This window comes from Manduca sexta, chromosome 4 (genome assembly GCF_014839805.1).
Source record: "Manduca sexta isolate Smith_Timp_Sample1 chromosome 4, JHU_Msex_v1.0, whole genome shotgun sequence".
Taxonomy (NCBI): Eukaryota; Metazoa; Arthropoda; class Insecta; order Lepidoptera; family Sphingidae; genus Manduca; species Manduca sexta.
This window is the reverse complement of record NC_051118.1, coordinates 3444599-3732956: the sequence shown is the minus strand read 5'-3', so window position 1 is coordinate 3732956 and position 288358 is coordinate 3444599. Positions and strand designations below refer to the sequence as shown.

At 36.4% G+C, this 288358-nt stretch overlaps 24 protein-coding genes, 3 long non-coding RNA genes and 1 other non-coding gene across 37 annotated transcripts; 15 read left to right on the top strand and 13 right to left on the bottom strand.

The window, feature by feature from the left end:
- Nucleotides 1-14113: 14113 nt before the first annotated feature.
- Nucleotides 14114-16660, top strand: LOC119190533. The gene is made up of 2 exons (XR_005112973.1): nucleotides 14114-14889; nucleotides 14998-16660. It is a non-coding gene; the product is annotated as an uncharacterized LOC119190533 (long non-coding RNA).
- LOC119190532 lies at nucleotides 16340-18099 on the bottom strand. Of its 4 annotated transcripts, XM_037442617.1 has the most exons (6): nucleotides 17480-18099; nucleotides 17281-17390; nucleotides 16963-17215; nucleotides 16758-16872; nucleotides 16518-16601; nucleotides 16340-16431 (listed from the first exon to the last, which is right to left on the bottom strand). In XM_037442617.1, coding segments are annotated over exons 1-6 (615 nt in total). In that variant the 5' UTR covers nucleotides 17531-18099; the 3' UTR covers nucleotides 16340-16429. The 4 variants fall into 4 exon arrangements, 3 of the variants coding, with proteins under 3 accessions (XP_037298514.1, XP_037298510.1, XP_037298513.1); XM_037442613.1 differs by having other exon boundaries at nucleotides 16340-16601; XM_037442616.1 differs by having other exon boundaries at nucleotides 16340-16601; nucleotides 16963-17197.
- A 9837-nt stretch (nucleotides 18100-27936) lies between these two features.
- LOC115454574 (zinc finger MYM-type protein 1) lies at nucleotides 27937-31655 on the top strand. Its single transcript, XM_037442412.1, has 2 exons — nucleotides 27937-28328; nucleotides 28629-31655. Exon 2 carries the CDS (start codon nucleotides 29795-29797, stop codon nucleotides 30920-30922), a length of 1128 nt encoding a protein of 375 aa, XP_037298309.1. The 5' UTR covers nucleotides 27937-28328; nucleotides 28629-29794; the 3' UTR covers nucleotides 30923-31655.
- Nucleotides 31656-31672: 17 nt separating this feature from the next.
- On the top strand, nucleotides 31673-34569 carry LOC119190440. The gene has a single exon (XM_037442404.1). It carries the CDS (start codon nucleotides 32732-32734, stop codon nucleotides 33938-33940), a length of 1209 nt encoding a protein of 402 aa, XP_037298301.1. The 5' UTR covers nucleotides 31673-32731; the 3' UTR covers nucleotides 33941-34569.
- Nucleotides 34570-41414: 6845 nt separating this feature from the next.
- Nucleotides 41415-43303, bottom strand: LOC119190585. Its single transcript, XR_005113011.1, has 2 exons — nucleotides 43058-43303; nucleotides 41415-42850 (listed from the first exon to the last, which is right to left on the bottom strand). It is a non-coding gene; the product is annotated as an uncharacterized LOC119190585 (long non-coding RNA).
- Nucleotides 43304-43545: 242 nt separating this feature from the next.
- On the top strand, nucleotides 43546-68210 carry LOC115452355 (glutathione synthetase). 3 transcript variants are annotated; one of them, XM_030180861.2, is made up of 13 exons: nucleotides 43546-43884; nucleotides 44972-45067; nucleotides 45788-45904; nucleotides 46832-46981; nucleotides 54220-54353; nucleotides 58520-58562; nucleotides 58979-59149; nucleotides 59559-59626; nucleotides 60005-60109; nucleotides 61217-61420; nucleotides 63027-63162; nucleotides 64843-64934; nucleotides 65383-68210. In XM_030180861.2, exons 1-13 carry the CDS (start codon nucleotides 43738-43740, stop codon nucleotides 65510-65512), a joined length of 1593 nt encoding a protein of 530 aa, XP_030036721.2. In that variant the 5' UTR covers nucleotides 43546-43737; the 3' UTR covers nucleotides 65513-68210. The 3 variants fall into 3 exon arrangements, with proteins under 3 accessions (XP_030036721.2, XP_030036719.2, XP_030036720.2); XM_030180859.2 differs by lacking the exon at nucleotides 54220-54353 and having other exon boundaries at nucleotides 46832-47001; XM_030180860.2 differs by lacking the exon at nucleotides 46832-46981 and having other exon boundaries at nucleotides 43547-43884.
- Nucleotides 68211-70656: 2446 nt separating this feature from the next.
- Nucleotides 70657-76512, bottom strand: LOC115450327 (NADH dehydrogenase [ubiquinone] 1 alpha subcomplex subunit 10, mitochondrial). Its single transcript, XM_030178320.2, has 5 exons — nucleotides 76355-76512; nucleotides 75545-76280; nucleotides 74799-74972; nucleotides 73634-73849; nucleotides 70657-70812 (listed from the first exon to the last, which is right to left on the bottom strand). The coding sequence occupies exons 2-5, from the start codon at nucleotides 76247-76249 to the stop codon at nucleotides 70708-70710; spliced, it is 1200 nt and encodes a 399-aa protein (XP_030034180.2). The 5' UTR covers nucleotides 76250-76280; nucleotides 76355-76512; the 3' UTR covers nucleotides 70657-70707.
- A 143-nt stretch (nucleotides 76513-76655) lies between these two features.
- On the top strand, nucleotides 76656-79224 carry LOC115450325 (RNA-binding protein pno1). The gene is made up of 3 exons (XM_030178318.2): nucleotides 76656-77012; nucleotides 78161-78323; nucleotides 78860-79224. The coding sequence occupies exons 1-3, from the start codon at nucleotides 76777-76779 to the stop codon at nucleotides 79202-79204; spliced, it is 744 nt and encodes a 247-aa protein (XP_030034178.2). The 5' UTR covers nucleotides 76656-76776; the 3' UTR covers nucleotides 79205-79224.
- A 1878-nt stretch (nucleotides 79225-81102) lies between these two features.
- Nucleotides 81103-88437, bottom strand: LOC115450326 (EARP and GARP complex-interacting protein 1). 2 transcript variants are annotated; one of them, XM_037441277.1, is made up of 9 exons: nucleotides 88110-88437; nucleotides 86813-86947; nucleotides 85982-86128; nucleotides 85265-85351; nucleotides 83933-84118; nucleotides 83445-83569; nucleotides 82791-82892; nucleotides 82033-82167; nucleotides 81103-81393 (listed from the first exon to the last, which is right to left on the bottom strand). In XM_037441277.1, the coding sequence occupies exons 1-9, from the start codon at nucleotides 88149-88151 to the stop codon at nucleotides 81228-81230; spliced, it is 1125 nt and encodes a 374-aa protein (XP_037297174.1). In that variant the 5' UTR covers nucleotides 88152-88437; the 3' UTR covers nucleotides 81103-81227. The 2 variants fall into 2 exon arrangements, with proteins under 2 accessions (XP_037297174.1, XP_030034179.2); XM_030178319.2 differs by having other exon boundaries at nucleotides 81110-81415; nucleotides 88110-88436.
- A 10042-nt stretch (nucleotides 88438-98479) lies between these two features.
- Nucleotides 98480-128579, top strand: LOC115450323. The gene is made up of 14 exons (XM_030178315.2): nucleotides 98480-98818; nucleotides 110926-110976; nucleotides 111547-111699; nucleotides 112661-112771; nucleotides 113203-113328; nucleotides 113817-113930; nucleotides 114820-114872; nucleotides 115838-116026; nucleotides 119807-119965; nucleotides 122444-122605; nucleotides 123041-123082; nucleotides 125042-125198; nucleotides 125507-125653; nucleotides 126482-128579. The coding sequence occupies exons 1-14, from the start codon at nucleotides 98761-98763 to the stop codon at nucleotides 126616-126618; spliced, it is 1659 nt and encodes a 552-aa protein (XP_030034175.2). The 5' UTR covers nucleotides 98480-98760; the 3' UTR covers nucleotides 126619-128579.
- A 251-nt stretch (nucleotides 128580-128830) lies between these two features.
- LOC115450322 lies at nucleotides 128831-137177 on the top strand. 2 transcript variants are annotated; one of them, XM_030178314.2, is made up of 5 exons: nucleotides 128831-128913; nucleotides 134451-134843; nucleotides 135257-135481; nucleotides 135922-136123; nucleotides 136948-137177. In XM_030178314.2, the coding sequence occupies exons 1-5, from the start codon at nucleotides 128853-128855 to the stop codon at nucleotides 137075-137077; spliced, it is 1011 nt and encodes a 336-aa protein (XP_030034174.2). In that variant the 5' UTR covers nucleotides 128831-128852; the 3' UTR covers nucleotides 137078-137177. The 2 variants fall into 2 exon arrangements, with proteins under 2 accessions (XP_030034174.2, XP_037297166.1); XM_037441269.1 differs by lacking the exons at nucleotides 134451-134843; nucleotides 135257-135481; nucleotides 135922-136123; nucleotides 136948-137177 and adding exons at nucleotides 129363-129482; nucleotides 130093-130965 and having other exon boundaries at nucleotides 128834-128913.
- An 8155-nt stretch (nucleotides 137178-145332) lies between these two features.
- Nucleotides 145333-148856, top strand: LOC115450334 (cytochrome P450 6B2). The gene is made up of 2 exons (XM_030178328.2): nucleotides 145333-146759; nucleotides 148673-148856. Exons 1-2 carry the CDS (start codon nucleotides 145382-145384, stop codon nucleotides 148843-148845), a joined length of 1551 nt encoding a protein of 516 aa, XP_030034188.2. The 5' UTR covers nucleotides 145333-145381; the 3' UTR covers nucleotides 148846-148856.
- Nucleotides 148857-154003: 5147 nt separating this feature from the next.
- LOC115450335 (cytochrome P450 6B4) lies at nucleotides 154004-159147 on the top strand. Its single transcript, XM_030178329.2, has 2 exons — nucleotides 154004-155420; nucleotides 158916-159147. The coding sequence occupies exons 1-2, from the start codon at nucleotides 154043-154045 to the stop codon at nucleotides 159086-159088; spliced, it is 1551 nt and encodes a 516-aa protein (XP_030034189.1). The 5' UTR covers nucleotides 154004-154042; the 3' UTR covers nucleotides 159089-159147.
- Nucleotides 159148-164386: 5239 nt separating this feature from the next.
- On the top strand, nucleotides 164387-169945 carry LOC115450347. The gene is made up of 5 exons (XM_030178345.2): nucleotides 164387-164891; nucleotides 165423-167341; nucleotides 167417-167568; nucleotides 167912-168042; nucleotides 169690-169945. The coding sequence occupies exons 1-5, from the start codon at nucleotides 164828-164830 to the stop codon at nucleotides 169926-169928; spliced, it is 2505 nt and encodes an 834-aa protein (XP_030034205.2). The 5' UTR covers nucleotides 164387-164827; the 3' UTR covers nucleotides 169929-169945.
- A 538-nt stretch (nucleotides 169946-170483) lies between these two features.
- Nucleotides 170484-173437, top strand: LOC115450336. Its single transcript, XM_030178330.2, has 3 exons — nucleotides 170484-170597; nucleotides 172031-172156; nucleotides 172347-173437. The coding sequence occupies exons 1-3, from the start codon at nucleotides 170534-170536 to the stop codon at nucleotides 173414-173416; spliced, it is 1260 nt and encodes a 419-aa protein (XP_030034190.2). The 5' UTR covers nucleotides 170484-170533; the 3' UTR covers nucleotides 173417-173437.
- A 2143-nt stretch (nucleotides 173438-175580) lies between these two features.
- LOC115450333 lies at nucleotides 175581-178578 on the top strand. The gene is made up of 3 exons (XM_030178326.2): nucleotides 175581-175724; nucleotides 176529-176675; nucleotides 177362-178578. The coding sequence occupies exons 1-3, from the start codon at nucleotides 175661-175663 to the stop codon at nucleotides 178561-178563; spliced, it is 1413 nt and encodes a 470-aa protein (XP_030034186.2). The 5' UTR covers nucleotides 175581-175660; the 3' UTR covers nucleotides 178564-178578.
- A 1301-nt stretch (nucleotides 178579-179879) lies between these two features.
- Nucleotides 179880-201729, bottom strand: LOC115450338 (GMP reductase 1). Its single transcript, XM_030178333.2, has 8 exons — nucleotides 201555-201729; nucleotides 189664-189783; nucleotides 189274-189364; nucleotides 188270-188436; nucleotides 187302-187367; nucleotides 186227-186349; nucleotides 185565-185781; nucleotides 179880-184804 (listed from the first exon to the last, which is right to left on the bottom strand). The coding sequence occupies exons 1-8, from the start codon at nucleotides 201639-201641 to the stop codon at nucleotides 184635-184637; spliced, it is 1041 nt and encodes a 346-aa protein (XP_030034193.2). The 5' UTR covers nucleotides 201642-201729; the 3' UTR covers nucleotides 179880-184634.
- A 3478-nt stretch (nucleotides 201730-205207) lies between these two features.
- Nucleotides 205208-216379, bottom strand: LOC115450332. Its single transcript, XM_037442419.1, has 14 exons — nucleotides 216176-216379; nucleotides 215706-215901; nucleotides 215095-215167; nucleotides 214555-214682; nucleotides 213917-213988; nucleotides 213485-213568; nucleotides 213007-213052; nucleotides 212117-212286; nucleotides 211218-211285; nucleotides 210048-210183; nucleotides 208913-209022; nucleotides 208055-208148; nucleotides 206576-206701; nucleotides 205208-205348 (listed from the first exon to the last, which is right to left on the bottom strand). The coding sequence occupies exons 1-14, from the start codon at nucleotides 216308-216310 to the stop codon at nucleotides 205242-205244; spliced, it is 1545 nt and encodes a 514-aa protein (XP_037298316.1). The 5' UTR covers nucleotides 216311-216379; the 3' UTR covers nucleotides 205208-205241.
- On the bottom strand, nucleotides 207095-207166 carry Trnap-agg. The gene has a single exon. It is a non-coding gene; the product is annotated as a tRNA-Pro (tRNA).
- A 597-nt stretch (nucleotides 216380-216976) lies between the features above and the next one.
- On the bottom strand, nucleotides 216977-225171 carry LOC115450340 (extracellular signal-regulated kinase 2). Of its 2 annotated transcripts, none has more exons than XM_037442850.1 (8): nucleotides 225064-225171; nucleotides 224577-224912; nucleotides 223772-223978; nucleotides 222943-223083; nucleotides 221314-221453; nucleotides 220594-220792; nucleotides 219883-220047; nucleotides 216977-219374 (listed from the first exon to the last, which is right to left on the bottom strand). In XM_037442850.1, exons 2-8 carry the CDS (start codon nucleotides 224885-224887, stop codon nucleotides 218924-218926), a joined length of 1614 nt encoding a protein of 537 aa, XP_037298747.1. In that variant the 5' UTR covers nucleotides 224888-224912; nucleotides 225064-225171; the 3' UTR covers nucleotides 216977-218923. The 2 variants fall into 2 exon arrangements, with proteins under 2 accessions (XP_037298747.1, XP_037298745.1); XM_037442848.1 differs by having other exon boundaries at nucleotides 225052-225165.
- A 2745-nt stretch (nucleotides 225172-227916) lies between these two features.
- On the bottom strand, nucleotides 227917-230859 carry LOC115450339 (plasminogen receptor (KT)). The gene is made up of 4 exons (XM_030178334.2): nucleotides 230649-230859; nucleotides 230454-230584; nucleotides 230238-230347; nucleotides 227917-229963 (listed from the first exon to the last, which is right to left on the bottom strand). The coding sequence occupies exons 1-4, from the start codon at nucleotides 230727-230729 to the stop codon at nucleotides 229827-229829; spliced, it is 459 nt and encodes a 152-aa protein (XP_030034194.1). The 5' UTR covers nucleotides 230730-230859; the 3' UTR covers nucleotides 227917-229826.
- A 1171-nt stretch (nucleotides 230860-232030) lies between these two features.
- LOC115450331 (flap endonuclease 1) lies at nucleotides 232031-239315 on the top strand. Its single transcript, XM_030178323.2, has 8 exons — nucleotides 232031-232263; nucleotides 232343-232408; nucleotides 232916-233119; nucleotides 233381-233526; nucleotides 235323-235490; nucleotides 235993-236211; nucleotides 236562-236711; nucleotides 237302-239315. Exons 1-8 carry the CDS (start codon nucleotides 232182-232184, stop codon nucleotides 237407-237409), a joined length of 1143 nt encoding a protein of 380 aa, XP_030034183.2. The 5' UTR covers nucleotides 232031-232181; the 3' UTR covers nucleotides 237410-239315.
- Nucleotides 239316-239656: 341 nt separating this feature from the next.
- LOC115450329 (glucose-6-phosphate isomerase) lies at nucleotides 239657-247384 on the bottom strand. Its single transcript, XM_030178322.2, has 12 exons — nucleotides 247157-247384; nucleotides 246478-246617; nucleotides 245584-245752; nucleotides 245239-245347; nucleotides 244562-244726; nucleotides 244155-244267; nucleotides 243268-243394; nucleotides 242939-243033; nucleotides 242476-242634; nucleotides 241940-242072; nucleotides 241234-241375; nucleotides 239657-240757 (listed from the first exon to the last, which is right to left on the bottom strand). Exons 1-12 carry the CDS (start codon nucleotides 247369-247371, stop codon nucleotides 240570-240572), a joined length of 1755 nt encoding a protein of 584 aa, XP_030034182.2. The 5' UTR covers nucleotides 247372-247384; the 3' UTR covers nucleotides 239657-240569.
- A 395-nt stretch (nucleotides 247385-247779) lies between these two features.
- LOC115450328 (heparan-alpha-glucosaminide N-acetyltransferase) lies at nucleotides 247780-262075 on the bottom strand. Its single transcript, XM_030178321.2, has 10 exons — nucleotides 261703-262075; nucleotides 256880-257099; nucleotides 255939-256062; nucleotides 255282-255458; nucleotides 253492-253663; nucleotides 252123-252196; nucleotides 251591-251724; nucleotides 251103-251270; nucleotides 250617-250840; nucleotides 247780-250405 (listed from the first exon to the last, which is right to left on the bottom strand). The coding sequence occupies exons 1-10, from the start codon at nucleotides 261950-261952 to the stop codon at nucleotides 250227-250229; spliced, it is 1722 nt and encodes a 573-aa protein (XP_030034181.2). The 5' UTR covers nucleotides 261953-262075; the 3' UTR covers nucleotides 247780-250226.
- Nucleotides 262076-267125: 5050 nt separating this feature from the next.
- Nucleotides 267126-269932, top strand: LOC115450337. The gene is made up of 6 exons (XM_030178332.2): nucleotides 267126-267778; nucleotides 267868-267977; nucleotides 268079-268313; nucleotides 268576-268635; nucleotides 269063-269152; nucleotides 269760-269932. Exons 1-6 carry the CDS (start codon nucleotides 267722-267724, stop codon nucleotides 269928-269930), a joined length of 723 nt encoding a protein of 240 aa, XP_030034192.2. The 5' UTR covers nucleotides 267126-267721; the 3' UTR covers nucleotides 269931-269932.
- Nucleotides 268858-272083, bottom strand: LOC119190127. The gene is made up of 2 exons (XR_005112773.1): nucleotides 271610-272083; nucleotides 268858-271218 (listed from the first exon to the last, which is right to left on the bottom strand). It is a non-coding gene; the product is annotated as an uncharacterized LOC119190127 (long non-coding RNA).
- An 827-nt stretch (nucleotides 272084-272910) lies between these two features.
- On the bottom strand, nucleotides 272911-275611 carry LOC115450346 (dolichol-phosphate mannosyltransferase subunit 1). Its single transcript, XM_030178344.2, has 5 exons — nucleotides 275451-275611; nucleotides 275157-275367; nucleotides 274667-274857; nucleotides 273735-273818; nucleotides 272911-273104 (listed from the first exon to the last, which is right to left on the bottom strand). The coding sequence occupies exons 1-5, from the start codon at nucleotides 275591-275593 to the stop codon at nucleotides 272969-272971; spliced, it is 765 nt and encodes a 254-aa protein (XP_030034204.2). The 5' UTR covers nucleotides 275594-275611; the 3' UTR covers nucleotides 272911-272968.
- Nucleotides 275612-275856: 245 nt separating this feature from the next.
- Nucleotides 275857-282543, top strand: LOC115450345 (NF-kappa-B inhibitor-interacting Ras-like protein). Of its 2 annotated transcripts, none has more exons than XM_030178342.2 (3): nucleotides 275857-276321; nucleotides 278029-278198; nucleotides 279128-282543. In XM_030178342.2, the coding sequence occupies exons 1-3, from the start codon at nucleotides 276099-276101 to the stop codon at nucleotides 279386-279388; spliced, it is 654 nt and encodes a 217-aa protein (XP_030034202.2). In that variant the 5' UTR covers nucleotides 275857-276098; the 3' UTR covers nucleotides 279389-282543. The 2 variants fall into 2 exon arrangements, with proteins under 2 accessions (XP_030034202.2, XP_030034203.2); XM_030178343.2 differs by having other exon boundaries at nucleotides 275859-276309.
- Nucleotides 282544-288358: the final 5815 nt, after the last annotated feature.

Below are 288358 nucleotides of genomic sequence, written 5' to 3'. Positions count from 1 at the left end.
TCAAGACTGGACTAAAAAAGGAAATAAAAGCAGTAACAGAAATCTTTGTAGAATACCCATTCAAATGTGAAACTCATAAAGAAAATTTAAAAGTATATTTTACAGATGTGACAATAAATATAATAATTTATAGTTGGTGTAAGTCAATAAACCGGATTTTATCAGGGAAGCTTACCTTTTATGGTGACGATGAAATGAAAATATGAGCTCAAAAATATTATAATAAGCATCGACATAATAAAGTTAATAAATGACTTCAATATTTACATTATAATTTTTATTTAGTGTTTGTATTATAATTTTTTCAATTTTGCAAACGTGGGGTGTATTTGTTTTATTTGAAATTTTATAAAAGATATTTATTTCAAATAAAGAAGCAAGCGCGAAGTGCTACGCAATAAATACAAAATGTTTGTAAAACTGTTCATTTTTACCAGCCCCGGATCTAGGGGGATCAAGCCGGGGCCTATGCCCCGGGCGGCAAGTTCAGAGGGCGGCCATAATCACACTTTACAGACGAATGGACAACTCATCATTTAAATTAAACTAATATTCGGATTCTATCGCGGTATTGGTGTTTTATTTTCATCCGACGTTTCGAAGACTTTGCAGCCTTCATGGTCACGGGGGGGACTGAGGTGTTGTTCATCCGTAAAGTCAAAGTTACAATATCTACCTACATTTTACAATTATACAACTTTTTTAAAATTTTAACTGTTGGTGGTCCGATCTACGCAGAATGAGCTCACAGTGTCTTGAAGTCTGGCAGCCGGTTTTTTGGGTTCCGATTTAATTAAATGTAGAACTGGATCCCAGGTTTGTGCAAGCTTCCAACCATCTTCCCTATTGAAATTAGGATGTTTTTTAATTTCAATAGCCTCGCGAATCATCCTAGGCAGGAATCGGTGTTCTTTGGCGAGGATTTGTTCTTTTTGTTTGCCCGATATAAATAGAAATATAGGGACCCGCGTAAAAGAACATATAGCTGACGTGAAACACCGACGCTCGACGAAGTCTGCAGTCGCTGAACACTCTGAGGGAGGCGCCAATCATTATCTGCGACTAGACAAGCCACAAACCGTCGTGCAAAGTAAAACACGTCGTTTTACTTTGCACCATGGCAAGCCTCTGTGCTCCATGTCGCCATACTGACCGCCAAAAAAACCTTTTAATAAAGAATCGTCCGCCCGCGTTCGATTTTCCTCGCGTGGCTTTTGTTTTTTGTTTCAATTGTTTTTGATATAATAGAGCTGTGCGAGAGTCCATGGTTAAGTCCTGTTCTAGTTACGCCTAAAAAAAACAAATAAAGGCCGCGCGAAGAACATTGAACGCAGGCGGACTTAGACGCGTCATACACTAACAAAATTGCACATAAAAACGGCGCACTATTTACTATAGTCGGCCCTAGCAGCTCGCATTAATACAGCCGAGTGCGCACGAGAGCAACCGAGGGGGCCCGAGCGTCGACCGCCCCGACGCCATGACAGTCGAATAAAATGCATTTATTAGTTAAAAAATAAGATAAACAATGTATACTTATTACTAACGTATCAAATGAAACGTTATTTTCATTCATAGTAGGAGTATATTTTGTCATACATACATACATCGTCTAAAAACACAAGAAGGCATGTTATTTATAAAAATACAAATAGTTAGTAAGCCGACTAACCGCGACAGTGGTTGGAGGTTGACTAAGTGAACTTCGAGCAATTACCTTACTTTCGTCTTGCCAGTATTAAGTTCGGACAACGTATCTACAGTGCGGGCGGACGATTTTTCTTTACAAGGTTTGTATTGGCGGCCGGTACTGCAACATGGAGCACAGAGGTTGCCAAGCTACAGTTTTTTACTTCATATTATTTTTTTTCGTATTATTAACTACGAAGACTTAACTATACATAGGTATACGTTGTTAAAATAAATAATCAGATCGTAGTACCTACTTTGCATTGAGTTGAAAATTAAATTGTTCCATGCAATACATGTGTTTCCCGGTCGATTTATTTATAAAAAAAAAATATTAGATAGAAATGTTTTTAACAAGGAAACTAATTATTTTTGAATGCAGGTTGTAATTATGAGCATACTAAGAAAAAAGTTATCGGGAGCGGAATATAGGAAAAAAGCTAAATATAAGGAGTGGCAGGGAAAAAAATGTGCAGATAATATGAAAAATTGGCTTCGCAGAGGGGGTGAGTCGTCAGTATCTGCTGCAACTTCCGAAGTTAAAATTAGGTTAGAGGATGTTTTTGGCACTTTGCCCCATCAAACGGATCAAGATTTTTCACAGTCTGATTTCACAGTGCAAACTTCACCAACTTTATCGATGTGCGAAGAGCAACCTGAGCAACTTGAAAAGATAAAACCAGAATACGAAGGATCTAAATCCCCGCACTCAGATTCGGATAAACTGCAAAAAAACGAATTTGATTTGACGGACCCAGGCAATTGGCCAGAGGTGAAAAAAATGACTGACCAACAACGGTCTTTCTTTAGCAATCAGGCTGTATTATTAGCAGAAATTCACCCCGAAAACATTGAAATTAGATCTACTGAACGCAATGGCAGACATTTAACATCTTCTATGTGGTACAGGACGTTCGCTAATTGCGAAAGGGTTAAAAGATCTTGGCTTATATTTTCTAAGACAAAAAATGCAATTTTTTGTGTGTGCTGCAAGATTTACCAGAAACCGTCTCCTACCGCCACATCTGCATTGTGTTCTACAGGGTTTACTAATTGAAAAAAAGTTTCAGAGAGATTAACCGAACACGGGGCAACTCAAATGCACAAAGAGTGTATGATCAAGTGGAAAACACTGGTACAACAAATGAAATCATGCCAGGATATTGATCAAGGCATTGAGAAAGTAATTCACTCAGAGAAAGAAAAATGGAGACAGATCCTGCGTATTGTTATGGATGCTATATTGTATCTATCTACAAACTGCCTTTCTTTTCGCGGGTCCCACGAAACTCCTAGCGATCTCATTACGCATTATTCTCAGCCTAGTCAAGGTAACTTCTTGAACTTAATTTCCCTGCTCGCCAAACATAATTCAACTCTTAAGTTCCAATTAGAACACTTAAAAAAGGGACAAGTATCATATTTATCAAAGACAATACAGAATGAAATAATTGACATAATGGCAAAAACAGTTAGAAACAGCATTTTAAATGACATCAAAGAAGCCAAATACTACACGATAATGTTCGACTGCACTCCAGATGTATCCCATACAGAACAAATGAGCCAGGTAATTCGATAAAAAGAACTGGCGATGTGTGTGAAATAAAAGAAAGTTTCATTGATCTTATAGAAGTTGCTGGAAAGACAGGAGAGGACATTTGTCAACAGATTTTAGAAAAATTGGCAGTTGATGATTTATATATTGGACAATGTCGTGGCCAATCTTATGATAATTGGTCAAATATGGCCAGATCCATAAAGGAGTACAAGCCAGGATTGCAGAAAGGAATGAGCTAGCCGAGTTCGTACCGTGCTTGGCTCACTCCTTAAATCTGGTAGGTGTTCATTCTGCCTCATCTTGCCAGGAAGCTATTAACCTATTTGGACTAATTCAAAAAGTATATTGCTTTTTTGTTGGCTCCACTATTAGGTGGGACATTATGAAAAAATACGTTAAAACAAATTTAAAAGGAAGTAGTCAGACGAGATGGTCGGCGAAACATGTTGCTGTGAATGCCCTATTAAATAATTTGCCAGAAATAGCGGAAACCTTAGTAGAAGATAAGCAAACTTCTCGTACTCCAGAAGCTAAGTTTGAGGCAGGTCATCTCTTAACTGCTATAAGGGAGTTTAAATTTATTCTTAACTAGCTTCCGCCCGCAGCTTCGCCCGCGTGGATTTCGGACTTCAAAAATGGAGGAGCTGCTCAATTTGTCGGGATGTTTTTTTAAAGTATGGTGGTATGCAGGTGGTCCGATTGTCCGGTCAGGGTCTAATGATGGGATCGCACAATATTATTGTTAATAGCTGTGCCCCCCGATTCCGTCAGCGTGTAACTTCTTGTGTGTTATTAAGTTAATGTATTGGTAATATTGTTTAGATTACGTTCACATGAGGCTTATGTACCTATAGAACGAAAATACTTCAGCGCAAAGCTTCCGGATAAACTATGTTGAAAGTTGATCCGTCCAGCACGTGAACATAAAGATTTCTAGAACTGCTAACCCGGGAAAGAGCGACGTACAACTGAAAATGCGAGAAACAACTGACACCGAGATCTACTCCAGCAACACGAAAGTCTGCCCTTGAGCCTTATTAATTGTCATTGCATAACACACCGATACTGGGAATTGCGTTCTTTTAAATTGGAATGGAAAATTATTTGGTATTATGGGAATTCTGGGAATAAAGACGGTTTTTCCTGCACCGCAACCTGTTAAAATTTGAGCCTCGATTATATTTTGTTGCAACTGGGTTACTTTTAGCCGAGAGTTCCATTGCAAAGTTCTGGTGGTCTTAAATTTCGGAGCAGAATAATCGGAATGCCAATTTTTAAACAAATTTCATGATGAGGAAGCCCGGGCATATTTAAAGAATTTAAAAATTCTATCGGGTAATTAGTGGCTTCTTGTTCATCGACCATTCTATTTATTGAACTATAAACTTTGCTATCCCCCTGTATATTCGACAGTATTTTGTTATTAATCTCAAATGCCTGGTCATTGCGAGGAGTTAAAATGGATCTTTCGCATAGCCAAGAATTGTCCCTATTTAATATATTTGTTACGTCACCGTAAACGGACGATATAAGATGTGGTTGGGACTGCACTATACAACATAACTCAGGCGTCAGAATAAGTTTTCCTTGGTGTAGTTGTGGATAGGTACCTTCACCAATCTTTAATAATGTATCAGAAAATGACGATCATCCGGGTTATCTCCAGTTCTCACTCGCATGTTTATAGTCAAATGCACCCATTGTATATCATGCCACAAATAAGAGCTTTTCAGGCAAGCCCTAACCTCGTCAGCTCGGGTTCCCCTTGGTATTACCGGTAAGGTTTGTCGGAAATCACCACAAAATAAAACCGTGATACCGCCCATTGGTCGATCATTTTGTCTTATATCCCTTAAAGTTCTGTCTACTGCTTCTACTCCTTTTCGATGGGCCATCGTACATTCATCCCATATGATTAAATTACACTCACGTAATATCTTAGCTTTGTCGCTATTTCTTGAAATACTACAGGTTGGACTTTCCGTGCGATTTAAATCAATTGGTATTTTAAACATAGTGTGAGCAGTTTTACCTCCTGGTAGCAATGTTGCAGCTATACCTGATGAAGCTACGGTAAGAGCAATTTTACGCTGATTTCGAACATAAGCTAATATTAATTTAGTCAAAAAGGTTTTCCCAGTTCCTCCAGGTACATCTAAAAACCATATTGTTCCCAAATTATTATGAACACTCTCGCACACGCGATCATTGACTGAACGTTGTTCTGCAGTCATCATTGGGACACCGTTTTCTAATGTTGCCAGCAGTTCCATTGAGTTGTAACCAATCTCTGCGCAATATTCCCTATTGGTAACCTCTCCGACTGAGGTTGGTGTTGGCAAACCATATTCACCGAGTGATTTACCGCCTACTGCTGTTAAGTCTTCCTGAAGAGCTAATAAGCACTGATTTATGGCAAGATCACGAAAATTATCATTAGTTGCGCTTTCATCATTGTGAGATATATTTCGAAGAAAATCTGCTGCAAATTTTTCTTTATTATTTTCCCATAATTGTACAGCATCTGACAAATTACAAAATGTGAGTAATATTACAAATAAATGGCGTAACCGTCGTGGATTATCACTAACACAGGATTCTGCTAAAGCATCATCCCAATGCTGATCGTTTTCAAGCAAATGACGCGCTTGGCAAGCTGCATGATAAGTTGGATAAACAACATCGTCTACTTTTCTCAAATCTATAAATGATATTGGTCCTCGTACTGTATGTAATAATAATCGCAAATAGAAACACTCAGCGTTGTTTGGATGAACGGTATACACTCTACCAAGAACATGTTCTTTGAAAATACCTGACTCACCATCTACAGGCCTGCCACGGCGTCTACGATTAAAGACACCTCGTTGCTTATCGTAGGTATAATACGATGGAACTTCTTCATACAAAAGAGATTTTGCAAAATCATCTGTTTGGCAAAGTCGAAAGAATGCTAATAAAGTTGTTTGTCTAGGGTTATTTAAACGTTCTGTAATATTTCCGGAGTTGAAATATATACGTTGACCGCCTTCAAGATGAACATCCAGATGAGTCACAGGTGGATATCTTTCGTGAATGTTGAAACTTAAGATCCGCCACACAGCTTCTGAAGAGCTTATATATCTGCCTGACTGAAATCTAGTAACTTCATCATGTTCATTTCTCAACGCAAATGTAGCTTGGTCACTGCCCTTGTTAATATACTTACAAATATATTTTATTGACTCTACACTATTACACATTTCAACATTAATGTGAGCTTGAAATGCTCTAGACAACACAGGCGAATACGGAACGACCCATTTATTATTTAAAGTAACCTGTTGTCCAGACACTCGCTTTTCAACAGTAAAACCACCAATGTCTCTTGAACGGCGACGATATAATGGGTATCCATCATGTCCTGTTACAGTTTCATTCACTAAGGCTTTTGGATATCTTTTAGTACAACGACCGTCTTGCATGCAAGGAGCATTCCCATTAAATGCGCCACATGGACCATGTATCATATTAGTTTTAACAATGTCGTATAACACGGGATCTGCAATCGGATCTGGAATTTCAGCACGGATTGAACTGTCTACATCATTAGGTCGAACCTTATCTTTTAACCAAAGCAGGATATGTGCGTGAGGTAAGCCGCGTTTTTGCTACTCAACACTATACATATAACACAATACTTCTCCAAAAATGTTATCTTTGGTAAGTAGATCTATCATTGATTTTAATTTTAAATGAAAAACTCTTGCGATAATATCATGGTGGTCATGCGGTGCTTGACCCTCAAGTAGCTCCCGAGTGATTTCATCCCACTTGGGATTGGTAGTTAAAGTAATAAATAAGTCGGGACGTCCATATTTTCTTACGTAACAAAAAGCATCTTGTGTACGTTCGTGCATGTAGCGTGGACCACCAGTAAAAAATGAAGGTAAAATTACTAAACGGCCCATATTCACGGTATCATTATCTTGCTGCATGACGTCGCGAAGGTGCACGTATTCTTCAGCGCGCAGCTGCCTTTGATTAGATCGTATATAAACTAATCTTTCGGTTTCAATTTTTGCGTACATGTCAACAATAAACTGATTGAATAAGCCACGAAAACGTTGAAAGTATACAAATCTATTCCTTCTCACTTGCAAGTGGTAACAATAAAATTGAAGGCATGACATCTTTTTATTATAATTAGGTACGCCTGTACGCGGATCAGTTTGGTGTAAAGCGAAATAATAACCATCTTCCCCTCGACAGTATATTAAAGGATATTGCAAACTGTCGTAAGCCCTGTGGGTTTCGTAAATATGTTGCAAACGATTGTCTCTGGAACGGATAACGATATCACGCCTATCACATTCTTGGTCGACCAATACTACAGCAACTTCATTCGTGGATGGAGCGTTATAACGCCCAGGGTGTTCCTGAGTTGGACGCCTATCGGCATTTATAACAATTTTATAATTATTATCACCATCTTGAGGAAAAGCTTCTAATGCCGATTTAAAACTGCATACATACGAATTAACCTGATGAAACATGTTCTGAAGTTGTGAAATGAGTTCAGTATTTAAATTGGGGAAATATTGATTTCTTATATTCGACTGTTCGTTATAGTCGGATACAAAATATATTTGAAGAAACTTAGGTTGGTCTTCAGGCAAAAGGGATCCTATCAAATGGTAAACCTGGCCTTGTATCTTAAAAGTAGGCATGAAAGGACCTTCTGAGATTTGTTGAGCACCAAAGGATGTCATTTGAAACGCACTATTATAAGTGCGAATATTGTCTAAGAACTGTTTAGATTGCACATGTTCCCCTAAAAGTAGTGATTTCAAAGGTTCCGGTGGGTCTTCGAACGAAAGCGAATTTATTTTACCTCCAGAACAACAGAAACCAGCCGACTCCTTACTCCACTTTAAAGCATTACAAAAAGAACATACTACGTTCATATCACCTATTACAGAACATGATATGTAATCAATTGTGAGGTTATAAGCAAACCCACTTTTATATTTGTCGGATCACATCACGGAATTCGTAGATTGATCTTCTATGTTTACATCTAAGTCATTAAGACTATGTCGAAATCTGTCTGCAGTAAGACGGGCCTCTCGCTGTTCGTCCGTTTCAAGGGACCGAATATTTTCAATTCTTAATCTTTCACTAGAAAAACTTATTAATCGTTCTTGTCTCGAAGAATTGTAATATTCGCGTCCCGACTCTAGTCGTTGTTCATGCTCATGTTCATCTTCAAGAGATCGAATAATATTATGGTGCACCCTATCATTTGTCAAACGGTCTTCATATTGAGTAAAAGTTTCAGATTCTCGAGATACAATATGACGTTCGCGATCAGCTGTAAGCCGTAATTCCCTCTCAGTGAAGGTTTCGGACTCACGGGATTGTACATGCCGTTCGCGATCAGCTGTAAGCCGTAATTCCCTTTCAGTGAAGGTTTCGGACTCACGGGATAGTACATGCCGTTCGCGATCAGCTGTAAGCCGTAATTCCCTCTCAATGAAGGTTTCGGACTCACGGGATAGTACATGCCGTTCGCGATCAGCTGTAAGCCGTAATTCCCTCTCAGTGAAGGTTTCGGACTCACGGGATAGTACATGCCGTTCGCGATCAGCTATGAGACGTAATTCCCTCTCAGTGAAGGTTTCGGACTCACGGGATAGTACATGCCGTTCGCGATCAGCTGTGAGACGTAATTCCCTCTCAGTGAAGGTTTCGGACTCACGGGATAGTACATGCTGTTCGCGATCAGCTGTGAGACGTAATTCCCTCTCAGTGAAGGTTTCGGACTCACGGGATAGTACATGCCGTTCGCGATCAGCTGTGAGACGTAATTCCCTCTCAGTGAAGATTTCGGACTCACGGGATAGTACATGCTGTTCGCGATCAGCTGTGAGACGTAATTCCCTCTCAGTGAAGGTTTCGGACTCACGGGATAGTACATGCCGTTCGCGATCAGCTGTGAGACGTAATTCCCTCTCAGTGAAGGTTTCGGACTCACGGGATAGTACATGCTGTTCGCGCTCAGCTGTCAGACGTAATTCCCTCTCAGTGAAGGTTTCGGACTCACGGGATAGTACATGCCGTTCGCGATCAGCTGTGAGACGTAATTCCCTCTCAGTGAAGGTTTCGGACTCACGGAATAGTACATGCTGTTCGCGATCAGCTGTGAGACATAATTCCCTCTCAGTGAAGTTTTCGGACTCACGGGATAGTACATGCCGTTCCCGATCAGCTGTGAGACGTAATTCCCTCTCAGTGAAGGTTTCGGACTCACGGGATAGTACATGCTGTTCGCGATCAGCTGTGAGACGTAATTCCCTCTCAGTGAAGGTTTCGGACTCACGGGATAGTACATGCCGTTCGCGATCAGCTGTGAGACGTAATTCCCTCTCAGTGAAAGTTTCGGACTCACGGGATAGTACATGTCGTTCGCGATCAGCTGTGAGACGTAATTCCCTCTCAGTGTGGGTTTCGGACTCGCGAGATAATGTATGCCGTTCGCGGTCAGCTGTGAGCCGCAATTCTCGTTGTGAAGCAGTTTCAGCTTCTCGGGATAACACATGTTGTTCTCGGTCAATGGTAAACCTTAGCTCTCGTTGAGAAGATCTTTGAGACGCCCGTGATGTAGCTCGTCTCGCTCTGTCAGCTGCTAATCGCATCTCTCTCTCGGGAGAGCTTTCATTGGCTCGAGAAGTTGAGGCACTAACTCTCATAGAGTTTAACCGATGTGCTCTGTCCTCAGCCGATTCTGGAGAACGCCTATTTCTCATTCTCTTAGCTTCTCTCGAATTTCGAGATAAAGATAATCGTTTTTTAGGTGGCATTGATGCAGGCAAATGAAAATAAAGCTAAAACGTAAATGAAAATAAAACTAATATAAAAAAGTGAACTCAACTTAGCCAAAACTTACCTATCAATATCTAAAAATCTATGCGTAACTACTACTACTTCACCTAAAATTAAATAAAATGTAAACTATTAATAATTTGTAATTTGAACGAATATTTAACCAAAATAACTAATACCTATTTTATAAAATAACACCAAAAGGAATCTAACAATAAATTGTCAAAGACTAAAAGTCGCGCCGATAAGAACGGTTTATTAAATATCAATTAAGTATTCGCATCAACAGGCAAAAATTGTATGAAGCTTGCGCTCGGACGCCCCGCCTTTTTATACCTTCGGCCGCGAGACGCGTCGAGCGTGGCGACCGATCCTCGAACGTTCGCGACCGGCCGCACTGCGCGCTTGGCGCCTAGCTGCTAGGCCGATCGGGAACGTTCGAGAATGTTCGTTTTACGAAGCTACTCGCTAGGTGACTCGCTAGTCAAAAATAATCCTTATAGCATGATTCAGTATTCACGCGTGATGGCTTATTATTAGCGTATTTCATGTATAATTTTGGTGTTTCTATACCGATTTCTATGATTCTTTTTTATGGAATATTTAATTAATAATGTTAACTTTTTTAATTAGGGATGACTGAGAGTGTTATAAACGTAAAAGTAGACAAATATAATGAGAAAGCTTCGGACTGCTAAGCTATCGGGAGTTACACGTGTTATTGTGAGTCAACCATAAAAGATAGACATATGCTGTCGTGGGATATTTTTTACATAATTTTAAGGAGAACATTTCCGTCATGCATGATTTCTGTGTAGCTGTAACCATTAAGGTTGCACACGCGACGGAAGCTTAAAAAATGGAGTAACTTCTCCCGTTTTCCCAACATTTCCCTTCACTACTCTGCTCCTATTAATTGTAGCGTGATGAAAAGTATACTATAACCACCACAGGAGTATGACAAATAATTGTACCAAGTTTCGTTAAGATCCGTCGAGTAGTTTTTGTTTCTATAACGGTTATACAGACAGACAGACAGACAGACAGACAAAATTTTTACTAATTACATTTTTGGCATCAGTATCGATCCCTAATCACCCCCTGATAGTTATTTTGGAAATATATTTCATGTACAGAATTGACCTCTCTACAGATTTATTATAAGTATAGATTTAACTATTTGGGCGAATATTCTCCGCGAAATGAATCGAGTGAATATAGAAATTCAGAAAGAAGATATTATCCTTGCCCATTCCGTCGCACTAATGGATGGTCTGCTCAAAACTTTGCAAAAAATGAGACAAAATACAATGGAATATTGGATAAAAGAGGCTGGAGAAATTGCTGAAAAAACTGGTGTTGACCCTATTTTGCGAAACAAACGAATTCCGAAACGTAAAAAACATTTCGATGAGATGTGTGAAGATGAATTACAAACACTCCAACCTGTGCAACTATTTTCTCAAGTAATAATGATGGTATTTGATCGAATTATAACAGAAATTAAAAAGAGGTTTGATGATGATGTTTGAGAATTAAGCGCCGTTGAATTCTGCCAGGAACTTTACGTTTTTAAAGAGCAAGCTCCGCTTTTATTTGGTGATATAGAAAAGGCTAACGGATTCTATCTCTTGCAACAAATCTATGCGCATGATTTGCAGGATGCTTTACCGAATATCTGTATTGCCCTGCGAATTTACTCGACGCTTCCTACTACATCCGCAAGCTGCGAGCGAAGTTTTAGCAAAATAAAACTGATTAAAAATTATTTGCGATCTTCTATGAGCCAGGAACGCTTATCGAGTCTTGCAATCTTAGCGATTGAAAATCGAATTGCAAACGAATTAAATTATGACAAGGCTATAGATTTGTTTGCTCAACAAAAAGCTCGAAGAGTAAAATTTTAATTTACTAATTCAATAATATATTTGATTTTTATTTTTATTACACATATTTTTATTTTAAATCCTATCCTGTGCTGTGTATAAAATATAGTAGTATAAGTATCCTACACGTTTATGTCTATATATCTGTAAATAAATAGGCTTAACACAAAAAGAACAGCGATGGACGCATTATTTCCGGAAGGCCTATGTAGGCTATGTCAAAATTTCAATCAATTAGTGTAAATCTGATAGCTGAAATTATATTATGGATGATAAAGGTAAAAGTAAACATAAGTGAGCGGCATTTTTCAGTTTTTGCCCCGCCTAAAAAAATTAAAGATCCGGGGCTGGTAAACTACGCAAATGTTAGATAACCAATAAAAAAAAAATCAGCTGGAGTTATGTCCTAGTAACTAGGTCATTACATAAAGACCACCATTGTTACTTAGGAATAATTAAGTGATACGATTACATCACATATCACTTCCTGGTACTTGTCACAAGAAACCATTATTAGTTATATTCCTTTATTATTATGTAGATAAGCATTCATGTACTCTTTGAATTAAATAAAGGGTAGTCTTGCTCTGCTCTTCAAGCGGAACACACCTAAATATTGTTTTTAAAAACCCTTTTGTCTTCGCCCACAACCTAACTGGCGCAGTCGTGTTACAAACGGTAGAAAGCTTTAAAAAACGCCTTCTTAAAGCAAGTATCCGCAACGCGAAAAAGAACCTACAGTGAGCAATACGACAAAAATAGCAGCAGCACTAAGTAGCAGCAACAGCAGCAACAGCAACAGCAGTGGCGGCAGCAGCTTGGAGAACAGCAGACTCAAGCCTACAAATTGGCAATGCTCGTGGGGTAAGCATATAATTTGTTTATTCCCGAGATCCTTAATCACTTTCCCACCCCAAAAACACTTCAAGGTGTGTCTAGTGTGAAAGTTAAATAGTGTTATATAATAACACATCTTATCGCCGATTTATCTTCAATCCATTATTCAATCTAAGGAATTACCATGGCTCAAGGAAGGAGTATGGTTGATGATAAATCCTTAAAATTTGAGGAAAGAAACTTGAAACTGAGAACTCTGCTTTCGCAAAACTCCTACCCACATATGACGGGAACAGAACTCTAGCGTTCTACTTAGAAAACGTAGAGAATGCATTAGAATTAATCCACAATAGCGAGGAAATAGCCATCTCGTGTCTGATTAGAAATAAGTTAAAAGGGAAAGCTGCTGAAGCACTTTCCGAAAATCCAGGTGCAAGAACCTGAGAGCCTACTTCGAAAAACGAAATCCGTAGTTTCGGATGACGGATCGTACATTTTGTTACTACGAAGTGTTACGGATTCGATGACGGATTCGACAACGGATCCGTAATCGGATTTTGACACTTATGACATTTATACTTTCGTCGACCGCACTATGAAAACCCATTTGACACAAAATACATCGTTTCTTCGTTCGGATCTTAGCGTCAATTTTACGAAAGCTCTAAACCTTTCGTTTGATTTTCGTTTGGTACTCCAGAGGTTTTAAAATTGCTCAATAACTCCTGTGTGAAGAATTGTTGCAATAGGAAAGTGCTGGACGAAGTTGGAAGCGTCTCTAACTGCGTAAAACCTTCGTAACATGGAATTTGTAAGAACTTATAGGACTTTGCCACCCCTTTTTGAAACCATCTGCGAGGATATAGTTCCACTAATTCCTCCAAAGAACATATACGGGGAATTGATACTACCACTAAGGTAAGCTACAGAAGAAATATTACTTTCTACCTTTCTCAAGAACCTAGCTGGTATTAGTATTGTAGTATTCTTAACGTCTAAATGATCTTGTTTTTGTTTTTTGATGCATTGTACTAAAATGTATATAATATTTGTTTATTTTCATATTTTGACTGCGCTACATTTTTATTCTAGGAGTTGTGAGGGAGCTGTGGAACTAAGTATAGATGGGTCCATGGCCCAGCAAACAGTCTCTGAGTGCCTCAGGCAAGTGTCTGAGTCAGCCTCATATATTGACTAAATTTATAAAATTTCCACAAAACCGACAAGAAGGACTCTAATTAAAGAACAGTGACTTAATAGATATTAATCATTCTTAGAAAGTACCTAAGTATCATCCACATAGCATTAGCCTTTAATTTAAAATAAATTTAAACACTTTATTTACTTAGGTTAAACAAGCCATTAATAATTTCAATTTTTTTCATAAATATGTAATTCCAGGCAAATATATGTGGGTGCATTGACTGCACCCATATAACCATTTGAAAACTTATGAATTTTATGCCATCCTTTGTACAAAGTACCTATGACTTTGAATAAATTAGACTATAAACATAAGCCGTCTTATTACAGAACGAGGTTTAACTAAAAACTTTGGTTTAAACCTATACAAAGTACGGTTTATATAAAAATGGTATTACAAAAAGTGGTTTAACGATAAACCATGGACTATTTGATGGTCTAATGCTAAACCTCGGCGCCCCTGGTTTGATGATGGTCTAAATCGTAAATGTCAATGCAAATTTCAAATCATTTGTCAGATTATCTCTTAAATTAGCGTCTGTTTCGTTGTTTTGTGTTATTTTTTACACGAAAATGGATATTAACATGGTAGATTCAGTCGATATTGAGGATATTGAAGCCGTTGAGCAACTGGAAACGCCACGCCGACCTAATAGAAATCGTGTTCGAGTCAATCCCTTCATTGATTTATCTGATGAAGATTTCAGGCAAAAGTATAGATTTACTAAATCTTTTGCAATGAAAATAGTAGATTTATTAGAGGACCCATTAACTCGAGACACCCGTGGATGCCCGGTGTCTCCCGAAATCCAAGTGGTTTGCGCATTGCGAAGCTGGGCTCGACATGAGGTAAGTCATGAACAAAGCTTATATTTGCATTTAACAATACACTCATAATCATTTATAAAAAATTATACCCAAGTTCCAAATCAATATTTTGTAATTTTTTTAATATAGATCCAAGATGATACAGCCGATTTGCATGGAGTCTCACAGCCCTTTATAAGTAAAATATGCAAAAAATTAGCAGGAGCCATAGCCGGAATATCGCATAGATTTATAAAAATGCCTGCTTCATTGGCAGAACAAGAGGAAGCAATGCGAAAATTCCATAGAATTGCAAATTTTCCTTCAGTAATTGGTGCAATTGACTGTACTCACATAAGGGTAAAAAAATTATGTGAAGATGGTGGTCAAATATATATCAATCGCAAAGGATTTCCATCTATTAATGTCCAGCTATTCTGATTTTATATTCATATTTTTATTCTAAAATAAACAATAACTTGTATGCAGAACCATCCCTAAAGTACATTTGACTTTACAACCTTATACTAGGGATAGAATGTCTTTGTTTAGTGTGACTATTATACAATAAATAATAAAAATTCTAGGTCAGATTGTTATTATTTAGGCTTTGCAGGGATACAGTGGAAAACTATAATTTAAATGTGACTATGCTCTATAATATGAAATGATAATGTGTATAGTCAATTCATATGTATGTGTTAGATACTAAAATAATCAACTATTGTTCCAGGTAGTCTGCGATGCAAATTTAAAAATAATAGATATTGTTGCTAGGTGGCACGGCAGTGTCCATGACTCTCGAATTTTTAGAGAAAGTCGACTAAAGCAGAGATTTGAGGCTGGTGCCTTCTCAGGCATTTTGCTTGGAGACAGTGGGTATGCATGTACACCGTATTTGTTTACTCCCTTACTGAATACCTCAACACCCCAAGAAGAACGGTACAATAGTGCTCACATTAACACCAGAAATGCAGTGGAGAGATGTTTTGGGTTGTGGAAGCAGAGGTTCCGTTGTTTATTAAGAGGCCTTTACTGTGACATTGAAACTGCAAGAAAAACTATTGTAGCATGTGCTGTATTGCACAATATCGCAATTGATATGAAGGAAGATTTGTTTTCTAGTGGTCTCGAAGACGAAGTTAACAGGCAATCTCACGCAGTTGTTTTGGCCGCAGAAAACAATGTTCGCGGAAATATTAGAAGAAGGCAATTTATTGAAAGACACTTTTAATTAAAATAATATATTTTTGTAATAAGCTTGAAATTATATTTTTTATACCTGAAAAAGAAAATGATATTAGACATAACTAATATGAGTATTACTGTGACACTTATATAATCATAGCATTGAAAACTTATATAATAGTGGTATATTATTATTCATATGTTACATTTACCATTTAATATTACTCTGTACTAGATTTCTTCGTATTTTCTAATAATTCTATTTCTAGCTCTAGTTTTTTTATTTTTAATTTTGCAATTTTAATTTTGTATTCATGTTCTTCTGCTAGCATTTCCAGTTGTTTTTTTTTAAATTGAGTGTTACTCTCTAATATTTTTTCTTGTGTTGCTACTTTTCTGAAAAATCAAATATTTATCCTTTATTCCTAATTTAATCTTAGTAAATAATAAGATTAATATAAACTTAAGGTAATCTTGCTTACATATTTTGAGGGCCCTTTTTATTATGAATGTTGTTTTTTTTTCGTCAGTAGTAACGGCAGTCGTCACATTTTCATTTGGGGCATCTGAAAGTATTTTAGTTGTATTAATATAGACTAAAATAAAGTCTCATTTTCATGTTTTATTTGCGTACTTTTATTTTCCTTTAAATATTCGTAATATGATTACAGGTTACAATATATAATATATTAAAGAAGATTTTAATTAAATATAATTTTTACTTTGGTCCATTATCACTTCTACCACATCATTGTATTCAAGGGGCATGTTTGAAGGAGTAAAAGCACTACTAGATCCAGCTATTACTTCCTTAACTTCTAGGGGTTGTAATTGAACCTAAAAATATTCATTATATTGTTAAATTATTATTTTTATATTAATTTAAGCAGTATTTTACAATAATAAATAAAAATCAATTGTGCTAACAGCTGTTTTGTTAGCATCACTGTCATAGTTATTGAATTCCACAATAAAATCATGTGGAGCAATAGCCATAATCGCTAGATCTTCTTGCGAAGGTGACTTAGGCTTTTCACCACCCCCTGTCTGCATTTGGTGATTTCTATGGGTGGACAAATTAGCTTTAGCAGCAAGCTTCATTCTTTTCCACGCTAATTTAACATCACCATCAGACCTATTCTTTCCCATGAGTACATTGATCCTGAAAATATTTAACAAACTTTGTTAATTTGCTTGGTAATAACTGATTATAATAATATTATAATTATAAAAAAAACGAAATACCTCTGTGCTATGTTTTTCCATTCTTCAGTCTTTTTCTTGTTGGATGAAGCTTTTGTATTTTTGTTCTTTATAATATGGCGTGATTGTGCAATTAATTCACGTAGTACATCCTATAACATTTTAAATGTCGTTTAGCTTGAAATCCATCTATTATATTTAACAAATTAAAAACTATATGACGGATTTTTTGTTTACTTACTTTTTCCTCAGTACTCCAATTTTCAGATCTTTTTTTCTTTCGGTTATCCATCACAATAGTACAAATAGTCAATTATTCTATATAATAATACACTGATAATAAATTCTAAAGCTATTTGCAAAAGTTACCGCAATAGTTTTGTTTATTGTTATGGTTTCATATAACGCGCGGGAAGCTTACGTTTCGTAACACGCATTTAGATGTATTACCAGCTAATACAACATTAGTCAAAACTTGAAACCTAAAAAAAAGTGCAATCGAAGTTACAACTATTATTTATCTTGGAGCAAAATAACCACGTCTTAATATTTTTAATACTCCTAAACATTATTTAATCATTAACATTGTTTGAAAACGTTTTCATTTTTGTGTATATGGAACGTTGCGATTGAATGATATCGTATTGAACGAATGTTGTTTGTATTTGTCTGTGGTTTATATATAGGCCATAGTTCAGATGGCAGTACTAAGAAGTCTACGGTTTTTATGAGTTTTGTAATACGGACAAATTTAAACCATGGTTTCTCAGATAAGCCTGGTTTTGTTAGTACAGGTTTAAGCTAAGGTTTATATCGCTTTTTGTAATAAGACGGAAGATGTTTTCTTGTTTCAGAATCAAATAATTAAACAACTACTAACTCGCTAGAGCTGCCATAACCAACACTGCATCACGCATGGAAGATTAACTACCAAATATATGTTATCGGAAAATAAAACATTATTACAATCATTTTTATATTTGTTTTTTAATTTTTTTTATTCATTTCTTTTAACTCTCTCAGAACCCCCTCTAAGGACCCGATTAGAGGTCCGCCTGTGTCGCTGGTTGCACTCGTCGTCGTACTCTCCTTGAAACTGTTAGGTGGAATCATAAGAAAAATGTTAATTGTTTATTGTAAACATCCTAACACAGGGTACATAAATATATGGGTTCTTATTCCTACTAATAATAAAATTCATAGAAAGATTCAATAAATTTTACCGTAAAAACCATTGTGTATATCGATGGGCAAAACTAATGATTTCTTTAATAGATCAAACCAAGGAATTTACTTGTTATTACACAATAACTGCCTTTACAATGAAAAAGATCATTTGTTTAAAGCGAGTAAATAACATTTTAATAATAAACTTACCAATACAATAAATAATTTTACTTGTAAATTACAATTCCAATTTGTTGTGATTTTCGCCAGTCAACTTGTCAATGTCCATCAATTGTCAAAAATTCTAATATTGCACAGATTAAAACATAATGCAATAAGACCGTAGATTGCAAAATCAACAAAAATATTTGTTATTTTGTAACTAATAAATATTTAGAGTTATGAAATAATAGTTATATTACAGAAAACCTAATTAGACATCGAATTTATATATTTTTTTCACAAGAATATCATAGTAGGTAAAAATTTACGGTTTTTGAAGATATACATCTCTAATCCGAAACAATATTTTTATTCGAACGATTGTTTATGGTTCCGAAAGGAACGATGACGGATACGAAGTAATTTGGTAGTAGGGTTAAATCCGAAGTTCGTCGTTTTTTCGTTTCGGAACGACGTTTCGGTGTTCGTTTTTCGAAGTAGGTCTACTGGACAGAAATTAAACAGGTGCTGTTAAGGAAGTTTGGTAAGTTCAGGACAGCAACACAACTCGTACACGCGCTAACACACGTTACAAGAGACAACTCGTCTCTAGAGGCATTTGGTGATAGGATAAGGGTATTAATGACCGCACTAATCACAGCTGAACCGAAAAATCAAACTCACTACGAACAAATAGCACTAGAGACTTTCTTTAAAAAATCTAAACCCAATAACAGCCATTTCAATCAAAATTAAAAACGTAGAAAATCTGGATCAGACAGTTATACTAGCCAAACAAGAGGAAGTAGACATCAGAGCTAGACGACTACAACAAAACAGATCCACCCCCACTAAAGTAACACCCAAAAATAAATTTAACAATAAATCAGGAAATTCTTTTATTAAAAACAACAAAAATAAAACTACACAGGCTAACTCCGAAAATAAAAAGAAAATTCACTTCCAAAGCGAAATGGAAGAGGAAGACGAGGAGGATGAGGAACAAGAGCAGGATAACGAGGATAGTGAATCCGAAAATAGTGACGAAAATTTTCAGATAGACCTTCTAAAACAACTAACAATATAGTATTTATGAATAACATAAAAAGTTACAGTAAACTCCCATACATATACATAAAGGAGCTAGGTGGCAGATTACTATTAGACACTGGCGCTTCACAGTCTCTAATCAACCCAAAAGCATTACAGAACAATACGGACTTAGATTTCGAAATTAAAAAAGAAACACATTTTATAAAAACAGCACACGCAACATTTAAGCATAACCAAGTAGTGTACATCACACTACCAGAAAGACTTTTCAAGGAAAAGATAACCCATAAATTTCTTATTTTCAACTTCGACTCAGATTTTATAGGATTATTAGGATTAGACTTATTAGTTCCATTAAATTGCAAAATAGATATAAAAAACATGAAACTGCACACCGACAAAACTGAAATACCTATTAGAGACGACATAAAATCTTACAGCAAAATAGAACCTAAAAGTGAACAAGTAGTTAACCTATTATGCAATTACAAAGAAGGTGAATACTACTCGCAAGGCAAAACTACAAAAAGCGGCCTAATTTTCCCACCAGCCTTAGTAACGGTAAAAAATGGAAACGTCTTAACAACAGTAATAAACACATCAGAAAACGACCTTATTCTCAAAAACAGCCATCACTTAAACTTACAACGCATTAAAACTAAACAAAAAAATATAAGCGTTGAAAACAAACAAAACAACATAAACTTAGACGAATTTCTGAAACAAAACCTAGAAAGACTTAGAACGACCCACATGAATCAGGAAGAATACCGCGAAATTAAAAAACTATGCTATAAGTATAGAGACATATTTCACTGTGAGGAAATCCCGCTAACATTTACCCATGAGATAAAACACAAACTAAGATTATCAGATAACAAACCAATATATGTACGAAACTATAGACAGGCACCAAAACAAAAAGAGGAGATTAAAAAACAAATAAACAAACTCCCTAGAACAAAATATAATTCAAGAAAGTAACTCGCCATGGTCCTGCCCCGTGCATATAGTTCCAAAAAAGCTAGATGCAACAGGAGAACAAAAATACAGACTCGTAATAGATTACAGAAAACTTAATGATAAGACTATAGAAGATAAATACCCACTACCAAACATAGACGACATATTAGATAAACTAGGACGAGCCCAATATTTGACCACCCTAGATTTAGCATCTGGCTACCACCAGGTAGAAATGCATCCGGATGATGTAGAATAAACAGCATTCACAATAGATCGAGGACATTACGAATTCCTCAGAATGCCGTTTGGTCTAAAAAACGCTCCTAGCACCTTCCAAAGATTGATGGACTCAGGGTTACGAGGCATAGACAACGTACTAACATACCTCGATGACGTAATAATATACTCTACGTCTCTACAAGAGCATCTAGATAAATGCAAACAAGTTTTCGAAAGATTCAGAACACACAATTTAAAAATCCAACTAAATAAATCAGAATTCTTACAAAAACAAGTGAAATTCTTAGGACACACGTTAACTGACAAAGGCCTTCAGCCAAATGAAGATAAAATAGCCGCAGTAAAAAAATTTCCAATACCCAAAACACAGAAAGAAATAAAATCATTCCTAGGACTAGTAGGCTATTACAGAAAATTTATACAGGATTTCGCGAAACTTACTAAACCATTAACCAAATGCTTAAAAAAGGGCAGCTAAATCAATTTAACTCCTGAATACATCCAAGCATTTGAAAAATGTAAAGAAGTACTAATTAATGCACCTATATTACAGTATCCAGACTTTGACAAACCTTTTATACTAACTTCAGACGCATCAGACGTAGCAATAGGCGCAGTACTATCACAAGGAACAATAGGAACAGACAAACCAGTAGCATACGCTTCACGTACGCTATCAGACACAGAACAAAGGTACTCCACGATAGAAAAAGAACTCCTAAGTATAGTCTGGGCAATAAAATACTTTCGCCCTTACCTCTATGGTAAAAAGTTCACTATCTACACAGATCGTCGACCTCTCACATGGATTATGTCCATAAAAGACCCTAACTCAAAACTCACACGCTGGCGTCTGAGATTAGCAGAATACAACTATGACGTACAATACAAAAAAGGTAAAGCCAATACAAACGCAGACGCCCTATCAAGAGTGCAAATAGTACATCATAACGAGCTAGAAACACAAACAACTAATCCTCAACCTAGTACATCAACAGAAGACATAGTCCTGGCAAACATAGACATTAGAACATTACTAAATATACCGATCACCCCTGACAATTTAAATCAAATCCATGACACCGAAACACAACCCAACACTATTCCCCCCCCCCCTCCCCTCACCCCTTTCTGCCCACACCTCGTCCCAGGGTACCCGAGTGGGGGCTCATTTGAGACAGCTCAGAGTCCCGCAACCCGGACCCATCCCCCCCCCCTCCCCGCACCCCTCTTTGCCAAACCTAGTCCTAAGGTAACCGAGTGGGGGCTCATTTGAGACAACTCAGCGAGTCCCGCAACCCGGACCTATCCCCCCCCTCAGTTCACCCCTCTGCAAAAACCTTACCCCGGGGTACCCGAGTGGGGGCTCATTTAAAACGGCTCCGTGAGTCCCGCAACCCAGACCCATCCCCCCTCCCCCTCACCCCTTTCTTCCAAAACCCCTTTTTCTCACTTTATCTTATTTTAATTCCCATTGACCCCCTACCCCATTTTTGACCCCCAACCTCCACTGACCCCTGACCCCCCATTGACCCCCCACCCCAATTTCGACGCCCAACCTCCCCTGACCACCTTGACCCCCCATTAACCCCCCACCCCATTTTTGACCCCCAATCTCCCCAGACCCCATATGCTCGAAAACATCCAGAAACAGCAGCGATTACTACCACAACAACTCGCCCGACCTGCCTTATACAGCACGGTTGCAGCCAACGCCAAATCAAGAGAGGCGCCACGCGGACACCCGCACATCAATACAAATCTACAGCTCCACCACTCGCCAGACCAGCCATCATCTTTACACCAAAAAGTCAAGTAGAAAACAAGCAGGACATTATCAGCGAATTCAAAAAGAACATCTCCCTTAGACAGTGCAAATGCACCAACCAAAGTACAGGCCCTATCCAATAACAAACTACGCATTGAATTCAATAACACAGACCACAGGGATGACGCCCTAAGGAGATTACGCGAGGAAAAGAACGCGCAGGTGAAACCCGCACACAGACTGCTTCCCATGTTTATCTTGAAAGGAATCTCCAAAGACATCCCTAGCGAGGACCTAACCAAAATCATAATCAATCAGAACCCCGACATAACGGACGCCGTCTCAAGCGGAGCAACAGTTAAACTAAGACTCAAACGGAAAAACAGAAATGATTCACTCTACAATGCGGCCTTTATTGCAGACCCGGTTGTACGGCGGCGGGTCATTGAAGCGGGGAGAATCAGCGTGGACCAGAGGGTTCACGTGGAAGAGTTCTCTCCGTTCATCCAATGCTTCCGCTGCCTGCAATTTGGGCACACCAGAGCCAAGTGCAACAACAACAAAACCCCCTGCGCTCACTGCGCCGATTTAAGCCACGATATAATTAGTTGCCCGCAACGGGACAAACAGGCCGCACCGCGATGCTACAACTGTACTAGTCACAACACCTTATACAATACAAAGATCGACACATCACATCGAGCCACATCTCCTAATTGCCCGCGGCTTGCAGCCGTAAGGGATAAAATTTACGCCAAAATAGACTATGGTTCACAGTAACAGCAACATAAAAGTTTTACAGTGTAATATAGATCGCGCAAAGAGTAGTCTACAAGAATTTCTGGTATCTTTCATGAACGGCCCCTATCATATAGCACTTATCTCTGAAACCTATGTCGGTACAAGCAAACAATTAAACAACATATCGGGAATCAAAATATATCAATACCAGATATCAAACACACAAATCAAAGCATGCGTATTAGCTAAAGAAAACCTCAAATTTAATCTTCTAGGACTATCCCAATTCTCCACATCCAACCTAAGCGTCATCCAACTCGAAGCGAGAAAGAAACGCACATACTTCGCTTCAGCATACATCGAACCCGTACACGACCCAAATCAAACATTGGAGAAACTAAATCACTTCATCACGTCCGTTCGTGGCTGCCCAGTCATACTGGGTGGAGACTTCAATGGATGGCACACGGAATGAGGCAGCGCATCTGTAAACCCCCGCGGAAACTACATCTTAGAAATAACACAAGAGCAGACTTACACGTATGCAATACAGGCACAACTCCCACATTCCAAGCATTCACACACTCGCGACTCCGCCAATCCTACATTGACGTCAAATTTGCATCCACAAACATGTGGGACCAAGTTCGAGAATGGCGAGTCGACCTCGACATCTGCCCCTCCTCCCAGCATAACGCAATCGCTTTCGATATAAATCTCGGCTCACACTACACTAGCAAAACATCAAACAACACACAGTCCACCTTCCGGTATAAAAGCGCTAATGCACATTGGACTCTCTTCTCCGGCTCGTTACTGACGACCATGACGAAGTCCAGCATACTCGAGAAAGACATACACTCACTGGACAAAGCGGGCCTGTACGACCTCATCACAGAACTCACTGAATACATACACACCGCTTGTTGCGAGTCCATGCCGGTCAGGGGGGGAGGGTCCAAGTACCGCCCCCCTTGGTGGACTGAGGTACTGGATTCGCGCAAGACCTCAGTAATCAAACTACACCATCTGTTACACAACACAGCCAAACGCGGGGGACAGACGGACTCCCTGGTAGAAGAGCTGAGAAACACCAAAAAACTATATGCGCAGGAAATCAGGGCGGCTTCCTCGGAAAACTTTCGCAATTTTTGTCAGCTCCAAACCGGGGAGAACGTCTGGTCCCTCACAAATAGGCTCCTAAAGGACACATCTCCTCGGAGACCACCGATAACACTCAAGCTCGGAGACCGGTACACAGAAGGGGGAGAGGAAACAGCTAACACGCTGCTAAGACACTTTTACCCGGATGACCGACGGAATACCGACTTGCGACACAACCATCTCCGATCAATGATACACACACCCTCGGATGCACCAGACGACCCACCTTTTGTCGAAGATGAAATCATGGAACATCTCAGCGCTATAAACCCGAAAAAGGCACTCGGCCTTGACGGATTAACCTCAGACATATGCCTACATTTCGCACAAAACTACTCCAAACTCATTACCGACGTACTAAATAGATGTTTAGAATTACAATATTTCCCCGACCAATGGAAAAGAGCATACGTTAGAATCATTCCCAAGCCCGGTAAACCAGATTACACCGATATTCGATCTTTCCGACCGATCGGTCTGCTGCCTGTCTTTGGCAAGTTGTTGGAACGCCTATTCATCTTCGTCAAGCGACAGATCCGCCAGGAATCGATTGACGAATGGAGCCGGAGATACGCGGACGGAGAGACGGCTTCGGTGACGAAGCTGTTCTTTCCGGACGCGGTCGAGGCGCACAGGGTCGTAAGGCGGATCGTCCTGGACTCGGAACTGACGCAGGTGTTCACGGGGCACGGCGGCTTCTCCGAGTACTTGAATCGTTTCAAATGCAAGGAGAGCCCGGCGTGCCTTTGTGACCCTGACGTTCAGGAGACGTTCCCACACCTCCTACTCGAATGTCCCATCCACGCAGACGATACACATAATTTGGAAAATAGGATAGATATAAAGATAACATTAGGTAATTTACATAAGATACTTAAAAATAAGGCAGATATACATATATTTACAAATTATTGTACAAAAATAGCAAATAAGGTAATAAAAAGAAATAGAGATAGAAACATTGCTAAATATATAATATTATGTATTATTAGTAATAAATTAGAAGTAAATAAATTAAGATATATGTATAATTAAGATAAATAGAAATAAGTAAAGGTAAATATAATATAGATAAATAAGATAACTAATATAAGACATATAGATAGAAATAAGGAATAAATGTAAGAGAAAAGAATAAAAAAAAGAAATAAGATAAAACAAAAGATGAGAAAACATAGAAAATAAAAGAAAAAAAAAGAGAAATAATATAAATATATAAAGAAAATCCCTTGTCCTGGACCAGAAAAAAAAAAGCCTATTCATCAAAAGGATCACCTACAAGGCGTCCGGTAGCGGAAAAACAAACAAACACCAATTCGGGTTCAGAGAACAGGCTAATACGACACTTGCCCTACACACTGCTCTGGAGCTCGTTCGGAGGGCGAAGGAGGAAAAACATCTCGTCGCCGCGGTATCACTCGATATCAAGGCGGCGTTTGACAATGCGTGGTGGCCGGCACTGCTGCAGCGACTCAGAGTCATAGGATGCCCCAAAAACACATTCGGGCTTATAACCAGCTACATATCCAACCGTAGTCTGACTCTGGATCATGCAGGGGTGCGAGTCGAAAAAGGCATGTCCAAAGGATGTATACAAGGGTCCACGTGTGGACCCATCCTCTGGAACATCATCCTGGACGAGCTCCTGGAGATAGAACTCCCTTCCGGATGCCACCTACAGGCCTACGCGGACGATGTGTTGCTCGTAGCCTCGGCTGAGGATGCGAGCACACTCAAACGCATTACCAACTCGGCCCTAGGCGACATCGCCAAATGGGGAAGAAGCGTCAAACTTGAGTTTGGCGCGGCTAAAACCCAGGCGATCGCTTTCACACCTCGGGCCAGGTCTGTAGGTTTTGCCATGGACGGGCAGCAGATCAAGTTAGCGAGGGAGATCAAAATATTAGGGGTTATAATCGACAAAAAGCTCAACTTCGTTAAACACGTAAATTATATCACGGACAAAGCGATTAAAATTTTTAACAAGCTATGCTTATACGTCAGACCCACATGGGGCGCCCACCCTGACAATGTTAAAACTATATATAAACAGGTCATAGAACCCACAATAACATACGCAGCCGGGATCTGGGGACATATCGCCTCCAAACAATATATTAAAAACATCCTAACACGCATACAGCGCGGATTCGCTATCAAAGCAATCCGCGCCTTTCGCACCGTATCAGCCACCGCAGCAATCGCTCTCGCACAATTTACACCCTTGGACCTCAGGATCCGAGAGGTCCACACCCTAGAGCAGGTCCGGATCACGGGAACCACACACTACTTACCTGAGGACATCCCACTCGAATCACCTACACCACCTCACCTCCTATTACACCCGGCTGAGCGCATCGCCATACCACGCACACCACCTACTGATAAAGAGTCGGACAAGGATAACGCCATACCACACATCACACATCATATATACACTGATGGCAGCAAACAAGAGGATGGCAGAGTAGGGGCGGCGTACATGTGCCTCGACCCTAGCGGCCGCACTACTACACACAAAATCAAACTACACAATAGTTGCACTGTCTTTCAAGCCGAACTCGTAGCCATTCTATACGCCTGCCGGCGGGCACTTAATCAAAGATACCAAAACGCACACATACATTCCGATTCACTATCATCTCTAATGGCACTCCATAACAGAAGTAACACCCACCCGCTGGTGTCCCGCATACACGCCGTGGTGCGGGAACACCAGCAGGTGGGGAACAAAGTTCTCTTGGGTTAAGAGCCACGCCGGCATTGTCGGCAATGAATTGGCCGATCAGGCGGCAAACGAGGCATGTGACCTACACCAGGCCCCTGACTACAACCAATTTCCTTTATCGTATGTAAAAGGCCTGACGCGTGATGCATCACTAATAGAAGCTCAACATAGATATCAATATTCCACTCGGGGCAGACACACGTGGGCCCTCCTTCCCGAACTCGATCGCATTCGGGCAACGTTTAAGAACATAAAACCTAACTTTAATCTTACACAGGTCCTCACTGGGCACGGTTTTCACCGAGCATACCTGCACAGATTTAAATTATCCTACACCGATAAATGCCCATGCGACGACGGGTCCAGCCAGACTGTGACTCACTTACTTGAAAAATGTGACATATTCCGAAAAGCGAGGCACAAACACGAAACCACCTGCCGTATAAAATCGCTCCCTATGCTCTGGAAGAAATCATTACTGATAAAGACACTATAAAATCGTATTTAGAATTCATCGACACAGTCTATGGACAAATTAAGAAAATAAACGAAGAAAATTAACATATGTAATCACACTCAAACAGTGGCGTAACTACAGGGTGGCAAGTCGGCAAAATGCCACGGGCCCCCAGCTGGAAGGGGCCCCCGGTCAGAGGAGAACCCCAACTCCCAGCATTTATTATTTATCATACATGTTTAGTAAAAAAAGTTTCGTCTTTGATTTTTTTTTTACCTACTGAGTTGCATAAGCAAGTTCAAAAATGTATTAAAAATTCAAAGGATTTGTAAAAAAAAAGTTGTAACCCAGTTTTAGAACGTATCCGATGCCACGCGTGTTGGTATTACTGCGGATGTTCGGGGAATTCCCGCTGTAAATTTCGGTCAACAGCGCTTTGAGTATACTTACCTACGCGTCCCGACAATTTGACGCTCTCGGGGAATCCCCGATTCAAGTTTGTATATAAGAAAGAGTCCACTATTCTATTATTACGCAAGCTCTCAAGCAGTTAGCTGTTTATTATTGTAAGAATTGGGTGTTTGTTGCAAGTGAGAATATATTTAATAAGTCAATTGGGAAAATAGGTTGACTATGTCTACGCGGTAAGAATTTTATTCTAATATTTAAAATAATTTATAAGATAACAATCATTTTAATTTTTAATCTACCTATAAAAGCACAAATCACTATTTTGATATTTCGTAACTACCGAAACTATTTACCTATGTTCATCGTTCTTTCAATAATTATAAAATTGCACGCTTGAATTAAGCATTGAACAAACTGGTGGACTTTCGTTACATACATTTGTACGGTCGCTTTTTTGGCATTTCTTAGCAATCAGATTTTTCATTTTATAAAAACTATAGTATTATTACAAACTTTTTACGGTGTTGTTTTAGAAAGTATCAGAGTGGAAGCGAAAAACGAAAGCGAAAGAAGGAGTCTGAAGAACAAAACAAAAAGTTACCTAAAATAAGTCAGTACTTTAAGAATGAAGATAGTATAGAAGAACAATCAAATGAACAGTGCGTCAGAAGGGCAGAAAATGATGTCGTCATAAGTGGTAATATCGCAGAGCCCGATAACAGTGAATATTTAGATTCAGAGCAACCACAACCCGGTACGAGCAAATCTTCAAACGAATCATTTTTAAATATAGAAAAATTAAAATCTTTACCGTACGTTACTGATAAAGGTAACTTCAAAGAACTCAATGATCAAGTAAAACGGTTTGTGATCGAAAACGGACCCTGTAAACCAAAAGGCTCCTTTTTAAGGGATAGTAACAAAAGATCTTTCTTGGATAGATATTATTACAGTATTTCTAAATCTGGCGTAAAGTTAGAACGTACGTGGCTGTGCTATTCCCTATTGCTGCAAAAAGCATATTGTGAACCATGTTGGTTATTCACAAGTAGGGCATCTAAAAATATACAAAATATTTGGATGGAAGGCTATGATGATTGGAAACATATTGTGGAAGCCATAGAAAGACATGAGACATCGAAAGAACATTTGCATTCATGCTTTGTACATCGACAGTGGCAATTACATGGAACACTAAATGAAGAGCAAGAGTCCATTATCAAGAGAGAAAAAAATTTTTTGGCGCCAGGTACTCACTAGACTCCTTGATGTTACTCTAACACTTTCAACTTGTAATTTAGCTTTTCGTGGCCATAGAGAACTGGTATATGCCCACGATTCAGGTCCAAAAGGAATTTTTTTGAGTATTGTTGAGTTATTAGCCAAATACGATCCTATTTTACAAGAGTTGCTAAGCAAACCTAAGGGCCAGATTAAATACTTAAGTCCAAAAATACAAAATGAGCTCATTGCTGTTCTGGTTCAAAAAGTGGAAAATGCTCTGGTAAATGAAATAGTAACCGCACCATTTTATTCCATTTTATTTGATACTACTCAAGATATTTCCAAAACAGATCAATTGTGTGAACTTTACCGTTACTGTATAATCGAGAAAGATGAAAATGGAACTCCAAAGACTCTTGTAATTAAAGAGTAATTTTTAGGATTTCATGAGGTTAAGGATCAAACTGCCTTAGCAATGTCCAAGCAGATAATAAAATCCATAAATGACAAAAGTATTTCTCTCAATAAGTGCCGTGGACAAGGGTACGACGGAGCTAATACCATGAAAGGCACTTATGGCGGAGTTCAAAAACTCATAAGAGATGTAGAGCCAAATGCAGTTTATGTCCATTGTGCTGCTCATAATTTAAATTTGGTGGTAAATGATGCAGTAAAAGAGGTCATAGAAATACAAACATTATTCGAAACTGTGCAACAAATTTATATTTTTTTTGGCCATAGTATTAAACGATGGAATATATTATCTAGTTTTATATCTGACAATAAAGGAGAGACCCGGGTATCATCAAATTCAGTAACATTAAAAACAATGAATCCAACTAGATGGGCAGGACGCTTCGATGCCATGTTTGCTTTAAAAGTTCGGTTTGTTGATGTTCAAAAAGCGCTTACAAAAACTATTTTATTAAATTCCAAAACAGATGAGAGAAATGAAGCTATCTTGCTGAAGAAGAAGATAGAAAACTACAATTTTATTATGTTGTTAGTTTTCCATTGCAAAGTCTTGCAAACTATAGACGCGGCTTCTAAAGCACTTCAGTCTAAAGCCATCGATCTTTCAAATGCTTCAAAGCGTTTACAAGTATGTCTAGAACAACTTGAAAAGTATCGAAATGAATTTGAAGATTTAAAAATGGAGGCAAATAGTATTGCAACGAAATGGTCTATAAACCCTGAATTTCCTAAAACTCGTCAGAGAAAAGTGAAACGTCATTTTGATGAAATTTGTGAGGATGAACGTCTCCAAGATCCTGAAAGCTTGTTTAAAGTGAACGTATTCTATCGTGTATTAGACATAATCATTAATCAACTGAGATCGCGTTTCCTTGGAATGAATGAAATTGTTTCCAATTTCAGTGTCTTGCAACCTGCCACTTTACAAAATTTGAACGATACTGATTTGTTGGAGAAGGCTTTAGCGTTTGTCCATCTATATAAAGAAGATATATCCATCTCGTTTTGCAAGGAAATTCTCAGTTTTCGATCCTCTTTTAGACACGAAATAGAAACATCATCTTCTATAAGAGAACTTGCTGACTTATTAATAATAAAAAAATCATTTTATATCTTCAAGCGTTCCTGAAGTGTGCACTGCATTTCTATTATTTCTCACCATTCCTGTGACTACGGCTAGTGCCGAGCGATCGTTTTCAAAACTGAAATTGATAAAAACTTATTTAAGAAATTCTATGGGACAAGACAGGTTAAGCAACTTAGCTATTCTATCCATCGAAAATTCTATGGCCCGAAATTTGAACTTTGATGATATCATTACCACTTTTGCTGAACAGAAAGTCCGAAGGAAGGAATTTTAATAATTAACATTTTATATTTTGAACAACTTGTGTGCTTTTAACAATATGATTATTCGGACTGCGTATATCAAATTGCTTTTTTTGTTGTTCAAATCATTTTGACTACTCTATGTGCCCATATCAATAAGATGCTGACTGTACTTTTTTTTTTTTATTTGAAATGGGCTTGCTCTTGACCACAATCATGTCTAAGCTATGATGTGGTCTACGATGGAGCGAGCTTACCCAGAAGATGCCTATTCACGTTACTTTTGAAACACCCAGGGTTATAATTAGGTATTTTTATTTTAAAGTGAATTATTAGAAAATCAAGTACCTAAGTATAATTATAAAGTTTGTATGTACCTACTTAACGTAGTGATTTATTATTGTACTCTTACAAGTAAAAGTGTATAAATAAGTATTATAAAATAAAAAAATATTATTATTGTTGGTTCATTTTTTTTAAATTGGGGGGAGGGGCCCATCCGATGAATTTGCCACGGGCCTCGAACGGTATAGTTACGCCACTGCACTCAAAACTCAACCCCAGTTCGGGAGCGAAGGAATTAAAATAGTATAATAATTATAAATAGAATTGTATAATAATAGTATACTTCGCAACACAAACACATATCGAGCAAATGACAATCTGAAATTACTAACAAACATAAAATCATTGTAAATCTGTATAACTTACCACCTATAAAATAATACATGCAAACAATCATTTTACTACAAATTATCGCCAATTGTATAACATTTTACCTACTTCGATAAGTTATTGTAAGGGGGAGCGGCGAGTGTAGCAATCAGCTCACACACTTGCCCCAACCTCAATTAAACCAACAATACCATTGTATAATGTACCACCTTTGTAAATTATATGTTAAAGAAAAACGAAAATAGAATAAACGTAACAACACTCTCTCGACCACATACCCACGAACACACACTAATACACACATTGTACAATAAGCCCGAACACCGCCCAGGGGGTCCGACAAGGAACGAGCCGAATACAAAAATGCGAGGCTCGTCACCTCTGGAAGACTCCCCAACATTCACTCACCCTGCCGACGGAGACTTGGCAACCATATTCAACCCCATGGACTCCGTCGGTGGTTAACACCCCACGAATCACGCATCACACCTCACAGCGACACTACTCACAACAAACAGAACGACACAGGTTATCCTGTCCCTCCTACCTCGCCCTAAGTTGTGTGGGCGAATGGGCAACGTATCAAATAGCGGACCCTGCTCGCCCACACCCACCCTATCCTAACCAGTACTCAATTTTTCTAGAACAAATTCCCCCCCATACTCGAACCATAAAAAAAAAACACAACACTATAATATACCAACAAAAACAAACACAAGTTTCACAAACAAAAAATACAAACGCCGCTACGAATACCACTGATATTATACCGAAAATAGATGATGCAATTGATAGACAGTTAAAACAATTTCACATCAGAAAAACACCAGAAAATACATATAGAATAGACGATAGGTCAAAAGGAAAAACAAAAACATCACTTAACAGCAGTAAAATGAATCAGCATAAAAGCATAAACATTATGTAAAATTTCATGAAAGACTACGAAAAAAACTTACATATAATTAAAAATAATCAGATAAAAATTTACAGGGCCATAGACAGATACGCGGCACGTAGTACTGAATTCGAAACAAACTTCCTAACAACAACCATTCTCAACGAAGTTGAAAACTCACTTCAGCAACTTTACAATAAACTAGAAACCCTAGAAAATGCAATAACATTCTCTCATCTGGAAAAGATGCACCCTAGTATATTAGATGCGTCTTACCTAATAGAGGAACTCAATCAAATACAAAATGAAATCAATGGCAATCTAGCATTCGCCCCAAACATCAATAACATCCACCTATGGGAAAAAACGATTAAGATAAAAGCCTATAGTACTAACGAAACACTAAAGTTCATTCTAGACTTACCTATAGTCGCCGAACAACCCTACAACCTCCTACACCTATACTCCATCCCTAACAACAACAACAATACTATCCTTATACCTGAAAACCCCTACCTTATCTTGGGAAATAACGAGTTTGCGTACACCCACGAGCCCTGTGACATCATAACAGACAATGAAGTCATTTGTAAACATCTTGAATGGAAAACCCTCCAACATTGCAATGACTGCATAGCCCAATTGATTCAACACCAAGAACCACATAATTGCACTTATGCTAAAGCAAATTACGAAAATAACAATATCCAACAAATCAAAGACAATAGTTGGATAGTTATTATGAAACAATATGAAGTTATAAAAACAATCTGCAATCAAGACGTACAATACCAACGCAATAAGGGTGTTTTCCTAATAACTACAGACAGCAGTTGTAAAATCCAAATACAACATAGAATCCTATCAACCCATCAGAAATACATTAACATTAGGGAAACCATACCACTACCCCGTGCATATCAAACACCAAATGTAACCCATATTAAACTAAAACTAGACAGCATAAATCTAGACAACCTGAAGGATGCCCTACGCCACTCAGAAGACATCACCTTTCCTGATGAAGATGCAGTAACCATCCTATCAACACCCAGCTGGCCATCCATCACAATGTACATCCTAGTATTCCTCACTGGAGTAGGAGTCGCAGTCTACAAGCGCTGGTGGAAACCTAGATCGGCGCAAATCACAGCTGATCATTCCGAACCTGAACCTGAGGAAGTCCAGCTTCGGTCACAGCCGTCATTACGCCTCCATCTTAGGGGGGGAAGAGTTATGTTCTAGTAACTGGGTCATTACATAAAGACCACCATTGTTACTTAGGAATAATTAAGTGATACGTTCACATCACGTATCACTTCCTGGTACTTGTCACAAGAAACCATTATTAGTTATATTCCTTTATTATTATGTAGATAAGCATTCATGTACTCTTTGAATGAAATAAAGGGCAGTCTTGCTCTGCTCTTCAAGCGGAACACACCTAAATATTGTTTTTAAAAACCCTTTTGCTTTCGCCCACAACCTAACTCTGGTTAGTAATTATTTTTCATGACCTTGTTTATGATACATGTTGGAGAGAGGGGACTCCCTAACCAAACCTTATGTTTTGTAGGACAAATATTTTTTCACGTTATTTAGATAATTATCTCGATAATTAACAAAGAAAAATTCGGTTAGTAATATTTTTTTTAAATTTTTCAAATCAACATATTTTATCCTTGCTACCCCTATTAAGCTACAATTTACCAACATTACTGTAAGGAAAAACTTGGGCGTCTAGTCAAAAGGAAGCTACTCACGAAAAATCAGCTTGATAGTAATAAACAATTAAAAGTGTACCAGGGATCCTGTACTAAAAGCTGAGTGTTCAAGAGAAGATAGTTTGTTTTACATTTAATATGATGACAAGCAGCTCATAATAGTGGGAGAGCTAGTGATCCCTCCGAGTAACGGTCTTCCTGTAAGGCTAGGAATTTGTAATCTGTTCATTACTATATCAAGGTCATGAGTGTAAATGTTGCAAAGTAGAGAGCTCAGCACTTAACCTTGGGGTAGGCCTTTTCATGCAGTTCTAGGAGGTAAAAATGTTTTATTGATTTTGATTACAACTTAGCTGCTTGTGAAAAATCATGTGTATTCTTTTATTTTGTTTTCTTTGTGAATTTATCGTTCGCTTTAATGGTGAAGGATAACTTCGTGAGGAAAACCTGCACATCTGAGAATTCTCTATAGGAATTTCGAAGGTTTGTGAAGTCTACCAATCCGCACTAGGCCAGCGTGGTGGTCTAAGGCCTAATCTCAGTAGTAGAGGAGGCCCGTGCTCAGCAGTGGGCAAGTTTATAATACAGGGCTGATATTATTATTATAGTCTAAGAGCTAGTGAACCCTCCGAGTAACGGTCTTCCTGTAAGGCTAGAAATTTGTATAGCGATGACTCATAGCACGCCAAGGCCAACGATCATGACCTGTCAGGGATGAGCCGTGCACGTCATCATCCCTTTGATTTTTTAAAATGTAAAGGAAATAAGTTAAAAAAACTTATTTCTGGAAGCTTCAAAATTTAATATCATTTAGTTCATTTATTAATAATTAAGAAAAAAAATTGACAGGCGATTAGAATAAGCAAAAGTACCTACCAGGTGAATCGAAAGGTGCAGTTTAGGGGGTAAAATAAACTTTCTTCTGTAAAGTTGAAATTTAAATATATGTTTAAGTATTTCATTTAGAAGAAATACGTACAATGACAGGCGGTTCTGAACAGCATAAGACCTTGACAGGCGAGGGGAAAGATGCTAAGGGCGTGCGAGTAAGAGGCGTAACATTAATGCATGTAGTGCGAGTGAGACCGTTTATCTAACGGGAAGGGTCGTATACCTGCTTTTGTTGAGGCTTCGAAAGAGAAAAATTAGTCAGTTGTGGCAAAGATTTTTATGTGTAGAGACGTATATTATTGTAGTGCTACAAATTTCTGTGCTTGATATTTTTACTGATTTTGATATTTTACTGAAATTTTGTAATTCCTATTTTATTATATAATAATATAATAATTAATTGTGTAGTTATTTTAGTGCATTGTTGTTTTTTGTTTTATTAACAGTTCAGTTGATAGTGTGCAGAATGGAATCTGAACACGTGGTTTGTGTAATTTGTAATGAAGATAATGGTGAAAAAACTGTTCAATTCACATTAGCTACATTAAATAAAAGCAAATCAATATTAAAAATAAGAAAAGACAATATTTTAAAATTTAGTGATATTTCTTTGCTAGAGGAAGTTAATGCTAATACTGGCTATCATGTGAAATGTTATAAAAACTTTCTTGCCGTGATGAAAAAATATCGTACGAGTGAAGTACCATCTTCAGATTTACCAGCATCATCAATCTCTGCTGAAATATCCGTTACTAAAAGTAACGATGAAGATAAATCATGTGTTTTTTGTAAAAACAAATATAAACGAGTAAAAGGACGATTTCAACCTCTTCACTCTTCAGAAAGAGAAGGTTTAATGCAAATTCTTAAAGAATTTGGCGAAGATAATGAATTTTATGAAAAACTCAGCTCAACCTCAAGCCCATTGATTTTTTATCACAATAATTGCCGAACGATTGCCATTTATTCATTGCAAGAAAAAATGAAGATAAAATCACCAAAAAAAGAAGACTTGGAAAGATTTTCACAAGTTAGCATTTGATGAAATGAAAATTTTCATCACCGAAGAAATAATAAATAAAAGAAAGACATTTTAATTTACTTATTTATGCAAATATTACGCTGACCTACTGGAAGCAATACTGAAAGAAAATGATGAAGAAGTAGATTCTAATTTCAGTGTCCAGTATTTCGAAAGTAAATTAATGCAGACTTTTGATGACATTGAAATAATTAAAAGGGATAGAAAAAAATACGTGGCATTTAAAAATTCTGTGATTGATGCTAAAGTATTTGAATTAGTAGAAGATCTTGAAATACTGCAAAAAGCAGCATCAATTTTACGGAGGACAATTTTGGACATAAAAAAAAAGCCATTACCAAAAGTTGTAACAACAATTGATTTATTAAATGGTGAGTGTGATATACCTCAAGATTTAGTAGATTTTTATGGCTTACTTTTGGGTGGACATAAACGTCGCCGTAGACTTAGTGATAGTTTTAAAAGAAAAACAAACTCTATGGCAGAAGACCTCATTTATAATGTCACGAATGGGTTTATCAAAACCAAAAAACACATCATTCTAGGCATGACATTAAAAAGCTTAACAAGTAGCAGAAAAATCGTTGAAATCATGAATAAAATTGGCCACTGCTGCAGTTATCACGTTATTGAAGAACTAGAAACCGCAGCAACAACAACGATGGCAAATAGATTAGAAGTTTATCCGAACGAAATTCGTAAAAGACAAGATTTATTTACAGGATTAGCGTTCGACAACTTTGATCGATATGTTGATACTGCTACTGGGAAAGATACCTTACATGACACCGTAGGAATCATTTTCCAAACAGTGCTAGAAAATGAGGAATCAACAGAAGGAACTTCTGAACAACTGGAATCCACAGGCGAGGTGTCTGCTTCAAATTCTCATTTTCATTCAAGATATAAAAGGAATAGAAGTTTTGATGCCATCATTCCAGAGTTAGCACCATATTCGAAAAAACCAAGAATGAATGATGAATTATTGTCTTTATCCGACGATTTAAGAGAAGTAACAACACCAGCTTCGCTCCAAATAATTCATCAGCAAAATTTTTTGTGGATGCTGTGTCATGCTCTGAAAATTCGAAAAACATCGATGTGGGTTGGATTTCATCATAACTTAAACCCAGATCTCTATAATAACAAAGAAAAAATTTGTTATCTGACACCAATTAACGAATCACCGACAAATATATCAGTAGTCATAGAAACTATGAAACAAAGTCAAAATATTGCTGCAGAAATTGGACAACCCTGTATTCATGTCACATATGATTTGGCAATTTCGAAAATTGCTATGCATGTACAGTCTACAGAAAAACCAGTGTACGATAATTTATTCATCCATTTAGGTCCTTTCCACATCATGTTAGCATTGTTTAAAGCAATTGGAAAATTTATAGACGACTGTGGAATAATGAATATAGCTGTTGAAAGTGAGATTATCGCAAATGGTTCAGTAGATGGATTTTTAAAAGGGAAACATTTCAATTGATGTAAACGACTGCATCCATTAATGGCACTAGGACTAGAAATACTATGTTTTCAATCATTTCTTGAAAAAGAAAATATAGTATTGGATGAAGATGTTCACAATAACCTCTCTGCATTTCTCGATGATGATGAATCGTTTGTTAATATAATAGGAAATGAAACAATATCATCATTGATGACTCTATACCAATCTTACAAAGAAGAATGTAGAGAAGGAACTTTTGGCAAAACGTCTCAATTTTATATTACTTATATGGATCTTGTTCATTACTGTCAGGTACTGAGTCATAGCATAAGGATTGGAAACTTTTCTGTGTATAAATACATTTTGTCAAAAATAGCCAGTATATTTTTTGTTACAAATCAACCTAATTATTCGCGTTGGCTGGTAAAATATCATGATAATTTGTTGAAAGTTGGACTTACACATCCATCCATTGAAAAATTCATGCGAAAGGATACCTCGGAATTAAATGAACTGATAAATCTTATTCTAGACAGCCAATAGATTTAGTTCTTGAACAAACTATTAATGCTGACGCAGGCAGAAGATTAACAGGTGTGATTCAGTTTACAAATTCTATTTCTGCTCGTCAGCGATGGGCTAGAAGTCACGATATAAGAACAACAATTATATCTCACACAATGGACATTACAGGTTTACGAAGAAAAAATTATGTATCAGCGGACCTAGAAGAACATGCAATAAAAAGAGATTCTGCACAGTTGTGGAAGTTCATAAATACTTTCGAAAGATTTCACAAATCCATTTCAATTGAATCTAGAAAAAGAATGTCTGTATAATATTGGCAATGGCTCGGTAGCTTCGATCGCAGTACAAGATTACTTATAAAATTTTATAAAATCAGGCGAAAATTTAAAAGAAAAATTTATTACTGAATATTTACTGAATGGAAAAAGATTTCAAGAAAAAATTGAACAAGTGAAAATTATGAATTTTTCCTCTGAAAAAAAAAAGAAAAAAAAATTAAAGTCAGTGGTAAGGTTCATTTAATCCGTGTCCAACGTGATTTATTTGGCCGTCTGCTAGCGTTGTCAATGAAATTTAACATCGATTTAGAAAGAACATTATCATATCCCATTACAGTTGTTCTAATGTCACTGTGTCATGAAGATGGAACAATACATAAAACTAAAAAATCAGCGATGGTTGAGGTTTTGAAGGCAAATGTTAGCAGTGATGAAGTACCAGGACGTTCTGATTTTGTTATTTTCGATGGATTCTTCTTACTGCATACATTTAAAAATATCCTGAAGACATTCGGTGGTATTTGGAAAAAAATTATGTCGATATTAACAGCTACACATGCATAATGATTTCTTATGTTTACGCGAATGTTAGACATTGAAATTAAACTAATTTTCCGGATTCTATCGCGGTTTTTTGTTTTTTATTTTTCTCCCGACGTTTCGAAGACTTTGCAGCCTTCATGGTCACGGGGGGGACACATGCTTCACGAGTAGATATTATTTTCGACCAATATTTTTCGCCGTCCATTAAAGATTATGAACCAGCCCAACGCCATGAAGTACGAAACATAAATTATTTAATTACTGGTCCAGAACAAGTCAGACCCGTTGATTTTATTAAAGAACTTCACAACATACAATTCAAGGAAGCTTTTGTGGATTTTTTAATTACATACTGGAGCTCAAATGAAATGACAGAATTTATCGGTAATACTATAGTAAATTTCAATTACAAAGAATGCCATACTTATTGGGTCCGCAACAACTCTGTTATCTCCGATATTAATGATAATCTATCATGCCAACATCACGAGGAAGCTGATACAAAAATAATATACCATATGTGTCAAATGGATGAAGATGTATCCGACGTGTTAATAAAGACGTGTGATACAGACATTTTAATACTCATGCTCGGCAACATGGATTATTTCCGGAATAATAATTTAAAAATCTATATGGAATATGACAGCAACAATTAAAAAAAATGGATAAATATTTCTGAATTATATGAAAAATGGGGACCCTCGATATGTCAAAGTTTACCAGGATTTCATGCATTGACTGGTTGTGATTTTAACCCGTCCTTTTTAAGAAGAGGAAAAAAAAGACCTTTCAAAATATTACAAAAAAGTCATCAATATCAAAAGCCATTTGCAGCTTTAGGAAGCGCAGAAATAGTAGAGAAGGAAGAAGAGATTTGTGTGCCAAATGTACGGTTCAAAATGTCAAAGATTGAATGACGCACGTCATGAGAAGTTCCTTGCCACATATGACACAAATAATATGAATATATTTATGAAAAAAATAATAAGTTATGATTCATAAAATCTACCTCCGTGTCAACGCGAACTGCAACAACAATTATTAAGAGCTGCATATATTACAAATATCTGGAGGAATATTCATTTAAAGGAACCAACGTTTCTTACCCCTGAAAATAACGGTTGGAACTTAATCGATGACCACTACGATTTCAATTGGTTTGAGGGGGATACGGTTCCTCCTTCCATATACGATATACTTTTACAAGAGCCTACTAATGCTGATACTGCCCATGCACAGTCAACTGAAACCGAGGAATACATTTCAGGTAAAACACAGTTATTTGATTTAATAAAATTCAATATACAGTCCTATGTAATTGAGCGTGATATTGAATTCTTAATGACATTATTAATTTATTAAAATATTTTTTTTTCAGAGGAAGAAGACAAAATTGAATAGTCAGATGATGATGAAATAAATAGCAGTGAAGAAGTATCAGATGATGATGATAATTGATGTAAAAAATAATGTAGATTGTACAACAATTAATAAAATATATTACATCTATAATTTTTAATTTTATGTAATATCAATCGCACTATATGCATTAATGTTACGCCTCTTACTCGCACGCCCTTAGCATCTTTCCCCTCGCCTGTCAAGATCTTATGCTGTTCAGAACCGCCTGTCATTGTACATATTTCTTCTAAATGAAATACTTAAACATATATTTAAATTTCAACTTTACAGAAGAAAGTTTATTTTACCCCCTAAACTGTGCACCTTTCGATTCACCTGGTAGGTACTTTTGCTTATTCTAATCGCCTGTCAATTTTTTTTCTTAATTATTAATAAATGAACTAAATGATATTAAATTTTGAAGCTTCCAGAAATAAGTTTTTTTAACTTATTTCCTTTACATTTTAAAAAATCAAAGGGATGATGACGTGCACGGCTCATCCCTGCCAGGTCATGATCGTTGGCCTTGGCGTGCTATGACTCATCGCTATACAAATTTCTAGCCTTACAGGAAGACCGTTACTCGGAGGGTTCACTAGCTCTTAGACTATAATAATAATATCAGCCGTGTATTATAAACTTGCCCACTGCTGAGCACGGGCCTCCTCTACTACTGAGATTAGGCCTTAGACCACCACGCTGGCCTAGTGCGGATTGGTAGACTTCACAAACCTTCGAAATTCCTATAGAGAATTCTCAGATGTGCAGGTTTCCTCACGAAGTTATCCTTCACCGTTAAAGCGAACGATAAATTCACAAAGAAAACAAAATAAAAGAATACACATGATTTTTCACAAGCAGCTAAGTTGTAATCAAAATCAATAAAACATTTTTACCTCCTAGAACTGCATGAAAAAGCCTACCCCAAGGTTAAGTGCTGAGCTCTCTACTTTGCAACATTTACACTCATGATCTTGATATAGTAATGAACAGATTCTGTCAAGTTCTACAATATGCCAATGACCTAGTACTTTATTCATCTCCAAAATTTGTTCACCGTAGAATCTACCTTAAACTCGGTCCGAGTATACTTAAGTGATTGGTTATATGTTCACGGTCTCAGCCTATCAACACCTAAATGTAATTTAGTGTTGTTTACTAAAATAAAATATTCCTCCAGCCAAATTCCTTATTGGTGATACTCAGATTTATCAAACCAAAATTTTTATTTACTAGTTTCTACGATGACTGGCATGACCCACTGTTATATTTCTCAAAAATGTAAGAAGTTGATTAATGTTATGTATTAGCATAGGTATGTTTCCCCATTTCCTTGATATTTGTTAATAAAAAGTCTGACTGAAGTGGGTAGAAGAAATGTCACCGTCACTTTCAGCTATGAAGCTGAATAAATGTTTCATTTACCTAAATATTGCGTGTCCTTAAACAAAACAATTAACATCATACATTCTCTGTCTGGAGTTTGGTGAGGTTCAAAAATTGCTTGATAATACAATTATTAGAAGTCATCATAATTATGGTTCTTTCATGCTAGACCATTGTAATAAGTAAGGTATGGATAGTAAGCATAAAACACAGGCTAAGTGTTAATGCATAGATAGGGGGCCTATAAAATCTGCTCTCAATCCCTTGCAAGTAGAGTCTGTTAAACCTCCCTTTCATATCCGTTGTCAGTACCTGTGGGACATATTTTTCTTCAAACTTGTTCATTGTCTCCCCCTCTTTTAGATAAACTTAAAACCTTTTCGGAGTCGTCTCCAAGTAATCTACTCCTTGTCTTTTACTCAGTTTTTGTAGTTTCTCCAATTACCTTGCCCAACATCCCAATCTTCACGCAGTCCTTTGTTCTTCCTTGCTTACAAGACCCTAATTTTTAAACCCTCTGTCCTTAATTTTGGTCATAAATAAAGTTACAATTGAGGCAAACAATGTTCTTAATGAAATGAGCTCAAAATAGGATTGGTTACCAATGTTCTGTGATGCCTCTAAATTATCAAATGACAAGTGTGGATTTGCCTGTTTGGATTTCTAACTCCCTTGTCATACTTTGTTTTAAATCTTGCATTTCTGTATTTACTGAGGAATCTATTGCAATCCTTGAAACTGCTCACTTTACCAAATTGCATAAATTAGAAAAATCCATAATTTTCTCACTCTTTGAGTAGACTTCAGGCCATAATGTCCAATCCCTAAAGTTCCAAATCTAAATTTACTATTACCTTAATAATAAGGCAGACATTGTTTGATTGTGCTCATCAGGACCTGAAAATAGTAATGGCCTGAATTCCGGGTCGTGGGGGATTCATGGCAATAAAACTGGACTGCTGTGCAAAATTTGCGACTTAGAATAGTTCCTTGGAGTATTAAAATTATTACAGCCAAGATTTAGGTCTATTGCTCCAACGTGGGCTAACTCGGGCGTTGAATGAGCAGTGGCAAGGGTGTAAAACAGTAAAGAGAAAATATTACGATGCCATTGTTCCAGATATTCCAAATAGATCATGGTTTTTCTTGTTCCGTCACTTAGATAAAACTATTTCTCTGTATAATATTCTTCCTGATGCTGTCTCTCGCCGCACTAATTTCAAATGTATCCTCTCCTTAAACTCTCTCTTTGTTAGACAACTATGTAAATTTATTGACTAAAATAAAGTTACTCAAATATGTACTATGTAATCTAATTATTTATTATTATAATTTTTTTAATTAGTCCAGAGGACTAGCTGTAGTCTTTCGACCATACTGCCCAGTCTTACATATGTCTTTTCATGAAATTTAAATTTTTAGACATATTGTCTTTTGTAAATATTACGATTAGTTATAATCTAATTAACTTTAAAACAATAAAGTGTCATAAATTTCACATATGTCTGAACGTTTTGTTATATTTAAAAAAAATGTAATTGGAAGATGGGCTCAATGGACTAGTCTCCAGAGCCATGATAAATAAAAAAAAAATACACAAATGACAATTGACATATTTCGGATTTTCATTATTTCGAAGTTTTTCTGTGATATTTATAAATATCCGTATTCCATATGTCATAATCATTTGTATCTGAAATTTGTCGTGAATAGCACGTAAACATTAGTTCCTGTAAATTCGCAGAGATTTAATAAGATTTTCTTATTTTCTAAATTCTAGTATAATGTCTCAAGCTCGTCTCGCTTCGTGTTTACCTTTGCCTCTAGATCAGAAAGTTTTAGTGAATGTGATAGAAAAAGCCAAGGACTGGGCGTTGATGCATGGAGTCGGAATGAGAGACAGGAAAAATTTCACCAAAGACTCTATTCAAGTAAGTATTCTTTTTTTAAATTGTTGCTGCCAGTTATTTGATTTTTATGTTGATGGTAAATTTGGGTATACCATCGCCTCATAGATGGTAAGAAAGCCCTAAAATATTCAGTCATGTTGTATTTATTTATTGCTGGATATTTAATAAAAAAAACACATTGGTTACAAATTATTGTGAAATGTTTGTTTCATTTATTAAATGGTTATGTTGTGTTTGTAATATAAAAACAGTTTTGTAATATATTGCTTTAAGAATAACACATGTTGACCATCAATATATTTAGTCTGGAGGTCCTTCATATTACTCTCTATCTCTTGTAGAGTGTAATTGTGAATATCCACTAATGTAAATATGTTAATGGTGAGAATTCAAATGTCATAAGGGACAGACAGACATTACAGGAGAACCAAATAACAAAACTTTTCAGTAAAATTTTTTTTTTGTGCATAAATACTTTCTAGAATGATTCTTTCAAAATTATTGTATGTAAAATAATGAAATGGTTGAGTACAAATCTTGATTTGACTTTGTTACATATAAAAAAATAATGTAACCTCATAGCTACTTTATTTAAAGAGATCAAAAATTGTCAAAATCATTTAACCCAGTCAAAAGGTCTGAGACAGTAAACATAAAAAGAAATACAGTCAAATTGAGAACCTTCTCCTTTTTTAAAGTCGGTTAATAATGTCCCTTATGGTTTACAAAGTGTCTGTTGTCAATATTATTGTATGTAGTATTTCTATTTGTTTCTTTTATAAGTAAGTTCGTACTCTGTTGTTTTCCAAATAAACCAAAAAAAAAATTGCAACTCTGTCATTATGTAATGTATCTATTGCTAGTAGAAGGATCTATTTTATATCCACGCACCATAATGGCCCACATAAGTATTTCACATTCCAGGATCAGACTGTGTATTTCCAGTTCCAATGGTCCGAATTGAATATATCAACTGTCGAGCGCTAATCATCTCTTGTCATTTCAACATGCTATAAGACCCACTTCTTTTACCATCATGTGTACTAAGGTCACTTTACCATGCATTTATAAGAAATATAGGATTGTTATTGTACACCTTTTGTTGCAGATTGCTCCATTTGTGTTACTGCCATCGCCATTCCCTCGAACAGAGTTCACCAAAGCAGTAGAGCTTCAACCAGTTTTGAATGAACTGATGCACAAGGTATGTTTTTCTTGTGTTAATAGACAGCCAAGGCCTAGCCTAGTTGAGTGTGGAACGGACTGCAAGACGAATGTCCACAGATTCAAATCCTAAGGGCATACGCCTCTGACCTTCCTAAAACTATGTGTGTATGCTTTGTGAATTATCGATTGCTTTAACGCTGAAGGAAAACATTGTGAGAAAACGTGCATACCTGTGTGAAGCCTACCAATCCGCACTAGGCCAGCGTGGTGGACTAGGGCCTAATCCCTCTCAGTAGTAGAGGAGTATAACAGTCTGAACTGCCTTAGTTGTCTGTCATTCTGTGGGCATCATTACTAAGTTGAGTAAAGTGAAATTAGGTTTTTGCTCAAAATCATTCCATAATAGGATAATCACCGTCAATCAGGCAAGGATTAATCACCTCCTGTTAGTCAACACTATATCTGGAACTCATATACCATCAGGTGCAATGAGTTCACGGTACACATATAAAAGAATTGTCTGGAATTCTTTCTAATAATGTGTTTTGGTTGTGACATATTAAAATATAAGAGAACATGAGTAATGGGAATAAGGGAAAGGTTTTACTATGCGTACAGTCAAGTACAAAACTTTGCATGTTGCCACATGCTATATTATTTTTTATTTTTATTTTAATGAAGTATTAATATTATTTGATTCATGAAAAATATTTTTCGCTTGCATCAATAGTTAATAACTTCTATTGTTGACATATAGGTCGCTCATGACGACGACTTCTTAGAGCATACTCTTCAAAATGCGCTGCAAGTTGACGAATTCACAGCCAACCTGTACGATATTTGGGTCAAAGTCAGAAATGAAGGGATAGCACAAGTAAGTACTAACTTGTTTTGTTTCATACAAGCAACGAAATGTGGCTATATTTTGTTAACAATTAATGACCTAGCGCAATAATGACTCTTATCACATTAGCATAATATAAAATAATTATTATTTGTTTTTATCATGTCATTATGGTTCAAAATTGAATGGATTCCTATTCACTGACTCTGTATGACTGTTGTTTTTGGTGTATGATATAAAAAAAAGTTAAGCTGTATTTCATCATGACTGGCAATATGTAAGATGAACGAAAATTAAAACGGAAAATAAGGAAAATCTTTATATACATGTAAACACTAATGAAGTACAGTCAGCATCATTAATAATTATTATTCGCCGTAAATCATTGTATAGCCACATCATTCATTGCCACAATAGGGTATTTTGTCGAGTCATTTACCATCATTTCGTTATGATTTCACTGTAAACAGCGAATGCTTCCATTGTCTCATTCGCACTTTTAATCGATGTTTCATAGTTCGAACAATACTATAATGGATTAAGTATTTATTGCTAATGATTTACCAGGAGGCCATTGGTTCTGTAGGATTATAATTTATTTTGTGTCGACAAAGTAGGTACCTAACGATTGCTTTTGTGTATCAAAATTCGGAACAATTGTGTTATTTCCCAAATGGAAAATAACACAATTGTTTCGATCAATCCACTTTTCTAAATTATGCATTTAAATCTATAATGTGGAACGCTATTGTAATTATACTGTCACGTAAATAAATAAAAAATGTGACGAGTTAACTCGTGTTCGGATAATTATTATTGCCACGTGACGAGTTATCTCGTACGTCATCACTAATAATTCGTTGAATGCTGCATTAAAATATTTCAATCTATTGGCATGTTCCAACAACCCAAACGCGAGATTTCTCTTTAAAAGAGTGCAAATAATGTCTCGTGTAGCCGATATCGTTAGGTATGCTCCGCTCGGACATCATGTTGGAGTCGCGGTGCCCGCACACGGAGAACCAGTGCGCGAAGCACACGCCCTACTGCTCCTGGAAACAGGTGGAAATCAACTGCATCGCGTCGGGCTTCGGCCACCTGGGGCCCGTGTCCAGGGAGATCCAGAGGTAGATGGACGTTTTGCTTGATGCGATCGTGCTCCGAAATCACTGTATATTTCAATTTGTACTAAAATTATTTAGGGGCCGCTTCTATTAGAACCACAAAGTACACAAACCTTTATAGGAAAAACATCGTAAGTCGTAACCAACACTACACTTATAAAATAGAAAGTTCAAAAAAATATAAAAATAAGTTTTTTCTTGATTTATTCTAAATATTTATAGTATTTTTTCAGTATTTAGTTCAATAAATAATCATCCTATACTAAATCTGTAAATATACTATAAAATTTTTAGATTTCATAATTTTTCTCTAGTAAAAAGTGCGGAATGTCGGTTACGATGTTTTCCTGAAAAGACGACTAGTAATCATCGTATATCGACTTAGAATTCCGAGTTCAGTCAAATTGTAGTGTACTATATTGTGATATCGTAAAGCCTATAATAGTTCGTAAAAAAGCGTAGCTTGTACATAGCGAAGCATCAATCCATCTAAGCTTTTTTACTAACACACTTGAATACATAATTTTTATAATCACGATAGCATAGAATACCCTGACCGAACTCTGATAGTCCAGTTATAGTATGAATTTCAAAGAGAGAAAAGTATGTATTGCTCTCGCTGCTTCGTAGCTCGCAGTCACAGAAACAGAAAGTGCGACTAGTATGCGACTTTATTTATTAGACTTCATATTTGCTGCTATCGGTATGTAAAAAATATATATTTATTTGTACAATATTTTCCATATCACAAATAAAAAAAAAACCTAGTTAGCTCAAATAACACATGGGATATTCAAGTGTAATACTTTTGATAGTCTGTGATTTCGGTGCACTTTCGCAACGATCGAGATGAGGTTTCGTCTTACAAAACACTACAGTTCTCGATTTGTTCAAGATAAAACATTTCAATAAAATCTAACTTGTCTGTTACTAGATATATTTTTATATTGATTGTGTTATATGTTCAGATGATTTGGGTAATTGTGTCCTTAAACGATTTACCACGGTTTTTTAACAGTTCCAGTCTTTTTTTTCATTCCATTTCGCAAATGAACCAACCTGAATAAAGTGTTTTGACATGCTTACAAATGACTTATTTTGATTGGTTCATTCACTGGATCGGACCGAAGATTAAGATTGGGATTGAATATTCAAAACGGCTGTTAGTTGTGTAAAATCATCACTAACGAATGTGTCTGAAAACGATTCTAGCCTCTATCTTTAGATCGACCATGAAAATTTACCTATAAGAGTAGTTTGATCTGCTCATAATGACTTATTTTAATTGATTTATTTTAACTGTTGATTCGGGGTACTTGGATCGTCCCTAGAAATCAAACAGTCTCTGCCATATGATTTTTAATGAATTAAGCTGTAAATTTGTTATTTGACTGAGTTCATAGGAACGTTTTATTATTTGACATTTATCAAACACTATATCTAACTTTAGGTGGTTAATGCCTATATTGCAAATCATCTCCAATACACAATCAATATAAAAATATCTGGTAATAAACAATGATTAACAGATTAACAAAAGAAATAATCACAAATTGAGTATCTTTTATGACTGATGCTCGTAGTGTACACTCAAATACTTAGAGTGGCTTTTATTGGGTTCCATGTAAACTGGTGTATGTGGTAGTTAGCGGCACATAACTGCTTTTATCATGTTCCCGTAATTAATAAAAAATAATTAGTAAATGCTTAATATTCATATTAGCTTTATAAAATACAACTACTGCTAACTAAATGAATTAGTCAATCGCCTAAGGTATTCAAAATTCTATATAATTGAATAGCAAGGAAAATGTGCCAAGTGCCAGTTAGTTACACCATTATACAAAGAACCCATCAGATTATGTTTAACTCTATTAATTATGTTACTCTATTTGTGTATAATTATAATTTTTTTGGTCAATATTGATATTTATGCTTACTTTACCTCAGCAACTTGAGTTATAACGTTATTTTAAATGAAAATTAAATTCATATTCTCTGCTTAGCAATATCAATGTTGACTTATGTATGTACCTTGTTTGAAACATTTGGATCCACCGTGAAAATGTACTACTATTTTTTACGGCGTCCTTTTTCGGTATTCAAAACTCGAGAGCATTGATGACTTGCAATAATATAGTAACCCATTGTCAGTCCAGTGACTATACAAACAAGCAAATGCATGACCATCATTCATGAACACTCACTAGGTCCAAAGATTGCGCTGATGACGTTATAGGGATAGGAATTAGTAAAAGAAGGGTATTTTGTTCCCCTATAAGTCTATTATTAATATAAGCTATGACTATGGTCTGGATTTAGCTATTATAAAGATGTCAAAGAAACCAGCCGCTTAGTAATGCTTTTTAAGAAAACTCTAAGGGCTCAAAACATGAAACATAAATTCAGTTCTATCATATACAGTAAAAGTAAAATACATCACGCATGGTTGAGGACAATAGTAATTAAAATTTAGTTATCAACGCTCTCGGGGAACTCTTTATTTCCAGCATGTAGTGTATTTGAAATTCCCCTCTGATTCAGTATTTTCCAGTAGTTTGAGGAAAAACTCATATATGCATGTAAATATCCCAAAGAAATACTTTTCGCATCTTGTAGGAATTAAATTATAATAACGTTTATGATCTCAAGAAAACATTTAGAACGACGAATAAAGGAGGAGGATAATATAGGGTGGTGGAGGTTCGTGTCTATATTCGGCGCATATAATGAACAGGTGACGTTCGTTATGGGCCGAGGTTACTATATTTAACATGTATGTTAAGGTGGTAGCTCAAGGTCCATTTTCATACATTTTGTTTCGGCTTTAATCTGGGTAACTAAACAAGTATTGGCAAGTAAAGAATTTAAATTCACGTCTAGTTAGTGATTAGTTCTCGCAGTTGAAAGAAAAACGTAAAAATAATTAATAATAATGGATATTTCGGCCTTTAAAATTTCGTCATATTAAATTTTAAAGGCCGAAATATCCATGATTAATATTATTTTACGTTTTCTTTCAACTGCGAAACTATCACTAACTACTAATTACAGATAAATGTATGAAAATGGACCTTGAGCTACCACCTTAAATGTTTCGCTGGTGGTAGGATATATTTTATATCCACCCTAATAGCGACCACAGTACACAAGGTGTTAAAACCCGCCATAGTGGCCCACGTAAATGTGTCGCTTTCCGGGATCAGCCTGTGTATATCCGGTTCCAACAGGCCGGCATAATTGTGTCGACTGTCGAGAGTTAATCATCTCTCGTCAGTCGACATTCTATTCCCCCCCCCCCTCCACCAAGTGCAGAGGGTCACTTTGCCTTGACCGTATAAGAACATCAGGGACCTTATTCTCTATCCCGCACGTTATTTTAACAGTGTGTAACAAGCACGTAACACAACGCATCACGTTTAGGACTATAGAAATTTGACTTACAGAATACCATTCCACGCACATTTCTCGAAGATAACATGACACGGCCGCGTAACGCGTTTACACTATCATACAGAATAAGGGCCCTGGATTATACGAGTAAGGAAAAACTATTTTATTGTTATCTCTAAGTACTTATACCGTGCGATTTTATTGCCAATAACAAAATCAGTTTTGCTTCGTTTGTTCGCGTTAGCATTTTTTATAAGGTGTGCTGGTTGTATTTGAGCTTGTTTAAGGCGTCATTTATTTTATAAAGATTTAATTAATTCAGTTAAAGATTTTTATATATCATTAAGTGATTACTCTTTAGTCTTTGACTTGGGGAAAAAGGCGCCGATGAAATTGCTATATTTTTGTTTTTAATTCGATGTCCAGTCAGTCTTGTTACAATAAAACAAATTATGACACAATTACCTATTCTGGAACATTCATGAGTGTTGCGGCGGTATTCTGGTTTTAGCATTTTCACAAAAACTTAAGACATCCATAAAAGGACATACATTAGTTGCCGCTATAGCTTTTTATACTCACTTCAATACATTAGTTGTGTCAAAGGAATTGAAGGATATCCCGTAAAAAATATCGTATCGACGGTTGAAAAGCTAATTGACTTAAGTAAGCGACATATTCGAAAAAATTTAACTACGTAAAGAACATAGAAAAAAAAGTGCTGTTTTTAGAAATGTTTTTTGTGAATAATCGCTTGCTTTAACGGTGAAGGAAAACATCGTCAGGAAACCTGCACACCTAAGAAATTCTCTATTAGGAATTTTCGAGGGTGTGTGAAGTCTACCAACCCGCACTAGGCCAGCGTGGTGGACTAAGGCCTATTCCCTCTCAGTAGTAGAGGAGGCCCGTGCCCAACAGTGGGACAGTATATAATACAGGGCTAATATTATTATTATTTAAAAATCTATGAGACTTAGTGTAGTAAAAAAATGTCGTTTAAGTCAATTAGCCTTTCACCCGTTGATATATGCATGACGTATAAGTTGTAAAAATTTTGTATGCGTCGAGCATGAATATGATGCGAACAGTATTGCTGTGGTTTTGTGTCCTCTGTAATGTAGATTACAAACCTTTGCAACTGTTATAGTCCTACTTATCCCTTGAGCATGCGTTGTGTCTTATTTAGATGCGTTGTGCATTAATATTAGTTTTTAGATTAGATTCTTGCATTTAGTAGAAATGGAACGTAGTAAACCTTGTTAATAAATTTCAAATGTTTTGCATTTTATCATAATTTTTGCTGTATTTTACATATTGAAGCGAAAATAATGCAATTAAAACAACATGAAAGAAATAAAAGCATTAAAAAGTATTCTTTGTCAAGGGTTCACTCTATAGTTTAGAACTGAATCGTATATGAATTGTCATCAAAATGTTATGCGCAATGCAGAAGCATTTTGATGCGCGTTGCATGTATATTTTTCTTTATTTAAAATCAATAACGGTACATACCAAGCTCCTTAAATAAAGATTTAAAAAAAAATAACGGTACATTTTTACTGTACTGTGAATAATTTCAATTTCAATAGATGTTGTCTAGAGATCGCGGCACGACAAAAAAGATATTTCGACAAGACAGTTTATTGAAATAAATATCATTTTCTAATTTGCGCCACGACACTTGTTACTTGGGTTTTACATTAAAATTACATTCCCTCCCAGGGTTGGCCTTGGGTTAGGTTTTTATCGACTTACAGTTAAATAGCTGCTGAAGTTTGAACACGTGTTCTATAATCACATTTTGAATTATTTTTGAGTAAAAATGATCGTAAATATTTGAGAGACAACCTATTTTATAAATTAATTATTTCGGTTTCCATATACAAGTTTTTAAAATTATATTCCATAAACTCAGGACCGTATTGAGGCTTTATAAATGGGGGTTCTTATTCAATAAGTAATTGAGGGTTTTTCGCAATTAAGTAAGGCTATTAATTAGCATATAGAATGTAGGTATGTATGTATAATGTATATTCTCGGAAGCGAAAGTTGTTATACTATTTTAAATAAGATCTATTTTCCTGTTTCAACAAATAAGTAGGTAAATTTTATTTTATTAATATGCTTTACTTAAGCTTATTTTATAATTGCCAATGTTGCATGATTCAATGTATTATATTTTATTATTTTTGTAACTCTATCAAGCTGGTGATGGTAAAATGTGTTAAACTATATGTAAAAATATAATGAAATATTACACATTAAAGTTAGTGGATGCATCGGCTCATGTGATGCATAATGATGATCTTGGGTTCATTTATTAGATGCGAAACCGTTTTTGTAAAGTATATTTGTTTGGAACTCGGGATTGGGTTTCGCCTTGGGATCATAGACCCAAAATTATGTACGTCGTGATGAGTTTCAGATTTAAAATATGCAACCATCCCAGACAACTATTGTTGATGTAAAAGTTACTATACATAATTAGGGTATGGTGTATATTATTTGAAAAAGTCAGACGTCGGAAGCAAAGTAAAATTCAAGTTAAAATTGTCCCCAATGTTTTGGTCCGGTCTGAAGTTAGCTACATCTCCCTTCCTGACTACTTTGATAAAAAAGCTATCATGCCCTTTGTGCCTATCTTCAGCCGGATCAAAAAGATTGGATTTTACTGTACATGTAATTTTTGTTTCATCAAGATTTAGGGGTTTTAAGGTTTATTTAGTTAGAAATACGTTAATGGAAAGGTAACTGGGGCCTTATTCTCTATCCCGCACGTTATTTCGACAGTGCGTAACAAGCACGTAACACAACCCATCATGTTTAGGACTATAGAAATTTGGCTTACAGAATACCATTCCACACACATTTCTCGAAGATAACATGACACGGCCGCGTTACGCGCTTACACTATCATACAGACTAAGGGCCCTGATGTTATTTTTACTCATGCGACCGAAGTAGAGTAATTCTTTGTTACACGAAATGGTGTTGGTGATTTGATACGAAATAATTATGTAAAATATTTTAGTAATTTGTGATGTTCTTACACGTGTAGATATAAAAATATGTCACCGTTTATTGACTTATTGAAGCGTTTTAGTAATTTGAATAACACAGTGATGGTGGTTTTGTAATGGGATATTCATTGATAATAACGGTGACTTATTTTATATTTCCAGATCAATAAACCGAGTTACTTATACAACAAATCTTTAAATTTTTTAGTTAGTTTTCCGTAGTGAAAGACCTTTCATTATTTCATGACCCCTAAAATTAATATAACGTATGCAATCGTGATCTACCAGCTAGAACAATGTCATGAATAATTAAAATCAAATAATTCGGTTTATTGGGCGATCATGAATTTGTAAAACGTATTGGGATAAAGCGGCTCGTTCGGTATTTATTAATAATATTAGTACTAGCGCCGGTCGGAAAGATAAATCTCTTCATGGAGGTGGAGCGAGATAAAATGGTCCATTTCAATCAATGCCAAAAACAGCATAGTTGTGTGCTAACGACAAAATTTAAAACTGGCACTTATAGCCAGTATTCCTAACAACGGGATGACAATATTCATCAAAGTAATCAAGTTTGAAATCTCGGTTCAGACTGTCTATATTTTCTGTACTTTACACTACTATTATAGTGTGCAAAGCAACATATGACATTCGCATGCTAAAATCATAAAAAATATGGAGAGTTTCCAACGGAATTTTATTGTCAGCTATGTCAACTTTACTTGGCACCCATCTCGCTCTACCTTAACCGCTTCCAGCTTCCAGCATGGATTGGACAGAGTGTTGACGATGTAACATGTTTCAGTCGGTCAGCCTCGGCCTGTTCCGCTCCGACTACCTGATGCAGCATCCAGACGGCAACCGGATAAAACAAGTGGAGTTTAACACGATCGCGTCCAGTTTTGGCGCCATAACTTCGCATCTGCCCGCGATGTCTCGGTACCGACATGTTGTAAGCTGATGTTGGGTGCGCTCTGGATACTTGAATTTTCTGAACTATCCACTAAATGTATATAAACCATGTACAAGGGAAAATATTGAGGCGCTACATAAAGCTGAACTTATTGGATACATTATGTGTCGCTTGGTTCCTGAGCGAAATTATAATATGCATTCAGTTGTGAACAATTTGAAAGAAATTATTTCTAAACAAAAATCGGTTTAGTTGTTAATATGTTTAGCTACAAGAAGCTACATGTTGCGCTTTAATTATTTCCCACAATACATGGTATAATATATTTTTACTGCCACTGAACCACTAATTACAAACACTCATATCGATAACTATATTTTTCCTCATTTTGAATAAGTTTGACGCGTTTTTTATAACTACATGTTTTTTATCGCATAAAATATACAATATTCAAGTTCTATAAATGAGTTACAATGTTTGACTTGAACGTAATATCTCACATTGAATGATTACTTATAAACATCACATTTAAATATCACTGTCCTTTAATTGAGAGAATACACAATAACACAATACATTAATAAATAATGTACTATTCCATTCTATGATTCATTCCATTCTATGACACAAGTATCCAGGTCGACACGCTCACATCAGCTGTTTCAGTCGACATCTCTCATGTGACTGCTCTCTTTCCCACTCTATGCACGCCTGTATTTCCATCTCTTTCATCCGTCTAGTGCTTGTCTTTTTTCTGTGACGTTTGCACTGTACGCTTGTGCTTTTTTTGGTGGTTGATATTTGGTCAAAAGGCACTGTTTGGCTATGCATGCGTTTATTCAAAATTGTTTACAAAATTGGTGATGGTTGGAGAATTCTGGGTACCAATTGGCTATAAAAACAAATTTAAATTTTGGCTACATAAATGAGTTTAAAATCGGGGGGTCAAAATTATTTCTTAGTACGTCCCTGTTAAGATTATTTTAAAATTTAGCTTTTATTTCATCGGGTAAATGATTGCATCGTAAATAGCAAATTTTTGCTTTGAAAATATCGGATCCGCTGTAAAACCCAATGCCTATATAGTTATTTCCCCTACAAACAGTAAAGTATTTAGCTAGTTAGTTAGACAAATATTGAGACACCTTAAATAATAATTTTTAAAACGACATCGTCTCTGTTCTTTTTCCAAATACTATTTTTTTTCGCAAATCAAAATGTTTGCAGTATTTTTGGAACTAATGTATTTCAAAAATCAGTTTCAATTGGCTAAAATTATTATTCATACATAAAAAGGTAAACATTGCTAATAGTGACGTGATTATCACATACAAAATTATCAAAAAAAAAAACATAATAGCATGATTTTTATTTTTCTCTATGGTGTCTCAATTTTTTTTTAATTCGGTAGTCTTGCGTGCATGCATAGAAAGTAGCTTGGCAAATCACTTGAGAGATGTTACCTACCACACCTGTGTTGTCGGTACGATGTTCGGTGCTGTAATATTTTGTCTCTGTCCAATGATTGCCGGGTTTGGTTTAGGTTCACATCTTTCAATACGCTAGAGATGTTACGGTGATGATTGTCGTTCTATTTTCAAATCTGGGTGATTTAGGCGATTATAAATGGCCAGTTTCAATTAACTATATAAGTTTTTAAGAACTGATAATTGAATAGACAATATTTTTAATGTTCATCAGTTTTTAAGTCCATAGACAAAATTCAATAGAAGCGCCATTTTAATTTATAAGTAAAATTGTATTCATTAGAGTCGGAAATGAAATGCAGTTTTGATTCTCAGTTGGGCACAATCGTAGCATCTCGAGCTTGCGCTTCACATCGCGTGCACCGTCGTCATTGAAATTGTGGACTGTTGCATCATTAAGGATCGAACTTTAGAAGACCAGCCTTGAATATGTTTTAAAGCTAAGGAAACACTACGACACCAAAAATTATACATCAAGACTCCATGTATCTAATTATGATAAAGAATTTATATCAAAACAATGGCAGTCGGAACAATTTATAAAGTGTATGCTCTAAGAAATTTCAGTCTAGTATATGTTTCGTAGTGTAAACTTAGCATAACAACCGATCGTATCGTGATTGGTCGAGAGGTTAATGTGAGTCACGTAAGTTCGTGTGATGAAATTTAATATGACGAAATTTTAAAGGCAGAAATATCCATGATTATTAATTATTTTTACAATTTTCTTTCAACTGCGAGAACTAATCACTAACTAGACGTGAATTTAAATTCTTTACTTGCCAATACTTGTTTAGTTACCCAGATTAAAGCCGAAACAAAATGTATGAAAATGGACCTTGAGGTATCGCCTTAACGATTAACCATTTGAAATAAGTATCACTTGAATAAATAGTTCAGATTAAGGAGAACTTTGTTCGCAATGTCTAATGCAATCATTTGTAGGTTATTTTGAAGTATAAGGATGAACTCTGCAGGAATTAATCGTAAACATTACATATTAAGCCTTTTCGATTGTCCCATGAGGTTGTTATACAAGGAAATTAAAGCCATAGTAGCAAAAAAAACAATCTATGCTGCTACCTAAGCAGTATATACAGACCGAAACGTATACCACGGATTTACACCAGAATGTAACCATGGCATCTTTGCATAAAACGGCATACGTCGGTCTGTGTAATGAGAGACTGCGAGATGCGAAAAATCGATATGATAGACGTAATTATTTAAAAAATCGCAAATAACACAAATCCTGAATAAGAACAGGTAATTAATGCATAGAGCATAGAAAGGAATATCCTGGAGCGTCTTAACTGCCGACTTAAAGCTAACTACAAATCATTGGAACTATCAAATTGATTGATCTAATTATAGTGTTTTGTTTGAGGAAGATGAAAATAAGTATTATGACTGCCAATATTTAACAATGAAGCCTGAAAGACGAAAATTATACTTCTACGTGCCGGATGCTGTATTTGTGGCAGTGTCGCCGTACAGCTGTATGCAAGCACTGTTGTATTCTGGCTAAAGCTGTGTAATTATAAAGAAGTACGAGATGTAAGTCTTGTGTTAGTATGACGAGCGCAGTTCAGCGCAGGACTTGGTAATTTAAAGTTCTGAATGGGGGCTACTGAGTATGGGGAGAAATAACGCTCACCATCAGACGCAAGACCTGGCTCGACTCGGCATTCAATTGTATTAAAAACGAAACCGTGCCTTCTTGCACTCGATGCTGGAAATTAATATGAACATTTGAATATTCTTTTTCAATTTGCAAGGTATTACAAATAAATTAGCTAAAAAGAGTATACATGCAAATTACGCAAGAGTTTTACGATATGCAAGTCATGGAATGTTCATGTAAATGAATTGAAATTAGTTTGCTAACGCGCTATGAGTTTATCTTATCAAAGTCCTTTGTATAGTGATAAATAAACTGAATATCCGTTCTCAGTTAAAATTGTTATTTTATATAACATATGTTAACAAAAGTACATAAAAACAATATAGAATTGAACTAAAATTACACAGCACGGAAAAAACATGTCCTGTTTATAAATTATACTATTGCTGTACTTGCTATTCGTATTCCAGTTATTGTAAAGTGGAAGCTATGGGAATATATTAAATGTATAAAATAGATTGGATGAATTGTCAAATATTTTAATATACATGATGATAAGCCATTTATATTTCATACAATTTAAGTTATTTTTGTTATTATTATAGTCGAAAACAATTTTTTTATTATTAGTGAGTGCTTTTTTAATGTACACGAAACTAGAATTTATTGTTAAAATTATTTATATTTGTTAAATGTAGTGTTGCATGATTCATTTTAACCGCTTGTATTTTGAATGTAGTGTTGTTTTTCGTTTGTAGTGTTGCTTGGACGCTTGGGCCCCATCGTTCTCCTCTTATTGCAGCCCTGTGTGTTGTTCTTTCTCTTTACGTTCCTTTTTCAAATTAATTATGGTAAAACTATTGAAAAAGTTATAGTCTGATTAAGAAAACTAAAAACCTCACCATGTTGTGTTATAATATAGAACTGGTTTCCTGTACTGAAAACTATAAAACAAAAAAGGTAAGGAGGTGCCTCGAAAACATATTTTTATTTTCTTGAACAGGCTATAAAGTTTTTCACGATGGTTTTGAATATATCTTAAACAAATTTATATTATCTATAATTCATATTATGTTCACAGCTATATCTTGAGGCAGCTCGGGCATGGTGATATGATTAAAAATGTAAGTACTTTACTAGAATAGTGACTAAGGCCATGGAGTCGATTCTCGAGCCTAATATTTTTCGTGTAACTCAGCCCTTCCTAAATTATTTCAAGGTAATTTATGGCCTGCCTGGGGAGTTTATTTGAGGGTGCCACAAAATTCAATAATAGGAAAGTACAAATATTAAAAATATTTTTTCTGGCGGTTTTAGTTATTTCACCTTCTCTTACCTTTTTTGTTTTCTCCCTGAAACAGTTAGAAGATCAATAAAGACTCAAATTTTGGTAGTGGGGGGGTTAATGTGAAAATATATAAGTAATGCCAATAATTTAACACAAGTATATTAAAATATATACTTGCTTGTCTTGAGAGAGCAGCGCCTCTCTTGCCTCTCCTACCTTTCATATAACTACACAAAATCTTTACCCCACCAGATGCCAGAGAACCGTGCTCTCTCCGGCCTGTGTTCGGGCATCACCGACGCGTACGACCTGTTCGGCGTGCCGACCGCAATAGTACTGTTCGTCGTCGAGGAGGTCTCCTACAACATCTGCGACCAGAGGTTCCACGAGTTCGAGATATCTGAGACCAGGCCCGAGATACAGGTGGGCTTATCGACGGTCCCTACGTATAGTGTCGAATCTGCACAATTGCAATTTGCTAATTCAATACTTTGCGTAGGAAATGTCGGTATTTAAACGGTTCTTATTAAAATTAACTACATTTATTTAAAACATTAAGGATCGAAGTGCTTATCGCCATGGTAATATAACACTAAACAAGCGATGTATATTCGACAGTCCCTACGCAAAGTATTGCATCTGCAAAATGCAATATTGCAGATTCGATACTTTACGTAGGGACCGTCGTTATGTTTTCCCCTAATCTAGTAGTTGTGATGCCGCGCATAAAAACCGCGATAAATAAACAAAATAATTTTATTTCAATATAATGGATTTTTTTAATGTATTTGTATTGTTTTTATTTGTTTTTTTTTAATGTATTTGTTTACAGATTTACAGGAAAACGTTGAATGAAATATATGAAGAAACAGAACTCAACGACAAGAAGCAGCTCGTATTGTAAGTAATACATAATTAATATAATAACAGTCAGGTGCATTGTAGGCAAACAGTACAGGTCTTCAAGCAAATGTACTTCTGAAAACAAATAACAAAGTCTTTCTTTCCTTCTAAGTGCGAATTATTCAATTGTCGTAAAGAGTTATAACCTGACTGAATAAAGAAGTCAGACAAGCCATTTATATTGGACAAATGCACTTTATTATTTGGTTGGTAACTGTTTTAATAGTTTTTAATTTGCTTGTTTATTGTTTTAAAATTGGTTTTTATTTTTTTTTTTATTTGTAATCCTTTCAACTTTGATTGAATATTAAGAATTCGCAGTATTATGACTTACTTTTAGGTTCATTGTTATAATATTAATATTGTGTGTTTCAGAGACGGGCGTCCAGTGGCAGTGGTGTACTATCGCTCGGGCTACGAGCCCGCCCAGTACCCATCGAACCGCGAGTGGGAGGCGCGGCTTCGCGTCGAGAGGTCCACGTGAGTGGTTCTTCATTATTTACAGTATATGAGTGGCTGCTTGACTATGAATGCTTCGGTGGCGTATATGTTTTACGGTACGACTGCAGTGATGAGGTCTCGGGTTCGATTCTCGGGTCGGGCATGGATATTAGTTTGTTTTAACTTCGTTCCAGCCCGGAGAACGGCATTTTTTTATGATATAAGATTTATTTGAAATTTATTAATCATTATTCAATTATTTTTATAAATGTGGTTAATAAATAATAAAGAAAATTTACAATTTAAATGTTATATTTTGCAGCATTATTCGTAAGGATAACTTCAATATTCATTATTTTGAATCAACACTTAATTTTGTTTTTCCGTTGCCGATGTGTTTAAATACATCCCTCTGTATATGTTTTATGTATTATACCAACATTCTGTGACAGTCTGTAGTCATGCTCACTCAATTTATGTAGAAATTACAACTAATAAGCGGCTGCTGGCAACCCTTTAAGAGTGACTAGAACATAAAGTTTGTTTTTGTCAAGCATTTTTGACAACCCGGATAATCCATCAGACACATAATGGATTCTTTTTTGTGTAAATCATGTTTTACTATTTAAAAAGGCCACAATTTTATTTATATTACAAACTTAAGCATCCTGTATACGATTAAACGTCCTCTAATAAACCTAAATAATATTACACTATTAATAAAGGCGACAATTTTAATATATTTTTAAACAAATTATTTTTATGAAACTTAAATAATTTGGCGGTATTTTAGTTTATTTAATCTGTTTAATAATTGATAATCCACGAATAAATTTACTTAATTTATAATTTTGTATATCGTTGTTAAAAAAATATTTTTTAATAAAAATAATATTTAATTTTTTTTAAATAAAATTAAATCAGATCAAGATGCAGATTATAATTAAGAATATAATGGATTACAATAAATTTATTTTTAATTGGATTTTAAGCCACTAAAATGTCTTACAATTAAATGTATCCACTAAAATGTCCCACAATAACCTATCAAGTTTATAATATACTACATGTGTCGGTGTGCCGGGAAAATGTTATTCATGATCTAAAAAGTTTGCAATATATTACATCTATTTTGCATATACGCAGGGCGATCAAGTGTCCGTCGATCAGCTACCAGCTGGCGGGCACGAAGAAGGTGCAGCAGGCGCTGGCGGCGCCGGGCGCGCTGGAGCGCTTCGTGCGCGGCGCGGCGTCGGTGCGCGTGCGCGACATCTTCACCGGCCTCTACGCGCTCGACTTCGACGACAGCGGCGAGCGCGCCGTCGACATGGCCATCGCAGACGCGGAGAGGTGCGCGGGGCCGCAGCTGGACTTGAACCTCGTGGGTCCTCTCTGGCTTGCCGGCAAACATGACAGCTACATTGACATTTACGTGTGTCACGGGAATATAACCTTATATATTACATAATAAGGTTATTTTTCCGTGAAACGCGTAATGTCATGTAGCTGTCAGGTTTGCCGACAAACCAGAGAGGACCCACGAGTTGAGGGCAGCTGTTATTACAAGCAGGGCGGATTAAAATGTTACTAGATTTGATCTGCTCAATCGATTTTTGGTTTTGTTGACTTGTGAACGTGAGTGAAAAAAAAATAAAAAAAAAGTTTAATACTTACGTAATTGTTAAGGTAATATACAGACTGTAACAAAATTCCCTTAAATCTCGAAAGAGGGTTATTTCAACCATCAATACGAGTAAGTTACTATGGGACCAAATTCCAAATCGGAAAATAAACCACCCGCTGCTCCATATATTTTCATTAAGTAGAATTTTAAGGTCCCCCCCCCCCCTAACTACGGCCCTGACTCAACGTTATAGTTTGAGACTATATAAAAGCCGTGTTAGTAACCGAGGTCTTCGACCACACTATCTTAATAATATCAGCCCTGTATTATATACTTGCCCACTGCTGAGCACGGGCCTCCTCTACTACTGAGAGGGATTAGGCCTTAGTCCACCACGCTCGTATTTTACGATGTTTTCCTTCACCGTTAAAACGAACGATAAATTCACAAAGAATACACACATAATTTTATAGAAAAGTCAGAGGTGTGTGTCCTTGGGATTTGAACCTTCGGACATTCGTCTTGGCAGTCCGTTCCACACCCAACTAGATTTTCGCCGCTTTAAATACACAAAAACATCTTTGTAATTATATGTCCGTGTTCAAGGGATAAAAAATTCGAATCATAACTTGGGTCGCAAAATAAGAATTTTCTAAACAAATTAGACGTCCTAGATCTTTATATAATAGTTACCTAGTCTTGTACATTCTAGCTCAAACTGTAAAATAATGTATTCGGCAAAAAAATTGTGGATAGAATATTTTAATAGTAGCAAGCTATTTGTAGATTTAAGGTTCCGCAAAGCTATCTTAGTAGGACAAGATATCTCGGGGCCGTCCCATGCTCCGAAGAGAGCAAAAAAAAAGAAAATCTAGGGTTTTGATTGGTGTACCGGTATGGGGTATCCAGAGGTTAAGAACTCTGGTCAATGCTCGCTCGGATGATGTTAATACTCCCGATTGTCAACATTGGGTGGTAAGACCGGTTAAAAAACATAACTGTTCCACTCACCTCCTTTAGTGGCGATAACGCGTTGATTCCCTAAAACATTACAAATTGTTACTGTAATATGGTTCAACCTATGTATACCTTTCTGTGGAAATAATTACAGTGTATTCCGTCAGCCAGTTTCAGAACTGTATATAAATGTATATCCACCTGTAAATGTATTAGATAAATTTTACCCAATGCATGTCGTGTAATATCTCATTAAACTTATGTATAGATACTATATTTTCTTATTAGCTAAATGACACCAACATATTCTCAAACACTTCTGGACCTAATTAGATGAGATTATAATTGTTATAATAGAATGTGTTGTGTGTTCAGGTTCGTGCTGAAGCCGCAGCGCGAGGGCGGCGGCAACAACGTGTACGGGGCGGAGGTGCGCGACGCGTTACTGCGCATGCGCCACAGCAGGGAGCGCGCCGCCTACATACTCATGGAGCGGATCCTGCCGCCGCTGGTCAGTCTCGCCATCGCACTACACCACTAGCAAATCTACTAACATTGGCATTAGATATAAAGCCATTTATAGTGTTCGAATGTTTCAGTATAAAAATAATTGTTTCTGTATTGGATTAGAGCTCATTTTCTTCAATGCAACTGATTACGGGACGAGTATGTGACTCGTTTGAGGCTCGCTGACCGCTCATAAACAGTAACCACGCCATACATAACTTTGGGTAATAAACTACTGCGTGACACTCCACTGCGCTCGTCACCATAAAACGTTATATATGAAGTATTAAATGCGTAGTAGTTCTTTGTGTATCGGTCCCCGCAGTGACAATGGGAGAAATCTGCGAACGAGATGCTGGAATCCCCCGGTTTTACGAATACAGGGGCCTAGAGGGAAGGTCGGAGGGTATATCTGTGGAAGGGAAGTGTGGTGGAAGGAAAAGGAACCTTCTTAGGAGAGGCGAGTGTGCATCGTATTCAATAGCGTACCATGCTCGCCTCCATTCTCCCTATTTGTGAAAAAACCACAGTGCCCAACCCCATATCGAAACACTTATACTAGGGGTGACCAACTTGGTAAGACCCAAGATCTACTTTTCACTGATGATACTCTGTGCGATCTACCAAGCTACATACATCTTGAAATCTTAAATGAAACATAGTTCACAGTACATAATTTATTATTATTTTGATTAAAAAATTGTACAAGACAATGCGTGCAGCAGTTAGTGATTAGGTATATTGCGCGGTCTGTTCTACGTATTTATATTTTTGCCTTGCCACGATCGACTGGACTTGTTGTCGCGATCGACCAGTCGATCGGGATCGACCGGTTGGCCACCCCTGACTTATACCATAATTTTTTTAGCAACATCGTCGGTGGTGGGGGATAAACGCTCCAATAGCGCACCCCAAATGACAAACCTAAATATAAAACACCTATAGCGGCGTTGTGTTTCTCCCCAAATTCGAAAATAAATGTCCTGAATCCTGTTGTCGATTCGTTAGACAAAAAAAAAACTCTGGATGGGCGAAGGGGATAAGGTCAGAAAGTGTCGGCAAGCTCTCGTAGACCTCAATGTGTAGTTACAACCATGAGGTGTACACAATGAACTGTGTGTCTAGGGCCATGACAATTGTCCCACGTGCGGGTGTCCACTCGTTGTGGAGGCCGAGCGCACAAGAATTACCTAGGGAAGTGGGGGGGGGGGGGGGTCGTGTCCATATGTTGATAAAAGTGCATCCCCTTTTATACAGTGATCTCGCTGTAAAGTGGGGAAAATGAGGGTAACGTTAAGTCAAATATAATACTGTTTCATAAACCGGAAAATGGATACACATCTATATATGTAAAAATAAATCCCTATTTTCCTTGGTCACGTCGTCATGCGTGAACGGCTGGACCGATTTCGCTATTTTTTTTTTGTTTTTGTTATTATCAGGAGAATGTTCTTATGAAAGAAAAAAATCTAAATATTGCGCGGATAATTAGAAAATTTAAGAAAACTTAACGAAACTATACATTTTATATAACTGTCAATTGTATGAAATACCTGTCAGCGATTGACAGAATGCGCGCTGCAAATTCATAGTTAAGACGGGACAACGTCTGTCGGCTCAGCTAGTACATAAATAATTAGAAATGAATGTTCTCTCACATAATTAGTGATCTGTTGTTGTGCAGGTGCAAGGGTACGTGGTGCGTCCGGGCGCGCCCGTGCCGCCGCCCGTCGTCGACCTCGTGTCCGAACTCGGCATCTTCGGAGTCATCATCGGGTATGTGGCGCGCTCAAATACTACACACTGACAAATACGACAAACTTTGTCAATATATCTCTCTGTTTTAGAAATTGAAATAGAAATCCTTTGTTGCAGAATGTTTGGTACTTAATATAAGCGACGGTTCCTGCGTATAGTATCGAATCTAATTCAATACTTTGCGTAGGGACTGTTGATATTTAAACGGTACTTATTAAAATGAACTGCATTTATTTAAGACAATAAGGATCGAAGTGCTTATCGCCATGGTAATAAACACTAAACAAGCGATGTGTATTCGACGGTCCCTACGCGAAGTATTGCATCTGCAAAATGCAATATTGCAGATTCGATACTTTACGTAGGGACCGTCGATAGGTTGTTTTTAAATATAAAAATATTCCAATACATTCTGTGGGGATATACCGGGATATATTTTATATTAATGTATAACATGTTATTACAGAACCAAAGATAAGATTTATAGTAACAAGCAAGTGGGGCACATGCTTCGGACGAAGTTAGCCGACGCGAACGAAGGCGGCGTGGCGGCTGGTCTCGGGGCTTTGGACTCTCCATACTTGCTGGATATGTAGCCTAAGATCAAAATTACGAGGAAATTATAAATAAAAATATTCCAAATAGATCACCTCCAAAACATAAATTAATATCTTTTAAATTGACCAATGGTTCGTTCCCTATTAGATGGGCTTTAATATAGCTGTCTACCCTCTGAAAAGGGAAAAGGCGGGTTTATTTTTTGGAGGTTATCGAAGTTTATAAAAAACAAAATATGCATCTAAAAATATTGCTCATTTTAACCAAAAAAGTTTTACCAATTGACGTCTTGTATCCAGAATTAAGGTTAATGATAAATATCTAATGTGATAATTAATATGTTTGTAAATACAAATTATAGTATAATGTTAATGTAGTTGCTGGTAGGATCTATTTTATATCCGCCCGGATAGCGACTGTACACAAGATGTTAAAACCCGCCATAGTGGCTGACGTAAGTGTGTCGCGTTCCGGGATCAAACTGTGAATATCCGGCACCTGCAGGCCGGCACAATTGTGTTGACAGACGAGGGGCTATCATCTCTCGTCAGATCCGGCAGCAACAGGCCGGCGTAATTGTGTCGACTGCCAAGGGGTAATCATCTCTCGCCAGTCGACATTCTATTGGACCCCACTCCACTACCACCAGGTGCCGTGGGGTAACTTTACTGTGCCCGCATCAAAAGACATTTTTATCAGTGTTTTGTTCATAATTTTTTTTATATGGATTGTAGACCACAAAGGCCGCGTTAGTTTAGCTCGCGGATATAAAAAAATACATAATCACACTGTTAATAAAATAATAACCATTTCCAAAATTGTTATTTGTGTGAATCGTCAAAAATCTCATTTCTGTTTGCGACCTTTTTTTTAAGTTGCTATGAAATTTAACTTATTAAAAATATGTAGATCAAAAATTAAACCAAATTAAATCAAAAATAAAAAATTAGCATGAAAAAAACGTCGCAATCAGAAATGAGTTTTTTGACGATTCCCACAAATTATTAATTTAAATTGGAATAAGCCATTATTTTATTAAGAGTGCGATTATAATACAATCATAAAGAAGCTGAACAAATATAAAACTTCAAAATGCTTCTCCAAGTCTAGGTACGGCAGGTTAGATAGCCGAATAGGCAAACGGGATTTATGGACTTAACTATACGGCTATCAAACCCACACTTCGATTAGAACGCCCGTAATTCCAGGACAAATATGCCCCCGTAAACGGACTAGGGCAGGGATGGCGAACCTTTGATGGTTAACGTGTCATTTATAAATGAAATATGGCCTATAACGTATCATCCAGGACTCTTTTTAGCGACTTTTTTCATAACCCAACTATGGTTTGCATTTTCTTTTACCTTGGCCTTGGCAATGTGTTTCACTGCGCCTAATGTTAAGCTAAGTGAAGCATAAAGAAAGAGCCGTAAACAATGTTTGTCACAGTACTCGCGCGCCCGAATGATTTTGTCGCGTGCATTTGGTTCGCCATCCCTGGACTAGAGCCTATTCTGACTAATTATTTCTAATGTATTTGTGCGTATTGTTGTACTTATTTCTAATTTACACATGTTTGGACCGAAGAATTTAATTTAATGATGTATGATAAATTTTTATATTTTATTTTAAACTTTTATCCTAGTTTGCTTAAGCTTCGTCATATTGCTTTGGTAAAAAGGCTTCTCGGTTCTGCCGTGTCGATGTAGCAGTAAGTCAAAAAAGCGGTTCTGCTCCATTACATGGTTAACTAGATTATCGTATCGTTGTTACTGCTGTTTATCATACAAGAAAATGCATTTATAATTTACGTCGATGTATGAAACATAGACAGAAAAAAAATCCGTTTAACGTAAATTTCAAATCATTTATAAAGAATTAATATTTGACTTACTGCCTTCTTGATTAGGGCAGAGTTATTTTTGAAGTTTTGACAAATATTTAGAACACCCAGGAGACTTTTCTGCGTATTTGCTGGCGAATATCCTCGAGTTCTCTGTTATACAAATATCATTCCTTTATGTATGGTTAAGTTTGTATTTTTGTAAATTTTTGTATGTTGTAGTTTATAGTGCTGTAATGGAAGTTAGAGATGTATGTGTACTGACACAGTGGCGAAAGGTCCATATAACCAGATTCCTACCGGCGTCCCTTCATATGAGAAAGAAAGAAAGAAAGAAAAGAAATTTATTTTGCAACAAACACAAGTTACATAAAAATAACAGACAAACAAGCGAAACAGACAAAAAAAAACTTAAAACTATGTTTGTCACAAAAAAGGCACCAACTCAGCAATATGCTGACAGTGAAGCCAGCGCTGATCTTCCGTTGGGCCGTTATATAGAATCTAATTATCATTAGAATGATTTGCAGACCGCATTCATGCATATTAGTACCTACATCGTCACTTTCGGATAATTCCACCTTTCGCTACTGATGTATGTCATATATAAAGCAACGGAATTGATATTTCATTTCGTTTATGGAAAATTATTTCACTTATCACTAATGTAACGATTGCAGAGCGTGCTCGACATTGTTTGCATGTGATTACAGTACGTTGCGAAATATGAACGATTTGTTGATCAACATGCTCGGTGCTTGTTGAGCAACATAAACATTTAACGTGTAGTGTTAAAATTAAAAAAATGTTGATTTTTAAATGTAAGTAACTAATGTATTATATAATTTGTATTTTTGTATGTTGGACAAAATATAGTGTAGTAAACAGGGAAACGTTACTTTTATTTAAACCTTGTAACTTATTTAATTCATTGCCCAATTTATAGTCAACATTGATGGAAAAATAGTTAACTGTTCGGCAAATACTTTTTTTTTGTAACGGAAGTGCTCAGAAAGTTAGAATATGATACTTTATGACAGGTTAGGTTAGGTCTGAATTTGTACTATGAACGCATAAAATTTTAGAATGAGACTGACAGGTTAGGTTAGGTCTGAATTTGTACCATTAACGGATAAAATTATAGAATGATACTTTATGTCAAGTTAGGTTAGGTCTGAATTTGTACCATTAATGCATAAAATTCGAGAATGATACTTTATGTCAAGTTAGGTTAGTTCTGAATTTGTACCATTAATGCATAAAATTCGAGAATGATACTTTATGTCAAGTTAGGTTAGGTCTGAATTTGTACCATTAATGCATAAAATTCGAGAATGATACTTTATGTCAAGTTAGGTTAGTTCTGAATTTGTACCATTAATGCATAAAATTCGAGAATGATACTTTATGTCAGGTTAGGTTAGGTCTGAATTTGTACTATGAACGCATAAAATTTTAGAATGAGACTGGCAGGTTAGGTTAGGTCTGAATTTGTACCATTGACGGACAAAATTATAGAATGATACTTTATGTCAGGTTAGGTTAGGTCTGAATTTGTACTATGAACGCATAAAATTTTAGAATGAGACTGACAGGTTAGGTTAGGTCTCAATTTGTACCATTAACGGATAATATTCTAGAATGATACTTTATGTCAAGTTAGGTTAGGTCTGAATTGATACCATTAACGGATAAAATTATAGAATGATACCTTATGTCAGGTTAGGTTAGGTCTGAATTGATACCAGTAAAGGATAAAATTATAGAATGAGACTTTATGTCAGGTTAGGTTAGGTCTGAATTGATACCATTAACGGATAATATTCTAGAATGATACTTTATGTCAGGTTAGGTTAGGTCTGAATTGATACCAGTAACGGATAAAATTATAGAATGAGTCTTTATGTCAGGTTAGGTTAGGTCTGAATTGATACCATTTACGGCTAAAATTCTAGAATGAGACTTTATGTCAGGTTAGGTTAGGTCTGAATTGATACCAGTAACGGATAAAATTCTAGAATGATACTTTATGTCAGGTTAGGTTAGGTCTGAATTGATACCAGTAACGGATAAAATTATAGAATGATACTTTATGTCAGGTTAGGTTAGGTCTGAATTTGTATCAAGAACGCATAAAATTTTAGAATGAGACTGACAGGTTAGGTTAGGTCTGAATTTGTACCATTAACGGATAAAATTATAGAATGATACTTTATGTCAAGTTAGGTTAGGTCTGAATTTGTACCATTAATGCATAAAATTCGAGAATGATACTTTATGTCAAGTTAGGTTAGGTTTGAATTAATACCATTAACGGATAAAATTATAGAATGATACTTTATGTCAGGTTAGGTTAGGTCTGAATTTGTACCAAGAACGCATAAAATTTTAGAATGAGACTGACAGGTTAGGTTAGGTCTGAATTTGTACCATTAACGGATAAAATTATAGAATGATACTTTATGTCAAGTTAGGTTAGGTCTGAATTTGTACCATTAATGCATAAAATTCGAGAATGATACTTTATGTCAAGTTAGGTTAGGTTTGAATTAATACCATTAACGCATAAAATTTTAGAATGAGACTTTATGTCAGGTTAGGTTAGGTGCGAACATGGACAAAGAATGCGTAATTTGTTAAAATATTAAACTTTATACAGGTCTGGTTGATTTGAATTTCTAAAAGCATATAAAAGATAGAGTAAGAATCCTTACACAGTCTAGATTAGGTACCAGTATAAATCTAAAGGAGTCTAAAGCTATCAAACCTAGACTTGCAGGCTAGGTGTCGTCGTAAAGTTAGACATTGAGCGCTAGGAGTATGATGTTTCATGTGCTAACTTCTAGTCTAACATGGTTTAATTTTAAAATTGTTTTAGATGCACATAAAATGCTGGATAAGTTTTTGTTCAGAATTTTGTTGAGATTTTAATAATCGATCGCAATCTCAAACTTCGATCCGATTCCGATGAACCAATCAATATAACTCATTTGTAGGCATGTCAAAAACACTTTGTTCCGATTGGTCCATTTTTCAGATAGATAGAAAACAAGTGATCGGGATCGTTTATTGAAAATAGCGGATAATGATCTTCAGTTTGAGTCAACATACTTAACAAAAGTAATAATTGTTACGCCATTGGCAGCAATACGTCGTTCCTAGCATGATACAGGCTAATACCAGTGGCGAAATACGAAAAGGAACCCGACGCTACACATATGTACTAATATGCAAGAATGCGGTTTGAAAATCGTTCTAATCATAATTAAAATCTACAAAAAGTCAGACTTCTTCGCGACTGACTAATATACTAGAAAGGGATTAAATAAAAACATAAAATCAACATTTACAATTTATTTAAATTAACCACACTACTTCCATCATTCACATCTATATATACTCTGTGTATTTGGGCAACTTGTTCTTGGTGAGCAGGCCCGAATCATCCTTGGAGTAACCTTCTAAGTAGTGGAAGGCTGGGTGAGCACTAATAACCTGAAAATATAAATAATATCATAATATCAATATTATAATTATCAAAACCATAATACATAAATAGTTTTTAATATTGTTCATGTTTTAAAACGCTTGGGCCGTTTGTTATGAGACAGTAACAATAAATAGCCGATAATATAAAATGCAACATATTGTTCGCTAGGTCAAGTCAATCAAATAGTATGTTACAGGCCGAAATAATTGTAGTGTAGTGTAGTAACTGGTGGTGGGTCTCTCATATGTGAGAGTCCGCCTGGGTAGGTACCACTGCAATGTCTATTTCTGCAGTCAAGTAGCTGAGTGTAGTTACTGTTGTTTCTCGGTTTGAAGGGCATTGCAGCCAGTGTAACTACTGAACATAATAAGATTTAACATCTCATGTCCCAGGATGGCGAGCGCAGTGCAATACCAAATAATACTTTGTAATTCCAGATGTTGGATGGTGTTTCTACTGTTTGTGGGCGGACGTATCGCTTACCATCAGGTGAACGGCAAGCTCGTCTCGTCATTGAAAGCAATAAAAAAAGAAATAGTAACTAGCTTTTGCTCGCGGCTTTGCACGCGTGAATAACTTTTTTGCTCTAAAAAATGGAAGTTATCAATTCAACCTATATTTTTTTGTTATGTTTGTTACATTACGATTTGGTTGGTCCCATAGATTTTGTCTCAAAATCGCTTCACTCTAACATCTTTTGTCTAGTAATTTGCTAGACTAGTGGTTTAACTTGCCATAGTGGCCTATTTATTTATTTATTTAAGAACCTCCAACGAAGGATACACGGCATATAATAAATACAATATCGTAGTATTTGTACAATTAACAATGTGACGTGCCTCTTCAATTATAAGAGACCACAGCATGCAAATTTATATATTAGTACAGCGGCAAAAATAACAATATTTGTAGCTAATATTATTTAGATATACAGGGTGTTTTTTGAAAGTGTAGCCAAATTTTTACAGGTGGTTCAGAATCGGTAGTATATACGATTCATGAAATAAAAAACAATATTTCTTTTTTCATAAAATTCCGACTTATTGTCCCTAAAAAACAGAACACACAGACAATACGAAAGGTGTTTATTAATAGTACTACAAGCCATTCATAAACATTCATAGTAATACCTAATTTTGACCTACGCACGCACACATTCAAAACATACGATAAGAAAGGCTCGAAAACATCTAACGCTTGGGCCGCACCGTACCGCCGTCCCGCCGCCCGCCGCCCGCCGCCCAGGCACTTCGGCCGGTGCAGGCGCCCGCGCCGATTGCGATCTTCCCTATCTACCTACAAAACCCGTGAGGCCTCCTGCCCCTCCGCCCGCGCGGTCCGCCGCCGCCATCTCTCTGCTCTCCCGCTCGCCAGTGTTGACCGTGACCTAATTACGTATGTCCGTGTTTTTTTAATTTTTTGTATTTTGCCAAATTTGTCATAATTGTTATTAATGGCTCAACAAACTAAAGTCAGTTACTCAATCCGTGAATATTATGGGATGATACAGTGCTAAATTTTAAGTTGGGAAAGTTATGAACATAAAACATTATAGCGTCTTCAAAGACAATGGAGTAAGTACTTATCTCCCGCGCACCCAATCAAAGAACGAATTTGGAAGCCAACCAAAGGTTATTGGAGTTTGGGCAGTTCAGTACACCCTCTTATAAAGCTGATCAAGGAGGACATGCCGTGATACGCCCGGTCATCGAAAACGCGGTAATCGAGTTTTTCTTGCGGGACCCTCGTGCCAATGAGGCAGCTAAACAATGCGGTGTTAGCGAGTATTACGTGTGGATGTTACTGAATTCTTCAGGGTTCCACCCGTATTGTTGAAGGTTAATAGTTGATTCCAATTTTTTAAATACGCCATAATAAAGACTAACAGTGGTTTGCGATTTTAAAATGTTAAAATAGTATTTTAGTTTTTATTTATTATGACGGTCCTAAAACCGGTAAAAGTACAGAACTATCTGCTATGTGTAGGTAATAATCATTATCAGACTGTGTGCCCGCGTCGCTTCGCTAAGGAGGCAAGGATCGGTTTACGTTTCGTCGGCAAATTAACACATGTTCACATTGGCTTATGTGTATGGTTGTATGATTGTTATCAATGATCGCGCGTACAAACGTATAAACATTGACCATAAATCGAACACTATTTGAGATATTTTGAAATGTAAATAACTTGTTAATTATACTTAATTTTAAATATTATTCATTTTATATTAGTCATTATATATATTTGGAATGTAATAATAAAATATGGATACTCTTTGAAAAAACATCCTGTATAAGTATAGCAACTTAAGGTGGTAGCTCAAGGTCCATTTTCATACATTTTGTTTCGGCTTTAATCTGGGTAACTAAACAAGTATTGGCAAGTAAAGAATTTAAATTCACGTCTAGTTAGTGATTAGTTCTCGCAGTTGAAGAAAAATGTAAAAATAATTAATAATCATGGATATTTCTGCCTTTAAAATTTCGTCATATTAAATTTTAAAGGCCGAAATATCCATGATTATTAATTATTTTTACGTTTTTCTTCAACTGCGAGAACTAATCACCAACTAGACGTGAATTTAAATTCTTTACTTGCCAATACTTGTTTAGTTACCCAGATTAAAGCCGAAACAAAATGTATGAAAATGGACCTTGAGCTACCACCTTAAAACAGACAAAAAGGATAAAACATAATACGAAGTGACAAAACAATACAACATCTTATGTTATAACATAAGATGTATGTGATAACCCACTCCACATGCCAGCAGGTGCAGTGGGGTCATATCAGTAATACCGAATAAAAAAAAATGGCAATCTCACCTTTTCCCTCTCATACGCGTCCTCAGCGCTAGTAATCAATTCTGGCACATCAAGCACCGGGATGCCGAACAGGTTCATGAGGAAGAACTTGTTGTTGGTGTACAGCATGCGCTGGTCGGCCCAGTCTATCTCGCGGGGGAGGCGCCAATCCTTCATCTTGGGCTCCTCGCGCTCGGTGTACTGGTCGAAGTTCAGACGCTCGATGTCTTCGACGACCTGGAATCATAATATTTATATAGTAAAAAAACTGACGAATTGAGAACCTTCTCCTTATGTCGGAAGTCAGTAAAAACATGTAATTCTAGGGTTTTAAAGATGCAGTATTATAAAAAAAAAATAGGTTTGTTATTTTTAATGTTATGATAAAATAAGTCGCTATTTTTTATCTTATAAAATTAAATAAATTGGCTTGCATTCTTTGTTATGAAATTCAGAGTCATTTATGTTCTTGAAAGTAACAATCCAATAAGTTATTTCAATCGTACATATGAATTAAGGTGTGAGGTTTAAATAAACTAAATATCAATAAAAAGTAATGTTAACGCCATAATATCTCTACGTAGCAGAGGTAACATCATACTTTCTGTCAAAAATGCACTTACACCATCGCCATATTAGAAACTACCAAAGCATCGAAATATCAGAAAAATACAACAGGAAAGTATTAATTATTCATTAATGTTTTGTGGCAGAATGTCAGATGAGGTAAAGATGAATACCTATGTTGTTTTATTTAACGCAATGTCAAAATTATTCTGTAAAAACAGCAATCTGTATTTTTTATTCCTAATAATAATAATATAATAATATCAGCGCTGTATTATATACTTGCCCACTGCTGAGCACGGGCCTCCTCTACTACTGAGAGGCCTTAGTCCACCATGCTGGCCTAGTGCGGATTGGTAGACTTCACACACCTTCGAAATTCCTATAGAGAACTTCTCAGATGTGCAGGTTTCCCCACGATGTTTTCCTTCACCGTTAAAGTGAAAGATAAATTCATAAAGAATACACACATGATTTTTTAGAAAAGTCAGAGGTGTGTGCCCTTGGGATTAGAACCTGCGGACATTCGTCTCGGCAGTCCTTTCCACACCCAACTAGTGTATACTTTATATCCAAAATATTTCTATTCACATCCGTAAGAATTAATCAAAAGACTAACCACTTCAACTTCACCACCACCAGTCCAGTCGTAGACGAGGAGCTCGGCGTGCGTGGCGATATCCCTCAGATACTTGGTCTTGTACTGCCTCTCCACCTCTGTTAGGAATTTGGGACTGAGTGCTTTTCCAGTCACCTCATGCTTCAGAGCCCGGCGCTTGATCGATTCTTGGACCTGGAGACATTTGTATTTGTCAAATAGAACGAAATTGTGGCTTAGGTAGCTTTTAATTAAATTTGCCGCATAAGGCACCAGGTGAGCTATATAAGGACTTCGATAAAAATTTGAACATTGCGCATTTTACAATGACACTGCATAAATTGTTGAATTCACAATAGCGGCCTTTGTGTTTTGTATTCCAAAATCTGGTTTCAAACAGTAATCAGCGTAAATGTGTTGACAGGCTAGATAAACATGTTTTGTCAGTCTACACATTGTCTGGATCCCAATTTGCTTACAATCAGGTGCAGTTGAGTTACTTTGCCATAGTTTTTTTAATCAGGTGCAGTTAAAAAAAAAAATGTTACAACTACAGTGCTTAGGCCTCAGATTTGATTCCTGGGTCAGAAAGTAATATTAGGTTTTTCTCTCAGTATCAGCCCCGAGTCTGGAATTTATGTGTAATATGGCTCACCCCCCTCTCTAATACATAGAAAGAAAACACTTGGTGGAAAGTGGATGGACCAGTTAAGCCCCTGCCTACCCCTTTGGGAGAAAAGGTGTGACTGTGTGTTTGTCATAAATACCTTGTCAACTGGCACATCAAGATAGACTACAAGGTGGGGGCGCATGAGTTCCTCAATGGTGTTACCCCTGAGTTCATAATATACCGATCTGGCCCCCTTGCTAATGTAGTTGCAAGCATACATCGCCTCCAGAAACACAAAGTCGGAGTATGGAGACCTCTCCAAAACTACACCCTGTCCAGTGTTCAGTAAATGCACCAGTGCATCAATATATTGGCTGTAACGAGCAGTATACATCATAATCTGGAAATTGGCTGCCAAGCGGTGGTCTGGGGTAAGGTTGAAGTTTACGTGGTCGAACGTTCGCGTATCTTCAGGGATTTGATTGTCGAACATCCTTAGATCGCAGCCGTTTGGCCTGATGTAATGTACATCCATGGTAGCTTCAGGGAAATGCTTCATACCAAGGTCCTCGGCGAGGGCGGCCGCGAACTGGGTTTTGCCGGAGGCTATGGGGCCTTCAACCACAACTACCTTAGTGTTATCATCGAACCTGTGCGTGGTACGGTCGAACAAACTGCGTAACCATGAATAATCTTTGTTGACATAGTCGAAAGGCGCTGGCTTGGGGGGCTGCGGTCCCATGGACTCTCGTAGGGTTTTACCAGAGATGTTTCGGTTCTGGACGAAGACACAACCAGCGATCTTAACCCCCTGGCCGGGGGTGATCACCTTCACAATAGCGGTTCTTATTAGGCTGGCCATGGCGACTTGAGGTATCTTACTAAGTCGATACCTGCAGGAACAGACAAAGTTTAGTTTTTTGTATGATTTTACTGGATAATACCGAATTTATAGCATTTTTCTTACCTCAAATCAACATATTAACAAAATTCACAAAGTCGACTTTGTGACATAACCATTCTTTAGTCACGTTCATATTAAATTTTTTTTAAAATTTTTCTTCAGTTTATTTTATATATATTCCATTAATTTTTCAACTTCAACTTTCATTAACTTGACTCCTACGAATATTTCTAATGTAATATAAAAAGATATAACACATGTATTTATGGATAATTTTGGTAATATTAAAATTATTCTTTGAAGATAGTTTTGCAAATATGAACGCGACGATATAGACAAGTCAACAGCTGTATCTGTCAATTTGACATTTCCTTTTAGTCTATGCTGTCAGACGATGGCCATGTGAGACTTTATTTTGCAACAAAAGTAACCCAATTTGGTTATTATTAGTGATTTTCAGTGGCGTATAAAACATAACACAAAAAATGGAGACGGAAAATATTCAGGTTGATGAGTTTTTGCCAGCAAAAAACCCCGTAAAATTAAAAAATATCAAGCGCAAAGCTGAACCATATTCTGGGAATGGAATGGAAGTAGATGACGGTAATAAACAAAAAGAAAAGGTAAAAAGTCGTAGATTACGAGCTAAAAGGCCAAAGAAAGGACTTGAGCCCAATGAAAGTAAAGAAAATATGAGGAAAGTTCCAGTTCCAGCACACAGGTATAATAACCTCAAAATATAAACATGAAGGCGTAATAACGCTATTTCACATAAACTTAGAGCGAAATTAATATCGTAAAGCTTATGTTATATTTTTCATTTGTTCGTAACCAAAGATAATATTTCCAAAATACGAGAAGTATGCAACCAGCATAATGTTTTTCTGTGTGCATATAAACATTGTAGAAAAAGGAAATATAAATAAATTACAGTATAATCCGTTTATTATGACTCTGCCTATATTGACCAACCTCTTATTATGACGTAATTACACTACGAAGTTTGGTTTTCATATAAGATTCTTTATAAAAAAGTCGGATATAATGACTTCCCTTACAGTGACATGTCGCTTATTGTGACCCCTTTTAATAAATTATGTCCGGTTATAATGACCGACATGATTCTTTACGCCTTCGGTAATGTTCGTTGATGCCCGACGACGTTCGCACGTGGCTCGTTTTTTATTTTTGAATCTCAGTGATGGGGAAGAAGAAGTCGAGGAAGAACCATTACCTACCGCAGAAGAGGCATTAAAAGCTGCACAATTATTATCCTGATTTGTTCATAGCAATATTGAAAACGATAATTTGACCATAGCGATGTCTTCTATACATAATAGTATTAGAGACTGTTTTTACAATAAAATAAAAAAACAAAAGCAGACAAAAATTACAGATTACTTACATTAAAAAAATACAACTTTTATGTACATACATACATACATACATTTTATAAGTTACTATGTTTCTCTATTAAAGTACTTAAATACATGCATACCATTTACATAAAAATGTTTTTTTTTCACAAAACGCTTTGTATGACGTCCGCTTATTATGACGTGTTTGTCAATTCCTTTCGATGTCATTATAAACGGATTCGACTGTATATTATAAAGCAATGATAAAATCAAAACAAATACCACAGGGAATTAAAATTGATTATTGTTTAATTTGTTTTAGTATTTTTTCTCAAAATATTTTTGTTAAATGCATGTAATAATTAGATTAAGAATCACAAAACTAAACAAACACATGAATCCTCTATCCCCATAAGGGGTAGGCAGAGGGGCAACCAGGACACCAACTTTACATGTGATTTACTTTAGGTTGCGAGCCAAATTCCTGAGACTTTTAATGTTTTTATTACAGATACACCCCACTAAAAGAAAGCTGGCTGAAGATCTTCACTCCAATAGTAGAACATCTGCTGCTACAAGTGCGTTTCAACACAAAAACAAGGAATGTTGAGATTAAAGTTGGTCCAGAAACAAAAGATATTGCCAACTTACAGAAAGCTGCTGATTTTGTAAAGGTAACAGGGATTTATGTTTTATAAATCCATTCCGAAGTTCTTTAATTTTCTTCTCACAAATGTGTATACTTGACCGTCAGCCTGCAGTTTATGTGAAATCTGCTGGGCTTTCCTATGTGGCTTATCACTTAAGAATTTCACTGAAACTAAAAGAACTTTTCCCAAGATATGTAAACCCTGTGCTAACCTTATAAGAATAGTCATTCAAATAATTGTGAATACTTTGCTTTAATTAAATAAAATGTTAATTTTAATTATTACTTAAAAAAAAAAAAGTTTAGTTCAGTTGCTTGTTCAAACGACATTACAAATTTCCACATTCATAGTATTGGCAGGGGATAGGCTAAGAGCTAATGATACATAACATTTAATATCATACTAAGATAGTTTATAAAGTATGTATAGAATTTTCATTAGTTCTTGGCTATTTATGAACCGGTGCTATACCAAACTGTGGCTGCTAGGAACTTCTGGAAGTCATAACATTTTACTTTAGTTAATTCAAATGAATATTAATAATAATGTATTGTTCTCAGGCTTTCGTTTACGGATTTGAGGTTGAAGATGCATTAGCACTGCTCAGATTGGATGATTTATTTGTAGAATCCTTTGAAGTTAAAGACGTTAAGACTCTTAATGGAGATCATTTAAGTAGAGCTATAGGCAGGCTCGCAGGAAAGGCTGGCCGAACGAAATTCACAATTGAGAATGTAACAAAAACAAGAATAGTGCTTGCAGACTCTAAAATACATATATTGGGCAGTTATCAGAATATAGCGTTGGCTCGTCGAGCGATTTGCAACTTGATTATGGGATCTCCGCCTTCTAAAGTGTATGGTAATCTGAGAAATGTAGCTAATAGGGTTGCTGAGAGGATGTAGAATAAATAATATATTTATAATGTTTGTTTTATTATGGATTATTTTCCGGTGCTATGCGCAAAAGTGTTATGTCAGGCAAACCTTATTACGAGATAGTCAATGTTTTGTAAATATAGTTTTATAGTTTTTTAAGTAAAACTGAGATAGGAAAAACTCTTTTAAGGTTTTTTTTAACAAGTTCTAAACAAGAAATCGTTATTTAGGAAAGGTCATTGGATGGGCATTTCTTTAAGCTATCAACACCATAAAAATCAAGATTTTGTTTTTTTTTGAGTGACTGCTGTTGAGCTTAGCACGGCAGTATTCTTTAGCCCAGACATTACACATTATTTTGTTTTTTATTTTGTATATGGGACCTTGGCAAGAGCTGGCATGACTACACTCCAAATGACCGATTAGAAGTGAAATTAAAATATTCTTTAAATATTTTTATTACTTAATTTATATACAAGGAATGTTATAAATATACATACAAAGATAATAACATAAATAAAGGCAGATCAATCCCCTCCAAACAACAACAAAGTTCAGTTGATGATGCAAATATTCCTGATTTACATGTCAAAAATTTGTTTGCTGAAGTTGATTTCTGCAAGTTTCCTTGCTCATCCAAATTACACTTAAATAGCTTTTGCCCGCGGGTCCGCCCGCGTTTTAAAGTTTTCCGTTATAAACGACACGCTATATATTTTCCTGGGAGCCTATGTTCTTCCCAGGGTCTCAAACTGTCTCCATACCAAATTTCATCTTAATACGTTGGGTAGTTTTTGAGTTTAACACGATCAGGCAGACAGATGCAGCAGGGGACTTTGTTTTATAATATATTTTTGTGGAACTTTATAAGCGGCACCATCCCGTCATATATCATTGTTGCATAACTTTAACCGTTTACGCAGCGCACGCAACGGAAGCTCTCAAAACTAATAAAGATTTTCCGTTTTTGCAACATGTTTCATTACTGCTCCGCTCCTATTCGTCGTAGCGTGATGATATATAGCCTATAGCACTCCTATGTTTGTTTGAACGCGCTAATCTCAGGAACTACCAGTCCAAACCGAAAAATTCTTTTTGCGTTGGATAGCCCTTTGTTCGTGGAGTGCTATAGGCTATATATCATCACGCTATACCCAATAGGAGCGGAGCATTAATGGCTAATCTCAGGAAATACCGGTCCAAACTGAAAAATTCTTTTTGCGTTCGATAGCCCTTTGTTCGTGGAGTGCTATAGGCTATATATCATCACGCTATATTCAATAAGAGCAGAGCAGTAATGGCTAATTTCAGGAACTACCGATTCGAACTGAAAAATTCTTTTTGGGTTGAATAGTCCTTTGTTTGTGGAGTGCTCAAAGTCATATATCATCACGCTATGACTAAGGAGCGGAGAAGTAATGGCTAATCTCAGGAACTACCGGTTTCAATTGAAAAAATCGTTTTGTGTTGGATAGCCCTTTATTTGTGGACCGCTATTAGCTATATATCATCACGCTATGACCAATAGGAGCGGAGCAGTAATGGCTAATCTCAGGAACTACCGGTTTGAACTGAAAAAGTCTTTTTGTGTTGGATAGCCCTTTATTTGTGGGGTGCTATAGGCTGTATATCATCACGCTATGACCAATAGGAGCGGAGCAGTAATGAAACATGTTGCAAATACGGGGACAATTTATTAGTTTTGAGAGCTTCCGTTGCGTGCGCTGCGTAATCGGTTAAAGTTATGCAACAATGATGTATGACGGGATTGTTCCTCTTAAAAAGTTCTAAAAAAATATATTATAAAACAAAGTCCCCCGCTGCATCCGTCTGCCTGAACGTCTTAAACTCAAAAACTACCCAACGTATTAAGATGAAATTTGGTATGGAGACAGTTTGAAACACTGGGAAGAACATAGGCTCCCGGGAAACTACTACTTTTATAATGGAAAACTTTAGCCTGAAAAACTTTATAACGCGGGCGGAGCCGCGAGCAAAAGCTAGTAGATAATAAATTTAAACTCAGCTAGTGGAGATTAGATATTTGTTCCTACTTTGATACAAGCTCGAAGATTTCACAACAGTATTTTGTACTTGAAATGTTTCGGCACTCGTGAGAGCACGAGCCTCGCGTCGTAGCTGAGCGATGCGAAGGTCCACGGCTCCGCGGCGCTCCACTCCGCGCAGTACACAGAGTCCTCGTGCTGCTCGTAGGATTGCAGCACACCATCCTCTAGACTGGATCAGTGTTATTAGAAAAAAGTTAAACACGCGAAGAACATGTGACAAAAAAAACTATTACAAATTCATGTTTGAGCATTGGTTAGATTCAGACTAGGTTGACAGGTGTTTAGGTAAACAATGTTTTGAAATGCAGGGAGACAAAGTCTTGTCTCCCTGCATTTCAAAACATTGTTCAACTCAAACTTCAGACATGGTGTTTAGAATTAGACACTGTTTAGCTAAGCACTTGTTTAAACTGTGTCTAAAATATTTTCTGTAATAACACTGGATGTATTTATTATAATGGTAAATTTTGTAAGAATATTTCAGGAATGTTTTTCGGAGTATAGAGCTAGGATTTTATAGAAGCATAAAAGCTAAAACTTTAAGATAAATTGAGCAGAATGGTGTGAAGTCTGTAGGTGGTTGTTCCTACCTATATAAGTAAACAGGAATGTACAAAAAACATTAATGAAATTATCATCTGTTGGACCAAAATTGCACTTGTCTGTGTCGACTATGAATATGAACTGAAGTAATCTATCTGACTTGACTTCTTGGAATTCTACCATTTGCTGTTAATATGCCACTACTAATGCCATTACTAACTACCCTCAACTTGTAGTACTTACACTTTGCTGAGCCTCTCTCCCTCATCGTCGAGGTCACGGCACACGCTAGCAGCGGCTGTTAGCAAGGCGCGTGCGTCGGAGCTGCCTGTTAGTAACAACTGCTCGTGGTACGTGTTGTAACGCACTGTCCACACCCTGAATAACAATGGAGCATTTTATATTTAGAACCCTAAAGTACCTTAAAACATTACATGTATAACAAAATATACCCTTTTTGGATCAGTACATACATTTAAATTATACAGTATGTTTCATTACAGATAATATTTGTGAGGTCAGTGTATAGTATTATTGTTTTAACACCTGTATACTGATCATATCATTAAGTGTTTCGTGACATGAAATGGTATACTCAATACACTTGTATCTTAGAACAAACTATACAGTGTCAGAACGCATCTTAAAATTTTAAATTAAAAAAGAAATTATTGAAAAAATAGTTTAATACTGGTGGAAGGTTTCATATGTGAGAGTCAGCCTGTGTAGGTACCACCGCAATATCTATTTCTGCCGCCAAGCAACAGTGTGTAGTCACCGTTGTGTTCCGGTTTGAAGGACATTGTAGCCAGTGTAACTACTCGACATAATAAGACTTAACATTTCATGTCTCAGTATGGCGAGTACAGTGGAATACCAAACAATACTTTATAATTTAAGGTCTTGAATGGTGTTTCTACTGTTTATGGGCTGTCTTATCGCTTACCATCAGGCGAACGGCAAGTTCTCGTCATTCCAAGCGATAAAAAAAAACAACTTACCAGTGTGAGTGATCAGTTCTGCTGAAAATAGCCTCCTTGGTGTTCCTGTAGTCCCAAATGTTGAGCGCCGCGTCATCGCCAGCGCTCGCCAAGTGGAACTGTCTATAATTATTTTAAAATCCTAAATGTATCTATATGTATTGTTATCTTTTCTTTTATTTATAAAATAAATATTTGTATTGAATGACACTTTAGACTAAGATAAGTCACTCTCCTAATAAAACATTATTAATTTTTGGGAATCGTCAAAAATCATTTCTGTTTGCGTCCTTTTTTTAAGTTGCTATAAAATTGAAATTGTTAAGATAAGTCAAAAATGAAACTTATAGCATGAAAAGAAGGAAAAATAAAAAAGAGCAAACAGAAATTAGTTTTTGGACGCCTCCCACAAATTAACAATTTTGGAATAGGTCGTTATATTATTAAGAGAGCGAAGTATAGGATTTTTATCAGTAATTCAAGTATTCACCTATTAGTCTATTGTGTTATTACCTATTAGTCACCTATCAGTATGTAGTAACTAACTTGTATTAGTTTTGTGATTTGTTTATTTCTGCTAAGCAACAATGTGGCCACAGTTGTACTGAAAGACATTGCTAGCATTAGCATAATGAAATGATCGTGGAAATGGGTTGATGTTTAAATTACAATTACCTGTTAGGATTAAAGTCTATGTCTCTGACGAGTTGTCTATGCGCGTTGTCGATGCTCCACGAGGGCTTGGAGCAATCCGTGCGAGTGTCGTAGCATTTTATGTGCATGTCTTGTAGCACTGCGAACTGAAGGAAATAGTTAAATTATCACTTTCTGACATCATTAATCATATCACTAACAAATCTGCAGTTAATGTCTTCGAAAAAAAAAACGAAATTTTTCTTCTTGGAACATTGTCAAGTAACGGTCTCATTGACTTATTTCATTCAAGAGGCAGTATTTATAGTTTGAATAGCCTTTCTTCATAAGGAGGTCAGAAGTAATCGTATATCGAAGGACGGCCCAGCATCTATGGTAGTAAGAGGCCAATGCGACAGTTATGAGTTAGTCTCTCAACCAGTTCCGATAAAACGCCGTGGAGTGATGTTCTGTTTTTGGTCAGGAAGACTTTATTAGTTAGGAAGGGTAGTGATGTCGGTAGTGGGTACCTGCGCGTGTCCCTGGTGCGGGTTCCACTTGCCGGCGGTGAGCGCGGCGCGGCCGGGCGGCGCGGCGGCGCACAGCTCGGCGCCGGCGAGCGCGTCGTGCACGCTGAGGCGGCGCGCGCACACCACGCCCACGCGCCGCGCGTCCGTCGGGTGCCACTCCGCGCAACGGATCTCTTCCTCGGGCTTCTGGAACACCATTTAATAACTTATATATTATACTAGCTTTTGCCCGCGGCTCCGCCCGCGTTATAAAGTTTTTCAGGCTAAAGTTTTCCGTTATAAATGTAGTAGTTTCCCGGGAGCCTATGTTCTTCCCAGGGTCTCAAACTGTCTCCATACCAAATTTCATCTTAATACGTTGGGTAGTTTTGAGTTTAACACGTTCAATCAGACAGATGCAGCGGGGGACTTTGTTTTATAATATATTTTTAGAACTTTTAAAGTGGAACAATCCCGTTATACATCATTGTTGCATAACTTTAACCGTTTACGCAGCGCAGGCAACGGAAGCTCTCAAAACTTATAAGTTTCCCCGTTTTTGCAACATGTTTCATTACTGCTCCGCTCCTATTGGTCATAGCGTGATGATATATAGCCTATAGCACTCCAGGAACAAAGGGCTATCCAACACAAAAAGATTTTTTCAGTTAAAGCCGGTAGTTCCTGAGATTAGCCATTACTGCTCCGCTCCTATTGGTCATAGCGTGATGATATATAGCTTATAGCGGTCCACAAATAAAGGGCTAAACAAAACAAAACGAATTTTTCAGTTGAAACCGGTAGTTCCTGAGATTAGCCATTACTGCTCCGCTCCTATTGGTCATAGCGTGATAATATATAGCCTATAGCACTCCACGAACTAAGGGCTATCCAACGCAAAAAGAATTTTTCAGTTTGGACCGGTATTTCCTGAGATTAGCCATTACTGCTCCGCTCCTATTGGGTATAGCGTGATGATATATAGCCTATAGCACTCCACGAACAAAGGGCTATCCAACGCAAAAAGAATTTTTCGGTTTGGACCGGTAGTTCCTGAGATTAGCGCGTTCAAACAAACAAACAAACAAACAAACAAACTCTTCAGCTTTATATAATAGTATAGATATATTTATAATTGTATACGTGGTTTTTATTTAATAAATTAATGTCAGGATTACTGTGAAATTTATTAATATGTATTTAAAGATAAATCTATACACACATATACACTTTACCCGACCCGGGATTCGTATCTAGGACCTTAAAGTGCTGCCGAACCGCGCATGCAGTACAACTACGCCACCGAGGCAGTCCTGTTATATTTTTTAATAAGTTTGGTAATCTAAAACTTACTTCTGGTGATATAGTCACAAGGGCTTCCATGTCATCGGCATTCCTTCCCTGTATTGCGCTCAGGTCATCCAGGTCTTTTGGTATCACCTGCAAAATATATATATATACCAATGTGACAGTACATAAAATCTAAATTTCTTGAAGGTTGGCAACAAATAGTTTACTTATAATCAGGTGTCTTTGTTTATAATTATGTATTAATGTCAGTTGTATACAAAAGATAATGGTTCAGTATGAGCTTGACTCATTTTTAACCACACATTTGGAATTTGTCAGGATTGGACACAGATGTTTTTGTCAGGGGCTTGATCCCTTTAGCTCTCCCACAGGATCCACAACTGGTTATTACCATATGCCAGATGTCCTCAAACTTTTATTTTCATAGACCACTTTCAAAAATTTGCTTGTTCCAGTGGAATCCCCACAGCTCGATTTCTATCATATACCCTAGAATATGCTAGCTTTTACATGTAACAGTTGCTTTGCTCCTTAAAATATTGTCTGCCTACATTGATAGGTAAAGTCAAGCCAAAATTTTAGTTCTTTACTTTGAAAACCAGATAAATTTTCGTGGAGCCCGCTTATGAATTGTGAATCCCCATTTTTTGGTAACGCAAACATCATCGAGTTCCCCCTGGGGTCCTAGGGAACCACCTGGACCACTTTAGGAATCAATGCTATATGCTTACTCAGGTCATTAAAGCCACGGGTACATACCTGGAGTGTGGGTAGCTTGAAGATAGTGACACCCATGGTGCACTGCGAGGTGGCGGCGTCGTACGCGTTGTGCGTCGTGAGCAGCAGGGCGGCGTCATGTGGGGAGCAACGTAAATGCCATATCTCGCCTATTTCATGCTTGTAAACCTGTTAAAATTGATATTATATTAATTGTATTAGAGTTCATTTTTGAGTTTATTTTGGGTAAATAAGTAAATAAATAAAATAAAATGCTTTATTCATCACATAGGCAAACATAGTTGCACTTATGATAAGTCAAGGTACATGAGAATATTTGATAATTACTTAGATGAAGTTGCTTATATAAACTTAAGACAAATTATATTGGACATAAAATAAAATTAATTAAAGTCTAAAGAGTAAACAAAGAAGCCAGCTCGGGCTGGCAGGAAAAAGAAATAATCTTAATAAAGATAAAGGGAGGAACGCAACGCGATCCACACTGGTGATGACGATAGAAGCCCTAACCTAGCTAACCTACCAGCCTTTCACTAGCCTAAACGATGACCACCCGAAGAAGAAAGGCAGAAAGAAACTCCGGGCATTTTTTTGTCATCAATTGTCCATTGAATCTTTTGTATTTTTTTTAAAAAGTCTGTTGTATACAAAGTCTGATTAATTATATAAGCTAGTACACGCACATCACTGTAGAAGTGGAGAGAAAATCCAAATAAAAGTATTTAACTACTAAAAATTGTAGTACTGTGTATTGGTAGGTAAAATTCTTTCAGGGATGGCTCTGAGCAGTTATCTTAGTGCGATAGGGTATCTTGTTCCAGGTGTTTCCAAGCCTTTTATTAAATATTTTACCTTAGTGTGCAAAGCTCCGGTATCCTCTTCAAGTTCCACCACATGCACCTGGTTGGAGTTTGGCTTGAGGCTCTGTGTGCCAATGAGGAACCTGATGGCATCACTCTCTCCATATTGTGGTGAAAGGGCTCTGGTCTGGAAATACAAATTATTAATGTGTGGTATTCGTGTAATTATTGTTTTAATATTGTACAGCAACTACAAAAGTAGCTGAAGAAATTCAAAACTTCAAATTGTCTATACACACTGTTTATTTGAAATATTTTTTTCTTAGAAAGAAGTAATGGATACAAATGTATATAGGCAATTTAAAGTCTTGAACTCATTTAACTACTTCTGTAGGTGACTGTACCTGGCTTGGGTTATTCAATTATATTTTTTTTATCTATTCTATGGGTTTATTGTTTTTATTTATTTTCTATAAATATGTTGCTCTATGGCTACATTAACTTCTAGTGCTTACATAAATTCTTAGCATATTGGATCATGATGGTTTCTGCAGTATTTCTTATGTCTATCTTTAGTTGGTTATAGAACATTATGAATAATTCTGCACTTCTTTTTCTATTATATTATGGCTGCCACTGTTTATTTGTCAGTAATTTTGCCAATGTCAAGTGATAATAGCAGATACAAAACAAAAGTAAACTAAAAATCAGGTTACCAAAAAAACTCCATTTAGAAATTAATTTGATATTCTATGCATTTGTGTACATTGGGAGAAATTTATCAATATTATGTCAAGTTCAATCAGTGCCAAATTTATATTTTTAATGAGTGGACGCCACTTTATTTCTGCCGCCCTATATAGGTAGGTTTAAGTATGTATGTACGTTTCTAAAATACTGAATAATTATCCATTTATTTGTATTAAAGAAGGCACTAAAGTTAAATAAACGAATGATTAATTAAATCGAATGAGCGTCCTCTGAAATATGCCGCCCACAGTCCGCGGCCTATTTACAAATCCAGGACCGAGTCCATTCCACATTAAGTCAAAGAATATTTTCCAATTAAGTGCAATGATTATGCTGAACGAGCAAGAAATTCCTAAGTCTCCATAACATGATCTAACCACAAAAGTTAGGCTGATGTTACAATACAATACAGTTCTCTGCCAGTCGTACCAGGAAGGAAGACGTTGCAGCTTTAAGTTTATTATTTTATTAAACTTGTTCTATTGGTTACTATGATAATATTGCCTCGAAAATATTATTTTAACAAAAATTTGGAAAGCATATTTCGTGAAGGAAATTGAATACACGATGCCTTCCTTTATTTGAAATAAACCAAGTACCTGATGTTCCAGTCCGTAAATTATAGAATTTCCATCTTCCATTGCTATAAAGTAAGTAAAAATATTATTTTCCTCGTTTACAAATATTTTGTTTACGTTCTCATGCAAAGAAAGAAGACATCTGACATAGAAGAAAAGTGACCAGGGTGACCACCTCAAAAATCGCGAATCTGCCTGACCCTGGCAAAAAATCTGCCAAAATCTGCCTAACCCAACTCCAGAATATATCTAAAATATGCCATCATATTATAGCATCCATGAAGACGGGTATAAATAAATTAAATACTATGTATTCAAAGGAATTCCTTTATTGAACCTGAAACATTTGACTTTTTTAATTACTCCATTCACTACATATTTTTATGTGTCACTCCGGTCGGTACGAACGCTCGTATTTTCTCTTCATCATACACGGAAAAACAACTGCACACATTAAACGCTAAAATAATAGCACAGGAAATCCCCGTACTATGCCCGTGACAAAAGTTGCTAGCTCAGTAAATAATTTCCTACCAAGTATATGCATAATAAAAATAATGTAAATAATAAGCAACAGAAAATTATAAGGATTCAATTTATATATAATAAAGATAGAGATTCAAAAATAATAAAGATTAGCTTGAAATCTGTCAAAATCTGCCACTTTTTTGAAACTTCAGCTTAGTCTGCCAGAGTTAAAATTTTGGTGCCAAATCTGCCCAAATGGCAGAAATCTGCCACAAATGGTCACACTGAAAGTGACAACATTGTTCCATATTTTCTGATTTTTATTGATTTTGTCTCTCTCTTTCAAATAGATAGTTCAATAAGTTGTAAAATCTTATGCTTGAAATACAAGGTTCCGGAACGTCATTACTGACTTTGTAATACTATTTTTATTGAAAGATTTGGCATTGGTATCATAATACGTACAGCTCGTGCAATATATTATATTTTCTCCAGAATAGCATGAACCTCATTATATGTTATCCTTAATTATATTTTATAATATTACTAGCCCATCGGATTAGGCTTAGGCTTAGGCTTAGGATTCGACAAGTGCACGTAGCTCGCAGAACTGATGACCGATTGGGCACGAAGGTTCTGAAGTGGAGGTCACGAAATGGCAAACATTAATAACAACAAGTCCGCAGTCGTCATATCACCCATCCATTGTTTTAGCATCATAAGTTAGGTACTTTTAAATGTTTGATTTTGTACATTATTCAATATGTTATAGTAAAAAGTTAAAAAAGTAAACGTTTAGTGAAAACTGCATTAAATATTAGTTGTGAAATGAGGCAGTAATTAATGTTTCAAAAATTTCAAAGAGTAGAAGTGAGCGGCGGGTTTATATTGAGGTAATTGCTCCATCTCATTCTTTCGCACGCATTGTTATTTTCTCAATGACGTCACTTGCGCGTATTGAACTTCTTTTCTCCTTTCTTGTCTCTGTCAAAATGCAAAGACGTTAATTTTTATAATTTTTAATCTACGTCTCGGTATTAAAATTTATATGAGGTAAATATTTGAAAACTTAGAAAACAAACGAGTCAAATATCCTATTATGGTTATTTGTAAATAGCGCTTTAAATTACATTTATTGAGTTACGTAATAATGTATTTTCTGAATCGTGAGTAGTACGGCATGATCCATAAGTGGTTCTGGTAATTACCTACTGCAATATTTACGATGCATCAACTTTGCTGGTCGTTATGACACTCTCATTATTGCTAAAACCTGTTGGGAACAGGTAAATCTGCCTACATCTATAAGTACGGATTCTTATTTATAATATAACAGAGGCGGTGTAAGGCATGGGCGACTTGGGTTGCCGGACCTAACTTTGTGGTTCGAGGAGTCTTCGGCATCGTGCTTCAAAGATTGATCTAGTAGAGATATTATATGTTTAGTAGTAGATACCTAATGACTTATCTAATACATTCATTTTTCAAATCCATCGTGTTGATTTCATTCTCGCCCACATAAAATTTGCGTTTTGCTTCTTTGACAGAACTGGTTGTATATATAAGTATTGTCTGGATAAAACATTAGACAAATGTCACGTAGACGTTGTCAACTTGTTGCCGAGAAACCGACAGCTACTGAAGTAACTATTAATTTCAACTATTAGTATTACTTAGTTTCAAGATAGGCAACCGGGAAAATGTTGACACCATTTGAGAGGCGCCATAATGCCTTTTTATTCCTATTTTAAATTAAGTACCAACTTTAGGTAAACTCTATTAGCAAATATAGCATTGTAGACGATAGGTGACTTACATAAGGTGACCTTTCGGTTTGTTTGATTATCTACGTTAAAATTTTTTTACTTCCCGTGCATATGGCCAGATAGATATATGCAAATATGTTATTTAACGATATTTTATTTATTTTCATTTTTTTAAAAATAAATACTAGGGTCGTATAGGTTGTCACGAAAGCGGTCGTTTGGTTTCTGCATCTTTGAATATTTAATAAGTATTTTCTAACTGTGTGTAGCCGTTACGGGACCCGATGGCTTGTCGCGTCTAACGGTTGTGTAGGTCAACGATTCGGTTATAAACAGATGCAACGTGTTCCAGTTCGAAGGACATTGTAGCCAGGGAGATGAAATATCTTAAAGTGACTTAGGGTGAGAAATGCTTTGTGGAAGGCATAACTTTTTTTTCTGAGTAAAACAATTTTAAAATTAGAACAGTATTGATCAAACGGCAAAAAACAACGAAAATACTTTTCATTGATATACTTAACTACTTTCTTAACTAAATCTTTGGGTTATGAATGGGTACCTACTAAAAAATTCGCTTTGTTACTTTTAAACTCTTTACTCTAATCTCTGCTTGTCATGGTATTTTAGAATTAGCACTTTAAATCCATAGACATAAAATATATATCTAAATAAACGAACAAAAAAATCAACCTTTAAGGGTTAGTATAGATATTGGTCTGGACATCGTAAATAGTTTTGTTTACATTGTTCTAAAGTTTGTTAACACAGTAATAGGCACTCCGTCTACACAAAGATTTATTACCATGTTGCTAATGTATGTAAAACGATCAAGTTTAGATATTAGCATTTGAGGTTATGTGCGTATTCTTAGAACATATTGTTCTTTCTGAATGTAAGCGCACACTATTATTACATCTTGCGTTCTTTAAAAATTAAATTCTATATGGAATTGCTTATAACAGTCCCCAAAGTTGACTGAATCGCGACCAATTTAAAAAAGCTTCCAAATTTTTTACTCACTTCTAGGCTGTCAGGAAGTCACTTTTAATACTTAATTACATACAAGGAGTGTACGTTTTAGTATCAATTTCAATTACTTTTCTCGTTCATCAGTTATTATTTATTCTATTTATCAGGGCCCATGCAATACTCCTTCGGGACTTACCACTGGGTCGCGATCCATAATTTGGGAAACGTTGACTTAGAAAGCACTTCGATAATGAAGGTTGCCCTTGGTAAGTAATGACTTGTATAGGTCTCTCGAATGCGAAGGTCCGTCTGGGTACTAGTAGCGAAGGCTAAATCTCAGGAATTACTGATGCGAATTGAATTATATTTTTATAGTGATGGGTAGCTCATTTATCGACGGTAGCTATAGGCTATATAACATCGCGCTATGGCCGATAGGAGCGGAGAATCAACGAAAAATGATGCAAATACGGGGATAATTTGCGTGCGCAGCATGAACGGCTAAAGTTACAATCATGGATGACGTAATTTTCTTTTCTTGAAATACAAAAACATATCACGCATTTATCCCTGAATGGGTATTCAGAGGCGCAACAAGCGCACCCATTTTTCGCCAAGTGTGTCCCATGAAGTGATGGAGGGCGAGCTTATCGCCATATTGGGCACAAATTCCAGACTTCGGGCTGATACTAAACAAAAAAAAAATACATTTTGCCCGACCCGAGATTCGAACCCAGGACCTCAGAACGCTACCGTACCGCGCATGCAGTACAACTACGCCACCGAGGCTGTCCTCTTAAAATTACCAAAAAATATATTTCAAAACAGTCTCTCGTCGCATGTGTCTGCTCTATTTTAAACGCAATAAACTCAAATGCTTCCCAACGGATTTTGATGAAATTTCTTATGGAGATAGTTTAAGACCCTGAGAAAGACATAAGATACTCTCTATCCCAGGACTTTTATCCTGGAAAACCTTATCACGCGGGCGAAGCCGCGAGCAAAAGCTAGTTGAAAATATATATAGCAACAAGAGCGCGTAGCTTCTGCCCCGTCCGCGCCGACCTTAATAATTATTTATGTTGCAGCGCGTGGTTTACTAATTAATGGGAAAAATCTTGTAAATGTACAGCATTGATTTTAGGTGCTTACGTAAGATGCGTAAGCTTTAAAGACAAAAGAATATTGATAGCAAATGCAGTAACCAGCTACCATACACAACAAAAGTTACTTTTCGTGGCAACAACTCCGATTTTCATATGGACTGTTTTGTAGTAAATTACATTACAAAGGCAATTTTTCTTTATTCCGTCTGAAGGCAGATTAGCTACGGATCCATCTGATGGTATGAGGTCATGGTCGTCGTCAATGTAGGGGGCATCATCATGCCTACCGTAAAAAACTTTATTCAGACCTTGCTTGAAGAAGAACATGTCGTAAAACCGATGAAATATTGTTAAACAAAGTTTATTTTATACTAGCTGACCCGACAGACGTTGCCCCGTCTTAACTATGAATTTGCAGCGCGCATTCTGTCCATCGGTGACAGTTATTTCAAACAATTGACAGTTATATAAAATTAATATTTTCGTTAAGTTTTCTTAAATTTTCTAATTTTCCGCGCAATTTTTTGTTTTTTTTTCATTCATAAGAACCTTCTCTTGACAATAACAAACACAACAAAAATAGTGAAATCGGTCCAGCCGTTCACGCGTGTTGGCGTGACCAAGGGAAATAGGGATTCATTTTTATATATATAGATTACACATGTGTGTTGTGGACATGTTGTCAGGCAACGCACATTGCAGCAGCTGTTTCCAGGTGGAATGAATGAACTTGTCTCACTCACTGCATATTAAGTGATGTCCATCGCCCAAAAACATCTTAGGATTGGAGTGTTTTGCAACTCAATGGAAATTGTTAGAGGACTCCTTTGCCAAGAGGCACTGAACTTAGAGATATCTTGTAATTAAACATATAACATAAAAAGAAAAGAGAAAATAGTTCAGAATATAATTTTATTATAATAAACACACAATTCCATAAAGCACGTTCTATTAACCGTTTTGGAATTAATATGATGATAGTATCGCCTGCTGTCAAGTTATGTTATGGATATAACAAACTCACTAGTTGTGCTTTTGTCTACCCCTAACAATGGCACGATTCAATATATGATATTAAATCTTGGTATATTAATTATTTTTTAATCACGCTCGCTAACAGCGCGGCCGGATATTGTCATACTAACCAACCGGAAGAGTCCCTGATAGCCGTGGGAACATCCTCGTCAAATGCTGCGCACACGCCGCTACCCAATCAACGATTAAGAAATAATAACTCATTTGTTTGTAATGAGGGCAAATTTTACACTCACTTTGTCCAATTGCCGAAGTAAGGTAGTGATTTTTCTTTGTGTCCTTTAATGGGGCGAGGGCCTGCCCCCCCCCTCCCTAAGGGCGTCAGTGACTTTTTAATTTTCTGTGTAATTATAGGATATACAGTTATACTGATGAACAATATTTGTAAGTAGCGATTATGACCTAAAATTTGAAGTATGGTATTTTTCATTGGAAGTTAGTTTGTACTTTGTGTATACTGTCCGACTGCTGGGCACAAGCTTCCTCTATTATCGAGGGATTAGGCCTTAGTCCAACACGCTGACCTTTAGTGCGGAATGACAGACTTCCCACACCCTCAAAATTCCTATAGAGAACTTCTCAGGTATGCAGGTTTCCTCACGATATTTTCCTTCACCGTTAAAGCAAGCGATAATTTACAAAGAATACACACATAATTTTATAGAAAAGTGTGTGTGCCTTTGGGATTTGAACTTGCGGACATTCGTCTCAGCAGTCCGTTTTACAAGCAACTAGGCTATCGCCGGTTAAGTATTATATGTTAACGTGGACTCGGAACTTTGGTCTGAGTGTTGGGTGTATTACAGACGGATGTAGAATAAACAATGCTCGTAGTAAACTATGACGTCAAATGTGACAATTGTTTACTATTTCCTTATAAACAACACGCGGATTTGTCTAATCTTGTGTTCTGCGTAGAAAGTCAAATGTCGTTTGTGGCACGCGCTTATCAAACATATAGAGAGATAAACAAGAAATGTTTTTTTATTGATTTGAATGATGAGTCGAGCTTGCCGTTCACCCGATGGTAAGTACGACCGCCCTTAAACAGTAACACCATCTAACACCTTGAATTACAAAGTATTGTTTGGTATTTCACTGCGCTTTCACTGAGACATGAGATGTTAAGTCTTATTATGTCCAGTTATATTGGCTACAATGTTCTTCAAACAGGAACACAACAGTGACTACACATGGCTCCTCGGCGGCAGTTATAGACATTGCGGTGGTACCTACTCAGGCGGACTCTTACATATGAGACAACTACTACCACTAAAACAGAACTTCATGCTATTTTGTCAATTCAATAGGGAAACGACTTGTTGTTTAGCTCCGATATTTAATATATATTAACAGTCACTCACGATACATGACAATAGTGCCTACTAATTAATTAAGGGTTACTTTTATAACTACGGTGTTTTTATAACTAAGTATATGGGGTTAGTCAATATCAAAACAAGCTGGCATAATGTAGTCCATTAGTTCCGTAGTTCTGGAACGTCGGGAGTAAAATATAAAAAAACCGCGGTAAAATCCATAAAATACTTTATTTCAATGTCTAACATTCGCTTAAACATAAGAAATTATTTAACATTTAAAACCTAGCAAATATACGAAAATAGACAAGTTTGATTGATCAATGGAGGCGTATGATCGACTAAAGATATTTTTTTTTCTCGAAATACATTTACGAGTGTGCGTAGGTGTCACACGTCATACTGCCAGATCCCGCGGGAAGATCAGGGATTGCAAGGCTTATGTTCAACATATTTTTAGGTAAGAAATACTTATTTTCGGTTAATGTTTTTGCTTTTGCTGCTATTACGAATCATCCGAAGCCGTTTAGAGGTGATGGGTGTATTGATAATTAAATATTGTAAGATAATCTCAGTAATTGAAGAAAGAAGAAGAAAATATTTATTTGTAACAAGCAAGATTACATAATAATTACAAAAAAAAAAAAATACTTAAATCTATTTGTTCGTCACAAAAGCGACCCCAGCTCAGCATATGCCGATAAAAACCACCGCTGATCTTCCGCTGGGCCGTTTTGGATTGGCGTAGGTACGGATTATTTCTAGTGGTGAAACAAAAAGAAGGTAGCCGAATCCAACTAAAGGCCTGCTCCATACGAAGCTCCTGTGAATGCAAGACTTTTTCTAAGAGGTGGGGGAAGGAGGGGTTTGGTAAAGATGTTTTGTGGGCAGTTGCCGCTCCAAATATGCTCATTGTCTCGGCGTAGGAGTCTAATCACTGTTTCTCTTCAAGGAAAACGAGCAGGTTACATTAAGGCATTTCTCCGGAGGCAAGAAGATAAGAGTATTTCCAGAGACAATATATTTTGAAGTTAAACCGTTTTTTAAGTTTATATTTTTAAAAAAATACCTAACATCTTTTCTGAATAGTAATTATTCGTATATCTTAGCATATTCCCGCCAGTGACTCGTGTGCAAGAAATCTACGGAACGAATGCTCACGGCTGTTTGTTCGAGGACCTTAGTGCTCTCTATACTCCATATTATAATAAATACCACAACACCAATGAATCATGGATGCGCTATTGTCTTTAAAAGTGTAGGTCAAAGATTTCTTAGATTATATAGAGTGAATATTGTGAAGATTGTCATACAAATGTTGCGCTTTTGTGATAGTTACTGTGTATCGTGAAATAGCAAAACATCAATGTAAAATACTTCATGTATTTATTGCACATATTAATATATTTTCTGTAAGTATGTTATTTTTGTATTAATATCTAAAGACGCTGTGACTTGTCACACGAATATTTCACATATCTTGGCCAAATTATATCTCCTACAGACCTAACAACAAAAGAAATCCACAATAGAATAAAGATAGGATGGAGAAGGTACTGGGCACTAAAAGATGTGATGAAAAACTCGGCTATACCAATTGAAGGGAAAAATAAGGTATTTAATATATGTGTTCTACCAGGAATGACCTACGGATGTCAGACATGGAGCTGTACGAAGAGGAATATTAAATAAGACAATGACTTATTACTATTTGGTAATAACTTTTGAAGCAAAAATTTGGCCCTGATGTCCGGTCGATAACTTACTATATAGTTTAATGTCTTTTTTTTTCTTTTTTTTCTTTTTAAATCTCTATTTAAGGAGCTTGGTCGTTATTTCACGACAATGTCGCTCCGTACGTCCACTTTTACTCGTGCCTACTAAATTTTGATGAAATCAAAATATTGGCTATAGGTAAAGATTAGGAAAAATAGAACAATTGGGCTTCCGAATATCTCACCAGATTCCGCACGAGACGCAACAAACAACGTTTATTGCTAATACTTTTCGTATGGAAAACATTTTTATTACAATAGATTTACGTGGGAGGAGATATTTCCAATCGTTCGTTATTTTTGTGCAAAGATCAATGCATCTACTAAGCCCTAGTGACGCAATACCATAAACAATATTAAGTAGTTTTCAAAGACTTTAATATAGGGAGATGGGGAAAATTTGGCCCGAATTAGAAAACAGTATTTTTTATATTAAAATCCTAAAAGAAAAACTAAGCAAAGGATTAGGAGCTTAAATGAAATTGTTTCTTGGTTTTTAAAGTGTTAACTTTGCAGACATTTATGTTTGAAATAAATTTGCGTTAATATTAACGAAATAACTTAATAAGAAAGAGTTGTTAGAAAGAGTTATAATGCGAATAATATTGGCGAATAATAGTTTATACACTAATTATATGTTTTAACACTGTATGTTTCTTTAAAATAAATAAATGAATCATGGGTAACGAGAACACCCGAATAAACTATTTGCACTTTCGTGTTCATGATTGTTCGTCTATACTCGTCAAGGTTCTAAATCAAGGTTTATATAAAAAAAAATTGAAATTGTTTCTACGGTTGATCTCTATGTCTAGACTACGAAGCTGGCTCTAAAATTAAAATAATTTATATTTCCACTCGAACGAAGCCGTCAACTAAAACTCCTAATTAATGTTATCACAAGTATATTTCTCGATCTAATTAATTTTAATAATATTGAACATATTATTATATTATTAGTCCCCAATCTCCCTTACATTCATAGACTGGCGCCATGGAGATACCTAGTAACCGGGCTTTGCGGATAAAAAGTAGTGGAAAAAATTAGAAATGCAGATTCCTCAACATAAAGAGAATAAGTCTATGGTAATAAAAACGCAGTAAAGTTAAAACTTCGATACAAATATTTTACGGCGTAGGTTAAGGATGACGAGAAAATATACTTTATGTTACGGATGCCTATTTTTTAAGTATTTTTATGTAAAGTACTTGGCATTTATTTATTTCAGTACGAGTACCTAACTATAATACTTCTTCGAAATTAAAACAAAAAAATATATTTTCCTTTTAAAATATCATTTTTTTTTTCATTCATTTTGCAATATATAAAGTGTATTCAATGCTCAGGTAAGCTGGAAGCTATTAAGATTAACTACAAGGAAAATAAATGTAAATAAGTAACCAAACAAGTAACAACCCAAATTCAATTTGGACATCCGGGTTAAATACGAAAAGCATCCATGTCTGATAATCATCAAAATATCATCACGTCATCAATAGTCATCAACCGTAGACTAAACATTTTTTTCGCACATTCGGCATGCAAAACAAAATTTGGCAGTTCGTTCATTCAAAACAGGAATGCTGGCTGTATTTATTAAATAAAAATGTTTTCGTATTTCGAACAGTACCAACACATTTATGGTAGGTATTTTGAAGCATTACATCATCAAATCTTGTTTTATTAACGTAGACATCAAAAATATGAGTTTTAAATGGAAAAGTGAGATCATTTTGGTCAAAAATTCTGCGATAAAATAATGTAGGTAGATTACATGTCAGATGGATCTTAAAAAAAGTATAAAAAGTCACAACACACCAAGTAATCGGCCAAGATAATTAAGTTAAATTCAACACAAATACAAACCGTTTAAAACAAAAATGCAACTAATCACATGGACTTCTCGGAATGAAACTATCACGGGAGCATAATTGTTGAGGTCACACCACGCCCGCGCGCCACACACAGCACACTAACGCGTCTCGCTATTAAAAAAAACATAATTACAGCTAAAGGCAGACAAACAAACATGGGAGTGCACCTCAAAAATGCAATACTGACATACCACGGTATTAAATCGTGGTGGGCTTAAAAAAATGAAAGCAACAACAGTAATATTACACTTGTGCGCTATATCAGTTGGTTTGTAAGCGGTGGGGTATCAGTAGTGCTGTTGCCACGACGGGAGGTGGACCTCACTTGCTGTGATTGTGTTGTGTCGGGATTTTGTGAAATGATGTGGTTATTGTTTGCTGCTTTACTCGTTTTTGCGAGGCATGCTGATTGTGGTGGTGAGTAGGAGGAATACGAGCGCCTTTGCCATTGAAAAAAAATAAAAATGTCAAAGTTGCAATAGTTGTCGGCTTCGTAACCTGTATTTATAATTCCCGCGGGAACTTATTAAAATTCTTGAGATAACTCGCGTAGTAATTAGGGACTTTTTTAAAAATAATTTTGCATCGATCGGTTTTATGATGTCAAATGGTAGCCTGCGATACAAAATTGATGTGAACTTTTTTAAATTAAGAATGTTGACTCATAAAGATAAATGAACATCTTTTCTAATTTACACAAAAAAAAAAACAAAGCGTCGGTATCGGGAAACATACAGCCAATTATTTTAAAAATGTTTTTAAGTAAAATATCAACATAACGTGACCGTAATAATAAAGCATGCCGCCAAAAGTTCTCAGAATCCCTTTGCCCCGGTTTCCTGTTACGGGTTACCTTATCTACATTTTGCTGTTAATGAACTTACGTCGGATAGTTAAGCTTTTATCTGGACGTTCATTAATAAATAATAATTATTTAGCGACTTCTTTTTTTATTTCTTATCGCATCTTTCATTACGGCAGTTGATTAAGTGTGTGTTAGGTCATTTCCTTTGTATGCCATTATTTTATTTTCTGTAGTATTAATTTACTTATCGGGTTTGATAATTATGCTAATGACGTGGACGTTGGTGTTGATATCCGGATTACAAACAGTTAAAATTTGACTGATGGTCTGTAACTTGATAATTGTGCGATAAATGCAATGCATGCATAAATTATTAGGCATAAACATCAAATATGTTACTTTATTACTTCTTGTTACAAACAGGAAAGCGATTTTGCTTAGACGCGTCTTTGGGTTTTTCCTTCCTTAGTTTATATTCGTTTTTTTTTTACTTAAATAAAAAGGTTTAAATGGATACCTACTTACTACATAAATACACAAGTATTTATTATTAACATCTCACATTTTTGTAAATCCACACCAATATTTAGGTTATTAAGTACTTCAAATCAACGATATGAGTTGTTTCCTGGAATTATTATAAACTAAAAACAATATGTAACAGACCGTGGCGTGCATCAGGCAAACTTTAGCAAATTGGCACGGTAGACATGTGGACAATATTAAATAAGGTCTTGCTTTTTCTCCCCAAAAGGGTAAACCTCTGCCTTTTTTATATGACCACAGGAAAGTGACGCCACTGCACCTAATGGTAAGGAGTGGGGTCCAATAGAATATCGACTGACGAGAGATGATTACCCCTCGACACTCGACAGAATTATGCCGGCCTATTGCAACCGAATATACACAATGTTCCCGGAACGCGATATACTTACGTCAGCCACTATGGCGGGTTTTAATACCTTGTGTACGGTGGTCGCTATCCGGGCGGATATAAAATATATCCTACCACCAGAAAAACCTGTCTAACTCTATATCTCTACAGATTCGACATAACTTCGCCATATGTGTTGCTCGCGTGAAAGAATTTCCCGCTACAAAAGTCCCTTAAACACTATAGCCATTGAAAGCACCATCTTTACAATGCTAGCGCCATATATTTAAAAACCTGATTAAAAAGTACAATATTTCTATGGGAGCAAATTACTGGGATAAAAAAAACCTATATGGTAATCCAGGATGTGGTCTACCCGCGTGCCAAATTCCATTCAATACCGTTCAGCTGTTTTTGCGTTTACTTATAAAAATATTCAAGCACTCACTTTTCGTATTTATATAAGTTGCAGTTATATCGGACACAAATTTTGGACAACATAAATGCTCTAATCAATTACTTTACACATTTTTGTACTCGACTAAGGAAACCGTTTACCCTTGGAACCATAGTTGAATTATCAAGAATTATCACTATTACCAAGAAAAAATCCTGAGTTCATAAGCTAATATAAATAAATATGAGTAAGTTTTGCGGATTCCATAAATGGTTTTGTTAAAGAATGTTAGGCTACTTATTTACTCATGGAATGAATATATTTTTTTTGTCGTACCCCGTGTCAACACCGGGGGAAGCCCACGAATGCGATACTGGAATCCCTTTGCTTAGCGACTGCAGGGTCCTGGAAGAAAGTTGGGAGGGGACAGCTGGCAAGGAAATTTGGGGGAAGGACAAGGAAACCTCTTAAGATGGAAGGAGGGGAGAAGGCTAAGAACTGTTCGCGAGCCCTTATAGTCCTCAATGTGAATTGGCAACCATGAGGTATACACTTAACTGTGTGCCTAGAGCCGCGACAAATGTTCCCCAGTGCATGGGCGTGGATTCGGTGTGGAGACAGAGCGCACAAGAATTGCCTGGAGGAGGGGGGAATGAATATAATTGGTCAATACGGATCCACCCTAGATTAGTATTTATGACTGAAGGTATTATTTTTTATACGAGGATGACAAAGTGACCCAAATGTACCTAATGGTAAGCGAGGTCCACATATAATGTCGGCTGGTGAGAGATGATTACCTCTTGCTAGTCGATAGAATTATGCTGGCTTTTTTGAACCGGAGATACACAAACTAACCCTCACAGGATACTCACGTGAGCCGCTATGCCAAGTTTTAACACCTTGTGTACGGTTGCTATCCGGCTGAATATAAAATATACCTATACATTAGACCTCTATTATGAACTTGTAATTCCAATCCGAGCGAGAGGGCTTTTAGAGGGAGCTCTGTCTCTTTGTAGTGACTGTCATATCAAAAATATACAACACGATGGTACTTATCCTGGTGGTAGCTCACAAGGCGTATACAAAATATATCCTACAACTAGCATATAATCATCATCATCAGCCCTGTATTATATACTGTCCCACTGCTAGGCACGGGCCTCCTCTACTACTGAGAGGGATTAGGCCTTAGTCCATCACGCTGGCCTAGTGCGGATTGGTAGACACACCCTCAAAATTCCTATAGAGAACTTCTCAGGTATGTAGGTTTCCTCACGATGTTTTCCTTCACCGATTAAGCGATAATTCACAAAGAATACACACACAATTTTTTACAAAATTCAGAACTGTGTGCCCTTGGGTTTTGAACCTGCCGACATTCTTCTCCGCAGTCCGTTCCACACCCAACTAGGCTATCGATATATTATAGCATATAATACTTGTGTTGAACTCGATGAGGGGCAGTAGCTTTCTCCTGCAACCTCCCCCCTCCCCTAGGTACTTCGATGCGGTGCATACGACACAATATTGTTATTGTAAACAATCAATGTACTGGTTGCTAATTTTGATGTGATTCAATAAAAATACAATTTTCTTGAATAAACAATCCTTGAATCTGTTTACCATTGATTATTGAGTAAAAGTTATTTATGTTCTCAAGGAAAAGGTAAAAATGACTGATTTTTGAATTATTGACTCAATCACAAGGTAAATGTGAAGATTGACTCACTCCTATATCTGTTAAAAAGTATATTTAAAACGTAAAGAAAAGTATAAATTCGAAATCTGCCATTTATTGATTACTAGATGATGCGCGCAGCTCTGCCCGCGTCAAAGCGTTTTCTATTAAATTATCTATCACATTCTACGAAGCCAGCGCCGTACATTTAAAAAATATGTTTTTTTTTTATTTATTTATTTGTTTAGGGTTCTTGTCCAGGGTGTATGGCTGAGAGCCTTTGCCTTCTCCTTAAGGAGTAAATCAAACTAAAAAAAAGGGTTCTTGTCCACAAAAACGTACCAACCCTATGGTATAGAGAAAAAAAAAACAGATTTAAAAAATCCACTAGCAGCTAATACCGGGATAAAAGTGTAAATCCAGGACATGGTCCCCTCATATGCAAAATCTCATATAAATCCGTTCAGGTGTTTCTGCGTTTACTTTAATATCAACATCTAAACATTTGAACAAACTTTCACATTTATATTAGTAAAAAATCCCTGATCTGTGTTATTCTCCCCCAGTGACTGTCCTGAGTCGAGGTTCGTAACCCGGTAGTGGGTTGCCCACATGGTCGCCTTTAAGGGTTGCGAGCATCTGAAACGCTTACCAAAAAGTCTGGTGTGTTTATATAAGCCGACCCTTGCCAGGCTAACAAATCTAAGCCAGGTTAAAAATAGTAAGAAGTAAGATAAGACTAGGCGCTTTTCGAGGTTTCGCCGTCGACATAAACTTTTCCTAGTTTAAAAGTCCAACTATATACTTTCACTGCAACCATCTAAAGTGCAATCTTTACGAGACTATTGTAGCAAATTATTATGATAAAGAGTATAGTGCTGATCTAAGAAATGGTCTATCCACGTGCTAAATTTCATCCAAATTTGTCGAGCGGCTTCTGCTTTTACTTTTAACAAATATTTCGTATTCAAGTGCCTATAATATTTATAAAATAAACGGAGATAAGATTTTACACGTTATATGGGTGTTTTTACTAATGAGTTAGGATGGATTTGTGTATGAACAATGATGACTAATATAAAGATGGTGTAACTATTGCATTGCTTTAATATGAGCTTATTTCATTATTAAATGCAACATAAAAATTGCCTTGACCATCTTTTAAAATAAGGCAATTAAAGCTTTTTTATCCAATTTCAAAAAAGGAGGAGGTTCTCAATTTGCTTTTTTTTAATGTTTGTTACCACAGAACTAACTCATTTATTAACCGATTTCGATTTGTTTTTATTTGAAAGGCTTTCCAGATTTATAAGTTGGTTGTGGAACGGACTGCCAAGACGAATGTCCCAAGGGCACACACCTCTGACTTTACTAAAATCATGTGTGTATTCTTTGTGAATTTATCGTTCGCTTTAACGATGAAGGAAAACATCGTGAGGAAACCTGCACATCTGAGAAGTTCTCTATAGGAATTTCGAAGGTGTGTGAAGTCTACCAATCCGTACTAGGCCAGCGTGGTGGACTAAGGCCAAATCCCTCTCAGTAGTAGAGGAGGCCCGTGCTCAGCAGTGGGCAAGTATATAATACAGGGCTGATATTATTATTATTCCCAGATTAGGCACATTTATTAAAATCCGGTTCAATACCTAGTTTAGTTTTTAAACCGAAATAACTAAAAAAGCCGCCATTTACAATAAACGACCTCAATACGTTTCTGTCTATCTCTATGGACCAATCAGAACGAAGCTTTTTTGACATGCTTATAAATAAGTTATTTTGATTGGTTCAAAATAACTCGTTTGTAAGTTTGTTCGGAATCGAATTGAAGATTGAGATTGGGATTGAAAAGGGTTGTATGTATGTGTTTCCAAGTAAACGAAATTGCGAATCTTGCTTTCCCGTCACTTTCTCAGTAGTGTATTCATGTTGGGTTCTGTTGGCTTCATTTCTTATTTCTGACATACATAGCGTCACGCTGTTTTCCCTTTTCAGGCGTAGGCAGAGGTATAAGACCTCGGTGCAATAGTCAGATCGCGTGCGCAATACAATACGCCCCCGAGACAGTCTATTTCTTATTACAAGCACAAAAAGTAAAAAAAAAAAAATTTACAATTAAGCTGCCTTCAAAAAACACTAAAACCATAAAAATATTTAATTTAACAGGTATGATTAAGTTGACTAATTAAATTGTTAGGTAAGCTAGATAAATACGAGTATAATAATGAATAAAGGGAAAAAATACATAAAGTTCAATTTTAATTAGTCACCAACTCCAAATTAGGTATCCGGTAAATACCTGTTATGTTAAATTATTTTTAGGTTTTTACTTATATCAAATTTACATTAATAGCTATAATCTTTCAATATTCCAATATTTTCCTCGAATAGCAGCCATATTATAACGTTCGTCTTTAATACCTTACTCGTGATTTTTTTGTTGCCGTGCAATCTTTCTTTAAATTATTTGACGAAGTTTTATTGAATTGTTATCAACATTTCGCCGACTGTTTGGCGCCATCAGTCCGGCTTGACGACTGACCACAAATACTCTCAACAATAAATCACAATTCAAGTGCAAAGTCCGCCAATTGAAAACTGAAAAATATATTATAAATCAATCGATATAATAAACGAGAAAGCTCGATTGCTCGCAATTGAGAATGATTGTACAAATTTGTTTCATGCCTTCTGCGTTTCATCTTTTTTACTGACGATCTATGATTCATTTTGTTTAATTTAAGATTTGAATTAAGAAGTCTGCACTGTTAAATAAATGTACAGTCTAGACTTTTGATTTATGACTGTTAGCTTTAAATGTCTTGGTGCTTAGGTTTTGGAAAAGGTTTCAATCATTCTCGCTTTACCGGTAAAGGAATATAGCGTGAGAAAATGTATATTTTGTCTATTTCTGCAACCAAGCAATAGTGTGTCGTCATTGTTGTGTTCCGGTTTAAAGGATATTGTAGCCAGTGTAACTACTGGACATAATGAGACTTAACATCTCACGTCACGGGATGGCGAGCGCAGTGGAATACCAAACAATATTTTGTATTTCAAGGTGTTGGATGGTGTTTCTACTGTTTATGAGTGGTCGTATCGCTTACCATCAGGCGAACTGCAAGCTCGTCTCGTCATCGAAAGCAACAAAAAAAGGCAGACCCTTTCCTCCTAATGGAATAGCAAATGGGCCTGGCGATGTTTTTTTCAGTGGGGTAAGACGGAATGATCTCACTTCAACAAGGATATTAGAATCTTCACTGATTTCATCACAGAACAAATCTTACCAACACGGAAACCAATTTTCCCACAGAATAATTTTATTGTCATCAAATAATTGCGTGCAATCAATAGTCAGCGTGATTGTTCTAAATTATGACATCTGAATGTCATTATGTTTTGTAATTCTCAATGGCAAGGGCAAGAACGTCGCCAGCCGATGGCCCAGGGGGGGGGGGGGGGGGGCAAGTTGATATAGAGAATGAGAAAAGTATGAATTGTAGGTAAAGTCAAGATTACATGTTCCTCCCCGACTCCGCCTCTCCCGCTTTAACAATAACATATAGCAGAGCGTAATTGAGCGTACGGGAATGATCGATCAAGTCTAAAGACTTAAGTTTCTACTGTTTCTGAGCGGTCGTATCGCTTACTATCAGGCGAACGGCAAGCTTATCTCCTCATTCAAAACATTCGGAAATCACACTTATACGCTGTACCTCTTTATATTAGTTTAACACAGAAGTCCTACCCCGACCCATTCATTCTGTAGACAAATATGAAATTAATGCAAGGAATACTAAACAAGCCACTTAGCAACAGGTTCATTTAAATAAATTCGCCAATATAAAAACAACTTAGCAACACGAACATACGAAAACCTCACGATCCAAAATAAACAAAATGGGAATAAATTTGCATTGTTATTAGGACGTTTGAACCGATTCCTTTGCCGATAAGGTACCGTTAAGATGGCAGAGTTTACTACACTGCCGGACAAGGGACCGTTTGAAATAAACAATTTATTTAATACTGGTTTGTCTTATTGCTACGGTTTGTTCGAAAGCCTCGGTGACGACAGTACTTATATTGCATGCGCGGTACGACAGCACTCTGAGGTCCTGGGTTTGATCCCTTTTCGGGCAGTAATATTTGGGTTTTTGAGCTTAGTATCAGCTCGGAGTCTGGAATTTGTGACAGGTTCGCCTCCTATCACATCATGCGACGGAACACACTTGGCGAAAAGTGGGTGCGCTGGTTGCGCCTCTGCTTACCCCTTCGGGGATAAAAATGTAATGTGAGTGTGGTTTGTGTCTTATAGGAGTTTTCGTGAGAGAAAATAAATTAAAAGAAATATACTCACTGTGTACCTAATGACGAGCATTTAGATCTAGAAAGTCGAAATTTTGCAATTTATGACGTATACGAGCATAAGTAGAGGCGAAAATGCTATGAAATGAAATAATATATCGTTAAAATGACGTGTACGATATTTCGTAGCCAAATACACAAAAAAGTATAATTTCAAAATGTCTCAAAGAGCATATTGGAATTAAAAATGCATTTAAAGTAAATACATGCATAATTCATAAATTAAAAAGTCTTTAGAGACAAGATAGCGTTAAACGCTTATTAAAATAACCCAATTCAATTACTTATAAAAGATTATTAATCAACATTCATTGATAACCTTTACAATTATAAAAATAGTCTCGTACTCTGAGTTTTATCATTTTGCCACGGGCGTGCGTCAATATTTCATTAGGTTGGCGCCGCCTTGTACTTCGCAGTTAATACACATCGAGCTGTAGACTGAGAATTGGCAAGTCGACGATTTATTTCAATTAAAACGGATAAATCAATTACAATCATTAAATTAATAATAACAAAATATAACTACAGTAAAAAAAATACAGATCAATAATGTACTTAATAACTACATAAAATGTGCGGTATCATCATCGACATATATGTACTACGTACTAGATTTGGCGTTCCGAACATTCAATGTGTTCAACTGAATTGAACTGCAATCCATTCAAGCTGACTTTATTGACAGCTTCTGATTGTGTATGGAGTGGCACTCATGCTATAAGAACTCGAGTCTAAGTGTAAACCTAGATTTGAATACAAAATATTAGTCAAATAAGCAAAATTATAGGTTGTCCAAATAAATAAATAGGATATAACAGTGACGTTTTGGTTGCCATTTTACTTCAGATTTTAAATAAATAGTTTAAATGGACTTTGGTATTGTATATAAAACTGTATCCACGTAACTTGTCCCCGAGTGTACTATAGATACCAGATCTACCTGACCGGGCGAGCAAGTTCGAGGGCATTAGCCGAGCTTGTCCTCTGTGAATCATAACACCATGTAATGCACCGAGCGTGTTCTTACATGCATCGCTACACACTCGTGTCAATTGCAGATTTGGTTCATGGCTAACGTTGCCTTCAGTGTAAAATAGATATGGAAATGCGCGGGAATTTCATATTCTATATTCAAATTGTTATTTTTTTAAATTTGCAGGCACAGAAATCGTGTGTTTTAAGCCGAGTTTAAGGGATGAAAAGTTATTTTGTACTTCCTCACTGTTTATTTCTTCCTTCCATGAATATATTAAAGTATTTACTATTTAAATAAGTTCCTACGACTTCAAAATAAGCGGTATTATGCCACGTTTTGGACAACTTCGTTTATGGTATAAGAAGATCGGTTTGTCTGAGTTGACAGCTTTAGTTTAATGTTTAACTAACTTACGAAAAACAATATGTTAAGAATTTAAATTTGAAGTAAAGAAATACGTAAGACTAGGTAGTATGCTCGTAAGACTATAGCCTATCCTCTAAGGACGAAGAAAAAAAAATATGTTTAACTATGTTTAGTTTCCCTTCCTCTATTATGTTATCTGGTAATATTTACTTCTATCGCAAACGTGACGCGCGGGAAATCCACATCACAAGATCATAAATACAATAATTAATTGATATCAATAACGTCATAATTTTAGGAAAAAAAAATATATTAATGGCAAAGTTACCTACGATCTTGATCTATACGGTAGCAAAGAGGAACTTTATGACTCTGGCAATAGAGTTCTTTTTATATAGGCACGTATAGTTCTACTGCACCTGACGGTAAGGATTGGTAGTCAGATAGAACGTGGACTGACGAGCAGTGGCGAAAGCTGAAACTTTCCGAAAGGGAACCCAATACAACATATAGGTACTAATATAAATAAGGTTTGCCAATCGTACTAATGATAATTAGATTCTACATAAAGGAAAGCCGGTAGGAATCTGCTTTTATGGACACTCATATACAGTATGGCCCATTGACGCATATTCTATAGACACGAACGTCCATATAACTATTTGTTCAAAATCTGAACTAAAATGGCAACCAAAACGTCACTGTTATAACCTATTTATTCACTTGAATAACAAATAATTTCACTTATTTCAATAATATTTTTTATTCAAATCAAGGTTTACACTTAAGCTCGTGTTCTTTTATCACGAGCGCCACTCCGTACACAACCACAAGCTGTCAATATTGACCATACTAAAGTCAGTTTGAATGGACTGCAGTTCAATTCTGTTGATGTAGTACATATATATCGATGGTATGGTTTAATAGGTTTCTTTTTGTCCCGGTAAAGGTAGGACAGAGTGGACTTATCCCGGGATACGCGAGCAATCACAGTATATTATATAGAAATAATATAATATATAGAAATATAAATAAATGAAATAATTTCATAAGACAGCGCGTGGATGGTATCTGCAGGAGAACACCCGAAGCCGATAGCGATAACATTTGACTCACACGCTTCTAATCGTCCATTGTCCGCTATTTGGGCAAGTTCATTATTACTGAATGACAATTGAATTGGCTCTACAAATATGTATGGCGTGGTGCAAATTTTATATATACTTACCATTTCTATTTATAGAATTCTCATACATAGTTTTGGGCACTGCGCAGACGCTGTTTGTTTCCGTAAACAGTACGGAACTGATTGTTTTTTTATTGATTGAGTACGCAATTAACAATCACAAATAATAATACTTATTATTATAAAAACTATTATTAATTTATACACAAACTGCCGATGATTTGAGTCTTGAGCCTTGCCATCAGAGTGAAAAATATTTTTATAAGCTTTTAAAACATATATACTTACATGTGAAAAAAGAAAAACAAAATAAAAAAAAAGTTATAAAAACTTTAAGTAATATTTGCACGTCGAAAATGACATTTTGTGACGCTATTTATTGAGTACTGTAATAATATGCTAATATCTTTATATAATCACAATCTTGTAAATATTTTTTTATTTAATTACTATTAAGTTCTTGAAGCACCTTGTACAGTGGTGTAGTGTTTTGGCTATGAATTGACAGCGTCTGCGGGATACCTTAATATTTGTAGTCACTGAGGTTATGAATAACAAGATATCTTACTTTGATTTTCCTTTTTCTATATGGAAACGACAAAGTGACCTACTGCATCTGATTGTAAGCAGAATGGGATTCAGATAGAATGTAAACTCACAAAACATAAGTACCCCTCGCCAGTCAACACAATTATGCCGGCCTTTTCGAACCGAATATACACAGGCTGATCCCGTTTTTTATCCCTTGTGTACGATCGCTATCCACCAGCCCAGATTCCAACTTTCCTTACGAAAGCTAATGGAAAGGCGATAAACGTTTCCCACCAATTATTTCGCTTACTAGGAAACAGTATTGTTTATATTTGATAGCGATGAACGCAAGCGTTGTAGTAGAGATAACATTACTAGGAAATTTGTCAATGAATACATTTTGTTATAATTTAATATTGTCTTATAATATCGGTTTATAAGCAGTGTAGACTTTCTATAAAGCCTTGTTTGGACTGAACACCGTTCTGGAGACCGAAAATACTAATGTAGCCGGTAGCCCGAAAGAATGAATGAAATGAATGAAAAGAATGTCGTGTATCATGCTGTCAAATCCCAAAATTTGGTCTTGGTCTACTTATTTCGTGCCCGCCCAGGGTCTGTGTGTGATCACAGTTGGTGATAAGTATGTGCCCTGGTTGCACCTCTGCCGACCCCTTCAGAAGTAAAAGGTGTGTGTATGTGCATGTGCCTTTAAAACAACGCAGATCAACGGTACTTGATAGTCTTAAGTCATTGGCCTCAGATTATAAAATAATTGAGGAGGTCTCTATTATTTTATGACGATAAAATTTATAAAACATTGTATTTCGATGGATAGTCGATAATTTAAGAATGAGTTGAATAACTTATTGACGTCAGAGATATAAAAGAAACGTCGAAGATAAACAAGCAAAGATCTCATACAAAATAATTGTATTTTATTATAAACGTCTATTTTGTAGTAAAAGTTATTTTTAGGTTAGAATTTGGACATGTTGCCCGTTATCATTGGCGAGAAGTAATTACTGAACCAATTGTTTGCAGCTATTAATAGAACTGCAATAATTGCGAAGGTTAAAGGGCAAATTGAGGATCGGTCGGGCGCGCTGCGTCGCCCGAAACGCGTCACGTGGGTTTTGACAGCCGTCAAATTGTGGCGCGAAAATTAACTGTCACTTTTATTTTTTAAAACAAAGGCAGCGTGTTATTCGTCTTGTAATAACCTGGGTTTTAATTGTAATTTGGGTCTAATCACCGTATATCTTAACTCAAATGATTGGTTGTCACTTGAAGTACGAGATACTTAAATAGGTATTAATGTTTTTTTTTCGTTCCAGCACTAAGATGTCCGGAAGGAAGTTCCTGTACAGCCGAGGAAGAATCAAAAGGTAAATGTTTAAAATTGAATCTATACTTACCTAATAATTAAGTAAACATATATTAAATAAAATGTTATGTAATCAACATCGACAATACGTTTTTGAATGTTTGGTATTACCATACCGAAATTCGATGGAGCACGCAAAGCTCTTACAACTTAATGATATACTTGGACCAATCCACTTCTATCCTATAACATATCGGTTAGGTAATCGATCAAGTTCACATTTTATTCTTTTAGAACTGTTTACATATATATATTATATATATTTTAATACAAAGTCCCCTTTTCTGTCTGTCTTCATGTTATCGTTTTCTTAAAATCTACTTTTACGGATTTTTATGTAATTTTATATGGAGATAGTTTAAGACCCTAGGAAGGTTATAGGCTAATTTCTATCCCGGGAAAACATATAGCGGGTCTTATATCCTGAAAAACTCCATCATTCTTGTGAAGCAGCGAGCAAAAGCTAATTAAAAAAATAATATTCCATCTAAAAAATGTAAGGTAGCAAAACTCACTGATCCCACTTCACAGTTATTTAATAACCTTTTAATGTTTAAAAAAAATATTCCAGCACCACCATTACCAGTCCCGAATAACCCTAGTCCACGAGAGGCGGAGTGCCAGCCGGGAAGCGAATGGGAGAGTAACTGCCACTCCTGCAAGTGCTCAGAGGCCGGCATAGCGGAGTGTTTGAAGCAAGCTGCCTGCGATAAAGAAGTTTCTGGTATTAATTTTGCAGATTTCTGGTATTAATTTAGCGATACGATAGCCTAGTTGGGTGTGGAACGGACGGCCAAGACGAATGCCCGCAGGTTCACATGCCAAGGGCACACACCTCTGACTATTCTAAAAAATCATGTGTGTATTCTTTGTGAATTTATCGTTCGCTTTAACGGTGAAGGAAAACATCGTGCGGAAACCTTCACACCTGAGAAGTTCTTTATAGGAATTTCGAAGGTGTGTGAAGTCTACCAATCCGCACTAGGCCAGCGTGGTGGACTAAGGCCTAATCCCTCTCAGTAGTAGAGGAGGCCCGTGCTCAGCAGTGGGCAAGTATATAATACAGGGCTGATATTATTTTATATTATTTGCAGAGAAATAATGGAGAAGGGTGTTTTGATGTCTCGCTCATTAAAGGCCCGTAATAAATGAATCGAATGGATTCTTAGCGTGAAAATTTATATCTATATCAATATAAAACTATTTCGAATTTTATCGCTGTATTTTTGTTGTTCTATTTAAATATTGTGCGCGGTGTTTGAAGTACAAATTTAAGTCTATTTTTTTTATACGTGGACCGCAAAGCCACTCCATCGCATCTGATGGTAAGTGGAGTGGGGTCCAATAGAATGTCGACTGACGAGAGATTACCCCTCGGCAGTCGACACAATTAGGCCTTGGAACCGGATATACACAGGCTGATCGCGGAACGCAACACACTTACGAGAGCCACTATGGCGGGTTTTAATACCTTGTGTACGGTGGTCGCTATCCGGGCGGATATAAAATATACCTTACTACCAGCCTTCGTTGTAATGTAACCAAAAAAAACCGCGCCAAAAAAAAGTGGGGGCGCAAGTATCGCCTCTTACTTCCCCTTTAGATATAAAACTATAGTTAAAAATGTAAAATTTATGTTTTTTTGCTATCGTGAGTGATGTTCATCTAGTTTTACGTGTTTTCAGCGGATCCCATCCGCTGCAAGCCGAACACGACCGTCGAGAGGGACTGCAACACTTGCATCTGTCTGGAAGGCGGATTAGGACTCTGCACCTTAAAGAGCTGTGCTAAAAACGGTGAGCAATTTACTGTATTTATTAGTTTTATTATTTTTTTACGATCCTTCGCGGCTTCACTTTGATAGCAGAACATCAGGGCTTCAAACTATCTCCATAACAAATTACTTGCAGTTTTGATCAAGAAAAAAGTTTTTCTGAGATAATAGTCATGTTATGTATTTTTTCGGGGTAAAAAGTAGCCTATGTCCTTCTTTGGTGACATTTTATTTACGTCATAATTATTATTTTTGTTGGCATAAGCCTAAACTTAGTATAAGCTAGTAATGCCCTGGCATCCTTCCTAGGATTTTGCAATCCAGTCTTTCTAAAGTTTGTACTGATTAGAGTACAAAAGCCCTAGATATTACACCTTTGTAATTTTACGATACCTTGTTCACAACACACAAAGTAAAGGAATCATAGAAAAATTGACCATTGTTTTTGTTCAGATCCGGAACTGCCCTCGGGCGAAGACTGCGCACCAGGAACCTCGTGGATGAATGAATGCAACCACTGCTGGTGCAGTTCGAGGGGCTACGGGGCTTGCACATTGAAAGGATGCTTCAATGATCCAGGTTTGTACTACAAAATAAATAAATTATTAAATTGAGGCCCAACTACAGCTAATGCAATAAGTCTACTGCAAAATATCTCAGATCAAACCACGTGACCACGAAGGCTGCAAAGTCTTCGTTACGTCGGGAAAAAATTAGAATATAAAAAACCGCGACAAAATTCGCTTAAACAAAGAAATCGTTATCTGTAACCAAAGTTTGGATTTATAATAAAATTTGTATAAGTTGAGTACCGCAAGTTATTTTTATCATGTAAATAATCACATGCTGACTTCTGCAAACTTTAAGGTTTGCAGGACTTGTGAATACAAACAGAACTATTTAAATATATTTCAAAGCCCTTGACATGGCCGTCTTGTTTTGATTACCGAATTTATTTATCTATTAGATCTACTGTTAGTTATATATTTACAAACTTCTAGAAAGTAATTCTAAGAAAAACTAAGTCCAACACGTGTTTGCCTGATCAGTAAACGGATTGTTTTCAGAGCCGAGCAGATACTGCGCTCCGAACACTTCGTGGAGGAAAGATTGTAACATCTGCCATTGTACTAGCCAGGGGCGGCCCGTCTGCACATTAATGGAATGCAGGGAAAATACGAGTGAGTTATTTTATACTAGGTGTGGGTCGCGGCTTCGTGAGGAAAGGCTTTCCTGCGAAGCCGCGACCACACAAGAGCAGATCCCGCTTTCCAAGGAAATAATAGTTGAGGTCTAGTTAGGACAGAACCTAATCAATTACAATAATAAATCTAATTACAATGTATAGTCTGTTATTGTTGAAACGTGATGAAATGAATTAAAAAACAAACCAAGAATATATTATGGCTTGCCCAGAAGAATACAAAGCCCGGGAGCGGGAGCAAAGGTTCTCGATTTTATCTTTTTGGTAGTTGGTGTTCACACGGTAGTGACGTAAAAAAATTGCAAGTTGAGATTGAGGTCTAGGGACCGGGGCCTGTAGTTACGCCCCTGCTCATCAACTATGAATTACAAAGGATTACGTAGCAATATACTTCGCTCCTCACCCTAATATATAAGGTGTCGAGTCTTTGTCCTTATAATACTAGTTATCAGTGGCGAAGTCTATAAGCGAATTCCTATCGGCTTCCCTTTTGTAATATATATAAGCAAACTATTCAATTAAATAGCATTATTAATAAATAAATATCTGTCTTTATAATACTAGGCGAAGGGTCTATAAACGGATTCCTAACGGCTTCCCTTTTGTAATATATATGAGCAAACTATTTAATTATATTTTATTATTAATTAATAAACATGTATAGCATAGTAGGTTAAAATCAGATTATAATTAGTATTAGTCGACATTTATGTTCACTTCCCTTTCGGAAAATTTCACTTATAGCTAAGTCCCACGATGCGAAACGCAACAGTACTCACATAATGTTGCTTTGTGGCAGAAATGGGCACCACAGTGGTACCTGGCCGGACCTATCATTCATAAATTAATTCATTCATTCATTCCAGGACCCTCTTTAGCCGAAATATATGAAGACAACTCGGAACACGAACAGAGATCGGTGAGTGACATATTTTAATCTGTAGTCCGACTAGGTTAACAAGAAAACTGTATTGAGGGCGCCACTTTCGCTTTTCGTTAATTACTTAGATCAATATTTTGCCACATGGTGCGGTTTTTATATTCCTGGTCAGGCTATAAGCATATCTGTGCTAATACAGTACGAACTGGTTATTTGACGACCAAATTCATTATATTTTTTTGCACTTAAAAACTGGTTATAGTGTTACTACCACAACATTCATTTTGGTGATTGGAATATTTGATAAGGTAAGTAGAGATTTGAATTTTTTTATGGTTTTGGGTTGTTTTTTTGTTTGTGTACTTTTATAGACTTTGCAAGCGTTACGATATTTTTATCTTAATTTATGCATCATGTGTTCTAATTTTTTGTCGATTCACAAAAATGACATATTTTATTCTACAAAATCATTTACTATATTGGCCTTACTAACTTTTACCACAAATTTCATTTTAATATGAACTGTAGCTTACACTTGATCCAAATACATTGTGGCTTCAATTCGAAGTAAATAAAACCGTGTCTTGCGGTCCGTAAGCTTTGCTTTTGCTTCCACAATTAATATTAAAGGCCCTTGCACATTACACTTTCTAACGTGCTTAAAGTCCACGTTATTGATACAAATCGCGAGCAACGACATCTTAGCACAGGCGTAAGTAAAAGTATAAAATTGCCGACTCCATTGGGTTAACAGCGTATTTTAGTTGCGCTTGCGCACGTTTAAAAAGGCGTGCGACAGTTGTAAGGGCATGTGCACACATTATAACGAGTTGGCATTTTGTTTTTAATACTGTGCCTTCTGTTCTAAGTATAAATAGTAAAAACCCATTAAGAAATATACAAAGATTCACAGCTACTACATATTGAAAGGCATTTACAGTATCACAATCTTTAAAAGATGTAAGCGTGCTTTTATTACATCAAATATGAACAATTATTTTCAGCAACTAAAACCACTTACCGATATTAAAGTAGAGAAAAGAGCGACAAGATGCGAACCGCGTGCAGAATTCAAAAGCGAATGTAATGTTTGTAAGTGTTCAGCGGACGGTAGGAGTTTCAGTTGCACGCAGAATGAGTGTCTGGAAGGCGACAGCGTGGACAGTGACGTGGAGGTCTTCCAGGAAACCGATGTGAGTTTGAAATATAGAGTCTCTTTCATACTACACACTTTTCTGTTGGTGGTAGGATATCTAAAAATAAAAAAAAAAAAAAAAAATGCTTTATTCATCACGTAGGCGAACATAGTTGCACTTATGATAAGTCAAGGTACATGAGAATATTCAATTATTACTTAATTAGATTAGCTTATATAAACAAAGACAATAAAATAAATGAAAAATATACTTAGTAAACAAAGAAGCCAGCTCGGGCTGGCAGGGAAGAAGAAATAAAATTATGTATGTATGTATTTTTAAATAAGCAATAAGGGAGAAACGCGTCGCGATCCTCACCGGTGAGGACAATAAAAGCCCTAACCTAGCTAACCTACCAGCCTTTCACTAACTACCTAAGCGATGACTACCCGAAGAAGAAAGGCAGAAAGAAACTCCGGGCTTTATTTTTTGTCATCAATTGTCTATTCATTTATAATATTGTTATTAAATATATATATATTTTTTAATAATTCTTTTCTATACAAAGTCTGATTAATTATATAAGCTAATACACGCACATCACCGTAAAATTGCGGAGAAAATCCACATAAAAGTATTTAGCAATAACTAAAAACTAACGAAAAAACAATAATACTAAAAAATTATAAAAACTATGAAACAGTCAGTGTACAGCGTGCATACGCCTACATTTACAAACATAATATTTTCATTTCATATTTTGTCGCAGATCTTGGTCAATATAATTAAGATTATAAATTTTAAGGCTGGTGCAACAAAATGATCGGTCGGTCGTCTATTATACATTGATAATTCAAAGAGTCAATATAAAATAAAATATGTCACATAAATTTAAAACTGTTACCCAGTATAATGTCAAAATTGTAGAAAGGTACACATGAGACGTTTATGTAGTTAATTTATAATATTGGCGTTAACATAGGGTTGGACAGGGTGTGCAGGACTGTTTTTCCAAACCGTCTGATCATCGAGGTAATCCTTTACATTATAATACCCCTTTGACATTAATTCGCGCTTAACATGACACTTAAATTTGTAGCCGGGCAGATTGGTTATTTCAAGAGGGATTTTATTATAGAATTTGATACAATTCGCTAGATAAGATTTATTTGTTTTACAGAGCCGGAAATTTGGAACAACTAGTTTATTCTTATTTCTAGTGTTCAAACAGTGCAAGTCACTGTTTTTCATAAAAGTACCTAGGTTCTTACGGACATACATAATATTTTGAAAAATGTATTCAGCTGGCAAAGTCAGTATATTCACCTCCTTAAACAGTTCTCTAAGGGAATCGCGAGACCGAAGGTTATAAATTGCACGAATCGCTCTTTTCTGTAAAATAAAAATGGTCTGCAGATCTACTGCAGTACCCCACAGAAGAATGCAATAAGACATAATGCTGTGGAAGTAAGCGAAATATACTAACCTTGCCGTAGCCACATCAGTTAAATATCTGATCTTCCTAATAGCAAAGACTGCAGAACTCAATTTACTCGAAATTCTTTGAATGTGGGGTCCCCATTGTAATTTCCTATCGATAGAAACCCCAAGGAAGACTGTAGAGGGTACTAATTCTAGTTTATTCCCGTCTAAATCAATATCAGTTCCATTAATCTTGTTCAGTAACGAGAATCGAACACATTTAGTTTTTGCTGCATTTAATAGAAGATTATTGGCAGAAAACCAGTCAGAAATCAATTTAAATACTTTATTTGGCTCTACAAAATTTCCTTCCCTTCTATTTAGTTTAAATATTAGTGAAGTGTCGTCAGCGAATAATACAACTTCAGCCATTTTGTTAATAATGTACGGTAGATCATTAATATAAACTAAAAACAGAAATGGTCCCAAAATTGAACCCTGGGGACCCCAATCCCAACTGTGGACCCTGCAGAGGAAACGTTGTTGATAAAAACTTTTGTTTCCGACCCGATAAATATGAAGATATTAGTTTAAGCCCCACTCCCCTGATGCCGTAATAGTGGAGCTTTAAAATGAGGGTTCCATGATCAACGCAATCGAACGCCTTGGAAAGATCACAAAATACCCCTAAAGCATCCTGCGATCCCTCCCAGGCATCCAACACAGCTTTAACTAATGCACGTCCTGCATCTTGCGTGGACCTACCCTTTGTAAAACCGAATTGCCTGTCATGTAGAATCTCATTTTTATTAAAGAACACCAGCATTTGATTAAGCATTAACTTTTCGAATATTTTACTTAAAGCTGGTAAAATAGAAATAGGCCTATAATTGGAGGGGGGTGTTGGAGCAACCAGTTTTAAAAATTGGTACTACTTTACTTATCTTCATAAGATCAGGGAATATGCCGTCTCTTATGCAGCAATTAAAAATATCAGAAAGGATTGGGGCGATGCTAACTATCACTGACTGCAACGCTTTAACAGACAAACCCCAAAGATCTTCAGTACTCTTCATGTTTAAGCTCCTGAATACTTTTATAACATCATAATGAGTAACACATTCAAATTCGAAATTTGGAATTGATAAATCTAAATATTGTTTTAAGAATGACTCAGCTGCCTCTGGTGAGGATGGCAGACATTTTGTCGTCTCAAATGGTATGTTATTGAAAAACTTTTCGAAGTAATTAGCCACAGAATTATTGTCTGAAACTAGTTCGTCATTAATGTTTAATACAATCTTGTCATTACACTTAGTTTTGCCAGTTTCAGTATTAATTATTCTCCAAGTTGTTTTAATTTTATTATCCGATTTTTTTATATTTCTACTAATATAAGCAGCTTTGGCATACCTACATACACTTTTAAAAATTTTAGAGTATGTTCTTACATAATTAGTAAATTTGACATCAGGTGTAAAGGACCTTCTGTCATATAATTCGTATAGAACATCTCTACTACGCCTAATACCTTTGGTTGCCCAAGCACTGAAAGATATTTTATTTTTTTAGTGTTACTGATTTTACACTACATGTTTTATTGAATACATTTGTCACACTATTTAATAATGTTTCAAACATATTATTTGGGTTGTCCGAGTCGCAAGTCAGCATAGGCAGCACGGAATTAAGTTTTGTGCTAAATTTCTGCAAATTACGTAGGGATAGTGGTCTAAATTTAATAATGTTTTTACTTCTTTGTTTTACACAATTAAGTTTGACCATTTGACAAGTATGGTCTGAGCGAACACCGGTTAATAATTCTTTATAGTCAATTTTAAAATTTGAGATAACATTATCAATACACGTGGCCGAAGTTGTAGTTAGTCTAGTTGGCTCGAGAAAGTGACAGTTAAGATTAAAGTGACTAATCGGATCTAATCGGATAGTGACCACCGTTCACGAGGTGTTAAAACCATAGTGGCCTACGTAAGTGTGTCGCGTTCCGGGATCAGTCTGTGTATATCCGGTTCCAACAGGCCGGCATAATTATGTCGACTGCCGAGGGGTAATCATGTCTCGTCAGTCGACTTTCTATTGGACACCACTCAACTTACCATCAGGTGTAGTCGGGACTTAGCCGTTCATGTATAGAAAGAAAGAATGTAAACTTCATTGTAAACCACATAGAGTAAATTAATATAATATTAAGAAAAAACGCGCAATATCATGGTCATAAACTAAACTTACAATATTGCTGCTGATATGTAGGCAAGTTCAACCAGGTTAAGGCACAAACAACCAGTCAGTTTTGATACTGACAGTTCCAGCCTGTGAATTTTATAGTCCTGTTATGTTTCTCTGGAAGATGTAAGTGTCTGCGCGTCGCCTAAAATAAATCCTTGTCTATTCTAGGGTCCTGATCATGTAGAAAGAAATTCCGTGTGCCAACCTAACACAATATTCTATGTGGCTTGCAACGCTTGCCAGTGTAACAATCAGGGCACGGATTTCGCCTGCACCCTCAAAATATGCCCCTTACCGAGGGACGTCGAGGTTTTCCACGAGTTCAGGGTTTGTAATTTTTGTATTTTTTAGGTTAAATTTACCTTTATAATCGTCATAAACCACAGGATATCCACTGCTGAACATGGGCCTCTCCCAAAGATTTTTAGATCGACCTATTGGAAGCGGCCCGCATCCAGCGACCTCCTGCAACTTTTATGAGTTCATCAAAGACATGAAATCTTTAACATGACCTCTATAATAATGCCACTTAGTACTTTTTTATTTGTTATGTTACCATTTTTTTTTTCTATTTTAGCGTGACTTACATACTACAATGGACCCAATGTTAAGTACTTCAGTGAATAATCCTTTTTAATTAATCTGGTGTTGCTCACGGCTTCACCCGCGTGAGAAGCCTTTTCCGCTACAAAATCGCCTAAAATACTGTATTGATTCATAATCCATAAATTTAAAAGTATGATTAAATAAATTCATTATTTTCACGGGAGTAAAGAAGCCTACGTGGTAATCCAGGGCATGCTCAACCCGTCTGCCAAGTTTCATATTAATCCTTTCAAGTGTTTCTGGGTTTACCTCGAACAAACATTCAAATATTTTCACATACTTTTGTATTTATAATAGTAGTTAAAATTTAGACTCTGTCATGGCGAATTTGACGTTGGACCCAACATTTGGTACAAACTACTGTTTACGCCAAACAAATGTGTAAAATATCAAGAGAAGTCACAAATCTCACTGATTGCTAAATTAGAACGTGTTACTGCCGATTTGAATAAACAATTCCAATCCATTTTTGAATTTCGCGAAAATGGACCAATCAGAATAAAGTATTTTGACATGCTTACAAATGGCTTATTTTGATTGGTTTATCCTAAGGACCGGATCGATAGTTAATATTGAGATCGTTTATTGAAATTGGCCTCCAATGAAATGTCATGCACATCTTTATAAAAAAAATGTGTTATATTTTATTATTACAGATTTTTGTTTACAGGATATGAGCCCCGTAGTACCTATGATGGGAGTGTCAGATGCGGGATAGCTGGAATCCTTGAATGGAAGAATTGATCTAGTGCCGGCAGTCCAATATCTGGCAACAGAGTCCATTATAAAAATTAGTAGTTGGAATTATACCATTACAAATAAATTATAATAAACATTACATATTTGTTGGGCTTTTCTTAATTTAGAATTTACATACATAACATCACGCATTTATCCCCGAAGGGGTATGTAGAGGCGCAACTAGGGCACCCACTTTTCGCCAAGTGTGTTCCGTCCCATGATGTGATAGGGGGCGAGCCTATCGCCATATCGGGCACAAATTCCAGACTCCGGGCTGATACTGAGCAGAAAAACCCAAATATCACTTTGCCCGACCCGGGATTCGAACCCAGGACCTCAGAGCGCTATTGTACCGGACATGCAATACAACTACGCCACCGAGGCAGTCAATTTAGAATTTCAGCAATAAAAAACGTAATACAGCAAGGGTTATGCCTAAACCGTCTTCATCAAACATTGTCGTATTTAATTATTGGTCAAGGAAGTTCTTAGTAGTTTCTAATTTGACCAATCTAGCGGTCATCACTGAGCTTCTTAGGGATAAACATTACAATCACTGTATTTTACTTTGTTCCTCAAACGGATTCAAATACTAGTAACAATATATTTGTAGGAATCACGTCTATACTTAAGAAAATCAGAAGCCTAACCTCCATATACATAAAAGTTATTTATCCAAGGACGGAGCATTGCTGTGATAACAAGTCCATTTCTTAGCTTTGTTTATCTGACAGCTTGCTGTTTGTTCACATTTGTTTATCCGACAGCCACCTGGATTCAAGTTGTATGTCAATAATAGCCAATCACAACGGCCCTATGTTTACACACTGCGAAGGCTGCCATGCCGTCAGCACTGAAAAACAGACTTGTTATCACAGAAATGCTTCGTTCTTAGAGAAATAACGTCTATGAATAAGGGGGTAAGAGTAATAATAAAAGATATAGCTGTATGAAGGCCAACAAAATCCAGGGTTCAGGCAATTTCTCCCCTACCCGCCCCAGAGTCGTAGAATCCGTGACCTAGAATTAAGTCTGGTCGAATGTTGAGGCACCCTACAGCTATTATAATTTTTTAATACACTCACACCCTTTTACCCTTAGCAGAGCTGCAACTAGTGTACCCACTTTTCGCCATGTGTGTTCTGTCTCATGATGTGATAGGGGGCGAGCCCATCACCTTTTTTTTAGATTCACGAAAATGATTTTACCAGAGTAAAATAATTACATTATGTTTAATTAAAAAAAGTGAGCAATCTACTTGGTGTTAACAACATGCGAAAATATGACACAAATCACTGATTCTCAGTTGATAATGAGCAGAAAAATCCAATATCATATGAGTTGACATTATTAAAACCACCAAAATTATTAAATTTGAAATAATAAAGACGCGGAAGTTTTTTTTGTCACACCCATGACTTGGTCTTAGGTACGTCTATATATAAATTGTTTCTTTAGATGGGCCGTTCAGCTGTGAACACCACTAAAGCGGTGATATGCGTAGCCAACAGGATGTTTATCAAGGATTGCAACACTTGCTGGTGCAATGAGGACGGCACCAGCTTCTACTGCACCAGGAGAGTGTGCACCATCCCTGATGATGACCAGGATGGTCAAAAGGTCCTAGTTTGAGAGTTTCGGTGGATGGTTCTGGGGTTTTATTTACTGTTTCAGTTACCTATTTGTCTTCTACAGTTCTCTCTTGCGTTTGGTTGGTAGCGGCTCGCAATATATTATTTATTACCTCCAGTCTAGACTTCTGATTCCTTATTAACTTATTTCTTGATGTATCCTAGAACTTTCTCATTATTTTAATAGTAAGTAATTAAGTCTAAGATGTGATACGATTAACAATAAAGGTTCTACGGTATTGGGTGTATTTTTTTTTTAATTATACTAAACCTTTTTGCTCATATTATTTGATATATTTTTGTGTATGTGACCTTACTTCATAAGTTACCTTGATCCATTCCAAAATATCCATAGAAGTAATTAACTTCTGGTGTGGGTTATTAAAATTTAAACAAATGAATTTTAACTTATATTTTTTAATAGGTAACCCAGGCGGCGTTGTCCAGGAAAATTCGTGCTTTCCAGGTAAAAACATTCCATTACTAGTTTTTTTTTTTTTTAAATACGTACCGACTTATGTTTCCTTCCAAAACCCAGTCCTTTTTTTAAACAACGTGACAGCGAAACATGCTTTTCTCTAACCTAATGGTACATACTATAACAATAATACCAAATACCATCCAGATCTACTTTCAATTGCAATAGATAGGTACACGACAACGAGACAGCATTGTGCTCTTAATTCTTAGATCATTTCGTAATTAATCATTTTAACACCATTTTTAGCTTTATGTGAGTTTTTTTCTTTGTATACCTAGTCTTGCCATAAATATTGTAATAAAGAAAAAAGAAAATTGTTAACTGCAAATAACATTTATTACTTTTACAGTGTGTCAGTTTAATACATAAATATAAAACAATTAAAAATATAAAAAAGCTTATTCGAAGTGGTCTCCATTGGCTGCAATACAGTCCTTTAAACGATGAGGCCAGTTATCAATAGAAGCACGCACTCTTTCCATGGGAAAATTCTTCACTGCCAATCGTATAGATTGTTTTAGGGACTCCAAATTATCATGGCGTTTAGAGCAAGCTGTACTCTCTAAAACTGACCACAAATCATAATCCAGCGGATTAAGATCGGGACTAGACGACGGCCAGTCTTCAGCTCTGATGAAGTCCGAAACGTTCGATTCCAACCAAGACTGCGTGGACCGAGCTTTATGACCCGGCGCCGAGTCTTGCTGGAAGGACCATACTTGGTTATTGAACATGGTGATGTTAAGGGGCTTAACTACCTTCTCAAGAATGGTATCTTGATACACTTGTGCCGATGTTTTGATACCTTTTTCACAAAAATATGGCTCAGTCACTCCTTCATAGCTAACACCCCACCAAACCATCACTGAAGTCGGATAATGTCCACTGGTTGCACTCTGTCGACTAATTGGGAAGCTTCCTTAGAGCTTTGAGCATAAATACGGTCATTTTGTTTGTTAAAATGTTGCTCAATTGTAAAAATTTTCTCATCCGTAAACAAAATTTTTCTGTGACCTCCCTTTGCGTACCGCTTCAGTAGTTGTTTCGATTTTACCACCCTATTCTTCTTTAAATTATCAGTTAAGAAATGGCCAGTGCGTCTCTTATAGGCTGCAAGTCCTAAGTCATCTTTTAAAATACGCGACATGGTTCTAGGTGCTATCTTCATTTCCCGAGATAAAATCTTTTGCTTTCGGACAGGATTTCTTCGAATTCTTTCCCTTACTGCTTTGACCACCTTTTTCGTACGAACACTACGTGGACGGCCAGATCTTTTTCTGTCACAAACAGAGGAGGTCTCATTGTACCTATTAATAGCCCGGTACACAAACATTTTACTAATACCAAGTGTATGGAGAGTTTTAAAAATTGCATTTGGCTCCATACCTACTTTGTGTAATGCTATCACAGCGATTCGGTTCTCTTTATCACCCCACACCATTTTAATATCGCAAAATATTTTACAATGTATTGGCGCCAAAATGAGAAAACACAATGAACAATCGTATAAAAATGACAGATTCGAAATTCAAATGTAATATTTTTTTATAATTAAGTGTAACAGTATTTATGGCCAGACTAAGTATAAGTTTTAGCTTATTACGTGAACGCCTCCAAATTATATTACGGATGATATGTTTGTTTTCTTTTTGCTGCGCTTGAAATCACTTTTAAATTCAATTATATACTTATATATATTAAGTTTTCCTTACTTAGGCTTATATTAAAGCATTACATCATTGGGCTTACATGTATTTTTTGTATTTATAGTGTTAAGTCTGTTGGAAAACCTAATACATAAATAAACACCACCTTTTTGTCGCCTTCGAACCCACAGTCTAAATCTAAAGATACTCGCAAATTGCTTGACGATAGAGAGAAGATTGATACTCAGAAGTGCTAGCGATCTATTAAACAAATCGCCTTTCCTTCCCATACCTCCAGGAAGTGCCAAAGCAGTGCCAGCCGGGCCAGGAGTTCCGAATGGATTGCAACAAGTGCCTTTGCGACAACGAGGGACAGAACTTCTCCTGCACTCGCATGGACTGCAGCGCCATGAACAATCACAATGGAGACGCGTTCAGCAGTAGGACCAAGAGAGGTTTGATCACTCAGGTTTTCTTTATGAAACGAGCAAGTGGCTCGTCTAACAAGCACCACTACTCATAAACAGTAGCTATTAGTTACGCCAGCTAACTGAATTACTTATTAGTATGGTATTTAAGTGTCTGTATTCCCGATGGTTAAGCGTTGCTGTCGTTCCTGAAGACCAATTGGTGATACGGAAGCGCCCACGCAGGATGGCTACGGATGCCAGAAGTGGCGCGCTGGTGTTGCTAGACAGGACATGAACAACCTGAGCGCGCGGTGCGAAGACACCCACCTTAACCAGTGTGATTATTATTCCAGAAACTGGAAAGGAGGAAATGAAGTGCGTGCCGGGCAGCGTGTTCGACCGTGAGTGCAACGTGTGCCGGTGCGCGGACGAGGGGCAGCACGCCATCTGCACCATGAACCGGTGCACGCTAGAGGGCGCCACCGAACGCCCCGCGCCTGGTAGGTAAGCGTTCCTCGTCACTTTATCAATATTTTTAGTTTTTTATAGTGAACGTACTATGAGTTGTTACGCAGCTACCCTCAGAGGCTTATTTTTGCAATGAACAAAGAAAAAACTTAACCTACGTAAGCAATCGTCTCAGAACTGGTCACAAAGATCTTGCATTGGTTAAGGGGGTAACTGCATACCAAAGAGCAGAATAGCTTAGCTCTTTCAATAGACAGGAATTTCAAGGTTCTGCAAATACGCCTAAAAAGCTGCACATATTTGCTACAAGTTTTACTAATTCCTACAAAGCACATTTGACTTTTCGAAAATAAATAAATTAAGTATACCTAATCGATAACGACGATGGAAATCATCGTGAGGAAAGCTGCCTGAGTATTCTACGTAAGAATTTCGAAGGTATGTGAAGCCCCCTTCCCTAGGATAGGATTGTGGATTAAAGACCCTGAAGATGAGAAGGCCTGCGTGGCATGTCTAGCTGCAAGTTGGTATTTAATACAGGGCTGGTAATGTTATCATTGGACATGAAATCTAAATGAATATAAAAATTATGCAATTGAACTATTTCATTAACACAACTGTAATTATTTCGTATTGTATGTGATTTTTTTTTCAATGATTAAAAAAGTAATGAAGTCATTTATTGTAGAAGATTTGCAGTATTTAAATTTTACACCCGCGCCAACTGCGGCTGCGTGTTATAAACTTTTGGCATGCGCGGGAATATTTTATTTTACTTACACCACTACTAGATGGCGTTAGCTGTCGTAAAATGTTTTTCCAATGAACATGATATAACTTTTTTACCTATTTCATAACAGAGCAGGACGAAGGATTCAGATGTAATCCGGGCGAACAGTTCGCACAGAAATGCAACGATTGCACTTGTTCAGCTGACGGGCGGAGTGTATTCTGCACGCTGCGTCTCTGCGACAAGGACATCGCAGTCGACATATAGAGAACACTACACATAGCAATAAACAACGTATCTTGATGCGAACAAACAATTCGATAATTTTTTAAAGCATTTGAAAAACATTTCTTTTATTCTCTATTTTATAATGAAGGTTTAAAGCGCTGTATTCTCAAACGTTACGTAGCTAAATACGGGGAAATGCTATGATAATAAGTCTGTTTCTTAGTACTGCCAGTTAATGGATAACACAGGCAATTAATGCACTTTTTTATCTACCATTTATTTACAACTTCGACTATTGTATTTGGCCGCTTTATATTATATTCGACAATTAGCGTCTATTTAGATGTTCTGAAATATGTACTTATTCTCAAAATACACAAATACTTCACATCGATAATTATCCTATTAAGTAACGTAATAGTATATTATCCATTTCTTAAAACTGCAGGTTCTGTTGAAAAGGGTAAAATCACAGAGAAAGATTAGGGAAAATATGCTAATTATTTAGCAAAACAGCCTTATGTGCTATAGTATCAAACGAATTATTTTGAATATTAAGTAATATAATAATAAACATTATCATTGATAGAACTGTATTGCAACATATTGTATTGTTATTTCGCATCAGGACAATAACGGTCATCCACAGCAGCTGCCTACATAAAATCCTAATCGATAACACTATATTTATTACAACAATCGATTGTATTAATTCGATTCATATCGAATGAGGAACTCGATTCCTAGTAACATTTTCATTAAGTATTTGTGACTAATTATACTTAGTTTTTTATTTTGTACGTTACTCGAACGATTTTGTTATGTGAAATACTCATTAGATCTTTCGGGATTTTCATACGCGGTGTTTTGAATGTCAGGCTTAATTCTGTTAAATAGAGATGTTACGGATTCTTAAATTATAGTAAGCAACCAGTCGCTTCTTAATTTAGCCGTATAATAATACTTCGAAGTTTGAATTCTATGTCCTTGAGAATAAATTTAGTTTTGCTACTATTATATCATTGTTATACAACTGACGTTGACTTAAAAGCAAATTGAACATAATTGTCGTTAGCTGCAGCGTGCAAAATCCAATACATAATGTTTAACTCAAAGCAAAAGGTCCATAATATCTCTATAAATATTCTTTTATCGTAAAGCAAGCGAATAAATAGTATGTATGCGATCTGAAATTAAAATAGTGATATTTGAATCTTAATGCTTGTTCTTTTAATAATTTTGATAATACATAGTGTGAGCATGGTGAGGTATTTTTAATTTTATGTGTATTTGTTTTAGATGCTAATTTGTACGTCATTTTGAGGAACCTAATATTTTTCATTTGTGTGTGGCCTGGTGTCGGACGGGTTAATAAAATATTATTATCTGTGGCAATATACATTTCAAATTAAAGATTTTATATAAAAATCTAAATAAGCGTTTTTTAAAGATAACCTATTAAAACTACGTGAAATCTGTATGTTGTTACAGAATAATAGCATTTTTAAAAGTATTTTTTTATCGAATACCCATCGCAAATGGCTACACTCTTTTTTTTTACAAAAATCAGTGAAGAATTGTTTTTAAAAACAATTCACCACTGAATTCATCTATTTTCTAAGCTGATCAGCTTATGAATTTATTTAGTTAGTAAATATCTCGACTGGAAGGAATTACAACTATTTTTAAAATCAATAAATATAAACAATACAGTATAAATAAGCTGTTACTAGATGGCGTTAAAACATAGTGATCGAATTATTTGAATTTAGAATGCAATCTATTTGCGTCCTTATATTTTTTTAAATTTTACAATTCAAATGAACATGAAGTTCTTAAGGTTTGAGTTTTGTCTTTAATATTTTTGTAACTCCTTAGAACAAGTCGAGTAATAACGGTTTAATTGCTTAATAGTTAGCGTGCCTCATGTATTAGAATAATACGTAAATATACTTAAGTTTTGAGATATTAAGAAACAAATAAACGATAAAGAAGAATGATATGTGCGTTTTATTTACCCTATAATAAGTAAAAAAAGCAGTGATTATAATTAATGACAGTCTAATTCATTTCCTTTACACTCTTTCTTCCTTGATATACAGAAATATCTTTGCGAAATATTAATACACATTCAAAGTGCAACAACTAAGAAATAAAAGAAATTAATTTTCTAAAATTCATTAAACTCATTTACGATCAACAATACGTCGTAAAATATAATGAGCAGTAAAAGTATGACTTTAATTTAGTTTGCCGTTTTGATATCTGGGAATATGTTGTCAAGATTTTTTCTATTTTTTCTCTTGTGGATATCAATAGCTGATGCGCTGTTGTGTAAGTATTATAAACAATAATTTGGCTATTTGTGTATATTATCATTAGCATAAGTAGGAACAGGCTGTTGTGACGTAAAATTAAAATTAAAGCAAAATTGCAGCCCATGCACGAACGCAACATACGAGTACACATTGTCATATACATTTAGGTGGCAATTTTGACACTGGCCATTTTTACCGCTCGTGGCCTAACTTCCATATTCTATAAGCTAGCCCTTCCAAATTTAAACTCGGGCCAAAAAGTTTAAAAATCAAAAAGGTTTTATTAACACAGTAAATCAAAAAGCACTCAGAGCAGGATGAAAATACTTAAATAAGAATGCAATATAGATAGAAAAAACATATAGTGATGACAAAATCAAATAGAAATTTACTGAAAATTCAAACAAAATCCATCTAAACGTGTAAGAAAACAAAACAATTTTTTTATAACAATTCCGGTGCCAGTCAAACCTCGCAGAATGTGTGTGCCAACGGCTGCAGTTCACGGACCGTGTCATGAATGTGTGTGCTCGACACAGGGCGTGTACCATTGCTGGCACAAGAAGTGTGACAATAACGAAACTGGTAAGAAAATGCGTAATCTATATCAACATTCTAATTTATTATTTCTCTCTGGTCTCTTGTTCAACGCCATCTATCGAAAAATTTGCGGCTGAGAGAACTGAGGTTTCATCTTAACTGATGGTATTTGTACCTCTACGTCTATCTTCCATGAAGACATACAGCAATAGACCTTTGAACCAAGTTAAAGATGTTTTTAAACAGATGTCGAAATTTCAATATTAAAAAATAATGAGGTCTGTTTTGTAATCTAACTGCATGCTAATGATATTTATTTAGGTTTGCATTGACAAACTATTGTTAAAATTCCGCAGAATTCAAATTCAAATAAGTACTTAGCAGTGAAAAAATACGATTTAATAAAATTATTTCGTGAATAGCTTTGTATTAGTAGTTTGGAATTAATGGGGGCCATAATCAAGATGCCTTTTTTATAATCGTAAACGCTAACATTATGTATGCGAATGACATATCTTAGCAATAGATTTATCGATAGGATGACAATCCCGGACATTTTTTCTGTTTTCTGCATAAAGGTCTTTTGATTATTGACTACGGTCCGAATTCCTACTCATACGAAACAGTATGATATTACTATAACTACTCGTTCCAGAAACGACGGATTTGGACAAAGAATGTGAACCTTCGCTAACATACATAGAAAAATCAATGATATGCAGTTGCAGTACAACGGGAGACTGGCGTTCATCTAACTGCAGGAACCGCTTCCGACGGATCCAAACAAAAAACACTCTTACCAAACAAATATTGAGGACGAATATCGGCTGCACCCCTTTCATGTTATATCTGATAGACTGCAACATATGCCGTTGCGAATCCACTGGGGTTTTCAAACCGTCTTCTTGCACAAATAGACCTTGTGCGAGTAAAAACAAAGCAGCAACTTGCACAGCAGGTGATATAGAACGTTTTGGTAATGAGCTATGTGCTTGCAGTGAAGTCAATTACTTTATAGATAAACTGTGCTTCGCCATAAACGAGAAAGAAGTTCAAACAGTAGAGGATAGAAAATTGGAGAAATTAGTCTACGCAGATCAGCCGTGGAGAAGGTCATTTAAAGATAATTACAGGTGTAATCAAAACATGACATTCACGATAGACTGTAATATTTGTGTCTGTAAGAAAAAAAGATTGGAATGCACGAATCACGTTTGCAAAGCTAAAGAAATCGGTAGAAGTAAAAATAGCGTCAAAGCTCTACCAGAACTGAAAAGTCCCGACGAAAAATGCAAACCAGGGAGGAAGTACAAATATAAATGTAATATTTGTGTGTGTGCTGATGACGGGTCGCCAACATGCACAAATATGATTTGCTTAGAAGATTTTATTTTGGACCTTCGTGCTTTCCGCGGGGCATTGAAGACTTCTGGAAAACGTTGAGTGAATGTTAAAATTATTTCACTGTTTCTATGCAAAACTTGAATAATATGTTATGGTAAATTATATAAAAATGTATTTCAAACAATGGCTTGTATAAATGGTATGCATGACATTAGTGAGATAATTGGAGGACGTCTAGATTCAATTTTAAATAACAAAAGACACCAAATATTGTTAATGTTGGAATATATTTTCTGGCTAGCTGTTTTTTGTCAAATCCACGAAATGATTGTTGAAACCACTAAAAGTGAGATCATCCGTCGATTCTGAAGACCTCTTTTTGGGATGCAATTGTATTATTTTTTGCCAGTGGTAGGATATATTTTATAGTCACCCGGATAGCGACCACCGTACACAAGGTGTTAAAACCCGCCATAGTGGCCCACGTAAGTGTGTCGCGTTCCGGGATCAACCTGTGTATATCCGGTTCCAACAGGCCGGCATAATTGTGTCGATTGTCGAGGGGTAATCATTTTTCGTCAGTCGACATTCTATTGAACCCACCTCCACTTACCATCAGGTGCAGCGAGGCCATTTTTCAGTGCCCATATGAAAAAATATTTCGTTTAGTAACTCTCACTTTCACACAACTATTTTAGCTGTATTGTGTGACAAAATGAGTATGTTTTAGTGAATTTTCCTCCACGAAACCTTGTAAAATAATCTACTAAAACCACCAGCCACTAAAACCAATATTTTTTCCGCTGAAATGGGGGATTAAACCACCAGTTTTAGTGGTAAATCCACGAAGTTGGCAACACTGTATATATTATGTAAACTATATCACGCGGAAAGAACAAGTGTTTTATACAATATCCGCTAGGTGGCAGGTCTCTCGTATATGTGTGTCTAGGTAGGGACCACAGTAATGACCATTGCTGTTGTCAAGCACTATTTTGGTCCGGTTCCAAGGCCATTGTAGTCTGTGTAATTACTAGATATAAAACTTATCATCAGTGGCGTACCTAAACCGTAAATAAATAAGTTTTTTCCAGGGACCTTTTTTTAGGTCCCAATACACAAAAATCTTTGCCACCTAAAGCCGGAGGATCGTGGCAATTGACGTATATTCTATAGACACGAACGTCCATATAAACTATTTGTTCAAATTTGAACTAAATTGGCAATCAAAACTGTTATAACTTATTTATTCACTTGTATAACAAATAATTTTACGTATTTTAGTCAAATATTTTATACACATGGTTTACACTTAAACTCGAGTTCTTATATTATGAGTGTCACGCCGTACAAAACCGCACGTTGTCAATGTTGAAATCATACTAAAGTCAGGTGTACGGATTACAGTACAGTTGAGTCGAACACAGTGACTGTACGGAACGCCAGATCTAGTATTTAGTACATATATAATGACCGCGGCAATTTTCCCCGTCATGCTAAACCGCTAAACCAGAGACCAATAAACTAGACGCTAAATAGTCCATTGAAATGTTACATTTTTTAGGCCTTACCTTGCGTTTTTTAGAGGACGCAATTTTATTTTTTTGAAGTGTAGGGGGGGTCAGTCTAAAGCTAAAACCAAGTTTGTGGGGTCGCCACCCTTGTCCCACGGCCGCCATCTTGAAAATAGGGGTTGAAATGGTTTTTACGATGTATCTCTTAAACTATTTATCTGACAAAAAAAATGTATAAACACTTTTTGTTGCAAATTAAATTCTCTACAACTTTAGTTTAGTAACTTTTGTCGTAGAACTATAAATAAAAAACTTATAAGCGAAAATGTTAAGAAATTCAATGTTAAGCAATGTTCATTGCAACGTCATCAGAACGTGTGTTTATAAGGTTCATAATACTCTTTTTTGTACTCATTAATACCCAAATACCCAAGGGACAATTAGGGAACAAAAGAACATCTGCCTGCTATTATTATTATTATTTCTAACCTCTCTTATTGTAAGAATAGCTGATAATGTTGTGTTGAAGTTGTTGTTCAACTTATATCTTTTAGTTGTGCTACATATTTCTGTACGTGCGAATGTATTTTATTCTGTTTTTAATTCTGCAGACGATTTCGAATGATTTTAGACACGATTTTAACTTTAGTGAAAACTACTTTTTTTTTATTAGCATTTTGACTTTTAAAAGACTTTTAAAAGTCAAAATGCTAATAAACTTCTACTTAGGACAACTTCAACACAATATTATCAGCTATTCTTACAATAAGAGAGGTTAGAAATAATAATAATAATAGCAGGCAGATGTTCTTTTGTTCCCTAATGGTCCCTTGGGTATTTGGGTATTAATGAGTACAAAAAAAAGTATTATGAACCTTATAAACACACGTTCTGATGACGTTGCAATGGACATTGCTTAACATTGAATTTCTTAACATTTTCGCTTATATCTTTTTTATTTATAGTTCTACGACAAAGTTACTAAACTAAAGTTGTAGAGAATTTAATTTGCAACAAAAAGTGTTTATACATTTTTTTTGTCAGATAAATAGTTTAAGAGATACATCGTAAAACCATTTCAACCCCTATTTTCAAGATGGCGGCCGTGGGACAAGGGTGGCGACCCCACAAACTTGGTTTTAGCTTTAGACTGACCCCCCCTACACTTCAAAAAAATAAAATTGCGTCCTCTAAAAAACGCAACCCCAAATGTAACTTTTCAATGGACTAAAACTGTTGTTACGTCAATGCTTAACGAGAAATGTCAGATAAGGAGTACATTGTAAGTCGCGTTCACGTGATAATGAGGAAACTGACTTGCTTTGCTCTTATCTACATTTTTTATTAAAGAGGTTCTGTTGTCATTTATCTTCAATTTAACCTTTCACCTCCCTTATCGTTTCATTAATTTCCTCGTGTTCTAAACACGTTTTTTGTCTTCTATTGACTTGTCCATAAACTCCTCAATGAAATATTTGTATTATTATTTCTAACCCGTAATAAATATGATCGTTCCAACAACACTGATGTCATAAAATAGACTGTTGTTTAAATAGGTAATTTAAATAGATTAAGGTGTCTATACGGTGGCTCACTTCTGGCAGGTGGTCTTCTTATAGAAGGAGAATGCCAAGAGCTTGGTAACGCAACGTTCTCTGCCGCCCCCAGAAGAGCCGTGTCAGTAGTCGCCCTCAGAAGCGAAACACCGAGTAGCCGACTGACGGCGTTTTCCGCTCTGTAGATTGGAGGCGTTTGGAGTTCCTCTGCCTGTCATAATAGGCGACTATTACTCACCATTGGGGGTCGCAGACGGGTTAGGGGCGGGCCTCTAATTCTACTGTGTACAGTCAAAAACAAAAAATGCTGATCAAATTCCAAATTTCAACTCTCATTTAAACCTTTGTATCCTTACCAACAATATTTTTTATACAATAAAACAAACTTAAATCGTTTTCTTCATTTTAGATAAAGAATATTTCGATATCAGTAAGTTCAGCATCTTTTGTGACTGTACATTCACAAGTACGTAGCAAGTCTCTTGCTAAGGTCTTTTTACAGCAGTTAACATATCCGCCATTTTTCCCTCTACTCAAATATCCACCCTTTATGCTGTCCATGTCTTTTATTCCATAACATAAGCTATACGTAATTACAGCAAACCTGACTAATATTGCTCGAATTGCTGAGATTAAAGAACAGAAGTGCGTGCCCGGCCAAAAATACAAAATAGATTGCAACACTTGCTTTTGCAAGAATGATGGCAATTTAATGTGTACCAAAGTCCTATGCCTCACTAATAAACGACCGATAGAAGGTAGAAGGAAAAATACTGAGAACATAGCAATGGCTTGGAAAAACAATACAGCAAATAAAAAAGGGGAGAAAGAAGCAAAACTAGCAAAAAAAAAGAATAAGTTAATGGAAATTCCGACTCTACCGGATACGTGTGTACCTGGAAAAATATATAAAAAAGGTTGCCAGAAATGTTTCTGCCAAGATAATAAGAAAGGCGTGTGCACGAAGAAGAAAAATGCTTGTAAAGAGAAAGGTGAGTTTTATATTCTAAATACTGACATAGAGAAACCAGTAGGTGTGTATTTTGGGTTTGAGATTATTTATGTAATATAAAGCCATATCACATAGAGAATAGTATCTACGCCATAAGTCAGGCTGTTGTTACATTTCTTTTTCTTAAGTTAAGTGGTGTTCAATAAAGAGTTATCTATCTATTCGTATATTAAGATGATAGTTACCACCCTGACTTTTAGTCTCAACCAATCAAAAACCGTGCATAAGGATTATAGTTCAGGAATGTTTGTCAAAATTCCTACTTCGCGAAACTGCGATTGCCCAGTAATCTAATTATTAAGCCCCAATCTCCTCACTTGAATCTTCATTCGCTAGATTACACTGTCATTGGATTGTCATACAAGATGGTTTTAGATATTGCCTTATTTTCAGGTTTCAGAATCCGTTACCTAAAAGATATTCGTCCCCCATTCAAGTCCGGAGAAGTGGTGAATTTTCCAGAATTGCAACATAGGCAGGTCAGATGCGAGCCCGGCATGTCTTATAGAGTCGACTGCAATGGCTGCGTGTGCCTTGCCAGTCATGACTTGATCTGCGACGAATACATCTGCCTGAGCTATGATGACATGCACAGGATTGATGCTGATGAAAAATCAAGTAAATATTTTAATATCGGAAAATAAATTTGTTATTATCATCAGTTTCAAGCATAAATATTTTACTAAATATTGCTGTTGGACTTAACTGTTAGAAGTCTCCTTGACGCATTAAACTGTCAAACTAGACGTACGAACCAAAATATCTGAGCAAAATATTAGCTAGCTGTCAAAATTTTCATATTATGTCTACGAAACTGACTTTTTCTTTAATGAAATTATTGAACTCTTCAGCAGCTAATTAGTTTACAGTTTCTGCACCGTAAATGACTGGAGTGATTTAGTTCGTCTGATTACATTTCATGATAATCCTTTCTACGAAGACAAGTTTGATGAAGAAACAATAGCTTATGAGTATATTTCGCTGTCTTTTCCTTACATCACTCCAATTAAAGATTTCTCATTTACACTGCTATTAAATTACAATTAATTATGTTTAAGGAGGACATTGCGATCCACAGACTTACAACAAAACTGTTAAAAACTGCGTACAATGTGTTTGTATTAAAAATAGAGTGAAGTGCAGCGAAGTGGCCGGTTGTATTTCGGACTATGATAAACAACTATTAAATTGGAACAACGGGAAGCCAAAGCTGACACTTGACATGTTTAAGGAAACTTGTATGCCTGGAGGGGTTTATAGGTATGACATGACACAAATTGATACCTTTTATCACCGTAGGGGTAGGCAGAGGCGCAACATGACAAAGGGTACGTCCTGCAAATCGTTGAAAAACTAAATGTGCCACAAACAATAAAAACAAAACGCAAAAATATAACCTTTGCAGTCGCTTAAAAATATATTAACAGTATATAAGCTTTTGTATTACATACTGTATAGTCGAAGCCACGAAATCCGAGCGGTTTTGTCAGAAGTGACGTGTGAGCGAGATAGATAGACGGGGGAAAAGGGAGGATGCTTGAGACAGAGCAGTGCGGATAGCGCCGCCATTCTGCTTGAACCGCTGGTCGCTACTTACCCTGGTTTTGTGGTTTGGCCCTAAGGTATAGGAAGAATTGCAGTTTGCTTCCACCACATTATGCTCTAAATGATTTAGGGCCCAATCTTTTATTTTTTCTACTGACTTGGTAAAGTATCTCCATTGCCTCTGCTGATAAGCGGAGTGGAATCCAAGAGTGTTGTACGGTGGTCACTCTAGGCCCCGGGTTTCTAACCGGGGGGTAATTACCCCCGCAGGGGTAATTCAGCTATTTCACAGCGGTAACAAAGAAACTAAGTAAAGGGTCGTAAAATATGAAAAAGTAACAGAGCTGATGTTAAAATTGAAAGGCTGTTGTGCAATATATAATTAATAAAGATGTTTGTATGTTGAAGGTGGGCCAAAATTAGTTTTCCACAGATCACAGGGGTAACAATATTGAAAAGGTTAGGAACCACTGCACTAGGCAAATACAGACATTCTACCAGCACTGCATCCACATAAACTAACCTAACATTTCTTCTAGAATGGACTGCAACAATTGTTATTGTCAAGACGATAAGACACTACGATGTACCCAAAAAACTTGTCTTAACTACTCGCAGTCAAAAGCCCTTGAAGATCAACGCATGTATTTAATTCATTATGGTTTATAGACGTTGGAACTTAGACCCAAAAGACTACTACACAAGACGGAATGGTGGCCAATTCGGACCTTAATTGATGTACTATGCCAATAAAGTTCTTGAAATCGTTCATTGGTCCTAATTTGTTTCCTATTAAAATTTACTCCAAACAAAATAATTTAGAAATCAAATGTAAAAAAAAAATTTCAAATTTTCTGTAAAACCACATCATTACCCCAATTAACCCCTGTCTATTTGTAAGATAAGTTGTTATAATTACGGTAAGATAAGATAAATACAGTAAATACTAATTTACAACAAGAAAGTGTCACGTCATGGAAAAATATAATATCTATCAACTCAAATAACCTTTGGTCAAAGTTTACCACAAACATTTCACACATCATGCGGTTGGATCTGATTTAAACGTGCTGGTCTACGTCAAAAATAAAGTGACTATCTTTTGACAAAGACTTAAGGCATTATATCGCGCATCAAATCGAGGTGACTTGCTTGACATTTTGTTTTTTAATGTGGTCTACGTTTGTTGTCCTGACAAAGGTATATACAAACATACCGGACTTTCGAGTGAGTGCTTGTCAAAAGGCGCTCGCAACCCTTGAAAATTAAGTGGCCATACTGAGGGCAACCCGAAGGGCTACGAACCTCGTCTCAGGACGGTCACTGGAGGATGAGACATCAAAGATTACGGATGCGCGTAGTTGTAGCGAACTAACAATCTAACCATTACCGTATTCGTCACGCGGGCCGGAACTATAAGGGTCGGGGGGACGGGGAAAGTGGCTATGTCCCTGGCGAAAAGGACGAGACTGCGGTCTTGTGGAACGTAAGAGTTTCAAGAACTCGTTTTTACGATGAATAGCCAGAGTGCTATCGGTCTGTCAGAACTGGACGCGGCTGTCTCCGTTTAGCGCGGTAAATTGAGTGTGACAAGGCCATGAAGTAGTCTATATTATGCTATTAAAGAACATGGTCTACCTGTGTGCCAAACGTACGCATCCGTTCAGCTGTTATTCTAACAAATATTTTTATGAAATATTTGCTCATGATTTATTATTATGTTGTATCTTCCCCGCGGGAAATCACGACATTAAGCAAGGGTATCGCCAAGGGGTGGACTGGAAGTGGCAGCTGCCCCCACTAGAGGTTCTAAAAACGTTGCCAAATGTAAGGCAACCAACTTGACTTTCTTGATCGATCATTCCCGTACGTCGAAACTTGAATGAAATTACCAATTTCATTCTTAATATTCAGTACGCTCAATTACGCTCCGCTCTATGTTATTGTTAAAGCGGGAGAGGTGGTATCGGAGAGGAACATGTGCTCTCGACTTTACCTACAATTCATACTATTGAAATTGAAAAACATCCTAATTTCAATAGGGAAGATGGTTGGAAGCTTGCACAAGCCAGGGATCCAGTTCAACATTTAATTAAATCGGAACTCAAAAGATATTGTAACTCTGACTGCGGATGAACAACACCTCTGTCTCCCTTGTTACCATGAAGGCTGCAAAGTCTTCGAAACGTCGGAAGAAAAGTAAAATATTAAAACCGCGATAAAATTCATAAAATAGTTTAATTTAAATGTCTAATATTCGTGTAAACATAAGTAATCATTATGCCGATTTTTTTTTTTTTATACTATATTATCTTATTTGACTTTGATTGTTACAGCGGTTTTTTTTATCAAACAGTGCCTACAGTAGTAAACAGTTAACAACATTTTTATAGTTTATTCACGATTTGTTTATTCTCGGTCTCGGTTCTCGGTCTCGGCCGAGATTTTATTTCGTTCTCGGTCTCGGTCTCGGTCTCGACCGAGATTGAAAAACCCGTCTCGGTCGAGCCTTAACTCGTATAGATTGATAAGCGTTAATGAATACTCCAGACTACAGCCAAGTGTGGAGCATCGCCTTACTAAAAGAAAAAATCTGGCAACACAGCGAGTCGCATCCCTATGACTTCCACTTTGATCGGCGTCTGGTGCTTTGTGTCGAGCATTTTTTCATTTCAACGTTTTTTTGTAATTTTTATAATAAAGACAATGGGAACCCAACCAAGTGGCTAAACTGATTTTATACAAATCAAAGGTGCGCGCGCAACATCAACAAATAATAAAATTATATCCATATTATTTTGTAATTTGTACATTTGGTATTTTTCCGCATGCATTCATTCGATCCTAACTATATATTATACTATGGTACATATATGTATATAATATACTGTATGCCAATGTCATAATGTCAACGTTTAAATTAATGATAATAATATACATTTTTATTCAGCAAATAAGTAATCTTTGTAAACTAAATCCATCGTCAACGCGGAAGACGTGATAAAAGTGATATAAGTAAAAGACGTATATTTGTATGTCTGAGCCATTGTTTCTCAAAGTGCGGCCTAGAATTCAAAGAATTAGAGGTTTCAAAATGTTTCGAAATTTAAGATTCCATTAGAAATAAAAGCCAAACGACCCATCACCTAAGTTCTCGAAGTCGAGCTCCTAGAAGCATGCAGTGGCGCAACCAGGACACCCACTTTTCGCCAAGTATGTTCCGTCCTATGATGTGATGGGGGCGAGGCTATCGCCATATCGGATATAAATTCCATACCGATCAGCAAAACCCAATATTACCTCTGAGGCCCTACTTCGAAAAACGAACATCGAAACGTCGTTCCGAAACGAAGAAACGACGAACTTCGGATTTAACCCTACTACCAAATTACTTCGGATCCGTCATCGTTCCTTTCGGAACCATAAACAATCGTTCGAATGAAAATATTGTGTCGGATTAGAGATGTATATCTTCAAAAACCGTAAATTTCTACCTATCATGACATTCTTGTGAAATAGACATATAAGTTGGATGTCTAATTAGGTTTTCTGCAATACAACTATTATTTCATAACTCTAAATATTTACTAGTTACAATAAAACAAATATTTTTGCTGATTTTGCAATATACAGTCTTATTGCATTGTGTTTAATCTGTGGAATATTAGATTTTTGACACTTGATGGACATTGACAAGTTGACTGGAGACAATCCAATGATTAAAGAGTATAGAGGATGGGTAATATGGTCACGTGACATGCGGCACATTTAATGCATAAAATGGCGCCGACTCCGCCCCTTACAATAGTGATATGCTAGTACCGAAAATTTTGTATCGACATCGAAGAATTAAAAGAGAGACAAACAAGCCCAAAATAGATCAAATACGAAAAGGGTTAGGTTCTACCATAATATAAATATAACAAACCATAATATAAACAAACAAACTGAAACTGATTTATAAGTAACAATTGTTAAAGAAAGCAGTACCTGTTGTGACAAACATCTAGTTGTGTTTGATCTATATTTGTATGTTGCACTATTCCTTGCTAAAAATTTAAGTTACAGATTAACATATTTACTTAATACATGATAAATGGAATAAGATAGCGTAGTCAGCAATTATTTGGTTGGTTTTATTTTATTTTATTATTATGCTCTTTGATCGAGAAACATAACCATGTTTCAGCAAACTAAAATCAATGAGCGTAAAGATGGTGGTTAAGATAATCAATTATAATAATTATTTGCAAAAACAACAATATGATTATGTATCTATTTTCGTGCATGCAAAGGTTGTTAGAAACATAAGACCGCCAATTGTAAAAATATATCTTACATTTCATCTTTATGTTGTTTCTTTTATGTTTATCTATTCTTTTATGTAACAATTCTAATTTTATTCATAGCAATATGTTAAAGTAATATTACTATTAGGTGAAGTATAATAATCATTACTATTTTACTTATCGGGAATATTGTTGGAAAACAGTTATCTTTACTCGCGTTAATTAAACGTGTGGTTTATGCATATCTTCTCAAAATGTAAAGAAATATGTATTTGGTGTAGGATTCCAATCACGTCGCTCAATATTCTCAATTCATTTTGCCTTGGTTTTTAAATTTTTGGTTATCTTAAAAAATATTCTAATTTCACTTAGTTTGTCGTTCTGGATAATACAATATTGATGTGTGCTCTAACATTCTTTCAAAGACAAAACCGTAACTGATAAACGGGCGTCTGTTAAAATATCGATATCAATAATTTCTAAACAAATCCACCCACCCATCCCTAAGCTCGTGTGTAAACAAACATAATGATTTTAATGTGTATAAATCACGCCTAAAAGGGTCCAAAGCTTAACAAACCAGATCCACATATCATTTTAATTGATAAAAACAAATCCAAAAAGTAAATATACAAAGATATTTGCTAATTTTCGGTAAAAACAGTTACTAACCTATGAAAAGATATTTCGGGGTCTTTCTTGCGTGAATTCGATTTGCATCCTTTCACACAACACTGAGTCATTTTCGAAACTTAACAAATACACTAATAAACACACTGAACAATTGAGAATATGATTATATTACTTTAAATTCAATATTTATGAAGATTTGTTTAGATCGTCTGACACTACATGTACTTGTTGACTCGCCTGCAACAAATGGCGTTTCTGCCGCAAGGCGGTCCCAGTGTGTTGAAGTAAACGAAATAGTCCCATATGCGAAGAAAGCAATTATTTTTGTCTTTTTTTGTTGCGTTCCAAATAAGCTTTGAGTAAAAGAGATAGACATATATATTGACAATTCTGCGTCGATTTCCCTGACATAAATATAACTTATTCATATAGCTAATTTTTGAGGCCTGTCCTCTTTATATTTAGTCATTGAGACAATCACAACAAAGTAGAATTGTAATTTACAAGTAAAATTATTTATTGTATTGGTAAGTTTATTATTAAAATGTTATTTACTCGCTTTAAACAAATGATCTTTTTCATTGCAAAGGCAGTTATTGTGTAACAAGCAAATTCTTTGGTTTGATCTATTTAAGAAATCATTAGTTTTGCCCATCGATATACACAACGGGTTTTTACGGGATTTTTACGGTAAAATTTATTGAATCTTTGTGTGAATTTTATTATTTTTATCCCAGTAGGAATACGAACCACCATTATTTATGCACCCTGTGTTAGGATGTTTACAACAAACAATTAACATTTTTTTTATGATTCCACCTAACAGTTTCAAGGAGAGTACGACGACAAGTGCACCCAGCGACATAGGCGTACCTCTAATCGGGTCCTTCGCATTGACTGAACTAAAAAAAGAAGTATTGGAGCGGATTCTGAGAGAGTTAAAAGAAATTAATTAAAAAACTAATATAAAAATTATTGTAATAATGTTTTATTTTCCGATAACATATATTTGGTAGTTCATCTTATATGCATGATGTAATGTTGGTTATGGCAACTCTAGCGAGTTGGTAGTCGTTTAATTATTCAATTCTGAAACAAGAAAACATATTATGTTTAAAGTCTAATAAATTCAAAGCCATAGGCACTTTTTACAAAGGATGGCATAAAATTCACAAGTTTTCTAAGGGTTATATGGGTGCAGTCAATGCAACCACATATACCTGGAATTCCATATTTATGACAAAATGAAAAATTATTAGTGACTTGTTTAACCTAAGTAAATAAAGTGTTGAAATTTATTTTAAATTAAAGGCTAATGCTTTGTAGATGATTATTTGGTACTTTCGATGAATTATTAATAATTATTAACTCACTGTTCTTTTATAAGAGTGCTTTCTTGTTGGTTTTGTGGAAATTTTATAAATTTAGTCAATATATAAGGCTGACTCAGACACTTGCCTGAGGCACTCAGAGACTGTTTGCTGGGCCATGGACCCATCTATACTTAGTCCCACAGCTACCTAACAACTCATGGCATAAAAATGTAGTGCAGTCAAAATATGAAATTATCAGACAAATATTATATACATTTTAGTACAATGCATCAAAAAACAAAAACAAGATCATTAAGACGTTAAGAATACTACAATACTAATACCAGCTAGGTTCTTGAGAAAGGTAGAAAGTAATATTGCTTCTGTAGCTTACCTTAGTGGTAGTATCACTTCCCCGTATATGTTCTTTGGAGGAATCAGTGGAACTATATCCTCGCAGATGGTTTCAAAAAAGGGTGGTAAAGTCCTTTAAGTTCTTATAAATTCCATGTAATGAAGGTTTTACGCAGTTAGAGACGCTTCCAACTTCGCTCAACACTTTCCTCTCGCAACAATTCTTCACACAGGAGTTATTGAGCAATTTTAAAACCTCTGAAGTACCAAACGAAAATCAAACGAAAGGCTTAGAGCTTTCGTAAAATTGACGCTAAAATCCGAACGAAGAAACGATGTATTTTATGTCAAATGTGTTTTCATAGTGCGGTCGACGAAAGTAAAAATGTCATAAGTGTCAAAATCCGATTACGGATCCGTCGTCGAATCCGTCATCGAATCCGAAACACTTCGTAGTAACAAAATGTACGATCCGTCATCCGAAACTACGGATTTCGTTTTTCGAAGTAGACTCCCTGCAACCTAGATCGTGGAATATTGACACGGGCTATCATTGTATGGGTGTATGAAGTATTATTTATTTAAACTGGAGGTCGAGATACCTTAGAGGCTGCGTAGGGAAGCTTTAATGATGTCGCGAGCAAAAGCCTGTAAATAATAAACATTTGACAGCCAAAATAAGTCTGCAATATCTCGCTAAGTCAATTAACCTCTGACCCTCGAAATAAAAACAAAGCTCGCGAATATTTGGTGTGGAATAGCACTGGTGGCTTTCTGAATTAGGTTTTTTTTGTTGTTTTTTAGGTTTTTTTTTTTGTTGTTATTTTAAGAACATAATTTTTGGGCCATCTCGTTATATTTCATAACTTGTATATAATTTTTATTCAGGTTAGAATAATGGAGAGGCTAATATTTAATTGGGATTAATATGGAATGCCAAGACGAATGCTGCGACTTTTGACTTATCGAGGTTACATGTATTTTGTTCGTCAATTATCGTTCGCTTTAACATTATGGAAAACATTGATACTAGAGACGATAAAACAAACACAAACAATATTCTGTACATGCTTCCTTGCTGAAATATGGCAAATATTCTATTTCTTTTTTTTTTCCACTCATTTGCAAGGTGCGGTATGCGCATCTGCCAAATTTTATTTCTTACCACTAAAAAATTACATATTGGTACTTCTCGTGCGGAACAGGTCGAAATCTAGACTAAAAATTATATGAATAGGTTTATGACTATTATTGTTAATGTCTAGCGTCTATTACAAAGTGTTAAATATTGAATGAAACATTCTGGAACTAATCTTTGTATTTGTATGGTTTTATATTCATAATGTACAAACAATGTATAATAATGTACCACGATAAAGTGACAACTACTTAAAAGCTTGATCTTACAAAAAAAATAAACACTACCCCTTATATACCGCACCACTGGGCACGAGCCTCCTCTACTACTGAGAGGGATTAGACTTAGTCCACCACGCTGGCCTAGTGCGGATTGGTACGCTTCGCACACCCTCATAATTTCTATATAGAATTTCGCAGATTTCCTTACCATGATTTCCTTCATCGTTAAAGCAAGCGTTAATTTACAAAGAAAACACACATGTTTAGAAAAGTCAGAGGTGCGTGCCCTTGGGATTAGAACCAGCGAACATTCGTCTCGGCAGTCCGTTCCACAACCAACTAGATTATCGCTATATAAGAAAAAAACATTTCGAACATACGAAACTTGTTTTATTATTTTTAGTTTTTAGCTGATCATTATATTTATGAGTTCGATACTGTTCTACAAACAACAACAAAAAATATGAATAGTTCCTGACAGGTTGACATTTTATTTGAAACACTGGTTAGACAAGAGCACACAAAAACAACTCACGATAAAATTAGACTCTGGGGCCTTATTCTCTATCCCGCACGTTATTTTGACAGTGTGTAACAAGCACGTAACACAACGCATCATATTTAGGACTATAGAAATTTGGCTTACAGAATACCATTCCACGCACATTTCTCGAAGATAACATGACACGGCCGCGTTACGTGTTTACACTATCATACAGAATAAGGGCCCAGCACTCAAAAAAAAAATCCTTCATACACCAAACATATTTCTACGAGTCCATTTCACTTATTTTGATGCACGATCTTTGCCTAGATATAATTAAGAATTCATACGCATACTTATCCATGACATTAAAGGAATAGATAAATTCTGGTTCTGTATGTTTTTAAAATAATTATCATATTATTAGCGTGAAGTTATCGTATTGTAAACACGTGTTATGTTTTATATAATATATCCGTTCATATAGGAACGATTAAACTTTTTCGACTCATTTCGCAAGAACCATCAGATTACTGCAGACATGTTTACGACATTGCTGTGTACGTATGTCGTATTTTTGTTATCATGTCTAGTTTATTACCATTACAAGAAGAAACTAGAATACTGGAAGAAAAAGAATGTGCCGCATTTGAAACCTATGCCTCTGTTGGGCAACTACAAGGACTATTTATTATTGAAGGAGATCCCTGGTGTCATCTTACAGCAGATTTGTGAGAAGTTCCCCGACGAGCCATTCATTGGCGCCTATTATGGCACGGACCCCGCTCTAATCATCCAGGATCCTGAATTGATTAAGTTGGTGATTACAAAGGACTTCTACTACTTCAACGGCAGGGAAGTAACTGCATATAACGGAAGAGAGCCCGTCACTAAGAATGTATTCTTCTCGTGTTGCGACGAATGGAAGGTTTTGCGGCAGAACCTCACGCCTCTGTTCACCACTGCCAAAATGAAGAATATGTTTTATCTGATAGAGAAATGTACTCACGTCTTCGAAGACGTACTTGAAAAGAAAGTAAGTGCTTCGCAAACAGTTATCCTCAACAATTTGATGGCATCCTTCACCATAGACTGCATAGGTTCGTGCACATTCGGCTTAGAAACCAACGTGATGAGGAAACCCGAGAACAATCCTTTTAGAGAAATCGCATTTGCGATATTCGAGAAGTCAACGTACCGTGGAATCAAGAACGTGATGCGCAACGTCTGGCCCGGTTTATTCTATCTCTTGGGGTTAAGGTTCTTCCCATCACATATAAATGAATTCTTCGTGAGGCTACTAACAGAAGTTTTTGAAAGCCGCCAGTACAAGCCGTCGCCAAGGAACGACTTCGTCGATATTGTCTTATCTATGACTAAAACTAATCGTATAATCGGAGAGGGTGTGCCCAACTTCAAAACGGGAGAGGTCAAGAAAACCTCCATAGAGGCGACAAACGATTTGCTAGCAGCTCAGTGTGTATCGTTCTTTGGCGCAGGGTTCGAGACGTCGGCGACCACGTCCAGTTTTACACTGTATGAACTAGCTAAACGACCAGATATTCAAGAGAAGGTTCTCGAAGAAGTTGATACGTATATTAAAAAGTACAACAACAAGTTGAACTACAACGTAGTGTCCGAACTGCCGTACTTAGATGCCTGCATCGATGAGGCACTGCGTTTCTACCCGGTACTTAGCAGTCTGAACCGCGAAGCTATGGCTGATTACACGTTTCCCACAGGACTCAAAGTGGAGAAGGGGATGCGAATCCACATTCCAGTGTATCATCTACAACGTGATCCCAAATACTTCCCTGAGCCTGAAGTGTTCCGTCCAGAGAGATTCCTAGGGGAAGAGAAGTTGAAAATCAATCCACACGTATACATGCCGTTTGGAGGAGGTCCCAGATTCTGTATTGGTATGTTTTATGTTTTTATAATAGTTTGATAAAACAAATAGGTATTGAAAGAAAGTTATTTACGGATTTTATCGCGGTTATTTATATTATTATTCTCTCCCGACGTTTCGAAGGCTGTGGCTTTCATGGTCACGGGTCGAAGCGTCGGGAGAAAGTACTTATATAAATTAAACGCAATAAGATCTGTAAATAAATTTATGTCAGTGCCTAACATACGCGTAAACATAAGAAATCATTATAATAATTACGTATTCATTTACGTAAAAAGAGGCCTAATCCCTCTCAGTAGTTAGAGGAGGCCCGTGCTCAGCAGTGGGCAAGTATATAATACAGGGCTGATATTATTATTATTATTATATAATTTTTTTACGTAAAAACTGTCATGGCTTTCATTCCTTGCTTCTATATCGTGGTACTGCGTAGTCATGGTTGGATCAAAATTGTTTGAGTCTATGTCTAAGCTTTCTAAAACATACAGTTTTGAAGTATTAACATTCAGTTTAATACACGATGTGCGTGCGACAAATTCATTAAAACAAAACTAAGTATTTACCGTCAACATTGAAATGTATTTATTATAAAAAACTTCAAGGACTACGTACTTACCATAATATAAGCCTTAACAATCGAGTATAGACTTCAATACCGTTTGCATTCCTATTTGAACCCGGAAACATCTGCCTGCAATTACCTTGTCATTTTGAGGATTGTTTCATGCTATATTTAATTTAATTAGAGGTATAATAATTCAGCGCACGCCACTAAATTCAATATACCAAGAGTACAAGCTATATATTTGCGTACAATAAGTTTGATCTTATACCCTTTAAAAAATTAAAGACGCGTTAAGCAACGGTAGTGAAGTTGTTAAATCTTGAAATCTACCTTAGAATTTCGAAGCTAGATATGAATAAACCAGTGTGATGAACTAAGGCCTAAATCTTCTTAATAGTAGACGAGGGCCATGCCCAGCAGTGGGAAACAATATAAACCAGGGCTGGTATTAATAATGCAAACGATTAGAATTATTTTCTGCTCGCAAATAAAAGTTAGGATATGTATGTATCTAATAAATAATAATAACAATATCAGCCCTGTATTATATACTTGCCCACTGCTGATCACGGGCCTCCTCTACTACTGAGAGTGATTAGGCCTTAGTCCACCACTGATCTAGTGCGGATTGGTAGACTTCACACACCTTCAAAATTCCTATAGAGAACTTCTCAAATATGCAGGTTTCCTCACGATGTTTTCCTTCACCGTTAAAGCGAACGATAAATTCACAAAGAATACACACATGATTTTAAAAAAATCAGAGGTGTATGCCCTTGGGATTTGAACCTGCGGACATTAGACTTGGCAATCCGTTCCACATCCAACTAGGCTATCGCCGCTGTGCAATGTATCTACATGAAGTAAAATCGAAATCAACCAAGGTACCTACAATCCTTTTTTTGATACTGGCACGACATAGTTACCCGATTGCACCTGATGGTAAGTGGAGTGGGATCTAATAGAATGTCGCCTGACGAGAAATGATTACCCCTCGACAGTCGACACAATTATGCCGGCCTGTTGGTACCGAATATACACAGGCTGATCCCGGAATGCGACACACTAGGTGGACTACTGTGGTGGGTTTAAAACACGTCATAGAAGGCTACGTAAGTGTCGACTGCCGAGGGGTAGTCATCTCTCGTCAGTCGACATTCTATTGTACTTACAATCAAGTGCAGTGGGGTCATGTCTTCGAGTATGTATAAAAAAAATGCTACTATTTTTTTTAGTAATTAAAACATCGAATTTTAAACTCTAATTCTAAACAGGTTAAGCACAATTAGTTGATTACATTTTTTTAATCCACTTCCAAACAAGGAGACAGTTTCTCATTTATCACTTTTTATTTCAAGGCATGCGGTTCGCGAAGATGCAGATGCTAGCGGGGCTGGTGACTATCTTGAAGAACTACAGGGTTGAAATGGACTCCAGTACACCCCAGGAGGTTCAATTCGACCCCCGCATCCTAGTAACGCAACCCCTAGACCCAATTATGGTCAGATTTGTACCTCGAAAAATAAAATAAGAAATTGTTTATGATTTGCTTTTATTGAAATGGTGATATAAGCCGCTCGCCTGACTGTCACGACTGCTTGTTTTGGTCTTAATTAAAGCCAATGTTAAGGCGGCAGGCCTTTGCGAGGCCTCTATACCCGACTGTACTATAGACTGTCTCGGTGGCGTAGTTGTACTACATGCGCGGTACGGCAGCGCTCTGAAGTCTTGGGTTCGATTCCCGGGTCAGACAAAACGTTATTTGGGTTTTTCTGCTCAGTATCAGCCGGGAGTCTGGAATTTGTGCCCGATATGGCGATAGGCTCGCCTCCTATCACATCATGGAACGGAAGGCAATTGGCGAAAAATGGGTGCCCTGGTTGCGCCTCTGCATACCCCTTTGGGGATAAATGCGTGATGTGTTTTTGTTTATATACCCGATTGCCGACGGAAAGTAAAGTTTTAGGGTTCGTACCTCAAAAGAAACCCATATAGGATCACTTAGTTGTTCATATGTCTATCGATCGAGACCCCTTTTCTCAGGAGCATGTTAGCAAGTAAAATTCAAGTCATATATTAGGGTCTACGAGCTCTGTGCCCTGCCCACTGCCACTTAAGCTTGAACCTTGAAGTTGAATGATGGGGCAAGAGGTTCTGTGGTGGAGGCGAAGAACTGGGAAGCCCAGCATCGGACAACTATGAGGTGGACAAATGACGTCATAAATGTCGCAGGAGGTCGCTGGATACAGACCGATTACAATAGGTCGATCTGGAAATCTTTGGGGGAGGCCCATGTTCAGCAGTGGACATCCTGCGGCTGATGATGATGATGATTGGGGTCTACGGTCTCTTGCGGCTGTGAAAAAATCCGACTTGTAAGTCAACGCGATCATAAGATATTATAACCTTACAATAAGGGAATCAAAATTTAGAGCACCTCCCGTTGAAATTTGCCAACAATCTATAACTTACAGCACATATATGCTATCCTAAAAGGCCTATAACGCATCTCCATGCCTCCTGGTATTGCAGATTAAAATTGACAGCGGTGATCACTTACCAACGGGTGAATTCATGATGCTCGTGTATCCCCCCCCCCCCCTCCTCCGTCTGCCAAAATAAAAGAAAACATTTAAAGGAGCCATCTGAAAACTGTTAATGTGTACTTCAATAACAAAAAAAAACGTTTATACGGAACTCTAGGTGCGCGGGACCAACTCGCATTTGTTCGTTTTTTGTTTATGTCCCTAGCGAGCGCGAGGCTCTGAGCTGAGTCCCGTCACCACCCTGTAAGCCCGCCACTGTAGACAGTCTCTAAACAGTAACAATCCTCACCCCGAACGTGCTGATAGTAGAAATATATTTTATATCCGCCCGGATAGCGACATGGTGTTAAAACCCGCCATATTGACCCACATAAGTGAGTCGCGTTCGGGGATCAGCCTGTGTATCCGGTTCCAACAGACCGACATTATTGTGTCCACTGTCGAGGAGTAATCATCTCTCGTTCGTTCAAACTCCATTTTGAATTGAATTTTGTACATATTCCTTGCCGGTCGTGTTTCTAAAATCTTCGCCACACAAAAAGCGTGGTTGTGAAATATTTAGGACGCGTGTTCTTGGCCTGTAAATAACTATGACAATGTATGGGAGATGCCATATAGCTGGGCGTGTCCGTTCTTGCCAGTATGCGCGCTACTGCGCACCCTGACGCCGTGTGCCCATCATGCGGCGCTCCCACTGCAGTTCATCACACTATGGCGACATCACATCCAGCCGCGCTACAGCGTGGCGAAGTCTTTATTAGTTCGTCATTCTAGCTAAATTAACACAAAGTGACATCTATCGACATTAAGTGAAACTTTTGTAACGATTTCTACTGTATTCACTTTTTGTTATTAACGCTAAATGGCAATATACGAAGTAACACGAGGCTACACTATGCTATAGTATTGCCAGTTCTCAAGTTCCCTCCATCAGATACTTACAATTTGACAAAAAATTATCCTATACAAGTTTAATGTCCTTAAAAACGTTTTACTACGATGTGGCTATAAACATCTTACACTTTTGTGTGTAGCGCCATGGAGATATATATTAAAGTTTAGTATGGGCCGCTGGCGTTGTTAAATGTAGAACGAATGAATCCGGACTTACGGTAAACATGATTAGACCAAATACAAACAGTCAAAGACAGTAAACAGTATTGTTGTAGGCCATATATCAGGGTCAAATGTATGACCTAAAAGTATAACTTTTAATGACCTAAAAGTATAACCAAAAAGTTTTAATATTAAAGGCGGACATTTGAAAGATTGTCATACAAAAACTGTGCGCTCATGTGAAGATTACTCAATCTAATGAGTAATAGCAAAACATCGTTGTACAATAAATTAGAAAAATCATCTTTTGCGCGATAGATGGTGCTAGTTTGTTAACATGCGGGTTTAAACCTGGGGCGCAGCTACCGTTGTATCAGTGATACGGGGCCCCCGAGCTTTGGAGCCCCTCTTAGCCCATACCTACGTTAAACTAAGCGGGTGCCCAAAAGTTCGCACCGCCCTGAAGGGCCTCCAATAAATTTAGATATAGGGTCCGTCTATGGCAAGCAACGTCACTGGTTTGAACTCGCATGTTTGAGATAGGAAGCTAAACAGTTTGTTTATATGTTTTAATGCACTAATCTTAGGAATTATTTATACGTTGTTGAAAAATCTTTTAATGTTCGATAGCCCATTTATCGAGGAAGGCTGTAGGCTACATAATATTACGCTATAACCAATAGGAGCGGAGTATAATGAAAAATGTTGCGAAAGCAGGAAAAATTTATTCCTTTTGATAGCTTACGTTGTGTCCGCTGCGTAAACCGTTAAAGTTACGTAACAATTAAGTTTAACGGAATTATTCATCTTAAAAAGTTCTAAAAATATAAGTATTATAAAACAAAGTCCCCCGCCGCATCTGTCTGCCTGTCTGAATGACAACTAACTCAAAAACTACCCAACGGATTTCGATAAAGTTAGGTATGGAGATAGTTTGAGACCCTGGGAAGGACATAAGGCTACTTCCATCCCGAAAAAATATATAGCAGAACTTTTATCCCGGAAAACTCTTTTACGCGGTCAAAGCCGCGAGTAAAAGCTAGTACTAATAATGCTGAAGAGTTTGGAAATTTAACTAATCTTCGTATTCTATCGCGGTTTTAGTATTTTTTGTATTTTCTGCTGAAGAGTTTGTTTGAACGCACCAAACTCAAGAACTACTAAAACGATTTTTACTTTCACTAATAGGAAGCTACATTACTCCTGAGTGCTATAGCTACTTTTTATCCCAGGAAAATATTAATTCTGAAAAAACGACATCTCGCGGTCGGAGCCGCAGGCAAAAGCTAGTTTTATATATATTTAAGACGAGAATCGAACATATAATACCTTCCTTAAACAGGTCCCTCTATTATCCTTAAATACATTTGTATAGATAAACTATCATTCAGTTGGAAACCAGATATGTTAATCTACATAACTATTCATTCACAGTGGACAAGTGCGAATTCGACTTGCGCACTGTGGGTCCTGTACAAATTGGTTGGTCTCTCATATGCGAGATACCACCTGGGTAGGTGCCACTGCAACGTCTATTTCTGCCGCCAAGCAGCAGTGTGTAGTCACTGTTGTGTTTGAAGGACATCGTAGCTAGTGTAACTACTGGACATAATAAGATCTAACTTCTCATGTCTCAGAATGGCAAGCGCAGTGGAATAACAAACAATACTTTGTTATTGAAGGTGTTGGATGGTGTTACTGTTTATGGGCAGTCGTATCTCTTACCATCAGGTGAACGGCAAGCTCGACTCGTCATTCAAAGCAATAAAAAAAAATATTTTATCATAAAAGTCAATATTTACGGTTGTCAGATCATTTCCTTAACATGTATTGAAAGACATTATCCTACTGTCCGTATGTGCCGAGAATATAAAAAATGAGTTTAAAGAGCCCGAGTTAGATATTCTTGCCAGCAGGCTAAGCACGTCCAAGAGGATTATTTGCATGTCTTATTCATAAGCCTGCAACTACATAGTATTCAATAACAATTATTATTGTTATTTCGTCCTTTATATGAATACTAGCTTTTGCTCGCGGCTTTGCCCGCGTGAAGGAGTTTTCCGGGATAAAAGTCCACTGTATGATAAAAGTCTTGCTACATATTTTCCCGGTACAAACAAACGGTACGGTTCAAACTAATTTTATCCTTATGGGGGTTGAATTTATCAAAATCCTATTTAAGCGAACGTCTTCATCATAGTAGCTCCAATATTTAATTTCAGTTCAATCAGTCGAAAATCTAAGAAGATTTATACAAATTTTATCCCCTTAGGAGTGGAATTTATCAAAATCCTTTCTTAGGGGATGCCTACGTCATAATAGCTTTATGCATGCAAAGTCTCAGCCCGATCGGTTTAAAATTGACAAAGTTTCATACAAACCTTCATCCCCTATTTTATCCCCTAGAATAAATCAAAATCCTTTCTTAGCGGATGCCTACGTCATAACATCTACCTGCATGCCAAATTTCAGCCCGATCCCTCCAGTGGTTTGAGCTGTGCGTTGATAGATCGCTATGTTAGTCAGTCACCTTTGAGTTATATATATTTAGATAAAAAAAAATATTGCTCACACTTTTTCTTATAGTGCGGCAAAGTGATACTGCACCTAATGGCAACTGGAGTGGGGTCCAATAGTGTCGACTGACGAGAGATGATTACCCCTCGACAGTCAACATAATTATGCCGGTCTGTTGGAACCGAATTTACAAAGGGTGATTCCGAAAGGCACACATTGACATGGGCCATTATGACGGTTTTAACACCTTGTGTACGGCGGTCGATATTCGGGCGGATATAAAATGTTACCACACAGTTAGTTTAGTTTTAATGTCTCACTTTCGCGTAACCATAATCACAATAAATCATTACTATGTGTTTGTGCTTAGCTGAAAGACTTCGTAGACTCTAATATTTCATATAAATTTCCACTTGATATCTCTACGCGTTCCTAAAAAAACTGGTTTGGACAGACGGACATAAAGGTTTCCTTTAGCGATATGAAACACTAAAATTCACACAGCTCGCATACTATTGTCGCACAGTTTTTTATATCTCTATACTATTGTAAACATATTTTATAAACACATTCGACTCATTGCAAAATCGGCACTAGACAAGTGCAGACATGTTCACAACAATTTTGTGCACGTGTGTCGTATTTCTGATTTCCTGCTTAGTGTATTTCAAATACAAAAATAAACAAGAATACTGGAAGAGAAAGAATGTGCCGCATTTAAAGCCCGTGCCTCTGTTGGGCAACTACAAGGACTTTATACTATTGAAGGAGATCACAGGGGTCATCTTGCAGCAGATCTGTGAGAAGTTCCCCAACGAGCCATACATCGGCGCCTATTACGGCACGGACCCCGCTCTAATCATCCAAGATCCTGAACTCATCAAGCTTGTGATTACGAAGGACTTCTACTACTTCAGCGGGCGGGAAGCGTCTGACTATTCGGAAATGGAAACGGTTACCCAAAATGTATTCTTTACGTGTTGCGACAAATGGAGGGTCTTGCGGCAGAACCTGACCCCTTTGTTCACCACGGCCAAGATGAAGAACATGTTTTATCTGATAGAGAAGTGTGCTCATGTCTTCGAAAATGTGTTGGAGGAGAAAGTGTACGCCCCTAAGACGGTCACTATAAGCGAGTTGATGGCTTCCTTCACAATGGACTGCATCGGGACATGCACCTTCGGCGTAGAAACGAACGTCATGACCGAACCTATGAACAACCCTTTCAGGAACATTGGAACTGCGATATTCGAGAAATCAAACTTCCGTGGATTCAAAAACATGATGCGCAGTTTATGGCCGCGAGCGTTTTACATTTTCGGCTTCAGATTTTTCCCTTTAGAATTAAACGACTTCTTCGTGAAGTTACTCACTGCTGTCTTCGAGAGTCGTCAGTACAAACCGTCACCGAGGCAAGACCTGGTCGATCTTGTATTAACTTTGGCAAATAAAAGCTGTATCGCTGGAGACACCGTTCCTGACTTCAAAACTGGTGAAGTTAAGAAGACTACGATGGAAGTAACAAATGATTTACTAGTGGCTCACTGCGTGGCGTTTTTTGGCGCTGGATACGAAACATCAGCAACCACATCTAGTTTTACACTGTACGAGCTTGCTAAACACCCAGAAATTCAAGAGAAAGTGCTTCAAGAAGTGGATGCGTACTTTCAAAAGAACAACAACCAGCTGAACTACAACCTTGTATCTGAACTGCCGTACTTAGATGCCTGCATCGATGAGGCACTGCGTTTCTACCCGGTCCTTGGCAGTCTGAACCGCGAGGCTATGGCTGACTACACGTTTCCTACAGGACTCACAGTGGAGAAGGGGATGCGAATTCATATTCCAGTGTATTACCTCCAGCGTCATCCGAAATACTTCCCAGAGCCTGAAGAGTTCCGTCCGGAGAGATTTCTAGGGGATGAGAAACTAAAAGTGAATCCCCACGTGTACATGCCGTTTGGAGGAGGCCCCAGACTTTGTATAGGTATGTCATGATTTTCTTTTAATTTTGATAGCCAAAGTTATTAGCGAAACCTGGTTCCAATATAATACTTTGTTGGTTATCTAACTAATTACCCTTGTAAAAATCATATCTGCATCATGCTTTTTTTAATTACCTTAAAGTATTATTTTATAACCTAAATTTATCTTTATCTTCCACGATCTGGTAGCAATGGAGGGTGACGAAAGAGAAGGTAATAGTTAAGTTTTTTTTTTGTAGAGCGGCATGCCACAATCGCGAATCTGGATTTTTTTGTTTCTTAACTAGCGGTGTTATTTTTATTTATTTATTGCATTTATTATACAAATATATACAGGCGGACTTGATGCCATTCTCTCCCAAGCCACCTTAGGGTGGTGCAGAGATAAACAAGGTAGGTGCATCACGGCAACATGAAAACTGCAAAAAGAGAAGGAAAAAAAAGAAAACTATAAATATTTAATTAATTATTTATCTACATTATCTTCTTTATTTTAGAGATAGTATTTTCTATTTATTATAACAATATCAGTCCTTTATTATCAGTTCGGTATTCAGTTGGTAACATATAAGGATGGCGAAGTTTTGTCGAATATGCAGAGGCACAGAGGTAGGCAGAGGGAGACCCATTTAGGCCGAAAAGGTTAGATATTATATAATGATGTCCATGTCTGATCTCTTAACTTTGGTACATATATACTAAATTAGGTTTTGCCTGCGACTACGCCCATGAAAAAGTTGTTCCGGAAAAAATATTTTTCCACGATAAAAGTTAGCCTATAGCACTCCAGAGTATATATAAAGCTTCCTATTTGTGAAAATATTATCAAAATCGGTTTAGTATTTTCTGAGATTAGCGCGTTCAAACAATCAAACTCTTTAGTTGATATATTAGTATAGCATTATTAGCTCTGTATTATACACTATTCAACTGCTGAGCACTAGCCTCTTTACTACTGCTCGCAGTAGTATTAGGTAGGCTTAAGTCTGCCACACTGCAGCGTGACGCTGGTCTAGATTGGCAGATTCACATACCGTATTTTTTTTTATAGAGAACTTCTTAGGTATGCTAGTTTCCTCACAATGGTTTCCTTCGCCATAAGAGCAGCTGATAATTATTACTGCTGTGAATTATAATTAATATTTAGAATATATAACATAATATATGGTTATGAATATATTAAAAGCAGATGAAATGCTCCAAAATGTTTTTAACCTTGTTTCATGTCATGGGCAATGTTACCCATGTTTACTTAACCTTCTCATTAATGTCTTGTATTTCATTTTTAAAAAAGCCGGGAAATCTTTATTATCCTATTATTATATTAAGATGAAGAATTTGTTTGAACGCACTTATCTCAGGAACTACTGGTTCGAATTTAAAAAATCTTTTAGTGTTGCATTGCCCATTTATCAAGGAAGGCTATAGGTTTATATAACATTATGCTATGACAAATGGAACGGGAGCAGTAATGAAAAATTTAAAAAACGGGGCACAATTATTACTTTTGAGAGCTTACGTTGCGTGCGCTGCGTAAACGGTTAATTTTACGCAACAATCATATATGGCGAAACTATTCCTCTTAAAAAAAGATATAATATTCTAGCGATGTTTGTCGCTTAGATATGTTATTTCTATAAATATGGCGACACGTTAAAGGCTATAGAAGGGTCACTTGTCTCGGAAGCCAGACTTGAAATATCATGTCTGTCATCGTGATCAGAATAGAACGTACAAAGTTTTTATATAGCTAACAATGACCACCTGGGTGGCGTAGTTTTATTGTGGTACCACCGCAGTTTGAGGTCTCGAGTGCAATCCTCGAAGCGGCGATAACTTAGTTGGTTGTGGAACGAACTGCCAAGACGAATGTCCGCAGGTTAAAATCCCAAGGGCAACACACCTCTGACTTTTATAAAATTATGTGTGTATTCTCTGCGAATTATCGCTTGCTTTAACGGTGAAGGAAAACATCGTGACGAAACCTGCATACCTGAGAAGTTCTCTATAGGAATTTTGAAGCTGTGTAAAGTCTACCAATCCGCACTAGGCCAGCGTGATGGACTAAGGCCTAATCCTTCTCAATAGTAGAGGAGGCCCATGCCTAGCAGTTAGACATTAGTAGTAGTATTATTGTGGTGACTAGCTCCCTATCAGATCATGGGACGGAAAGCGCACGGTGAAAAGTCGATTTAACAGTTCCGTCTCTGCTTACTCCTTTGGGGTAAAAGGCGTGAGTGTGTGTCTGATCCTAAGATCATAATTGTTTGTGAAAGGAACGAGCTAGTTTTCCATAATAGTCGGAGTAGTTTTTAGTCATTAGTAACAAGTTTTTTGCGCAAGATTTCATCCACGTCAAATCCGAAATCACTACATATTTTTGTTATACACATTGTATGTACAGATATATATGTTTGGATTTCGGTTTTGACGAAATATATTACTATACTGACAATACGGTGAATTTTTTTTTAACATAAAAAGTAAAATTATTCTGATATTTCTTGTAATCTTGATATAGAGATAATTAATGAACAAAAACATTTTATACACCACCTAAGCACAGCAAAATAAACACGATTATATTTTTGATAAAAATTAAAACATTATATTCGTACATTTGTTCATGTATTTTTAGCTTAGCTAACAAATTTTTATATAAAAAAGGCCTACAGCGACTACCAAATTCTTGTTATTTTCTGTATGCCAAAATGAGGCCCAAAACAAGATCTTATTTTTGCGGACATGGTAATCGTTAATATAATACCAGTTTCACATTTATTTGCAACTATTTGAAAGCGTATTATTGAATTCTAAGGTATTAAGTAGATATATAATCTATCTTTATGTTCTATATCCGTTCTAATGATAAAATGAATTACTGTTCGTGGATTATAACTTAAAAAATAAGGAAAACACAAAATTTGTATGTAAATTGCCACATCGTTTTATTTTTAACGGACTTACGTACTCATTTATTACTTATTATTTATTATTATGACCAATTGGTAATAACTTTTGGAGCAAAAATGTGGCCCTGACGTCCGTTCTAGAACTATATGTTTCATGTCTTTGTAGAGAAGTATATTTTTTAAGAATTTAAATAGAATGAGTACAAACATACAAGAAAAAAACACGTCGAATTGATAACCTCCTCCTTTTTTGAAGTCGATTAAAAAGACTTATTCTCAGGTACTTTGAGTGAAATCGAGAGAGTTATTTTAAGTTTGATTTGTTATACAGGATAAATATATAAGATTGTTACATATTTCACAGTTTAGAAATGTTGAGCATATACAAAAATATATATAAGTATTTGATATATATTTTTTTAAATATTCTAGTTTTAAGTAGTATATTAGTTACTTAATAGTCACTATAGTTAATAGCGACAATATTGTATTAGGTTTAAGGAACCTGTAAGGATATTGTTCAAATGATAATGATAATAAATAATAGTAATAATAAAAAATGTAAAATAAATTTTCTTCTTCCAGGTAAGCGGTTCGCGAAAATGCAGATGCTGGCGGGACTGGTGACTCTGTTGAAGAACTACAAGGTCGAGTTGGACCCCACCACACCACTGAAAGTCCAGTTCGACCCTCGCATCATAGTTACTCACCCTCGAGTCCCTATCCAAGTGAAACTGGTACCCCGTAAAATAAAGTGATTTTAGAAATTACAAATGTATTTTTGTCGAAAAATATTAGATAAAAAGATGTAATAAAATATAGTATTTAACTTATTTATATAGTATTAAATATAGTATTTATATATACAGTATTTAACTTATTTTTAACTAATTAATTATATGCCAATAGAACTTTTTTTCTATTATCAAATCCTAAATCGTAATGTGGGGTTGACGAAAAGACATTAAATTATATAAGTAGTTAGTTATAGACCGAACATCACCAAAATTTTGCTTCAAAAGTGATTACCAATTGGTAATAAGTCGCTGTGTTAGATAAAATGTCTGTATGAAAAGACGTTGCAGCGTCCTGAGATAATAATACATAAATAATATATTTACAGATATATATCTAACTAGCGACCCGCCCCGGCTTCGCACGGGTGCAATGCTGACTATTTAATGGATGTTATTATTATACATATAAACCTTCCTTTTGAATCACTCTATCTATCAAAAAAAACCGCATCAAAATCCGTTGCGTAGTTTTAAAGATTTAAGCACACATAGGGACAGAGAAAGCGACTTTGTTTTATACTATGTAGTGATTCTAATATAATAATATCAGCCCTGTATTATATACTGTCCCACTGTTGGGCACGGGCCTCCTCTACTACTGAGAGGGAATAGGCCATAGTCCACCCTGGCCGAGTGCGGATTGGTAGACTTCACACGCCCTCGAAAATTCCTAATAGAGAATTTCTCACATATGCAGGTTTCTTCACGATGTTTTCCTTCACCGTTAAAGCAAGCGATAATTCACAAAGAAAACACACATAATTTTTAGAAAAGTTAGACGTGTGTGCCCTTGGGATTTGAACCTGCGGACATTTGTGTCGGCAGTCCGTTCCACCACCAATTAGGCTATCGCTGCTTTTTTACAGATAGTATGCTAAAATTCACATAAAAAAACGTGGAAATCATGATATAGAACAAAATATAAAGTATTTTACATTGATGTTTTGCTATTACACCATAATTTTAATAACCATAATATACTCTACATTTTTGTACGAGAATCTTCGCAATGTCCGCTCTATATAATCTAGAACTCTTTGGGTTGACGCAACTTTATTTCCTTGGAGAATGGATTTGGTTAAGTTTCACCATCCATCAGTAATTTGACGGAAATCGTCTCCGAAGGTCTAGTTTCAGGTATTGTACAACTATCTTCCCTATGGAATCCTATACTAAGATATGATTTTATAAATCCACAAAGTGTTGGCTGAATAGGGTATCAAACCAAGAGTCTTGGTCCGAAGTCCATATTGAATTGCCACATTGGCATAGTTATACAACAATATTAGCCAATCACAACGGCCCTATGTCTATGTACTACGAAGGCTGCCATACTATCAGCACTGAAAAACAGACTTGTTATCACAGCTTTACTCCGTCCTTAGAAAAAAGGCGTCTATGAATAAGGGAGTTCGTTTCTATTGTAACTCCAGCACGAGTGGGTCGTCTTGACCAAAGTAATAAAAGCTACGAAGCAATGTTTTTTTTTTTACTACTAGCATGACAAAATAAACCCACTGCACCTGATGATAACTAGAGTAGGGTCCAGACAGACGAGAGATGATTACCCCTCGACAGTCGACACAATAATGCCGGCCTGTGAAATTGGATATACACAGGCTGATCCCAGAACGCGACACACTTACGTGAGCCACTATAGCGGGTTTTAACACCTTGTGTATGGTCACTATCCAGGCAGATATAAAATATACTCTATCATCAGTAATTGTAATTGCATATTTTTGTTTTTTCTATAAAAATACTAAAGTAACGTAAAATTTATAATAATACCAGATAAAATATTTTGAGTTCCGATTATAACGGTTGAATGCCCTTAAGCGACATCGTTTTTGGAAATATTTTAACTATATTAAAAAAATAATTAAATTAAACTATTTTACGAATTTTATCGCGGTTTTAATATTTTATTTTTCTCCCGAAGTTTCGAAGACTTTGCAGTCTTCATTGTCACGGGGGGGACTCCCCGATAAAATTCGTAAAATAGTTTAATTTAAATGTCTAACATTCGCGTAAACTTAAGAAATAATTATATTAAAAAAACATAGAAAAACGTGTTGATTTGAAATATGTATGAAACTTAATATCGCCAAAATGTCGTTTAAGGCAAGTAGCCTTTCAACCAACGATCAATTAAATTAACACCTAAATAAATAGTAATTAACATTATTAATTATGAATAATTTCATTGATATCAAATAAGTAAGGTTCAATAAACGCAACTCATTCCGTGGAGGGCACTTAGTTCAAATGATAACATAAAGGACTTTTGGACTGTTATCAGGGTACTTCGATGCTGTAGACATTATAATTAATTTTGATAGTATTTTATATCTGCCAGGAAAGCGACCGACGTGTCGCAAAAAAGCGACGATAGTCTAGTTGGGTGTGGAACGGACTGCCAGACGAATGTCCGCAGGTTCAAATCCCAAGGGCACACACCTCTGCCTTTTCTAAAAAATCATGTGTGTATTCTTTTGAATTTATCGTTCGCTTTAACGGTGAAGGAAAACATCGTGAGGTAACCTGACCATCTGAGAAGTTCTCTATAGGAATTTCGAAGGTGTGTGAAGTCTACCAATACGCACTAGATCAGCGTGGTGGACTAAGGCCTAAACCCTCTCAATAGTAGAGGAGGCTCGTGCTCAGCAGTGGACAAGTATATAATACAGGGCTGATATTATTATTATTTTCTTATATCCGGTTCCAACAAGCCGGCATAATTGTAGCGACTGCTGAGGGATAATCATCTGTCGTCAGTAGACGTTCTATTGGACCCCACTCCACTTACCATCACGCTGTGGGCTCACTTTCCTGTGACCGTATTAACACATATATCTATTTATGGGCTAAACTAGTCTCATTGTAAATTTTTTGATAATTAAAAACTAGTCTAGCGTTTGCGATATGACGTCGCTGTGAGGTGTAGGATTTGGATCCTGAATCGGGCAAAATGTTTTAGGTCTTTCTGCTCAGTATCAGCATGGCATCTGGAATTTGTGACCGATATGGTGATAGCCTCATGAACATGGTTAAAAATGGGTAGCACCTTCTGCAGCCATTCAGAAATAAATTCGTGATGTTTATTTTGTTTTTTTTAAGCCGTTTCACACACATTGTCAGTCCTATTTAGATGCATAAATTATCAATTTGGAGCATCAGAAACAGTAAACACGACTTAAAAATAGCGACAATGCCCTATGAATATTTATTTACATACAAAATTTATGTGATATTACCAATTGTATGAAATGAAGCTGAAATAATCTTAAGTGTATTCAATTGCTTCAAATAAGTAGATTCAACATTTTCTACCAGAATTAAAAAATATTTAAACATGGCTTGGACACGTTATAATTATTAATTAATTATAATTTTTAGATCTATTAGTAACTCATGTCTCACGATGGCGAGCGCAGTGGAATATCAAACAATACTTTGTAATTCAATGTGTTGGATGGTGTTTTTACTGTTTATGGACGGTCGTATCGCTTACCATCAGGCGAACGGCAAGCTCGTCTCGTCATTCAAAACAATAAAAAAAACTCAGTAAGTACAATTAGTCATCTCCCTCTGCAGACAATCCCACTACGACGCATTATTTGATACTAAAAATAAATTTACTACGCAATTAATCACATGCCTCTTATCCCCGAAGGAGTAGGCAGAAGCGCAACTGGTGTACTTTCCACTGTGTGTATTCCGTCCCATGATGTGATAGGGGGCGAGCCCATCATCATATTGGTCACAAATTTTAGACTCCACACTGAAACATAATATCACAATTCGACCCGGAAATCGAACTTGGGACCTCAGAGCATCGTACTGCACATGTTATGTAACTACGCCACAGAGGCAGTCGACACTAATTGTTAATTAACTTGTTTATAGCTCCTATAGTAAATCTGTGTATAAACTATTATTTCCCGCTACTGATAAACATGACTACTACGACGTAGTAAAACTAAAAATAAATGTATCACTTAATTTAAATTATAATATAGCAAACTTTTTGCCCGCGGTTCCACCCGAGTGATAATTATTTATTTATTTAATAAAATTAATACGCAAAACAAATTACAATCAAAATTAAAGCAAATTATAAAATATACAGGGATAAAAACAAGATTTTATTCTTAAACATTGCGCCCTTATACTAGTTAATATTCTAGATATTGTTATTTCGGGATAAATATTTTCCCGGGATGAAAAGTAGCCTAAAGTACACTGTAATGTAGCTTCTTATTAGTTAAAGAAGTTTCTAAATCGGTTCATTAGTTCCAGAGTTTGGCCCGAACAAACAAAGTTACAAACTTTCCCTCTTTATAATATTAGTATAGATCAACAGAATAAGATCCCGTTTCACAACTTCTGATAAAATTTTACTCGTCACATAAATAAGCCGTCCAAATACAAAGGTCACACTATAATCTATGCTCTTCATATTAAAATGAGTTGTAGACATTGGCTGTTTGATACAATAACTGCCAAATATCATATCATATCAACTCCTGTATAACATACAGTCCCACTGCTGGGCACGGGCCTCCTCTAATACTGAGAGGGATTAGGCCTTAGTTCACTACGTTGGCCTAGTGCAGATTAGTAGACTTCACAAACCTTCAAAATTCCTATAGAGAAATTCTCAGGTATACAGGTTTCCTCACAATGTTTTCCTTCACCGTTTAAGCAAGCGATAATTCACAAAGAATAGACACTTATTTTATTGAAAATTTAGGAGTGTGCGCCCTTGGGTTTTGAACCTTCGGATATTCGTCTCTGCAGTCCACTCCATAACCAACTAGGCTATCGCCGCTATTTTTTGCCACTGCCAAATAAAAACTTGGAACCTGTCGAACAGCCCATAAGTAAGTCTACGAATGAATTAATTCCAAAAAAAAATTATAATTATAGTGCTTGAATGGTAAGCCTCCCATGTAAGTGTCTATTTGGATAGATACCACAGCAATGTTAATTAACTTAATTATTTAAAAAGAAAACTTAAGATATGTGGATGTTACCAATACGTAGAAATTGGTAAATTATGGATAGGATATTCTGTATTTGCCCGGATAACCACCGTATACAAATGTTGTAGCCAGTGTAACTACTGGACATAATAAGACATGTCACAGGATACAGCAATGGAATACCAAACTATACTTTGTGATTCTAGGTTTTGGATGATGTTTCTACTGTTTATGGGCGGTCGTATCGCTTACCATCAGGCGAAGGGCAAGTTCGTCTCGTCATTCAAAGCAATTAAAGAAAGGTGTTCAACCCGTCATAGTAGCCTACGTCTGTCGCGTACTGGAATCAGCCTGTGTACATCAGGGCTCAAATGAGCAAGCACAATTGGGTCCACTGACGAGGGCACTCATCCCTCCACCTACATTCTATCTGGAACCCACTCCGCTTACCACCAGGTACATAGGAGTCACAATACTGTGCAGGCATAAAAAAAAGGATTTGAGTGCGTTACATGTCTCCTAAATTAACACGAAGGTATACTTTCGTCCAGAAAATTACGCTATGGGTTTTTTATTCCAGTAATGTTCTTTCAAGCAGGTAAAACCGCGAGGTACACCTAGTTAGAATTATAATAGGAAATGCAACCATCCGTGAAATGGCAGATTGACGTATTATAATAGTCTACACGTATATATTACTTTTAATAACAATATGCTCATGGCTTTCACGTTACTTAGTTTCTTGACAAGAATCCCTCTTGGATTCACCGTATTCCGTGAGTAAAATTTTGCATACGTATTATAAATCTCGCATTTGCTATGCTACCGATTACTCCTATTCTACTGGGCTATAGGATAGATGCAACATATTTTCAATAGTGTTGCAGAAATGTTTTGGCTTCTCTTTTACTATCGGCCGCTTACTTTCAAGCCTTTCTGTGGGATCTAGTGCGGGGAAGACTGTGTTTAAAAAATCTTAAACCGAATGGCGTAACAATAGGGTGGCTTCACTAGCAAAACGCTATCGGCCTCCGGCTTAAGGGAGTCCCTATCCTGAGAGAAATAGAAACTTTTTGTTTATTGGGACCTAAACAAAAACACACGGGAATAAATCTATGTAGGTTTTTAAGTCAGAAGGCTATTCGATGAATTTGCTACGGGTCTTTATGATGTAGTTACGCCACTGCTAAAACCTACCTACCCATTTAAATACCTAACCTGCCTTAACCTTATATTATGAGTATACTCATTACTATTGATAAGCCAATGCGGTGACGAAATAATCAATAACTTTTTCAATTATCCAGGCTCTTGCGTTCCAAATACAAACTTCCAACTGAACGGCAAGATATGTGCATGCGACTCTTTAGGGCGTTGGAATGAAGCCAATTGCCATAACCTAGCAAGACGCCAGTCCTGCCAACCAGGACAGATAATCTGGGGAAACTGCACCCAATGTCTCTGCCAGGAAGACGGAGAATTCGTGTGCACCCCCTCGTCATGTCCGGAGAATATCACAATAGATTCCCCTACCTTTCAAGGGGATTTGGAAGTCGCGGGCCCTTGGTGCACGCCTTTCAAATCTTATTACATTAACTGTAGTCTCTGCGTTTGTCCTGCTTCAGGACGGTCGTCAGAAGCCCGGTGTGCTGTAGACACGTCATGCAGTCTTCAAGGATTATCAGAATCGTCTATAACCAGTGGAACTATCTGCATTCCCTCTGTTATGTATCTCTTCCCATGTCTACATTGTCTTTGCTCTGATGAGGGATATTTCGTTCCTAAAGATTGCGTAGATATTTGTCATAAATCACAACAAACCGACAACCGAAGATGCATCCCAGGAACCTTCTATAGGGAACGATGTAACGTTTGCAGATGTCCTAACAACAGTATACGAAGTGGAGAGAAATGTACCAATAAAGTTTGTGAAAAGAAAACTAAATTCAGACCTGTACGACATTTTAAGGATAACGTTAGTGAATGCACTCCTCATAAGTTTACGAAACCCAAATGTTATTATTGTATGTGTAGTCAAGGAGGGAAACTCAATGAAAACGCATGTCTGGAATTGGACTGCTTGAAAAAATCTGATTTTAAATACGATGTTGAAAGACATTCTTGCAATCCAGGCGAAATGGTTCCTATATGCATGGAGTGTTTCTGTCCACGTAATGGACTGACAGATAAAAAATACTGTACGAAGGTTTGTTCCTTTAAAAGCAAATTGGTCGTTCTGGAGAAAGCATTAGAAGCCAGCTTTACCGACGTGCGTGTAATCAATATAGCAGTTATAAAGTCATCGGCAGATATTAATTGTGATCCAAATTCGTTGTACCTTGACCGAGGAAGATACTGCTTATGTCCAGAAAACGGGAACTCGGATTTCAAACTTTGCACTTCCATTACTAATGAAATAAGGCAACCAAAATCACACGTACCACTGGCATCAAACACAGTAACTATGGACTTCAATATTTCTTGCGAGCCGAACACCTTCGTGGACTTCGACTGTAACACGTGCTACTGCAGTAAAAATGGTAGGATCGATCCAAAATGGTGTACCTACGACGATTGTCAAGCCAAGAAGGTAATTCAAGACCATCACAAATTATATCAGCCTCTTACAACGACAAAACCAACAGACACTTGTAATCCTGGTTCCATTTCGAAAGAAGAGTGTAATTTCTGCATTTGTCCTGAAAATGGACTTTTCAAAGACAGGGCTTGTACTAAAAACGACTGTTCCGACTTCGACGATTCCATACATGACCAAAAATTTATTTGCGAACCCTTAGCTTACTACGTTGTTGATTGTAACGTATGCTTTTGCCCAAGAGACGGTTTAAAAAACGTAGCAAAGTGCACGAAGAATCAATGTGAGAAGAATTTCTTAAGATCTGACTCTTGTATCCCTGGGGATCTTTTTAGCGAAGACTGTAACGTCTGTGTGTGTCCTCCGAATGGAGATAAAAATGACAAAGCATGTACCAACTACTCCTGTTCCGCTGCTAACTCGTCTTGGCAGAAGATCTTCAAGTTATCGCAGAATTTGCTTAGCAGTCGCATGGCAGATAATTCTAAACGTAGTCTGCATTTATGCTTTCCTGGTGAAGAGTTTGTGGATGGGTGTAAAGTTTGTGTATGCCCTGATATGGGAATGAAGGAATATGCGTCTTGTACCCCTATGTTTTGTAATGAAGCTATTTCTGAAAGTGATGTGGAGGTTAGTTAAAATACATTTAATAAAGTAATATTCGAACAGAGTACATACTATTAAAATTGTCACTAAACATTGCAGTATCAAACACCATCAAACGGCTCCAAATTCAATGACTTGGTACCAAGCAATGATTTTAAAACTCGCAAGGAAGGTGATAGTTGCATGACGTACAATTTGACCGACAGCTCAGAGAGAAAAGAATGCACACCTGGTTCCATTTATATTATAAGGTAAGTATAATCCTATCTTTCATTTTGGCAGTGCACGTCAAATTTAGCAGTCAGCAGCAGGGCTCACGCGATGGTTTCTACAATGTTTATTTGTTTTGTCCGACTAACTCTGAGGTCGATCGACCCACGGTTTGCTTTTGTCGTAAAGTAAACATTTGTAAAAGAAAAAACTGCATTTACTTGTGGTATGATTACCACCCGTAGATACAAACTGTAATAATGATAATGGCTTATGCAAGTATGTGGCGTTCCGGGATCAGCCTGTGTTTATCCAGTTTCAATCTCGAATTTTTTTGTGGACTCATAAGGAATAAAATAATCTTATAATGTTATGTTTCTGCAGGTGCAGGCAATGTATATGCCCTTATATGGGAAATATAAATCACTTCTGCCGCCCCCTGCCGAAGAACGTGTACTGCGAACAAGCCTTTCCTTACTTCAACTATTTGCCAATGGGAAGACGTGGCAACAAAGGTATAGTCTAAAACTAGGTTCTACTCGCGGCTTAGATTTTTATATGGCAAAGTGACGCCACTGCACCTGATGGTAAGCGTAGTGGAGTCCAATAGAATGTCGACTGACGAGAGATTACCCCTCGGCAGTTGATACAATTATGCCGGCCTGTTGGAACCGGATATACACAAGCTGATCCAGGAACGCGACACACTTACATGAACCACTAAGGCGGGTTTTAACAATTGTGTACGGTGGTCGCTATAAGGCCAATATAAAATATATCCTACCACCAGCAAAAAATTGTAGCCAGTCTATTTACTGGGCATTATGGTAGTTAACACAGGGATCTCACCGCCGATTTATATACTTATACTAATATATAAAGCTGAAGAGTTTATTTGAACGAGCTAATCTCAGGAACTACTAAACTGGTTTTGAGATTTTTGTTACTAATGGGAAACTACATTACTCGTGAGTGCTATAGGCTACTTTTTGTCCTGGAAAATTATAAAGCGACGTTTAACATCTGGCGAGCGTGTGGTCGTCTCATTAAATTGTAATAAAAAAATAATTGTGATATTTAACTACGCTGGCTATTATCCGTTTTTGTTGTATCACCTCGCAATCTTATTATTTCAATTACAGTATTTAAACAATTTACTACTTATCTACACTTATATATAAAGGTGAAGAGTTTGTTTGAACCCACTAAACTCAAGCAATTCTAAAGCGATATTGAAAAAAAAAAATATAAAGTCCACCGCCGCATCTGTGCCTGTCTGAACGCGAAAAATTTAAAAACTACCCAACGGATTTCGATGAAATTTGGTATGGAGATAGTTTGAGACCTGCGGAAGTACATGGGGTACTTCGTAGCCCGGGAATATATTAAGCGGGACTTTCAGAATGGATTTTTTTCTCGCGGGCGGAATCGCGATCAAAAGCTAGTAATATAGGTGAATTATAAGTGTCAACGATTACCATATTAAATAGTATTACACACCACTTAAATGTAAAAAAATATCAAGAACATAATAGCGTGACTGGAACTGTTCTATTCTTGTTATGATAATCACTGTAATTGTTAACAAGAGGTTTCTAGATTTTTTACTAAACGTTCCGCTTTTTTTGCGTATTATTTTTTTTACCATCTAAATGTTACGCAACACTAAATGGATGGAACGAACGAACGTGAAGGGCGAAAATAGTATCCAAGGGTCTTATTCGTAAATTGGCCTCACCTTTGCGCAATATCATCTATCTAAACTAGCCTAATCCTAACCTAGGTAACCTAATATGATGGATCTCCTCTCCGAGGCAATTCTTGTGCGCTCGATGTCCACACCGAATTTACGCCCATGCACGGGGGACATTTGTCGCGGCCCTAGGCACACAGTGAACGTGTGTATACCCCATGGTTGCAATTACACATAGGGGTCTATGAGGAACTCGTCAACATTTTCTCTACTCTTCACTCCGCCCATCCCAATACTTCCTTTTCCTTCCCCTTCTCTCCTCCCCTATTTCTCCTCTTCCTCCAGGGCCCCCCAGTCGCTAAGCCGGGGGAACCAGTATACCGTGCGCAGCTTTCCCTCGGTGTTGACAGCAAGGTCTGCACTTGGAAAAAAAATACGATGGATTCTGAGAATATTTTTTGTTTCAAAGGTGACTTGACTCCACATCACAATGGAACTTCCCGGAACAACACTATCCTTAAAGAAGTCACGGTATCTCATAATCATACCAAGCATTTTTGTTCGGAGCCCGGGCAAGTTAGAGACGACTGTTACATTTGCGACTGCGAAGACCACGTGATTATAGAAGAGCATTGCTTCAAAAGCGACGCTGGCAACTGCACCGATGCTGTACCCACTTTCTTAGATAAATTAGTTACTGCCGAATGATTTTGCGTTTTATTTAACTGGTGTTAAGGATTGTTTTTATTGATAATAATCTTAATTTCTTCGCAATAAACATGGTATGTATGTACTGCGATTTAAGATAAATTAAATACATTAAAGATACATTTTTAAAAACCAGAGTAGTTGTTCAGGTTTGTCTCTCATATGGGAGAGACCGGTACCACCGCAATGTCTATTTCTGCCGCCAAGCAGCAGTGTGTAGTCATTGTTGTGTTCCGGTTTGAAGGAAATTCTACCCAGTGTAACTACTGAACGTAATAATACTTAACGAATGTCTGAGTATGAAGAGCGCAATGGAATACCAAACAATACTTTGTAATTCAAGTCATTGGAGGGTGTTTCTACTCTTTATGGGCGGTCGTATCGCTTATCATCAGGCGAACAGCAAGCTGGTCTCATCATTCAAATAAATGAAAATAAAGCGTTTCTCAGCTATACAAGCTGATTATAACATCAATTAAAAAAACAAAATACCATCAAAATTTAATTAGTGAATTAACCTCAATAAATTTTCTCGTAAAGACTGTTCCAATTAGTCTACACAACCGTAAATATTGTGGTGTAGTGCATTATTGTTAAACAGAGAAATGAGGTGTATAGGCGCTTTGGTTTTCATATATTTTTATATTGCTGATTCAAGTTATGCTTTTGGTAAATATGAATTATGCCAGACTTCTATCCAATTCTATATCTAATAAATAAAATTAAGGTGTATTCGGCTAATTTCGGACGATATTTCGATAAGTTAAGAGGAGGCTCGAAAATATTTTTTGTCATAAACTAGTCAAGCGATACCGGTATTTTATACATGAAACTGGTTATTATTACAGCTAATTTATATGATAATTTAATGATTTCTTAATTCTTCAACCTTAAATAGATGATAATATCTTTATATAAATTTAAAACCCTAAGACTGCCTCGGTGGCGTAGTTGTATTGCATGTCCGGTACAATAGCGCTCTGAGGTCCTGGGTTCGAATCCCAGGAAAGTGATATTTGGGTTTTTCTGCTCAGTATCACCCCGGAGTCTGGAATTTGTGCCCGATATGGCGATAGGCTCGCTCCCTATCACATCATGGGACGGAACATACTTGGCGAAAAGTGGGTGCCCTGGTTGCGCCTCTGCATACCCCTTCGAGGATAAATGCGTGATGTTATGTATGTAAAACCCTAAGAATAGATCGTTCGCACGGCAAGTTCGGACTTTAAGGTGCACAAAATCAAGTAGAATTCCCGATCAGTGTTAAGAAGAAAACCACTTTTTTGTTTCACTGCACATAGCACACCTGTTCTTGATCTTAGCATCAACTGCTGTATATAGAAGTTGGAAAAAAGGAACTACGCCGCCGCCTAGCCTAAACTAAAATATAACCATAGTTTCGTGGTATTTTTTCGTTATACGATCTTACCCCGAATCTCAGCCGAATACAGATTATTAAAAATTCAATGCTAAAAGGCTCTGCGCGTCAGTGCATCGATTCTTCTGATATACGTATTTGTAAGAGATAACTCATTATCAAGTGACCTATTACTTGTTTCTGGCCTTTGCTATATTACATCTTATATGAAAAATTATACCTATTTGAAATTTTGGCAAAAGGTTAAATCATATTGTCGTGGATTAGTTTTAAATTTATAGGTCTCTTTAGGTTCCGGAAGAGGTTGGTCATGCTGAAGGAGCCGCGAAAAAATATACATTTGTGCCCATATATAGCATAATATGGTAATAAAAAAAATATCAGCACTGTATTATATACTGCCCCACGGCTGGATACGGACCTCCTCTACTGCTGAGGGGAATTAGGCCTTAGTCCACCACGCTGGCCTATTGCGAATTAGCAGATTCACATACCCTCGAAATTCTTATAAGTAAAGCTTCCTCACGATGTTTTCCTTCAACAAAAAGTAAACGATAAATCACACATAACTTTAGAAAATTCAAAGGTTCGCGCCCTTGGGTTTTGAACCTGCGGGAATTGATCTCGGCAATCTGTGATAGTCCCAAATAGGCGATCGTCGCTTTTTATTCATATATATACAAATCAATATCTATATAAAGATATAGTATTTATTGTTTTCTAGATGACACAATGCGGATCCAGACTTGCAGTGTGGGGGACGTGGTACAAAACGAGTGCTTGAAATGTATTTGCAACACTAAACGCATCTATAAATGTACTCCGAAACACTGCTATAAGACCTCCACGGGTAAAAGATTATTCACATTATATAATATCTTTTATTTTTCTTCCACCCCGCGAACATTGTACTATCATGAAGGGGCGAGCAACGTATCAAATAGTGGAAGTTGCCCCCCATCGCTCCCCAACACCCCAATTATGAGAACACATCACAAATTTGGTTCATAAGGAAAAAATACATTGAACTCTCTTTTCAGAAAAGGTATCTCAATCAAACATAAATGCATGTCAACCGAATATGATATACACAACAGACACGATGACTTGCATCTGCGATAAAACTGGACAATGGCCTCACAGAAAATGCAAAGAAATCTTCCAAACCCTAAACACTAATAATTCATGTGAACCAAACTCATACGTCATTCTGGACTGCAACATTTGCCGATGTGGCTCCAACGGAAGAATCGAGAAAGAACGATGCACACAAAACGTCTGTGAAAAGCACAAATTAAATACCAGAAGACTGAGCAACGTTTACGGCAGTTGTGAAGTTAGAAACTGGTATTCCTTAGCTCCATGCCAATTTTGTTACTGTGTCTCTCAAAACAAATTGGTTTGTAATACAGGTAATAATTATGCTAAGAAATTAGATCTTGGAACGTACCATTTAAATGAGTGTGGAAAAGGACTGATTTACGAAGCCATAGCACTTATACCAGATAACGATTTGACTCTACGATTCGGTAATTTTATGACTAATTCTGTCACGAGTACACCGAAATTGCCTAAACATGTCATACAAGATAATCATAATGTAGTTATAAATGTAGAGAAAGAAAATAAAATAGAAAGCAAAGAAAAAGATAGTAATGAATCGTCTTCTGATTCTGATGAAAATAAACCTATGACAACTAAGATAGTCAAAAACATTCCCAGTACACAAATTTACTCAGATGGAGAAAACACCAGCAAGGAAAATGGATACAGCGACAACAAAGAAGCAGACTCAGGCATGGAAATAGGAGTTGAAGTGGCACAGATTCCGAAAAAGACTATGAGAACTACGAAAAAAATAACTCTGACAACCAGTGAACCGAAATCACTCGAGGATTTAAAAAAACTGGGCCAAGATTTGGGGATGAAGTTGAAAATTACTTTACCTCGCATGCTGGATCAAATGTTTAAAATGGCTCTAAGGAAATCAATGTTGTCAGTGAAGAAAGGCACGAAATGCGTGCCGGGAACGACTGAAGCTGTCAAGTGTAATATGTGCTTCTGCATGAAGAACGGAAAACTGTTGTGTACCAACAACGTTTGCGAATAAAGCTTACAGTTTCATTTCGAATAGTGTTTAATTTTTTATATAAGAAATCCTTATGATTTTTAGGTGTTTCTTAACGTCGTCGCTTGCATATTAAGTCTTTCCCGTTGCAATAGTGCCTAAAACACTGTAGCGACGTATAGCGCCATCTGTAAGAAGCCAGCGCTATCTGAATGATGCCAGCGCCCTCTATATAAATATGAGTAAACAATCTATTATTTCCTATGACAAAAAATTATTGGCATTAATCTTTAACATATATTCTATAGACACGAACGTTCATATGAACTATTTGTTCAAAATCTGAACTAAAATGGCAACCAAAATATCACTGTTATAACCTATTTATTCACTTGAACAACAAATAATTTTACTTATTTGACTAATATTTTTTATTCAAATCCAAGTTTACACAAACTCGAGTTTTTATGTCATGAGAGCCACTCCCTACACAACCACAAGCTGTCAATATTGACCATACTAAAGTCAGTTTGAATAGATTGCAGTTTAATTCAGTTGAACACAATGAATGTTCGGAACGCCAAATTTAGTACGTAGTACATATACAGGGTGTCCCAGAAAATAATGTCAAGCAGAGGTCTAGAGACAGAGCTCCCCTTGGGGTATCCGAATCACCCTCATATATGTTCCGCGATTTTTCATAGATTTCGAGTTATGAATATTTTTCTGAATTTTTAATAATTTTCGATTTGAACAATTAAATGCTGTTTTTTTTTTTAAATAGAAGGCTTTTGCATGATTTTTTTGTTGCAACAAAATTTTTAATAGTTGTTGTTTTTTGATAAACACAATCAGCTTCGTAACTTTAATGAAAATTATAAAATTGTTGGTGTAAAGTGAGAAACTTATGTTCCATGAATTAAGACTTAAATTTTCTACTTTAAATTAAAAATCTAAACAGGTGACTTCGCGGTTCTAAGGTAGGTCAAAAACTTCTCCATACTCTCAACTTACATATTCATTAAAAAAAAAATAGTCCTTCATGGGGGCTATTTTGGCTAAAATCAGCCTTAAAAGACAGCAAGGTGAAAAAATCTTAAAATTTCCCATTAGATTATAATTATTTTTTGACGTCTCATCATTCTTAAGATTAATTAGTTTGTTAACTAACCAAAAATGACTGCAAGAGAGGTATGAGTAAACATTTGGCATATTCTTATGTTTAAGTTCAATTAGTTTTGGATGATTCGTTCTCGTGGTTTAAGGTAAACGTGGGTGCATCTCTTTTACCTGCAATTTCAATGGGCCGAGAAGATAAGAGACCCAATTATTACTGTCTCTCTCCATGGTCAAAAATTATCCACGAATATGTTCAAAACAAAAATCCATTCTACATTTCTAATTGTTATGATCATTTTGTAGTTTTATGCGAATATTCAATATAGCGTACGTGCCAATGAATTTTTGACTTAATTTGATGATGTTGCTACATATAAGGGAGTGTAAAATTAAATTTATTACTTTTTAGAATATTTATTTTGTTTGAAACTTTATGTTTTTATATTTTACGTCTAGGATTCGAGTAACTTTAAGGTGGTAGCTCAAGGTCCATTTTCATACATTTTGTTTCGGCTTTAATCTGGGTAACTAAACAAGTATTGGCAAGTAAAGAATTTAAATTCACGTCTAGTTAGTGATTAGTTCTCGCAGTTGAAGAAAAATGTAAAAATAATTAATAATCATGGATATTTCGGCCTTTAAAATTTAATATGACGAAATTTTAAAGGCAGAAATATCCATGATTATTAATTATTTTTACATTTTTCTTTCAACTGCGGGAACTAATCACTAACTAGACGTGAATTTAAATTCTTTACTTGCCAATACTTGTTTAGTTACCCAGATTAAAGCCGAAACAAAATGTATGAAAATGGACCTTGAGGTATCGCCTTAATGTAATAATTTTGCGGCACAAAAATCAATTTCTGATATAACGTATAGAAATAAGGATAGTATATTTAACAAAATAATAACATTCATATTTAATATTAATAAATAATTGCAATAATATTATTTAAATTAATGTATCCCATCCTATATGGTTTTGTAGGTAAGTAATTTGGTTAGTTATTCCAGATAAAAATTAACTGCAAGTATGAATAAAGAATTTTACCAATGGAAATTATAACCATTGCCTGCAATGAGCAATAGATCGTAAAGGCAAAATTAATTGGAATGGACGACGTTTTAATTTGTGATTACTAATTTTACGAGTGGTAGTTCAAGATGGCGACCAAACTCATTCTACTGATCCTACCTTCTTATGCAGTTTCATTAATTCACCAAAAACGTAAGCTTTAAAAATATATTAGTATTATATATAATATACAATGTATTAAAAATGTCTTGTAAGCATTAAAGTCATAGTATTATACATAAAATGTAATTATTGTAACTTATATGTTGTTGCTTCACTTTTTGTTGTGTATGTACTATGTTCCTTTGATATTTTTCATAATTGAAGTTTTCCGTTGCAATTACGCCATTAATTACGCTAACTCCCGCACAAGACCATAGGGAGATAGGAGTGACTGAAAACCAGCGCTGATCTAAACTCTGGTTTCGGTCAGCACATGCTGAGTCATTTCCTTTTGTCTTGCACTAATATTATGTTTGCTAAATTTGTTGTTATTATTTGTTAATTGAAAGGCAATAAATTACTTATTATTATTATTATTATTAAAAATATCTTGCGCGCCGCTTCACGTACAATTTGGTTTGCAATTAAAATAGGTACTTCTTTGTAAATTTATTAAAAGATATTAATATATATATACCACTACCCACTGCACCTGATGGTAACTGGAGTCCAATAGATTGTTGACTGACGAGAGATGATTACCCCTTGACAGTCGACACATTTATGCCTGTTGGAACCGGATATACAAAGGCTGATCTCGGAACGTGACACACTTTCCTAGGCCACTATGGTGGGTTTTAACACCTTGTGTACGGTGGTCGCTATCCGGGCGGATATAAAATATATCCTACCTACCTCAGCACTGCAGTTGTAACGTAATATTACAACTCCGTCACCGAGTCAGTCGTGTAATCTGCAATTTTGTAGACTACCAAAAGCCACACAACGTTTCAGCCGTAGCAGAGAAGGTGTGGAGTCAGAAATGTACGAAGGGGTCCCACGTGCTCAACGACTGCAACTGGTGCCATTGTGACATGCAGCATAAGTTTAACTGCAAGGCGCGCATCTGCTCCGAGGTGGACATGTTCGGACACTTCAATGGTTAGAACTTGTATGTAGTCAACCAAAAGTAGCTGAACAAATTTCAAATCTCCTTTAATCTTTCGTGACAGTATTAAAAACATTTTTTTTTCACGAAAATGAACTTCAAAGAGTTGAATTTATTTAACATAGAGAAAAAATATTTTTTCGATTGAATTTAATGCGTAAACGCGTTTTGAAGTTATAAATTTGTTTAGCTAATTTTGTGACTGTTTTGAAGAGACTGTTTTTTCCAGTTTGAAGAACATTGTAGCCAATGTAATTCCTGGACATAAGACTCATGTCTCAGGATAGCGTGCGCAATAGAATACCAAACATTACTTTGTAATTCAAAGTGTTGGAGGTGTTTCTGCTGTTTATGGGCGGTCGTATCGCTTACCATCAGGCGAACGGCAAGCTTTTCTCGTCATTCAAAACTGTAAAAAAACTTTACATTAAACTTACAAGGACATTATGAAACTAATTTCATATTATGTCAGACTGACGAGCGTGAGGCATTACCGTTGTGAATTTACGGGCAGCCGTGTCGCTAACCAATAGGCGAGCGGCATGCTAGTCTCGTTATTTACTTACATAAAAATACAGCACATGACTTTAAAAATACTACTTTTATTGATTGGATTTCATTATTATTCTTACAAAATCCAATTATAACTGATCGATTGTTCGTCTCACCTCGTTTACAGATGCAATCCGCGAAATCGATGTAGGAATGGAAGGGCATGGCGTGTGGCGTTCATCCGAGACTCCCTGTGAGCCAAGAGTACACTATCGTAGGAAGAATTTACTCTGCGTGTGTGGAGACGATGGAACTTGGCCCAACCCAGTCTGCCGAGACATCTTCCAAAATCTCCACCCTGTAGAAATTATAGAAGACAGCAAAATTGAATCACAAAAATGTACTCCAAGCAAATTCCACTTAATAGGTTGTAACATTTGCTTTTGTCCTACAACGGGTCGCATAGATCCTGATTTTTGCACCAAAAAGATTTGTAATGACACAGATCCGGCTATTAAGAAAGAGGTAGAAGAAAATGACGGTATTCTAGAAGAGGTTTACCTTGAATGTAACCGCACTAAACAATATAAACTCGGTTGCCAAACTTGCGAGTGTCTTAGAAACAATAGACTACTTTGTGACAATTGTACCAAAGAAAAAGAATCTGAAAAATACTGCGATTCTGAAGGTAAAACGTTTAACATAGAATGCAATACTTGCACTTGTGATGATAAAGGTCTGATGCATTGTACAACTAAGAAATGCCTCTCTGGACCACACGTTGAAACACTAAAACACCAACTTATTGTACCAGATGAAGAATTTACAGAAACAGATAAACCAGTAGACGATCATGATTGTGAACCTGGAACTTTATACAAAAAGGATTGCAATAGCTGTTACTGTTTTAATAAAAATGGAATGAAAATGTTCGCGTGTACCTTCAACTCTTGCTCTCATGACATCCACAGTAATTGCGTCCAAGATACAGTGTACGAAATGAATTGCTTTATCTGCCATTGCGTAGTAGACGGGGAACGTACAATGCAAGTCTGTTTAGTCGACAATCGATGTACAGAAGAACAGACGTTAAAACAACAGTCGAAAGATTTAAGATCGCTTCACGGGTACTGCGAACCCCTTCACACTTACAAAAGGGATTGTAATACGTGCAGATGTAATGCTGATGGCAAAAGTGCGGTTTGTACGTCTAAGAAATGTAGCTTTAAGCCAAATAAACCGATCTCCGTTGACATCATTCCGGTTATCGAGAAGATCGGGGTCTGTCCCGTAGGACATTATTATAGAATTGATTGTAATGTGTGCTTCTGTTTGTCTAATGGTAATGCTATTTGTACCACCTCTGGTTGTAAAAAATATATATATTAAAATACTTTGAAGTAGGATTTTGAGTGTAAGATTGGCCCCATGTAAGTGTGACGCGTTACGGGATCGGGTATATATCGGATTCCAACAGGCCGGCATAATTGTGTCGACTGTCGAGGGGTAATCAACTCTCATCAGTGGTCTCGTCGTTACTGGTGGTAGGTCTCTCATAAGTGAGAGGCCGCCTCGGTAGGTACCACCGTAATGTCTATTTCTGCCGCCAAGCACCAGTTTGTAGTCACTGTTGTGTTCCGATTTGAAGGACATTGTAGCCAGTGTAACTACTGGACGTAATAAGACCTAACATCTCATGTCTCAGGATGCCGAGTGCAGTGGAATACTAAATAACATTTTGTAAATCAAGGCGTTGGATTATGTTTCTACTGTTTATGGGCGGTCTTATCGCTTACCATCAGGCGACCGGCAAGCGCGTCGCGTCATTCAAAACAACAACAAAAAAACTGTGCGGGAATCGAACCACGACGAAAACACGCACTGACTTGCGGTTTGTACTCAAGATAGGGTAGTCATTCATACATAGAGTAAGAAAACAAGGGAAGGCACTTGAGTGTTAGCCAATAATTTCGATTTCTCGTACTAAAAAGTAAAATATTAACCTTTCAGATTGGTATTTACTTCAAGAATTAATATTATAATTAATTTACTTCAAGAATATATATTATTTTATATATTAATTATAAAATAATATATATTCTTGAAGTAAATTAATATATTTATCTAGTAAAAGAAACATTGCGATGGCTGAATTATTTATCATCATATAAATTTTATTACTCTGTTTATAATTTTGTGAACGATATTTAGGACAACCAAAGTTTTATTTTTTATGGCATTTGTTATACATTATGCCAATAAATAGTTTTTCTTGCAACAAAATACAATAAAAAATTAATACTGCCAGTTTACGAATTTTTTAATTATTAACACAAAAGGAAAAAATATATAATAAAACGTCAAAAATGTTTATAAGGAACTATAATTGAAATATTCAAAACGCTTTAAAAACACCGTCTTTTCCTCACATTACAATGAAAAATAAAAACAATCTCAGTTACAGTTTTAAAACATAGTACTTATAGCTTCACATATTTGTAATTCATGACATAATTGTAAGTTAAACCAAATAAAAAAATACAAGGGTTTTATTTACACCTTATAAGCTTTACGTGTTTGAAACTTTAAGGTGGTAGCTCAAGGTCCATTTTCATACATTTTGTTTCGGCTTTAATCTGGGTAACTAAACAAGTATTGGCAAGTAAAGAATTTAAATTCACGTCTAGTTAGTGATTAGTTCTCGCAGTTGAAAAGGATTCTATTTTTAAAAATTTGTATGTTTAAAAGCCGTTAAAATCAACGATTCCAATCTCAATCTTCAATCCGACTTAGAGAATGAACCAATCAAAGTAAGTCATTTGTTTTAAAAAAAAACTGTTTTAATTGGTCCATCTTTGATATAAATCGAAAAAAGCAATTGGAATAGTTTATTCAAAATGGTTGTAAAACAATAAAAAAGCCTTTTATGCGGACGTCACGTTACGTCAAACCAGTAACAGCGGCATAATATTCCATTTTACTGATTTAATCAAATGTAAGTATATATTCTTAATATGCGTACTCCATTTTACTGGTTTAATTAAGTATATTAAATTTGAATATAAATATTTTTTGATTGAATAGGAAATACGTATTTTAAGTACATGTTTAATGCTTATGGCATTGCATTTTGCTAGCTTACTATTACAAGGATTTTATTTTGTTCTTACGTTTGTTAGCCTGACAAGGGTCGGCTTATACAAACACATCGAAATTTTAGGTAAGCTCTTGAGGTGCTTCCAACCCTTGTTAATTAAGCAACCATGCTGAGGGCAACCCACTAACTAGTTACGAACTTCGGCTCAGGATGGCCACTGGGAGAGGATGAGACATCAACGACTACGATAAAATCCTATGATAATTTTTACTTATGTCAGAAAAAAAGAAATAAAAAGTCCATGTTTGTAAAAAAATTGAGAAGACAAGTCACGGTTCGCTATTTATTTATCCTTTAAGGTTATTGAAAATATTTACTAAACGAAAAAACAAATTAACAATATGTCCAGGCTCCTTTTTTATTTTTAATCATTATTGGAAACATTTACTGAAAAAAAGCAAAGAATTATTTGTTATCTATACTTAATTCAATTTGTGCAATAAAATAGAACCTTGTAATAGTGAACCATCGATTTGTAGGCTTAGTGATATAGCTACAATGTTTTTAACAACATACAACAGATGCCAAAATTGCAATGCACGTGAAGAAAATATAAACTGAACAATTTAAACTCTCTTCATTAGCTAGTTAATTACAATAAAACACTGTAAATTTAAAGTACAAAGATTTATAATGAGTATCAAAGTGTTTTAAGTTCAAGATCTTTACATTCATTAATACTAAATAAATAAAATTGTGCTAATATATTTGTTATAGTGTTATAAAGGGAAAGATTATAGGATATGATGATATTACTTAAAGCCTCTTTAATAACGTATGTTCAATATCGCTTAACAATAATTAAAACGCGACATTCGTTGTGAAAAAATGGCAATCCAATTTCATACGTCGACAAATTGATAAAACGAAATAAAGTAAACAAACTCTTCATTAAGTACATGACGTGATATTACGTCAATCAAGTACGTCTTATTTTAATCTTACTGGCTGAAGCCTGTGTTATACACTTCTATTTACATTCTCAAGTTTTTAATAATAATACGTGAAGAAAATTGATGGTATCTTAAAAAACTCATAACAAACAAATAAAAGAAATTGAATTAAACATAACCTTTCTTTAACACGTTTATTACGATAAATGTTTTATATAATTAATAAAAAATAGTTTAATAATCTAAAAATTCAAAAAACACTAAAATTCTTACACAATTTACGATTACCTCGACCGAACATGTTCAAGTAACATTCTCTATCATACAATTGCTATACCAGCCTACCTACATCTACTGCATGTATAACTGTCAAAAACAAATAGCACCAGCGAATTGATTTAATTCAAACTACAATGAATACGTATGTTAGTCAAAACTGACATAAATTGTAAATAATTATAACAATGATACATACAATTTAATCAGATAGTTTCGAAAATATTTAAATTATATCGCATCTCAGGCCAACTTAGTTATCAAATTATAAACAATGGACAAAATAAACAAAAAGGATTTCGATTTCAAAACTCTATAATACATATTTATTTTACCCCAGTTTTGACTGACGATTATATAGTTATAATATTCGAAGATTGTGCGTGATCATAATGCAAATAGCTCAGCAATGGAGTTATGAACCTCCAACGATATAATTGTAAACTTTCCACGTGACCGACGTGATTATACGTCCATCCAGAATTGAAGACGTCTAATTCCGTCATTCAAATTACAAATATCTATAATTGTTTTAAAATATTGACATTAAGTATATAATTAAAAAATTAAGTATAATCAGTATTTTTTAATAATGTCTTGGTTACACCTTTGCATCATCAAATATAGCAATGAGTCAAAAGCCTTTTTTTTACATTTAATTGTGGATTTCGTTGAACACAAGTATTTTACACAGATACTTTACGATATAGTATTTTTAATATCGTTCTTCGGTCCACGTGGATAAGGTTTCAATTTAACCGTCAGTGACCAGTTAAATTGGTTTAGTCAATATTTCTATTAGAGGAAAAAGCAAATAATACTTAAAATATGGTATCTAGTTTGTAAAACGCGATTATTTATGAGCCATTGACAATTAGGGCTAAGTGCAAGTTAACAAAATTCTTCACAAAAATAAGAAAACATGACTTATAATGTTTACTGGCCGCCGACGATAATAGTTGAACATTCTACGCATGTACTATTTATTTGTTATTTAACAACTGCATATTTGATTCTATATAATAAGCATTAATATTACCTGTTGGAACGTCGTCGGCATAATGATAAAAGTGGTAAGTACGAATTTTCAATTTTCATTTTAAAGGAAATTATTGAATAATAAAAAAATGTCGTGTAATACAATTTAATAAAGTTTATTCGAGTTATTTATTTGTACTTCATTTACAATAGAATTTAGTACATGGATGGATTTAATGCCGTAGGTATTCTCTCCCAGTAAACCTTAGGATGAAGCAGAGATTTATAATTTACTATGGTCCTTGCCAAAGTCTGTTTAGTCTGTCGTTTCCATAACTTGAAAAATTGTACTTAATACATTTACCTTTAAGCCGCCGATATTTAAGAAGAAATAACGCTTAATATCCCCTGAGGTACAGATAAACAAGTCTTAATTACGAGAAATATTTCTATCTATTAGATATTTGCAAACGAATAGTGGTCAGATAATTTGGCCAATATTTGTATACTGGCTCGGCATGGTGATTAGTTCAGGGGCGTAGCTAGCTGTCGGTGAGGCGAGCCCCTGAGCTTAGGGGACCCTATTTCCTTTCCTTAGCAATATTGCAACCTGCATACGAATTTGTCCATTTTACGTAATAGATGAAGATACAATCTCATGTTACATTAGAAATTTCGCCAATTGTCATTGCGTGATGATCTATTATGTGTCAAATGTTGGCTAACTAGTTTGTATAAGTTGTGGCAAACTGAACCTTATAGCGGAGGTCTTTCCTTCTTGGCCCATACCTAAATTAAACTATGCAGGCGCCCAAAAGTTCGCACTGCCCTGAAGAGCCCCCAACAAATATAGATATAGGGCCCCTCACGGCAAGCTACGCTACTGCTCTAGTCCCAGATTTTATTGAAGAGAGATTATTTCACGTCGTGAAACAATTATTACGCCGGCCAATTTGACACCGGATATACTTATACTGAGTCTATAACGTATTTTACTTAGTATTCCAAATCAATTGTATCATCATCAGTCTATATTTTAGTCTATTGCTGGACAGCCAACACGCGCCATTTCACACGATTTTTGGATTGTCGCATCCAATTTCTTACGCAAATCGTCACTCTACCTAGCTATGGTGTCCACTCAATAACTCCTTTACCTCAGCAGTTGTCGGTTCTTCTACAGTTTCTTTTTTAATTATAACTTATTCAATAGGTAATTGTAAATGCATCACTTTCCGAAAAGAAGGTCCGTAACTAAAATGCCTTTCTACAATCGATTACAAAAAAAAATCACATACATCACGCATTTATCCCTGAAGGGGTATGCAGAGGCGCAACCAGGGCACCCACTTTTCGCCAAATGTCTTCCGTCCCATGATGTGATATAGGCCTATCGCTATATGAAGCACAAATTTCAGACTCCGGGCTGATATATCAGAAATACCCAAATATCACTTTGCCCGACCCGGGATTCGAACCCAGGATCTCAAAGCGCTGCCGGACCGCGTATGCAGTACAACTACGCCGAGGAAGTTAACAATTGTTAACGCTAAAGAAAACAGAGAAAACGTATGGAATTAACATCCTAAGCCTTTGCCTAGGATATATCATACTCATATATAACGTTAGCGTCGACTATAGAAAGGCATTTCTTTATTGCATTAATAGGCAATCGAGCAAACGGTCCGCTTGATGGAAAGCAGCATCCACTTTCCATGGATTTTGCAATGCCAGGCACACCAAGCCGTTGCCTAGTTGAGCACTCTTTTTTAAGCATTCTTCGCACAGCGGTATATCCGGTTCCAAACAGGCGGGCATTGTGTCTATGGACGTGAGAGAATCATATTGTGCTCGTCAGTAGCGTAGCGTGGGTATCTGCCGTCCAGGGTCGACTGAATTTGCCGCCGCCTTTTGTGCTGTGGCAGTATTAGCAGGCCTGAGGCTTTGGGCGACAGCAAAAAAGTGCTCCAATTTCTACTATGCTTAAATACTTTTTCATGTGCAGCCTGAAGCCATGTTCCTTCCCCCTCATCCTATGCTACGCAACTGCTCTTCATTAATATATCTGGATGTACTAAAGTCATCAGATGAAGTGGAGTGTGCCGTGCCAGTATAACTCGTTGCAAATACCCCCCCCCCCCTATTTTATCTCCTGTTTAAGAGAAGGTGTCGTTGACCTGCCTGCAGCACCTGATGAAGGTGGCCCGGCGCGTGAGTTCGCGCAGGCGCGCTGCCCCGACGTACGTGCAGGCTGACCGGAGCCCGCCGAGGATGTCCTTCACCGTCGCTCCCACGTCTCCTCTGTACTCCACTTCTACTGTTTTACCTAGAATGTTGAAATGGATAGTTAATATACCTACACCACTTGTTTTTAATTTCTAAAAATAAAAAAACGCGTTATCTACTGCCGTTTCTTAACAAATATTTGACAAAAAGCAACAAAAAATCACGTATTCATACATGAGTAAAGCTAATACACAAGTACCCTACCTAAAGGTACAGTACTTAATCATGAAATAATAAAATCACGGAATACTTTTATTTTTAAATATGTCGTTTTGAATACTTATTCAATTAATAAAATAGTCAAAAATAAAATTCGAATCATGGTGATTTTAGTTATTATTTACTTACATTGAATTAAATGTTCTATGTGAAAAGGAAAATCATCAATGTTTTTGTTTTTATATTTTAAAATGTTCGAATTATTTTATTATTATCTTCATGATTAAGTTCTGAGCATTAGTCCTATCTGTGTATGAAATTAATGTCGTTATATTGGCTTCACCATGTGTATTTTATTTATTTATAATTCCAGTATACAGGCTGCTCACAGAGCAGAAAAATCAAATATCACTTTACAAGCCACGGCAGAAGGATCGATGTTTATATATTCGGATCCCAACAGGACATATCCGGCGCTCCTCACTTACCATAAGATGCAGTAAAGAGTTTAACCATATATTGAAAAATGGAAAAATGAAAAATGTTTATTTTAGTTAACAAGTATAGGTTACATTTCAAAGCTGTCAAGTCTCCTTTTGAGCTAAATATTATTGCTTGTATTAAGTATATAATAGACTTACCTTCAGAAGATCTGTAATCAGCAACTCCACCAGAGTGCTTCAACATCGCCGTGGACGATGACATCCCGTAGAACAGTTTCACCTTTCGCCCGTCAGCGGTGGTGACCACCTCGCCGCCGCACTGGTCGTGTCCGGCGAACATGCCGCCCGCCATCACGAAGTCTGCGCCGGCGCCGAATGCTTTAGCGACGTCGCCTGGGCAAGTGCAGCCGCCGTCCTGAAAAGATTGAAGGTTTTATGTTAATTTGTTTTGAAGGGATATATTGTGCAATAGGCTCGCCCACCCCGCATCATAGGACGAAACAGACTTTGCAGCCTTCGTGGTGATGGGGCGGACTGAGGTGTTTGTCATCCGAAAAGTCAAAGTTACAATATCTAACTACATGAACAATTATATATGAAGTCTTCGAAACGTCGAAGGAAAATTATAATATAAAAACCACGATAAAATCATAAAACTAGTTTTATTTTAGCATTCAAGTAAATGTAAAAATAAAAAAGCGGCGATAGCCTAGTTGGTTGTGGAACGGACTGCCGACGAATTTGACTAATGTTGCTAGAGCCGCTGAGTATTAGCACAGGTATACCAGATTTACCAAAAATTAAATAAACAGCCTTCATCTCGTCTTTAAATTCTATACAAATATTGGTGCCATACTTACAGAGATAATGTGTCCCTTCAACCCATGAGCGGCGTCTGCGCATTCAATAACAGCCGACAGCTGCGGGTACCCTACTCCAGTCTTGATACGTGTAGTACACACCGAGCCTGGGCCGATGCCCACCTGATGACAATTTCAGTATTAGGTACTTATGCAAAAATATATCATGCAGGCTGGTTGAACGCTGTTCCTTTTTCAAATATAATAAGGCATTTACGTTTCATCGTTTTTAAAATCACAATGATTCTACAGAAGTTTCAGTAAGGGAATACTAAAAAAAACTCACTCCGATGGCTGCTAGTTTTGAAGTGAAACTTCTTCACTAGCAATAGCTAGTGGGGTGGGTAAATTATCACTACACACTTTTAGGTTTATTGTTTTTTTTTCAATAATTTTGTTACTGACTCGAACGAAATCATGGAATAACATCGGTAGGTGTTAAATCTCCCATATGTGAGGGTTCGCCTAGTTAAATACCACCGCAATATCTATTTATGCCGCCAAGCAGCAGTGTGTAGTCTTTCTTGTGTTCCGGTTTGAAGGACATTGTGGCCAGTGTAACTATTGACCATAATGAGACTTAACACCTCATGTATCAGGATGGCGAGCGCAGTGGAATACCAAACAATACTTTGTAATTCAAGGTGTTGGATCGTGTTTCTACTGTTTATGGGCGGTCGTATTGCTTACCATCAGGCGAACGGCAAGCTTATCATTAAAAAATAATAGACTTATCGATAGAATATGACATTTCCATACATTTTTTCTCTTTTCCATTAGCTTTAATCAATACTAATATTAAAAAAAGGAAAAGCTTTGTGAGTATGTTTGTTTGTAAGGGCTAATCTCTGGAACTACTGAACCGATTTAGAAAAATCTTTCAGTAATAGGAAGGTACATTACTCCTCTTTACCCTGGGAATATAATGCGGAACTTTTGTTCCGGAAAAGCTGTTTCATGCACGCGGAGCTACGAGCAAAAGCTGGTATTGTAGAAAGGAATCTTGTCGAAGGGCCCCTGGTGAGCTTAAAATTTTCCCTCATTGTTAAGTAATTTATAGAAGTTCTTATCTTACCTTAATAATATCAGCTCCGGACAATATTAACTCTTCAACCATTTCGCCTGTCACTACGTTGCCAGCCTGAAAAAATAATAACACTTTTAATTCCCTATTTTTAGTTGTGACAATACTTAAAGTATTTTGACTGGACTGCAGCTGATGGAAAGTGGAATGCCGTCCAGATAGAGTATCAAATGGCAACAGATGGCTACCTCATTCCAATCGACACAATCTTGCCGGCCTATAAAGTTGCTTCTTCACGCTACGATGGAAGGAACCAGGATCATAGGTAAATAATATTTGTGTGAATTTCAATAGAGGCTGTTGACGATGAGCCAGCACTTAACCAGTTAAATTAAAATAGGCGTTCTAAGAAAAACATTTATTCACATACTCTCAAGCATATCTATATATATAAAAATGAATCCCTATTTCCCTGGGTCACGCCATCACGTGTGAACGGCGATTTCCATTTTTTTTGTTGTGTATGTTATTATCAGGAGAAGGTTCTTATGAAAGAAAAAAATAAAAAAATTGCGCGGAAAATTGGAAAATTTAAGAATACTTAACGAAAATATTAATTTTATATAACTGTCAAATGTTTGAAATAACTGTCAGCGATTGACAGAATGCGCGCTGCAAATTCATAGTTAAGACGGGACAACGTCTGTCGGGTCAACTAGTATATTATAATTCTCTTTGCTCTCAAGTGACGAACAAGTACAAAAAACGTTACATCGAAGGATCGGAATTCAAAAAATTAAAACCAAAACTATATTTCACTAAAAAGTATTTGCGTCGCCAACAGGGGCATATCTGTTGCTGTATTATCCTTAGCAGCAATACAGGGCCCCTCTTCATTCCTACCTTCATTATACTAAGCGGACGTCCAAAAGCCCACACCGCCCTGAAGTCCCAACTTATTTTGATATAGAACCCATCATGGTAAACAACTCAACTGAATTTCAACCTTATACACTTACAATGATGGTGTGTCTTGGAAACGCGGCGCGCACTCGCCTCACATACTCCACGAAATGCTGCGAGTACCCATTAGCGACGTCCAGGCAAATGAACTTCAGGTCCTTCACTGTGTTCAAGATCTCCGTGAGACGCTCGAAGTCGGCCTCTGCTGTACCTGAACTTGCGGCTGTAAATATTAAAAACAAAATGTTAGGACGCTTGTTTAGGCTAATGATAGGGCTTTCAAATAAAACATATTATGTGGACTGTACATAGGTTTTAATGCCGTTATAATATTATAAGAAAAAACAAATAAAGTTTCTGATTGTGACCGCGTTCGAAAGCTGAGGGACAGGTGGCGCTCAAGTGCCGGGCAATGGATTAAGACTCGCCCTTGCGACTCGCCTGCGCCTGCGCAGTCGAAAGTGATGGCGGCAACAACGCTGTTCATTCTGAGGCTTTAGATGTAGATCCCATTACGTTCAGTGCATTGGCTAAAATGTCCTTTAAATCCAAACGGAGAGTGCTTACATGGTAGTGCTAGGGAGAAAAATAGGCCAACCAGCCTTACCCATAAACCTAACATGTTTTTTACATCCTCCTAAAAAGATTCTAATATGAGCACGGCAAAGTGACCACACTGCACCTGATGGTCAGTGGATTGGGATCCAATAGAATGTCACCATCATTACCCCTTGACAGTCGACACAATTATAAGTGGAGTGGCGTCCAATAAAATGTGGACTGACAAGGGATCCTCTCGGCAGTCGACACAATTATATTCGGCCTGTTGGAACCGGATATACACAGGCTGATCCCGGAACGCGAATCACGTGAAGCACTATAACGGGTGTTAACACCTTGTGTACGGTGGTCGCTATTCGGGCGGATATAAAATATATTCTACCACCAGCATGATGCTTTATAACTGTTTCATTTACCACCAGTTCATTTCAGAATTATAGATAGGTCTCTAAGATCAGAATACATTCCATGGCTCTGTTTTAATGGTTAATTAGCATACCCATTTGTTCTAAACATTCGGGATAGTCTTCTGAGAATTTCTTCCATTCCTCTATCGTGTAATATTTGTGAATGCACGTAAACAAGCCGTGCTGAAACAAAAATAGTTTTCATTTAGTATTTTTAAACCTTGTCTTATATATTTTAAAATCCATTACCAAAATAGCATGATATTTTGTGGAAAGGATGAGCAGAAACCCAAGAAAAACATCCAGATTAATTTTCAGTTCTTCAAATATAATACCTACTATTAACATGAAAGTTTTTAAATAAGTTTTGTTTATTGAAGTAGTAAGTAAAGTTACTGTTGATCGCTAATCAAACTCGACTTCACGAACTCATAAATAAAATTTAGTAAAGTTATTTAAATTTACCGAGCTTTTAAACATACCTTGGACAGTTCCCTGGCCATTTCAAAGGTTCCGACAGTGTCCATATTGCTGGCCATGACTGGGACGCCCCGGTACGTCTGTCCGGAATTCCGGAACGTGATTTCCCGGTATAGATCCACCTGAGAAATAAAATAAAATGCCTTGTTTATTTGGACAATTGAGGTGCAAATACTAACAATATAGCTTATATGCATGTCTTCTTTGACCATCTCTTATCACATTCCAATGCCGGGTCGGCACAATATTCTCTAAAGACGTTAAGAAGGAATTTTGCTGAATTTTTACTACTGACTGACTGTCTGGTGGCAAAATTTTCTGGGGAATTAGTCTTGAACCGACGCATTTGAAAAAGTAGACTGACTCGGGAGAGAATAATACATAATTTCTTTAGAAAAAAAAGTCTTAACGATTTCTCATTTTACGCGAATGTTAGACATCGCGATTTAATTATATTTCGAATTTTTCGCAGTTTTGTATATTATAATTTTCTCCTGACATTTCGAAGAATTACAAGATTCTGTGAGCTCATTTTGCGTAAATGGGACAGCAATCAATTGTTTTTTTACGTTTATAATTATTGTAAAATGTAGGCAGATATTGTAACATTGACTTACGGACGACCTACACCTCAGTCCGCCCCATAACTATCAAGACTGCAAAGTCTTCGAAACATTCTTCGAAACGTTGGGAGAATATTATAATTTAAAACCACAATAAAATCGGAATACTAGTTTTATTTCGAAATAATTGGTTACTATCAGCTTTGGCCAGCCTCATCTCTATCACATCTTTTTTATTGATTTGAATGAGGATACGACTGCCCATGAACAATACAACCACCATCCAACACACTTAGAATAAAAAAAAAATTGTTTGGTATTCCACTGCGCTCGCTATCCTGAGACATGAGATATTAAGCCTTATAATATCCAGTAGTTACATTGCCTACAATGTTTCCAAAATAAATTTCTGTGACGTTTCATCACTGACTTGCCGATTCTATTTCTATATGCGTAATATTTACTGTGAATTATTGTACACGTGATACTAATGTAATGCTATTACAGTAATATGTGATAATTCGTCAGTGTTCGGATGTTTATTAACGCATCACGCTTTAACCAGTGAATGTATAAGAATTAAATTAGGCCCAAGTAAATTAGGAAGTTATGTGGTACTAGAGGAAAATGCTTCACATTCCTTAGACTGCATTTCGTCTATGAGTCCATTCTACGCGACCTCAACATCAAATCAAGGCTTTCCAACGTCTGCTTGCGCCGTGGATTGGGGTTTTTCGGCCACATAGCCAGAAAGGAGGGACATAACCTCGAACAACTGATGGTCATTGGCAAAGTCGAGGGCAAACTTCCGAAAGGTCGTAGTCTATCGTATTCTATATCTAATCCGCTCCACGCGTAGCACCAAACTTCATGTTGCGCTCCACGATACCAAAGATGGGAATAGGTAGCACAACTTAATCAAAACTTGCCCGGCATTTAGTGCTGAACTGATGATAGTGTTACTCCTCTTCGGCAGTATCATGGGATGCACGTTGCCCGAACTCACTATGTATTCTTTTCTTTTTTTTGTACCTTGTTATAAATGTTTGTGTGCGTCCCAGTATATTGTGCGAATAAAATTTTTCTTTCTTTCTTTCAAAACAAAGATTACTCCATGTTCAGGGTACCACGATCCTCAGTAATGAGGAATACAATGCGAGAAGGAGTAAGTTAGGAGGTTACACGCTGGATGCAGTTCACTTTCGACAGGTCCGTCTGGAAATTTTTAGGGGAGGCCGATGTTTAGTAGTGGACTTTACGTGGATGATGATGATGACGATGAAGTTAAGAAGCTTGGCAAATGTAATTGAAAGTAGATTTTTTTTTATTTTTTTATACTTGCACTGCAAAGTGACTCAAATGCACCTAATGGTAAGTGGAATAGGGTCCAATATAATATTGACTGACGAGAGATGATTACGCCTCGACAGTCAACACAATTAGTAGTAGCCTTAGTTTCACCTACCTACCTCTTAAAGGCATTACGTGAGTTTGTAAGAATTCCGCCTACAGCAAACCAAACAACGCAATAAGTATTTCGATACAAAGCAATTATCCCAATCAGGGAAGATTAAACTTCCACGACCTTGGCCCACGCGAAATGCAATTTATCTTCATTACTCGCTATCTATTACGGGGCAATCAAGATATCATCACGCAGAGTATTTAAACATGGGTATTATATGACGTACAAATTAGCAATGTTCTGGTGGGAGGATATATTTTATATCCGCCCGCATAGCAACCACCGTACACAAGGTATTAAAACCCGCCATAGCAGCCCACGTAAGTGTATTGCGTTCCAGAATCAGCTTGTGTATATCCGGTTCCAACAGGCCAGCATAGTTGTGTCGACTGTCGAGGGGTAATCATTTCTCGCCAGTCGACATTCTATTGGAACCTACACCACATACCACCAGGTGCAGTGGGATCACTGCCATGACCGGTTAAAAAATGGGATTAGGAAGAGCTGAGAGTTTTTGGGTCATTGGAGATGTGATCATTTATATTTTGTTGGCTGCAGCACTAACACGACTAAGATCTTACATCCGTCATTGCAACTCCTGCAAGCCAATATGGGCAGTGGCACGCATGGATATCGAAAAGTGAAACTCAGCAAGTCGGCGAGCACTAATTAGTCTAATAACTGGAATAATCAAATAGAAGAATAAGGACTTGGAAATATAATTTTCCACTGCCGCTATTTTGTTGTCTAATAAATAACTACTGTCCAACATATCCCACATTTCAAGTAGTTAACAAGGAACCTAAAATAAGGTCGTATCGATCGACTTCACCTACTTTTCACAGCTAGACTTTATGAAAGCCGACTGCCCTATTTACTAAAGCTTTCTTTGCTATCACTGCAGTATGACGCAGCTCGGAGCGTTGCCAAAATACTTAGACGATCGGATGTCTATGGATAAACAGGAATTTTATCACGTGGATTTTTTGGAGAGTTAATGGAATATTCATTTTTAATCATGATTTAAAAAAATAAACAATATGCTTAATGGTTTTAAAAGTACCAAATGAAGAGAGTAAGTCGGTTAGTTTGTAGCACGAGACACGACTGCCCATAAATTTTACTGGTGGTAGGTCTTTCATATGTAAGAGTCCGTCTGTTAGGTACCACCACAATGTCATTTTTTGCGGCAAAGCAGCAGTTGTAGTCTTTGCTGTGTTCCGGTTTGAAGGACATTGTAGCCAGCGTAACTACTAGACATAATAAGACATAACATATCATGTCTTACGATGGCACGCGCAGTGAAATACCAAATAATACTTTGTAATTTAAGGTGTTTCTACTGTTGATGGGCGATTGTATCGCATACCATCAGGCGAACGGCAAGCTCGTTTCGTCACTCATAGCAATAAAACAAACTAGTACATCTACTTTTCGCTGTGCATATTCCGTCCTATGATGAGATACGGATCGAGCCTACGCATATAGAGTACAAATACTGAACTACAGGCTAATACTAGAAAAACTTTTCCCGAGCCAGAAATCGACCCCAGACTCATAGATTAGTACTACATATCAAATATTCCGAAACAATCGGAGATCGATAAATAAAATAAAATGCTTTATTCAACACGTAGGCGAACATAATTGCAATTATGATAAGTCAAATATGAATACCTACTTTTTTGACATACTTATATGAATACCTAATTTTTGTGGCATATGCTAACCGGAAAATCTCGGTAATTTCAGACCGTGATTTTCCGTTTCTGAAACCTATTCTCAGCCTAATAATGAACGCGTGACAGAGCGTTTCCGAAGCAATAAGACGAATATAAACATAGATTAGAATAGATTAGCACATTATCGTCTCAACCTTTCACGAGTTACCGCGCACGTGTCGGGACGATAGCGTAAATACACGTCACAGATAATAATTGACGTTGAGATATCGAGTATGTACGTCATACAACAAAAATCTAGATATTGTAGGTAATACCTAGGTATACAACATCATTCTGATATTGCGTTACTAAAAGAAACCACATTCTTGCCTTTATATTTTTTTTGTTTTTTTTTGCTAATTAAAATCAACAATAAACGAATATTTTCGTCAACGAGTAATAGTTTTCTGATATTTTTATAATTTTGTAGTATAGTGAGAATATGGTGCGTGCGTGAGTATTTTTCTGTCTGAAAGTGTGATGGTGCCGCTCCAACTAATTCTCTTAGAGTAGCAGTAGCGAAGTATCCATATAATTCGATTCCTGCCGGCTTCCGTTTATATAGAATCTAATTATCATTAGAACGATTTGTAGACCACATTCATGCGTATTGTATATGTTCTGTCGGGTTCCCTTTTGGAAAATTTCAACTTTCGCCACCGTAGTCTCGTCATTTAAAGCAACAAAAAATCCTACTTAAGAGTTTGATTTATTAACACGGCCCTATATGAATAAAAAACTCACCCTCATAATCACCCTTTGTTATTTCACAGTTGTCTAGGCAACACCCTGTAAACAAGACTTGGTGATGTAGTATCTAGCACGTTTAAGATACGGGCCACGATGTTAGAAGTTCACTACCTTTCCCCAGCTGGGGAGAAGGGAGGAGTACTTCACATATACACGATCTATAACTCAACTATACGAGACAACATCTATCAATTAATTATATAAGAAAGTTGTGTTCGTTACACTATTTATAACTCAAGAAAAGCTGAACCTATTTGGCTGAAAATTGGTAGGAAGGTAGCTTAGAACCAGGAGACGGACATAGGATTTTTCGCGAGTGGAGCCGCGAGCAAAATCTTATCTATAAAAATAACCCGAGGCAAAGAATGCCTTAACGTATCGCGGCCAATTTGATAGAAAACAAAAACTAAGACTAATGTAAATAAACCTAAAAGGGGAGCCGGTAGGAATCGGATTGTATGGACGCTTCGCCACTGCGAGACTAGCTTGTCGTTTGTCTGATGGTAAGCAGTACGACCGCCCATAAACCGTAACACCATCCAACACCTTGAAAGTATTGTTTGGTATTCCACTGCGCTCGGCATCTTGAAACATGAGATGTTAAGTCTTATTATGTCCAGTATTTACACTGGCTACAATATTCTTCAAACCGGAACACAGTGATTACACACTGCTGCTTAGCGGTAGAAATAAACACTGCGGTGGTACCTACCCAAGCAGACTCTCGCATATGAGAGACCTACCACCAGTAAATAGGATCTCAAGAAGACGTTTATTTTATTGAACTATTTAATAAACAAAGCTTAAGTTGTTGTCGTTCTCAGCTGACTGCTGGCGAGACCCGAGGCCAAGATATCTCGACAATATATACTGGGCTTAATAATATGTGAGGAACGTCGTGGTAAACTGCGTCTGGCTACTAGCTAGTAGAGCAGTTTTGTCTAGCTATTTATCTTCTACGTTGGTCTAAGCGTATAAAAAAACCAGTCACATTGAAAACCTCCTCCTTTTTTTAAAGTCGGTTAAAAAGAAGTGCAACGCATTGGCTGTAGCGATGTCGCCTTGGCCTCGTTGTACGCGGAAATGTGCATGCGATCGAAATAAACGCACACTGTTTGGCGCCATGAGACTCATACGTCTAATCATCTAGTGAACTAGAAATTAGAGATGGTTGGAAGCTTGCACAAGCCTGGTATCCTGTTCTACATTTAATTAAATCTGAACCCAAAAGACCTGCTGACTTCAAAATACTGTGAACTCACTCTGCGTAGATAGGACCGTCAACAGCTAAAAAAATATATTTTATCAATTGTATAATTAAGGTAGATATTGTAACTGAGTTTTCACACGACCAACACCTCACAGTCTACGAATTTTCATCAAATTATGCCTGCACAGCAAAGTGTCACTGTTGACTAACCAGAGACGACTATTGATTACCCCTAGCCCGTTGGCACAATTATGCCCGCCTGCTTGAACTGGATATACACACGCTGACCAAGAACTACATTTACGTGGGCCATTATAGCGAGTTTTGCAGCTTGTGTACTGTGGTCGCTCTGGGCAGATATAAATGTTAGGGCACTAGTAAAGAGGTTTGATCATGAAACAGTTTTATTTGTACATATTATTATATATATGCATCAAGCACTTTCCTCAAAGTTCACGAATGCCTAATTAAATTGTTTGCTTTGCTGTATAATAAAGTGATAATTTCAAGACCTCACTATCCTACCCTCTAATCTCTTTTCCTTACTTCTAAGGTCACGGTGCATCCATGCTTGTATTGATCGTTTACCAGCCTAAGCATTTTTTATTATAATTGAAAGACTAGTCGAGCATGCCGCTCGTTTGATGGTAAACAGTGTGACGCTCGTAAACAGTAACAACGCTACAGAACTTTGAATCACAAAGTACTGCGTGGCACTACACTGCGATCACCCTGACTCATAAGATGTTAAGTCTCATAATGCCCAGATATATTATACTGGAACTAACAATTAAAGAATAAAAAATAATATTAAACCTTTTTGGACTCGTTTATAAGTACCTAAAAGATAATCCCCCTTATTCATAGACATTTTTTATCTAAGGACGGAGCATTGCTGTGATAACAAGTCTGTTTCTCAGTGCTGACGGCATGGCAGCCTTCGCAGTGCGTAGTCATAGGGCCGTTATGATTGGCTAATATTAAGATACAACTTGAACTAGTTGGCTGTCAGATAAACAAAGCTGAACAAACAACAAGCAGTCAGATAAACAAAGTTGGGAAACAGACTTGTTATCACAGAAATGCTCCGTCCTTAGATAAATAACGTCTATGAATAAGAGGGAATGTATATTTCGTATTCACATCTCTTCTCGTATAATTATAAAATGCTAAGTAAAGAAATTTTAATGAGTCACACTTGAGACATCTTCACACTGTATAATATCCGTACTCCGTACCTTCCGCGAGACGTGATATTTTAATTTAAAAGTTGTCAAAGGAACTTAGCACTTCATGCTTGGATTGTTTTATATTACATAAATGATGTAGTAATATTTTTAAAATTATATTCATTCCGTCTGTTGGGGTATATCCGTCTTTTAGCAATTACGGGCGTTCTATTCGAAGGATAGCCTTATTTACCTACACGGCTTTCAAAGCTGTCCTTCAACTAGAACGCGAATAATTCTATTATAAAAAGACGGATTTGTGCTCGTAGACGGAATTGGGCGCCCTGACTGTACTATCATTTTTTACTAATGATCGCTAAGTATATTAATGAAATATGGACAAAGAACACAGTAATAGCTTAGTCATTAAATATTTATATTATATTTGTCAATCTAATATATATCAACTGTTATGCTATAATTAGGTACGTACGAAATGTATCATCTATTTTTTATTGAACGCTGATGGTTAGAAGCAATATATTACTCAAGTTAATGATTGTTATACATTACTTATCTATACATATTGTAAAACAGAGTCCGTTTTTCTGTCTGTATGTATCGATTTTCTCAAAATCTACTGAACGGTTTTTTTATGAAATTTGGTATGGAGATAGTTTAAGACCCTGGGAAAATATATAGCGAACTTTTATTCCGGAAAACTCCTTCACGCGGGCGAAGCCGCGAGCAAAAACTAGCAAAGCATAAAATCAAAATCACTTTAATCAAATTCAACCTTGAAGGAACCTTGCTAAACAAGCATGGAAGACGAACCATAAATAAAAAGAAATTAACATAATTATCCTACGAATTATCTAATGGAGTTTGGTCACGAAAGTTTGTTTTATAAAAGAAAGTAAAGTTAGGCATGCAAAGCTTTGGTTCTCGATTAATGGCGGTGTAAGTCTGAGAATCTAAAAGGTCAGGGTCCATTTCCTAAAATAGGTGCTGAGGTTTTGGCAGCCAATACGTCTATAAACACAATTTGTTTGCAATCATGTTTGATTAGCACTATAAAATGGAGAACATTTTTGAAAATATACTTTTTTTGGCGCGTTAGGAAAAACTGATGAGAGTAATTTTTTTTTATTCCAGCTCGATAATGTGGCCTACTGCACCCGATGATGTGGAGTGGGGTCCAATAGAACGTCGATGGACGAGAGACGATTACACCTCGACAGTCGACACAACTATGCCGGCCTGTTCTCGAAGCCGAGCACCAACTGGACAGATGAGATTAAAGACTCGCCGACACCAAGTTCCAAAAATTGAAGATGCGATTAACAGAAACCGGTGAAGACAATTCGCCGCTCTAAATATGGTACATCCAATGATGACCACGACCCTCAGTCAGGAGGAGCCGACTACAGAGAGAGAGAGTTGGAACCTGATATGAACAGACTGATCCCGGATATACTAATAAAGTAACACAAAACACACATCACGCATTTATCCCCGAAGTGGTATGCAGAGGCGCAACCAGGGCACCCACTTTTCGCGAAGTGTGTTCCGTCCCATGATGTGATAGGGGGCGAGCCTATCGCCGTATCGGGCCCAAATTCTAGACTTCGGGCTGATACTGAGCAGAAAAACCTAAATATCACTTTGCCCATCCCGGGATTCAAACCCAGGAAGAGTGCTGCCGTACCACCCATGCAGTACAACTACGCCACCGAAGCAATCAGTAATAAATTTGTGAAATAGGTAAAAAATAGGTAACATTTCCTGAAAGACCAAAAATCTTATTGTCTTCAGTAAATAATAAAGCCTCATCGATTTTGCCCCATAAACAGTCTGAAACTTGCAACCCCACTTTATTATCGTAATAACTTTGTATTTGTAGCAGTTAAATAAAACAATGGTTCTTTGTAAGCAAATGTTTATGTTGATATGGCTTCTTGGAACATAACTTTGTAGTTAATTTGCACAGTCGCGAATTTATGAAGGAAGTTTAGACGAAATACAAACTTCATAGTTAGACATCGTACTTGTCAGCAAAACTGCAGCGCTCAGGGGCGTTACTTTAATGATTCTCCTTTTTATTCAACTTTTGGAAGTGCACTACTGGGCAAAAGCCTTTTCTAAAGATTTCCAGGCCAGCTTGTTAAAAGCGGCCTACATCCAACAAGTTCCTGCGACGAATTCGAATAATTTTAATGATTACTAGACCGATTTTGTTCTTCGGTTATACCATTTAAAGCCAATAAGGAAAAAAAGCGGTTATGAAAAAAAATATGCCCTTTTTGGAGAGATACCAAAATAAAAAGAATGTCTTATCATTCAAATGAAATGGCGACTTTCAGTGGGTTGGAAAGAGTACAAGATTATAGTCTACAGGATTATAGTCCGTGTACAAAATTTCATCAAAATCAGTTTAGCGGTTTCCGCGTGTACTTCTAATAAATACTAATCATCTTCAGAAACTTTAACATTTATTATATAAGGAGAAAATAATATTACTACAATTAGGTACTGTGTAGTCTAGCAAGCTGATAATTTTGAAACGGGCACGAAAACATGAGTCAACAACATCTGACGGTAAGTGGCGAAATCGAGAATCGATTGACGAGAGAATAGAACTCGCCAGTCGACTCAATTTTTGCTTTTTTAAACTAAAATTCATTCATCACAATTTCTTCATCAAATTCCACTTCCCCTTCCTTTAATCCATTTGAATCCGAAGTCGGTTAATTTTCGATTTGACTCAGTTTTTACGACCAGCCTTTCTGCTCCAGTGACGAGGGTCCATATATCCCCATTCCCGCCGGTTTCCCTAATGAATATAAAATCTAATAATAATAGTAGTCTTTACCTTAAACTGATTTTGAAAAGAGCAACACTAGAGTTTCTTGCCCGTTCTTTGGTGAGAACTGCTTTCCGAATTGTAGGTAGAGTTAATATTGACGGAATCTAAATAATGTATAACATTTTACGGATTCAAATAAATCATTTTATTTCGTAATTAACTTTCAATAATTTGCCGACTGCATTTATACATATTAGTAGAAGCTGTATATTATTTCGGGTTATAATAATAATAATCATATCAGCCCTGTATTATATACTTGCCCACTGCTGAGCACGGGCCTCCTCTACTACTGAAAGTGATTATTTTTTAGTCCACCACGCTGACTTTGTGCGGATTTGTAGACTTTGCAAACCTTCGAAATTCCTATAGAGAACTTCTCAGGTATGCAGGTTTCCTCACGATGTTTTCCTTCACCAGTAAAGCAAGCGATAATTCACAAAGAATGCACACATAACTTTTTAGAAAACTCAGAGATGTGTGCCCATGGGATTTGAACCTGCGGACATTCGTCTCGGCAGTCCGTTCCACAACCAACTAGGCTATCGCTGCTTTTTTACTAGGCTATCGCCGCTTTTTTTCATAATTAACTTTCAATAACTTACTGCATTTATACATATTAGTAGAAGCTGTATGCTATGTCGGGTTACCTTTTGGAAAATGTCATTCTTCGCCACTATTCGAATCAGAGGATATGACTGCCTTGGTGGCGTTATAGGAATCAAATCAAATCAATTTATTTTGCATAAAACATGGTAATTAACGTAGGTACATAACATTTATGATGTAAAAAAAATATCTTACATGTGCAACATGTTTCCTGTTTTTACGGTAAGCAAAAATTTCATATACGTACTTATAATTAGAGAACGTAGTTATGCAAATTACCTATTATCAATAATAATAAAAAAAATACGGTACGACTGCAGTATTGAAGTCTCGGGTTCGATCTCCGGGTCGGGCAGTGATATTGGTTTTTTGTACTATTCTTTGATACGGATTCAAGTATTCATCCGAGCCTGAAATTTCTGTCCGATATTGTGATAAACTCGCCCTCTATCACATCATGGGACGGAATGACGGAAGTATGCACCAGATGCTTCTCTGACTATTAAAAGCTTGTGAGTGTGTGTATGCGATATAAACGTGCCATAAATTAGGCATCATTTAGCTCATCATGAATGTTCCACGTTATTTCTAATTGCTCTGTCGTCGCCTACAATTTCATATATGTGACCAATTTACGATCTCCAAATTGACTGGACAGTGACCAACGCACACATTATGATAAATACCGTCGGGACAAGAAATTCGTTTCCATTTTTAGTCTTTTGCACAGAACTGCAGCGTACTTTTTCATGATCAGTCACTTAAAGCCCACTGCTTAACATAGGTACTAAAAATTTCCAAATAGACCAGATATAAGCTACTTGTACATTGTTATTTATTACCTTTAGGTACTTTAGTATATACTAAAGCCGTAAAGCAATAAATGAGCATTTACGTCATTCATTGCATGATAGTTATTATTTTTTTACAGGATAAATACGCCTTTGATGCTTAAAAATCTCATCAAAATCGTTTCAGCGGTTTAGGATATTAATAAAAACAAAAATATATCTGTTTTGGTTATCACATAACAAAAACTAAAAAATGAAGTCGATATCACAGTCAATTCAATTTTATTTATTTGTATAGGTCTATTTATTCAAATATTTTCTTGCATTCACTGTTATAGCATTTTGCCTTCAATACTTCATTTATCCAACAATCATAATTTTCCAATAACTAATTATTAATGCAATATTGTTTTTTCATTTCATCTGAATGTATAGTGCTAACAAAAATATTCAGGAGGGATATAATCGAGGATTTATTTAATTACGCATTAGAAAGTAAAAACATAAGGTCTCTGAAATTGGTCCATAGCCAAGAATTAAGAAAACTGAAAATATCAGTTAGAAGCAAGGCCGGATTTTGCAATACTAAAAAAAAACACCTCACCCCGGAAACGGGGTAATTGAAAACACCAGTAACAAATTAAAGACTTTATACAGTTGTATATAAGATTCAAACTGCACCAGGAAATTTCCAAGCACCTTGATAACATAGATGCAATTTCAGAAATTGATTTTATTTTACTTACATCATTTCTGCTCCTCAGGGTACTCCGTTTGGGTCTTAAGAGTACGTCTTTAAAGTCCAGTTTCACCTCGTTTATGATATTAGGCATTTTTCACAAATGTTTCAACTCCGATATATATTACGTTCGCATGAAAAGCAGCGAGCTCTTCCCGCGCGCGGTATCGACTGGCCGAAGTGTGCGGGGTTACCAATTAATACATTTTGTTACCCGGTTTCGATATTTATGTTTTTAATTCTTAGATACCACCGAGGAAAAAGGGTTTCTGAAAATTATGCGAATCTGAAAATATTTAAATAGAATTACAATATTGAAAGCCTGACAAAATAATGAAAGGGTACCTTGTTAGATATTAAATGAAAACGTGTATAAGTCTCAATTCTTCACAGCATATTATTGATAGCAAAACGCGTAATATAGCACAAGGAAATTATAATTAACTGTTTTATATATAATTATTCCACTAATACAAAATCAAAACACAAAATGCACCAATATTTCGAAGACTCCCACACATACATTCCCCCCAAAACCCGACAAAATCCACACACTGGCAACACCGACCCACGGCAAGCGTGACACGTGACGTCACAAGGGCGTACAGAAATACCGCTTTCAGCCGCCTAGGTGAAGGTTATTGCTCGACCAAGACAGCTGAACGTAAAAAATCTAAGCCATTTCGTCATCGATGTGCAGACGAATTGGAGCAATGAAATCTAGACGATAGAGTCTAGACTGAATTGATTACTGAACAGCGTTTTTTTGTTATGCAAAGGAATTACTGTTATTTTGTATTGTACGAAAAGCGTTATATACGCGAAGGGGAAAAGATGAAGTCATTAAAATCTAGACGCTAGACCGAATTCATGTTTTGTAACAATGTTTTCTATTGCCTGTAATGGCAAACTATATTTTGTTATAGTGAAAATATTCTATAGCAGTTGCCAAGAGCCCGTATAACCCGATTCCTGCGGCTTCCTTTTATATATAATCTAATTATCATTAGAACGATTTGCAAACCGCGTTCATGCATATTAGTACCTATATGTTATGTCGGTTTCCCTTTCAGAAAATTTCACGATTCGCTACTATCGTATAGCATTTCATTTGTAGAGGTATATAGAGAAAAGCAGATTTGCAACTATTGTGTTTATAATTCCCACGGCTTATTTTGAATATAAAATTATGTTAAATAGCATGCTTATTGTCAGATAAAGTTTTGACCACAGTTGCGCGTTGCCGAATGGCAGGTAAATCCGGAAAAGTGCTGAATCATATTCAACTGGAAAATTTAATTTGAATTTGCGGGTGACCAACACCTCAGTCTCCCCTGTGACCACGAAAACTGCAAAGTCTTCGAAACGTCGGGAGAAAATTAAAATATAAAAACCGGGACAAAATACGATTTTTTTTTAATTTTAATGTCTAACATTCGCGTAAACAGAAGAAATCATTATGGAAAATTAATATTAATAAAATAATAATATCGGCCCTGTATTATATAGCTCACTGCTGAGCACGGGTCTCTACTACTGAGAGGGATGAGGCCTTAGTTCACCACGCTGGCCTAGTACGTATTGGAAGACTTCACACACCTTCAAAATTATATTGAACTTCTCAGGTATGTAGGTTTCCTCACGATGTTTTCCTTCACCGTGAAAGCAAGCGATAATTCACCAAGAGGTGTGTGCCCTTGGGTATTGAACCTGCGAACATTCGTCTCAGCAGTCCGTTCCACAACCAACTAGGCTCTTTAAGGTAAAGGCCCAATTTTATCCTATTATTTATTAAGGATTAACCTACTGCCATGACGCAATCAATACTCGTACTTTGACAAATGACGGGAAAGTCCTGAACAAAATGCAACTAAATTCAACAATGCTAGCAAAATAGTCGGGAATCGTGGGGGAATCCCGAAATTAGTTAAATTAGTTAGCGTAGTGTTTAGTAAACAGGCATCTAAGACTTGATCGATTTAATTACAATGCAGTTATGAAAAATAACATATATAAAAACAAACTGTCAAGTCAAAAATGGGCAGTAAACGAAATAAGTTTGGGATGCCATAGATTATACTCTAGTAACTAGTAACAATATGTTCAGAGAGTTCAGTTGCGTAATGTTTGAAGTATTTATATTTTATTATGACTATACAAGACCATACTGGTTCAACCAATTCAGACTGGATAAAGTTAGCCAATTTGATTCTCGCAATGATATCAATCTATGTTTCTAACTAGTATAAACTACGACACAACGTCCTAAAATAAAAAGAATCGACTTTTCCATTTCAAATCTTCTGCAAATAACCGTTTATTGAATTTAAAGAAATAGCTACCTACTAAACAAATTCAATCTTTTTAATATTAAAACAATAATTAATGAAAATATTTGGATTGGTTAGATCTCGTAAACGGATTTAGATGATATTTGGGACACGGTTAAACGATTTTCAGAATGAGTATCTAAACTAATTATATTCCGGTAACTTGCTCCCGTAATCTATCTATATATATAAAAATGAATGCCTATTTCCCTTGGTCACGCCATCACGCGTGTACAGCTGGACCGATTTCATTTTTTTTTGTTGTTGTTGTGTTTGTTATTGTCAGGAGGTTCTTATTAAAGAAAAAATACAAAAAAGTGCGCGCAAAATTATAAAATTTAAGAAAACTTAACGACAATATTAATTTTACATAACTGTCAGCGGTTTGAAATAACTGTCAGCGATTGACAGAATGCGCGCGTATACATAGTTAAGACAGGACAACGTTTGTCGGGTCAACTAGTATGAAATAAAAATGTTGCGTTCACACCTATACACAGCAAATCCAAAAGGATATCTTAAAAAGAAAGTCCGAAACACGCATTCCGAGCCATATCAATCGCGGAAGCAACACAACAATGATAACATCTTATCTCATTTCTTAGATATTTCCCAATTCCGTCTGTGTGCCTTATCTTACTTACGTCGAGAATCGTCTAGTATAATTTAAGGAGTTATGATTCGCCTGATACTTACAATCTAATTTTCTTCATAAGTAGTTATAATACATGTGCAGGATGTCCCAAAAAATAGTGTCAAACAGAAGTCCAGAGATAGAGCACCCTTGGGGTATCCGAATCCTTATGTATGTTCCGCGATTTTTCATAGTTTTCGAGTTATGAATATTTTTCCGATTCAAAAAAATCAGATTTTAACATATCCAAATATTTTTACAAAATATATTTATAATATTAGTATTTACTGGTGGTAGGTCTCTCATATGTGAGTCCGCCTGGGTAGGTACCACCGCAATATCTATTTTTACCAAGCAGCAATGTGTAGTCGCTGTTGTGTTCCGGTTTGAAGGACATTGTAGGTAGTGTAACTACTGGACATAATAAGACTTAACATTTCATGTCTCAGGATAGCGCACATAAACTAATCAAAATACGTTATTGTCAAAAAAATCTTGGTCCTGATTGTTCCGTCTCACGATGAATTTAAAAAAGCGATTGGAATTTTTTATTAAAAATGGCGGTAAAACGGGCAGTTCTACAATGTCTTATATCCGGTAGTTTTGCGTAGAATGCTCTTTGTCAGTTACTTATAAGGAGGTACTCCTATTTTTTGAAAAAAAAACACGAAATGTTATTTTATTACCACACCAACATCATTTTTTTTATTTGGATAATTTTTATAAACTTCTATTCATTGTTTTCAATATCTTTGGGCACAGGTCTTGTCCGTGAAACAAAGAACTGATGATCGGTCCGCTGGGGAGACTGGGGAAGCTTGTCTGTCGATGTAGTATCTGAAAACCAAATCAAAAATAAATTTATTTTATTTATTCTTGATAAATACAGACTGATCTCGGACCGCGATTCATTGGCCATGGGATTTTACACCTTGTGTAAGGTGGTTGTTATCTTGGCGAAATAATCTACTGAGCCGAGGTAACATTAAAAGTTGGCGAAAGATATCGCCCTCCTTCTGAAATCTGGTATTACATCCTTGCAAATGTCTGCAGCTCACAGCCTCGCATTAAGGCCTCCAATCTCACACCTGCATCACGCATGTATCCCCGATGGGGTATGCAGTCGCGCAACTAGGGCACTCACTTTTCGCTAAGTATGTTCCGTCCCATGATGTGAAGGACGAACCTAACGCCATATCGGGAACAAATTCCAGACTCCGGACTAATACTGAGCAGAAGCACCCAAATATCATTTTGCCCGACCCAGGAATTGAACCCAGCTTCAAAGCGCTAAGGGGCCGTTCAAGTATTACGTAACGCATTTTTTGAAGATTTTTGACTCCCCCACCCATCCATGTAACGCGCCGTAACATTTTCCTGTACGCCCTCTCCAAGAGTTACGTAACTCTAAAGTTACAATTTGTTTCTAATATCCACAATTATTTTACGCCAAATACCGGAAAGTTGCTAAAATACCTTTGTTATTGTTTTAAAATATAAAAACCAATGTTACATAACGCTTTATATGTACGCCCCTCCCGCCCCTGTAACGCATCGTAACGTATTACAAGACAAAAAATAGAGTACCGGACTCATTTTTGTTCTTTACTTTTATCAAATATTTACATAATATAAATTATAACACAGAAGAAATTATTGAAATCCGGTAAAAAATCAACAAGTTATAAGTCTTTGAATTTCGGTGGAAGGGGTAATTAACAAGAAACAGAAAAGAGACGAAATACCCACGTGTGACGTCATCGGGAATTACGACGCGTGCGAAAGAAAGAGATGTAGCGATATCCCCACATCGCGCCCACTTCTGCACATTACAATATTTTAAATATGAATTACTCGCTCATTTTTTAACCAATTTTTATGCAGTTTTCGCAGGAGTACTTCTTTTTCATATTATTAACCATTATATATAGAATAATGGACATAATCAAGCATAGGCCGGTCCCCTATTGCGTTACGTAATACTTGAACGGCCCCTAACGTACTAGACATGCAGTACAACTACGCCTCCGAAGCAGTCCTCCAATATCACCAGCATATACCTACCTTCGTCAGTCTCCTCGGTGGTGGTGGCCCACTCGTCCACGCGCGGCACGAACACCGCGTCTTTGTAGTTGCCGTAACCATCGCACTCCACGTTGGAGTTTGTGCGACACTTCTCGCGGACGCAATCTAGAACATTTATGACTTGGCAGAGACCAATTCTAAGCCTAATTTAGTTTTTGACCACGTTGGAGTTTGTGCGACACTTCTCACACGTACGCAATCTAGAACATTTATGACTTCACGGAGACAAATTCCGAATCCAATTTGCATTTTGAAAGCAAAGCGCCAAAACATGGGCCGTAGTTAAGATGTCTTTTTACAATCGTTAATGCTAATAGAAAGCAGGAAAATTAATGGTAATAACATACTTTATCGATACGCTTATCGATATGTTATTTTAGCGTTAACGATTGTAAAAAAAATATCTTTCAATAACACAATGATGAATTATTCACACTGTATAAATAAAGAAAATATCAAGAGTCATAAGACTAAAATTTGTCGTCAAAAAAACATGTTGGGCTCGTCCGGGATTTGAACCCGGGACCTCTCGCACCCTAAGCGAAAATCATACCCCTAGACCAACGAGCCGGTGCTTATCAGTGACAATTTACTTGATAACAATGTCTATTGTCATTTTCATATATTTTTATCTAGCAACATTTATTATTGGCAATATTTGTTAAATTTATTTCTATCTCACAACAGAATAACTCAATCTCAATCCATTCCCAAAAATATAACTTCCTGTTTTTCACTAACCTTTGCTCGCGGTTTCGCTTGCAATTCAGTATGTAACAAAATTCAAATATTTTTTAAAGTTGACAATGTTTTGCACTAGGCTTCCAAGTGACTCCGTATCAAACACCAAATTTTATCTACCTACCTAATCAGTCAATAAGCATCGACTGCAATGTAAAAGCGTCTGTAACCCCACCATCCACTCACCATCACCCCACTTTCCGGTCTTATGCGAGCCTCATGCACTGCTTGCCAGAAAATCTCGCAATGTCATTTGACCGTTTTATCCGGTTCCAACAGACCAGTATAATAATGTCGACTGCCGATGGATCATCTCTCGTCAGTCGACATTCTATTGGACCCCACTCCACTTACCATCAGGTGCATAACATTACTGTGCACGCAAAAGCAACCTTCGGTCTAGTGTCTGCCTCTAATACTTTTCCAATCTTGGGGTTCCATTTCATTCCATGTTGCTTTAAGTCACCTGTCGACCTTCTGGCTAACAAAGTGTCCCCATCTCCATATTTTGGCGATGCAACTTTCACTAAAGTCATAAGTCTACTACTCCTTATTGATGAAAAAAAATCGTTGATATATTTTATTAGTACATGACATTGGCGAAAAAATAAACGCTGGGACCCATAATATAAAGATGAAGTAGCTTGGCGAACCGATTTCTTACGTCTTCGACATTCATAGATTAAACAAAAGAAGTCCTATCAAATTGAGACTCACCGCAGTTCATATTAGACACCTCGACTCGTGGTACCTTGATGCCCTGGATGAACGTACCGTCCTCCAAAGCGCAGTAACACACGAAGCGACGACACTGCGAAACAAAGATTATTTTTATACGGGCATAGTGACTCTACTACACCTGATGGTAAGTCTGGTGGGATCCAATAGACTGCCGACTGACGAGAGATTACCCCTCGGCAGTTGACACAATTATGCCGTCCTGTTGGAACCGGATATACACAAGCTGATACTGGAACACGAGACACTTACGTGGGCTACTATGGCGAGTTTTAGCTTGTGTACGGTGGTCGTTATCCGGGCGGATATAAGGTATAAGTAGGGTATTTATTACTCAGTGGTCAGCCTGGGACTGTGGAGCAGCGGAGCAAACTGTCCAGCATATAGTGGGGGACTACCCCGTCAGGAGCTTTCAAGGTGGTTTATCGGACATGCAGCAATTGACACCAGAAGCCGTAACATGGCTGTCTCAACTCGACATAGATCTCTGATGGAGGAATTATTTTACCAAATCATAACGCCATACGATCAGTGCCGGATTTATATTTTTTATGAATGTAGGCCACTTTATTTCCGCCGCCCCATGTAGATAGGTTTATGTATGTATGTATGTTTGTAAAATACTTAATAATCTTCCATTCGTTTGTATTATGAAAGGCACTAAATTTAAATAAACGAATGATTAATTAAATCGAGTGGGTGTCCTCTGAAATTTGCCGCCCATAGGCCGCGGCCTATAGGGCCTATTTACAAATCCAGGACTGCATACGATGATGATGATAATAAACAAAATGGTCGCCAAGAGTTAATCCTAAGTATTTATGCTTCGTAACTAACCTGCACGGGAGCATACAGCCACAATGGAGTGCACTGAGGCGCGTTGTAATGCAAGTGACCGTCAAGACCATACTTCTTCTTGAAGTATTTCAACTCACGCTTGCACGGCTCTGAAAATTTACAATTATCGCATCCAGTATTACTATAATAAACTGGTAGACCGATGCTGTAAATATATTTATGAATAACAAATATAACCCTCTGCCTCGGTGGCGTAGTTGTATTGCATGTCCGGTACAATAGCGCTCTGAGGTCCTAGGTTCGAATCCCGGGTCGGGCAAAGTGATATTTGGGTTTTTCTGCTCAGTATCAGCCCGGAGTCTGGAATTTGTGTCCGATATGGCGATAGACTCGCCCCCTATCACATCATGGGACGGAACATACTTGGCGAAAAGTGGGTGCCAAAGTTGCGCCTCTGCATACCCCTTCGGGGATAAATGCGTGATGTTATGTATGTATGTAAATATAACCCGGCTAGATCGAGGTAACATTGTCTAGAAAACAAAAAGTGACAGCCTGCATTTACCTAAGACACCTCTCGACCCCGCTGCACCTAACCGGCTAGGGATTCGGCTATCGTATGAAATAGCGAGACCGACCCCTCGCCGGCCATTCCCACATTCACACACTACTCACTCCCCAGCGACTCTTATACACAACACTGGTAGAACAGGAAAAAAAACACCCTCCTCTACAATGCGCTTGCCTAGACAATAATAGGCATCCAATCTAAAGTCATATTACCATATAAAATTTGGCTAGCTATCCCCTAACCCCTTTATTCATAGACGTTTTTTATCGAAGGTCGGAGCATTGCTGTGATAACAAGTCTGTTTCTCAGCTTTGTTTATTTGACAGCCAATTAGATTCAAGTTGTATCTCAATATTAGCCAATCACAACGGCCCTATGTCTACGCACTGCGAAGGCTGCCATGCCGTCATCACTGAGAAACAGACTTGTTATCACAGCAATGCTCGTTCCTTAGATAAAAAACGTCTATGAATAAGGGGATAAGTATAATGTACGTCATATATTACAATTTTGAGATAGTTTTGCAAACCTCTGCCCTCATCTACCTTTAGCAAATCCCCTTGTTTATTTATCAAGTTTTTCTAAAAATACATAATCCGTTACCGTTGGCAGAAAGATCGTCCTCGTCTCTCTTCCTCCGACCGGCAACAGTCGTCTGTACAGTATGTATGTCTTGGCATCGACCTTGCCTACACACCAGCCCATCATCACAACCGGGCTCCAAGAACTCTTCTTCTACCTACAAATATCAGCCATAAGGGGCCTTAGCCAAAATATCTTTCTAACGTTTAAGCTAACAAAAAACAGAAAAACGTATGGGAAATATATCGTATTCGATCCAAAATACCTTTCTACATCGATAACACTAACAGAAAATAGAAGAATGTATGGTTATGATAATTGATAAGTCTATTAGTAGTTATTACGATACATAACATTAATTATTGTATAAAGGCATCTTGTCTATGGCCCAGGTTCTTGTTTTGATCTGCGAAGAATGAAACATATCCTCTACCCACATACTGTACATTTTAAAAATCATCCAAATAAAATAAGTCCTTGCCTTTTTCAATGTAATATTACGCAGTGACGCAACTAATTCTTTTCAAGAGTTGAAGATTTATTAATTACCATATATTACTTATAGCTTTTCCTTATAGTATCGCCCGCGTGAAAAAGGTTTCCGGGATAAAGTTCCGCTATATATTTTTCCGGGATAGAAAGTAGCTTATGTCTTTTCAAGGGTTGTAAACTATCTTCTTACCAAATTTCATCAAAATCAATCAAATGACACAGACAGGCAGATGCAGCAAGGTATTTTGTTTTAAAATATATTTTAGATTTTTTTAAAAGGTATAATTCCGGTTTACTTGTATGTTGGAACTTTAACCGTTTATGCAGCACCCGGAACGGAAGCTCTCAAAAGAAATAAAATATTCCCGTTTTTACAACGTTTTTTATTGGTGCTCCGCTTTATTGGTCATGGGGTGATGCTATTTAGCGTATGCCTTTGTTTTTTAGGCCCACTTGAATAAAACACTCAAATTGTCTCTCGAAACCTTGTTAATGACGCATAAACATGTCAACTACACAATCAAATGCATCATTTTGCTATTAATTACCATTTAAGTTATTCTAAGGCAACATTCTAAAAAACTGTGCATTTTGTTTTGACTAGGTACAATAGCATAAACAAGATTTTGTAAAGATTTTGTTGGAAAGCTCTAATCTCAGGAACTTATGGTTTTAATAAAAATATTTTATATTTCTCACCTCAATTTCTTTAGTACCATTAACGTAATGTATGGTCTTCTTGAATTCGGCACACTTTTGATTCAACTCTGAAAAGAAGAGAGGTTAGAATTATCGCAGAAATAAATAATTTAAATCGTAATGTGTGTGTTTATTTTATGTAAGTTGGTCGCTATCCGAGAGTGGCAAAGGGTGAAATTTTTTGAAAGAGAACCATAAACTACTTATAAGTACTAATAATATGGGGTCTGGAAATCGTTTTAATGATAATTAAATGTAACATAAATTACGAAAGGAAAGCTGGCAGGAATCGGGTTATGTGGACCCTTTGCCACTGCTATCCAAACAGATATAATTATCCTCCTACCAGAGATTCTCGTACCGGCGAGATCGGTCACTCATGTGTCCGTAGCAACCAGCTCGTAGATATTCAACTACAAAAGTAACTGAACGAATCCAAAACCTCAAATCATTTTTCTTTATCTAAATTAAAGTAAACCTTAAAAGATTATTTTAGTAAAGAAAAAATGTTTGATGACAAAACTTTAAAGACAATTTTAAATTTTAAATTTGTTCACGTTACTTTGTGGCGGCGTAAATATAAAATCGGTGATAACCTAGGAGGCAGTGAAACGGTCTGCCGAGAGGGAGGCCTGCAGGTTCAAAGTACAAGCACCTTTAACGAAAAAGTGATGCGTATATTCTTTGTGAATAGTCGCTTGCTATAACGGTGAAGGAAAACATCGTGACGAAAACTAAATACCTGAGCAGTTCTCCATAAGAATTTCGAAAGTTTGTAAAGTTTGCCAATCCGGACTAGGCCAGCAAGGTAGACTAAGTCCTAGAGCAGTCCTTTGCCCAGCAGTGGGACAGTACACGGGGCTGATATTATTAACTTTATTGTACATAACAGGACTCACGCTGGTACACGCTGCACCGTCCACAGCAGTTGCACAGATCCTTGTCCGGCAAGAACGCTCCCGGCGCGCACTGACCCTCGCGCACCAGCATCGGCCCGCACTCGTACCCGCGGCACGAGGTCGGACACTCGTGCCTTCCAGCGGCCGGCTCGTAGCGAAAACTGCGGCGGCTACGAGAATATGTTACTATTGTAATGGTGATTTTGTATTTCCCGCATTTGTTGACTAAAAACATTATTAGGAATGATATTGTTGGCTGTAGTAATTATCTATGTTCTATGGTTAAAAATGTACAAGATGGATGATTAGTAAATTAGTGTAAGAATTCTATTATAACGGTGAATCAATCGAAGAGCCTCTTTTATTGCCGTCCATATTCTAACAGTTACTAATGTTAGCATGTACAATAATTACTATTTTTTTTTTTTGTTTTGTAAGAAAATATATGCCCCTTTAATATGCCTGTTCACATAATATCAGTATATTGATTTTAACGTTCATTCATACATTCAGGCTCTCCTGAGAGCAATAACGAACGGACCACGCACATTCGAGATTAAAGTATCCTACAGTAAACATCATATTATAAAGTTTTACCAATAAGTGTAAAATATTACAAAGTGAATAATAAAGTGATTACGGAAGCAGAACCGAATTATTATTAGAATTGCTAATGCTAGATTGTAGCTGTTGTGCTAGCAGCTATTGCTATTCCACTAGTTTTCTAAACTGTGTCGCACAGTCCTACGCAGCATGCGAAACAATGCTTGCTTTAGTCGATTCACTCAAGCAAACAGTAACTAATTGATATTTGTATACCATTGATATCATATTTAAGTGGTAAACGATAATCAATAGAAGGATTACCAATTAAAATTACCAACACTCACAGATTGAAAGTTTCGTTTGGCAATGACGGCACTGTGACAGGAACACCTGCAGATAAACATATTAGATCTATCACTGAAGTATAAATATTTACTCACAATTTCTTACAAAATCTAAAATCCTCTTAAACAGCTTTATACAGCTTTAGGAACAAAGAATAATGGTATTATGAAGTTTATCTCAAGATACAGTTCCATGCAATACATTTCTTTGCAGTGGCGTGGGGTCCATATAAGGCTTTCCTTTATGTAGAATGTAATTATCATTAGAACGATTTGCAAACCGCATTCATACATAATACATACATGTTATGTCGGGTTCTCTTTTGGAAAATTTCACCTTTCGCCACCGTTCTTTTGTTATTCAAAGGTGTTGTTAATACTCTTTAGAAGCAATCATGCAGCTTCAGAAAAGCAACGTGAATGTAGTTAAATATATAAAAATGTAAACTAAAGTAATTTTATGATAACTATACAATACATCTGCGTAGAATCCTGTCACATCGCAACGCCCTGAACTCTTGCTCCGGATGGCCCCAGTACGGATTGCAACCAGCACGGAAATCTACAGGAATAATAAAATTGCGTCTTAAACGAGAAAATACTTACAAGGTTTTTCTGAGACTTGAATTCTGAACAATATTCGACATGATCAGTAAAGAAAAGAATCGTAATTTTTTTTTATTTTTAACGTAAGTAATATAGGTATTTGCAAAATAGTAGGTAAATATTTGTCAAACAAACTTATAAATATGACAGCGATCATTACAATGGTTCATTTGCTGGGTGACCGTTGTGTTCTCAAGATCTTTGTGGATAGTGCAGTATGTCAATAAAAAACACGTATCATTTCTTATGAAGTTTAAAGTGTTTAAAGTGACAAAGATGATTCGGTCCAATTAAATATCATTACCTATAGATGTCACAGGCAGGAACTCTTCAGTTTCGAACGTGTATTCATCATGTATGCACGATTGATCCATCTCTGTAACACGTATGACGTTACGTCACAATATTAAAATGCCTTTGGCATTAAGTCCGCCTATATACTTTTCTGTATATAAAGTGTTAAATAAATAAATAAATATTGCAGCTCTTCTATCAGCCGTTTTTGAGATAAATCGTAAAAAGAGATGATGGTATATCAATATGTGAACATTACGAAGGCCGCGCTATGCAGTAGGCACTGGCTTTTATCTACACTTTTATTACGTACGACCCGACCATTTTATTCATCACTAATGTTTGCTGATTGTTTATATACTTGAAGTCGATCCAATGTCTTATTCGTTCATTATAAGTCTTACTTAACCTTCCCAGATACTATCTCAATTCCCAAACCCTTAAATTAATTTCCCAAAAGACTACCAAGTACCCAGGTTACAATCAAATTTTGTAGCGTCCTCTAGTATCCTAAAATCTAGTTCCCAAAAACTCAACTAAGTGGCTACTTCTTCAGAATAACTTATTCTTGTCCGCCCTACTTCCTTAAATAAGTTTACTACACCAGTCAAGTACGTGACGTCATTATAAACGTCAGTAACCGCCTACCTCTATAGAACACACACTCGTCACAGCAACGGCATTGCGAGTAATCCGCTGGGAGGAACATAGTCCTCCATTTTCCATACTTGCGATCACAATACGTCCCGTATTCAGAGGGATGAACTCTTCTCTCCCTAAAATAACACAAATGATACATTATGTTATCTAACAGTAAACGCCGTTTTTATGAATAAACGAAGCGCTCAGAGAACTTGAAACTGAAAAGTTAGCACTAAATAGTACTACGTTCGTCACCCTTTGACATCAAATCATCATCATCATCATCAGCCTTAGGATGTCCAATACTGAACATGGGCCTCGCCCAAAGATTTTTAGATCAATCTATTAGAAGCGGCCCGCATCCAGCGACCTCCTACGACTTTTATTAGACTAATCGGTGAGCCAACTCTTTAATAAAGGCACACTATTCTGACAAAATCATTGTATTACAAATCGGCTTGGAAGACTATCTTCCGGAGACGTTGATACCCTTTTATGTCCTAAAGAACAATCTATTTGCCTCTAGGGACTTAAAATGAAACTTACTGACAAGAATCCCGAAATAATTCACACTCAGTGTGATTGTTGAAATGTGCGCATTGCGGGCACAGCTGGCGATCTGCAAATACAAACCTAATTAGATTAGGTCATATTTAGACTCTGTAATTACTGGAAACTAAATAAGATTGCTTCTTTTATTTTTAAACTGTGCTATTTTACCAGAAATTAGTACTTGACAGAGCAACCTTGTAACTACGTCTTGACATTTGTATAAAAACTGTGATGTTGTATAATCTTAAATCTAAACTTTGATGTTGAATTCTTTCATAGGACGATAGCCTAGTAGGGTGTGGAACGGACTGCCGAAGCGAATGTCTGCAGGGTCAAATCCCAAGGACACACACCTCTGACGTTTCTGAACAATATACGTATATTCTTTGTGAATTATCGCTTGCTTTAACGGTGAAGGAAAACATCGTACGGAAACCTGCGTACCTGAGAAATTCTTTATAGGAATTTTGAGGATGTGTGAAGTCTACCAACGCGCACTAAGCCAGCGTGGTGGAATAAGGCCTAATCCCTCTCAGTAGTATAGGAGGCCCGTGCCGAACAGTGGGCCAGTATATAATACTGAGCTAATATTATTACAGACTAACCAATAACAGTTTTACAGATGGGCCGAACGACTCTCCTGCTGGGTAGCTGCACGATCGTAGCCTCAGGACTTGACTTCTCACATGTCTCGTAGTCTATGCTCATCTCATTGGAGCGCACCAGAGACAATATCTCTGTTTCGCGCCAAAACTCGCTCGTGTCTTTTTCAATATCCACCAGCAATATAAAAGGCAGGTACTGGTAAGGAGTTTTACTCTAAATTACTTATCTTCACGCTTAAGTTACATTATGTAAAGAGAATCGGTCCATGAATGCAGCAATAAGTAGTGCGGTTTTTCAATTCGTGATAAATAATTTTAATTGTTTATAAACCGATTAGACAGGCCGGCAATATTTTGACAAATATCTAACCCTTATAAAATTGTTATTTTCTTTTTATAGAACATATGTAAGCCGGCGAGTAATTGCGAAATGATAGAATACCTAGTACATAAGGTTTAAAGAAACATACCTTTAAATCTCTAGTAGTTTTATTACTAACTACCCTCATTTTTGGATCTAAAGACAGCACAGGCACAACACTGGATCCCACCACGTATTGTAAATTAATTATCATGTAAAAACTAACAAATATATATTCCTTCATGATTGCCCTTTTCAGTACATTGATAGAAAAATATTTCTTGACATTTTTCTTGATAGAATATTGACAAGAATTTTGTATCGCATGTGAATAAAAAAGAAAATGAAAATGCAACCTTTTTACTGTATAAATTAGTTTTATTATTGTGTGAGAGCCGTGATTGGTGATGTGCCCGAATACTCTCAAAAAAGGACAGCAGACAAAGAAATCTTTGAATATAATAATAATATCAGCCCTCTATTATATACCATCTCACTGCTATTGTGTTATTGGTATCACGTTGCTGATAATCTACGATTCAATTCCGATTTTGAACCCGACAGCTCAGTAGTAAGTCTCAGTAATTCTAATATAAATTACTCGAAAATAAAGTTATTGTTACGCGCCGCTATCCTAGCCAATGACATCGGCCGTTTCCGGAAGTATTCGGCTGCGCGGGCAGGCTGGCAGAAGAGAAGATATGTCACGCGGTGACTATTCTATTATTATTCTCTCTGGCTGGACGTTGTCAAAAGAATGTCTAAAATTGTATTCTGTAATTATTTTGCTAATATAATGTTTACTGTAAAAAGAGCGTTTTACATTTTAACGAAATGTAGATTCAGCTGTGTTTTTAAGAAGTCTTCGATAACTTGATTTTGCGAGACTTATTGAAATAAAAACCACAAGTTCCGAGATGCATTTATTCATGTAAAACACGATATACAAAAGTGGTCAACTAAAATGTAAACTACCAATTACATTAGGAACAATCGGCAACCATACAACACCCTTCCGAGATCACACCAAACTCTCGCCCACCATAAAACATACCGTACGTGCACACATTAAGGTCACTTTTTAAACACTCATAACCGACATGAAAAATTAACAATATCATTATTTAGCTTTGATATCAGAAAAATATTTTTAACCTCTACCTACGCTATACGACGTGAAAATGCGCAGGCTTTGAATCACTGCGTTGTGCGCGGTCAAATAGGCCGGCATAATTGTGACGACTAACGAAGGATAATCATCTCTCGTCTGTCGACACTATCTAACCTACTCCATTTACCATGAGATGCCGTGCCCCTATAAATAAATCCCTTCCCATAATGAACAACTACCTATAAACTCAAAATTTAAGAATGAAATCGTACCAACAGGGGCGGCCTCAGAGGGGGACGAATTCGGTAAGGGCCCAGAGCTTCACGCAGTGTCTTGAAGGACTTTTTTAATTTACCCACTGTTAAAACGGGGAAGATATTTTTTCGCTCCTTCGGGGTGTCAGGTAAAGCCTCGAACGACAACCAACCAATCCGACTATGACTAGAAATTATTTTATTTTCGATATTTATTCTCCAGTTACCAAATATTATTTTGTTCGAACATTTCTCCAGACATCTATGTACACAGTGTCTGACTAGAAAACTAGATTATTGTGAGCAAACCTTAACTATTTTCATATTTCTAAATTTATATAGGCAGCATTGACGTATATTCTATGTACGTAGTACATATATATCGATCATAGGCAGTGTTTTAGGAACATTTTTCTGTTAAATCATCTGTTATGCCCTTCGTTCACGATTTTTGCTTTAAGTTATTTGTATCCGTCCGGATAGCGACCACCGTACAAAAGTGTTAAACCCACCATAATGATCCACGTGAGTCGCTTTGCGGGATCAACCCATGTATATTCAAACAGGCCGGCATAATTGTATCAACTGGCGAGAGGTAATCATATCTCGTTTGAACTCCGCTTCACTTACTATCAGGTGCTGTGAGATCACTTTGCGGTACAGTTTCTTTCTAACCAGAAATTAACAAATTAGAATGTCAACTGTATTTAAAAATACAAATTACTTTCGAGAGTAACTCGCGACGTTAATCGTGCAGGAAGGGTATAAAGTGATTTTGATGTAGGAATTAGGGACCGTATTAAGTAATATTACTAGGGATATACGACCCCCAAAAACTGATGGCCAAATGCTTGTAAAACATTTTGTATACAGCAATAAGAAAATTCATGATTATTTTTGAAATTGTAAACCGAATTTTTTTTTGTGCCCTTCTATATTATCGTCTATAAATAGGTACACAAATATTTTTTTGTGCTTGTATTTAATATAAAATTCATATATCTCCAAACTAAACCGCAATGAGAACACAATTTTATCATTTAAAGGATCAAATATATACTAAAACCACACGAGACATCGAAAAACTATAGCAAAACCAATAGTTAATTAAAACGTGACATTACCAAATAATATCTACAAGGATTAGAAGAATTCTTGATGAGTAAATCGCCTCCATTTGCAGTATCCAAGTACAGCCCTGTATTTAACACTATGTTTTTTATTATTTCATGCAAATTGCAATACAGAAAACGGTTTTAAATATCCAAGAACGAGTTGTATCAAAACTATTTGCCAGCCTAAAATAAAACGAATGTAAAAAAATCCATACCTAATTTCACGAAATGAGACATCCAAAAACAAACAGAGATTTGATGTAATTTTCAATGTCAAATACCACCCTCTAACCAACTTTCATTCCATTTGAAAATAGCCTAAAATCCCTAAATCGTGTTACCAAGAAATGACTATGTAAATGAGATTCGTAACACAATCATCGTATGCTTGTCCTGAGATCCATAAGCGCACTGGCTGTTATAACTCCGTGTCGTTGCCTCACGCAGCCATAATCGGAATCGCCTATAGTTATGGTCGAGAAGGAGGTCGAATTCCTTCTCTGTTGCACGTTCTTTTTCCCGCCACTGACAATGCCAGTCTCTGACGGACTCTGACGCGTCACTGGCTGAAAATAATCGCCATGACAGTTCGTCTCCATCCAATCGTGTCTATGCTCAAACACTTTGGTCGCGCGTAGAGGTTTCCCCACACTCTGGTCGGAGCGATACTCTTTTATCGGCCGTTCTGGTTGCTTGGTCGACTTCGAGCGGACTTTTTGGTCGGCCGAGATGCTCAGATGTTTGCTCTTATTATATTTGGCGAGTTCAGATTCTTGGAAGCTTTTGCTGCTTTTGCTTGTCGTTGATGGTAGAGGGTGTGTCTTGTTGCTGTAACATGAGTAATGATTTTTAGTAAATTGTTGTATATAAATGTACTTCGATAAAATAAATAGACGTGGCTATAGTCAAGATGCCTATTTGCAATCGCTAATGCTAATAGAGAAAAGATAAAATGTATGGGAATGACATATCGTAACGATAAGTGTATCGCTAGAATATGTCATACCCATTAATCATATAGGTATGTATATAACGTTGGCGTTAACGATTGTATAGCAAGGCTTACAATAAACAAATAAGAATTCAAGTACTTTCTACTATTATACATTGAGAAAGATAGTTAAAATATTTTGAGACTTGGATGTTTGTAAAACTTAAAAATATAAAAAAAAATATTGAAAAATTATAAAATTTGACACAGAAATAGACCACGTCGCGAATAACATATTTAAAGGCTATTAATAATCTCGAAAATAACACGGGAAAGATCTTTACTACGAATAAACCCGCAGCACCTAGAGTCAAATAATCTAAGAGTAAGAAACGATCATCTCACCTAGTGTGACTCTTCCTCGTCTGTTGTCCGTTGCACGCATGCGATCCTTTAGCCATGATGCTGTACAGTTTGTTCCTGTAGTCGTCCACCGACATCTGCTTATCGTCACGCAGGGGCAACAGCACGTCCGAGGGTAAGGTTGGCTCGTCTCGCTCGCGGTGGAATCTGAACAAAGATATATCTCAGTTGACATATCTGATGATTTATGTTTACGCGAATGTTAGATATGGAAATAAAACAATTTTTTATATTATAATTTTCGCCCGATGTTTCGAAGACTGCAGCCTTGGTCACGGGGGGGACTGAGCTGTGGTGGTCGTTGAAATGTCTGTTCAGAATTATATGAGCTCGAGGAATGATAATGTATGGGAATGAGATATCCTCATAATAGACTCATCGTTAATATATATCATTCCCGTATTTTTTTTGTTTTCTATTGGCGATAGCAGTAGTAGATAGGCATCTTGTCTGAGGATCCTAATGTCTCTGGTTGAGTAGCGTAGGGCAGTGCCGATGGTTTGTAATTCAAAGTTCAGGGGTTTTGCTATAATTCTTAATTATAACAAAGTAATCCTACTGAGCCTGATAGTAAGTGGAATAGGCTAGATGAATGGTTGACGAGAGATGTTTACACCTGTGCACACAATTATGCCAGCCCGTTTCAATATTTCTGATCCACTAGCAACAGCGAATTGTCTAAACTTCACTCACTTGCCAACATATTCATGGTCGAGAGCTCGTTCAGCGCTGAGCCGTTTAGCGGGGTTGAAGAACAGCAGCTTGTGCACGAGGTCCGCGGCGTCACGCGGCGCGCATGACAACAGGCTCGCGAGCGACGCTCCCGAGCTGTTGCTTGCGGCCTGCTCGCGGATCAGAGACGACCCGTACCCGCTACACACCGCTGCTATATCTGCAGGCGAAGAAATACAGTCAAAATCGCATACAAGTATTTGGAGTAAAAAAAAGAAACAAGAGTAGGTGAAGAGATAAAGAACATAAGACAGACGCATAGGCACGAACGTATAAAGGGAGAAAAAGAATTAACATTATAAAGTAACAACAAGTATCAAACCTAAAAACAAAAAAATCTCTGATAAGCATTATAAAAATAAAACCAACGAAAATCTCTAAGACTGCATGTCGAGTACAATTCCATTGTCGTTTTAAGTGATAGGTCTTGTATGCGTTAGTGCGTCTAGGAAGATACCATCGTAATCTCATTTCTGCATTGCGGGTAGACTTTATCATCAGGCTTGCTCTTCTCGGAAATCAAACCTCGTATTTGCGGAATATGTTGTATGTCATAGCAATTTAAGCTCAATATAAACACACTTAAATTTATTAAACGGTATCGAACAAATTTACCATTCCCATTCAGTAGAGCAAAGACTACCAAAACGAGTGGTAAACAGCTAGCGAAGTAACACTCACCATCAGCCGAAGGTCGAGGCAACGCCGCCATGATCCTCTCTATCTGGTTGACAGTAGAAGTGCCAGGGAACAGCGGCTGGCCTACCAACATCTCGCCAAGAATGCAGCCCAGTGACCACATGTCGATGCCTTTGGTATAGCTGAGAAAGAAAAGTTCCTTGAGGATTGGAAGATCATAGGTAAGAGTTAGAAAACATTATCTTCGAGTGCGGTAGGTTACTTTTACAATATACTAGGTGTTACTCGTGACTCCGCCTGCGTGAAAAGCTATTATACAAAATTCCTAAAACTTAATACAACGTCAGCGCCATTTATTTAAAAAGTGTAATGGAAAAATACGTTATTACCCATAGGAACAAATTACCGAGATAAAAACTATGTGTTAATTCATGGCATGCTCTACCCGTGTGTTGCAATAAGTTACTCGAACCATAGGTGTAAAATAAAGAAGGGCACGTTTCTAACAAAATAAGTATCAATAAAAAGTAATTTTAATTTAACGCGCCCTAATCCTATCATTACTACTCTAAGGAAATTTGTCGCAGCAGCAACATAAAACTTTTATTCAGAAATGCACTCACGCGCATTCCATAATCGTATTAAACTACAAAATGATCAAAATATTTAAATAAAACTAGGATTTCTGGTGAAAATATTCGCTATTCATGGTTGATATTTGGCACAAAGTTAGGAAAGGTAAAGAGGAATATGTGGTTTCATTTATTAACATAATAATATAATGTCCCTGTATGTAGGTTATAACATATGCTACAAAAATACCGAATTAATGTTCAACAATGGACAATGTTCGTGCAGGAAATTGGCAAATTTACTATGGATTTATTGTAACTGAAAAGCTACCAAGGCGTTTCTATTCTTCAGTCTGACTACGCGAAACCCTTTGAATTTATATGTATACATATTTTGTTATATAATCAAAAGGATCTTCGTGTACCTTTACAATTATAGGGTCTATAACATAAAAATTAAAAACGATAGGGAGGTTTTGTAAAAGTATATATAGATATTAGTTCCACGAAGTTTTAGCACAAAAATGTAAGATAAAAAAATCAAGAATTGCTGCTTTGAGTAAAAACCAAAGTCAACTATAAGTAATTCGTACACCAATTTCAGAGGCTCACAGGCTCTGATCTCCTATACTAAATACTCTTTGTACCGAATGATCGTTGTATCTGTTTCAATTTTTAAAGGCACGCTACTGACTAAATCCCGGGGGAAAATCAAGTCTTATTGCACTCCCCAGTATCACAACCCTCCTTTAATTCGTTCGGCTTAATAATAATACCAGCCCTGTATTATATACTGTCTATTGCTGAGCACGAACTTCCTCTATTACTGGCCTAGTGTGACTTAGCAAACTTCACATACCTCCGAAATTCTTATGAAGAATTCTCAGGTAGTAAGTTTTCTCACGGTGTTTTCCTTCACCGTTATAACGAATGATAATAAAGTATAAAAAAAATAAAAACACAATTAACAAGCAATACACACTTAACTTCGTTTTTAAAGAAATCAGAGATGTGTTCCGTGGGTTTGAACCTGCGGTTTTCAGCTTGGCAGCCCTTTCCTTTCCCATCTAGGCTGTCACCGCCCGTACAGCTTACTTACTTCTTACTAGCGATGAGTATCTCCGGCGCCCTGTACCAGCGCGTGGCGACGTAGTCCGTGAGGCAAGGATCCGCCCCTTCTTCCCCACCGGAGTACATGCTTGACACTGAACGGGCAAGGCCGAAGTCTGCCAGCTTAACTCTATAACAAATCAATATTTTGTAGTTGTGTGACAGTGAATTTGTCACCTTGAGCCTTTGTGGTTAAACCTTATAATACTTTTAATGGTACTGTCGTGTGGATACGATAACTTTCAGAGCTGAACAATAGCATCCATGCAATTTCTGGCAGAAATAGACATGAGCGTGATACCCTACCTGGCCAAACTCGCATACGAGATTCCTACCAAGCAATGTCTTCAAGATTACAATGAGAGCTTACAGTCACTGCCATACGCTCTATCTTACTGCCCAATTCACATTGTATTCTTTGAAAAGTTGGTTTTACGTTCCCAAATCAGTCCAGGGTACTGAGACTGTATAGAATTTATAAGAAGAGATAACCAAATAATTCTTTACATACTAACTAACGCAAGTCGCAGGCTAAGAACTAAGCTATGTTAGTTTAACTTATTCACTATCAACTTCAGAAAAACGTCTGTAGTCCGTTCTATTAAGCGATAACGACCGAGCCTATTATCATATCGGCACTAATTCCAAAATCAGGCCTATTAGTGAGAAGAACCCCCCCGCCCCCAACCAAAACACTGCCCGACCCAAGGATCGAACCAGAGACCTCAGCACTGCAGTCGTACCATAAAACAATTACACTACTGAGACAGTTAAATAGCTTAAAGTCTACGTCTTAAGGTTGCTTATGTAAGACTCACCTGCAAGCGCTATCAATGAGCACATTACTAGGCTTCTGATCCCTGTGTATCACATTCCCTGAATGAATGTACTTCGTCGCCTTCAGCATCTGGTACATGATGTATCTCTTGTGTATGTCCTTCAGGATGTTTCCGCGCTTGATCACGTTGTGCAGGTCAGTCTCCATGTACTCGAAGCCGAGGTAGATGTCGCGGTTGTTCAGAGCCCTGGGGACGAGCTTTGAAATAATTTACATCCAAAGGAAATTATGAATTCGACTGCCTACAAAATGGCAGGGTTAGGAATGACTGCATATGGTGGTAAAATACTTTGAAAATAAAGTAGTTTTAGGATTTTGTGGTGTTTTAAAATTTTCTCCCGACGTTTTGAAGACTTCTTCCTGTGACCATGAAGAACGCAAGGCCATCGAAACGTCGGAACATTCAAATACAAAAAAAAACGCGATATTATTAAAAAACTTGTTCAATGTCTGACATAAGTAATCATTATGGTAAAATATTTGCTAATGTGATGTGGTAGAATTTGAAACGTACACGCACGGTAACAACTAGGGTTTTTACTTTTTTACCATATTGAGTCATTTTTATGAATTTCTGTTAGTGAAAGCCTGTGCAATTACTCTATGAACGTATTGATGACATATAGACAGCAATCACATTTGTCCTATCGCAGATAGTTAGGACAAATGTTAATTAACAAATGGTCCGGAAAAAGTAGTTTCCCGTCTACATCATCAGGTAATAAGTATCTAATTATAGCTCTAAATTTATTCTAGGCAAAGCAGAAAATATAAACAAGACTTACCTATGTATGCTATGTAATTTAACAATATTTGGATGATTTCGAAACGACTGCAAAAATATGATCTCTCTAAAAGTCCTCTGAGCGTCTGTCTGATTGCGAAATGCATCGAATATCTTCTTTATGGCCACCACCTCTTTAGTTTTCTTGTCAGTCGCCTTCCAGACTATTCCGTAAGCACCCTTCCCAAGTCTCTTTCTGATATCAAACCTTTTTAGAATGTGTTCGTCTATTTCAGACATGTTCTTCTCCGGGCTCTTCTTCTGCGGTTTTGGTGCATCTTTCTTTTTCTCTCTCACTTGGTTTTGACTCATAATTACGCCGGGCACCGAATGTTATCTGTAAATATTTATTGTTTTGCGACGTCGCGAACCAGGGGACGTAAAATGTAAATTTAACTAATTTGAATAAGCGTGCCGTTGTAAAATATCGATTATACAAGCGAATGAATTGATCGATTGCTTTTGTGGATACTCACTTATCTACGTACCGATTTTCATCTTGCATTTGTTGTAATTATTTATTTTTATATTTCAGCTCGACGTTTGGTTTGTCACGCGTGTTCATTTGTTTACTGGGGCTAAACAATTGCGTTGTCATGGCAACACGTGCTGTCAACGCCACTGATAGGAAATGTATAATCGATATGAAATTATGAGAATTATAATCGATAATTGGGTCATGTTTATTACCTTGGCACTGCGATGACTAGCGAGATTATTCGCTTACAGCTATACTAACTGTTTCCTGCGTCTTCGACTGGTAATGTATTTTGTGATCTTATAAATATAGACTTGCATTTATGAGTTGAAGCGGCGATAGCCTAGTTGGGTGTGGAAGAAGCGGCGATAGCCTAGTTGGGTGTGGAACGGACTGCCGAGACGAATGTCCGCAGGTTCAAATCCCAAGGGCACACACCTCTGAATTTTCTAAAAAATCATGTGTGTATTCTTTGTGAATTTATCGTTCGCTTTAACGGTGAAGGAAAACATCGTGAGGAAACCTGCACATCTGATAAGTTCTCTATAGGAATTTCGAAGGTGTGTGAAGTCTACCAATCCGCACTAGGCCAGCGTGGTGGACTAAGGCCTAATCCCTCTCAGTAGTAGAGGAGGCCCGTGCTCAGCAGTGGGCAAGTACAGGGCTGTTATTATTTTATTATTATATTTATGAGTTACTAAATATTTATAAGAATGCAATATAATATTCTATCAAATGTTCTACCTAGCGAACGAACTGGAGATCTCTGTGTGGCTGTCGTAGGTACTGCATTTCCTAGGCCACTACGAAATTTTGATTTATGTGTCGAACAGGGGTTTAGCTTCCGCAATGGTAGGCGGTGGATATTGGCCCCCAAGGTCAAAGGACTCCCCAGATCCTGACCAGTTACTTTTTTTAGTCAACACCCTAACAACCACTAGAACCATAAAACGGAGTCTTTTTTTACTCCCATCTGGGTTCTTGTATAAGAGGAGAGTGGGGTTTTTATTTTTATACCCGGACTCTTAGTTACTTAACTACGATATTGTTGTGAATATAACATTGCTGACATTAATTTATTTTGTGGCAATGTTCGTGACGCGGCCGTAACAAGAGTTAGACAAGATTTTATAATTTTACAACTCAAAAAAAAAGTAGGTTCATTTACTGTTTCAATGGTGTAGTTATATTGCGCGATACAACTCTGTTCTGAGGTTTCGGGTTCGAATACCCGTGCCCGATATGACATTAGGATCGCTCCACATCACATCAAAAATTAATGCACTAGTAACCCTTCAAGGATAAGATGCGTGGATACGTATGAAAGAAACATACCTAGTATACTAAGCTCAATTTAGCAGTAGGCTCGCCCACTATCACACCACGGGTTAGTTAAATATTCGACGAAGTGTTGGCGCGTTCCTCCACACGGCCTATCTCTTCGCGGAAGTAGGCGTCGTCGGTGATACTTAAGCATTGTGTTTATGTAAACTCTTGAGTGCACCTTAACATCAGGATTTTTGGGAGTCTTTTTTAGGTATATATGTGCACAACAAAGTGACCCCTCTGCACCTGATAAGTGGTGTGGGGTCCAATAGAATGTCGACTGAGGAGATGATTACCCCTTACTAGTCGACACAATTATGCCGGCCAGTTGATACTGAATACACTTAATCTGATCCTGGGAAGCGAGTCACTTACGTGGGCCTCTATGGCGGGTTTTAACACCTTGTGTACAGTAGTCGATAGCCGGGCGGATATTATATATATCCTACCACCAGCATGCAGCACGAACCTCAGTTCATTTAGGAGTTTTGACTACACAGTGTTGCCAATAACAATTTTAGAAAACTAGTAGATTAACTGCAATGGTAGAAATCGATAGATCAACCTATCCTTAATATTATTACAACTTACACGAGACATATTAAATTGGTCGAAAACACTGTATCTCAGTGATCGAGTGGCCTCCGCGACGCGATGTCCTGTTAGCACTGGCCCCTGAGGATAACCTACTTAATGAGGATAAATTGGTCAGCGATTCCAAATACATAATACGTGAGTAAAGCCGTGTTGTTTTCGGCCAACCTATCCTTAACTGTAGGCTGGAATTCTATAATTTCCTTATCTTGCGCAGGTCCGCGTATATTGAAGGAGCAAAAAACCCTGACTGTTTTAATAGAATTAATATTCTTTTATTAGTAATTTACTCGCTTAACGTTCCGTGACGCGAGTGGTTTCATTCAAACGATCGTAGCAATTGTTTCTTTATTTCAATATTTTGATATCTTCTAAAAAGGTAGATTTAGGGCTCGTTTGTAGGTCTGTAAACTAGGAGTGACGTTAGCAATCTACTGAAAATTTGGTAGGTATGGCAACATTGAGACTACCTAGGTATATAATAATAATTTCAGCCCTGTATTATATACTTGCCCACTGCTGAGCACGGGCCTCCTCTACTACTGAGAGGGATTAGGCCTTAGTCCACCACGCTGGCCTAGTGCGGATTGGTAGACTTCACACACCTTCGAAATTCCTATAGAGAACTTCTCAGATGTGCAGGTTTCCTCACTATGTTTTCTTTCACCGTTAAAGCGAACGATAAATTCACAAAGAACACACACATGATTTTTTTAGAAATGTCAGAGGTGCGTGCCCTTGGGATTTGAACCTGCGGACATTCGTCTTGGCAGTCCGTTCCACACCCAACTAGGCTATCACCGCTTACATGCAATTCACGTTTCCTTCGTCTCTACGTTTAAAATTTGAGATCCCTTCCCACTCACTTCCACCCCCTCTGTCGAAGACTGGTTACGCCCATACATTTTTTGTATTGGTAATGGAAAAAAAATAAAATAGATAATAACTAAACTTCTTACATTTATTAACGATTTAACAAGAATTGAAGCATTAATCACACTTTGTAATATCAAATACAATTTTAACTAGAAAATACATTATTAAGTTAGCATTCGACGATATTAGTTTAGTTACAAAGATTTTTTGGAATTCGTGTATAGTAAAAAAAATCACAAAAAGTAAAAAAATTAAACAGTTAAAAAAATCGTAACAAAAATTGATAACAACAGACCTAAAATTCTATGTAAAATAAAATAAATATCTGTGGAACAAACATATATAAAAGAGTCGTGTGCTTATCCTTAAACTAAAAATATAAGTACAATAAAAATTATGATTGTCATAACTAAAATTAGTATTGGCCTAAGGAGCATTAAACATGTTTTATTTATTAGTTATTTAAAACTGGAAGTAAGATATATACATTTTAATAACTTAACCACTTGTAAAATGTAACATCAAAAATAAAACGCATCTACTTAAATCACTAAGAAATCAACTGTATGGAATTGTACTGAGGAAGTTCGAAATTCGAAAATAAATGACCTATGGAATTGCATTTTCCTTAAAGCTATTATTAATTATTGTAAAGCTTCGTATTTCAGCAAATGCGTCATAATACTATTAAATAGGAATCAAAAGATGTCCTTACACTAATCACTGGATCAAACATGACAATAATTCGAAATTTTTAAAAATTTCTATATACTAGGTAATTTCGAAAATACTTCGTTGATGTGCAAATTCTAGACTTGCTACTTTCTAGCTCTTTCTAGAGATCTAGTATTGGCTTACAACTTATCTGTATTTATTTCTAAAATATAAATGGCATTTGAAGTACTGCCTAATAAGCCAGGTTACGAAGATTCTCGCACCACAGAGACGAGAATTTTCCCGCTTGCTATAATATAAAACTCGTTTGAGGGATCGCATGATCCCATTTTCACTTACATATGACATAAAACACCATGGAACTTACAAAAAATTATGCTCTAAAATACGAGAATTATTATAATCTTGTTACGTACTTTCTTGAGAATCATGTCAGTATTAATTAATATACAAGAAAAAATATTGTTAATTAGAGCAGATTGGTGTATGTATGGTTTATTCCAAGCCATAATTTTCTAGGCACTTTTTGACTCTGCCAATATTGATACAATATTTTCTACTCTGGGAGAAACAGATATAAGCAATGTAAGCATAAGATGGTTTGCAACTTATTATAATCTTGCGACAAAACAAAAAAAAACTATTAAATACAGATAAGTCGTCACTTTGTGGCCTTAGCCTTCCGAACTACGAAGGCACGATGCCAAATAACTGGCCAGTTGACTTATGTAAAAATAGATAAATTTTACCTTAAATATCAATTTATAACATATTGAGTATTTTAGAATCACCCTTCCCAGACTATAGAACTTCCAAATGTTCAGGATTTCTAATTTTTAACAAGTTTACATTTAATATATTTTGAGGGAATATTGTAGTCAAAAAGTATTCGACGCTTGATAGGCAACATATTATATAACCTAGAAATATACCAAAAATTAATCAAATAAATATCTTGAATTACCAGATTTTTTTGAATCATTGTTAATTTTTGTAGCTCTAAAACAGTTTTAATGTTACACCATATCTTCATAAAGTAAACAGAGTAATTATCATGAATTTTCTTATGGAAACCATAACTTTAAATCTCTATTCAAAAGTTTACTGATTGTCGCTTAGATATGATTGCCTTCCAAGCAATGTATTGTAATATAATATGATGTTTAATAATATCTCTTGAACAATGCATTACTAACCAATGTCCAAAACAATTTTTTATCAAAACAATTTTTTATATAGTTTTGTTTAACTTTAACATATTCCAATTTTATAGTCAACTGGCCAATGGATTAATGAACACATTTACTGCAGCAGTGGGGGATGGATTTTTTTCTTTTCTTCTTCATCCAGCCTGCCAAGGTCTATGGAAGATGGAGTAGGCAGCCCACAAGGCCACTCTAAAGAGTCTGCTTCATGGGTCATTATGTGTTCTGCTTCCACTAAAAAACATTCGAATAAAAGATTATAGCTTATTTGATAACCAAAAAAGAAGAGAGAAAATTATTTGATTACCAAAAAAGAAAAATGAGATTTTTTTTAAGTATATGAAAATGGTTTTGGTGGATATTTTTTTTTTTTTTAGGAGATGTAAATATTTTATAATATTTTTGGTATAAAAATGTCATTGGGCAATAATTTTTGTGTGCATAATATTTTTTTTTCCAAATATTTTTTTTTTACTTTCACAGTGATAGATACTATTAGTTTACTTACTCCGAATCCTGTGAACTTTGTTTCCATATGCTAGATCCCAGTAGTACAAAGTTACAAATGTAAGAGGTATTAATGGCATAAGCAAGTATGGTCTTTTGGTTCTTCTAAAACTGAAAAAATAAACATTGCAGTTTTTTTTAGTGACCTTAGTTAACCGAACACAAAGGTTAAAAATAACAAAAATCTTTTTTTTAGATCCAAGGAAGTACCACTAACCCAGTAAAAAGTCCGGTAGCAGAAGTTACGTAAAATGCAGTGAACCACAAACAAGTATCCCTATTTTTAGCTATCTGCATGGCCATTTGTCGTTCTTGCATCTGATACTGTAGCTGGATTTGTCGTTCCATCTAAAATTCATTGTGCACATTAAATTCTGCTAAACTAATAAAAGCAAAATACATTTACGCCTACCTTTATTTTATTTATTGACTGGATGAATTCTTGGTTCTTTTTAAAGTTCTCTTCCATGTTAACTGTGAAGTAATTTCCCATTTTAAATATTTGCAAATGGAAACAAAAGAATATCAACGCCCAAAAATGTTAACAAATGTTTGTTGTCAAAACATGTCAAATTATCAATTGCCGTCTTGACTCTTGCGTTTAGTTTTTACTTTTTACTAAGAAACAGTGTTGCCATTTGGTTGGCGATTCAATTCGCCGAAAAATCGTAAAAATTGGTGATCTTGAATGCATCTTGCAATTCATTGAATGATATACTTCATTTATAATAATATAGTTATATTAGCCCTATATTATGTAGCAAAGCGACGATAGCCTAGTTGGGTGTGGAACGGACTGCCGAGACGAATGTCCGCAGGTTCAAATCCCAAGGGCACACACCTCTGACTTTTCTGAAAAATCATGTGTGTATTCTTTGTGAATTCGCTTTAACGGTGAAGGAAAACATCGTGAGGAAACCTACACATCTGAGAAGTTCTCTATAGGAATTTCGAAGGAGTGTGAAGTCTACCAATCCGCACTAGGCCAGCGTGGTGAACTAAGACCTAATCCCTCTCAGTAGTAGAGGAGGCCCGTGCTCAGCAGTGGGCAAGTATATAATACAGGGCTGATATTATTATTATTATATTATGTACTGTCCCACTGTTGGGCACGGGCCTCCTCTACAATAGTAGAAATTCTCAGGAGTCCAGATTTCCTCACAATGTTTTCCTTCACCGCTTATGCAAGCGATAATCCACAAAGAATACACACATAATATTTAGAAAATTCAAAGGTATGTGCCTTTGGGTTTTGAACCTGCGGACATGCGTCTCAGCATGGCAGTCCGTTCCACAACCAACTAGGCTATCGCCGCTATTCATTTTACTTCATTTACTGAAATAATATTATAGTCTCGTGATAAGTATGTACGCATCACAAAATGGATTGATAACAAAAGCGCATAATATGTGAATCCATTCTTTTTTTTTTATTTCTATGTATAAAGGGGGTTTTGGAAGGCGCGCCAATAACGGTTCCAGCTTTTACAATCAATGTAACTGACCATAATTTTAAAAGTTGATCTGTATATACAAACGTTGAAAAAAAATACAATGAGTAAATTATAATATTTACGTAAAACATAGTGTCCATCGATCAATTTTTTTATAAGGATCAAAAAGTAGTTTTGTGGGACAGTTAGTCAGGAATAGCAAAACACTTTTTCATACATTTTGTAAAAAAAAGCGACTTCAATGTTTGATTCATAACAAAACCTTGTACTACATAACGAATGAGCTTTTCTTTACACGTCTCGGAAGGGGCCCTACCTGTGCCTCGTGCGAACTAGGCCTTATTTTATGCTTTCTACTTTTTGGTGTGTATTTTTTTTACCGCGTTCGTTTGTGCGTTTCTAGTTTGACGTCTTATTTGCCGCCAAAGTACTATAAATGTCAAAATTAGATCACATTTTATTTGAGAAATACAACTAAAAAATAAATTAAGATGGGTATTTTAGGTTTATCAAAGTTAATAGCGGACATAGCACCGCAATCTGTAAAAGAAATGGAGATAAAAAACTATTTCGGTGCGCAAATTGATTAGAATTTGTGACGCGTGTGATATGAAAATCCAAGACTGTGTTTGAAATTTCATTCTGTTTTCAGGAAGAAAAATAGCGATTGATGCGTCTATGAGCCTTTATCAGTTTCTAATAGCGGTCAGGAGTGAAGGTACATAATGATTTTCACGAAATAAAACATTCAATGTTCACGAAATATAGCATATTGAGAACCTATATTGCGTCCATCTTATAATATCTGAACTGAACTCGAAATATCTGTAAAACATTAGATTTTAGATTTTGGTCATAAGATATATAATGAATTACCTTAGCAGCCGAACTAGTCTTGCTACTGACAACTGTTTTATCAGACTTACCATAACTAACCTTTCTCATCAATCTTTACGATTTATTTTGTATTAGGACACATAATGCTATGTTTCATCAGTAGAACATACTGCTTTGTGTAAGTTGGCTTCCAACCAAGGACCCATATCTAATATCCTTGTTTAAATACACTGCACAGTAATCACTGAGAATGAACAAATCATAGGCCTGAGCGAAAGCACTATGCTGTTAATCCATTTAAAGATCAGCGTGGCAGCTGGTGATGCTGCTGTCTCCTCAAATTGTCAACAATTATAATTCATATTAAAACTCAAACTTTGATCCCCAGGAGCGCAACTAGTTTCAGTAGATGGGGAGACCACATCCCACCTCATGGGGACCTTCTACCGGTCCATAAGGCTGATAGAGAATGGTATAAAACCAGTCTATGTGTTTGACGGTAAACCTCCAGAGATGAAGTCCCATCAGCTGAACAAGAGAGCTGAGAGAAGAGAAGAGGCAGAGAAAGAGCTGCAGAAGGCTACAGAAGCTGGTAATATTTTTGGTCTATAAGACCTACTTGTTTTAAAATTGACTAAATTTATTAAAATAATTTAAAAAAAAATTAGTGTAATAAATTGACTGTGAGCTAAAAGATTACAGTAAAACAAAGATATAAGAACATAATGGAATATTACAATATTACTTTTATTTTTCACATGCAATTTTTACCATCTGTTAGTATTTCTAAAAATATTACTAATTTAATCAGAGACAATAATAAAATTGTCTAAAACTTTAAACCAATATCCAGGCGACCAAGCATCCATAGAGAAGTTCAACCGACGGCTAGTAAAGGTGACCCGACACCACAGTGAGGAAGCCAAGGAGCTGCTCAAACTCATGGGCATTCCTGTTGTAGACGCACCTTGCGAGGCGGAGGCCCAGTGTGCTGCATTGGTAATATGTCATATAAATTTATTCTATAATAAAATTTATATCAATGATGATTTCTTATGTTTACGCGAATGTTAGACATTAAATTAAAACTAAAAACTATTTAACGGATTTTATCGCGGTTTTTTATATTATTATTTTCTCCCGACGTTTCGAAGACTGCAGCCTTCATGGTCACGGGGGGACTGAGGTGTTGTTCATCCTTAAAGTCAAAGTTACAATATCTACCTACATTTTTCAAATATACAACTTTTTAAAATTTAGCTGTTAGATCGGACTGTCAATGGCTGCAAAGTCTTCGAAACGTCGGGAGAGAATAATAATATAAAAAAACACGATAAAATCCATTAAATAGTTTAGAGTTTTTATTTCAATGTTATATCAATGAATTGAAACCTGTTAGTGGAACAGTATATAATACAGGGATGATGTTACTATTATCTATACTATTATATAAAGCTGAAGAGTTTGTTTGTTTGTTTGTTTGTTTGTTTGAACGCGCTAATCTCAGGAACTCCCAGTCCAAACTGAAAAATTCTTTTTGCGTTGGATAGCCCTTTGTTCGTGGAGTGCTATAGGCTATATATCATCACGCTATACCCAATAGGAGCGGAGCAGTAATGGCTAATCTCAGGAACTACCGGTCCAAACTGAAAAATTATTTTTGCGTTGCATAGCCCTTTGTTCGTGGAGTGCTATAGGCTATATATCATCACGCTATACCCAAAAGGAGCGGAGCAGTAATGGCTAATCTTAGGAACTACCGGTTCGAACTAAACAAATATTTTTGTGTTGAATAGCCCTTTGTTTTTGGAGTGCTCTAAGTTATATATCATCACGCTATGACCAATAGGAGCGGAGCAGTAATGGCTAATCTCAGGAATTACCGGTTCGAACTGAAAAATTGTTTTTGTGTTGAATAGCCCTTTGTTTTTGGAGTGCTCTAAGTTATATATCATCACGCTATGACCAATAGGAGCGGAGCAGTAATGGCTAATCTCAGGAACTACCGGTTCGAACTGAAAAATTATTTTTGTGTTGAATAGCCCTTTGTTTTTGGAGTGCTCTAAGTTATATATCATCACGCTATGACCAATAGGAGCGGAGCAGTAATGAAACATGTTGCAAACACGGGGACAATTTATTAGTTTTGAGAGCTTCCGTTGCGTGCGCTGCGTAAACGGTTAAAGTTATGCAACAATGCTGTATGACGGGATTGTTCCTCTTAAAAAGTTGTTAAAAATATATTATAAAACATAGTCCCCCGCTGCATCTGTCTGCCTGAACGTGTTTAACTCAAAAACTACCCAACGTATTAAGATGAAATTTGGTATGGAGTCAGTTTGAGACCCTGGGAAGAACATAGGCTCCTGGGAAACCACTACTTTTATAACGGAAAACTTTAGCCTGAAAAACTTTATAACGCGTGCGGAGCCGCGGGCAAAAGCTAGTATTATATAAAAACTACTGATAGTAGTTTTGTGAGACTTCACCTGGGTAGGTACCCCCGCAATGCCTATTTGTGCCACCAAGCAACAGTGTGTAGTCACTGTTGTGTTCCAGTTTTAAGGAGATTGTAGCCAGTGTAACTACTGAACTTAATAAGACACAACATCTACTATTTATGTAGATTTGTATTGCTTACCATCAGGTGAATGGCAAGAATGTCTAGTCTTTGAAAGCAATAAAAAAAAGTAAAAAATTCAGTGATAGGTGCTCAGACCTTAGACTTTCATCTTAACAATTTGTTCCACTCCCATCCCACTATCAATACATCTGAATAAAAAACTTGCCTCCAGGTGAAGTCAGGCAAAGTCTTTGCAGCAGCCACAGAAGATATGGACGCGTTAACCTTCGGTGCGCCGGTGCTGCTCCGGCATCTCACGTTCTCCGAGGCTAGGAAGATGCCCGTGCAAGAGTTCCACCTGGACCATGTGCTGCAGGGACTTGAGCTTAACCATGATGAGGTATGTAGTTATATGTAACAGATAAATGCACATTTAATCATTAAAATGGACCCCCCAAGGCAAATATTGTACTCTTGGCCCTAAAAAAAATTTATTGGACTTGGATCCTTCATTTTTCTCAACTTATGTAATAGTGGGCGTTCCTGTCGCCATATTGGGCACAGATTCCAATTTCAGGCAGATAATATTTTTTTTTTATGCAATTTCTTACATTCACTACTGAACCTAGGATCCAAACTATGTATCTCTTATTAGCAATTACATTAATACTTTCAATATAGTCATCAATTTTCGTCTCAAGTAGACAGTCGTCTATGTTATAAGCTGACCAAAAAAATAAAACACCTCATTTGGGGTCACCATTTTTTTTTTTCGTTTTAAAGTTTACATAGTCAGTACAAGAAATTAGTTCCATATTTACTACAATAGCAAGGTCTTATATTTTATAAGTCTATCTTAGTCAAGTCATTGTCATCTACAACATAGTATGCTATCTCTAAAGTTCATAGACCTGTGCATTCTCCTCGGGTGTGACTACTGCGGCTCGATCCGCGGCATCGGGCCCAAGCGTGCCGTCGAACTCATCCGGCAACACCGAACGTTGGACAACGTGTTGCGCAACATCGATACGCAGAAGTACACGCCGCCGGAGAACTGGGACTATGAGCTTGCGAGAAAGCTATTTATTGAGCCTGAAGTTACTGATCCTAAGGATATTGAGGTTGGTCAATAATATATTTTAATTTCAGAAGTACAAAGTGTACTTTAAAGTCCAATTTCATGTCATCCAGTAAAAAATATAAAAAGTTTTTTCCACATTCTTTTCTAACCATATATTTCTTGTTGATCTTGACAGTGGTTTGTGGGATTTCCCACAAAAGCTTAATCAATCTCCTAATGCCCAGGTGTTGATAGCTTTAGGGCGAATTGTTCAATTGTCAGATGATTGAAAGATCAGTGTATAAATTTAAGGATCTTTTCAATAACAAGAATCTGAAGATTAGTTCAAACATTAATTAAGATTGATATAACATGCTGTCACATCATCACACTAATTGCACATATTATCAGTTAAAATGGTCGGACCCGGACGAGGAGGGCCTGGTGAAGTTCCTGTGCGGCGACCGGCAGTTCAACGAGGAGCGAGTCCGCAACGGCGCCAAGAAACTCGCCAGGGCTCGCACCGGCACCACGCAGGGCAGGCTCGATGGATTCTTCACGGTATATTAAACTAGATTCCAATGAAACTATTCTCATAATAAGACTTAACATCAAATGTCTCAGGATGGCGAGCGCAGTGGAACAAACAAACAATACTTTGTAATTCAAGTTGGATGGTGTTTCTACTGTTTATGGGCGGTCGAGTCGCCCGTCTCTCGACGTCTCGTCATTCAAAGCAATAAAAAAAAACTTTTGAATGCTTTACCAGGCTGGGAGTATTTAATTCTATTTAAGGACGTGCAATCATTATACTATCTATATTGTATATAATAATGAATCCCTATTTTTCTTGGTCACGCCATCACGCGTGAACGGCTAGACCGATTTCACTATTTGTTTTTTTTTTGTTGTGTTTATTATTGTCAGGAGAAGGTTCTTATGAAAGAAAAAATTCAAAAAATTTTAAAATTTAAGAATATTTAACGAACATATTAATTTTATATAACTGTCATTGTTTGAAATTGTTTGAAATAACTGTTAGCGATTGGCAGAATGCGCACTTCAAATTCATAGTTAAGACGGGATAACGTCTGTCGGGTCAACTAGTTATAGATAAAGAAGAAAACATTGATATTTTTTTTTATTCCCAGATAACGTTGTCACCAAACCCTAAACGGAAAGCCGAGGACGACAAGAAAAATGCTGCGAAAAAGAAGGCGAAAACTAGCGGCGGCGGACGCGGCAGGAAACCTAAATAGACTGCATTTTCATTGTTTTTGTCATCTTTATAATCTTAATATTTTTACTAAAATAGATACAGTTTTCAAAATACGATCTCGATCTCTTGCGAAAATAGATCAATCAGAATATAAATTTTGCGAATGACTTTTGATGGTTATTTTTCGTGATCGAATCGACGGTTAAGGTTTGGATCGATTATTGAAAATTATAATCAGATCTCGTATCTGTCTTATATATTATATCATATATAATATAGATAGAGAATGGACAGTGCGCTCTTAGGTCATCAAGCGATATAAAAATGTAAGAAAAATAAAGCGTATACGGCCAGTAATCCTCACATGCTTATAGGAATAGTTGAGTTAAGCAGATATGGCCGTGCTGTTCCGTTAAGTTTTTTCTTAAATCGATAATTTTGTGACTAATCATCCTTTTTATGTCTATAAATTGCAGACATATAAGAGGGCGGATGAAAATCGAACTCGCGACGTCACGATCTATTAGGTACAATAAATGCTCGAAGTACTCCTCTGAACCAAGGGCGTAGCTACCGCTGTATGCGATATATGTGATCTGGGGCCCCTGAGCTTTGTGGCCCCTCTTGACCCATACCTACATTAAATTAAGCAGGCGCCCAAAAGTTCCCATTGCCCTTAAGAGCCCCCAACAAAGGTAGATATAGGGCCCCTCGCAAACTAAGCTACTGAACACAGAATATCATTCAATGCGAGTGTTAAAAATAACAATTGTTTAATTCACTAATGGCTGTTTTCAATAATCGATCCCATTCCCAATCTTCGATCTGTTCCGAGAATAAACCAATCAAAATGCGTCAAAAAGCATTTCACGAAAGACTGTCCTCCATTCCCGTGTTAGAATCTCGAGTCGCGGGCAGTGATATTGGGTATTTCTGCCTCAGTATGAATTCTCAGCTCGAGTCTGGAATTTATTCCCGATATGACGTTATACTCGCCCCTATCACATCAGAGGTGGAACACGTGCGATAATTAGGTGGTCTGGTTGCAGCTCTGCCCACCTCTCGGGGATGAAGGCGATATGTGTGTGTTTACCTTTTCAGTAAAAAATAACAAACTACATAGAATGTCGCAAGTGTGCAGCTAATTTTCACGTTCCTAAATACGTCTAATACAACTGGGTTCCTAAGTTACAATTATAATGGAGTAAGAAATTAGTAATGGTATTTCAATATTATTAAATTTGTCTAAGTTAAGAATGTTCAGTGCGCGTAGTCGAAGCCCATATATACCCAATTGGTATTTAACCTGACAAATCTAGCTCCCTATCTAACCTCCTATGTCTTCATAAAGTGTAATATCTATTTCAGTATTTGTGTAAGATCTAAACAAACTGACGTGTTAATTTCATAATATCGTCTAAATGCTAGTGCGATTTATAATTATGCAACTTGCAATACAAGTAGATTTTTTTATGTGTTAGCAAAATTTCAATGAAAGAGATTTGCTTAAATTTTATCCACTCTTGAAATAAATCGATGATAACGTTTTCAACTTATGTTCTTAAAATGGTCAATACTTGCCAAACATGGTTGAAATATGTCTTGAAGTGCATGCCAAGAAAAATAATATTCATTAATGGGTTGAATAAAACCCTTTTTGAATTACGACTTGATCTGTAGGAGCCATTGATATTAACATCATCCATCCTCAATTTTAGATATTTAAAACTTTTTGGTACTCTTTTTTTTGTGTTTGTTATACTGTTTTCTTTACTTAATAAAATAAAAATGTACGTCAGGCAGGCCTGGTGAATAAAAGGCTAAACCTTAGGAGAGGTCCAAACCCAGCAGTGAAATTGCATGGATATAATTTTGAAACTTGTGTTCAAATCATTCTAAGTTGTGATTGTATTCTCGTATTTCCATAATATAAGATATTAAATTTATTTAGTGTTTTATTCAAATTTTTGACAATGTTTCAATAAAAGTAAGTCGTCGTAATGGTTTAAAATTTTGTTAAATCTTTGCAAAGTTTTTGTATAGTAGACGCGTTCCAGTATGAAAAAAAAATCTATTTTATACCACAAAGGTTTTTTTTACAAGAATAGTACCAAATCCAAAGTAGTCCTATAATTAAATACTAGGAAGGATTAATCAGGGCAAACAAAAACGAAATAATAATAAAAAATGTAAAATAATAATTTATTTATAATATTTTTGATAAACATTTATTCCAAATTTAACTCACATATAAACATTATAAGCGCACGCCGATACAAATAATACATTGTGAGAATCATATTGAAGATACAACCTCGTCGCAAAGTTTTCTAAGGTAGAGCAAAGTGAAGTTCAAAATGAGTTCAAAATTCTAAATAAGGACTTCCTGTTTTTTTTGTGCATTACTTATAACAAAATATAATACGAAAAGCAATGTGAAAACACAACCAAAATTGCTTGAATAAAAAGGCAAGTATTTAATTTAAATATGGCCGTAAACAACAGTCGATGTGGGGGGATCTCGCTATCTCTTTTTTAGACCCATAACGTTACACCCGGTGACGTCATGGCTTACTACGTGCATCCTATTCTGTTATTTAACAGTTATCGCTACTACCAGATTTCAAAACTTGATCAATTTATTTTTGAATGGATTTATCAAAGTTATTTTAAATACACTTTTAAGATTACTGATTCATATTATAAAGACGACAAAATATTTGTATTTAGATACTTGATATTCACTTTGTTAGTATTAATGCCATTTATGGACATTGTGAAAAATTACATTAAAAGTTATGTCATAGTGACTTAGCGACGATAATACAAAGGCCGAGCGATATTAAGCTTCATTAAGTGAGATATCACGCGATACACAAAAGTATCGAACGATCACTACATTACTACACTTAATAAATAATGAGACATGAACTTAAATAATTGTCTACAAAACGATTATGTGACGTCATTTTTAAAAGAAAAAATATTCAAAGTTCTAAATAATAAATAAATACATCGAATTTCGACTATATTATTCATAAATTTTATTTTTTTGCCCTCGCTTTAATTATGTCAATATGCTTATAAAGGCGTACAAAGATTTTTTTCATGTATATTAAAATATCAATATTTTAAAATATAGCATTAAAATAATACCGTAACGAAACATATTTGTTCGAATGACGTCATACAGTCAGTAATTAGAAGTTTTCCTTCAAGAAGTTTATGAGGCCGTTGGTGGAGGCGTCATGAGAAGATACTGGGTTACTGTCCTGCAGTTCTGGCTCAATGGCCTTGGCGAGTTGCTTGCCCAACTCGACTCCCCACTGGTCGAACGAGTTAATGTCCCAGATCACTCCTTGCGTGAAGATCTTGTGTTCGTATAGGGCTATAATTAAGGGAATTTTGTAGGTTATCTCAAATTTATTATAGCTGTGACAGGTTGAGTCGTAAAGGTAAGATTTTAACTAGCAAATTTGTGCTGCAGGTGCACTAAGGGATATATTTTAATAGGTCTATACACTTGAGACTTACCAGAAGTACTGCAAGCTTCCAAATTTTAAGAACATAATACAGAGTTCTTAAAATATTCTAAAAGACTAATCTTTCGAACTATTCAAGATTCTTAGTCCGCCCGGACAGCGACCACCGTACAGAAGATGTTAAAACCCGCCATAGTGATCCACGTAAGTGTGTCGCGTTCCGGGATCAGCCTGTGTATATCCGGTTCCAACAGGCCGGCATAATTGTGACGACTGTCGAGGGGCAATCATCTCTCGTCAGTCGACATTCTTTTGGACCTGACTCCGCTTACCATCAGGTGCAGCGAGGTCACTGCTGTGACTGTAAAAAAAAGTTACTCACCAATCAAAGCCCCAAGAGTGAATGGGGATACTTTCTTCACGACTATCGAGTTGGTGGGGCGATTGCCTTTAAACACTTTGTGAGGGAGAATCTTCGCCACCGCCTCGGGAGCCATGCCTGACTTCTCCAATTCCGCTTTAGCCTATAACAATATTGGAGAATGAAAGTGAACTAGATCTTCAATAAAAATTATGTGACACTTAGGAAAATGGAACAGTCTTCTAAAATCCTAACATTATAAAACGATGGATGGAAGAGGGGGGGGGGATAGGGACCGCACCGAACCTTCGAATGTCAGATATCTGACATTGTCAGTAAAGGTCAGGTCAAAAGTACCCGGAACCGGCGGGAATGTATGAAAAGACTGATGAAGGTGGAGGAAGCGAGAGAAAACAGGGTCTAGTTATTTCTATTCACGTCTACATTATTGTTGTTCAAATATATATAATATGTGCCTCTAAGGCACACAGACGAAGAGAAATTGACTTAGATCTAGATAACTCGACCAAGACAAACATTCAGAGTATAAATTGCAACCCTTTTCTTTGCATGTACCATTTTAATTTTCTTTTATTTTAACCATGGATAATAGTGAAATAAGATCTAAAAGCCTACCTCTGTTTATAAAAATACTCCTGTATAAAACTGTGCCCAGAAAAGCATCTTAAAATCTCAATAAAAAGATATATTTTTGTTTTATTCTCACCTCCTCAGCTGTCTTGCCCTTCATGAGAGCTTCAGTCTGCGCTAAGAAGTTGGCCAGCAGGATCTTGTGGTGCAACCCGTTCGAGATCGGGTTGTGCGACTGCGCCGGCGCAATGAAGTCGCACGGTATCAATCTGTTAATATAAGTAGAAATAACAAAAATATATATATATTGCCTTAGTGAGCGGTCAGCCTGATGATGAGCAGCATCCGCTGTTCATGGACTACAGTAATGCCAGAAGCATTGCCAAGCCGTTGCCTAACTACTATTGTGTAAGAATTTATTAAAAGAAAAACTAGCGTGCGTCCATCACTCAGTTTCTCTAGGGACTGACCACTCTAATTCACTACTGATCAGACTTCCATGTGCTCATAAATTAATATTTATAATATTTTTATTTCATTTGATTCAGATGCCAACAAAAAATAAACAGTAATGCCAACATTCTGGGGTTAACACAACCCGTCAGACCCTCTCATCCCTTCTCCCCTAACACCTATTGCACACTATTGTTAATCAGAAACCTGTGTACGTACCTGGTGCCCTGGTGTATGAGCTGGTAGAAGGCGTGCTGCCCGTTGGTCCCGGGCTCTCCCCACACGATGGGTCCGGTGGAGTAGTCCGCTTGTGCCCCCGAGCGGGTCACATACTTGCCGTTACTCTCCATGTCGCCTTGCTGGAAGTATGCTGCGAATCTGGACAAAATAATTTATTAGAAGTTTTAGAAAGCACTCAAGTGCACATCTTGAGTCTAAAAGCCTGTGTTAGTACGGAGATTGGTCTATATTTTTGAAAAAAATCATTTATATCTCTTCAGCAGTTGCTGTGTTTACTTCTAACATATAATTATCTTAAACATTTATGATATTCCCAAGATAGGTTTATCAACAACTAGGAAGATACCAAGGAAGTCAATGATGGGGTAGGCAGAACCCTATGTTTTGTTATAAGTGTCTCTTCAAGTGAGCCAAGTGTTTAGTCCTTGTATTTGAATTGTACCTATGTAAATACTGGTCGTAAGGCAGCAGCGCGTGTGTCTCCGCGCCGTAGAAGTTGCTGTACCAGACGCCGAGCAGAGCTAGGATCACTGGCGCCTGCAATCACAAACTATATTAGCACGCACATACTTTCGTTTAGTTCACTGACCAAACTCGATACAAAAGATAATGAAACAGACACTAAGGAACGAAATTAAAAAATTTACTATTATGCCCAACGTAAAAATTAAGTAAAATAAAGTAATACATATCTATCTAATATTTTGAGATCGCCTCAGGGACTTCTAAAGACTAAATTTTTATTTATTAACTGTAAATTTTTCGACATACATTCTTCTCAAGCGGGGCGGATGTGAAATGCTGGTCCATGAAGTTGGCTCCTTCTAGAAGCTTCTCAAAGTTGTCATATCCGATATAGAGGGAGATAGACAGACCGATAGCAGACCATAGAGAATATCTGTAAATGAATTTAATTAATCCCTTACAAATAATTCATACAATTTATCACTGATTCAATGCTTCTTTGTATTTTATATCATCAGCCACATAAAGTCCACTGCTGAACATAGGCCGCCTCCAATGATTTCCAGACGGACCTGTAGAAAGCGGCCTGCATCCAACGTGTTCCTGCGACCTTTGGCAAGCCGTCTGTCCAACTTGCAGGTGGACGTCTAACACTACGCTTGCCGTATTTTATATAATTACCAATTATGCAATCTTATTGAAAGGTAACAATACTATACTAATAATTTTCTTTCTTTCTACAATATGGCATGAAATGTTCACATTCTTAATGTGCAGAGGTAACCCCATGGTAAGTCATTAGTGCCATGTACTACAAAGAAAATCAGTGTTTTAAACAGCTATTGTCGAATCAAACGAGCGGCTGAGGTAAAACATCTTCAACTCAAGAAATCAGCTTTATGATTTGTAGAATTTATTATTTGTTAAGAGGCAATTCGGTTAACTGATATGCCTGTATCCTACAATTCTCGATTTCACTTCCTAGCAAAATATTTGTAAAGTTTGTTCTTAATCCATTCGTATTTTCTGCTGTGACTACATCCTATAGGAGTTTCTTCCACACTCTTACCACTCTGTTCCTCAGGACATGCATGTGGTGGTTTGTTATTGGACAAGGTGCAGAATAGTTGATAATAAATTAACGTTAATAATAATTCAAATTATATTTAGATGTAAAAAGCAAGTCTTGTTACCTGCCACCAACCCAGTCCCAAAACCCGAACATATTGTTAGAGTCGATGCCGAAAGCAGTCACTTTCTCGCCGTTAGTGGACAGCGCTACGAAATGCTTCGCCACTGCTGAGGGCTGGGGACAAAATATTAAGTTATACAGGGCCATTTAGAAGTGTTGCGTGTTTGCGTACGCGAGCGCGTGCGTGTGCGTGTTTGCGTACACGTGCGTGTGTTATATATTTGACTGTTACTCTTAATAAGAAACTGATCGTAAGTGAAAGTGTTAAGACTGATTGATATAGTATATAGCATAAACCAGTGACGCTACAACAGTAAAATACACATGGAATCCTTGTGTCCTAAGTCCGTTTGTGAGATAATAATTTGCTGTAGGCTTAGGGATAATGTAGTTTCTGTACATTCTTACATCCTTAGCGACGTCGAGGAACCAGTTCTTGGCGGAGGTGGCGTTGGTGATGGTCTCCTGGGTGGTGAAGGTCTTGGACGCGATGATGAACAGCGCCGTCTCAGGGTTTAGTTTCTTTAGCACCTCAGCCAGGTGGGTCCCATCAATATTGGACACGAAGTGGACCTGGGATCAGATTATATAAGTCAAAGTTTTTTTAAAGCCCGAGATTGTTTTCTTTTTTTATTGTTGTGAATGATAAGACGAGCTTGCCGTTCGCCTGATGGTAAGCGATACGACCGCCCATAAACAGTAGAAACACCATCCAACACCTTGTAATACAAAATATTGTTTGGTATTCCACTGCGCTCGCCATCCGGAGACATGAGATGTTATGTCCAGTAGTTATAATGGCTACAATGTCCTTCAAACCGGAACACACAATGCCTACACACTGTTGCTTGGCGGCAGAAATATACATTGCGGTGGTACCAACAAAAAATATTAACTATTGAGGAGTAAGTCTATCCCTTGATGATCGACACAATTCAATTTCTGCTAAATACTGAATCTTAAATAAATCTTGAATTCAGTTTTGACGTCATTTAAGCATACAATTATGTGAAATCATTAATAAATTGATCATGTTCAAATAGAATGAGAAAAATAAAGTACTTTTTTTTGTAATTTTAGCATACCTTGAGGTGGTTGGCATAAGGTTTGAGCGCCTCGGTGACCATCAGCGGGCCGAGGTCCGAGCCGCCGATGCCAATGTTAACCACATCCGTAATCGACTTGCCGGTGTATCTGGTGCAAAACATACATTAAACTTCATAATGAATTTAAACCAATTGTAAGAGAAATTACAAAAGTAAACAGTCTTTTTTTATTCCTTCCAATACATAGAAACTAACATTGCCTTGTATATAAAATGCTTTATTCATCACGTAGGCGAACATAGTTGCACTTATGACAAATCAAGGTACATGAGAATAATTATTATTTAATTAAAATCACTTATATATAAAACCATAATGACTCACCCTTTCCATTCTCCGCTGATGACCTGGTGTGAGAACTCCTTCATGTGTTTCAACACGGCGTTCACGTCGGGAGTGACATCCTTGTCGTTCACCAAGATAGGCCGGTTCTGGCGGTTACGGAGCGCAATGTGCAATACCGCACGGTTCTCCGTGAAGTTTATCTTTTCACCTGGACAGTTTTTTGTTGTTGATTCAAATTATTTAACTTGGGGTTGGTTTCAGTATAAATTTTATTTTTAATTGTAATGGCATTTGATATAATACAGGCTTAGGGGTAGCCCGCCAAGCGGCACTTTCAGGAGGGCCATAAAATGTATAAATTGTAGTTTTTAAAAATTGTTACTTCAGCCTTGAATATTTGCTTCATGTACTAGTAGGTAAGGGAAGCGCTTGGTGTAATATTATTTTGTTGAAATGGACCTTTTGTTCTGGTTTCAGCTGGGTCAGAGTCAAAAACAAAAAACCCACACAGTGCAACTAATATGATATTTTAGCAAACACTGGGCTATATTTAGAAAACTAAGCCACACAAAAAAATATCTCATGATTGTTGCTTTTTTAATTTAAATAATTTTTTTAATGTATATGAGGGATAATGAGGGAACATTTCACCTGATGGTGAGTAATTACCACCAACCATCATCATCCCCAATACCAATTTCTTACACTATAATTTAAGCTTATATTGTTCTGACATTGTGTATAAACCTTAAAAAACTGTCTTTACTATCTTGAAGCTGTTAAACGGGCTGTAGTCTATATGGTCCCAGGTTAAATTTCCATGTGGAGCAACATTATATGTGGGTTTTATGCTCCACAAATGAATGGTAATAATAATATGGTTTGCAAACTGAAAAGTGAGTATTATTTGCAAATTATTAAAAAAACAATTACCGGTGAACATAGCATCCCTGGCTTGTTCCACATTGCGGCTCTTGGCCAGATTGAATAGCAGACCCATAACTTCCTTGTCCACTCTGTTCTTGGAATAGTCCAGAAGAATGTCACCATCACTTGGTGTGGGAATGCGTAGGCTTAAAATAAAACAGATTATTATTATGGCTGAATGATTTATTAAAAAAATAAAAAACAATTTATTTTAATTTATTGAAACATGAAATCATTCAATAATTGTATGTACCTATAGATAATGGTTAATTAGAGACAATTTTTTTGCAATATTCTACTGCTACTAAATAGGTACATAAATCACGTAATATATAATTTTTATAGAAACTCCTTGTATTATTTAAAAGTTATAAGTGGGTATTAAAATTTTGTTATTTATATTTAAATACACAAATAATGATAAAAATAATATAAAGTCATTAATTAATATCATGCTATCATTAAAAAAATGCCACATCATTTCATCAATCACTGGAAAGTTTCTACTTAGTACAAAGTTTAAAAAAATTATGCGTCTATTGTTTAGAGGACGTCCTCCAAAATCAGATGATATAACATCACGCAATGAATATATAATACAGCCCGTTTAATACATTATACAGCTTGTAAACACTATAAATACATTATACCGGCCTTATTTTTTAAATATTTAAAAAAAGAATACCTGAACTCATTGAAGCGGCCGGGATCTTGGAATAGTTGCAAAATGTTTATTTTTTCTGCGTTTGCGTTATAATATTCTTGCAGTTTTTGATATGCTGGGTCATTTCTAAGGCTCACTTTAGGCTCCATAGCTTTTAGATGAATTATACGAGTAGAGAAAGTTCGACGTGATCGGAACTGGACTAAAAGTGCTGATAACGAACGTCTTTTTGACATTTCAATGACATCCGAAGGTTGTTTACGTTTTGTTATTGCAAATATTACGGATCACAATCAATCATCAGTCTTCGCAGAGTTGCCAAAAATATAGATAACGCGGGGTGACCCAGAGGTTAAAACTCGATATGTTTGTTTATTGATATACGAATTGTAATAAATAATGATTGATTTCTGTTAAAGGTCAATGATATGACTATATAGCAGTGTCAATTATTACCTACACGGGTTATAGGCTGCATCATTTATATTTTTATTGGGCTGCATATACTTTCATTCATATTTCCTTTACCTTACATGACTTTTTACACGCACCAACCTCTTACATAAAATAAAAGTCAAGTACGTGTATACTAAACGATGATAACATAAATTCTATTGGCATTTTTACCATAAAATAAAACAACATTTAAACTTAACTAATTTATTGTATCACGTTTATAGATTAGTCTAATTCAGAATCAATGTACGATACCGAAATACATGTTTAAATTGTGTACAATATTTTAATAATTAATATAAAAGTTCGGATATTTCACACATTCAACTTGTCAATAGTTTTTTCCACTCTTTTTTATAAATATCTTTTAAATTAAAACCGAGTTTACATCTGAACTTTTTTATTAACAATAGCTACTTGTTCCTTTATATAATTATTGTAAATTTTAACTCATTTTAAAGGCAAATGAAGGCAAAGATGACATTAATGTATAATTTATTTGTCTAGAAAGTTTATCCAAAATTGTGACAAAATGTATGAGCATTATTACTTTAGGGATGATAAAAAAATAAAAATATATTGATAAATAACGTACAGTCAGCATCAAATGAATGTGAACGGGGATAAATCGTGGAATATCTTCCTGACAACATACATTCATTTGATGCTGACCCTACCTCGCTATATTCTAAGTCCCATGAATGATCCTTAGTATTTAACATATTAATAAAATTAAGCATCAGCATTAGATATTTTATTCAATAATCACTAAATGATATTGCCAGAAGACAACAATTATTCCTTCTGAATCTTCACTTCATACTTTAAACGTCATAAAAGTATTCAAAATTTTCCCGGCAATGTTGCATGGGCGTTGGACAAGGTAGTCGCCAAAGGAGGGCAGGAAAGGCAGCTGCCCAGGGGCTTTAAAACTGGAATGAATTCACCAATTCCATGCTTAATATTTCGTACGCTCTACTTTGTTATTAGTAGAGCGGGCGAGGAACATATGCTCTCGACTTTACCTGCAATTCATACTTTACTCATTCTCCATATCAAATTGTCCCCCCCCCTCGCCCCTGGGCCATCGGCTGGCGACGCTCATGGCGTTGGCTATCACCTACATCAAGGCCATTCGCAAATGATTCGAAACGGGTCGAAGGTTCGCATATTCCGAACACTCCTAAAGAGTTATGAGTGCATACATCAACATGTTCGCACACGACACGGCGACGTTAAGAATCGTTCTGAAATCGGAATCATTCTCGCTTTTCGTTCTTATTACTCCACAGTCAAAAAATGCCTTTACGCATACGACACGATTAAACGTACGATAAAATTTTGAATACGATCCGATTACACCACGATTATACAAAGGGGGTGTTATTTGCCGACTGAAATCAAGCAACGAAAATGCTTTTTATACTAATAATACGATGGAATAAGATCTCGAACAGTCAAATTGAACTGGCTACCATTTTGGCGTTTTATTATTACATCATATAATTGCTCTATAATATTTGAGCAATGGTAGTGTAGTCATACCAATTAGGGTTTTTTGGGATAGTTAAAAAATAATATTTAATAGGGGTAGGTACAAACCAAGTTTAGTTTGGGTACCCCAACAGAAATGTTATTTTGTTATTTTTTATAATTTGGTTGTAATTTTTAACCATTGAACTTGTAAGTCAGTTATTTAAATAAAATATAATATATATTATAATGAAGATAGATGCAGGATCTGTCATCACAATTTGGAGCATAGACAAAACCAATTGCGTCAATACGTATACTGAAAACTAAATGACCATAGAGTATACATTAAATAATTTTAAATACGGGTGCTTTATTAAAAAAGGGTTTGAGAGATTCAATTTTCATCCCAATGTCCATAATTTTTTTAATTGAAAACAAAAATATAACTGGCAACAATTGCAATAGTATTATTTTTTAACCATCCCACATATATAATATATTATACATATTCTACTATACAATTTCGTGTAATACAATTATTAAAATCGCTTATCAACAAATCATCTGTATATTTATATTCCTACAAAATAATTTTATATTAACTTTATTATTTTCATTATCGATATGGATCGCGTTATTCTCGACGATTCGAGTCGTTGTCGAGATATCTTGTAATTTCGATAATCGATGAGGCATTTACACATAACTTATTATCAAATCCATATCACTTCTAAAAAAATCCTTTAATTGAGAATGAATTCTGAATTTAATATATACGGCAGCCTACTCAACATTTTTTAATATCGGATCTCTGAGAGATTCAAGTACACCCAAGGATTTATTAAAAAAAAATTTTAATGACATGTCCGCTTATGTAATGGCGCTGGTTCTTAATTTCTAACCAACCTCAAACCTAATGGATAAAAATGTGGAGCCTGGCATCATTAAAAGAATAACTTTAGATCCCTCTATTTCTAAGAAAAAAAAATGTTATCACTGCCGTATTAAAATTGGAATAAACACAATATCCTTTTGCATTACGAGGTGTTAACTATTCAACTTGCTGAACGATAATAATCCCTAAAAACTGGTTAATAAACACTCATTTCCATAAACAAACAGAACAACTCGATTTCTATACATGTATAGTATAGTATATTTATATGGTAATAAAGACGCGTTTCCTGTGCAGCGCTACGCCGACGGCAAGCCATATGAGCATGGCGGCCGCGTTGGTGGTCAGTAGCGTGGCGTGCGCCGGCGCATCCAACCTCCAATGTACCGGGAAATGACGCTTCAGGAGTTCGCTGCCGATGTACAGGAATAGCGCGTTTTGACCTGGTGATACAACATTTCATAAAGTGGGTAACAGAAAATCGATTTTGTCATGAATCGATTCTTAGGTTTTTATAAGCCACGATTAATTAAAACTTACATAATTATAACTACCAATTCGTCTGTTTAGTAGACTGACACGAACACTAAAAATACCAATTAAAATCGATAAATTTACAAATCGATTCTTTTAGAGCAAATCGATTCCACTCACCAGCATAATACAAAGGCCGTCCGCCCCATTTGGTTTTCAGATCTACGATGAAATACAGCGCGGCTTGTATGAAGAAGGCCATCGATGACGTCACCAAGCAGTACGACACGGACCACAGATTCTTGTTCACTGGTATGACGCCTCCATTCTTCGAGAACATGCACAAAGCTCCACCGGACACTCCGAATATTATCGACCAGAACACCCAGCGCATTATACGGGCCCTGGAAAAGTGTAGCTATATGAGTATTGCTATAAATAAGCTAACAATCCAAATACAGGAACGTAGTCGGGATTACTGTTTGGGGGGCAAAATGTGGTTCTAGTTTTATTAATTTCGTATTTTTCGCTTAACAACAATATTCTTAATATATTTTTAAATTTAGAACCTGTCCCTCGTTAACACTGAAACAACTTTGAAAAAATGTACTCTTACTTTAACGCCACTATGGTTTGAAGCTTGTACTATAAAAAAAAACGACTGACCTAGCGTGGTTGTAAGCCAGCATGATCCTGGTGGCGTGTGCTCCCGCCTGCACCACCAGCACGCCAGAGAAGATGCCCAGGATGCCCTCGGGGTCGTGGGGTAGCGTCGTCTTGTATAACTCCTTGAAAGTACCTCCGCGGTACAAATGTGTCGGGCCTAGGATCAGTCTAAAACAAGAAGAAGGGCACCATAGTTAGAGTTTTTTTCTAGTCTGTAGTTAACTGGACTTTCAATACAGCGAACATCATAAGATTCTGTCTAATATTTTAAAACCATATTTTTATTATGATGGCTGATTTTAAATGCTTATTTTTTTTAAAACCTTTTCTTTATGTTTATGTGCAGTCAAAAGAGGAAAAGAAATATTTTTTTCCAAACTAGATATTTTTTTTAAATTAATTACCATTACAGGGGGATAAACAGTCCTTCATTCCTATTCAACCCGTTGTAGTCCCCAAGAGTCTAAATATTTATCATTTTCACGTACCTGTCTATATATCCAGCAATACCGGCGGTGCAGTTCTGCAGCGACACATTGGAGACGGCCGATAGGTGCAGCCCCCCGGGGCCCATGTACCCACGCGGGCATCCTGGAGCCGGCACTGTCAGCGTGATGCACACCTGAGTATAAACATATATTATCTATTATTATAGCGCTTACAAAATATTTTTATATATTTAAGCAAACTAATTAATAAGAATTAATAAATTGTATCAATATTTGGATGTATTTTATATCCAATGTATCAGCTGTGTTGCTTTTTTTCCAATTTCACTTTACATTATAGTGGAGACTGCCCTGAAATCTATTCAAGATTTTATGTTATGTGCGATAACAATACAAAACAGAAATATTATTAAAATTAAGCACACACCACCTTTCTCATCTCATCTCATCAGCCTACAACTGTCCACTGCTGAACATAGGCCTCCTCTAGAGCGCCACGTTGCTCGGTCCTCCGCTCTTCTCATCCAGCGTCACACCACTTTTACTACAGATAAATTAAATAAGTATTAACCTGTATGGCAACCAGGAGGATAGTAGCGAGCCACTGTTGCCAACCAGCGGCGATGTCACGGAACAGGGAACGTCCTGCATAACAAAAACAATTATTAGGATCTGGATAACGGGCCCTGGCATCAGATCATCATATTGGTTAAACATCAGAATAACTAGCTACAATTTATAATGATTTTGTATAATTTAATCATAATGTAACGATACATATTAAGTAAGTCGGGAAAAAAAAATGATATCGGAAATCTCCTTCAGGCGGGGGAAGCCACGAGCAAAAGCTAGTACCTTCATAATTGTGTCGACTGGCGAGGGGTGATTTTCTCGTCAGTCGACACTATGTGGACCGTACATAACACATTGGACACTATTAACCATCAAATGCATTGGAATCAGTTTGATGTGTCGGTATAAAAAAATTATAGATGTGAGTGATAACCGCATTATGCCAGCGTGGTAAGTAAGACATAGTCTAGTAGCCCATGCCTAGCAGTAGGAGTATACAGAGATGGTTATGTACAGTCAGACGCAAAAGTAGCTGAATAATTTCAAAACATTTCTACATGTTAACTTCAATCGAAATATTCTTTTATCTTTATCTAAAATTAAGTCAACTCTTCGAAAATTATTTTACTAAATAAAAAAAACGATTGTTTACTAGAACACAAAAGTTTAAAGACGAGTTGAAATATTGTTTTTCTTTTATTACTTTGAATGACGAGACACGTTTGCCGTTCGCCTGATAGTAAGCGATACGACCGCCAATAAACAGTAGAAACACCATCGAACGAACACCTTGAATTACAAATTATTTGGTATTCCACTGCGCTCACCATCCTGAGACATGAGATGCTAAGTCTCATTATGTCCAGTAGTTATATTGGCTACAATGTCCTTCAAACCGGAACACAACAATGCCTACACACTGCTGCTTCGCTGCAGATATAGACATAGCGATGGTTCCTACCCAGGCGGACCCACATATGAGAGACCTACCACCAGTATCTAAAATAAAGCCAACTCTTCTATAACTACACAAAAGTAAAGGATGTAAAAATTCTGTAGAGGAACAGATGGTTGACGTTCCTCTATGGAAGGGGAAGATCTCCAGTCGGGCAGATTTGCTTGTGACCGGCCGCGGCACCTCCGACGGTTCCTATTCGGAGGTGGTATATATACAACGCGTCACTCAAATTGTGCAAGCGTAATCCAAGATCGCCTGTCGCCATCTTGCGCGATTGCTATGCGATAAATCACTACAGTTGTGTTAATACCACATAGGTCATCTCGAAGTTCCGCTGATGTTGACAAGATGGCGGTATGTATACTAATTGTACCGCTACATGCTCAGTTACTCTTATTGCTGACCGTACCTGGTGTAATGTTCTGCGTGGTCCTCATGAAGGCGCACTCCACAGCGCCCACTATGAGGTACATCGCCGCGAGACGTTGCAGCACGCCTCCGAACCGCACGTCCGACCACGTCGCGTCCACTGAGCTTATCACGATGCCGATCAGGGACAGCATGAGGGAGCGACGCGCCACCTGGTGATATTATAATATTTAAGTATATTTATATATATATCCCCTTATTAATAGACGATTTTTATGTAAGGACGGAGTAAAGCTGTGATTACAAGTCTGTTCCTCAGTGCTGACGGCATGGAAGCTTTAGCAGTGCGTAGACATAGGGCGTTGTGATTGGCTAATATTGTTGTATCTCAATCCCATGCCGTGTGCACTGAGAAACAGACTTGTTACCACAGCTTTACTCCGTCCTTAGATAATAAAATGTCTATGAATAAGGGCGTTATATTATAAATTTTCGCTTTGTAAATTATCGCTTGCTTTAACGGTGAAGGAAAACACCGTGAGGAAACCTGCATACCTGAGAAGTTCTCTATAGGAATTTCGAGGGTGTGTTAAGTCTACCAATCCGCACTAGGCCAGCGTGGTGGACTAAGGCCTAATCCCTCTCAGTAGTAGAGGAGGCCCGTGCTCAGCAGTGGGCAAGTATACAATACAGGGCTGATATTATTATTATTATTATTATAAAACAACGTCCGCAAAAGCTGTCTGTCTGTATTAAACTATTTTTCGAATTTCATGACAGATTTTATATTTATAACGAAGGTAACCGCTTTCAGTTTAAATCTCGGTCTCGGCGCGGACAACACGAGTAACACACTGCCATTGGCTCCCGATGACGTGATATACGCGCTCCGCCAATCAGAGCGCGATATGGGGGCTTACGTGTGAACTCAGTCACAAGGTGGCACGTTTGATGTACATAATATGTCCGCTCCTAAGTAATTGTTTTTTTTTTTGCAAGAAATATAGTTCTATCTCTGTACGAATTTTCAATTGTTTATAAATTTTACTTTTCTCCCGACGTTTCGAAGACTTGCCTCCGTGGACAGATGGGGAGGGGCTGAGGTGTTGGTCATCCGCAACGTCAGTTACAATATCTATATACATTTTACAATTGGTTATAACTTTTGAAGCACAAACTCGGTTGTAATATTCGGTCTATAACTATACTGGAGCTATACATTTGCTGGTGGTAGGATATATTTTATATTCGCCCGGATAGCGACCACACACAAGGTGTTAAAACCCGCCATAGTAGCCCACGTGCGTGTCGCGTTCCGGGACTAGCCTGCATATATCCAGTTCCAAAAGGCCGGCATAATTGTGTCGACTGTCGAGGGGTAATCATCTCTCGTCAGTCGACATTCCAAACCGCACTCCACTACCATCAGATGCAATGGGGTCACTTTCTTTGCCCGATTTTTTTTAATATCTGTTATTAACCGCCTATGTTGGGAAGGCCATGCAGCCAATTAGTGAATATGTTCCACATACAACTCTGTTTGATCATGCGGGTATTCATGTATGTTAAATAATGCCTAGTTAATTTGTATTTAAGACGTGAAACCTTTAATTGTTTGGACAATATAAACATTTAATCAAAGATAAAAAAAGACAGGCGCAGTGGACCAGAAAAATTACATTTATTTTTAACCGACTTACAAAAAAGAAAGTTATGGTTTCGTGTGTTTGTATTCTTTACCATAAGGAATTTTTACAAAATAATATCACTGAAATAATGTAAGTACACAAAATAAAGGCGATATTTTTTTTTTACTTTTTGTCCTCTTACCTGGTACAGCGCGGTGGTCCTGGGTATGGCGGTGCGCAGGCGCGTGTTGAGCGACAGCACCAGCGCCTCGCCCATCGCGAACGCGAACCACGGGAACACCACGTCCGCCACGCTGAGACCGTTCCACACGCTGTGAGAGAAGATGCTGTACCCGCCGCCGCCCGCGTTCACGAAGATCTAGTAATAAATAATAATTGATTCCCACAAGGTTTCACAATAATAATTTAGTTCCCTGACATCCGAGCTTACCTGTGTTTTAGAAGTTAATGTCCTCTTCCTTAAATAACAAATTTCCATGTAAGGAAAAAAAACTAAAAAAAACTAAGCTTCAGTCTTAGAAACGTCGGTAGAAAATTAAAATATTATCAACATGATAAAATACGAAAAATAGTTTTATTATGATAAGAACTTTTTTATTACATTTGGTTATTTTTCCCTCACTACGTTATAGCAAGGAAGGATCATGATATAAAAACCATATTTACGTATGAACTAGCTTTTGCACGCGGCTCCGCTCGCGTTACCGCCCATTCCCGATTTTTATTTATCCATTCATTCTTTGGTAACAGTCAAAGTTACTGTTACTTTTGACTAAATCATGAGGTTTCCGTTGCAACTCTTATGGCCTTATTTAGTGACATTTGTGTTGTGTACTACCATGAGAGCGATGCAGAACCCCCTGAAGATGTCGAGGGATCGAAGCCTGGAGCGTGTTGGAGACCGGGGCGCGGTCACCTCCACGGTCAGCACGCGCGTTTCCGAGCCGAGCTCATTGTCCTCTCTGTGAATAAATGTATTATAGGAGTCTGAAATAAAATGGCGTAAGTAATGAGAACAAGGGATTAGCCAGGGCTTGTTTTGGGCATGCGGTGGCACTCAATGGCCCCAAAGGAAATTGCCATTAAAAAGAACGGAAATGGAGGGAGGTACAAAAAAATTATGGACTTACAACTTTCGAGAATCAGCGTGCTCAAAGAGAAGTGATAAAAAGACCTGGGGTTAGCTATTATTGATTTTTTGGTAGTTTATTTGGCTTGTAAATCGAAGGGTTTGTCTTCGATTCTCAACTAGGCTCTCAGTGGGCTTATCTTACACCACTAGACAGAAATTAAACGCTTTAAGGGCGTTCAAGCAGACAGCCGATTATAAAAAAAATATACCAAATACTTTAAATATGATTCCATATTAGAGTAGGATGGGACAGGTGTACAAAATCAATAAGAATTGTTTGTGAATAGATGTAAAAATAATTATCCATAATTATAATAAAAAATCACAAACACAAAACTTTGCTTGCGAAAAATCTAGCACACTGTACACGACGTGTATTTTTCCAACACTTTTGAAAATGAACCACATTGTGAGATCACGATTACCAGAGTGGCCAGGCTCCTACCATTACGCCACGAAACTAAAGAGGTAAAAATCCAAAGAACAGAAGTCACCTCGCAAAGTATCTGGGGTACAACCTTGACGCGACGAATCGTTTCCCGATGGCCCTGACGATGTACCACATGGCCATTGATAGCATGATTCAGCGTATTCAGCAACCATACCATTACGCGACGACACTAGGAGTAAAACAAAACTCAACTTACCTCGCGAAATACCTAGCATACACTCTAGACGCGACGAATCGCTTCCCGATGCCCTTGACGATGTACCACATGGTGGCCATGGAGAGCAGGATGACCAGCGTGGTGAGGATCGGAAGGTACGCCGCGTCAGGCTCCGCCGTCATGCGCGGCGGGCATTCTTCCTTCACCACTTCGGTGACATTGATGCTGTACTGGCCGTATTCGCCGAATTGGTACATTCCTGTTGGATAATTAATGTAATTTTATTTAAACTAATCTTGAAAACTGCCTTGATGGCGTAGTTGTACTGCATGCGCGGTACGACAGCGCTCTGAGGTCCTGGGTTCGAAACCCGGGTCGGACAGTGATATTTGGGTGTTTCTGTTCGGTATCAGCCCGGAGTCTGGAATTGGTGTCCGATATGGCGATAGGCTCGCCCCATATCACATCATGGGACGGAACTACTTGGCGAAAGGGTGCCGTAGTTCTCTGCGCCTCTGCATACCCCATCGAGGATAAATACCTGATGTTGTTGTGTAATTTTGAAAACATGAAAGCTTTTTTTTATTGCTTTGAAGCTTGCCGTTCGTCTGATGGTAAGCGTTACGACCGCCCGTGAACAATAGAAACACCATCCAACACTTTGAATTACAAGGTACTGTTTGGTATTCCACTGCGCCCGCCGTCCTGAGACATGAGATGTTAAGTCTAATTATGTCCAGTAGTTACACTGGCTACAATGTCCTTTTAACCTGATCACAGCAGTAACTACACACTGCTGCTGGGCAGCAGAAATAGACATTGCGGTGGTTCCTACCCAGGCGGACTCTCACATATGAGAGACCTACCACCAGTCTGATGAAGCCGTCCTCACTTTGGAGAAGTTATTTGTGAAAACTGTTTGGCTAGTGAAAAAAAGTTAATTCATTTCAGGGAGAAATTGAGTTGCGTCAAATAATATGACCTTTAGTATCTTGAAATCATACTAATATTACAAAATGCGAAAGTTTGTGAGGATGGATGTATGGATGTATACATATGTTTGTTTCTCTTTAACTAAAATACTACTTTTAACGGATTTGGATGACTTTACAGCAATATTGTTTATACATCAGAATAACACATAGGCTAGAATTTATAATGATTTTGTGTATTTTGGTCATAATATCAACTATACATATCAAGTAAGTCGAAAATAAAATTACTAACTTGGCGTACGTTGCCTAAACCGTTGGAGTTAGACAAAAATAATGCACCGTAGGATTGTTTGTCTTAAATAGTTCTAAATAAAAGTCCGCGCCAGCATATATCTACTTTTTATGTGGAAGCCACTATGACCAAAATAGTGAGCCATAAATATATTCAAATCGAATACTTTTTTAGCGGGACTTTTATCCCGAAAAAAAATAGTAAATATATAAATATAAATAATTTGTCGGTAAACAAAAATATACACAGATATCGCAATAGAATTTCGCTCGGCTCCACCCGACCGGTTTGACAAGGTATCACGGCCTTCCGTAGACTGACCGAGCCCACTGTTACATACGTACTTGTATCCAGAGGCGTAGGTAGAGGTGCAACGTCCTATATTACGCTAAAATATTGGTATACACTAGTTGCAGCACGCGACTGTACTCGCTTGAAAATAAAAGAAATCATTAACTTCAGTATGCGTTCCGTCCTATAGTGTGATAGGGGGCGACCATATCATCCATTGGAGATAAATACCGGACTCGGACTGGTAGTAAAAAAAAGGCAACACTATTCTCGCCCCGAGATTCGAACCCAGGACTGCAGAGCGATGTCGTGCGTAAAATACAACTACGCCACCGCTGCATTCGAGTATCAAGCGCAAATAATTGTATTACTAACGTTTTTAATATTTTTTTCCCTGTGTTAAAGGCATTTTCAATGTCGTATTAGTAATGTACCTATTTTAATTTATCAACAAATGTATTTGTTATATTAACACTCATATTTATTTACATAATATTAATTATAAATTTTGCCTTTTAAATTGACTACCGCAATTATCATAAATGCTATGAAGGCAGCAGAATTATGTTAGACATAATTTACACCCAATATGACCAGAGATGTGAATTTATTTTAGTCCAGCTCATGCACGTGGCTGCGCCAGCGTCAATGTTATTCAGGGACAAAATTCGCGCTATATATTTTCCCGGGATAAAAACCAGCCTATGTCATCGCAAACTATCCCCAAACCAAATTTCATAATCAGTTCAGTTATTATTAAGTATTTTGCGTTCGTTAATTTGACACCCTGGGAAAAACAGAGGCTAATTTCTATCCCAGGGAAATTGAAGTGTCACTAATCTCAGAAAAACTTACACGTGGGCTGAGCCGCGGACAAAAGCTAGTCATTTAATATTGCGAAAAGAGACCGATCAGAAGAAAGTTGTACCGTCATACTTAAGAATGACTTAAGGAAACCAAAGTCGTTTCCGTCATAATAACGAATGAAACCATTTTCCCACTACGTCGCTATCGCTACAATATAAAGGCTAATGACGATAAATGATTTACAGCAATTTAATTTTACTGCATGTAATGCTGGGCGTAATGAATATAGAACATCTGCACTTGAGATACAAGTGAATCACGCTCGACCCGAGATAACAAGGTTACTCATTATTGGATTAAGGCTAGCTTCCTCCACGCTGACCTTCAGTACAAGTTTCTGACGATATTGTGCACCTTAAGAACAAATATGATACGAGAATTTTTGAATTTAGACTGAGTTATGAACTGTGGTATATTTGCACCTTCAGAAGAAATACCATGACACATTTTTTTTATTTCGACTGATTTATGAAAAAATTTCCGTTAAGGATATTTAACATTTTTAAAAATATATGTTATGGCTTTGCATCAGAAACGATTTTATCTTCCGGATTTTTCTGCAGTTTTCAACCTTCAAACATTGATAGTGAATCTCCAGTGAAGCCTCAAAATAGTCATATCTATAATTATTGGAACTAAAAAAAAGGTTTTAATTATTTTTAGCTGCCGTCTGGGTGTGTAAGATCTACCTTAGACATATACAACTTCATAAATAAACATTTATAGATTTAGAAAAAAAATGCTTCTTTGCAAAATCTATGATAACCATTCTCTGACCTCCAAAGCAAAACTAATTATATTATAATGGCACATAAAGTTAAGGTCAATATATTATGCAAACGGTTTTAAAAAGCTCTAAAATTATGAATAGGTATCATTATTCGCGACAATAAATGAGAAGTTTAGTCCGCTTAGAACTAATGTACATAATGCTAGATACCGACTTATCAGTTCCTGAATATCAAATTAGCATATTTTAGAACACAACATAAATATTGGTGTCATTTGACATGTCAAATAAACAATCATGCATATGCATGAAGGTATTTTAGTTTTTATCAATAAAAAACTAATGTAACAGGTTTAGCCATTCCTAGAACAAAAGTCTTGTGTTTATAAATTTGTATTTCTGTGTTGAGATAATTAAAAATAAAGTAGCTTTTAAATGCATTTATCTTTTAAAACAATTCAGTTCGAAACTGCCCTTGTGGCCCACATAGGTGTTTCAAACTGGCTGGCATAATTATATCTATTTGTGCAGAATAAATATTTCTTGTTGGTCAATACTGTACCTAGAGTCCATTTTGTTTATCATCATGTGCACTTTGCCATGACAGTACGAATAAATTCTCAACTTAAGGAAAACATGGGAAATCTTTCAGAACATATTCCAATATTATTTAAATGTGCTGCATATCTATACTATTATATAAAGCTGAAGAGTTTGTTTGTTTGTTTGAACGCGCTAATCTCAGGAACTACCGGTCCAAACCGAAAAATTCTTTTTACGTTGGATAGCCCTTTGTTCGTGGAGTGCTATAGGCTATATATCATCACGCTATACCCAATAGGAGCGGGGCAGTAATGGCTAATCTCAGGAACTACCGGTCCAAACTGAAAAATTCTTTTTGCGTTCTATAGCCCTTTGTTCGTGGAGTGTTATAGGGTATATATCATCACGCTATACCCAATAGGAGCGGAGCAGTAATGGCTATGAGCTCTTGGTCTCTCGTGGCTCGCCGGCGAGCCAAGACAGCTACATGACATTTGCGTGTGTCACGGGATTATAACCTTATATACTACATAATAAGGTTATTTTTCCGTCACACGCGTAGCTGTTTGACAAGTCATGACGGGTTAATATTCCAGAAATTATACAGAGTGACACTAAGTTTTTTTTTTATTGCTTTGATTGATGAGATGAGCTTGCTGTTTGCCTCATGGTAAGCGATACACTACCCATAAACAGTAGAAACACTATCCAACACCTTGAATTACAAAGTATTGTTTGGTATTCCACTGCGCTCTCCATCCTGAGACATGAGATGTTAAGTCTTAATGTCCAATAGTGATACTACAATGTTCTTCAAACCGGAACATAACAGTGATTACACACTACGGCTTGGCGGCAGAAATAGACATTGCGGTGGTACCTATCCAGACAGACTCCCATAAATGAGAGACCTACTAACAGTAAGTTACAATTATATACAATGTTATATTGTATATAATTGTAACAATAGCTAACATTCTTTGTCATGTCTTCCATCTATTATCATGTTTGTAAATGTCGTATCTTAAACCCAAGTACTGATAACACAATCTACAAAACATGTACACAATAAAATTATATTTAACGACAAAATCAACAACTACAATAAATACCCCGTCAAAATCACTAACGCATACGATACGCTCATATAATATCGAATTTCATTGTCATGCTAAATGCACAAAAGATGTATGTCAGTACGAACCATTGCAAATTTCCCCGAAGCCATTACGTATAGAATATTTCAACGGGCTCGTAGTACTGACGACCACAGCGTCTGTAGATCCAAATCTTGCTGTCTCCAACAGCATACAGCCTTCGCACTCTTCATACTGGCTCCAGAAACTGATATCCTCATTAGTAATTATTTGCAGGCACGCTTGATCGTAACGCAGTTTCGCGTTGTTGCACTCGCGCACAAAGGAGCCAACGTTTTGGAAACTACTGTATGCCATTTTTGTATTTCATTACAATTGTCGTAAATATGACTCCGTAAACAACGTTTGCACAAAAACTTGCAGAAAAACAAAAATCCGAAACGTCAACTCATGAATCATCAGCTGAATGAATGGGATTGGTGAATGTAGAATGACAACTGACAAGGAATGAGTATGTGAGTGAATGGAATGTCATGCTCACGAGAAAATAGCAAAGGAATTTGAACTAGACTGCCAATTAAAATAACAAAAACGGTTGTTGAATGGGTACATTTATATTTGTTTAGGGTAACATTTGTTAATATGTAATTTAATTTGTTTTTGTGGCAACACGCCTCCACTTCCTTCTTCCTGTCACGGGCTGCCGGCGAGCAGCCACAATAATGTAGTTCTTTAAGTTTATGTTTAAGATATCAAATTAAATAACAGTGATCCGTCATAGTGGTTTTATTAACATGGTAGCAGAGCGTGGTTGCCTGCAAATACAAAGAAGAAAAGAAGATATTTTCGCAAATAAAGTGGAAACGTGCTATATATACAATAAGCAAAAATGGCGTTTACTAAATGCAATGACGCAGTTATTCCAATATTCGACGGATCGGATTATAGTAGCTGGAAAATACGTATACTTAAGTTTTTGGAGTTTAAGAAATGTAAAGAAGCTGCCATACGAATCAAAAATGATTCGGATGATGTTGCAAAGTGGGAAGAGATGGATATCCAGGCAACGAACTACATTTATAGTGCAATAAGCAACAAGCAACTCGAATATATATGCGACTTAGATTCCGCATGCAAAATATTGGCAAAATTTGATGAAATGTACCTGCAGAAATCATCGGCACTACAGATTATATGTCGCAACAATGTAGAAGCAATAAAATTATCGAACTATTCGCAAGTAAATGTATTTTTTGACGACTTTGAGAAATCAATAAATCAGTTAAAACAAGCCGGCGCGACGGTAAGTGAACAAGAAAAATTAAATTATATGTTAAAGGCCTTACCTCGTAATTACAGTCATATTGGAGATCTAATAGACGTTTTACCAGAAAAAGACAGAACTGTAGATTATTTGAAAAGTAAAATTATGTTAAAATCATTGGATAAAGAACCTGAAAAATGTAATGAACCATCACGCGACAACTCAAATGTTTTTAAAGCTCACACTAGTAGTTCTGCATCACCTAATAAAAACTTTAAATGTTTTACCTGTGGAAAACCTGGCCACATGCAAAGAGATTGTCGACACAGAAATGTTAACAGTGGTAGAGGAAATGGATTTATTAGATTTAATAATAATCGTGGACATCAACGTGGATCATATTATAATTCAAGAAATATTAGAGGAAGAACTTATAATAATAAATCCAGTAATGAGAGTGGTGGTAATAATTTCCTTGCAACTATTGAGAATAATAATGTTTCAACTTCAAGTAAAATATATAATATTGAGCAGTCTGGCCACTTAACTTGGTTATTAGATAGTGGTTGTACAGATCATATAATTAATACTGATGAGTACTATCATTCATGTGAAATATTACAACAACCTATTAAAGTAAAAGTTGGTGATGGAAGAATATTAGAAGCTACAAAGGTCGGAAAAATACAAACTTATTTTATGGTCTATGGAAAAAGTCTGAAGTTGTTTTGAACAATGTTTTCTATGTCAAAGAGATGAAAGCAAATTTATTGAGCTATTCAAAGATTACAGACAATCATAAAATTGTTTCCAGGGACGACAATCAAAAATATATAACGCCTATGGAACTATTATAGCTATAGCAGTGAAAGAAGATAGACTGTATAAATTAAAAGGTTATATAAATGCAAGTACATTACATGCTAATTTAGTGAAGAAATCAAGTATGACAGTGAAGGAGAAATTACATAGGATGCTTGGTCATATAAACTTTAACAATTTGAATACTATGTGTACAAGTGAATTATTGAAAGGATTACCAAAGGAGATTGAATGTAAGTACATGAAATGTGCTATATGTATTGAAAATAAAATGCATAACTTGCCATTTAAAAATAATAGAAAACGAGCACAGGATATATTAGAAATTGTACACACAGATTTAAATGGGCCACACAGAACTACAGGTTTTAATGGTGAAAAATATTTCTTAAGTTTTATAGATGACTATAGTAAGTTGGCAAAAGTTTATTGTATTCCGTCAAAAGATAAAGTATATAATTGTTTAATGCAGTATGTTAATGAGATACAAAATTTAACTGGGAAAAATATTAAAGAATTGAGATGTGATAATGGAAAGGAATACATTAATAAAAGAGTGTTTGACTTTGCAAGATCAAAGGGAATTATGATTAAATCTTGTCCGCCATATGTGCATGAATTAAATGGCACAGCAGAGAGGTTCAATAGATCAATAATGGATATGTCAAGATGTCTATTGGCAGAGGCAAAAGTGCATAAAAGATTTTGGCCTGAAGTGGTTATGGCCGCAGCTTATTTAAAGAATAGAACATTAACAAATGGCACTATAGAAAGGAAGACGCCTTATGAGATATTTTTCAAACAAAGGCCAAGCATTGAAAATTTAAGGATATATGGAAGTAAAGTATTTGTTAGAACACCAGAGGAAAAGAGAAAATGTAAATGGGACAGGAAAGCCGAGCTTGGCATACTAATGGGCTATACAGATGTTGGATATAGAGTATTAATAAACAATAGAATAGTTGTAGCAAGACATTGTGATATAATTGAAGATGATGTAATGTGTATTGGTCTCCGATGATAATAGAGAAGAGAAAAATGATAAAAGTAATAGCCAGCCGAATAAATTGGAAGAGAAAATTATAGAAGAGAAGAAAGAGACTAATGCAGAAGAAAAATAATGAGAAAATTAATGAAGATTTGAATGCTGAAACAAATGAAAGTTATGATGATAATAAAGTAATTGAAACAAGAAATCGGCGTAAAATCAAGCCACCAACTCGGTTTGATGAAGAATTTGGTTATTATTGTATAACTGTTAACTATTGTGATGCTATGATTCCAGATAATTTTCAGGAGGCAATAACTAGCGATGAAGCAAAAGAATGGACTGAGGCTATGAATCGTGAGATGAACAGTTTGGCAAAAAATGAGACCTGGAGACTTGTAAGTAAACCAGCAGACAAACAGCCTTTAGATGTGAAATGGATATACAGAAAGAAAGCCGAAAATAAATTTAAAGCTAGGTTAGTAGTAAGAGGTTTTCAACAAAAAGATTTTATTGATGATATATATTCACCCGTTGCTAAAATGCAAACTTTAAAATTGTTATTGTCTTATTGTTGTCAAAATAATCTTAATATACATCAGATGGATGTTGAAACTGCTTTTTTAAATGGTAAAATTTTATCTGAAGTTTATGTAAACCAGCCAATTGGTTATGATGATGGCACTGATAGAGTTTATAAATTAAATAAAACATTATATGGTTTAAAAGAAAGCCCTCGGGCTTGGTATGAATGTGTCAATAAGTTTTAACTAGTCTTGGATTTCAGAGAAGTAAATATGACTTTTGTTTATATTTTAAATTGGATACTAATGTGAGTGTATACATTTTGTTATATGTTGATGATTTGTTAATATGTTGTAAAGATGAAAAGGTAATGAGTAATATTAAAACAAACTGTTAAGTAAATTTACTATGAAGGATATGGGTAAAGTTAAAGAATACATTGGAATACATATTGATTATGATTATAAAAGAATAAGACCATGACACTGAGTCAGGAATCATATATAGAATCATTAGCTAAGCGTTATAATATAATAAATACAAAGTTATATACTACACCAATGGAAGTAAATCTTAAACTAGAAAACTGTAATATAAATGAGAATGTAAAATATAGAAATTTAATTGGAGCACTTTTATATATTAGTTCAGGTACAAGACCAGATATATCGTTCAGTGTTAATTATTTGAGTAGATTCCAAAATTGCTATAATCAGACACATTTTAAATATGCTTTTGAGTACTTAAATATCTTTACTTAACAAAACATATAAAATTAATTTATAACATGAATATAAATTCTGATATGTTAGATTGTTATGTAGATGCAGATTTTGCAGGAGATATTGTCAGTAGGAAATCAACAACAGGATTTGTAATTAGACTGTTTGGGAATGTAATATTTTGGAAATCAAAGAAACAAAATTGTGTAACAAAGTCATCTACATTTGCTGAATACATTGCGCTGTCAGAAGCTGTTACTGAAATTAAATTTATAGTTTGTTTAATTAATGAGATTTGTCAGAAAGATTGTAAACCTGTAAAAATATATGAAGATAATATTGGAGCTCAAATTATTGCTAAATACGGAAATTTCACAAAAATTCAAAACATATTGAAGTTCATTATCATTTTGTTCATGAAAGTGTTAAAATTGGTTTAATTGATGTTATAAAAATTGCATCTGATCAAAATATAGCTGACATTTTAACAAAACCATTGGGAAGTAATAAATTTAATAAATTTAGAGATATGTTAAAGTTGTTGTAAAAGTAATTTATCTTTCAGATGGATATTATGTTGAGATAAATATTGGTTTAAATTGTTTAATTAAAAGATGATAATTGTAATATAAAAAAAAAAAAAAAAACAAAAAAAAAATAAGTTACAATTAATATGTTATACTGAAGGTAATGTTTATAGAGCTATTGTCTTGATATGAGTAGTGTATGATATGATTTAGTCAAAATATAAATGTAAGGAGGCATGTTGAATGGGTACATTTATATTTGTTTAGGGTAACATTTGTTAATATGTAATTTAATTTGTTTTGTGGCAACACGCCTCCACTTCCTTCTTCCTGTCACGGGCTGCCGGCGAGCAGCCACAATAATGTAGTTCTTTAAGTTTATGTTTAAGATATCAAATTAAATAACAGTGATCCGTCATAGTGGTTTTATTAACAACGGTACCTGTAAATTATTATGTTTTCCTATCCGTGCTTGACATGTTAGCCGGCTAACATGACAATTGCGCGAAACACACCAAAATGGAACCAACCAACCAATTGAATTGAATTTATTGACATGATTTTTCAAATGTTTAATTTCTTATTTATACGCTTTTATATCTAGTTGTAAATTATTTCTTTAAACATAAGTATATTCGAAGATAAAACATAAAAACAATTTATCGAGTTTTTACTCAGAAAACATAAAAAACATAAGGAGCGGATCACATTACGTTGGGTCAAATAACTTGCAACAAAGCTATATACTATTCTTTTATATTTTTAGGCACTTGTACGAAAGATTATTATACGTCGATAGAAACTTCATATTCTTCATATAACCAATCTGGAAGATATGATGGCGGCGAAATGAAATAATTAATTATTGTTCTTTTACCGATTTTAATCTTTCGTTGCTTTTGCAACATAAGTGCTCTGTTCCTTATGCATTAATTTGAGTTTGAATCGAATCTTACAATGGATCCCATGGATCGTGTTGTGATAAGTTCTCATCATACTCAACTTTTACTTTTACAGTGACTATATTTGGAATAGATGAATATTTACATTCTTATTTATAATAAAACGCTTATTGAAGGTATAAACCTCCGATAGTTAATAAACGAACTATAAGCCTATCGAACGTTCTATAAAATTTCTTATTTATAATCGTTTGATAAAGCTTAAAATAAAACGCCTTTATCGTTTACAATGTTGCCATTTCGTAGAAAAATACCAAATTTTGTCTCTGACAACAGACAAGCAAAATAACTTGTGAGATTATTGTAATTTTTAAGCATGAATCAAGCTTCAAAAAAACGCCAACGGGGTGAAAACTGGCTTGAGGAAGACAAAGTTGGTGCAGCTATTTTCTGTACTTATCTGAAAACTCCGCTTTTTGCTATGCTTACATGCATGTACTAATATTATTGTTTCTTCCATAGATTAAATTAACAGAATTAGTGAGGCAGCGGGTTAGTGTCCTCGAAAATAAAAATACAGACACTAACTCCAATGTCAGGAAGGTGGCTGCGTGGAATAGCTTGAGAGAGAGGTGCTAACTTAAATCTAATATTGCAACTTTTCCATTGTTTTCATGTAAAACAATATGCACAATGCATACATTCCTTAAACAAACTTTCCCTTTTATTTCAGTTTTAATCTTATATGTAAGGGTTCCCCACGCACAGTAACACAGCTGAAGGCACAATGGGGTATTTTAAAAATGAAGGCAAAACGAACAAAACCCGAAGAGACGAAGGAGCTATTTGATACTGGTGGCAGCACACCACCAATGAAACAAGAAGTCAGTAGCAAAGACATTAACAGCTGGCTGCCTAGTGATATTGTTATCGGCACTAATGAATTTGATTCAGATTCTATAAATCAGGTAATACTTAATAATTTATGGAATGTTTTTAATGTTTGTAAATTGAGTCATGATAAAATAATAAAAAGTCATAAAAATCGCAGGAGGTCACTGGATGCGGTCCCCTTTCATAGGTTGATTTGGAAATCTTTGGGGGAGGTCCATGTTCAGCAGTGGACATCCTGTGGCCAATGATGTTGATATTGATTGAGTCACAGTCTTTGTAACTATTCATATATAAGAAGTGAGAATATTATTGCGTTATGAAAATTCATTTTTACAGGACAAATCTTCAGAGCACTCCATCTCCACACACACAAATGACAATATTATTATTGAAGAGGTATGTTTCATTAAAAGAACAATTAAACTCCAATGATTATTCATTGCAAAATATTATAAAGATCATAGATGAGGGCAACACATGAGTGCGAACAGAAATCTACTTTTTCATAACATATTTAAATCAAATAATAGACTTATCTTAAATTTTGTTATTTTGCATGTATTGACACAATTGTTTCTAAGAAATTAGGAGTTGAAAGGATATAGACAAACAAACTCAGCCACTCTTTAAATCTTTATTTAAATATAAGGTCAATATGCCTCATGTAATAATAATATTTTAAAGTAACAGTTGTGCCTCCTACAAATCCACCTTCACCTGAAAAACTAAAGGAGGCATTTAGAATTATAAAATAATTCCATCTTAATCCTATAAACCTGTAGAATACTATTGTACATTTAAATAAATAAAATTTAATTATCAGATTACAGTTGTGGAGCCTCCAAAACCATCTCCAGTGGCTTTAGACGAACAGCCAAAAAAACAAACTAAAATAAAAAAAAAAGTACCTAAAGTAAGTTAAATTTTAAATTCCATATTTATGTAGCATACAACTGAATGAAAAATGGGTGTGAATGTAAACTTGATAACATTTATTTATATAATTTACCAGTCACCATACCCGCCTCCATTCGAACGCGCTAAACGGAGACGATCGCGTTTAGTTCTAACCAACCTAGAGTACAATACCACTCTGGCTATTCGCCATAAGAAAGAGTTCCGGAAACTCTACGCTCTACAAGAACGCAGTTCCGTCCTCGCTGCGTTCCCTGTCCCCCTGACCCTTCTGATAGTTCCGGTCCGCATACCGACGAAAAGGATAATAAATTGTCGTTAGTACGCTCATTCCTACTCGTTGAAGTCTCATCCTTCCAAGAGACCAACCATCCTGAGCTGAATCCGGTAGTGGGATGACCTCAGCATGGTCACTAATTTTCAAGGGTTACCAGCGTCTATTAGCGCTCCCCCAAAAGGCCAGTGTGTTTGTATAAGCCGACGCTTTTCAAGCTAACTTCAGTCTTGTTAAAAAAAACACACACACACCCGTCATTAATCATAAGTAAATATCAAAAGAAAAGTTATGCTATTACTTCAAATCATTGTATATTGTATTATTTCAGATCTGTCGCACACCTGCGGAACAAATAGCTCATTTCGAAATACAGTGCAGGAAAGAGCTGCATTCTATACAAATGGCAAATGAAAGACAGAAAAACAAAAATTTAGTATTAAAAGAAATGTTACTTAAAAAAAAAATTAAATATTTTATATCAAAAAATGATGAGTACTAAACTATATGATGTTTTATTACCTTTGGGTGTGGACCTCTTTCATAGAAGTTCCTAGGTATATTATACCGCCTTCAAAAACCACAAAAAATATTTAACATTAAACCTATATACAGGTTACCAATTTTGGAGTTGGTGCCTAATAAAAATTAAACATTGTTTTCGTACATTTGTTCATGTATTTATCTAGCTCTAGCAATTTTAATGTCTAATGTTTAAATAAAAGATTTTATTTTTTGCTTTTTTGTAATAATAATAGTAGAAATCAGTTGTTCTGTTTTATCTCCCAAGTCACAAGTCCAATAACAATGAAATTTATATGGAACCACATGGGAAACATTAGCTTTCGAACAAATAAAGAATTGTCTAAATCGGTTCACCCAGTCAAAAGTTCTGAGGTAACAAACATAAAAAGAAAATACAGTTGAATTGAGAACCTCCTTTTTTTGAAGCCAGTTAAAAGCCTGTAGAATGGCAAAGTTTCTGCTGTCTAAGGTTTTGGTCAGTGTTAATTATAGATGATTTTGACACCTATTCAACATTGGACACACTTCCCAGGTAATGTCTTTGAGCAAATGCAATGTTGTGCAACAGCCACAATAGTAGTCTTTATATTGCCAAAAATTTAATAGACATGCCATGGAGCAGACATTGAAAGCGCTGTTTCCATACACCAAAGCAATGTTCCACATTTATTGTTGCAATAAGTGCTTCATTGTATTTCTTTTCAGCATGACTAAGTTGTCTCAACACAGGTGTGGATAAATATGGTCCTTTCCCCACATTTTCTTCTCTGGTATCCCTTCCTGACTTTCCCCGAGGGCCTTGCATTCTAAGCCAAGGGATTCCAGTATTGCATTTGCAGGTTTCCCCCGGTAGTGACCGTGGGGTCCAATATAAATAAAAAACAACAACAATGTCCCTGATTGAAAGATTAGCATTACATGTCACCTACAATAATTCAGAGTCTTGTTTATACAATAAAGTAATACCTATCATAGAATATTTTTAAATATTCCTGAAAATCTTACCTGAATGTTGAGGAAAAATATCCTTTACTATTTATACAATATTGGGCTGCAACGCCACCATGTCTTTTTAATCAATACATCTAATTACAGATAGGAAGTACATGGTAAAATTCTGACACAAGCTGTTGTTCCTCTGTAGAAGATGTGGGCATCACCATATGATCCGGAGGGTGTCGCGCGAGCGCATGCGCTACTCTGCTGCATATTCGGCTGATAGTTGCTTGAGACAATCCGTGGAAGTCTCCAGCATCTTCTTGATTCTATAAGAAAACGATTTTTAAAAAAGCGATCATTAGGTATAGTCAAGGGAGCCTATTCGGTCCACTAGGGCATATCCATCTTCTCGTAATTTCAGGTGTTCTAATTGAAGGACAGTTTTGGTGGTCGTATACAATGATATAAGACAAAAAGGTGTCACACACACATACATCACAAAATATTATCACATTTATTTCATCATTTTAAATAAATGATCATTGGTCATATAGATAGAAGAGTCAAATCCCCTATTTACCTACACGGCTATAAACGGAATCCGTCGATTAAAATGCCGGTAATTTCAAAAAGCAGATTCGCGGGGGCGAATTCATCGCACAATAGGGCCCTCTGATTATACCTTTGTTTGAATAAAATCGAAAATTAGCAACTTACCTCACGACGAACCCAACACCTTATTGCAGTTAATACCTGCAGTTCTGGTGATGTGCCACATCCTTTACGTTGCAGCTGCAACTCTTCGCGGACTACGTCAATTATAAAAGCAGCAGTTTGTTTGGAGAAACGATACTGTTTACGAAATCCTTCATCATCCAGAGAAAATGGATCGAATCGCTGACGATACACTTTCCTACGCGATGTACTTTTAATTACTGCAATGCAATGCAGGGATTGTAAAGCTTGCATTTCGTTTGTAAATAAAAATATTGAAATGAAAAAGATGCGCTACAATCACATTGTTTTGTTTACTTATAACCACAGATTACTTAGAGAAGCCTTATAAGTTATAACTGAGTGACTGACGTCGGAAATAAACGTCAAACTCGAAACAGCTGATGACCATTTTTTCGCTATCGAATGTATAGAATAGCCTCCCTATTCATAAACCTTATTTATAAGACGGAGCATTGCTGTCTGTTTCTCAGCTTTGTTTATCTGACAGCTTGCTGTTTATTCAGCTTTGTTTATCTGATAGCCAACTAGATTAAAGTTGTATCTCAATATTAGCCAATCTCAACGGCCCTATGTCTACGCACTGTAAAGGCTGCCATGCCGTCAACACTGAGATAAATAACGTTTATGAATAATGGGGTAGGTATGTGAAAGCGCGATAGCTCCGATAAATCAAAGCCACTATATTAGATACTTGTTTTTTTTTAAGTTTCGTTCATACGCTTGATTTTGTACATTATTCTATAAGTAATGTTTATTAAACGATAAAGAATCACTCCTGCGAAAACTGCATAAAATTTTGTTAAAAATGATCCAGTAAAATCTGAGGGGTTAATTTGGCTGGAAATGTAATTTGCACGAAATGGCAGAATGACCTAGGGCCGTTGTTATTGGCTAATATTGTTGAATCTCAATATTAGCTAATCACAACGGCCCTATGTCTGCTTCTCAGTGCCTTTGGGCACCGAGAAACAGATTTGTTATCACAGCATTACTCCGTCTTAGTGTCCACCCCCTGCCTTCCACGGAAATTCAAAGACTTATAACTTGTTTATTTTTTACCGGATTTTAATAATTCCTTCTGTGTTATAATTTATATTAGGTAAATATTTGATAATAGTAAAGAACAAAAATGAGTCCGGTACCCTATTTGTTCCATTACTTTTGTTGCAGAAAACTTTCAAAAAAGGAATTTAGTGCGTTAAGAAGTCTTGAATTTGTTCCGTTACTACTGGACTTTCAATAAAGGATTAATCATTTTGAATATATCATCAAAACAACAATTATATATTAAAGTATATTATATGATTTATTAACAATAGGAATGTATAAATAACAGTATTATGTAGTAGCGAATAAATATAGCAAGGCTTTTGCGAACTGCACGATCTCTGAACCGCCGAGCTTCGACTCTCCATACACGCGGTCTACGAACGTGATTGGCACTTCGCCTATAGTGTAGTCTAGTTGACGAGCCCTGTAAAAAAAAATATTATTTAATTAATTATTATGTTATAACTGCCTCGATGACATAGTTGTAATACGGTATGACTTCTATGCTGAGGACGTTTTTGAAGCAGGAACAAATCGCTATATTGCTAGCGCCACTGAGGAGTGAGTGGAACGGTTTCACCGGTCATACGGTAGTGCTGAGGTCTTGAATTAGAATCCTGGGTCAGGCATATTTTGAGTTTTTCTGCCCAGTATTAGCCTAGTCTTGAATTTTGAAAAAGCCTCATCCTCATCATCATCTCCTTAAGGCGGCCAATTGTGTCCACCCTCTATCACAATATGGGATAGAGAACATATTATAATGAACAGTAGATATAGGTGTTTCCTGGTCACTTCAGTTCAAATCAAACCATGTATTTGCTGAATACAATGCAAGCATGTCTAATGTTTGCGATACATGTTCAATGCTTTATATTATGTAATAATGGAGTCTCACCATAACTGAGAAGGTGGAAATATTAATTAAAGTCATAAGTCTATTAAGTGAATATCAAATTACATTACTTGTAAATTGTAATGAATGTTTTTGGACTGCACAGTATTTGCATCTGAAAATCTTTATCATCAAATTCAAAGCATAGAATGTTTTTCTCACCTGATAATCATTTCCATTTGGAAAACATAGCCTTTGGAGACACAACTGTCAATTAGTTTTTGAAGTACATCTTTCTTATACAATCTGCAAACATAAAAATTTCAATAAAAGTAAAAAAAAGTAATAAAAATTTGAGTAATTAAAATAATGATTTATGTTTACGTAAATGTTACACATTGACATAAAACTATTTTACGGATATTATCGCGTTTTTTTTATTAACATTTTCCCCTGATGTTTCAAGACTTAGCAGCCTTCATGGTCACGGGGGGACTGAGTATCGATTTTTTTTTTATTTCAACAATTAAAATTGTATATCATAATTGAGCTTGTTTTTGTCAGTCTATGATAAAGTTTTTGCAATAAAGTCTGGGTACTAGCAGCAAGTCTTCCATGCAAGCAGAGCAGTGCAAGATTCCATGTTTGTAAATACCAATGTGTTTTTTTTAGTGGCAAATAGGGTTAGTACACTACTATGTAAGTAGCATTCATAAATACCAATAAACCCTAATTGGTGATGTCTCATCCCATCTTCGATTATATGTCTCATCCTATTCCAGTGATTGTCCTGAGCCAAGGTTAGTAGCCCATTAGTGGATTGCCATCAGCATGGTCGCTTAAATTCCAAGGGTTGCAAGCACCTCAAGCGCTCACCCAATAGTCTGATGTATATATAAGCCAACCCTTGTCAGGCTGACTAACATGTAAAATTATAAAAACACAATTTAAGTGTTTTTTAGGTGTTAAATCAGAATGTACTACTAATTACTTTGTATATTAGTATAGATCTGTAATTTTTATCAGTGTGATATTGACCAATGCTAATTCCACAGTATTGTACTATCCCAATACATAAGAACACATTGCTAATTAAAAACATTATCCCATTTTTGCATGGCCTGAAATAACCACATAATGATTAAAATTTTAACCTAAATGAGCCAGTAAGGTCAGATGCTCCAGGTCTCAGCAGCAGCTGTGTGACAAAGTTGGCACCGCGGGAGATGAGCTTGCGTTTGAAGTCCCAACCATGAACGCCACCTCCCTCTTTGTATCGAGTGCCTGATACCAGGTCATAGTCATGCTCCCTTTGCAGCTCTATGAACTTTGGGATGAATTTTGGCTGTGGATAACAATATTTATAATTAGTTATGAATTGTGCCATACAATTATTTTCTTTCAATTTTTTTAGAAGTATTTGTGTTATCTATCCTACTTTATTTTATTATGTAAATTATATTCAATGATAAAACATAAATATTTGATATTGACCTTTAAATACTAAGTAAAGCAAGGAATAGTTATTGATTCTTGCAAGAACCTTATATATACGAAATCGTGGCAATACCAATAAGATAAGATTTATAAAGTGATAGAATTTAATTAGTAGGTAATCTATGCATTACTACAAAGGATACCTACATGGTGACTTAGGTCAGCATCCATAATAATGATAAAATTCCCGGTGGCATGCTGTATACCGTGTATGTAAGCAGTACCTAAACCTAGTTTTTTCTCTCGCGGCCGAAGTACGATTTTGCTCGAACCATAGAGTTTTTGCAACTGCTTTGCAACCTCCAAGGTGCCGTCTGGACTTCCATCATCAATTACTATTACTTCATAATCGTAGCCGCTGTAAATGAGTAAAAATGAAACAAATAAGTATATTAAAGTATGATCGTGAGATTTAATGAAATACGGCAGATAGGCGTTTACCTTGTATCCAAGTATTTAATAATAAGCCATATTATAATCGGTAAATTCTCTCTTTCATTGTATGTGGGCAATAATATTGAATATTTATCGCTTTTTGTTATTTCCGAATCCAAAGCGGTGGACGCCATGCTGTCAAATGTCATTATTTTTTGTCAAAACTCAAAACTGTCACGTCGAGAAAAATGAAAATAGGATTTTCTTTTTACGCTCCATTCCAATGAAGTGACTTGTAAGTATTCACGTTTTAATAAAATATTTAAAGCTTACTTTAAAAATCTACGTCTTTTATTATAGAAAAAGATGAGATCACAATGCGATTGATAAATGAACATCAACTTATGTTAAAATAAAATAAAATAGCAAATTGAAAACGAAACGTAAAGCTTTACCTTCAAAATATGTCAAATGTCAATGTCAACTTTCAACTGCGATGCCGTCAAGCGTCTTTATTTCAAATATTTCCTAAAACACAATTCATAATAAAATAAAACAATTTCTGGGGTTCTTTTTGCTCAATAATTTCAATTTGGTACTCTTCTATGCCGTAGTGCCCAAAAAAAAAAATTTAAATCTTAGTAATATCCTAATATTTTTCTTTATTCCGCACTAACATGTATCAGTGAAAGTTGGCACAGAAAACATTGGAAAATGGGGAAAACTAGCAAAGTCGTCGTCTGCGGCATGAAGGGGGTCGGGAAAACTGCTATTCTAGAGCAGCTTATTTACGGAAATGTGAATTTAAAGTCGTCTTTTTACCCGACCATCGAAGATATTTATGTGGCAAATATCGAAACTGACAGGGGGACGAAAGAGCGCGTTTGCTTTTACGACACAGCGGGCTTGGAGCCCCCGCTTACAGGCGAGTTGAAAGGTTTCAGTACAGTTTGTGTTAAGCTTTGTATCACATGCAAGCAGTCGCTTTATGCACCACAATGTAAATATTTTGTACATACGTCCATATGGTTAAGATGGAATAGTTTAGCGACGACAGAGGTGACGTGTTTTGTACATACATAGCATCATCATGCCTTGGTCCTGCACCTGATATCTCTGTGGTCATGTTGGATTGCTGTCCCACTAAACTATGAGAGTGAAGGAACAGAGAGTGCACCTGTGTATTGCGCAACACAAGTGCACTTTAATATCCACCTACTTGGCTGATCTCCATTGAGATTGGGATGGCAGAAATTTTATTAGGAAGCTATCAGCATCATACCTTTTTTTCTGAAGAGTTTACAATAAGTACTTTTAGTTATTTACAATGGTTTGGATGTGTTACTAAGTCTAAAGTTGGGAGAGGGGATTCCCCTTTCCATGGGGATTTCCAATTTCATATTTAAATCTATATATCATCAACAATGTTAGGTCTTAGGAACCATGTAATAGAGATCTATTGCATGTTTTGTCTGTTCTTAATTTTTCAATTTCATAATTGCTGCAATGGGTATGTTAATTGCAATCACCTTTTTATTTATAGCATGCAAAAATTACAGCTAATAATTATATTAGGAATACATCAATTATGTGTCAATTTAAAAAAAAATTATAGTTATTATTTTTTGTCCATAAAATAAATACAAATGACACAGAAAAAATTGTAACAACATTTAATTAAAATGGTCATGACATATATTTATTTTGAGTAATATTCTTATATTAGAACACAAATTAAAATTATTCCCTGGCCCCCATTATCCTATATTGTAAGCAAATTATCAATATAAAAAGATCAAGTATCAAAACCCAATTTAAATTTTTCACTGAAAATTTAGGTATTATGTGGTGTTTGTGTCCCCTAGGGACTATTTGGCTTTTAATTAATTAAGTTATAGCTGAGGTGGGGTTTGGCACACCCCAGTGATGTAATCTAGCTTTGTGTTAAATTCATATCATTTATAATGCTTTGCAAGCTCTGGGTCAAAAATGGAACATTTGGGAAATGGATTTCTCTATGTACCCTAGATGTAATAAGACTTAGCTTCATCATCTCATGAACTATAAGTGATATTATGGTAATGCATCATCTTAAACGTATTATTATATAGTTCTTTTGTGTATGGACTAAGGTTCATAATATTATAATTGCTCCCTGTGCTTTTTGATGTGATGATTATTTTTTTAATAGTGGAGAACCCTCATTAATATGCTGGTTTGTATCACAATTCAGTAAACTGAATTGAAATAGTGCAACAAAGGTGTTAATACACTTGAATAGATTTTTTATTGGTTGGTACACAAGGGAGAGGGTCTGTAAAATGTTCATGAATATCAACATTACTACGGTATTCTCAATCTACTGCTGAATCTTAATGAAAATTCATACTTAGTAATGCATTTTAGAATCATTCCACATTTCTGGGATAAATCTTTATCTTGATATGCACACCAATGTTACAGCACATGACTCCACCCCTGAATTCTTCAGCCACTTCTTCTTCATATACTGGAGGCCATCATATTATATCTAAGACTGAAGTCTTAAGTTCATATTGTTTAGACCAAAAATATCACATTTTAAGCTGCACTGTTTACAGCCAAGGTACTCTCAATGATATAATATTCTATTGGTTCCGCCCAGGTCCTCCTCAGTCTCCAACCATGCAGCTGACCGCTAACCAAGTGCTGCAGCGCCACTACCTTGGCTTTGCTGAAGGGTTTGTCATGGTGTATGATACGGCTAGACCTGAATCTCTGGACGTATTGATGTATTTGAAGAAGGATATAGACAGGAATAAAGATAAAAAGGAGGTCAGTATTTGTAGTTACTCCAATATAATATTTTTAATTATTTGCTGGTAGTACAATATTTTTCTCTACTTGGATAGCGACCATTACAGTGGCGAAGAATGAAATTTTCTGAAACGGAAGCCGACATAACTTATAGGTTCTAAAAATATGCATAAATGAGGTCTGAAAATCATAATGATAATTAGATTTTACATAAATTACGAAAGGGAAGCCGGCAGGAATCGGATATGGACCCTTCGCCACTGGACCATTATATCGTCGGTTGAAAAACTAATTGACTTATGCGACATTTTTGGGAAAAATTTAAACTAGTTTAAAAAAACGTAGAAAAACACAATGACGTTTTACAAATAGACGCGTCATACACTAACAAAATGGCACATAAACGGCGCACTATTTGCTATAGTCACGCACCTGTACATATAATTACAAATGGACTTGAAGAAGGAATAAAAATATGCAGCATACATTCGTTAGAAAAGGATATATATACATCGACAGTTACGTAACAACGTTAGTGCCGCACGCTCATTGACCGTTAAGTCGGGCAATTACCTTACTTTCGTCTTGCCAGTATTGAGCTCGGACAACGTATCTATGTAATAAAAACATCTTAGGAAAAACATACTGATTTTATATATGTATGAAACTTAGTGTCGAAAGAATGTCGCTTAAGACAATTAGCCTTTCAACCCTCGATATACAAAGCATAATAATGGAAACAATGACACACAAGTTACGTTCCGGAATCAGCCTGTATATATCTGGTTCTGAATAGGCCAGCATAACTGTGTTGACTGGCAACTGATTACCGTCTCTTGTCAATCGATAATCTCTCTGGACGTCACAACATTTAACATTGGGTGAAGTGGAGCCATTGTCGCTTATATGTGTTGACATGAGTATCCAAATATAGTTTTTAATTTCAGGTGGTCATGTTGGTAGTGGGCAATCGTACAGGTCCTGACGATATAAACAGCCTCGAGAACACATGCTCTAAAGCTTCGAACTGGTGCTCGCGGGAAAAGATCCGCCATTTTGAAGTAACCGCCATGGACCGCCCTTCATTGTACGAACCTTTCATTTTCATGACGTCGAGACTCAACCCACTACAAAATAAAACCGCCTTCCCCCAGCTAAGCACACTGAGTAAGCTCACCCAAAAGAATAACAAGAGTGAAGCCATGTAACGGTACTTTTTTAATCTATGCCCTTTCTGCTATCAACCTTGAGAAGGTAAGGGGTCAAAAATGGCCCGTCATTTCATCTATTAAGTGACAATCTGATTTTGAGTTGATTATTTGGCTTTATAATTTTATGTTTAGTTAGCAATTGTAATGATCTCTTATAGTATAATTTATGTTTATGCGAATGGTGGACATTGAAATAAAAGTAAATTTGTCTTTTTAACGATATTGGATTTACTATTACGGACGGTCAACACCGCAGTCTGTTTTGTGACTGTAAAGGCTGATTTGAACACTATGCAGACCCTTAGTGGTTTTGGTATTTTAAAATATTTTTGCATTTTGTGTTCTTGTACCTTCAGTAGAGGATATTTAAGTTCAATATGATTTGCTATTCATTTCAGATAATGTATATAAGTATAGCAACTTGTATATTATATATATTTGTGACATGTGTTATATAGTATACATAGATATATTGAAATCTCATGAAATCAAATTTAGAACAATAGTAGTTAGAATTTTAAGAAATGGGATCTACATTATTTAGATCCCTCTGATGTGTCTGTATTAGAATATTTTATGTAGCAGTATTCATATTGTATTCTGTTATACCCACGTGCTAAGCTCTAAAGCAGTAACTAAAAAAAATCAAAATCTTGATATTTATGTCGTCAAAAGAAATACCCATCGAATGCACTTACCTAAATAACGGTATCTTGTTTAGAACTTGTTAAAAAAACCTTACAAGAGTTTCTCTATCTCAGTTTTACATATAAAACTATTAAACTATATTTACAAAACTGCGATTATCTCGAGGTTTCCCTGACATACCGCTTTTGAGCTTAGCATGGCAGTATACCTTTATATAAGTATTTTTTGTTCTTAATCGCATAGATAAAATGATTTACAAGTGTACCTTCTAATGAAATCTCATGTTATGTACTTACATTATATAAATGAAATTATGTTTTACGAGAGCTTATTAATTATTAATATTGGTCAAAGTTAAATAAAATAAATTTAGTAAATTATATAAACAATATTATTACAATTTACAGACATTAATTTGATAATTATTTAAAATAGACTTGGAAGTATTATTATTGTCTAGTATTATGATTTATGAAAATTGGTTTATGTAAAATATTTTCACAATTTTAAAGATGTTTATATTTTAAGAATATATTAAAAAAAAGATATCATCAAATTCAGCCCCATTTTATGTAAAATTATGTACTTAAAAAATCATGAAATCATTTTAAAGTAGATTAAAGGGGCATAGATTAAAAATCTTAAGCTGAGTACTTAATATTATCAAATTACCGTAGGCTTAGTATAGATGGCGTTTAGTGCAATATTATAATTACTTATTAGTTTCGTTTCCAGTTGTTAAATGTATGTACACCAGTTAGGTTAGGTTAGGTTAGAAATTTTATGCGCTTTTCCATTCTGTACCTTGGAGAGTTGTTTAGTGCCAAAATACATATTAAATGAAAGCTATTTTGCCGTGCGAGTGGGTGCCGACATAGTAATACGGTTTTTCAATAAATTGTAATGTTTTGTTGTCTATGCCATTTTGGCGGTTGCGACCACACAAACAAATATATTTTGTCCTAAAAAAATCTAAAATATAAATGAATATAAAATAATATCATATTAAATTTCCTTGGTGCAGAATATAGTAAAAATGGTCTGAACTAGCGCATTTAGACCTAGTTTGTTATTGTAAGAAACCTTTTTTGTGAATCGTTTGCTTTTGCCACTATTTTCTAAGAACTATTTATTAAAAGACTACAAAATTTATGAAATCAATTCTCTCTAATTGGTAGCTTTAATAGTTGCATTTAAATTGTTTTTCACGTTGAATCATCTATTGGGAAAAATGTGGAATTAGAGGTAAAAAAACAGTATGTGGAATTTTTTATAAAATTTAATTCATTATACTTTTATTGCCAAGAACGTTTCTTCTGCTTTTTTAAAAAAATATTTTCCACCTAATGCAGAAGTATAAAATTTTTTACGATTCCGCTTTTCGGGGGGGTCATGTTTCTTCTTATATTTCCCGAGTGCGTCCCTGACTTGCTCTGCTACAATTTTCACCAATAGATGAAAGTGATTTCTTGTATTATGCTTACGCTTACATTGTTCCTTGCTATTAAAATTTTAGATATTCTATTCTGTACCGTAATTAAGTTTTTATAAAGTATTCTTTTGATTGTCAATTTGAAGGAAGTTACAAATATCAACTCTATAATGCAAAGTTTAGATTAACAATGAAACTTGCAGATATTAATCCGCAAGCGATTTTAAAGTTTACAATCGCGGGCAGCTTGCAAGACTTGCGGCAAGTCGCGTAAGTATGGAACTATTTAAATATTCCTTTTGGTGTAAACGCATCTGGAAGTTTATGTGCAAAATATTGCTGCATGAACTTGCTAGTCTAAACTTAGCTTTGTAAAGTGCTAGGTTACTGCTGGGCAGTAGGCACGAAATTAACTCTTAAAACAAATTAATCAATAAAAATTCTTAAGACGCTCCCTCCGCAAAACGTTTACCATAATTTTAGAAGCTTCGAATTATGCCAAATTTATAATACATATAGAAAAAAAATAAACATTGTTTCTCAAATATACTATCTTTAGTTTGGTTGTTTAATTTGATTCATAATGTGGATACTATTTCATGAATTTCATAATTAAAGCGCCACTAACATCGTTGATTCCGTACATTTCCTAGTAAAGTACCCATCATTTTAATTTGCAATCGACGCTACTAGATAGACAATTTAATAAAGAATATTTTAGTAGTTTAAAATTTTCTAAAAGACGTAAAATTAATTAAAAAAAAACTTATTTTAAATCTGAGCATTTTATTGACTGTTTTGGTAATTTATCATAAATACCAAAAAAATACTTTTTTTTTCTTAGCATATTGTCCGTTACTCGTGCGCCGTAAATGTATGAAACGAACGCTCAAGGTCGTTTGTTCGAGGGAGTGCCTTGAGGAAGAGTGGTTAAATGTAGAGTTAGTATTGACATTTTTGCGAGCTTTATGGTACAGTAGAATAGAAAAATATTGGCCTTAGAGACTATAACGACATACAAAATTATTGTAAATTGAAAATGAAATGATAAATATAATTTTTACTATAAAGAGTAATTTGTATTATTTTTCCCGTTTGTATAACTATAGGCACATTACATCAATGTTAATTAGTTGGAAGAGGAATGCACTGCCGCACCGTGACGTATGTCAGTAGTCCTAAACCGAAGGACACGCACCCTCTGACTTTTCTAGTTATTTGTGTATTCTTTGTAGGTTATCGCTTGCTTTAACAGTGAAGGAAAATGAGGGAATCTGCATACCTAAAGTTTTCTATAGATATTTTGAGGACGTGGTGGACTAACGGTTATCCCTTTCAGTAGTAGAGGCCTGTGCCCAGCATTGGCACAGTATATAATACAGGGCTTATATTATTATACAACAATACCAAAATACCAATTAAATATGTAAATTGCGATTTATTGACAGGCCGTTCGTCCAATGTGTTACAACTACTCCTCTGAAGCACTCATTTTAGAAAATATGTTGCCTTTCAGTACTTGCAGTTATGTTCTGGATAACCTAAAATACCAATGTTGTTCGATATGGGATATAAAGCAAATAATAATGAAGGAAATAAACAACAAATTAAGATGGCTTTATTTTATTTTGCGTTTGAAAATGTTACAATTGTCTTAATATTAATTCATCGGTTTATCTAAATCTAGAGGGGGACGACGAGTCCCAAACTACAGAATCAATGGCTCTCGCGAGCAATGTCTTTTCAAATGTGCTGTTATATTTCGTGTAATGCAAATTATTTGAAAAATATATTCGAACAGGGGCGAATTCAGGGATAATGGTCCAGGGTTATTTGATGTTAAGTAAATCAGAGGCGCATAACGAGTAGGAATAATCATGCGGCGTCAAAATAAAAAAATATTGTTTGTATAAAACAACACATTTTTATATATGCTGTGGATAATTGTGCTGGGTGCGCATTTATGTATTTGTTTTTTTTAGACGTTATAATGTGTAACCGTTTCTTATCCCGAATAAATAAAAAAAAACAAAAAAAAACACATACTAAGTGTGTTATAACGCACTTGCGTAGTGAACCCCAATACCAGTGTAAATCCACATGCCTAGCGTGTGAAAAAGAGCGCTACACCAGTGCGCTTTACACAACTGTTGTGTTCGCATCGGCTACACAAAACAGTATGTTTTGCCCACTAATGTAGCACTTATTATATCACGATAGGCATGTGATGCCGCACTGGTATCATGCGTTTTTACGCAACAGATGTGCGAGCAGCAGTCAATGTATTCTCATTTAAATAAAAAATATACTAGTGTTGAAATTTTTAGGTTCCCTGAATTCGCTCTTGAGGCAACCGATGTGAAATAAATAATACCTTTTATTCAATTGTTCATAATTATTAATCATTCAAGACACCGCTCTATCGATGCTTTCTCAGTCACATCAGGATATGAATATGAGTGGCAATTTAAAATGAATTGCAAAAAGCTTGTGATCATTTCAACGTATTCCTAATGTCAGAAGTAATTTAAAGATAACGTCTTAAACTAGAATAAATAGACTTTTCATACGAGTATTTTTAGGAAATATTAACAATATTATTTACTTCACATCGATTTATTTAATTAGTTCTTCTTTTATAATACATAACACCCGAAGTGCAATATTCAAAGTAGCTAGTGCCTGAACAGAATCAACCTTTATAAAATACAATGAAAATAAGTTCAAAACTCGTTTTATAATACAAACATGATTTAAAATATCTAATAATAAGCTTCATAAACCTGTCGCAGGCTTTCTTTAAGAAAGTCAATAAAATGTTTAACTATGTTAGTTTTATACAGCGATTATTACTTCAGTTCTGGGAGGCAGGCAGTGTATATAATTGTTGCTATAACTAAAAGGTCACAGTCACGAATAAATTATAAAGATTTCTAATGTAATTTTCTTTAGTCGATAATAAAAAGTAATTTGGAACTCCTATCGACATTTACAATAAGTTATATTTTACTTGGTATAGATAATTCAGTAGTTTTGTACTCTTTTGATTATGTCTTTTTTGAGAAAAACATCTTCGTTTAAATAAGAATACTTTTGTTCTAATCATGTTTTTTTTTTATTATATTATGCTCTATATTTTTAAACATAATCTCAGTCTATGCAGCCAGTGCACATAATTTTTTTTCTAATTACAAAATAATTAATTTTACATAGTCTGCCTCACATAACTCGTGTGCGTTCTACGCTTGAAAACTAACATACAAATGTTCTACACTAAACAAATGACTAGCATCGCTGTGATTTAACGAATTATATCTATTTTCAATTAATGTGAGTTATTGTTTTTTTTTTATTAAATTTAATACACGAAGGAACATTTGCTCAGCAATTATATTGATTCAGTTGTAAATTTCGCTGCTATTTATCTATATCAATTTTAAACAAGTGCATAATACTTTATCTATGGGGGGTCAAAGCCCCGTCATAGATTTTAAGTACGTCCAAACTGAATCAATATAATTCTTCCTGTTCGTAGAGCGTCTTAATTTCTATTATAGCAACGATTTTTAACAATATTTCGTCCTCTCTACCTTTTAAAGTGCTTGTACACTATAAAGTCGTGGCTTAAGATTGGCAATAGAATCGAAACCATCGATTTTGTGTCTTGCGTTTGCGATTTTAGTTCAATTGAAAATTTAGAAGCGAATTTAACGATCTTTTGACTTATAACGTTGACAAAAATACGAATACAAATATATTATTCATAATTTTTAAAAAGGAAGCGTAAGCGACTTTTTGTAGTGATACCGCCATGTAAATACTAAGAACGGAATCCTGTAAGCCTTCAAAAAGTTAACAACAATTTTTCATCGCTCTTCAGCACCAATTCTTAAAACTCCATCGCTTTCTGCTTCCATTGTTCTTTTTCATAATATTCAAAACTTGGATGCAACAATAATATTTAGTTCTGTCGCGCGATGCAAATGCGTCAAGCTTTAGTAGCGATGCAGTCGTGCGTTTACAACCATCTGTATCTCCACAAAAAGTCGTTTGCCAAATTTCTTATGAATCGATTTTAAAAAAAGAACATTTACTTTATCTCTGCAAAAAACTCTACAAAATTCCATAGACAATTTATTTAAAAAAAAAAACGAATATTAATTCTTACGTCATACTTTTTATTTTTATATTAAAAAGGCGTAATTCCGCGTTCCATTTAAATTTCGAATAAATTTGACACGTATTATTAGGAGTAAACCGTCCAAAATCGCAAGTTCGTTGTTAAGCCATGACTCAGCTGTTAAGGTGGTGAGATGTTTAATTCTAAATCTTGTATCTAGTTACTTATAGTAGGACTAAATTGCACGTTTTGTTTGTGTGAAACTTACTTGAAGTACAATGCAAATTTAATGTCGTTGTTAAGAAATATATCCAATTAGAGCAGTAGGTATTTATTACCTGGCACATTAACTAAAGAAAAAGTTTTATAAACTTAGTAAAATGTCTAATTGCGTAGTTGTATTCCGTGCGCATTACGACATCGCTCTGAGTTTCTAGGTTCGAATCCCAGGTCGGGCAGTGATACTGGATTATTCCACTTCCCGAAGGGGTAGGCAGGGGTGCAAGCATGGCACGTACTTCGCCAATGTTCCTTCCCGTTATGTGAAAAGAGCGAGCCTATTGCCACATTGTATAAATTCTAATAGACAACGTTCTTTTTGCTGGTGGTAGGATATATATCCGCCCGGATAGCGACCGTATACAAGATATTTAAACCCGCTATAGTAGCCCACTTAAGTTTGTCCCGTTCAGGAATCAGGGTGTATAAGTATATCCGGTTACAACAGGTCGGCATAATTATGTCGACTGTCTTGGGGTAATCATCTGTCGTCAGTCGACATTCTATTCCACACCACTTCTCCATGCTCCTTCCCTGAATAAATAACGTCTATGAATACAGGCGTAAATGTTTATGCACCATTCAAGAATTTTATGGCACACATTATAATTGCAAGTTCAACACTCAAATCGCTATAATTTTAAAGACTAAAGTATGTTCCACACAAACGGCCACGTATAGGAATTACCATGATTTCAACAATTCGCTATAAATCGTCAACAACTTAGCTCTATTTTTGTAAATTGAAAAAATCGCCGACACCGTATCAAGACACTTTGTGTTTGATATGAACTCTACGCCTGTTAGTGGCATTATGCGTCATGAAATTTAACATTTCAGTCCAGCCTCGTATCGTTCGAAGCTAAAAACCACTGATAAAACAGTTTGTTTATCTCATTTCAGAATAATGGCCGGCAAACTTGAGCACACTATCGTATAGACAGAGTTTTTGTATGTCTTTCTAAATACTTACAAAAAATAACCTCCCAAACGATAGTGTCCTCAATTTACTTAGCTATTATATATTGCCAAGCGAAAACGACCTTCTATCCTTTCGTTTTAGAACGCAATTTATTTAAATACCCCTCATAATTAATACTTGATATACCTAATTCAGGTGTTTATATCTTCATGACTTCACGAGTAATGGCAGTGTTTGGGGGTGCTCTGGTGTAGTGTGTGTGCTAAGAGTCCGGGTTCACACAATAAAGACACTCTTTCACATAAAACCAATATTTATTATTAGCACTAGTAACACTACAGTCTACAGTTTATAATTTCTAAGAAGTTGCACTTGTTTACCTCTATACCTTACTCGCTCTGATGCACTTATACGCACTGTTCTTCCTTCACTACTCGCTCTGATTTACATGGTTGCTTTGGATTCCCGAACTGACGAGGCAAGATTCCCCAACCCTTATACATATGGGTCGGAGAATCTTGACATCGCGATGTACAAAATTAAAGAAATTGTACAGCGCCATCTATTGCCCTAATTTATAACTAATGTACGTCATTACTTATTACAACGCCATCTTTTAGTTTTCGATGGATTAAATTGTCTATTTTATTATTTGATCTTTGAACATGCCGCCCACCAAGACCATTTAGTGACGAAATGATCTTCACAATTCAAATGTTGGACTCCGCCCACCATGGCAATATAAATGTACTACATTACATTTGTACTTATCAATGAGCGAATATAAACAAGTATGACAATATCCTAAATAAACTTAACTTAATGACAACTAAATTAGCATTGATTTGGTAACAAATACAGAAAACCTTAACTAATACTTACAAATAATTCTAACTTAGTAATAACAGTCACTCATTAGCAGGTAAAATACATAGTTTGGACGTAGGTCGTTTGATGATTGACGACTTGGTGCGTAATGTAACCACACGAGTAATTTGATCTTGCCCTGGGTGTTTTTCTAGTATTCGACCTAACAACCATCGACTAGGTGGTAAGTCGTCTTCCTTAATTAGTACTATATCTCCTATGTTTGGTTCTGGGACTTTGTTAGTCCATTTATATCTGTGTAAGAGATTTGTTAAATATTCATTACTCCAACGTCGCCAAAAGCTTTGATACATTTTTGAAGTAACTGCCATCTACTAAGTGAATTGATCTTCGAACTTTCATAATTAGGATCAGGCACTGCAACTAATGGTTCGCCTATTAGAAAATGTCCTGGTGTTAATGGAAGAGGTTCAATCACGTCGGTGTTGTCCATGACCGTTATTGGTCTAGAGTTTAAACAAGCTTCTATTTGGTTAAGCAGTGTGGTCATTTCTTCAAACGTGAGCATTGAATCACCAATAACTCGCTTGAGGTGAAATTTTGTCGATTTTATGCCCGCTTCCCAAAGACCTCCAAAGTTGGGCGCGTGAGGCGGGATAAAGTGCCATTCTGTGCCATGGGTTGCTAATTCCGCAGCAGCCGACTTGTGAGCTGCCTTAACTAATTGTTTAAGTTCCT

Coding starts and splice junctions, on each gene's coding strand:
- LOC119190532 (XM_037442613.1), bottom strand. CDS start 17,530: ATGGATAACCGAAAGAAAAAAAGATCTGAAAATTGGAGTACTGAGGAA. Junction 17,216..17,280: donor TGGAAAAACATAGCACAGAG/GTATTTCGTTTT, acceptor AAATTAACAAAG/TTTGTTAAATATTTTCAGGA. Junction 16,873..16,962: donor GTGATGCTAACAAAACAGCT/GTTAGCACAATT, acceptor GAATATTTTTAG/GTTCAATTACAACCCCTAGA.
- LOC115454574 (XM_037442412.1), top strand. CDS start 29,795: ATGTCCAAGCAGATAATAAAATCCATAAATGACAAAAGTATTTCTCTC.
- LOC119190440 (XM_037442404.1), top strand. CDS start 32,732: ATGAAAGACTACGAAAAAAACTTACATATAATTAAAAATAATCAGATA.
- LOC115452355 (XM_030180861.2), top strand. CDS start 43,738: ATGTCTCAAGCTCGTCTCGCTTCGTGTTTACCTTTGCCTCTAGATCAG. Junction 43,885..44,971: donor TCACCAAAGACTCTATTCAA/GTAAGTATTCTT, acceptor CTTTTGTTGCAG/ATTGCTCCATTTGTGTTACT. Junction 64,935..65,382: donor ATCTTCGGAGTCATCATCGG/GTATGTGGCGCG, acceptor ATGTTATTACAG/AACCAAAGATAAGATTTATA.
- LOC115450327 (XM_030178320.2), bottom strand. CDS start 76,249: ATGGCCAGCCTAATAAGAACCGCTATTGTGAAGGTGATCACCCCCGGC. Junction 74,973..75,544: donor TTGATGTGCCAGTTGACAAG/GTATTTATGACA, acceptor AAATGTCTCCAG/GTCCAAGAATCGATCAAGCG. Junction 70,813..73,633: donor ACGCGTATGAGAGGGAAAAG/GTGAGATTGCCA, acceptor TTATATTTTCAG/GTTATTAGTGCTCACCCAGC.
- LOC115450325 (XM_030178318.2), top strand. CDS start 76,777: ATGGAGACGGAAAATATTCAGGTTGATGAGTTTTTGCCAGCAAAAAAC. Junction 77,013..78,160: donor GTTCCAGTTCCAGCACACAG/GTATAATAACCT, acceptor TTTTTATTACAG/ATACACCCCACTAAAAGAAA. Junction 78,324..78,859: donor AAGCTGCTGATTTTGTAAAG/GTAACAGGGATT, acceptor TATTGTTCTCAG/GCTTTCGTTTACGGATTTGA.
- LOC115450326 (XM_037441277.1), bottom strand. CDS start 88,151: ATGGAAGATGGAAATTCTATAATTTACGGACTGGAACATCAG. Junction 86,948..88,109: donor TTTACGGACTGGAACATCAG/GTACTTGGTTTA, acceptor TTGTATTTCCAG/ACCAGAGCCCTTTCACCACA. Junction 82,893..83,444: donor ATAGACTTTAATCCTAACAG/GTAATTGTAATT, acceptor AAATAATTATAG/ACAGTTCCACTTGGCGAGCG.
- LOC115450323 (XM_030178315.2), top strand. CDS start 98,761: ATGATGTGGTTATTGTTTGCTGCTTTACTCGTTTTTGCGAGGCATGCT. Junction 113,329..113,816: donor AGGATGCTTCAATGATCCAG/GTTTGTACTACA, acceptor GATTGTTTTCAG/AGCCGAGCAGATACTGCGCT. Junction 123,083..125,041: donor GGAAAATTCGTGCTTTCCAG/GTAAAAACATTC, acceptor CCATACCTCCAG/GAAGTGCCAAAGCAGTGCCA.
- LOC115450322 (XM_030178314.2), top strand. CDS start 128,853: ATGTTGTCAAGATTTTTTCTATTTTTTCTCTTGTGGATATCAATAGCT. Junction 128,914..134,450: donor AATAGCTGATGCGCTGTTGT/GTAAGTATTATA, acceptor ACGTAATTACAG/CAAACCTGACTAATATTGCT. Junction 136,124..136,947: donor ATGCCTGGAGGGGTTTATAG/GTATGACATGAC, acceptor CATTTCTTCTAG/AATGGACTGCAACAATTGTT.
- LOC115450334 (XM_030178328.2), top strand. CDS start 145,382: ATGTTTACGACATTGCTGTGTACGTATGTCGTATTTTTGTTATCATGT. Junction 146,760..148,672: donor AGGTCCCAGATTCTGTATTG/GTATGTTTTATG, acceptor TTTTATTTCAAG/GCATGCGGTTCGCGAAGATG.
- LOC115450335 (XM_030178329.2), top strand. CDS start 154,043: ATGTTCACAACAATTTTGTGCACGTGTGTCGTATTTCTGATTTCCTGC. Junction 155,421..158,915: donor AGGCCCCAGACTTTGTATAG/GTATGTCATGAT, acceptor TTCTTCTTCCAG/GTAAGCGGTTCGCGAAAATG.
- LOC115450347 (XM_030178345.2), top strand. CDS start 164,828: ATGCTCATGGCTTTCACGTTACTTAGTTTCTTGACAAGAATCCCTCTT. Junction 167,342..167,416: donor TTTCTGAAAGTGATGTGGAG/GTTAGTTAAAAT, acceptor TAAACATTGCAG/TATCAAACACCATCAAACGG. Junction 167,569..167,911: donor GGTTCCATTTATATTATAAG/GTAAGTATAATC, acceptor ATGTTTCTGCAG/GTGCAGGCAATGTATATGCC.
- LOC115450336 (XM_030178330.2), top strand. CDS start 170,534: ATGAGGTGTATAGGCGCTTTGGTTTTCATATATTTTTATATTGCTGAT. Junction 170,598..172,030: donor TGATTCAAGTTATGCTTTTG/GTAAATATGAAT, acceptor ATTGTTTTCTAG/ATGACACAATGCGGATCCAG. Junction 172,157..172,346: donor CTGCTATAAGACCTCCACGG/GTAAAAGATTAT, acceptor CTCTCTTTTCAG/AAAAGGTATCTCAATCAAAC.
- LOC115450333 (XM_030178326.2), top strand. CDS start 175,661: ATGGCGACCAAACTCATTCTACTGATCCTACCTTCTTATGCAGTTTCA. Junction 175,725..176,528: donor TTCATTAATTCACCAAAAAC/GTAAGCTTTAAA, acceptor ACAACGTTTCAG/CCGTAGCAGAGAAGGTGTGG. Junction 176,676..177,361: donor CATGTTCGGACACTTCAATG/GTTAGAACTTGT, acceptor CCTCGTTTACAG/ATGCAATCCGCGAAATCGAT.
- LOC115450338 (XM_030178333.2), bottom strand. CDS start 201,641: ATGCCTAATATCATAAACGAGGTGAAACTGGACTTTAAAGACGTACTC. Junction 188,437..189,273: donor CGAATGTTTAGAACAAATGG/GTATGCTAATTA, acceptor TAATATTTACAG/CCGCAAGTTCAGGTACAGCA. Junction 187,368..188,269: donor TTCCAAGACACACCATCATT/GTAAGTGTATAA, acceptor TTATTTTTTCAG/GCTGGCAACGTAGTGACAGG.
- LOC115450332 (XM_037442419.1), bottom strand. CDS start 216,310: ATGAAGGAATATATATTTGTTAGTTTTTACATGATAATTAATTTACAA. Junction 209,023..210,047: donor GGACGATCTTTCTGCCAACG/GTAACGGATTAT, acceptor GTAAATTTTCAG/AGCCGTGCAAGCGTGAGTTG. Junction 208,149..208,912: donor GGCTGTATGCTCCCGTGCAG/GTTAGTTACGAA, acceptor TTTGTTTCGCAG/TGTCGTCGCTTCGTGTGTTA.
- LOC115450340 (XM_037442850.1), bottom strand. CDS start 224,887: ATGAGTCAAAACCAAGTGAGAGAGAAAAAGAAAGATGCACCAAAACCG. Junction 223,979..224,576: donor AAATTACATAGCATACATAG/GTAAGTCTTGTT, acceptor GCTCGTCCCCAG/GGCTCTGAACAACCGCGACA. Junction 223,084..223,771: donor CTCATTGATAGCGCTTGCAG/GTGAGTCTTACA, acceptor GATTTGTTATAG/AGTTAAGCTGGCAGACTTCG.
- LOC115450339 (XM_030178334.2), bottom strand. CDS start 230,729: ATGGGAAATTACTTCACAGTTAACATGGAAGAGAACTTTAAAAAGAAC. Junction 230,348..230,453: donor GCTACCGGACTTTTTACTGG/GTTAGTGGTACT, acceptor TTATTTTTTCAG/TTTTAGAAGAACCAAAAGAC. Junction 229,964..230,237: donor CAAAGTTCACAGGATTCGGA/GTAAGTAAACTA, acceptor AATGTTTTTTAG/TGGAAGCAGAACACATAATG.
- LOC115450331 (XM_030178323.2), top strand. CDS start 232,182: ATGGGTATTTTAGGTTTATCAAAGTTAATAGCGGACATAGCACCGCAA. Junction 232,409..232,915: donor AATAGCGGTCAGGAGTGAAG/GTACATAATGAT, acceptor TTTGATCCCCAG/GAGCGCAACTAGTTTCAGTA. Junction 235,491..235,992: donor TTGAGCTTAACCATGATGAG/GTATGTAGTTAT, acceptor CTATCTCTAAAG/TTCATAGACCTGTGCATTCT.
- LOC115450329 (XM_030178322.2), bottom strand. CDS start 247,371: ATGTCAAAAAGACGTTCGTTATCAGCACTTTTAGTCCAGTTCCGATCA. Junction 244,727..245,238: donor CTTATGCCAACCACCTCAAG/GTATGCTAAAAT, acceptor ATCTGATCCCAG/GTCCACTTCGTGTCCAATAT. Junction 241,376..241,939: donor AGGGCAAGACAGCTGAGGAG/GTGAGAATAAAA, acceptor ATATTGTTATAG/GCTAAAGCGGAATTGGAGAA.
- LOC115450328 (XM_030178321.2), bottom strand. CDS start 261,952: ATGGCATACAGTAGTTTCCAAAACGTTGGCTCCTTTGTGCGCGAGTGC. Junction 257,100..261,702: donor CTTCGGGGAAATTTGCAATG/GTTCGTACTGAC, acceptor ATTATCCAACAG/GAATGTACCAATTCGGCGAA. Junction 251,725..252,122: donor TCCTCCTGGTTGCCATACAG/GTTAATACTTAT, acceptor GTTTATACTCAG/GTGTGCATCACGCTGACAGT.
- LOC115450337 (XM_030178332.2), top strand. CDS start 267,722: ATGAATCAAGCTTCAAAAAAACGCCAACGGGGTGAAAACTGGCTTGAG. Junction 268,314..268,575: donor ATTCAGATTCTATAAATCAG/GTAATACTTAAT, acceptor TCATTTTTACAG/GACAAATCTTCAGAGCACTC. Junction 268,636..269,062: donor ACAATATTATTATTGAAGAG/GTATGTTTCATT, acceptor TTTAATTATCAG/ATTACAGTTGTGGAGCCTCC.
- LOC115450346 (XM_030178344.2), bottom strand. CDS start 275,593: ATGACATTTGACAGCATGGCGTCCACCGCTTTGGATTCGGAAATAACA. Junction 274,858..275,156: donor ATGCTGACCTAAGTCACCAT/GTAGGTATCCTT, acceptor TGTTATCCACAG/CCAAAATTCATCCCAAAGTT. Junction 273,105..273,734: donor CAAATGGAAATGATTATCAG/GTGAGAAAAACA, acceptor TTTTTTTTACAG/GGCTCGTCAACTAGACTACA.
- LOC115450345 (XM_030178342.2), top strand. CDS start 276,099: ATGGGGAAAACTAGCAAAGTCGTCGTCTGCGGCATGAAGGGGGTCGGG. Junction 276,322..278,028: donor GCTTACAGGCGAGTTGAAAG/GTTTCAGTACAG, acceptor GGTTCCGCCCAG/GTCCTCCTCAGTCTCCAACC. Junction 278,199..279,127: donor GGAATAAAGATAAAAAGGAG/GTCAGTATTTGT, acceptor TTTTAATTTCAG/GTGGTCATGTTGGTAGTGGG.